The 288358-nt window shown below is 41.0% G+C and overlaps 2 protein-coding genes across 2 annotated transcripts; both read right to left on the bottom strand.

Moving 5' to 3' along the window:
- Positions 1-32713: 32713 nt before the first annotated feature.
- ZNF518B (zinc finger protein 518B) lies at positions 32714-47101 on the bottom strand. Its single transcript, XM_069494305.1, has 3 exons — positions 47055-47101; positions 44327-44713; positions 32714-36525 (listed from the first exon to the last, which is right to left on the bottom strand). The coding sequence occupies exon 3, from the start codon at positions 36329-36331 to the stop codon at positions 33077-33079; it is 3255 nt and encodes a 1084-aa protein (XP_069350406.1). The 5' UTR covers positions 36332-36525; positions 44327-44713; positions 47055-47101; the 3' UTR covers positions 32714-33076.
- Positions 47102-72526: 25425 nt separating this feature from the next.
- Positions 72527-225176, bottom strand: CLNK (cytokine dependent hematopoietic cell linker). Its single transcript, XM_069493852.1, has 21 exons — positions 224927-225176; positions 223203-223296; positions 163030-163197; positions 162796-162942; positions 159862-159933; positions 149557-149585; positions 138230-138267; positions 135562-135703; positions 134225-134331; positions 129027-129072; positions 112894-112919; positions 112676-112695; positions 111481-111567; positions 104895-104922; positions 101101-101119; positions 98883-98964; positions 95175-95215; positions 89113-89246; positions 85093-85170; positions 81066-81221; positions 72527-73220 (listed from the first exon to the last, which is right to left on the bottom strand). The coding sequence occupies exons 1-21, from the start codon at positions 225174-225176 to the stop codon at positions 73074-73076; spliced, it is 1911 nt and encodes a 636-aa protein (XP_069349953.1). The 3' UTR covers positions 72527-73073.
- Between the last annotated feature and the right edge of the window lie 63182 nt (positions 225177-288358).

Genomic DNA, 288358 nt, shown 5'->3' with positions numbered 1-288358 from the left:
AGAGGCTTAGCAATTTGGAAACTACTGCAAGCATGATTGTGATCACCCTGAGAACAACCTGTGGGTGTTGTGAACAGCTGCTGGCATGTACTAATTTGGCTTGGTTTGGTTTTCTTCTGAGATTAGTCACTCAGGTCTTTGGAGATGGCTATTGTCAGCAGAATAATGGCCTGGGCCAATTAGGGGTCAAGGGGTCCTCCTTCCAATGGAAGCCATTTCAAAGCTTCCAGAGAAAAGAAAACTCTAAGCAACAAAAGTTGACAATTTATTATAGATGCTAAGATAGAGTGATAGAATATATACAATGTGAAGAACAAAGAGAAAAATATTGGAAAAGTTGAAGAGCCTTAGGAACTTGTGGAACAATATCAGAAGAGCCAGCGTTTAGGTAATTGGAATCCTAGAAGCAAAGAAAAGAGAATTATGCTGAAAAATATTTGACAGAATTGAAAATAAATTTAAAAATTTTTCAAATTTAGGGAAAGACGAATGTCCAAATCTAAGAAGCTCAGCAAGCCCTACGTAGGATAAACCTGTGACAGCCATGGATAGGCACATCTAAATCAGACTGCTGCACCCCAATGATAAAGAAGAGACTGTTGCAGTCATACAGAAAAAAATGTATGATATTTAGGGAACAGTGATTCAACTTACCATCAACTTCTTATCAGAAGCTATGAAAGCCAAAAGAGAAGGAAACAATATCTTAAAAGTGTTGAAAGAAACAATTGTCAACGCAGAATTCCATATCTAGCAAAATTGTCCTTTAAGATGAAAGTGAAATAAAGACAACTTCAGACGAAAGTAAATTAAGAGAATTTGTTGTCTGCATTTCCATACAATAGGAAATGTTAAAGTAGGTTCTTAAGGTCGAAGGAAAATAATAACAGAGGAAAACTTGAATCTTTAGGAAGGAATAAAAAGCATCATTGGAAATAGTACATATTTGGGTAATTTTAAAAATTAGTTTCTTAAATTTTTTAATTGACAACTAAAAGGATAAATATTAAAGACTGTTTTTACTTTTAATTTCCTTAAAATATATAGGACTATCTAAAGCAAAAATTGTCTTATGAGATTTATAATGTATGCCAATATAATATACATCATGACTATAGAAAAAAAAGATGGTGATGGATAAATGGACATATATACATTTAAAAGATTTTGATATAATACATCAGTAAATATGAAGTATCGAATCTCTACTCAAAAGTGTAGTTTATTATATATCAAACAAGAAGCAGTACAATTAAAGTATGCCCCAAACTATTGACACAATTTTGCCGTCTTAATGGTAGCTTGTTTGTGCCAGCAGCAAAGAAGTCTGGAAAATGAGTGGCGATGAAATCACAAAAGGTGTTTTCCACAGCTTATTAGAAATTGAATATTTTTCCTTGCCAGAAATGGTCTAAAGCCTGGAAAAAGTGGTAGTCAGTTGGTGCAAGGTCTGATGAATATGGTGGATGACAGAGAGTTTCCAAGCCCACCTTCTGTAGTTTGAGCAGCGTTGTTTGTGTGACATGTGGTCTTGCAAGAGGATTGGCCTGTCTCTTGACCAGTCTTGGCTGCTAATTCACAAGCATCCTCATCATTTCATCCGATTGGTTGCAGTAGACATCCACTGTAATTGATTGACCAGGTTTTATGAAGCTGTAGTGGATATACCAACACTGGCTCACCAAACAGACACCATTAGCTTTTTTGAATGAATATTTGGTTTTGGACTATATTTCATCTTTATCCAACCATTGTGCTGAACCCTTGCCATTGTCAAAAAGAATCCATTTTTCAGCACACATAACAATACAGTGGAGAAATCGTTCACCTTTATGGCATAACAGCAAAGAAAGGCAAGCTTCAAGATGATTTCTCTTCTGATGCTTATTTAATTCATGTGGAACCCATCTATTCAGCTTCTTTACTTTGCTGATTTGTTTCAAATGGTCTAATATTGTTGGAATAGTACCGTCAAACCTTGCTGCTAATTCACACATAGGTTGAGGTGAATTCGCTTCTCCTACAGCTTTCAGCTCATCATTATCCACCTTGGTCTCAGGTTGCCCATGTGGCTCATTTTCAAGATTGAAATCACCAGAATGGAACTGCTCAAACCTTCTACATACTGTGAGTTCATTAGGCACGTCCTTTCCAAACATTTTGTTGATATTTCAAGCTGCCTGCTCTGCATTGGTTCCATGATGGAACTCATATTAGAAAATAACACAAAGTTTTGACTTATCCATGGTTTCACAAAAATTGTCCTTAAAAAATGTGAAAGATCATCACAAGCCAAAATGTGCATTTGCAAGACTGAGGATGTACCTTCACAATAAAAATAAAACAAGAGTGTCAAAGTGAAATGTCAGAGATATCAACTGTCAAACCTCGTACTTAAGGAAATCAAACATTTCATACTTAATAACCTAATATATCATAAAGTGCTACAACGTCAATTCTAAATAGGGTGTAAAAGTTAAAAATGGATATTGTAACTCCTAGAGCAACCATTTAAAAGTGCAAAAGGACATAGCTAACTGGATGTATTAAATAGAATCCATTTCATAAAGAAAGGTCTCAGACTCCCCAACAATCCCCGCTGGGTTAAAGCCTAAGAAGGCTGATATCACAGCTCTTAATTTCTGTCTACTTTTGTTTTCTTTGTTCCTTCTACTTGAATCCACCTATTCTCGTCTAACTACCTTCAGAACAGTTATTCTGAGATAATAGTATTGCAACACAGAACATATAGTGGAGGATGGAAAAATGGGTCAGTGGGCAAGAGTTTCTCATCTAACAGGAAGATTGAAAGAAAAATCCTCATATTCTTTAATATTCCTTCAGTTCACAGAGGTATAATGTGATAATACTAAACAGTTCTGGTCCTGGGCCCACCACTTACAGGCGCTGTGATTTTCCAATTTGATGCTTTTCCTGTTACTAATAGAAAATTAACCCATATCTCGCCTGGCTCTTAGGACAACCTTTGTAACGTAGTGGTACCTCTTAAAATATTCAACAGTTTATAAAGTACCTCCAAGAAGTTCTCCAGGGTCAGAGAGCAACTTAGAACTAGTTAACTGTGTTTATTGTGAACAGCAAGTCCACAGCCTAGGATTTTTATTTTGACTAATTGAACACTGCCATCTGGTGTATAGCTGTGGGAAACAGCAGGGATTGGATTCCCAGGAGGAAGGAAATTCCTTTGAAACAAAGCAGTTTGCTTCCTTTATTTCTTGTCCCTTTAACTTCACACTGCAAATGAAAAGACTCAGGATATCAAAGAGATGCAGATAGCCTTGCTTAAGCCATTCTGACTATTTGAAAGGGTAGAACTTAACTTCAGAGGTCAGGTGGGATTTGGATAGGCCTCCTGGTGGAAGTGAGGGATGGTATGAGGAGGACCATGTAGTTAGGAGCCCAACCTCAGGGAGAAACACGGGGCTGAGATCAGCCCTGAGCTTGGCCAGTGCCCACTTGTGTGTCGTGGCTTGGTCACCGCATGCATAACATTGGGATAATATTGGTAGCAACCTCTTAGGCTGTTAGAATTAGTGAAATAATCTATGTTATGTTTTCAGCACAGCATCTATCACAATAAGCATGTAACAAATATTAGCTGCAGGTTTTTTGCAGTTTAGACTTGGGAGAAATAAAGGAAGTTAATTAAAAATTCACTAGCACCTTTGAAATAAACTCCATATTAGCCCCCTTCTCCCACAGAGATTTGAGGCAAGGAGATGAAAGAAGTCAGACGATGAGATTCTTCCAGATTTAGCAGAGTGTAAACACAGAACAATAATAATATTAGCAATAGCTACCATTTATTGAGACTTTACTAGGTACCAGGTATTGATCTATGTGTGTTATGTGAATTAACTCAATCATTATATCAACTCCATGAGGTGAGAACTTTTAGTATTCTCACTTTATAGTTGAAGAAACAGGCACAGAGAGGTAAGTGTATTCAATGTCACATGGCCAACGAATGACAGAACTAGTGTGATAGTTAATTTTGTGTGTTAACTTGACCATCCTAAGAGATGCCCAGGTGGCTGGTTAAACATTATTTCTGGGTCTGTCAGAAGGTATTTCTGGAAGAGATCGGCATTTGAATCAGTAGACTGAGTAAGGCATCAACCAATCTGACAAGGGCCCGAATAGACCAAAAAGGCAGGGGAAGGGCAGATTTGCTCTCTTCTTATGGTGGGACATCCACCCTCTCCTGTTCTCATTGGCTCCCCTGGATCTCAGGCTTTTGAACTCAGACTGAATCACACCACCGGCTTTTCTAGGGCCCCCGATTGCAGATAGCAGACTGTGGGACTTCTTAGCTTCCATAATTGTGTGAGCTGATCCCTTATAATAAATCTCTTTGTATATTATTAATATATCTATCTATGCACCTACCTATTGTCTACCTATATTCTATTGGTTCTGTTTCTCTGGAGAACCCTGACTAAATCCATGGGATCTTGCCCCAGATTTCAAGTTCTCAGCTTATATTGGCCATAGGAAACTAAACCTGTTTGTTTGTGTAGGGGATATAGCTATTGTTATTGCAGATTTTTCCAAGTTAAACTCCATGCCAAATCTGGAGGAAATATAGCCACACACAGCGTCCTATTGTCTTTTGCTTGTTTGCCTCAAAACTGTGTGTGTATGGAAGGCCCCCCTTTCTTAGAGTATCTGGATTTAGCAAATAACAAATACAGATGCCCAGTTAACTTTGAATTTCAGATAAACAATAGAATTTTTCTTTAGTTTAACATGTGCCATATAATATTTAGAGCATCCTATATTTAAAAAAATAGTTGATCTGAAATCCAAAGTTAACTGGGCATCCTGAATTTTATCTTGCAGCCCTACCTTGACTACACCCAGTAGGCATGGTATGCCACTATGCGATGCTTTTCCTACTGAACAAAGCCACATGCCTTGCTTCTCCAGAGACACAGACAATGCAACAGATGTCGAGAGGTGACTGCTGACAGTGAGCTGGGACCAAAAGAGTTAAGCTCAGTTTCGAATGTCTCAGTTGCTTGAGATACAGCAGAATTAAAATCAGTCATGGGGACAATTCCAAGCTTCTCAGAGAGAGATGGGGACAAAGTGAGTACAACCTCCATGGAAAATAGTATGGATATTCCTCAAAGAAATAAATGTAGACCTACCATTCGATCCAGCAAATCCTGCTGCTAGGTATCTACCCAAAGGAAAATAAGTCATTTTATTTAAAAAACAAAACAAAAAAACACCTGGGGATTTCCCTCACCCCTCCCTTTGTTCTACTATGATGTGGTTAACTTCCTTGTTTTGAAAAGCACCTAGTTAAGTACTTTCTAGGGAGTTCAGCCATGTCCCCTGTTGGCCAGGATTGACAGCACAGGAGGTTGCTCCAGTGATGGACAGTTTAGTGTCGAGGAGGATGGTAGGTTTTAGGAATAGCAGAGCCTGGTGGCAGCATACACTGTAAGAAGCAAGGTGGACACAACATGGAAATAGGCAACAAGGCTGGACTCACAACCAGGAGGCCTCACCTGTAGGAGTCTTGGGTGATGGTTGATAGGCCATGGGGTTCCTAGGGGTGAGGTAGATGGACAGCCAACAAAAAGCACTGATAGGTTTATATATAACCAGAAAGATTGCTGAGAATGATATCAGCCATCACAGTGGAAAGCCATGATTCCTTATCTAATTTCCAGAACTGAGCCATTCATTAATCAGAAATCTGGGTCCCATTGAGAAAGGACCATGCAATTTTATAGCAACTATATTCACCAATTATTTTCTCAACGCTTCCTCATAGGAACCTATAGCCTTTTCTCAAGATATCTGTATGCTGGAGAAAGGGAAATACCTATATCTTTCAAGAGTATTTGGATATGAAAGACCCTGGGGTCAAACAGCCTTCGTGCTCCCCCTTTCGATGGAGGGCTATATTGAAACCAGGTGGTAAAATAGAGTCCTGGCCTAAATCCTCTTCACAGGGCTTCATTGTGTTCATGGATCCACCTGTGTTGATTTTCCGGCTAACCTGTTGGATAATCAGGGTGAATATACCTAGTAACTGGCAGAACTCTCACACTAGGTCCTTGAACTGTGGAGTAGAACTTATGTATGAATATTAATAATAATAGCTGAGTGGAAGCCTTTGAGTTACCCAAACTCCAGACCAAGATAGTAAATATTCACCTATATATTGTGTGGTGTAGAATGACAATGAGTGCCATTGGAGTGCCACCCTCAAAGATCTTAAGGATACAGGGTTGGTGGCTCCCATTATATCTCCATTTCATATACCAGTCAGGCTCCTGTGAAAACCAGATGGCTCACAATTGATATAACTACTGCAAACTCCTTCAAGTGGCAACCCAATTGTAATTATTATATCATTATCATATTGTGGTTTCATAATTATGGCAGATAATTATGACATAACCTCTGCCGGTTGGTATGTGGCTATTGATTTGGTGCATGCATTCTTTTCAATCCCATCAGAATGGAGGCTCGAAAGCTCTTTGCATTCACCTGAGACAGATGGTAGCATTAATGCATAATTGGGGTCTCGTCCCAGGGAATTATGCTCTAACAATGATCTCTTTAGCAATATAGTTTAATGGTTCCTGCATCATCTAGATACTACCAGAATATCATGCTGACCCATTATATTGATGATATCATGATAACCTGAACTAAAAAGGAGAAAACAGAACTGTGGAAGCCTTGATAAGGTGTATGTGCACCAGTGGGTGGAAGAAATCCCTGCAAAGTTTCAGCAGCCTGCCATATTGGTGAAGTTTTTAGGGGAACAGTGATTATTGCAGCTTGCATGCACTTTCTACCATGAATCAAAAAGGCCAGTACCAGGTAAGTCTTTTGGATTTGAAAAGAACATGAATCATGCTTGAAAATGCCACTCTAACTGGGTTGACTCTGAAGGCTGACAGTTTTGAGGGACCCAAGAGCAAGAAAGCAATTTGTAGCAGATTAACTGCAGCCACAAATGGCCTGACTACATGACTGAAAGATCTCCTGTTTCTAGAGCAGGGTCTACAAGCCCAACCCCTGGGCCAACTGTCTGTTTTTGTAAATAAAGTGTTATTGGAACATAGCTATGATCATTTGTTTATATATTGTCTGTGGTTGATTTTGTTCTACAATGGCAGAAACCATATCACCAGCAAGCCTAAAATATTTACTATCTTGTCCTATCAGAAGAAGCTTGCCTACCTTTGTTCTAGGGCAATGGCTCTCAAACTTTGAGTATGTACGCAAGTGCACGTGTGTGTATTTGCTCTGTCAGAGGGCCTACTGATGACTCATCAGTAACAATGAGCCCACTAGCGCCCATATCTTGGTTTCTAAATGTCATTCTAAACTAAAGCAAATCATTCATCTTGGAGAAAAGGCTGATTTCAGGATGAAGACAGGAATAAGATGAGCCTGGGGCATCTAATTGTGCCAGAAAGTAATGAAGTGCTCAAATAATGATGGGTACATATGAAAAGCACACCTAGGCCAGGCTAAGGAAGTTCCCATTAGACAAATCTGGGAAAATTTGAATGGCAAAATAAGTGATGATAGTCAGTATTACAGCTGTCCTTTGGTGTCTATAGGGGACTGGTTCTGTGACCTCCTGCAGATACCAAAATACGAGGATGCTCAAGGCCCCAGTAGACCCTCCATATCTGTGGGTTCCACATCTGCAGATTCAATCAAGCATGAATTGAGTCCCCACAGAGGGCCTACTGTACACATTGAAAAAGAATACCTAAATCCATACACATGTAAATATATAAATGGGGAGAGGGAAAAGCTCTTCTTTACAGCAGAATAATGACTAATAAATATAGAAGAACTGATGGAGTTCAAATATCAGCAATGGATGTTGTGGATGACAGTGTCTTGCCACAAATCGTCTATTGATTGCAAAAGGGAAAATAGTAACCTCAAAATGGAGAAACCTAACAGGCACCTCCCAAGCACATGACCAAAGTGAACATCACCAATATTGGAACAAACCAAAATCATATGCCTTCTGATAAAAGGCACTGAGATGGATACACCATCATTTCTGAGGTATCCCTGCCATGCATAACTTGATCAAATCATCAGAAAAACAAAACAAAACAAAAAAACCTCAGATAAACCTAAATGTTTTTTCCCTTTTACAGATTTTCTACCAAAAAAAAGAGAGAAAGACCTTTACTCTTCAAACATATCAAAGGAAGAGTGAAGAGCTGTTCCAGACTGAAGACATGGCAGCAAGATGCAACATATGATTCCATAAGGGGAACTATAACATATTAAGACAATTTGTGAAATTTGATATAAACTATGAATTGGTTACTATCAGTATGAATTTTGCTAAATTTGATAATTGTACTGGGGTTATGCAAAAGAAGATTTCTGTTTTTAGGTAAAGTTTTAATGTTTTCAATTTACTTTCAAATGGTTTAGGAAAAAATGTGCATGTATCCATGTGTGTTTATATGTGTGTATATACCTACACACATGCACACACAGGAAATTTTTAAAAATTGGAAAAATGTAAACAAGTGGTGAATCTGGGTAAAAGCTTTATAAAATCCCTTATACCATTCATACAACATTTCTATAGCATTGATATTGTATCAAAATAAAAAGTTTGAAAAAGATCACAAAAATAAGCAAAAAGAAAGATGAGACCATGGAAGTGCAAGGTCACAACACAGGGTCTGGTGGGTCACACTAAAGAGCCACAACTTTACCCAGTGAAGCCATTAGTGGCTTGTAGGAAGGAGCAGTTTGGAGAGATGACTTTGGCCATGGTGTGTTGGAGGAGGAATCCCGGAGACCAGGGAACCAGGTTAAAACAACAGCAGCAGCAGCAATAAACTTATGAAATAATCTAGGGGCTGAGTGGTAGAATTTAACCCACATAAGGATCAGCACTTCTCCACATGAATCCTAATAATATCCCTCTATTCTCAAAAGACTGAAGTAAGGAAATGTACCGCAGTGTTCCTTGACTAATCCATACATGTCTGTCTATGGATGTCGAGAGAGTAGTGAGGTGGCTTGTTCAGTGCCAAATTGTAGGCAAACTTGAAGGCGTAAGATCTATGGTAGTGAATTCAAATGAATGAGAGTCAGATGAATGCATCGGGGTCCTTTCCACAAAAGCTACTATTTCAGAAACTGTTAAATATTTGTCCAGAGCTTTCCAGTACCTAAGCTAGATTTAACTTCACTGAGGTCTATGTGGAAATAGCATCAAGTCCATTAGGCTAGTAAAGATATGTTGTGCAATCCTGTGAATTTGGCGGAAAGACATGGGAGCATTCTATTTTCAAAGGTGCCTTTCTTTGCTTCTGAAGAATCTGAAGCAACAGATGATGTTAAACCTGAAAAAGGAGAACTATTTTCCCTAAGAGATGTACATAAGGTGGTTTGTATATCATCATCCTCAAAAGTTACTGATAAGATAGGTGATTTGAATATATTCATTATGCATGTTTTTTCAGATGGGGATGGTGAATATGAGGGAAAGAATAATTCACAACCCATTCTAATGATGTTCCAGTAGCCTCTTCTTTGTATAGGAAGGACAGATCTACACCTGGATACTTGAACACACTCATCCTCAAAAAAGAGCAATAATTTAACTTATTTGTATTTTTTATTTGCTCAACAATTGAAAATACTCAGAGTTATACAGTGAGTGGACATCTGGTCTCGGAGCACAAATCAAGGTCTCTAACTCCCAGCCTTTCACACTAAACTACACAATGCAGAGGTTAAAAGCATTCACAGCTCTGGAAACAGGCTGGCTAAATGTGAAGACCCACACTCTCTCTCACTAGCTGTGTGCCCTTGTGCAAGATGTTCATACTCTCTCTGCTTCAGTCTCTTTATCTGTAAGTAGGTATGTTAGTATCTACTCAGAGGTTGGATGGGAAGAATATATAAGTAAATTTGCATTAGAGTGTTCCTAGTCCTAGAGCATGGTAATGTACAATATATGTTTGCTATTAGCAGCAGCAGAATTACTCATATACATTATGACACAGGATATTGATGTTATTCTTGGAAAATAATGATTATTACTCAGCTCTTCTCAACTATGGCTCCAAAGCTCAGGTTTAACTGCATAAATAAACATCACATGGAGTCCCAATAATATCTATGCTGCCGTAGTAAGTTATATCTGTCCTGGATCAAATGTTAATTTTAGGGAAACTGTAGCTATCTTACTTTTGAACTCTGTAAAGAAGGGGGGAAGAAATACCTAGTGCAGAGAATATTTTCAGTAAATTTTCATTTCCCTTCCTTTGGCGGATGTTGTCAATACTCTGTGCAGTCCCTCAGATGCCTTTTTCGGTTTCTCTGTGGTCTCCCCAGTGTGTGTGTCTTCCAATGGCTCACAAGTTGCCTTTTTTATTCCCAGGATTTCCCGGGGGCTCCTGGAGCTGCCTGAGTTGCCCACACCACAAAGAGCAAGAAGAGCTACAGGTGCTGAAAGTTAAAACCTCCTCAGCAGGACAAAGCGCTCAGGTTCCAGGCTTCAAATTGGGATGAATGGAGACTCACACTGAGGGAAACCTCATCCCTGAGGCTGTAGCCACCCTTCCCTGTCGTCCTTTCCTAGCTTCCTGTGGGAGCACTTCTTTAATAAACAACCTACACACAGATCCTCATCGCAGCCTCTGAGATGCTTCCTATGCCTGTTCTCCCCGGAGTGGCTTGGCAGGTGTGGATTGCCACGTGGAAGGTCCTCTCTCCTCCTCCTCTTGGACACGTTAAGAAGCAGGAGCTGGAAAGACAACAGATCCCTGGCTTTCTGTGCAGTTCCCATCCCTGGACTAGTCCAGTCCACATCTCACATCCTTTCTGGTTGTGTGCGACAGTTTAATAAATGTAAATTTCATTTTTCAAGGAATGACTGTTTACAAGAGGAACATTTGCTGGCCATAAAATCTCAGGGCCAGAAACCTTTCTTTCAGACATTTAGGCAATTTTTACAAACAGGTTTCCTGAAAGCGTCATGCTCTGGGAGCCAAAAGACCTAAGGTCTAGATTTGATTCTGTCAAGGCCAAAGCCCTTCTGTCAAGGACTTTGAGGCCCATGGAGTGTAAATGACCAATTTCCATGTCGGCGAAGTTAGAGTACTTGGGCTCATACACTCCTTTGAGAATTCAAAGAGAGTGATGGACCCTTTCCCAGAGGAGAGAAGCCCACTGTGCACAAATGTAATTTTGTATTTACTTCGAAAGTTTCTAGATCCCACTGAAATCCATCACACTGGATCCCTTACTGGATGATTTCTAATGACCTTAATAGCTCTCATGTTCTATATTTCTAATTTTTCTCAGGTCTGTAACTGAGGGCCACTTAATCAAGGACAGACCGTGAATGTTTAAGCACAAACTCTTCTGAAGCAGGAGTGGCCAGAACTGTTTTTAATTTGGTTTCTTTGTGGCACAAAGATGTTATTTACTGCCAAGAAGAGAGTGCGTGTTTAAAAATAAAATCGTTCCACATGTGAGGAGAAAACATCTAGGGGCAGCACACATCCTAAGCCCTTTGGTCCTAGGGAGTCTCAGGAGTCTTCCTGCAGAGTGGACTTTGGAGGCTCACAACCACAGGTTCTAATCCCAGCTCCACAACTTGTCAGGCTTGTTTGATGATGGGCAATAACAATAGCTCAGGTTTAAACTTCTTCCACTGTTAAAATGGAAAAAAAAAAAAACCAAAAAAAAACAACTTTAACTTAATTTTTGCTGCAGTCCTATAAGGTATAAAGAGACAATGTTCATACATTTCTTGGCACGTGGTTCTCCTCCTCCTGTTTTCTCTCTAGTTTGTTTCTCTTCCTTTCCTGTCTTAAAGGGTGAAGTTCCCTGAGTCCTTGCATCCTTACCCCAACAATCTCTTTAATATCTGTACCCTCCCTGCGTTCTAACTACGTGTGTTGCTGATGACTTCCAAGTGTGTACCCTTGACCTTGAGCTCTTCCTCCATGTTCCACAGTCATATAATCAGCATCAGGAGGGATACTTTCCCATGGAGTGGATTTCTGTTGTTTCGACCTATCCACTAGACAAACCTCCTCTTTTGGTAATGGTATTCCTTTTCCTTTCAGGGGTTTCCCTGACCTATGCCCACCAGAGGACATAGGGTCGGGGAATCCATCTTCACTGTTCAAAGTGCCTTCTCCCCACCACTCAGTGCCTTTCCAGGGGCAGCTGTGTGGGCCAAGTGAGGCTGTTAGAGTTCCTTCCCAAGAGTTGACATGGTAGCTAAAAGCCAAACTTCTTCAGCTCTGATGACTGGAAAATAAAACCTAGAGTTGTCTATCGTTATCGCCACCATAACGAAAGAGCCTGAGAGCGAGATAATAGGAAATTTGAGCTGTAAGAATGAAAGAAAAATTATCTGTGACTTTGATTGTGTCCCTAGATCCAGCTGTGGCAGGTATAACCATGAGGCATTTTGAAACCAATTCAAAGTAGCTTTCATAAAAATGAGAATTAGCTTAATAATTAGGAGCCCATTGCTTTAGTCTGGAATCATAGTTTCAAGCCATAGAGACCCAACAGGTTGACTCATTCTCCCAGACATCTCTCTGTGTTCTTGTTCTAGTTGGAGACACTGACATGCACCTAGTTGAATTCCATTCCAACTAAAGACCGGGAGTCATCCTTAACTACTCCTCCATCATTGCTACACCCATTAGACTGACCAGTCCTGCTGTTCTTACCTCTCCACTGTTTCCTCAATTGCCCCACTTTCCTCTATCTCAGCTCCTACCATCCTAGGAGTTCAGACACCCACCACCTTATCCCTGGATCACCATTAGAGTTTACTGATTAGACTTTCTGTCTCTGGTCTTGTTCCTCCTATGTTACTGTTGTAGGACCAAAGAGAATGGATTTATGTAAACCACCCCTGACCATGATATTCCTCTGCTCAAACTTCTGAGATCCTGTTACCCCAGGATAACATCCAACCTCTTCACATGGGACATAAAACCTTCCATGTAATCTTTAGCAACTCTCTGCTTCCCACGGTCCAGAAACAGCATTCTTTGTAGTCATCACCCATGGGTGACATCCTGTAACCCACATCTGTATCTTTGCTCACCACTTTGGGAAGGCAGATAGCTTGTCTCTCGTAAACATGAGGCTGTGGAGTCATACTGGGCTGGGTTCAAACCCTGGTTCTGGTGTGTACCGACTACAGCTTGGGCAAGCTGCTTGACTTCTCCAGCTTCATGGTCACATTTGAAAAATAAGGATGACAGCTGATAGTAGCTGTTTCGTTGAGCATGTTGCTATGAGAGTTAGGAGATATCATGAAAAGCACTAAGGACAACATCAGAAGGCAATTAAGACTTGGTGGGTTTTAGACGCTTTTGTTTGCATCATTGTTTCCTTTGCCTAGAACGCTCTCATCACTATGTCCCTCTGCTCCCTGTGCTCGGCTCACTGCTGTCCAACCTTGACTCAGCCCAGACGTCATTTCCAGACAATGACCCCTCCTGGGGTGGAGGAGTCGCTTGCAAGTCATCCTGGGTCCGTTGCTATCTTAGCATTCTGTATCAGACTCGCCTTCTCATCTCTCCTGAGCTCCTCGAGGGCTGAGAGGGTGTCATCTTTGCATCTTCAGTTCCTAACAATTTTTGGATTGAGTAGAAATGTTAGTTATCTTCCTTCTCAGCCTCTGACAGGGAGCATTAGTGAACTAAGCGGCAACCACATTAATCTCCTTGGATTCTCTTGCAGGCTGGTTCTCATTTATTTTTCCCAATACACATAATTTAGAGCTATTATACCTGTCTGCTTTTATCCTGTTAGGCTCTGACAGGTGAGCTATTGGGAGAGACTGAGACTTGTGAATACAAATGAATAGAAACAACTTGACAGGCATTCTCTTTTCCTTCCAACAAAAGCCGCTCTTTTCCTGTTGTTCACCGGCCTGGGAATGATGGTTTGTGAAAATCAAGCCAACATCTCCTTTTATTACAGCACGTTTATTAAACCCAGTCAAAGATTCTAAAGCTTTCTGTAAGAAAGAGAGTCTGGGGAATGTTATAGGCTTGGTTCCGCCATCCTGCCTGCCTTTTACCCCCACCCCAATCATGAGGGAATGCATGGGTAACACACATTCCCAGGTAAGTACAAATTCTAGGAATTACTGAGTTGGAACTAGAATGCCCAGGGAAAACAACTGGTGAGCTTTGTTTGAATCAGACTTCTGAAAGCCGCTTGGTTTTTATAATGAGAAAAGCAGTGGTTTTGGAAATGAATTTGAACATTTGTCTATCTGTTTTGTAGATGAAACCAGGAGTCAGGCAGATGAAATAATCTTCCCAGGTTCACCCAGCTAGTAAGTGTAAATATTTATTTCCCATAAGGGCTTTGGAGAGGAGAAAGTCGTACAAGGTACATGTAACACCCAGGAGAGTGCCGGCACAAAAGAGCACCTAACACTTTTTCCCACCTAGTAACGGGGAAGGCTGGTCCTAAAATGTCACTGCTAGTTCCCTTTATGGATTGTATTTCCGCTAAGGTGGATGTCCTATTAGCCCTCCTGTCATCTCTCACATTTTCACATGTACAAGGGACTTTCTGCTTCATTCTCCAGAAGCTATGAGGAGCACTTTCGGCTCTCTTCCCTGGGGCCTTCATTCTTGTCCAGAGGAGGAGGAGAGGCGGTCTGTCTTGTTTAGGATAATGAACTGGCCATGCCTGGCTGGCCACCTTGGTCTAGATTGCTCCAGCCCTTAGGACATGTGCTGGCTCCTGCTCCCTCTCGCGGGCCACTTATAGGGGCTGACTGATCGTGTAGGAGAAGACAGTACTTATCCCTTGGGGTCTGTGATAGGGTGGGTGACAGGTCTCTGTAACAATGCAAGATATCAAAAGGCTCGTTATGACCACATGTGTGAACTGCATCCTCCAATCTAGTTGTGTCCACAATGAAGTTGATGAGTTTAACTCCATCTGTCTGATTTCTGTGTTGTCACTCAGTTGGTTCCAAACTTGGGAGTGGATGAAAGAGTTGAGGAAAAGTAATTAATAATATTGTCTTGACCCGTTGGCTGGAGACTTTGAGGCACGAATTCTAGTGGCTGGGAATAAAACTAATGGAATACAACTAATGAGCAAGATTAAGGTCGTGGGCTTAGCCAGGGCCCAAGATCTCAGATTTTTGTTCAACAGCAGTTGGTGGGTCACAGAAGCTTATTTTCCACTGCTAACAAGTGAGTAGCTGTTTTTATCTGGTCAGACTGATTAAGACTTAGGAAGCAGGCCGGGCGCGGTGGCTCACGCCTGTAATCCTAGCACTCTGGGAGGCCAAGGCGGGAGGATCACTCGAGGTCAGGAGTTCGAGACCCCCGTCTCTACTAAAAATAGAAAGAAATTATATGGACAACTAAAAATATATATAAAAAAAATTAGCCGGGCACGGTGGCTCATACCTGTAGTCCTAGGTACTCAGGAGGCTGAAGCAGGGGGATTGCTTGAGCCCAGGAGTTTGAGGTTGCTGTGAGCTAGGCTGACGCCACGGCACTCTAGCCTGGGCAACAGAGTGAGACTCTGTCTCAAAAAGAAAAAAAAAAAAAGAAAAAAAAAGGAAAAAAAAAGAAAAAAAAAGAAAAGAAAAAGACTTAGGAAGCAGAGCTCTCTGATGCTCTGTGACTGACTGAACTGACTTGGGCATGTGCCTTCTCTTGGCAAAGTGCATCTGAGGCAAAGATGATGGGAAGTTTTGAGCTTCAGTTAATAAGGCTCTGTTCCAAATAGGCAAATCTTTCCTGCATGGCCAACTAGATAGACATTGGTGAGTGTTCCTATTTTTGCTGCTTCTTAGCCTAATCTGTGGGCCAGGACTTTAATCTGAAAGGACAGCTATGTTTTGTGTGGGCTCAGAGCATCCCTGTAGGCTTCATGTAAGTCATGTGAAGTTAACTCCAGATCACTTGCCCCCAATTCAGTTCCTACTTGTGCTGTTTACAGTTGTATACAGAGCAAGGGTAGTAACTACTCAGGTGACTAAAGAAATAACAAATGTAATGCAAGGATTTTGTTTAGATCTTAATTTGAACAGTAAATTTGAAGACAATTGGGGATATTTGATTATAGATGGGGTATTAGACCATACCAAGGAATTATTTATAATTTTATTAGGCATAATATTTTGATAAGAAATATGTCTATTTTTTAAAGAGATGCCTACTGAACTATACAGGGATGACTATTTACCATTGATTTTAAGGAAAAAATGTTTTGGGTGGCAGGTCTCTAACTCAGTGTGAAATATTAGGAGGCCCACTATGACCACACATATAAACTATATTTTGTTAGGAATAATAATAGTATCACCAATAGTAACAACAGTAATAACAGTATCAATAATACAATCAGCTAAATGGGATTCAGGGTGGTTCAATGACTCACTTTATTAATAGTCCCAAGGAGGAAAAAAACATATGATGTGGAAAAGGCATTTAGAAAAAAATCCAACAACCATTCCTGAAAATTAATTATTAGATAGTAGATGTTAAAGTTCATTATAAAGTTCAACAATTAGAATGCAATACAGGGGGATAAAATAGCAAATATCGATGGTATAGAATAATATGTTCACATGTAGACCCGTATATATGGGAACACAGTAGACTATAATATCTAGCAAGTGTCTATATGTTCCTAATCAGTGTATTTGTCAGTCTAAAGCAATAATCCTAGTTGAGAGTGAAATACCAAAGGTAAACTAATATTTACTAGTACTAATATTAGTACTGATATCACTAGTACTATTTAATATTGTTCTGAATGTATCAATCAAAGCAGTAAAACAGAAGAAAGAAAATAGACATAAAAATAAGAGAACTTGATAAATTATTATTGGCAATAATTATTTCTAAATATGTGTACTGATTTTCTTGGTATCAATCATATCATTTACCAATACTGATTTCAGAAATGTGGCTAGTTGGAACTTTAATATACAGAAATGAGTAGGATTTTAAAAGATATACAAATGATCAACATAAAATGGAAGAAAAAGTCATATTTATAGTACAAAGATAAAACAATGATACACATAAGAATAAGACTAAGAAATGTGCAGAATCTATATATGATCAAACGTTAATATTGAAACTTCCCATGCAAGCCCAACATATGCCTCTGTCATTTTAAGGTCTTCTCAGCATGTCGAAAGAGGAAATAATTCTTTATATATTAGATCATAAACAAATTATAATCTGAAGTCATAACCAATATTCAAAAAAACAGTTTAGTTGAAATGTTACTTAACTAAACAATTTAATCCATCTGGAGGAACAAACCTTTAAGAGGAGTCTGAGGGAGGGGCGAAGAGGCCTGGGAAGTGGTGATGGGTGGAAGAAGGCTAATGCCGCAGGCCTGATCTTAGAAAGGTCTGCTTGCAAGGTTGCCACGGGCTGGTAACAGCTGCCCCCACTGATAAAAGGTTTCCTCCCAAAGATAAGAGTGGCTCATTGTGCCTTTTCCATGCAAACAATGCGGTTTGTGCCCAGTAGGTGTTTTCCCTCTGAAGTCTTGGTATGCGCCAGGCAAACTGCCTACACAGCCAGGCCCCCAGTAAAAACCCTGGCACTGGGTCTCTAATGAGCTTCCCTGATACCTGACACTTCACAAGTGGTGTTACAACTCATCAGGCTGGAGGAACTGTGACTTCAGGATGAAAGGATTCCTGGGGGCTTGTGCCTGTTTCCTCTGGACTTTGCCCCATGCACCTTTTCCCTCTGCTGACTGTGTTCTGTATCCCTTCACTGTGAGAAATCTTATATGCTGAGTCCTGTGAATTCTTGTTGTGGATCATCAAAACTGAGGGTGGTCCTGGAGACCCCCCACACAGATGGAGACTTGAAGGAGATACTTGGAAAGGTAGAAGGCAAATCGGGAAGAAAAAAACTGATTTGGAAAGGCTAGGGAAAGGAAGGTTTTAAGAAAACTGGAATGAGTAATTTTCAAATGCTTCAGAGCAACGCTAAAATTAAAATGCAATTCTTAAAGCAGTTTACTGAAAGCTAAATAAGACAACCTGGCCAGAAGGCTCGGTGAACATTGCCAAATTGAGGCAAGGGATACATATCCTGATTGTTTTGAAGTCTAAAGTGTAGGCTAAAAGTAGAAACCAGAGAAACCACACGCATGTCCACTATTACAGACTGAATTGTGTCCCCTAAGAAAGACATGTCCAAGTCTTAAGCCCTGAAAGTTATAAATGTCACATTATTGGGACACAGGGTCTCTGCAGATGTAATCAAGCTAAGGTGAGGCCATACTGGATTAGGGTGGACTCTAAATCCAATATGACTGCTGTCCTCTTAACAGGAAAATGTGGACATAGGGACACAGACACACAAGGGGCAAGGCCCTATGAAGACAGCCAGAGATTGAAGTCATCTATCTGCAAGCCAAGCAACTCCAAAGGTTGCCAGCAACCACCAGAAGAGGCATCGGAAAATTCTCCCCTAGAGCCTTCAGAGAGCTTGGCCGTGCTGACACCTGGAGTTTGGACTTTTAGGTTCCAGAACTGTGAGACAGCTTCTGTCGTTCTTAGCCATCCAGTTCATGGTATTAACACTTTTATCATGGCAGCCCTAGAAAACTGATGCCTGTGCATACACACCCTCACACGACATTAACCATTGTGTGAAGTACCCGGAGATGAACTTTAATTTTTAAAAAGCCCAATTATTATTTTGTTTTGTCAACTAAGAAATAGCAGTACCTTCAAGCGTTAGGGGAAGGGGGGGGTGGGGAAGGGAGGGATATATACCTACATGATGGGTGCAACGCGCACTACCTGGGGAGCAGACACGCCTGGAGCTCTGACTTGGGGGGAAAGGCGGTACATGGGCAACGTATGTAACCTGCAATTCTGTATCCCCCATAACAATAAGATGAAATAAAAAAAAAAAAAAAAGAAATAGCAGTAAGTAAAAAAGAAGCACAAACATTCAAAGGGGGGATTATAGTTCAAGCAAACTAATCCCAAGGCAAAGAAATTGACCACTGAACGAGATTTAGGTTGATCCCTCTGCTACAGCCCAGCCCAGGTCAGAGTAGGGTAAAGGCGCCTGCCCCAGTCTTTTGCAAGTCCCTGTGCAAAGGCCAGCTGGAGGCCCAGATACACGTGCTAAGTATTTAAGTTATTTACTTAATTTGTTAGTTCAGTTGATATATCCTGTCCTACTACTTTCACAAGTATACTATCATAGCTAGAAAATTTTTTTAAATGTCAAAAGTTATATATGTTTTTATAAAAATAATACCAGCAAAATATTAAAGATGACCAAATTTAATTATTATACATGTCTAAGTTTCTGTTGATGGGCCTGTAGTGTTTAGATGAGTAATAAAATAAATATATATTACTTATAAATTTTTAAGAAACATGCATATTTATTTTTCTTGCCTTCAATTTAGCTAAATCACTATTTTTATAATCATGATTTTCACATAGCTTATGTTCCATTGACAGAAATGACCTAAACATATTCAAGTGTGAAAAATAAAAAAATACATTTTCAAGTAGTTAAGAAATAGCAACTAGAATTCAATGAAAAGTGCACACTGTATGAAGATAAAATTTTTAATTTTTAATTATTTAAACACCGAAAAATAATTTAAAATATAGTTGAGTCACATTATTTTTTAATATAAAAATAAAACTAACTACAAATCTAGTATTCAATGTTTATCTAGTTGCCAAAGCACAGAATTGGTACCATGCTTCACACACATTACATCTAGATCCACATAAAACGTAGGAGGAAGATGAATTGTCCAATGTTGGGAAATGTCCTTAGCCACCATATGTAACTGTATAAATATTCTGGAAATTTGTAAATACCACACGAATAACAAAAGTAATAAAATGGATGCTCTGCACTACTGGGAACTGGTTGGTTGTTATGCAGGAATTTATTGTATTCATGCTTTTTGAACAGAAGCATTTGTTAAGTTATATTCTTTCTCCTAAGCACTTCCATGGCTTAAAACCTCTGCAATCTCTGAAGTAGTCCCTGAAATAGCACAGCCCACAAATCTTCATGGCACTCAGTCATCCTTTGTTCTTAAAACATCAGACAGGAGGTGTGAAGTGCTTCTCTGGTGCCTGAGTGGTGTCAGTCCTGAGAATGAATGTTTAGAGCTGTGGGTTGCTCTGCCAGCCCTGAGCCTCAAATCTCAAATAACAGAGGTTCCCATGTGCTCTTCAAGTAAACTAATGAACATCATGTGTTTGTGATACTTGAGGCTCTCCAAAGTGTAGGACCTACAGAGACAGCCCTCTTGTCTGGTTCTCAATTCCTGGGTATATAGACCTGTAAGAGAGGAACCAGGTGAGCTGCTGTTGCTTGTAGTCACCCAGATGAGAGATATGAGGTCCTGACCTAGGCTCATAAGGAAGAGGATGGAGAAAAAGGTCGTCATTGCTATTTGCTTAAAGTACCAGTTGTAGGTAAATGGCAGTTTGAAGTCATGCCTCTATGGAATCACAAGCCACCCATTCAATACCTCTTGTATTCGGCTTTGAGATCTCTTTAGTTAGGATCCAGGATCATTCTTTGCCCTGAGTTCTGCTGATAATTTAGATAATTTTTTTACTCTTCAATAATGCTTGAAGAGTAAAAAAATAATTCTTTGTCCTTATAAATATCCTCTTTTGACTATGCTATTTCTGGTTGTGCTAAGGATCTTGGAGGCTAACTCATCCACACCCCTGATACTACAAACGATATATTCAAAAACAAGAACAATAGGAAAGGGTTTTGTAAAAGCCATGCAGTGTTAGTATGAGAACTAGAGTGAACCCTATCACAGTAGGTAAACTAAAAGGACATAATTGCCTCAAAGTTGGTTCCCTGAGGGCACAAAACCAGTCTCACTAACAAGCCCAAGAGATGATAGTGACTCATCCAACTGACACAGCACAGAGGTTTGAAATGAAAATCTTCCAGTGTGCTTAGTTGCATGGTCCTGGATTCATCTTTAGCTCACCTGAACCACATTAGTTAGAACTCAGGAGTATGGAATCTGGAGCAAGATTAACCCTCATGGTGAAAGCTTCTCTTATTATCCAGAGGAAATCCAGAAGGTTTCCATATGTAAGTATTTACCATATATAAAATATTTACCTTCTCCTCCCTGGTCACTTTGCAAACTTTGTCCTGCTCTAATTTTATATGGAGATCTTCTATGAAGAAAGACAAACAAATGTCCTATTGCCTATGGCCACTGATAAATACAAGCTCCAGGAGGGTATGGACTTTTTTTTTTTTTTTTTTTGTCTTCTTCACCAATGTGTCCTTAATGCTCAAGAATGCTTGGGATGTATTAGGCCCTCAAGAAATGTTCTTGAATGAATTCACGAATGAAAATTGAAATCTGTTCCTTAGATTTAGAGACTTAAATCATGCTCTCTTGGATGTATTTCCCACAGCTCTTCATTTTCTCATTCTTGTCTCTTTGTTCATAACATTATTTCTCTCCTAGTTTTCCCTGTGATACTTTGGCCACTGTTCCTCAGCCTCCTTTGCTCGCTCTATGTCCTTACCTACCTCTAAATGTGGGAGCTTAATAACTAAGGTAAGTGCTTTATATACTTTCCCTCTTTTGATGGTATTATCCAAACTGATAGGATTGTATAAGGGATTATCCTTACTTCAAGGAAACTGGTCATGTTGTTTGAACTGTCTAAAGCCTCAAAGTCATAGAACTAAGTGGCAGGCTAGGCTCCAATCATGACAGTATTCATAGCACTTTCTTGGGTTGATAGAAACATACAATAAGTCAAAGCACATCAAGTGCTGAGCACAGTGCTGGGAAACACGAGTGACTTGATAAATGTCAGTTCTGTTATCACTGTGGGGCAGGGGTTGGGGGTGCATCTGTCCGGGTCCTGGCAGGAACCAGATGGCACATTTCAGAGTGTGATCAAGGGCCCTCCAACAAACTTATGTGTAGGAACACCACTTCCCTGAGCCCCTTACAAGGCCCTGGAGAGTGTATTCAGCAGTGCGTTCGCATGGTCATTTGCTTTTGCAAATTTTCAAAGGAGATATTTTAACCACAATTGGATAAGATCTCTGTCCCTTTCCCCTCTGATTTTCCCTTAACCACACATTCCTCCTCCTGTTGGGTCATAATGGAGTACATTGAGTCTGGCTAAGCAGAAGTTGAGTTTAGGATATGTTTAATTTATGAATTACGTGCATATATCTTACCAAACCCAGCCACTTCCAGGGACAGTTACTGCAGGAATTGCCATGCAGCGATGGCCTCTGGAAGTCTTCCTGTCACCTCCTGTGGCAATTCACTTAAGTGTCATGACACAAAGGCTATATTGCCATTGTATGTGTTTTATGGAGCCTAGCTACCAGAAGTATGTGGACAGTAAAGGAGAAAGAAGAAAAATGAAATGTATAAAGCCACAAGTGAGCCTGTAGAAAATTCTTCCAGTCAACAGATGTCCAAAATTGTAAGCACTAGGTTCAGTTTGCATTGACTCCCCTAGTCAAAACTGAAATATTCTATCAGAAATAAGTTCTATTTCACACTCCCCATAAGTTTGTCATGTTAATAATTCATTGATTACAGTGTTTAATCAGCTAAAACCAACCAAATTATTTTTGTTTGTTGAAAAAATTTGAAAGTTGATCAAACTTTTCATATGACAATGAAGAGAAGACAGATAAAAATGTATAGAAAAGATTATTGAGATGTGCGCAGATTTGGTGGACACAAAGTTATTTGTAAGCTTTTTAATTTTGAAAGTTGAGCTTTCTCGTTTAAAATAGATATTTAATTTTATACTTGTAAATTTTTTTTTTTTTGAGGAGGGTCTAAAATTTATCTAAACTTCTACACCACAAAACTAGTTCTGCCTGTGCCTGGGGTCTTAGGTAGAGGAACTTGGAAGGATAAAGAGGTCAGGGTCTATATTCCTCCGGCTTCCTCACTGTCAAATTCTGATCTCCAAACCCGAAAGAGGCCAGAGGGTCAGGGAGCCCAAGTATTTCAGTCCGTGGAGCTCAGGCTCTCTGGGCACTAAGCAGCGTGGCAAGCGAACAAGCTGAACCCATCCAGCACAGCGGGGGCCCTCACGTTGCCACGATGGGTATTCCACTAGAATATCACTGAGGGACACTCCACGGGTGCCCACCCCCACTCACTCCTCCCCACTGAAATGGAATGACTTGTGTAGTTAGTGAGTTTGGGAGAAGGAATGGAACCCGGAAGCATCAGAACCTGCTGGGCTTTCTTGGATTGGTGCCTGCCTGCCTGTGGAGAGGGCGCGTCCTGTGTGCTCTCAGGCCATGCCACCTGAAGTCACCCAGCCGTGCCAGTCAACGGAAGTGTGTGCCAAGCTGGGGCCAACACAGAAGGAAGCTCATTCGAGGACATGGCTTAGATGTGCTGTAATAAGGCCCCTTCCCGCTCTACTTGATGGTGATAATGATAGGAATAATAAATAGCATTGCTATTATGATCTAGTCTAACCCCTACTTTCTACAGATTAAAAATTTATTTTGCTTTTAAAAATAAATGCTCCATTAAAATATTTATTATGGCTAAATTGTTTATTTTTAGCTTTCTTACAAATCTTAGTTCTTACTGTATTTGAACATGCGAATAACTTCCAGTTTTAGAGAACATTTGCGTGAATTACTGGCAAACATGAGTGACAATAATGATCTTCTCTCATTTTGTTTGAGAAAACTCTGAGTTCTAAATCATAATTATTTTTATGGCTTTCCTAGTGGAATTTCTACCACAATAAATATAGACCAGAAAGAGCTCCTTTTTCCCTCTAAACATAATACATAATCTTTTAAAACACAAGGATTTATACAGTAGTGAGTCTGAAAGAAAGGAAGTGACTCACTCAGTTAAATTAATTTTTATAACTTTTTATTGATATATAATATTTGTACATATTTATGGGGTACATGTGACATTTTGTTACATGCATAGACTGTGTAATGATCAAGTCAGGGTATTAAAGATTTTCATCACCTTGAGTATTTATCATTTCCATGTCTTGGGAACATTTCAAGTCCTGTGTTCTACCAATTTTGAAATATACAATACACTGTTGTTAATCATTGTCACCCTACTCTGCTATCAAACATTAGAACTTATTCCTTCTGTTTAACTGTATGTTTGTACCCATTAACCAACCTCTCTTCATCATCCCCCCACCCACACAGACACCTTTCCCAGCCTCTGGTATCCACCATTGTACTCTCTACCTCCAGGAGATTAATTTTTTAGCTTCTGCATATATGAGTAAGAAAATGTGACATTGATCTTTCTATGCCTAGCTTATTTCACTTAACATAATGACTTCCAGTTCAATCTATGTTGCTGCAGATGACAGAATTTCATTCTTATTTATGGCCAAATAGTATTCCATAATTTCTCTATCCATTCATCCACTGATGGACACTTAAGTTGATTCCATATCTTTGCTATTATGAGTAGTGCTGCAATAAACATGGAGGTGCAGGTATCTTTTTGATATAATGATTTCCTTTCTCTAGCAGTGGGATTGCTAGATCACATGGTAGTTCTATTTTTAGTTTTTTGAGAAATCTCCATACTGTTTTCCATAATGGCTCTACTAATTTGCATTCCCACCAACAGTGTACGTAAGAGTTCTTTTTTCTCTGCATCCTCGACAGCATCTGTTATTTTTTGGTTTTTGGATAATAGCCACTGTAACTGGGGTAAGATGAGAGGCTGAATTAGGAGTTTTCCAAAGGGTTGGATTGTCTCTGTTCCTCAAAACATTTGCAGACAAATGAAAAACAGCAATTGCAATAACAATAGGTAAAATCAGAGCTGTTCTGGCTGGAGTGTGGGGTGTGGGATGGGGACTCCAATGCCACCGGTTTAGCTCTGAAGCACCTGTCCAGACTCCCTAGTGGTTTTGAAAACCAAGGGATCAGCTTAGAGCTCTCCAGGGGCCCACCCACACAATGGCTGGTTCTAGGAGTTCATTATAAATTATTATTCGAAACCTCTGGGTGATATACATCCATGGTTCAAATTACCTTATTAAGAGCTTCAAGGACCCAAACTCTCAGGGATGACATTGGAGGGGAGGGCTGTTGAGGGGTGAGCTACGGGATGTCTTGGGATCAGGCTAGCCTGAGCTGCTGAGACATAAAAAGCAGGCTATTCCACAATCTGATGTGCTGTTTGCCCTTTATTAATAGTCTCTGCAGCAAGATTTGAGGAATTCATGGTTGGGTGTATTGTGCTCAAAGAGTAAACTGCAAAGTTAAGGATACAACTGCTTTTTATGTCAATTAGTAGAAATAAGTGAGAATGTCTGAATAGCTAAGCTCTAAGCTACTTTCCCCAACAGCTGCTGCTTATTCTGTTTTTACAAAAGAGAACTTTAGGATTTCCGAGTGTGGCCCCTAGGACAGCAGCATTGGCACCATCAGATATACTGATCAGCATCTGCATTTTAACGAGATCCTTCCTGGTTTGTATGCACAGTAAGTGGGTGCTTCTCAAAGTCCATTTAGCGTGTAAATCACAAGCTTACTATGCACGAGACCCTGAGAAGTCTTAGCCCTCAGTCCCAGCAATACGGTAAACTAGCAATAAAAAGACAGCCACAGCAAACAGGTGTTCAGTTCTGGAGAGAGCGGTGCAGAGCAAGCTTTTAACAGAGCTGGACAGTAACAGCATCTTGTTCACTTGTTTCCCACCCCGGTTTCAGGGCCCATTGTGTCTGGTGCAAGGACACTTCAGTTCTCCATCCCTTGTCTTTTTCCTGCTTTGTTCCTCCCTCCCCTACACCTCGGGTTCACATTACCCTTAATTATTGCCTATGGCCTTACTTTCTCTAATAACATGCAATGCCATCTTACCCACTGGACCATAAGCACTTTATTTCTCCTCTCATTTTCTAAGAGCACTGGCAATGCCATGGCAACAGCTAATCCCTAACCTCCAGGTGGGGTGGTTGAGGTAATCAGAGCAGGTGTTCTTGAGAAAGAAAACAAAAGATTTGCTAGACAAAGGGAGAAATGAAGGAACAGTGTCCTTGGCCAGTATTTGGAAAACTCTCATCTACATACAAGTCATCCCAGGATCTGCAGATTCTGCTAAGGAGGTCAGAATGGGGCCAGAGATTCTGTAGTTCTTACAAGATATCAGGTAATGCTCATGCTGTCAGACCAAGGACTACCCTTTCTTTAAGTAGCAAATACTAGGCAACACAAGAACAAGGATCTTGCTCTTATATTCACTGTATATCAAGATGGCATGTGCCTGCTCCAGAAAAGATGTTAATCGATTAGTAAACATATTTATTGAATTGAGATAACATGATTATTGTGAATTCTCATAATAATCCTGCAAGATATAAAATATATTAGTTTTGGCTGTAAAATTGGGGCTAATACTACAGGCATTGAGGCACAGAGAGGCTAAGTTACTTGCTCACACAATTAATGTGGCAAGTTGTTGTTTACCAAATATTCTACATGCTCCCCTACATTTCCTGATCTTCCTTGTAGTTAGTTGAAACTGTTGAACTAATTCCTAATTCCGGCCAATGAACTGTTGGGAACATGGCATGTGTCACCTCCTGGCTGAGGCATTAAGGAGCTAGTATCTTTCCTTCCCTGTTTTGTATTCTGCCACCTGAAACGTGTGGCCCCTAAGGTGAGGTTAGAAAGAGTTCTAACCTGCAGTGGCCTTCACATGTGGATGCATGCATCTTTGTTGTATCTCAATCACTGAAAATTTCAGTTTTGTTCAGATTATTCTGATTAGCATGGGCTCAGTGTTGACATCAGACAGCTGCTTGTATACTGAACTTTTTATCTGGGACCCAGGATCCCTGAATGTGAGCACACTCCAGGTACAGTCCAGCTCAGGCATGCCTCAGCACTGGCAACAAGCTCAGCCCAGATAATGCCAGGCACTGGGGCTGTGAAAATTGAATGGCCAGTGCCTTGAGAACCATCTGAAGACTTGAAAGCTCTAACAATAGCAGCAGCAGTGACTGTTCTCTACAACTTGGTCAAGGTTCATTCTATGACAAACGCCATTTGCTTTCTAGCTCTGTCCTTTACATAAAGGCATGTTTTCAAGTGTGGTCAAGATGAGGAAACTATGCTTTTAGAGGTTTTATGAGCTTTATTTATGAATTGAATAAAACATTTTTTTAGAATATTACTAAAGCACACCTACTCAAACACTTAACAACTTCTATGGACTATTTAATGGATGGGAGATGTAGTTTATGCACACAATTGCTGCTAGGGTCTTAATGTTTGTGTCCTCTCCCTCTCTCTCTCTCTCTCTCTACCTTATCCCCAATGTGATGATATTACGAGGTGGGGCCTCTGGGAGGTGAGTAAGTCATGAGGGCAGAGCCCTCATGAATGGGATTAGTGTCCTTATAAAGAGGCCAGAGAGAAGCCCCTTATCCCTTCTGCCACGTGAGGACTCAGTGAGAAGGTGCCTTCTATGAACCAGGAAGCTGGTCAATGAATCTGCTGGCACCTCGATCTTAGACTTCCCAGCCTCCAGACTGTGAGAAATAAATTTCTGTTATTTATGAACTACCCAGTCTGTGGTATTGTTATAGCAGCTGGAGCAGGCGAAGGCAATGGCATATGGATTTGTGTGTCCCACCAAATAATAAAAGGTGCATTGTCTAACTTGCATTTATATGTCAAAAACATGCCTGTTGTTTATATTTTTCGAGGGATATTAAACAGAATAGAGTAGCAAAATTGACTTAAGAAGAAATAGAAATCTGAAAAAAATGTATAAGCAGTATAGAAATCAAGTCAGCATTTGAGACTTTCCTACTTCAGCCCCTTCCTGACGCCAGTCCTGTCTCTCCTTCTCTGCTGAAGACATCCCTCCAAGGTGTTCCTATTGGAGGGATGACATACCACTTCAAGGACCAATTGATCTCTAGTCTCTGAAACATCTGCACCAAATAGAGAAAGAGAGAAAGCAACCCAACTCACTCTGTGAGAATAGTATAATCCTGAAAATAAAACAGTATAAGGCAGTTTTAAAAGAGGAAATTACAGACCACTATCACTTAATGTAAAATTTTCTAATGTTAGATGTGCAAACTCAGCAGTACTGTATATGCATATAAAAAGATCATGACAAAGTAGGGTTTATCCCAGGAATATAAACAGAATTAAACATGAGAAGGAATCTATTCAAATAATACACTACATTAGGATTTAAAAAGAAAAAAAATTACTTAAATAAGTTATATAAACTTACTAGATGCAGTTACGAAAAATATTTAAGACTAGCTGCAGTGGCTCATGCCTGTAATTCCAGCACTTTGGGAGGCTGAGGTGGGAGGATCGCTGGAGGCCAGTTCAAGATCATCCTGGATAACATAGTGACACAAAAAATTTAAAAAAATGTGGCTATAATTGGCTCACACTATATTGCTATTGGCAAGTGTTGCCCTAGACTAAGTCTAAAGTCCTTAGCATGGCATCTCATCCCAACTATGTCTGATGGGTGTCAGAACCTTAAGAAGGCAACTCATTCCAAGTATGGCTGTGACAGCAAAGGACTCCACATATTGCTAAACAAAGGGCTTTACAGGTACGAGGGGTAATAGGGTGCTCCTGACAAAACCCTGTCCTGGACATTACTTCATTCATCCTCTTGTAAACCTGGTGAATCAGGTGTTACTAATCTTCCTGAACTTTAATTTTCTTTCTTTCTTTTTTTTTTATTTCTTCGTATTGTTATGGGGGATACAGAATTGCAGGTTACATACGTTGCCCTGAACTTTAATTTTCTTAATATGTTTCCTATAATATAGTGTGGACCAATGACTGCAACTTCCCAGCTGTAAGGCTTTGAAGTCAATTTCTGCCCATGTTCTATTGATTGCACTATAGCCACCCCTGGTAGTCCACGCCTAACACAGATCCCGGTCAGGCTCCTACTGCCTTATTTATCTCTGCTTTCCCACAGAAAGAGAGAAAGTGACCCAACTCACTCTATGAGAATAGTATAATCTTGAAAAGAAATTAGTCTGTCAAAGGTGACATTATCCTACAGGATTCAAGGATAATTACTCACTTTAACTCAGAAAATAAATTGATCAAACTGCTGCACTTAAGCAACTCACATCTCTTTTCCATAGGGTCTGCCAGTATTTATTTCAAGTTCTATTCTCTTCCTTTTCAACTTGGGCCCTGGGAATGAAATGAGGAAATTAAGTGTACTCTTTAAATATTTTCATACTCCTTCCTCCCAAATACACGTGAAATCAGGTGCAAAAGATCAACTGTATTTGGAGAGATGACATCAACAATGCAGCTACACTCACACTTCCACCCCGGGGCTCATCACTGCTTGGGAACTTTCCATCCAAGCCTGCTCCTACCTGAAAGGCTAGACATGGAAGTGCCCACATACATCCTCTGCAGAGGCCACTGCTGTCCAAACCAACACCTTTTGTGAACTTAAGCCAAAGCAAAACAAAAAAGTAACCTGATCTCTTACCAGGGTCTGCATGATTAACTAGCAATTAATCTAATTCAGAATATACCTTGGTAGAATTCAAAATGCGTTACACAGAATGATGCCTTTACTTAAGGTGATTCACAAATGTATCATACAAGATGGGTTGTGTAACGAATAGCCACCTTGCTTAACATTTGAAATGAAAGGGCAGAGAAAATTTTACAGTTGCTTTATTTAACAAAATTTACGCCAACATCTATATTGATATACAAATGTGTTTCAAAATCAGAGCAGCAGACACACAAACTGTTAACACAGGAATTATAATAATACTTAAAACATGGTACACAAAGTTTTGTTTTCTGCTCATATAGACATTTACGGGTTTAAAAGTTATTCCAAAGGCCAAGCAGCATCACACTTTCATTTTCTGAGATGGCTTATGCATGTCCTAAAGGGATAGAGCTTTTGAGACTTAATGTATTCAGTTTAGTTCAACAAACAGCACTTGGCCCATTAATAGGGGCTTATAAAATGTTTTGGACTGGGGATAAAAATTTGACTAAAATATAATCTATCAGAGTATGCTTTGAGTCAGTGGTTTCTTTTGAAATTTTTTAGTCTATTTGTCCATATCATAAATATAACAAGCTCATTCCATTTCTAATTCCCCCCCCCAAAAAAAATCTACTTTAAAAAAGAAGTTTAAAATAATTTTATTAGTAGTACTAACAAAACATAGTGACCAGAGGTCCTTCAAGATCAAGGTAAAAGCACACAAATACTCAACACAGCTCTCTGCCCCTACCCCCTCCAATTTTGTTAGAAATGTCTGTTTATTTCATAACATATACCTACATGTTATTTTCTAAAGCTCTTTATTCAAGGAAGACAGCTACTTTTTGCTTTCCCATTTTTATGACTTCCAGGGACAATTTTAATTCCCTAAAAGGTATGATAGTATTGAAAATCCCAAAAAACTTTGCTACATATTCTACTCACTAAATTAACCTCCGAAGTATGCAAGTTGTGTTTTAGATAATACATGAAAAACAGCTGATGTGCAAAGTGTAAATATGTCACGTTGACACTTAACACTGACCTGATCCGTGGCCAATTCTCAGTCTAGCTTTTCAGGAAAAAGCTACCAAGTGGTGAGGTATAGAAGGAGAAAAAAGTATTAAAAAAATCAAAAAATTAAAAATGAAACATCACAGCTTTTTCTTCTTCTCTCCTCTTTTCCATGTCTTGGGAGCTTTCTTTCATGCTGGAAGAGTACAAATCTATAACATGGATAAAACTTCAGAATGCTCCTTTATGTAGGGAAATGGCATCCAAGATCCATTTCCCCAAAAGCACCAAATAAAAATGCACAAGGACTAAATGCTGTAATAAAATGATACACAGGGGTTTTTATTCCTGTTTGTTCAAATGAAGCAGACCCTATCACTTACTGTGCTTTCATTTTCTAAGAATGAAATCAGACCATTATAAAAATGTGCTTCCAAAATAAATTGTTTCTAGAATATAAAAACGTTTTACATTTTTCTAGCCCACATATTGTTATAAAATAAGAAGCCAGAAAATTAGCTACTGCAATTTTCATATGGTAAAAAATATTTATGTGTACACATAACATATATACACATATATAAAATGCAAGTTTTAAATTTCAATAAAAATTAACCAACTTGATCATGTATTGAATTATACATAAGAAATGTTCATTATCTGTAATGAGAACTGACTACAAAGGGTTACAATTCCATCTATCAGAGGATAATCTAAGACCTTTCTATGTGGAAAAAAAAAAAATCAGGAAGTTTCCAACTGCCTACCCAATAAGAGAAATCACTGGTGTCTTTTTTTCAGACGTGACAGCTCCCCAGTTTCATTCACTGCACCCCGTAAGTCCCCTAAGGCAAGAACAGTTCCTGAAGGGAGGAAAAGGAGAGTTGGGCTGCTTTGTGACTGTGCTGTGCTATCTGTGTTCTGCATGAAGGCTGGTGCCTGGATACTTGGGCAAGTGAAGACTAAAATCCAATCTCGAGCTGCATTTGCCAAGCCATCTATCTGCCCAAAAAGCTGTGCCTGTGCAGGGGGTGGGCTGTTTTCTAAAGTACACAAAGATGCTGTGCAGATCAGGATAGTCCTGACATCTCTTGGCAGACAAGGGGAGTGGAAGGAGTATTCTCAGAGCTGCTTCCTAGGAAGGCAGGCCGAGTGGCAGGGAAAGCATGGCTGTGGTTAAGAGAAATTAGAAGCAGATCCCTACTTTCAGTGAAAATCAGGGATCCTGTTTCTATAACTTTAGCAAAGACAGTGGGAGGTTCCCATTTTGTCGATGCTGCCAGTTTCTAGTAGTTTCAGGAGGGAAAACCTTAAGGAGCTTCAACACCACAGAAGGGAAGGGATAAAAATGAGCAGGGAAGCTGTCCTACTGCACAAGAGGGCCTGTTCAGAAAAAAATGGCAAAAGGAGCCAGGACCTGCCCTGGGGAGCAGCGTCTGTGACTCACAGTGAGTGGAAGAAAGAGCAGGCAGCATCCGTCCAGTCTCTGGATGAGTCTCGAATGAAAACTGCAAGTCACGTGAAAATCCTTTCACAACTTTCATTACAAGCCCACCCTGAATTGCCTTCCTCAGTTTATCTATGTTGTAAGATGCCTGTTTTGTCACATTTTAATTGGTCGCTTGATTTATGTTTGTGGGAGAGCTAAGGACAAACACTTAATTTTAGATTTTTTTTTTTACAATAACCATCTTTTCCCCCCCAAAAGGCACATTCTCTATGCAATTGTCATAAATCAAGGTATTTTAAAACAAAGTAAAAGGTAAATACTTGAAAATGTTATCTTTCTTTTCCTAACACCTGTTGTTGAAGAAGTTCAGGCAAGCCCTTGGAAACATTCTTTAAAATGGCCAAGAAAAGCAAAACTCTCTGTGCTACGTGGAACACTTACAAGTATTATAGGGCAAGAGACAGATGAAAAAGAATGGCCATTTTTCTATAACCAAATTTAAGATAGTTAATAAAGTATAAAATATAATTTCCATTATGTATCAAATACCCAGGAGACAAGTTAAAGCAAAAACAAAGTGGATGTGCATGACAAAACATAGGTTTAATCCTTCAGTAGCATTTATATAAAGAGTATGTGTAAAACATTCTCAATTTGCCCCTCTGGATGGATGACAAGAGATTTCTACCTACTCAGAAAAATAGGTGCTAAACAAAGAGAGGTCTCAGATCCTACTGAAAATCTGTTGAAAGTTTCACTTCCTCTCTCCAGATAAATGCATATACATCAATTTGTGGGTACAATTTCAAGAACATCAAATACATTCGAAGGTCCAGTCACATATCTCAGGTTCAGACCACTGGCTCTCAATATTCTTACAGGTGATTTGAAGAATTAGTGATCCTCTCATTTCTACAGTCTATATTTCTCCTATTGAATCTAGGGGCGGGGTAGGGGGCAGCCCAAACCAAAATAAACTAAAAGAAAAATAACTTGCTTCAAAGAACAATTTTTTACTTATTTGCCTTTGGAAGAAAGCACATCCCAGTCTCTAGTTGCTTCTATTAAATGCCGCTGACCATGACTCATCCATTCTTCCTGGTCTTCATATAGCCTCCCACAAAACCAGCACTTAAATATACACTGTGATGAATCATCAGGCAAGGAATCCACCACCTGGTAGTTGTTTTTATGAACTTTTTTAAGTTTCATTTTCAACATCATTTGCCTTTTAATTTGGTTGGCTTCCTCCAAATTCTGGTAAGTGAGCCGGACATGGTGCCGTCTGATGCCAAGCTGACACCTAGTCCTCTCTGATAAAACAACTTTGAGGACATTGCCTTTATATTTATTTATTACCTTCATCACATTGGTCACTTCTGGTGAGTCAACATCAGGATGGTTTAACACAATGACTGGCTGGTTCCGACGGGGGCATTTAATCAATTGATCTGGTTTAGCTGCTATTAGTCGAAGTTGTCTTGCAACCTGAAAAATTGAAGGACCCTTGAGACAGCGGCTCGAGTCAGTCTGCATCTTGTTTTTCTTCTTGGATAAGTTTACTCGCTTGGTCTTATTTCTACTTACAGAAAGATTTCTGGAAAGTAGTTTCCCTTGCCTACCCAATTCACTGCTTCCTTGCTGTCCATACAGGAGGCCAGTTTTTTTAGGGGTGATGCTATAGATAGCACTTTCTTTTCTTGGTTTAAGCCGAAAAGATGTCTCAAAATTTTGGGACATGTCTATCGGCCCACTTTCACTTGTCAAAGGCTGTATGTCCGAGTCTGTCCATTTCACAGGGCACAATGAAAGCGGTTTTATTAAGTGTGTTTCATTGCAAGGTATGTTGACAGGTGCTTCACATGTAGCCTCTATGATGTGGGCATCCTCAGAGGAATTGAGAACCCTCAACACAGCTCCTTTGGGGATCAACACTGGAGTAGCAACATGAGGCTTCCTGGTCACTCTGCGTTCAGTTTTTCCACCAATGCCATCTACAAACTGTGGATACATTTGCTGATGAGTAAGGTGTCCATTACTGGTAATACCACCATCACTCTGAGGTTTCTGGAGAGTACCCATGGAATGACCAGGGCCAGTGAATGACACATTAATTTCTGGAATACCTTCAGGAGTAGCTTTTGAAGTTACCTTTGATGCCTGTCCTACAGAACGACGATGTGCACTGTTTGCAGCCAAAGATGAAGGCTTGCCACAGGATTCAATTAACTGAGCTATCTTTCTGCGCAAGAGTTCAATTGACTTTATTTTAGATGTTGAACTATTCCATTTAATGCCCTCAGGGACATTTTCAGATCCAGAACTTAGAGAAAATACTGATGAGATGATAGGGCCATCAAAAGTGTCACCAGTCTTTTCAGAATTCTTTAATTCCAAAGGCTTATCCTCATACTGTTGAGATCTAATTCTGTCTTCTCCAGTCATATTTAGGTGTAAATACTCGCTTTTATGTTGAGAGGACATCTGGCCTATATTCGAAACTGCCTTGCGTTCCTCTGTCTGGTTATCTTCCAGCTTCCCATTAGAGGAAACCATTTTTACAGGAAAACTGATCTTACTTCTAGATTCCAAGTCATTTTCACTTATGGGCAATAAGCCCTTTTCTCCATAGTAGGAAATGGTTGCAGGTGATGCAGCAAGAGGGAGTAACTGCTGTGAGTCACTGGGTAAACTTCTTCCATCTTCAGCAAAAGAAACAGCAGCTTTATATGGAAAAGGGTTTGATGCACCTCCAAGACCACATAAAACACTATTTTTTAATACAGATGCTGGTGAACGACCTTTTAAGGCAATGGAAGGAAGAGAAGTTCTATGTGGATAAAAATTATTTTTTTTCCGTAAATCCTCAACTCTTTCAGAATTGAGAAAGGATTCTCCATATTTGTGAACATTAGAGTTTGACATGAAAATATCATAAGACCTTACCCATTTCACATTTTTAAATTGTTTCTGAAATGAAGATTGAAGATGATCAATGCCTACAAGTTTTCCAACATTCCTTTCAATTGTTAGTGACTTTGTTTTTTCTGAAGAAACTATTTTTTCTTGTTCATTTGAACCCTTCTCTTTAGTCATACGCTCAAAATTACCTCCATAACCCCTGCTGGCTTCGTGGCAATTATTTTCTTCCAGCGGGAACAGTTTCAGAACCACCTGCTGTGTACCATTGACAACCTTCACATCTATCAACTGGGCCAAACAGTTTGCAGGGACAACTAGTTCTGCTGGTGCCACAACTGTTAATGGCATACCTGGCTGAACCGGTTCTTTTGCAGGAGATAACACTTCTACCTCAACATTTTTGTTCTCAAACAGATTGACTTCATTTTGCTCAGACAGGGCCATTTTATTTGGGATACACACTACATCTTTTTGGTATTCCTTTGGTTCAGGTAACAACATGATGTTGTGCATTTTGTCTTTATTTGCATGGAGAGAGAACCTTGAAAGTTGATCTGACAACTTATTTTGAAATGTAGTCCTTGGATTAGAAACTTTCAAAAGCTCTGTGTTTTGTTTTGAAGTGCTGGCTCTTTTTGGCTCTAGCTTGGCAGTAGTTTTGAGTGGCCGTTTTGCACCAGCCCTCTCGTGGACTCTCTTCCTGTGTTTGACAATATAATCATTTCTAATAGCACCATAGTCACAATACTCACACTGATAAGGGAATATGCCTGTGTGTTTCACCAAATGCCTCTGAAACTCTCCTTTTGTATATGAAATGTAGCCGCAGTGAGAACAAATAAATTTAATCTCTTCATGTTGAAGCGTGTGCTTTCTATACTGCAGAGGATCCTTTGTAGAAAATCGACATTTATCACAATAATATTTGCCCGGCTTAAAGTTCCTCACCTTAAATTTGTTATTGACAGAACTTGAGACAGTTTCAGTTTTATTTCCAACATGAGTAGCACTGGGATTATTGTTCACAAAATGGAAACTGGGAGGAGCCACACCAAGTTTGCATTTGAAGCAGACATATATGTCTTCCTTCTGGCTTTGCCCCATACCCTTTTTCAAATCTCGAAGAGGGACTTTGTGAACACTTTTGCACTTTACACATATAGCAATGGTCATCATGGCAGCCTCTGCCTCTGAGCCTTGATACAAAAGAGTTTGCACTTCCTGTCTATCTGGTCGAGGTGCTCCATTAGCATCAGGTTGCTTGGGTGACATGGTCAAGGAATTATGTCCACCATTCACTTGTGTAGTATATAACTGCTGTCCAATATCCTTCATTTTCTTTATCTGCATTTCTAAAAGGAGCTGACTGAAATTCAGAAGATTTCAAATGACAAAATCCTGGGGAGACATCCTTCAATACAGTTTGTGATTGGTAGAGGAGCAGCTACTTCCTGGGTACACACTTAATTATCTTTTTTTATATACTGTCACAGTAGGTGCAGGATCATAAAATTGCTTTCAATTTTCTGATATTCCCGGCAACACTAAAGGAAAACAAAATCATAAAGCGTGATTAATACAAGAATTTAAGGCTTAGTTAAGCTATTACCCTATATTTTAATGGCCTTGAAAATTTTATGTGAACTCCAACATATGAACTCAGATACCTATGTTACAGTAACACATAACACAACAGAGTTGGCAAATAAGCCTAAATTAAAAACATTTTCAAACTCAGCACCCTAAAAATCATCACTTTAGACCAATCATGAACAGAGACATATACCAGGAACAAGGACATGATAGCAAACACACAGAATAGCCTTTGATCAGTGAAAGTTAAATTTTAAGTGTCACTGAGCAAGCATATCTTAGCAATTTCAGAAATATAATTTTCTATTAACTTCATAAAAATCTTGTACAAAGCACTGTCAATTTAGTTTTTGAATACATTAGTTACCAAGTTGTAGACCTAGGGCAGGGCTTTAGCCCAGATGTTCACATTTATTTTTACACTATAGCTTATTATTAGCTTGGATACCAATTCTTTCACTCACATAGTAGACTTGCTCTCACAAGCGATAAGAAGCCAAAAATACTGACAATATTAGGAAGACAAATAATTATTCCTTCAAACATCTTACTGAGCATCTATTATGTGCCAGGCATTATTCTAAGTGCTGCAGGGCAGGGATCAAAAGTATAGATTACACATTTATCAAATGGTGGTAAGATAATTGGAAGAAAATACCATAAAACAAGGCAAGGAGGAGTGGGGATACCTCTGTGATGAGGCTGCAGGGTTGGGTATGGAGGAGAGGACAGTCAGGAAATGCCCCACTTCCAGATGCTGTTTGAGTGGAGACCTGGGGACGGCCAGAGAGTGAGAGCTGTGGCTGTCTGGGAAAGGTACGTTTCGAGCAGAGACAAGGCAAAGGTCTGGGAAGTGGGTGCATGCGAGGAAAGCGAGGCGGCTCCAAGTCTGGGGGAAACAAACAAAGGAGTGGTGGGGGGTGGCAGGAGATACAGTCAAGGGAAGATCTACAACACAATATCCTCAGGACGTGATAGAAAGGGCAGTGGCATGACCTCCCCTAACTTATATCCCAACAACAGCCTCTAGCTGCTGTGAGGACTAGATTCTGCAAGGAGCAAAACGACGGCAGCAGGGAGACCACAAATGGCTTGGACCGGGGCAGAAGAGGTGACAAACATTTTCTAGAGCAACTAAGTTCTCTAATACACACACACACACATAACACAGTGACTAATTTTTATACAATCTTTAAAGGTATTATTTTAAACAACAACGAACTAGGAGCCAAACAAAAACAATTCTAGTTTGAGATCTGCTAAAACCTTTCTATCATGACCTTTAAAAGTCCACTTAAATCTTCTGAGCCTTCATTTTTTCATCTGGCAATTAGAACTAGGGCCACTTATCCAACTTATCCCAGAGCTGCCATGACGATTAGAGTAAGGAGACACTTGTGAGAGTCCCAAGTGCTTCTATGACTGTAGGAAGCACACAGAGGCACTGAGTCAGTGTTTGTCAGTGATCGGCAGCAACATGAAAGAGAACTGGCAGCTGTCTTCTGGCACAGTGCTAAGAGACCAAGAGCCACACAAAGTGAGTGTGAAAGGCTGACTTGGGGAGCAGAAAGGCCTCTCCATGGGGTCTGGAGAAACAATAGCCATATACTCTGATCTGGCCTAAAACCTGCCTTTCAAAAGCAGCTTTGCAAAGCACCAAAAGAACACATCACATCTGATGACAAACTGCAGTATTGTCTTTTTCTATTTTGCTTTTGTGAAAATAGTTACCTTCTTTCAAAGGCATGCAACCCAGCCAGGCTGGCATCTAGGGCCACAGTCAGTCTTGCCCTACCATAAGTGTGCATATAATATTTAGACATCAAGTAGATGGAGGCCTGTGGGGTCGCAAGGGGCTGTCTATTCCCTCAATGTTCAAACACATACCTAGGCAAAGGACAGTGATTTTGGACAGGACACATGAATGCCTTAAACTGGCAAACACATAAGCATGGGCAAAGACAAGGGCTTTCACATTCCACCGAACTTCTGGTATAGACAATGAATAGAACTTTCAGAGGAGTCACTAGGAGAAGCTGACACACATTTTACTTTCCAGATTTGTAAAGAGGTTACCGAAGGGAGATAGAAGTGACACTCAGAACTGCTGCTGCTCATCAAGTGACCCAAAGCAGGGTAACCATCTGAATCTGCTTGCTCATCTATTTTTCCAAAAAGGCTGGATTAGATGATTTCTAAGCCCAGCCTGACATTGCTGGTCCTTGAAATCACAGACTTTATCATCTAAGAATGCTACTATCATCAACAGGGTCATGTAGGCATTTTCACCCAGGTAAAACAAAGGCCATAGCTGCAAGCAGAGGCTAAGAAAACGACAGGCTCAAAGAACATACAGGCTTAAGGTATGTAATAAGGGGGATAGTTCCAATGGTCCTGAATCTGGAGGAGCCTCAGAATCACAGCTAAAATGGACACTCCTGGGTCTTATCCCAAAGCTAGTGAATCTAAGTCTCAGAAGAGAGGAAAGGAGAAGACACAATTGTGGTTTGTAAAAGCACCCTATGTTATCCTGATGAAAAGCCAGCATTCAAAATCACTGGTTGAGCTTCTAGCAACATTTAAATCCTTAAAACATCCTTACCAATTGACCATGCTATTGATGTTATAATGTTACCATAAGCAGAAAATTCCTCCCCTGTACAGGCAGCTAATTCTATTTCCACATAGTTCTCATTATAACCAATTTACCCATAAATCAAACTGAAATCAGCTTCCCTATAACTTACTTTCTTCTATCTTGACTCTGGAGCTACAAAAAACAACAAGCCCTCTTGATAGATCAGTTACTAATCTGCACATTATCTTCTCTCATCCAGCCCTTAGTTTTCAATTCTGTTCAAAAGAATTGCATACTAGTCAGTATGTATGCCCTGCTCTGATCTACCAGCCTCATAATCCTACCAATGTGTGCGTGTGTATGTATTTGAGAGAGGGAGAGAGAAACTAACTTACTTGCCTGGCACAACCTGCTTCCAGATTGTTTCAACACCTTGTATATTAACTCTAAGAAATTCTCAAATGAGTCATGTGACAAGATTCCTCTGTTTGAAGAATCATCCAAACTAGGATTATATTGGCATATTTTCATTTTTCAGCCTCTTTCCCAGTCTCTAAGAATGGTTTAAAAATCACAGAATGCAGTTTTGCCATTTTCTAAGTCCTTTTAAAAACTGAAGAGTGTCATTCCTTCTAAAACTGAAGACTTGAAAGTCTAAGACAGACTGGAGAGTTAAGATCATGTCCATGAGCAAGAACTGGAGAGTGCAGAACTGGAGATTGCAGTAACAGAGCAAAGTCCCTGGAGAATTAATCAAGCCAGCCAGAGTGCCTGAGGAAGGCAGAGTCCTCTTGGAGGAGCCTCTGCAAAACTTTCTCAGCAGTTATTTCGAATTAAGGATCCACAGGAACAAGTGTCCATATGAAGCATAAGGCTGTGATTAGCAAATACAGTTTATGGGGAAGGCAGGACATGTAGGCCATGACTGAATTACGTCACTTGGGTTTGAAAATATCTTCTTGGCTTCTTAGCTATTCTCAAAATAATTGAATGTGACTATATTGCCACTTCCCTCAGTCCAGGTGAAAAAAATGTGAGGTTTCCTCAAAATAAGCAGGTGTTGTTTCCTTTGGCCTTTGCAACCTGTGTGGTTACTGACAGGTTAAAGAAATCTCAGATGTAACACTCCACAACAAAGGTAACAGACACAGCAGCATGGAAGAATAAAGATGATGTTGATGTTAGTATTTACACATGGACATTCACTCCTGAGGGTGCAGCAGGCATATCTGAATAATGGGCTCCCAAGCCACTGTTTCTTCCATACAACTTCCTCCATATGGCTCACATCCAAGTACAACCACCTATGAAACCAAGACCTCTTGGCAAGTCACTGCCCAGTGGGTGGATGACCAAGGATTACAAGACACTGTAGATAAAGGTCTGTGCACAGGTGCAACTGATGCTGTGAGGGCACTCAGTAAATCACTATCAACATCAGGGCCAGCGTTCACCTGCCTTCCAAACTCGCAATGCTAGTATTACAAAAGCTTCTGCATTTGACCTTCTAGGACTAGAAACACACATTCTTTCAGATAATTTAGGAGGGCTCTCAAAAACACAGAAAATAATGTTACTAACTTTATGGCACAAGAAATAAGATGTCCATTTAATATTAATTTGTCTATTTTTCAAAAATTACTTGACAGCATAGAGTTTTTTAACGTAGAATTATCTACAGCATCAGCCACAGACGACTGCCATGCACCAAAGGGAAGGGGCACATTATGTCGCAGATGTGTTCTCTAGACTGAGTCTTGTTCTTGTCTTTTTTCAAAAGAAAGGCCAAGACAAAGGATTAACTGCATTTACTGTTGGTGGGTTTTCTTTTTAATTTTAAGCTCATTGCCCTGATTTCTTAAGGACTTATTATGGGGGCATAAGGGAAAAAAATATTGAGTTTGGAAGAAACCAGGCCAGTCAGATTGAAGGCTATAAAAAACATGAAAGATTGTTTAAGTGCCTATTAAAAAGGAAACATTTGACTTCTAAATACTAGAAATATCCAATGCCAATAGAATTAGAAGAGAAATAAGTGGGAAAATAATGTTTAAAGCTAGAGATTCTAGAATCAGATTGTAAGTTGAAAATCCCAGTTATATCATTTTCTAGGTATCTGATCTGGGGGGCAAACTGATTCCTCACCTGTAAAACGAGACAGTAACAGTACGTACCCCAGTTATCATGAGGATTCAATGGGATAATGTAAGTAAGAGTGCTTTTAGATAAGTTACTGACATATATGTTAAAAATATTATTTTCCACTTGTTAATGAAGAAATTATACCAATCACATAGTCAGAGGGGCTAAAATACAGGCTTCGTAGCTGCCTGATTCTGGAAACTGCTCTTTCCACAACATACACTAAATTTCATTTTATAATTTTAATCACATTTGTTTGGCTGTATAGCCTAAAGGATAATTCTCCTCTGGGGCAAAATCACCTATTTAGCTTTCATGGCAAAAAGGCTAACAGCTGCTCATAATCATCACAGGAAAGACACTCCAACTATTAGAGTACTCACTGTGATTTAAGTTTATGTATAAGCTAGTTACAGAACTACCTTTTCCTCACCCACTTCTCTTAAAGATCAAACTGTGAAATGTACCTGTAGCAAATGAATTCATTCCCATGCTAGATGTTAATGTGAAGAGGAAAAAAAAAAAAAAAAAAAGAAAAGAAAAGTGGCTGGCCAATTATATCACACACATGCTACATGGATCATCACATACATTTTTGTTCATGAGAGATGCCTGGCAAACCCAGTATTAGTTGACTGACTGCATCCTTTTTGGATGGAGAAGCAACTTAAGCAGCTCTTTTCAGGAATTCTGAACTAGAAATCCTCCTTTGAATGTGGCTTCTACCACACCCATTGCTGGGGTAGGGATATAGCTGCTGTACCCATGAAGAGCAAAGGGAATGGTGCTGGAAGGTTTGCAGTTCAAACTCTGATCTTGTCTCTTATCTGCAGGGTCCTTAGACAAGTGGTTTCTCTGTGCATTGCCAGGCAAGGAAATAGGCTTGCTATCATGAAACTTAAAGGGTGATTAGGAGAAGCAACCTAAATAATGTAAGCAAAGCACTCAACCTAATAGCAAGGCTGCTGACAAATTATACCTATCTTCCTTCTGTCTCTTTAGCCATAGCCAAGGCTTGTCTAACTTCCAAGTAACCAAAAATTTAAAGCAATTCTACCCTGAAGTGTCCAGTGACACATAGACAACTAATACTTTATCAGGGAAAAATTTTAACATTAGACATGTAAACTGCCAGTATTTCCTTAAAGGATGATATTTAGGAAAAAAAGGTTGCCTCAGCAAGAGCTTTTTCAGACCATTACAATGACTCAGAATTTGAACTGAATGGGTAAACAGATCTAAACAGGGAAAAACATCAATTAAGCATTATCATCTTTATAGCAAACTACCTTGCACTTAGAAATGAATACAATACAAACTGATTGCCTTTTTTGATGACAAAAAGTACTTCTGAATGTTGTTGACAAAGACACCACCCTTGGGATCCTAGATTTCCTTCTGAAAACAAGTGTACTGCTTGGGCAACAGAATGGGACAAGAAGCCTGCAGGAGACAGTCTCTGCCTGATTATTCTGCTTTCTGGGTGAAAGCAGCTCAGTGTAACAGAGTGGAAAGACTAATGACTTTGGGATATCAAGAACAAGGTTCAAAATCTATGTCTATGTCTTACTAGCCTTGTAATTTTGGATGTTAACGTATCTGAGTCTAAATTTCCTCACTTGTAAAATGGGAATAATACTGCTTAATTTACAAAGCTGATGTGATGATAAATAAGGAAAAGGTATATGCAGATGGTAGGTAACTTTACGTTTGGCAAAGAGTAGATGTTCTGTCAAGAAATAAGTCAGCATATTTTTCTGAGATTTCTTCACATGTAGAGTGTTCAGTAATGTCCAGAGAAACAAAAAACTGGTAAGCTTATCAAAGGAACATGATGAGATAAAGGCCTGTAGCAACAGGAGTTCTTGAGTGGGCAGGAGTGGAGGGTGTTTTCCCTTACATCTCGTCTACAGGGAGTTCTTTGGGGACTGACTTGATAACATTGAACACATCAATTGAGTCCATATCAAAAAACAAGGGAAGTTATTTTATAGGCTTTTTAACAGTTTAAGAGAAAACTTTTCAAAAGATAGACTACAAGCTGTGCTAGAGTCTTTAAAGCCTAAAACTTAGTTTCATGTGTGAAAAAATGTGAAAGAGCAAATATGCTTGTTAGTATTAAAATATACATACACACACATATATGGTAAAAGTATGGTAGTATTACAAAATTCTATGTCATAAACCATATCAAGTGGCTTTAGGTCTCTAACGTGCTAAAAATGAGGGACATAGAATTTTTCTATTTTACGCCTTTTTTTTTTTTGCCTTAAAGAAAACTCAAAATATTGTAGAACAAATGGATTAAGATTTAACAAAAAGTATAATAAAAAACAGAATATTCCTTACTAAACCTGGTTCTTAATCTGGGCTGCTTTAGGGCAACTAATTTGTCATCTGCCAGGATATTAAACTTATTTTTTAAAGGAGGTCCCTGGGACAGCTGGTTACCCCACTGCACACTGGAATTTCTAGGAGCTTTAAACATGAAGATGCTTGGCCTCCATTTCCCAAAGACTCCAATTAAATTAGGGAGGTGGTAGTGGTAGGGGCAGTTAAAAGCTTCCCAGGTAATTCTAAGAGGCAGCCAAGTTGAGAATCACCTGACATTACAGGTGCATATGGGAACAGCAGCAAGCATAATATTAACATCCTTGTACAATACTTTATCTACCTAACCTACTTGTGGGTGCTTGGAGGCAGGACAAGGCCACCCTCTCTGTAATGTGTATAATGACACTTATCTATTCTATAGATTCGTAGAAACGTGAATGTTCCTGGCACAGTGCCTGGCAGGGAGTGCAATGAGGACCAACCAGGACTGTCTTACCCCACACTTGCCATGGGTAGCCACCTTTAAGGCATGTAATAGGAGATGGAGAGCAATGAGCGGGTGGTTTTAGTGAAGTGGTAAATGCTCTATCAAGGATCGGATCAGAATGCTCTCTCAGTGCTGGCTGCTTGTCAATCCTGGAATATTTTGGCCTAAGTTAGGTGGAAGGGATGCCTGCACAAGCAGGTTCATATGTTACCTTGATACTTCTCAAAGTCAGCCTTCAATTATCTGCTTCTCCCAAGATTGTAGGTCTGGAGAAGTTACATGGCTTTTCTGAGGTCACACAGATGGTGAACAGCAGTAGCCAGTGTCCAATCTAAATTCTTTGTTTTCTGCTACCCTGCTGTCTGAAGCTGTGAAGACGTGATATTCAGGATCTGTTGTCACTTGATCACTGTTCTTACTTCCTGCCTGGAGCCTTGGAGCTGCAGATATACAACAAAAACGTGGCAAGTCCATGGGCTCTTCCTTCCCTTTTAGTTCTCTTCTCAGGTGCCAAGTGCCATCGGTTTCACAACTTCAGGCCCTGGTAGGCTTCTCCACTCAGAACTCTGGGTGGCAGCAAGGTGCTGCACAGAGAGGCCTGCAACAGAAGCCAGACACTTGGTTTTAAGTCCTGGACCGGCACAGCCTTGGTTTCTCAGGATGTGTTGAAAATTAAGGGGAAGAGCCCCAGAAGTGCTTCTCAAGCAGGGGTATATGGCAAAGTCACCCAGGAAGCTTTTTTTTTTTGGGGGGGGGAGGGGGGAACCCAAAAAGGATTCCCAGGGCTCACATGACCTAATGAATCAGATCATCCTTTTCCTGAGATGGGTTTAAAATTCTTCCCAGGTGATTCTAATGCCTCCCCGCCCCTACCCCATGATGAAAATGTCTAGACTGGATGAACTCTAGTTGCTTTCACTCCAAGGATGAATCCTGGAAATTGCAGTTAGCTGGGTTTACATAACAAAGAAATTGCAGTAGCCAACAGGCAGTGTGAGAAAAATCAAGATTTGGAAAACCCTCTCTCTGGAAGACCTTGTTTAGCATAATCGACAGCAAAGGGCTTGGCCAAGGAAGACACATAACATGTTTATTGGTTGAAAGAGTGAATGAAAGAAATGGCAGCCTTCATAGTGATAATAAGAAAAATATTCTTTGTTTTTCTTGTTGCACAAAAACTGGCCCAGATCCCTTTACTTAAAGGCAAATAGACCTGGAGAGATTGAAGTGTTTTCTTTTTTTAAATTGCCATTTTGTCTTTTTAAAATCTTAAGTTTGGCAACACACATAACGGAGTCCCAATAAAGTAATGCTCTCCTTTGTCTTTTTCTGAGTTGCACTTGCAATAGATATTATCAGCATAACAAAACTGGATACATACAAATGTGTTTATTTTCCAAGGCTATATTTGACCTAAGATATTGTTTTTTTAAAAATGCATCCTAGGTTAAAGATATCCACATCATACAATTTAAAAAACCACACACTTTGTTTGTATTCTACTTAGAGAGTCTACAGACACAACATGGGCTTCTAAATGACATTTTCTGAACTCTTGGTTGGTATCTCCTATTGTGAACACACATTACAGGCTGGGATGAACTTTGCATATGTGACTCAGGGAAAGCTAAAGAGATAAACTCCCAGTCTTTCTCTCTCTGGTCTTCTACAGGAAAAGTAGTCAAGATTCTGGAGACCAAAGTATGTCTTAATTCTTGGTGATTTCAAGTCTAAACTTAGGGACAATGTTTTAAGGATCCTAACACAATATTACGGTTTAGCTGCGTAGATTTCTGTTTTTAAACAAGATATAGTGCTCAGTATTTCACTTTACTATTTTTTTTAAGGCGAGGCTGACAAATCGTTCATCATTCCAGTTTTTAAAATCAGGGTTATTTGAATGGGAATGGGATACATTAAATATCTAACTTATTTATAAGGACTTAAGTGGTTTTTTTCCCCCCATTCTCTCTTTTGGCTTTCCCTTTCCAGTTTAAGAAACTTGCATTCTTTTGAACCCTACATAGTTTCTCTGGCCTTAAACAGCCCTAACCCCCAAAGGAAACAAGATAAAAAGGGCAAGTTGGGATGGGGAGGTCCCACAAAGAATGATATCAGCATCTGCAACAATTCAAAAAATCACCATCTATCCCCTGTCCCTCCTTTCCACTTCCCCCCAACAAAAGATGCCCAGGTCCTCAATGGATAAGCCCATCCCTGGACACACTCGCACGCTCCCAAGGAAAGACAATGCCAGTCTGGTTTTCAAGTTTATTGTTGGCACGCTCCTGCCGATGGCACCCATTATCCAGGGCGAGTCCGCACCTAACATCGCGGGCGCGAGGACGGGAAGGCGCGGGTACACCGAGATTACATCGCTGTCTCCCGGGGGCTTCTTCTAACTGAAGAAAACCAAAGATCGTCAACGCTCAGCTACGAGGCCCGCAGGAGGCTTTAAAAATGGCCTCCTTACGACACTTCCTGCTCGGGCCGACCGGTAGGAACCCTCCGAGCCAAGGCATCATTTGAAACGCGGGGGCGCGGGGAGCAGGCCGGGCTCGGCTGGCAGCACTCGGTGCCCCCCGCACGTCCGGCGAGGCCGCGGCGGCACAAAGGCGGGCGGGGGGGCGCCAGGCCGGCCCAGGCCGGGCCCGTGGCCTTGCTCACCCCGCGGCCTGTCGCCCCCACTCCGGCCAGCAGGCGCCCGCGGCCCGCCGCCCCCCAGCGTCGGACAGAGCCCGCGGCCGGTTCCCGGGAGTGTTGCTTACCACGACGCCGGCCAGCAGCTCGGGCACGCGGGGCCGCGGGCTCACACCCGGCCCGGCCCCGCCAGGCCGCGTCAGACTCCCGCCGCCGCGGCTGCGCGTCCCCCGGCTGCACCAGGCGCTCTGTCCCGGCACGCGGGTCCGGCGCCCTTGCCCTCCCGCTCCGCCACTCACCGGCCGGCCAGTCCCGAGTGCTAGGTTCCAGCGAAGGGGCGTCTACACTGCCCGCCGCAGCCCGCCGCCGCCGCGCCCGCTGTAGGTCCCTACCCGGGGGGGCGGAGCCAGGCCGGCGCCGAGCGTGCGCACTGCGGCGCAGCGGCGCGGCTACCGCAAGGCCGGCGCCTGAGGTCTCTAAGGTTGCCCCGGACCCCGCCGAGCTTCTGCGCCGCCTAGAGGGAGGAGGAGCTGAGACCCCGCCGAGCCCGGCTTCTGGGCGTAGAGCTCTACCCAAGGCGTTCGCATGGCAGTGTGCTAAGTTGCATGCTCGCACCTCAGCGGCCTCCCCTGCAAAAGAAGCCCGGCTTCTGCCTCCACGCTCGGCCCGGCTGACCCCTGTGAGCGCCAGCAGGTAGTGGGTCTGGCGCTCGGCCCGGCTGACCCCTGTGAGCGCCAGCAGGTAGTGGGTCTGGCGAAGGGTGGGCCTCGTGTCTGCCCTCAGGGAGCTTTCAGTCCCGCAGCGGGTGAGTGAGAACCAGAGAAAAGGAGCTCAGCCTCCAAATGTATACCTGAAGCTCTCTTCAGTGAAGGAGATGGCCTGTGAGTCATGAGTTCGAATCCCCACTCTCACGAGTCCTTTACAATTTAGCTGCCGGGTCTTGGGTGAGGAAGTCCCCTGACTTCTCTGTCTCAGTCTTTTCATTTCCAAAGGTGGGGAAGAGCATACCTGAGGCCCACAGCCTCATTCTAGCACGTAGGTTATTGCGAGGTTCAGACGAGACAATTGTGGGAGAGCCCGGAGATGGTATGAGCTCATTTAATGCCGTCTTTTTTTTTTTCTTTTCGGCCTCCTTTAGTACTGTTTTCAGGGAACCAGCACACCTCCACGTACACGAGCACCTACGATCCTCTGGAAGGCAGACGTATTTATTATAGAATAGGCCCTCCCTAAGGAAAGAAGGGGGCCATATTGCCAGGGTTCCCGTAATCAGTGACCTATTTGCTCCCCACAAAGTAAAGCTGCTCCCCAGCAAGGGCACATTATGGCACGTCAGCACCGTCACCGGAAAATGCCGTTCCTTCAAGATTAACAGCCAAAAGTTTATTTCAAAGCTCTGGAAGAGGGAGGGGCCAGGCTGGTTTCCAACAACTTCCTGTTGACTGCTGGAGGTCAGCGTGAACAGTGGCCAGTGAGCTGCACCGAGGAGATGCCGGCCTGGGGCAGTGCTGCAAGGCGGACAAGTGGAGTTCAGGAAGAGGGCGTCGGCCACAAAACCAGCAGCCGCAGCCACTGAAATATCAGGAGCTGGGCAGAGGGGACATCAGCCCAGAGAGCAAGCCCTTCCCCTTGCCCTATGCTGCAGTGTATCTCCATCCTGATTAGGGAACTGCTAGGCTCCTGGTCTTCTATCTCCTGGGGCTCAGAGAAGCTAATGGACCTTTCCTCAGAAAAATACATTTATGTGCAGACTTCATATCAGAAAGAATATGACAGAGTTCAAAATCTCCCACGAGAGCGGGGCAGGGTTAGGATGGGCATTGAGAATCTAAACTGGCTGCTGCCTGAAAATCTCTAGTGGCAAAAAGGAGCCAAATCAGGAAAAACTGTTAATTCTCAATATTGGAAAATCCAAAGTCTAATTAGTAGAGAATTTTTTTCCTATACTTTAGCTCAAATTGTTGCCTCTTCTTGTAACTTCCACTCATGCGTCACACACAGTTCTGCCCACTTCAGTCACATAGAATTGAGGAAAGCATACCTCTGGGTTTTTTGGAAGTTTCTCTGGAGTTAGAGCAGGTTATAAATCCCACTGGCACACAGAAGCTGTAGAAGCTGTGAGCCTACTCACTAACCTGTCTGAACCTCAGTTTCTCACCTAAGATTCACTGAATAATAGGTCCTTGCACAGGCAAGTCGTCGACATTTAACAAGAGAAATCATGTCAAGACCTATCACAGTCTCTGGCAGAAAGGAAGTGACCAATACCTTACTGTCGTATTTTTTAGGAGCCCAAATTCAGTGAGATAAAATACTTTGTGGAGGATCTGGAAATGGGATATGTACAACCTGGAAAAGGGCTGAGAAGGGATAGAAACCACTTCTGCAGAAACCTTTAAGGTTGAGTGTTGTCCCCCAAAAGTCTTTTGACACAGGGAGCGTTCACCCAGAAATGTGAACCACTGCACACCTCCTGCACTTAAGATGGCCCTTCATGTCTTTTTCCTACCCTCCAGCTTAGTTTGCTTAATTTCTCTTTTCAGTGTTCCATTGATCACCTCTGTTAAGAGTTGATTTGTTTCCTAGAAAGACATGTTTAAGTCCTACCTGCCCCCACTTCTTGCACCTGTGAGTGTGACCCTACTCGGACATAGGGTATTTACAGATGTAGTCAATTAAGATGAAGTCATTAGGATAGGTCTTTATCTAGTGTGACTGGTGTCCTTATAAGAAGAGGAGAAGAGGCAACTGAGAGGAGAATGCCATGTGAAGACACAGAAACACACAGGGAGAAGACTGCATTGAAGACAGGCAGAGATGAGAGTTATGCAGCCACAAGCCAAACGCTATCAGAAGCCAGAAAAGGCTAGAAAGGATCCTCCCCTAGAGGTTTCAGAGGGAGCATGGTCCTGTTGACATCTTGATTTTAGAATTCTAGCCTCCACATCTGTGAGACAGTAAGTTTTTGTTTGTTACAGCAGCCCTAAGAACCTAATATAACCTCCTAGTTGTGACTGCCTAAGATGTAGGTGAGAAGAGGACGATGTGAATCAGTCATTGAGTATAGGAGCTGGGAGCCAATGTTCGTTTGTTTGTTTATTCATTCAACAAAACACTGAGTGCCTAGTCAGTGCTGGGAATAGAGTGAAGAACAAGAAAAGGCTCAGCCCTCAGGGAGCATTTATTTCGTTGTGTGTTCTAGACCACAAATCTGTAAAGGCTCATTAAAGAGGGCTTTGAAGATGAGCCCTAAGCTGACTAGGAACCCGCCATAGGAAAATGGAGAAGAGCGCTCAACAGAGGGGAGGGCATGCACAAAGGTCCTGAGGTGGGCACGCGTTGGGCATGTTTGAGAACGAAAAGAAAGGGCAGTGTGGATTTAGATCATCCTAGGCACCTACAAACTGTGAGATCGTAGGGAGTCCTTTACCGAATTCTGGCAGTAAGGAATGTGTGGCTCTGAGGAAGGCCTCTGGGAGCCTTGCAAATCGATTGACCATCCTTTCTCTTGCCTTGCACTCCCTTCCATACTGCATTATCCAGCTTTATTTTCTCCCTGGCCTCTAGCACTCCCAAATATTAATTATATTACTTGATTAAAATCCCATCATTCCTTAAAAAGGGCCAGGTCTCTAACATCCAGTTCAGGAACTTTGTGCTAGTGTTGGGAACCACAGATATACAAATCTCAGGCCCTTCAAGACTTTATGCATACACAAAGACTTTATGTATATCCAAGAAAGTGCCTTTTTTTCCCCCCTTTTAAAACATTTCAGAAATCTCTAGTAACGTCTTTGAGCCTTAGTTTGCGCATCTGTGAAAGAGGGATAAAGGCCTCTTTAGGCCCTACTACTCAAGCTGAGCTCTCCTCCAAGTCCTGGGGCGCAGGGAGTGGAGGCTGCGGAGTCCGAATCCCGATCTCATAATCCATGTGTCCCAGCTGTGTGATCATGGGCAAGTTACTGCCAGTCTCTGATACGTTTTTCTCCAACTGTAACTGGACCTACCTTTTGTGGAGTTTGTCATGCTCTGGAGAGTGGCTGAGGCTAAGACCACGTCCCAGCCGCTCTTTCCCGCCCAGCTGCGCTGCAGGCTTCCCTCGGCCCCCAGCCCCGGGCAAATCACACCCAGTTGGGCATCCCGCGGAGCGGCTGAGCGGGTGGTGGGGCTGGAGGGAGCCAGGAGCCGCACACTGGGCATGCGCGCGGCCGCTGGAGTCCGGGCGGCGGCCGGGAGGAGCCGCGCGCTGCAGTACCGCCCGCGGCCTCTGGCGTCGCTGCGCGAGCGACACGCCCAGCTCGGCGCGAGTAGAGCTCTACCCGGCGCGGGCTGGCGGGCGGTGCAACCCTACGCTCACTTGGCGGCGGCTGCTGCCACCTGGGGCGCACCTAGTTCGCCTCCCTTGCTCCTGCTCACCCCGGGCCTTCGCCGTTGAGAATTGGGGATGTGCCGCTTCGCTTTCGTTTCGCTTATGCCTCGGGAGAAGGAGTGTCGGGGGCAGGACTCGCCGGCGCAGCCTTAGTGAGACCTCTCGGGGCCCTCTCCTGACCTAGGCTGGCGCGGCATCGGAGCGTTCCCGACGAGTTCACAGTGCTCCGCCCCACCCATTATAGTAGCCATACAGGTAAATGGGCGCCACCGCCTCTGGGTTGTAGGTTCCACCAGGACACGCCCTACGCGGTTTTGTTCATCGCTGAAGCCCCGGCACAGTGCCTGGCACAGAACAGGCCCAGTTTCCAGGGCCAATCTGGTCCAAGTCTCCTGCATCCCTTGCCTGTACCAGGGCTGTGCAAAACGTGGAGGGCAGCAGGGGCCCGTCCCCAGCTTGGTTTCAGAGAGGAGCGTTTAGAAACTTTCCTTGCAGTCTGACAAGGCTGCGGAGTCAGAACGTGGGATCAGCGAAACAGGGTAGAGGAACTCTGGCAGGGTGTAGTCGAACTCAGGGAATGGTTGCTTGTGACTAAGACTGCGTGGACGCGTGTAGGTTCAAAAAGAATAGTGTAGGAAGACCTGGTCCTTCACCACCGATCTAGGCTGCTGCGGGAAGTCTCCTGGCTTATCTCCCTGCATCCACTCGCTTCTGATTCGTACCGCGACATTTAGAGTGGTCCCTGCAGAAAGCAAACTTAATGCTTTCATTCCCCTGCTCAAGAGTCCTTGCAGGAGTCTTCGGTCCTGCAAGATGACCTGTCTGCCTGGTTATCTCTTACCCTCTCTTCCTACACTCTTGCAACACCGAATCCCCTCTGTACCACTGATGCGTCTGGCTTCTCCTGTAAAAGAAAGGCCCTTGCACGTGTTCCCTCTGCCTGGGACATCTCTTAATCTTTCTCCTCTCAACTCAAAAATCACCGCTTCAGAGGCCTTTCTAACCATTTCATTACTTCTCCTCATTTTCACATTTCTGTGTTTTAGGTTCTTCAAAATAAACTGAAATTGTTTGTTACTTGTTTACTTGGGTCTTTTCATTCTCTTCCATTATGAAGTAAGCTATTTTGTGTCTTGTTTACCCTTATGTTCCCAGTGCCTAAGGCAGAGAGCCTGGCAGTTAATAGACACTCATGACAGTTGAGTTACTATTTACTAATTCAAGAAAAATCTGTAGTTTGGGTGACCAGAGCATGAAAGCAGACGTGGAATCCCAGGGTTTGAATATTAACACTTAACTATTCATAGATTTTTTTCGTCTCTAAATTTTCTCATTTGAGAAAATTATGGAGATAATGATTATGTCTGACTCAAGGTGGCTATGAGGACGAGAAGACTTAAAATGATGCTCATATTGAGAGCCACATGATTTAGCTACTTCATCAGTTAGGATGGACTGGGTTTCACTGCAGGATTAAACAACCCCCAAATCTTAAAAAGATTGAGGACTCAGCTGCGTGGTATTTTCAGTCCAGAAACCAGGCTGACACGATGTGTTGCCAGTTCCCAAGGCAGAAGGGAGAAGAACTTGGCTTAATTGAGCAGTAGCTTAAAATTTCCAACCAGAAGTAGCAAATAACTTTCACTCACATTTAATTGGCCAAAGCAAGTCACATGACCACACCCAACTACAAGGGACAGAGGAGTGTCATTCCTCCATGTGCCTTGGCAAACTGGAAATATTTTCTAGACAATTCAGCTATTATGATTATTGTTATTAATTCTTGAAGTCTCTCTTCTAGTATACTGTGAGGTTCGTAAACATCATGAATGACAAAACTTGGAGCGGGGGTGGGCTGAGCTTACGAAGATATTAAGCATAGACTTTTCCCCCCAAGTCTTGGATATAGCCCAACACTCTTACTTCATGTCTAAGGAATGCATTGGTGACAGGTTGCTTGGGGTTCACTTGTTCACTATTAGCAAAATCTGAATGTGCTAGATAGTACTAGGTGGTAAGATCCATGAGAACTAATATGTTTATTTTGCTCACCTTTTGTATATACTGAGCTCCTAGTACAAAGGTTGGCACAATATTTATTGAATTGATGATTTTTTGGCAAGTATATCTTATGTTACTAGTATGGGGATGATAGCTTCCAGCATTTATCTTTCCAGTTTATCCAGGAATACTGTAAAGAAAAATTTGGACCATTCATTTCTTTATTTGGCAAAAAGGTTAAGAAGGATGGGAACATTGTTACTTCAACAATGTTATTCTATGTTGAAAATAATATTTCTCCAAACCTTTGGATGCAGAACTCTGTGGTCTTCTTGGCTCAGTGTGAATGAAAATTCTGATGCCAGTTTCCCTTGCCTTTATAGGTAAATTATTACCCCTCCTTCTCTCTGGAACTTTTAGATTTTTCTCTTTATCATTTGTGATGCTGTATCTAGATGTGGATACACACACACACTTATATATGTATAAATATATATGTTTATATTTAAATATATATTCATTGCAGTGAATGTAACCTTTCAATATAGAGACTTTGAATTCTGGAATTTGTTTTTGGTAATTTTTTTTGATTCTTGTTTTTCTTACACTGTCTGTTCCTATCATCATTGTCCTCTTCTTTACAACTACATTATTATTCAGACATTGGAACTCCTGGATTGATCTTCTATGTCATTTAATCTCTTTGCTCATATTTTTTTTTACTTTTTCCCCCTAGTTACTCTCTGGAAGAGTTCCTTGACTTTGTCTTCCAAGATTTATATAATTTCCAAGACTCTGTATTTCATTGTCTTCTGGTTATCCCTGTTCTACAGAATCTTGTACATTATGGATGCAATGTATCTTCTAATTTCTCTGAGGATTCTAATTAGAATTTTTCCTAAGAGTTTCTTTCTTTTGTCTGGGGCTACCTGTTCTCTTGCTTTCAAAGGGGAGGTTTTCCTCAAATGTCTAGTGATCCTTGCTTGTCTTCTGTGTATGATAGTGAGGTCATCAAAAGCTGATGAGAAGAATGGGGTACATAGCAGGGCCTGATGACTGGCAAGATTTGCTTTGGGCTGATTGGGTCAGAGCCTTTACTTATGCTAGGAGATCACTGAAATCAGCATGTGGATTTCTTTCTTCTTGGGGAATTCCATTTCCTTTCATATTGTGAGGTATTTTAAAATATTGTCAGAGTATTTAACAAACATCCACATATGCTTTGCTCAGCTATAGGGGATTCTAATGTCCTAACATATTTGCTTCATATCTCCTCCCCCTTTTCCAAAATAAAACAAACATTAATGATCCTTCTCAAGTCACCTCTGTTCTTCTCCTACACTGCATTTTCCTCCTTCTCTCCCTAGAGAAAAAACGTTATACTGAATTTTTTGATGATCATTTTGATGAGTATTTGTGTATTTTTACTACATATGTATTATCCTTAAATAATAGAGTTCTATTTTATGTGTTTATACTCATATGTATATATATTATCATTTATAACATGTAATATAATGCAATGTGTAATATATGATTGTATATACCAACCTATGTATAATTAAAATACATGCATATTCTGCAACCTGTTTTTGACTCAACATAATATTTTTAACATCTATCTATTTTGAGGCACATAATTCTAGTTCATCCATTTCAATGCTGCATGAGATTCCATTTTATGACTATACCATGTGTATGGCTCTCTATTCCCAGATGTTTAAGGTATTTCCAGTTTCCTCATGTTTGAACCCTGTTGTGAGGAATATTCCTTTATGGATCTTTAGAAGATGTATCAGAATGGAGAGATAATAGAGGCAAGGCTACCATTAGAAGAGATGAGGATATAAACTTGATGATGGCAAGGAGGAAACAGATTCTAGAAATTTTTAGAGCAGCACTTGATGATTAGTCAGAAATGGGGGTGGGAGTGGGGCATGAGGCAGAGGAAAGAGTTTAGCATGACTCTTATGTTTCTGCCTTGCATCAGTGGGTACATCTTTGAACCATTTCCTGAGATGGGGCGTGCAGAGGTGATGACAGAACTAGTCTGATGGACACACAAAATGGACAGTTCTGATTTGTAGACATATTTATAGGCCCACAAGATGTTCAGCTGAAAATTTCCCACAGCTAGAGAAGTTAAAATGCTTTCCAGTACTGTGATTCCATGGTGCTCTCTATCTTGCCTGCTTTAGAAAGCACACTGGACATTTAAAAAGAAGATTATATTGCTGTAGTAGGCTGAATAATGGCCTTCCAAAGAGATCCACCTCCTAATTGCTGGGTTTGCTGGTTATCATTCTCCACTTACTCTCTAATCCAATCTCCATCCTAATTTATCTGTTCTGTCCTGGGATACCGATCCCCGTGGACTGCACCACCTGCTGCCTTCTGGTTGAGTTTAACTCGGGGGAGGCTCTGGCAGATTAGAGGGCCGAAAGTAGAGGTATGAGCTTCCTCCTCAATTTCTCTTTCATCTCTTTGTTTCAGTGCACTGTGTCTGGGAGTAGCTCTGTCCCCCCGTGACTGCAGCTCCATCTCTCAGCTCCCATCTCCTGTCTCAGCTCTGACTGGGCTCTGGCACCTCTGTCTCTTCTTCCTCTCCTTGTCCAATCATCCCTAAGAATGGCAACAGCTTCCCACTAGTCCTGGTTTCTGGGCACCTCACCGTCCATTGTTTGGTTCCTTCATCCTGGCCAAACTTCACTAAGTAGTGTCTTCATAAGGGACTTGTCTCTCAAATATTTGGGGTAAATTCTATTTCCTACAAGAATCAGATTGATATATTGGCTTCATAGGACACACTCATTTTTAAAATGTAATTTTTGCTTTAAAAAGATATACACACCCCACCCATCTGTAGCTTATAGTGAACCTCTTTTCACTGAACATCTATTGAAGGTAGCTGTTAAATAAAAATGAATGTTATATATAAAAAATAAAATAAAAAAATAAAAAGATATACACATGCACGTACATATGCATGCACACACCTAGTTTGAGAAAGGCATATGATACCCCAAAGTATTATTATGGTATGGACGACAGTCAATTTTCTTCCTTTCTTTTTCCTCATCTCTTTTCTGTTTTGGCTCTCCAGAAGCAACATATTCAGCTGTTTCTATTTCCCGGATGACTAATGATGTGGAGCATCTTTTTATATGCTTCTTGACCATTTACATGGCTTACTTTATGAAGTGTTTTTTTTTTATAATTGATTTGTAGAAGTTCTTTACATTTTCTAGATATGAAATACACATCAAATATATGTAGAATGAGTATTTTGTCCCAATCTGGGGCTTGCCACTTATTTTCTTAATAGGCTCTTTTGACGAGCAGAAGATTTTGATTAAATCCAATTTATTAGGTTTTTAAATGAAATCCATTTTCCATAAAGATTCTCCTCCTAGCAAATACCACTGACTTCTTTGCCAGGAGGTTTGTTATTGCATGTTTACAAGTGGTTAGATCAGGTCACCTGTCTTCTATCTTTTCTGGTGCTTCTCTCAGGTAACAGGGAAAAATGGATTATAGACTCTAGTTAATCAGTTCCATTTTAGTTTTCAATATTTCACCAGTAAATATCATATTAGTTGAAGGGTTTTGTAGATCCCCTTACTAAGACTGAGTAAATTTCCTTCTATTCTGAGTTTACTAGTAGTGTTACTATGAATTGGTGATAAATTGTTTTCAAACACTTTTTCTGCATTTGTTGTGATGATCAAACCATTTTTCTCATTGAATTTGTTGATGTGGTGAATTACATTGATTTTCAAATGTTAAACCAACATAGCATTCCTAGGATAAATCCTTCTTTGTCATGAGATACCATTTTTTATATATTGCTTATTTTATGTATAACATATATATTTTGATAATTTCTTTTTTATTTTTATTTTGGTAAAAAGCACATAACATAAAACTTACCATCTCAATAATAGTGTTAACTATATGGACGTCATTGCACAACAAATCTCTAGAATTGTTTCACCTTGCAAAACAGAAACTCTGTGCACATGAAACTACAACTTTCCATTTTGTCCTCCCCTCAAGCCCCTGGTAAAAACATTCTACTTTCTGTTTTTATGCGTTTGACTACTTTAGATGTCTCATATAAGTGAAATCGTACAGCATTTGTCTTTTTGTGACTGACTTATTTCCCTAGCATAATGTCCTCACGGTTTATCCATGTTGTAGAGCTGCGGTCCACAAGCCCCAGGCCACAAACCAGTACTGGTCAGTGGCCTGTTAGGAACCAGGCCACATAGCAGGAGGTGAATGGTGGGGGGAGATAGCCTACAAAGCTTCATCTGGATTTACAGCCACTCCCCATCGCTCGCATCACTGCCTGAGCTCCTCCTCCTGTTAAGTCAGATCAGCAACCACTTTAGATTCCCATAGGAGCACGAACCCTGCTGTAAACTGCACATGCGAGGGACCTAGATTGCACACTCCTTATGAGAATTAATGCCTGATGATCTGAGGTGGCGCTGAGGTGGTGATGCTTACACTGGTGAGTGGCTGCCAATACAGATTATCATTAGCAGAGAGGTTTGACTGCACAGAGATTGTAATAAATCAATTGCTTGCAGACTCATATCAAAACTCTATCAGTGAGTGGCAAGTGACAATTAAGCTGCATCTGGTAGCAGGTTTTATGGTGGCAAGTGAGCATCTTACTTCAATTGTAAAGCTGCATCTGGTAGCAGGGTTTAGGTTAGAATCTGACACTTATTTTAGTCTGTGCATGGCCCACCCATTATTTTATTTACCATTTCCATCTGTGCCTGTTTCCTGCACTGGGCACTTGTCTCAGTCACAGTAGTTTTGGTAAGCCCACAAGCTAACCTGAGCAAAAATGAGACCAAAAAAAAAAAAAAAAATAAATAAATAAATAAATCACTGGAGAACTTCTTTGAAAGGCGGGAAAGACCCAATGATGAGACAGCAGAAGACTCTAAGACAACAAAATGAAAGCTGCATTTGAAAGAAAATACCAAGAGACCTACTTAATTCATGGGTTCATTGCAACAGATGATTCACAGTCTCCAAGCTGCTTTGTATAATATGTGATGACCGGGAAGCCATGAAACCTTCAACACTATTTCACCACTGGAGACCAAGCACCCTGCATTAAAAGACAAGCCTTTGGAGTTTTTCAAAAGCAAAAAACAGGAACACAAAGAACACAAACAATTATTGAAGGCCACCACTTTATCAAATGTGTCTGCATTGAGAGCATCATTCTTAGTGGCTAACTACATTGCTAAAGCTAAGAAGCCCTTTACGATTGGTGAAGAGTTGATCCTGCCTCCTGATAAGGACATTTGCTGTGAACTTTTAGGAGAGGCTGCAGTTCAAAAGATGGCACGTGTTTCTCTTTTGGTTAGCACCATAACTAGATGAATTGATGAAATAGCAGAGGATATAGAGGCATGATTGTTAGAGAGGATTAATGAGTAACCGTGGTACGCAATCCAGGTTGACTAGTCTGCCAATGTTGACAACAAGGCAATGATGCTTGTTTTTGTGTGATATGTTTTTCTGGAAGATGTGTATGAGGATATGTTATGTGCACTTTTGTTGCCAACCAACACCTCAGCTGCAGAACTGCTCAAGTATTTGAATGATTACATATCAGGAAAATTGAATTGGTCATTTTGTGTCAGTGTCTGCAAGGATGGAGCAGCTGCCATGACTGGACAGCTTTCTGGTTTCTCTACTCGGGTCAAGAAGTTTGCTTCTAAATATGAGCCTATGCACTGTGTCATCCATAGGGAAATTCTGAGTAGCTGAAAAATGTCACCTGAACTAAAGAATGTTTTGCAGGATGTGATTGAAATTTTCAACCCCATTAAAGTACATGCCTTTATCTCATGTCTGTTCACACAACTCTGTAGGAGATGGATGCAGAGCCCCCACGTCTTCTCTTATACACAGAAGTGAGATGGTTTTCTGAAGGTAGATCACTGGCCAAGAATGAGTTATGAGTTATGAGTTATGAGAGCTGCTCTAGAGATTTCTTTTAGAAAAACAGTTATCACTGGCAGCACATTTCAGTGATACAGAATGGGTTGCAAAACCTGCTTACTTGTGTGAAGTATTCAACGTGCTCAATGAACACAATCTGTCAGTTCCAGGAAGAATGACAACTGTGTTCAAGGCGGCAGATAAAGTGGCTGCTGTTCAAAGCCAAACTGGAATTATGGGGGTGATGAGTGAACGTTGGGATTTTTGACAGTTTTCAAACATTAGAGATTTTGAAAGAGACTGAACCAGGGCCTTCTTTCTCCCAGGTGGTGCATGATCACTTATCTCAGCTTTCAAAAAAGTTTGAGCATTACCTCCCAACCACAACAGACCCTTGAACTGTTAAGGCATGGATCTGCGACCCATTTGTGACTAAACCAGGTGAATTGACTCTGTCTGTGCTAGAAGAGGATCAACTGCTTGAGATCGCCAATGATAATGGCCTTAAAAGTATGTTAGAGACAACTTCAAATCTCCATACCTTCTGGATTAAAGTCAAGACAGAATATCCTGAGACTGCCACAAAAGCACTGAAAAGCCTGCTTCCATTTCCAATATCCTATCTTTGCGAAGCAGGGTTTTCTGCAGTGGCAGCAACCAAAATGAGATTGCGGAGTAGACTGGACGTGAGCAACACACTTCAGGTGTCACTGTCTCTCATCACTCCTAGATGGGATCATCTAGTTGCAAGAAAAGAAGCTCAGGGCTCCCACTGATTCTGCATTATGGTGAGTTGTATAATTATTATATATTACAATGTAATAATAATAGAAATGACGTTCACAATAAATGTGATGTGCTTGAATCATCCTGAAATCATCCCCCCAATGCTGATCCACGGAAAAATTGTCTCCCATGAAACTTATCCCTGGTGCCACAAAGGTTGCAGATGGCTATTGTAGAGTATGACAGTATTTCCTTCATTTTTGAAAAAACAAAGGCTCAACAACATTCCATTGTATGTATATAGCAGATTTTCTTTACTTATTCATTCATCAAAGGCCATTTAGGGTGCCCCCACCTCTTGGCTGTTGGTAATAATGCTGCAAGGAACATGGAGTACAAACTCTCTTTGGTATTCTGTTTGTAATTCTTTTGAATATATACCAAGAAATGGTACTGCTGGATCATATGGCAATTCTGTTTTTAATTTTTTGAGGGACATCTATACTCTTTTCTATAATGAAAGCACCATTTTACATCCCCACCAACAGTGCACAAGGGTTCCAATTTCTCCACAAGCTTCCCAACATTTGTTATTTTCTGTTTTGTTTTTGTTTTATAGTGGCCTTACTAATGGGTAAGAGGTGGTACATTATTGTGGGTTTGATTTGATTTTCCTAGTAATTAGTGGTGTCAAGCATCTTTTCATCTGCATGTTGACCATTCGTGTATCTTCGCTGGAGAAGTGTTTACACAAGTTCTCTGCCCATTTTTAAATCAGATTATATTTTAGTTTTTGAGTTCTAGGAGTTATTTATATATTCTGGATATTGAGCCCTTATCAGATATATATGGTTTACAAATATTTTCTCTTATTCTGTAGGTTACCTTGTTCACTCTGTTGATTCTTTACTGTGCAGAAAAGTTTGATATAGCACTTTTTGTCAATTTTTGCTTTTGTTGTCTGTGCTTTTAGTGTCATATTCAATAAATCATTGTCAAATCTAATGTTGTGAAGCTTTTCTCTATGTTTTCTTTGATGAGCTTTATAGTTTTAGGTCTTATATTTAGGTCATTTATCCATTGTGAGCTAATTCTTGTATGTGGTGTAAGGTAAGGGTCCAACTTCATTGTTTTAAATGTGGATGTTTTCCCAAAACCATCTATTGTGGGAACTGCTCTTTTCCCATTGTGTAGCCTTAGCACCTTCTCAGAGATCATTTGGTCATATATGCAAGGCTTTGTTTTTGGGCTCTGTATTCTATTTCATTGGCCTATATATCATCTTTATGCCAGTACCATATTATCTCAATTACTGTTACTTTATAGTATATTTTGAAATCAGGAAGTGTGAGGCACAACTTATTCTTTTTCAAGATTATTTTGACTATACAGGGTTGCTTGAGATTTCATAGGAATTAGGATTTTTTCCCTATTACTGTAAAAAATACCCTTAGAATTTTGATAACGATTGCATTGAATCAGTAGATGGCTTTGGATAGTGTGAACATTTTAACAATATTAATCATTTCAATCCACAAACACAGGATATCTTTCCATTTATTTATATCTTCTTTGATTTCTTTTAGCAATTCTTTGTGGTTTTCAGTGTATAAGTCTTTTGCCTCCTTCATTAAGTTTATTCCTAAGTATTTTATTCTTTATGATGCTATTGTAAATGTGACTATTTTCTTAATTTTTTTCAAGTTGTTTACTAGTATATAGAAATATAACTGATTTTGTGTGTTAATTTTGTATCCTGCAAATTTACTGAAGTTGTTTATTAGTTTTAACCGTTCTTTTTGTGGAATCTTTAGAGTTTTCTCATATAAGATCATATCATCTGCAAACATAGATAATTTTACTTCTTCTTTTCCAATTTGGATGCTTTTTTCATATCTAATTACTCTTGTGTAATTACTCTGGCTAGGACTTCCAGTACTAGATTGAACAATAGTAGTGGTGAGAGTGGGCATCCTTGCCTTGTTCCTGATGTTAGAGGAAAATCTTTTAGTCTTTCTCAGTCAAGTATGATGTTAGTTGTGGTCTTTTCATATATGGATTTTAATATTAACATATTGAGGTAGTTTCCTTCTAATCCTAGTCTGTTGAGTGTTTTTATCATGAAACTATGCTGAATTTTGTCAAATGCTTTTTTTGTATCAGTTGAGATAATCATGTGGTTTTTATCCTTCATTCTGTTAATTACATTCATTGATTTTCATATGTTGAACAACCCTTGCATTCTAAATATAAATCCAGTTGGTCATGGTATATAATCCTTTCAATGTGCTATTGAATTCATTTTACTAGTAGTTTCCTGAGGATTTTTGCATTGATATTAATTAGGGATATTGGACTGTAGTTCACTTGTGTCTTTGTCTAGTTTTGCTATCAGAGTAACACTGGCCTCAGAGAAGAGCTTACGAGTATTCCCACCTCTTCAATTCTTTGTTAGAGTCGAAGGAGGATTAGTGTTAATTCTTCTTTAAATGTTCGGTAGAATTCTCCAGTGAAAACATCTGGTCCTGGGCTTTTCTTTATTGAGAGGTTTTTGATTAGTTCTTTAATCTCCTTACTAGTTATACATCTATTCATATTTTCTTATTTCTTCATGATTCAGTATTATATGTTCCTTGTAATGTATCCATTTCTTTTGGGTTATTCAAGTTGTTGGCATAAAATCATTCATAGCAGTTTCTTATAATCCTTTTTTTTCCTAGAGACAGGGTCTCACTATCATTGTCCAGGCTGGACTCTTCCTGGGTTCAAGCAGTTCTCTCACCCCAGCCTCCAGAGTAGCTGGGACTGCAAGCTGCAGACATGAGCCACTGTCCCCTGTGTGATCCTTGTTACTTCCATGGCATCAGTTTAATATTCCCTCTTGCATTTCTAATTTTAGTTATGTGAGACTTTTCTCTTTTCTTGTTAGTTTGTCTAGCTAAGAGTTTGCCAACTTTATTAATCTTTAAACAAAACCCCAATTTTTTATTTTTTTCTGTTGTTTTTCTAGCCTCTATTTCATTTATCTATAATCTAATCTTTATTATTTCCTTTCTTCTGATAACTTTTGGTTTAGTTTGTTCTTCTTTTTCTAGTTCCTTAAGGTGTAAAGTTGTTAATTTGAGATCTTACTTCTTCTTTAACATAAGCATTAATTGCTGCACACTTCCCTGTTAGCATTGTTTCTGCTGCATCCCATCATTTGTATATGGTGTGTCTTTTTTTCGTTTGTCTCCAGATAATTTTCAAATTCCTTTGTGATTTCTTCTTTGACCCACTAGTTGTTTAAGAGTGAGTTGTTTAATTGCTACATATTTGTAGATTTTCTTGCTTTCCCATTTCTACTTTTATTCCATTGTGGTAAGAGAAGATACTTTGTATAATTTCAATCTTCCTCATTTTTTAAGACTTGTTTTGTGGCCTAACATGTGGTCTATCTTGGAGAATGTTCCGTATATGCTTGAGAATAATGTATATTCTAGTGTTGTTGGGTGGAGTGTTCTGTAGATGTTTGTTAGGTCCATTTGGTCCTTAGAGTTATTACAATCTTCTGTTTCCTTATTGATCTTCTGTCTGGTTGTTCTATTCATAACTGAAAATGGAGTGTTGAAGTCTCCTACTACTACGTTGCTGACTATATGTCCCTTCAGTTCTGTCATTGATTCATATATTTGGGAGCTCTAATGTTAGGTTCATGTATATTTATAATTATTATATTTTCCTGGTAAGTTAACCCTTTTATCATTATAGAATACCCATCTTTGTCTCTTTTGACAGTTTTTGTCTTTAAGTCTATTTTATATGACATAAGTATGGCTTCCCCTGTTCTCTTCAGGTTTTTATTTGCATGAAATATTTTTTTCAACCTTTCCTTTTTAGTCTGTGTGTGTCCTTAGATCTAAAGTGTGCATCATGTAGTTAGCATATAGTTGGATCCTGTTTCTTTAATCCATTCAGCCAATCAATGTAGCCAATTGATTTTTTAAAAATAAACTTTTTGTTTTAGATGAGCCTTAAATTTATAAAACAGTTACAAAGGTAAGACCAAGAGACACAACAATATTGAAATTAGGCCAAGTAACAACCCTACAATGGCCTCTAAGTGTTCAACAAATGTTACATGTATGTCATTTTAAATCAAAAGCTAGGGATGATTAAGATATTGAGGAAGGTATACTAAAAGCTGAGATAGGACAAAAGCTAGGCCTTTTGTGCCAAATAGTTAGCCAAGTTATGAATGCAAAGAAAAAATCTTGAAGAAAATTAAGAATGCTATTCTAGTGAACATATGAATAATAAGAAAGTGAAACAGGCTTATTGCTGATATGTTCAAAGTTTGATTGATCTGGATAGAAGATCAAACCAGCCACAATATTCCCTTAAGCCAAAGCCTAATTCAGAGCAAGACCCTAACTCTTCAATCTTATGAAGGCTGATTGACGTGAGGAAGCTGCGGAAGAAAAGTTGGAAGCTAGCAGAGGTTGGGTTCATGGGGTTTAAAGAAAGAAGCCATCTCTATAACATAAACGTACAAGGTGAAGCAGCAAGTGCTGATGGAGAAGCTGCAGCAAGTTACCCAGAAGATCTACCTAAGATAATTGATGAAGGTGGTTACACTAAACAACTGATTTTTGGTGTAGATAAACAGCCTTCTGTTAGAAGAAGAGGCCAACTAGGACTTTCATAGCTGGAGAGAAGTCAATGCCTGGCTTCCAAGATTCAAAGGACAAGATGACCCTCCTGTTAGGGCCTAAGGCAGTAGGTGATTTGACATAGAGGCCAATGCTAATTTACCATTTCCAAAATCCTAGGGCCTTTGAGAATTATGATAAATCTACTCTGCTTATATTTTATAAATGGAACAACAAATCCTGAATGATGGCACATGTATTTATAGCATGGTTTACTGAGTATTTTAAGCCCACTGTTGAGAACAACTGCTCAGAAAAAGATTCCTTTCAAATATTATTGCTCATTGATAATGCACCTGATCACCCAAAAGCTCTGATGTAAAAAGGAGATGAATGTTGTGTTCATGCCTCATAACACAACATTCATTTTGCAGTCCATATGTCATGAAGTAATTCTGACTTTCAAAATTACTATATAAGAAATATATTTCATAAGGCTATAAAACTGCCATAGATAGGGATTCTTCTAAAGGATCTGGGCAAAATAAATTGAAAACCTTCTGAAAAGGATTCACCATTCTAGGTGCCATAAAGAACATTCATGATTCATGGGAGGAGGTCAAAATATCAACATTAATAGGAGTTGGAAGAAGTTGAGTCCAACCCTATTGGATTACTTTGAGGAGTTCAAGAATGAAGAAAGTAACCATTAGTGTGATGGAAAAAGCAAAAAACTCTAGAATTAGAAGTGAAGCCTGAAGATGTGACTGAATTGCTGTCATCTTACAATGGAACTTGAACAAATGAAGAGCTGCTTCTTGTGGATGAGCAAGGAAAGTCGTTTCATGAGCTGGAAACTACTCCTGGTGAAGATGCTGTGAACATTGTTGAAATAACAACAAAGCATGAGAATATTACATACGCTTAGTTGATAAAGCAGTGGCAGGGTTTGAGAGATTTGACTCCAATTTTGAAAGATGTTCTACTTTCTATAAAATACTATCAAATGGCATTGCATGCTACAGAGAAATCTCTTGTGAAAGTAAAAGTCAGTTGATGTGGCAGACTTCACTATTATCTTATTTTAAGAAATTGCCACAGCTACCTCTACAACTACCACCCTGATCAGTCAGCAGCCATCAACATCGAGGCAAGACCCTCCCTACACCAGAAAAAAGGTTATGACTCGTTGAAGTCTCCCATGATCATCAGAATTTTTTTGCAATAAAGTATTTTTTAATTAAGTTGTGTGCATTGTTTTTTAGCTATAATACTATTGCACACTTAACCGATTATAATATAGTATACATATAACTTCTATTAAATATATGCACTGGGAACCAAAAAAGTCAGATTACTCGCTTTATTGGGTTATTCACTTATTGTGGTAGTCTGGAACTGAACCTGCAGTATCTCAGAGGTATGCTTGTGTTTGTTTTGTGAACTAGTCTGTAAATGACAATTAGGTCTAGTTGGTTGCTACTGGTATTGAAATTTTCTATATCCTTACTCATTTTTGTTTGCTTACTTTATCAGTTTCTGAGAGTTCTGTGTTAAGATTTCCAATTATGATTATGGTTTTGTCTATTTTTTGTTTTCAGTTCTCTCAATTTTGCTTCTGAATATTTATATGACATTCTATTTATATTTCATAGCTTCCATGTCCTATCTCTCTGATGATATTAACAATATTTCTCTTTGTTATTTCCTTCAGCATCTCATATTATATCTCCCTTCAGTTGTTCTTTTCTTTTTCTGGTTTCTAGCTTTTTAAAAAATGTCTTCTTATTAGAAGCTTTCCTCCAAGCTCTTGACTGTTCCTATGTAAGAGTGAGGCACAGACCTGCAGACTGACACTTGTATGCCATGGGTGGGCTTCAGTGCAGCGTGAAAGAGTGGGGGTCTGGCTCTTTTTGGGGGAACCAGCACACATCAGTACTTGCAGCAGAATCACTCTGTTATCTTGTTTAGGGTTATAATTCTATCAGCTCCTCCTAGGAACCAGGTGTTTAAGAGGGATTGTGCTTCTAAACACTTGGAATTGAACTCTCACCTAAACCCCATTTTCCAGCACAGTACTCACTTCCCGTTTTCTGCTGTATCTTACATGCCAAATTCAAAATATTTCCTGGAGGTTTATTCTCCACCAGGTACCCTGGATAAACAAATCTCTTGTTCCTGGGGGAGGGATGATTCTTACGACTGTCAACAAACACTCCTCTTTTTACCCTGTCCCTTTATCGGAATTTAAGGGTAAATAGTGACTCCAATTTCCAACCCTTTCCAGATTTGCATAATGAGATTCAGCTTGTTTCTTGTTGAATTTCCTGCTACTAGGCTAACATTTTAATTTTCTCTATTTTGTTAACTCAGTTACCATTTGTTCATTTAATTGACCTTACTCAAAATTTTGTGGACATCTCTCTTCTTCTGCCCTGTCCTCTTCCATTTCCTTTATCTTATATTCTTGCCTTTTCAATCCCCTTTCTGTGATTACAATGAAGTTTCCAGGGGGATCAAAGGTAAGTTCATATTTAGCCATGTTTTAATTGGAAATCTTATTGCAGTGGGTGCATATATTTTATATTTTACTAAGTAGTGCCAAACAGCTTCCCAAAGTGCTATACTAATTCATATTGGGAATTTTTATTTCTTTACATCCTCTCCAGCTTTTGAAATTGTCTGAATCTTTAATGTTGACCAGTGTGATGAGTGAAAGGTGCTATGTGAATGCTATTTTAGTTAATATTTCTCTGGCTGCTGTTGTAGAAGTACCTGTCTGATAAGCAAGAAGCCTGGGAATGCTGGGACAGGCACCTGGGTGATTGTCCTTTGCTTTGTCGAGCTCCCCAGTAAGCACCGAGGAGTGTTCTAGTGTTCATTTGTGTATTTTGCTTTCATCTAGTGGGTAGCCAGGAAGCCCATTTGCCATTCTTATGGGGGTGCTCACTCTCTGGGCCTCTCTTTAGGCATTTTGGCTAAAATCTCCCTGTGTGGGTCCATTGTCATGGTGTGGGGCTAGGGATCTGCACAGCCACACTCCATCTCCTGCTCTGCTCCGCTGGGCTCCATGTCATTTGTCTTTAAAGATAGCTCCAGTCCTTGACAATGTCCACTGGTAGCAGCTGTTAATTCCATCCTTGCCCAGTTGTGACAGCCACAGAAATAGCAAGGTTGGATGTCCTCATTTACAGGACGGGGACTTCTTTTTTTGTGTGTGAATTACTTATTTATATCCTTTGTGTTTATATATTAGGTTGTTTAATTGCCTTCTGCTTTGTTTAAATTGTGCAAATGTTTTAAATTTTTGTGTAATGAATCTCTCAGTCTTTTCCTTTATGACTTATGTTTTTGTCTTGTTTAAGAAGGCTTTCCCTAATTCCAAAGTCATAAAAATTGTTAGATGAAAATGCAAGACTCAATTTGAAATTTGCCTTTTGCTTTTAGCTATTTGATTCATGTAGAATGTATTTTTGCATATGATTTGAGGTAGAGACATAACTGTGTTTTTTTCTGGATGGTGAGCGGTATACCCAGAGTCACTTAATAAATCATCTGTCCTTTCTCCACAGATGCTGCCTCTGTTGTATTCACCCCTTCAACAGGTAGTCACTACTCGATTCCCCACGGCCTAGAAGGTGCCCCTAAGACAAGACTACTCAAAAATAGACTGACAAAGTACTTGTACTTCTAAAACTTGCCTTTTAGGAGCACCTTTCGAGTCTCTGCCTGAACATTTCCTGTGGGAAAATTTCCCACACCCTCCCCACACATCCCATTTCAGCCTACCAATGCTATGGTGGTACAAGGGAATTACTGGATCCATTATTCTGTATTGTATGATCTTGATAACAGGTGTCTCTTCTTGTTCGTTTTTCTTTTTTTTTTTAAAAAAAAGCTTTATTGAGATATAATTAATATAAGAAAAACTGGACATATTTAATGTGTACAATTTAATGAGTTTGGAGGTATGTATATACTCATGAAACCATCACCACAATCAAGGCAATAAATATATCCATCACCTTTAATAATATCTTCCTGCCCCACTTCATTTTTTTGTGGCAAGAATATTTAATATGAAATCTACCTCCTAAACAAAATTTTAGGTCTAATACATTATTGTTGACTGTAGGCACACTCTTATTCAGCATATCTCTAGAACTTACTCACCTAGTGTAACTGAAACTTTATACCCACTGAGCAACAACTGCCCATTTCCCCCTCCTCCTTGCCCCTGGCAACTACTATTCTATTCTCTGTGTCTATGAATTTAACTATTTGAGATGCTCTTGTAAGTGGAGTCACATAGTATTTGTCCTTCTGTGCTTGCCTTATTTCAGTTAACATAATGTCCTCCAGGTTCACCCATGTTGTCCCAAATGGCAGGATTTTCTTCTTTATTAAGGCCAAATAATTTTCCATTGTATGTATATAACACATTTTCTTTATCTATTCATCTGTTGATGGACATTTAGGTTGTTTTCGTATCTTGGCTACGGTAAATAATGCTGCAATGAATATGGAAGTGCAGACATCTCTTCAAGATCCTGATTTTAATTCTTTTGGATGTACACCCAGAAGTGGGATTGTTGGATATGGCAGTTCTATTCTTAATTTTATGAGGAAACTCTATACTCTTTTCCAGAGTGGCTGCACCATTTGACATTTCTACCAACAGTGTACGTGGTTCCAATTGATCCACATCCTTGCCAACACTTTTGGTTTTTGATGATGGCCAACAGGTATATGAGGTGCTCAATGTCACTAATCATCAGGGAAATGCACATCAAAACCACAATGAGATAGCACTTCACCCCTATTGAGATGATTATTATATTTGTATCTTCCCTGCCAGCTTTGAACTCTCATTCACAGGGATTCTGTCTTATTCATCTTTATCCCAGAAATCTAGCATAGTTCTCATACGTCAATGATTTTTCTAGAAATTTTTCCTACATTTGCAATAAATATAATTTCAAAAAGGCTTTAGAGGTAATAGGATATGAAACAAAATTAAAATATGTCTTGATCCCTTTTTTTAATACTTAACTACAGAAAGTGTTATAATGTTTAATTACATATTTGCTTTCATGTAAGTTAGCAGAGCTTTAAATCACCAATGTTCAAAAAAAGTAAATGTACTTAGCTAGAACAAATATTACTCAGGATAAAAAATAGATACACAAATATAATGCTATTCTTATACAATATAGGCTATCTTATAAAAATTTGTGTGTGTGTACATATACACATCATAATGGCCCACATTTGACAATGGGTAAATTTTATTCCTCCATGGTAATTGGAACAGAAGATTTAATTGATTACAGCTATGATGCAGTTACTCAAACACATACACATACGTATCCATCCCAAGAAGGGATGTGTGTTTTATATTAGGTAAGTTTGGAAAAATTTTAAATTTTCTGGTTCAGGACTTTTCAAAGCCATCTCAAAGGAACTTCATTAAAATATGTAATGTTGGCCCCACCCTACAAACACTCAGTCATAAGTGTTAAAATGGAAGTACAACACAGTAATGGGAAACTGACTTAGATTATCTTATTTATTTGTACATTTATCTGTCTGTCTCTCTTATTCACTGCTATATTTCCAACATCTACAGTAGTGCCTAGCAATGAATACACATGCAGTACACAAACAAGTGCTATAAAAGTATATTATTAAAGATGAGGGAGATAGAAATGTACCCAGAATGGTAATTATTTAGTCCAAAAGAAATATCTGGAATGCATAGATGTTATAATTGGATAAAGCTAAAATTCCCTTACTCTATTGAGGCAAGGTATCAAGTGACACTTTTAAACTAAAAATGAGATAATAGTTGAAAAGGGATTAAAACACTTTTGAATTTGGGTATGCTAAACCCAAATCACTGAATATTCAGTTACAGATCCAATACAGCAGATACATAGTGAATAGGAAAATTGTGTATGAAGACCTCTGTTCTAGGCACAGCTACATACATCACTGTGAGACTTTGGCCAATGAGGCACCATTTCCTCAATTATAAAATGCATTAAGAATATCTGCCCGGTCTTCTTTATAGAACTGTTGTAAGAATCAAATACAATTAAAATTTATATATTTATTCTTCAATCATCTGTTACAAGCAAATCGTCCTTACTACAATTGGCACTGAAAACAGTGCACACCTGAATGTCGCTGTGGCAGGTGTGGAGGTAAGAACTCGATGACCAGCAAGTCAGCAGACAGCCTCCAGCTGCAGTGCCCTCTGGATCTGCCATAGCATTTGGAGGTCATATGCTGTGCCAGGGCGGCTGTTCCAGGCAATGATTTGGCATGCTGAGGCACAGAGACCTGGCCATTTCTGCCCAGGGTGAGACTCTTTTCTCTGTGCAATCTTTGCTTTGGACCTCAGCATGGGCTGGCCAAGACTCTCCCAGAGCTGTGTCTCAGTTTTGTGCTTTTCCTACTCATTGCCCCCTCCTTCCCTCTCTCCTCCCACGTCCGAGCCTGAAGGCCCCACCACCTCCTTCTGTTTCTTTTCTCCTTTATCTTCTCAAGCATTAACCCTCAATCAATGTTTGTACTTCTAACTTCATCTTGGTGTCTGAGTTCCACTGACATGGTCCCTCAAATCCCAATCATCTGAAGCAACCTCTGTCAATATTTTGAATTTTATATTTCATATGTATAAGTATTGTGGGTTTTTAATCTCAAGATGGTTGATTTCTACTTCTTTTTCCTCTTAGAATTATATCATGTATTTATGAAGAGATGATAAAGCATTTTTTAAAACATACGCCTCATACAATGCCAACCACAACAAGATATTCATCTACTTTAACAGCGATGCTTCAGGAGACTCAGAGACGTTTTTTGGGACCATGACATTGAATGGCATAGCCCCAGGGAATCAGTGAATTGGAGTTTCCAGTAATCTTCCTGTAGCTTTTTAATATTAGGGTCAGATTCTTTCTGGACCCCTGAGAGGCCTAGAGCCTCTCTGTAGAGTCTTTGTTTCCACACTGGCCTGGGCTTATTGAAGTCCAGTTGAGAGTGACCAGCAACCATACTGCTTCAGCTCTGACCAGTCACAGCTCCTTAGTAGCCAAGCTCTAATTTGAATACTCTTGTCTCTTGGTGCATATATAATCTTGTGCAGGCATACTCTAAGATAGGCTCAGTTGGGTATCAAGAGTTCCAACATTACAGAGAGCTTCTTTATCAATGCTCTTGATCTAACTTAGAGGCATCACTTCACGTTGACTTTGTGAGAGGAGAGCACCTGAGCAGGTACTGGGGTGGGGGGTAGAAGCTGAGAGCTCTTCCCAGAGAGCTCATTGTCTGCTATTTTAGGAGAAGAGATAATCCTGGGCATTGTTTGCATTGTTTTCATTTGATTCTCTTTCCTTTTAGTTCTATTTGGTTTTATTCCTACATTAAAGCTACAATTGCATAAATACCCTATTAATTTCCCATGTAGGCTTTGGTACCATTTGAAGACATTGTGTACCATTATTTTATTTTATTATTTTTATTTTAAGGTGAGTAAATCTGTGTTTTCAAATTGTTTCTATATCTCTTTTTTAAAAATTTTAGCATTTCGACTTGATTGTAAAATCCCACAGGGCAGGAAATGAACCTGGGAAGATGTACTTGCCTGTAGCCAGGCAAAATGGATTACAATCTGGGCTCTTTTCTTCTATTAAGATCAATAACTTCTTTGAACCTCTGCTTCCTCATCTGTATTATAAAACAGGAGTAAAATTAAATCCTCTTAACCTTGCAAGGGGGCAATATCATGACATGTGCAATGTTACTGCAAGAATCAGCACTAATTTGAGGATAAGTCTTCTCTATCTTTGAAAGGAAGTCCATAATTGGAATTGTTAATTTTTTTTTGAACTTGAACTCAGATGTGTGCTTGCCTTAAGGTTGAACTAGGATATAACCTATGAGTTCTTTACTATAAATTTGATAATTCCATTTGGCTTAGAGCTGCTCTAAGCAGAGTATGCTGAAGGCTCGTCCTGTGGCCATTTCATACCATAGTAAGAGTATTTTCAATTTCTGTTTTTAAGGTGATATTCACAAATGCTCTTATTTTCCATACCACATTTCTTTCCTATAATTGAATTTCTAGGATTACAAATAAAATAGAGCTAACACTCACCAACATCTTCAGCATAAGGACTCATCCACACTTGTAAATGCACAAGCCCAAACAGTTCGGAAATAAAGGCAGGCAGCACAATGTCCTGTAAAGAGCGTAGATTTGGGGATTTCACGCAGATGTGTCCTGCACTAGCTGCAAACATTTCAGCAACAGCTTCTTGTGACCTTTGTTGCTTATCTGTAATGTGAACATAATGACCATGTTCATAGATTTTTTGTTCAGAAGATACTTTTAAAAACCCAGTTTTTATTTTTGCATTCTATCAATATCTCCTCTGCAATTTGAACTTTCAAAACCGTGATTGATTTTTCCAATTTCTGTTTTAGGATGTTTTTCTTTTCTACAAAGTCAAAAAAGTCATCCCTTGAAAAACAGAAAATAATCCTTTGAAATAAATGAAAAATGATGGAAGCGTTGAACTCGCTGAACTGAAGATACAACAATGACCAGGCTACGGAGGTGAGAAGTGTCTGGTGAGAGGGAGTGGCCGAGTTAGGTAACATTGTTCCTTGTGGTTTCCAGTTTTATCTTTCCCGTCAATTAGTATAATAGGAAAATACTTGTAGTGTTCAATGATGTCTTCCACCGAATCAAACTTCTGAAACATAGAAAAAAAAAGTTAATGAATTTTAAAATATCTTTTGTGTCTGTAGGTTAAAGTACAGCTCAGGTGCTTCATTGTGCTTAGAAACGAGGTGAACCCATTTAACATTTTTGTATTGTAAAGGCAATTCAGAAAGTGATTTTTTTTTTTAAAGGCTGTGGCAAATAAGCTCTTGAAGGATGAATGATAACATGACACAGGAGAATAAAAGTGCTGGTGGGGGGGACCAAAAGTGAACCCCATGTCAGGTCCCTAAGTTTCCTGCTTCTGAGTTTTCCCCAGAATGGAATCAGATCGTGTTGGTCAAGCTCCACTCTATTGTTACCACAACTTTTCTATCCTAAGCCACCCAGATGGGTGAATTGCACAGCAATCAGCCTGTGGCATCTCTATTGCCTCCCTAACCTTGCTCCTAACTCCAACCAGCAAAAATGTAGAAGATCCAGGCTAGAACTGCAGTGAGCTTTCTTTTCAGTGAACCCTCTCATTCTACTGAAGTCTGGTATGCACAGAAAGAATGGTGACAACCTCAGGGCTGCCTAGCCAATTTAGCTGCCTGGGCTTCTTGTGAAATAATGAGGTGGCTGCAGAGACATACAGATAAAGTGCTATTGCAATTTAACGGAAAATAAGGTTATTTTAGGTTTAGGGGAATCAGGAAGTGCTTTGTCGAGGAGGAAGACTTTCCATAGGCTCTATGTTATGGGTCATCTAGACAAGTAGGCACGGGGGGTGGGGGGAGTGGGGGGGAGTTAATGACATTGAGAGCAGATGTACAGAGCATGAACAATGGCAGGTATGGAGAAGACTTGAGCAGATACAGTCATTCTGATTAGGTGATTGTGGATGAGTTCCTGAAGGAGAATATTGAGAGATAACTAGGAAGAGCTTGCTCAACCTGTATCCCTTGTTTGAAGACAACTTTGATCCCCCTTAGCAGGCCTGTGAGGTGAGCAGGGCAGGCCAATTTACCTTTCCCAAGAGCTAAGGGCATTTCAGGGCAGAGAAGTGGATTGTCCTGCTCAGAGTTATACAGCCAGAGGGCCAATACCAGGAACGGAGCCTCCCGTTTCTGGACATGTGTCTCTTCTTTCCATTACACAACTTTGCCTGTGGCTTGTGGCCTCTGGTGTTCCAACAGAGCAGTGTAGAGATGGCACAGGCTGAAGGAAAGTACCCGGGGCGGGGTACTTTGATTCCGATTTAGTTTTGTCCATCCCTTCCTCTGCCCAGGGCATCCTAGGTGCAGAAATGTTGGAAGGCCTCGGGGATATCCAACAGAGATGAGGTCCCTGTCCTCTTGGAGATGACATTCTGGTGGGGGCAGACAGAAAATAACTTCCCATATAAACAAATAATTTCATTTAGGGGTATGTGTTGTGAAAATTATCAGCTCAGGGCTTCAGAACCTCACCAGGCTCCTGAGGGTTTCCCTTAGGGGCTGCATGTGTCTGCTGGGAGGAAACATTCCTTTTTGTCAGGGGAGCACTAAATGGAAATGCTAGGAACCTGTGACTTCCATGGTCATCTCCTTCCTGCCATCTGTCAGGGTGTGAAGAGCAAAGAGACACCACTCTGGGAGCAAAAATTTGGGGAAAGAAATGTGGAGTCATGTTTCTTGGTGTTAACTAGTCCCTGGACCTACCCATTGCTATCCTTTCTGGTTACCTGAGTCAACAAATCTCCCCCCTCCCACCTAAGTTCATTTTTTTTTTTTTTTTTTTTTTTAACACCGAAAGAGTCCTGATTAAGTCTGTAAGCCGCTTGCCCCCTCTGAGCCTTTTACTGGATCCGTGGCAGAGTTTTCAATGAGATGACCTATGTGAAAGCCTATTTTAGTGTATTCGGGCTCCTATAACAAGATACTATAAACTGGGAGGCTTATAAACAGCAGAAATTTATTTCTCACAGTTTTGGAGGCTGGGACATCCAAGATCAAGGATCAGGCAGACTCAGTGTCTGGTGAGGGCTGGTTTCCTCATAGACAGTGCCTTCTTGTTGTGTCCTCACATGGTGGAAGGGGCAAGGCACCTCCCTGGGTCCTCTTTTATGAGGACACTAATCTATTCATGAGGGCTCTGCCTTCATGACCTAATTGCCTCCCAGAGGCCCCACCTCCTAATGCCAACACCTTGGAGGCTAGGATTTCAGCATATGCATTTTGGAGGGACACAAACATGCAGACAGTGGCACCACTCGCAATAGGTATACGATAAATACGAGTTCCTACCTGATGCAAAGGGAAGGTAGTTTCCTAGTTGTTTAGTGGGGATAGTAATTGTTCTACCACAGTAGGGTCGTCATAGTGAAGGCCTTTGAAGCCTGAATGCCTCAGTTGAAAGCCTGTCTCTCCTAACCACTGCTATGTGACCTGGAGTGTAAGTTTCTTACACTCTCTGTTCCTCAATTTCTCTATCTATGGACAGTGTTGGTAACATTAGGACCTACCTTTGAGGTTCACTGTAAGAATGAATTGAGCTGACACACCTACAGTGCAGAGCTCAGAAGAAAGCACGACTCACAGTGAGTGCCCAGGAAATGCCAGGTGTTGCCATTACCTCCTGTCCTCCAGGTTTGCCAAGAACATCATGAGAAAGCAATGAATCATTAAAGTTTATAGACTATTATTGTAAGCCTTTAGGAAGAAAAGAATTTTTTATATTTCATTTCCAACTTTAAGGGCAAAGTCTTCTTCCTCTTGACAAAATAAAATGTGATTAATGAAAAGAAACTTTTCATATAGAACGCTTCCACAAAATTGATTATCCACATTGCTAAGAGGAAATCTTTTCTGGTATCAATCTTCAGGGGGGAAATGCTTGATTTGTATTTTCATTAGGATTGTCCAAAAATAATAAAGTCAATATTAATTGTTTTAATAATCTACTGCGTGAATGACATTTTACATGAAATTATAATTTTAACAGGTGGTAGGAAGCAAGGCAGGCACAATTAATCATATTGTCATTTCTTATTATTGGATTCTAGTGATGAACCCACACTGAAATATTGCCCTGAAGAGACTTTTTAAAAATATTATAATTAAGCTTTTATATTTATATTAAATTACTTTTTCAGGGGGACAGAAAATACCATCCTAATATTAAATCTTAAAATCTGTTTAAATCTTTTGTGTTTATCCTGCATATGAACTGTAGGCAATGTTTCCTTGCCAGAAAAGTAAATAAATCTGGTTGGGCACACACGTGGGAGTGGAAGAAGGAAAGAGGAATAAAAGAGAAAGAGATATAGATGCCAAGAGAGAAGGAGGAGAAGGAAGCAAACAAGGGAGGTGAGAAATAAATAAACCCATGGGTTCATTGTTTCTCTTGGTCTCCTAGTCTTTAAATCTTAATTTATTAAGTAAACATGTACCATAATTTTCAGAAACTTATAAACATTTGTGGAACAAGGAGAGGTCTGATAATTGAAATTGCTCCCTTCTGTGAGATTTCACAGACATGTTGACAAACATGGCTTATAAAACTTAGATGCCAGGCTGACGTTTGGCGGCAGGTAGAGCTCTGCAAGGTCCCTCCCTGGCTGGCCAAGGCCAAGGTTCTACCAACCTCACTCTTGCTCATGTGTGTGCCTAACTCGGCACAGATTACAAGGACATCCCCTGGATGGCAGGGACTCTACTGTACTCTGTTCTGTGTTCTCAGAATGGAGCGTTGAGTCTAGCATACTGTAGGCATAAAGTTAATGCTTGGCCAATAAATGAGTAAATGGAGAGGGGAGCTGAATGGTGCCCCCCATCAGTATGTCCATGTCCTAATCCCAGAATCTGTGACTAATACCTTATATGTTAAAAGAGTTAATATTATTTTATATGGTAAGATATGGGATTAAGTTAAGGATGTTGAGAGGGGGAGCTTATCTGTTATCCGCAAGGGCTCTAGAAGAAAGCATGTGTTTACTGATAGGACAGAAGCTGTGGGAGATTTTTTAATTTCAAATTTTTACGGGGGTACAAACGTTAGGGTTACATCTATTGCATTTGCACTGCCCAAGTCAGAGCTACAAACGTGTCCCTCCCAGACCATGCGTACCACACCCTTTAGGTGTGAATTTACCCATCCCTTGTTCTCCCTCCCAGCTGCCCGATCCCCAGTGAATGTTACTTCAACTTCACATAAGTGTTGATCAATTAATACCAATTTGATGGTGAGTACATGTGGTTCTTGTTTTTCCATTCTTCACTTAGTAGAATGGGCTCCAGCTCCATCCAGGATAATACACGAGGTGCTAGATCATCATTGTTTTCTGTGGCTGAGTAGTACTCCATGGTATGCTAACCCAACCATGAGTGGCTTAATAAAATGTGAGAGATTTTAATCAGAGGAGGCAATGAGACCACATAGGCAGAGATTGGAGTGATGTAGCCATAGCCAAGGACTGATGACAGCCACCAGAAGCTGCACAAAGCCAATGGGAAGTCTCCCCTGGAGCCTCCAGTGGTGTGCCCCTGCGGATACCTTAATTTTGGACTTCTAGCCTCCATCACAGTGAAAGACTAAATTTCTGTTGTTTTAAGCCATGCAGTTTGTGGGGGAACTGATGGTTACTAAGCACCTGCCTCTCTATGTCTGCCACCGTATTTGCATCATCTCAACCTACCCCCAAAATAACTCCCATGAGTTAAGTGTTACAGCATCATCTGTGTGGTTAAATTCTAAAGTTTGTGAGACAACTTAAAAAAAAAAAAAACACAAGAAATTAACATTATCCTTGAAAATGCTGTTTCCCATTAAGTTTTTCGTGCTGAGTTGGGTGAAGATGCTATTTCTTTATCTGAGTCCTGGAAGTAGCTTATAGTAGGCTTGCATTTAGCAGAGCTTTGCTGTATCAAATTCTTTTTTTTTTTTTTTTTTTTTTTAATAAATATATGAGATTCTTCCTCAACAAGACAAAGGGCTCAGGCTGTGATAGGCATGATCCAGACCATCTTACTCTTACACCAGGGCCTGGCTCCCTCAGAGGAAGGCCAGGAAGAGCCACCTGTAGAACCTGGCACCCAGTAAGATTCCATGTGAGTTAACTATGCTTCAGTTGTGATCACCCTGCAATGTTTTCAAGCAGGTGGGGGATTGCTTGCATTTAGCCGTGATGTTATCTGAGATGGTATGAGGAAGTCCGTATTTTTGCAAAGTATGTTGAATCCCAGTGTTGCCATTTACCAGCTGCGACCTTGGGCCAGTTACTTAGCATTTCTGTGCCTCAGTTTCACCATTCGTTAAATGAAGATACCAGCAGCACCTACCTCAATGGGTGGCTAAGAGGATTCAACAGATGACATTAGTTAGTGATTGTTAACTGCACAGAATCATGCCTGTGCATGTAAAACACCACCAAAACACAGGGTTCTGCCTTGGATCTCTTCCTTGCTGATTGATTTGTTTATATATACTTATATTATTAATGAAAGTTTTAATTGAGTCATTCTTTCATCTATGTAAATGTACATAAGTGTTGGGAGATGCAAGGGAGGAGAGAATTCCAGATTAACCCAAAAAGGCATTTTTTAAATGCCTTTTGATTCCCTAAGGTGCCCTTGGTGACAATAATTAGAACAGCTCATCTGGACACAGAGGGTCTAATGTATGGGTTGCCATTTGTCAGGACAGCCGGTGAGTTGCTGCCAGTCTGATTAAACGCTATTAGGATGTTACTACAGAGCCTCTCTGCTTCCTCTCTTTTGTTAGCAGACTAAAATATGGCATGTTGGGAAAAAAAAATGCTGTAACCAAGTTACAGGTCTCAGTATCCTTACCAGTCAATGGGGTTCAGTGATGTGTCCTTTCCAGAGCTTTATCAAGGACCCAATGAGAGAGCAAATGAAACAGTGTCTGGCAGAGAGCCCAGCACATGTGAGGGCACGCAAGTGTCCGTTTCCTGTGTTCTCTAAGGAAAAAGAATCCTTAAACCCAAGCATTCAGAAATCATATAATGCTTTCTTAAAAATGAGAAATTCTATGCGCTGGAAGATGTAGAAGGATAAAGAAAAATGGAGCTGGAAAGTCCATGAACATACGCATCTCAGGGAACTATCTCCTAGTTATTCAAATGACTCAGTAATAATAATGAAAATAGAATAACTAACATTTATCATTGGATTGATAGGCCCCAGGCACTGTTCTGAGTGTTTTACATTCATTAACTTGCCAATCCTCACCACGTAACGAAGAATTGGCCACTTCTGTTTTTAGTTGTGACATAACGCTTTCTTAACATGGTTGTATTTGGCAGATTTATGTATTAATCCATTTATTCACTCATGCACTTGTTCAATGCCAAAATGTTCCCAGGGTGTGTAGCAAAGGCTGATGAACTGGTGCTGTCGCTCATGGGTGCTGACGACTCCTCTCGGCCATGTGTGAGTCTCAAAAAAGGGCTCTGAGTCAGACGCTGGATTTAAGCTGGAATCAAGCAGGATTTTCACATGTGTGCCTCCCTAAAGCCTTTGGCAGCCCCAACAATATTCCCTATTTTGTTATCTATAGAAGATAATTGACATCTGTGTGAAAGTTCTGGTTTTGTACTATCTTAGTTTGCTAAGGCTAAGTACCTCAGACCAAGCGGCTTGAACAATAGAAACTTATTTCTCACAGTTCTGGAGGCTGGAAGTCCAGGATCGTGGTGTTGGCAGGATTGGTCTCTCCTGAGGCCTCTCTCCTTGGCTTGCAGAAGGCTGCTATTTCCCTGTGTCCTCACATGGTTTTCCCGCTGTGCATGTCTGTGTCTTAATCTCCTCTTCTTTTATTGGATTAGGGCTCAGTGACCTCATTTAACCTTAATTACCTCCATAAAGACCCTGTTTTCAAATACGGTCGCATTCTGAGGTACTGGTGGTTAGGACTTCAACTTGTGAATTTTGGGGAAGACGGGACCCAATTCAGCCACTTAATACACACTCACAGATAAAATTGAGGTCTGGAGATGCTAAATATGGATCACTGAATTATAGAAGTCTAGACTTTAGAAGAACATTTACATCTGAAGAAATTAAAGCCCAGAGAAGTTCAGAGACTGGCCTGAGCTCACCTCCCAAGTAAACGGTGACTCAGAACTAACTTCCTTCCTTCGTTCCTTCGTTCCTTCCTTCCTTCCTTCCTTCGTTCCTTCCATCCATCAAGAGAAGAGTTGAAAGAGCAACTCGTCCTCTCCCATACTCCCTGTGTGTCTTTGGCCATTTACTTAATTTTCTGAGCCTCAGTTTCCCTCTATTTAAGATAGGAATGATCATTATGGCAAAGAATTGTTGAGGATTAAAATAAGATTATGCAGATAGACTATGCCTGGCACATAAAAGGTTATTAATGAATATTTTAGTGATTTATTCTTTCACCTAGCCTCCCATCAGCAGGCCTGTGCTGAGGACAAGGACGCTCAACATGGCCTGAATGCTGTGACTGAGTTCACATTCATTCTGGGGGCACACACCTGCAGGTCCAGAATGCTAGCAGACGTCAGAAATGTCTGCAGTGGGCATTTCAGCACTGGGGAGGGGAAGGAATGTGGCATTAGCATGGGCTTCCATGGAGGCTTCTCCGGAGGCAGATTTTAGCTGTGTTTTGTAGAATGAGTTTTCTTTAAAAGGCAAAGTAGGATGGGGGTGTGTGGAAGGGTCAGGATTGGCTGCTGGCCTGGTGGCGTAGACACGTGGGATGTTTTCAGAAGGGGCCAGAGGGGTCAGATTGCACCCTTCTCCTCCAGGGCAGTGCTCTCTTCTCCTGTCCTGTGGTCGTGGGGATATGAAGACTCTGACAGCATCCTCTAAACTCTTCCTTTATTTGTTCCTTTTAGCCTGGAAAAGGGAAGCAGTTAAGTTTTACCTACCTCATCTCCTCTGAGTCCTGTCCCCAGGGCAAACTGCTGATTCCTCTCCAGGAAGCGGATTTTCACGTTGTAGACTTTGTTCCCATAAAACACCACTAAAACGTAGGGCTCTGCCTTGGATTTCGTGGAAGAATCCCGGACCAAGAAAGTACCATCCTGAAGCAAAAGGAATAACATAACAGTCACCTTCTCAGGCACACCAGCATCCCGCCTTTGTGATGATGACAATGATGTTTGCATGTGTAAGATTCCCAAATGGGTTTAGTTTTTAGCAAACTACAACAATAATTTAGTAAGTTTTTAAGGAGTGACTGTATGTATAGGGTTCTTGTTTTCTGGGAAGTTTGCCAGTTGGATGGTGACCCTCCTTTCTTCAAAATCTTCCATCATCCCCTACTGACCTCCGCATAATGCCTACAACCTTAGCATGATGTTCATGGATAAATGCACCAACCTGTCCTGTGGTTTGCTCTCTCATCACTCCTGCAGCCCCCTGCCCCTGGTTCCTGGCTCCAGCTCAGCCTCTATTTCCTGAAGGCACCATTGGCTTTGGGGATCCCAGCTTTTGCATGTGCTACTCTTTGCATGGAGAAACCCTCCTCCTGCCCCCTCCCTGGTGTGCTCCTCTTCATCTGTCATTGTTCACCTATTTCCTGTTCTGCCTGATGCTTGGGTATTATTCTAGAGATAGTGGGAGCCATCACAGGCTTTGCGCAGGAGAAGCTTTTAACCTAATAAACTGTCAATGCAGGGCTAGGTTTTCTGAAAGAGACGGGGGCTTTGAAGTCACTGATATCAAAATAAGTGTAAAGGCCCTCTGGGGAAGGAGGAAATATAGCTTAAGGTGAGGTGAAGGCAAGTGCAGGGCAAGGAGGAAGAGACAGGAAAGGAATCAGGGATGTCTGATAGATGAAGGAAAACCAGAAACTTCAGCGTTACAGAAGCCAAGGGGAGGAGAGTGAGGGTTTCCAAAAGAAACTCAACAGTGTCCAGTGGCCCAAGGGCTGAGAATAGGTCATGGATCAGAAATAACCACATACACTCCAGGAAATAGCTCAGGGTGGAGGCCTGGTCGTCAAAGGCTGAGATATGGAGCAATCCTCCTGAACCTACACGCACCAACCAGGCCGAGTTTTGTGGTTATATTGGGTCATTTACATGATGAAAATGACAGAAAAATCTGTACCTGTAGTTGTATGCATTGTTGTATAAATGGTTATAGATGATCTCTAAGGAATAGATATAGATATAAATGGTATATATGATTTATGTCTATGATAGTTATGATATATAATCATCTCTCTTATGTAGATTATGTATAATATTTATATATAATTATATATATTATCCATAATTAATATGTATGGATTTTATAGATATAGATATATAAAAATGGTATTACTACTATATAACAATACTTTAAGTATACTACAATTGTAAATAACACGGTATCACCATAGTAATGTTAATGATGATGCTGGCAGCTAAATTGCGTGGAGAATTGCCCTCAAGGTGCCAAGCTCTTTACACACATCATCTCATTTTTTCTTTAAATAAATGTTGAGGGACGTATTTTATTCTCATTTTAAAGGTAAGCCAGTAAGAGTGTAAGAGCTTAAGTGAATCCCTTAAAGCATCCCAGTGAGTAAACAGAATACCTAAAAGTCAAACCCAAATTATTACTCCCAATATATAAAAATGGGATTGAGGAATTTTCTGGAACTTGTTCTGCCTAAAACATTCAGCCATAATGAACCCTTAATACTCAAGCACAAAACATTGCCAAAGATCAGAAAAAGAGAGGAGGCCAAAACTCCTTGCCAATTTTTGGGTTTATCATCTTAAACTTGCAATAAATTTGTCAAAATGAATCTGGGCAATCCTGCAGTTTAAATTAAATTATCTTTCATAAATAGGAAACACATTTTGACAAAGCTGAGACAAACAAAAGGAAAATATGAAAAGGAAAATATGAAGTCATTCCACTGAGATTTTATTTTCTTAATGTTTCTTAGCGAGAGGCAGAAGCAGGCACACAGAAGGTGAGGAAGGGGGTGTTTGCTGAGTGCCCAAATTCTGCCGGAAGGACATCAGGTGACATATATGCTGCTCTTCTAGCACAATCCACACAGGAGATCCTGGAAGCAGGTCTACTAGGAGTAGTTTTTCTGATGGAAAACAGACTCCGAGACTGCAACGGCGAACTGAGCACTGATTAGCCAAGGAGGGAAGCCAAGGTCGGAGTCTCCCACCACCATGCTTGCCGTTCTGCCACTGCATGGCCAGATTCCGTGGAGAGAGGAAGGGGAGGGCCTTGAGATAGGATGACAGCCAACCCCTCCATGTCCCTCCATCAGGGCTATAAAGAACTATAATGTCTACTGGAGGCAGCTGTGATTTTGTGAAACGAGCACTGATCTGGCATACATGTTCTGCCACTTTTTCCACTTAGTGACCAAGACTTTGGCTTAGCTTCAGTTTCCTCATCTGGGAAATAGGGTAATTTTATTTATTTCTTATATGTTCAAGATGCTTTCTTAGCAATGACAATGGTTTTCTACTGTTCTAACAAATTACCATGAAATTAGCTACTTAAAACACAAATGTATTATCTTACAGTTCTGGAGGTCAGATGCCTGGCATGGATCCTACTGGGCTAAAGTCAAGAGGGAAGAACCTGTTTCCATGACTTTTCCAGTTTTTAGAGGGCACATAAATTCCTGGCCTGTGACCCCTTCCCCTATCAGCCTGATGTCTACTTTCATTGTAACATCTCTTCTCTGACACTCCTGCTTCCCCCTTCTAAGGATACTTGCGACTAAACTGAACCCATCCAGATAATCCATGATAACCTCCCCATCTCAGGATCCTTAACTTAATCACACCTGCAAAGTCCCTTTTTCTGTGTAAGATGACATATTCACAGGTTCTGCGGATTAAGATGTGGACATTTGAGGGGGTACGATTCTGTTTACCATAGCAATTTAGATATAATTTATTTTATTTAATTTTACAGGATTGATTCTGAGGGCTAGGTTTTACTAAAATTTATCAGAAACCCATTATTTATTCACTAATTAGTTCATTCATTTTAATGTTTCCTCATTCAACAATGACTATTGTACTGGCTAGTTGAAGTTAGGCTTTGGTGTTACATTGCCTTTAAGAGACTTTCTATCACATCTAAGCAATCTAGTATAAGTCTCTACATCTAGAGATGTTTGGGATGACAGTTGTGGGAGTCATTTGACTTGATTACACATATTCCAGTTCTTTTCTCTTTTTGGTTACATGGCAGGTTTGTACTCTTACCTACTTTGAAGTTAGATTTGGTTGTGTGACTTTTTTTGGTTAATGATAAATGAGTAGAGGTGAAGTGTGTTATTTCTGAGCGGATGTGTCAAGCGCCAGACTGTGTAGGTGGAAGCACACCCTTGAGATGGAGCCTCCAGCAACCTGGGTTTACCCACCCAAACCTGTCTTGGACACAGAATGTAAGCAAGAAATAAAATTCCATTGTGCTAAGCAACTGAAATCTTGGGATTGTCTGTTCCTGCAGCATAACCTATCATGGCCTGACTATTACAGCATTTATAATGCCTTCTCCTTTCTTGAAGCAGTGAGACATCAAGACCCAACTGCACCTTGGGAAGACTTTAGTAAGGAGATGAAACTTGAAGAAAGCAGAAGGAAGCATTTTCCCTGTGACCTCTGTACCCTAGCTTCCACATTTGAGCTTCAAAATAGTTCCCCAGGGTTGATTTTGCTATTTTTTATTTTACAAATAAAGAAACCTACACATAAAGTTATTTAGAATCTTGAGAAAGTCACACAGCTGGTAAGTGGCACAACCAAGCTCAGATCTTCAAATCCCCTTTTCAGTTACAACCTCCCCAGCATTGACAAATACAGGGTGATGTGGGACCACTACATCAGAGCACGTTGCTTGTCACATCCTGTGACCCACTAGCAGAAAACCATAAGATGACTACAAAACAATGACGACAGGCCCCGCAGAAGGGATTACCTTGTTCTCCTTCATTAACGCTGCCTCTACCGCCTGGCGACTGTGTTCTCCAATGTACCATTCGCTGTTCTGGGTGTCCTGCAGTGATCAATATTTCAGGGTCAAAGGGAAGTACTAATTATTTATTAATTCAAAATTTACTATTGTTCCACCAATGTCCAATCACAGTTTAATTTCTAGTAGACATTCAGTATATTCCGTACATAAAATTTAGTCCCTAAACCTGGAGAAGCCCAGAGACTCTTGGGGAAGATAGACACAGAAAAAGTAACTGCAGTTGGGGAATTTAGAAGTCGGTGGGAATGAGAGAGTCTGTCACTGGACGTAACCAGAAACTGCACTTCACCAGTTGACAAAGGCCCTTCAGCACTACCCTCAGCATGGATAATAAACCCTCCAGCTCTCAATATTTTCTGAATCTGCACCTGCTGACGCTTGCTGAGGTGGGATGCATATTGTTTGTGGAGCTTGCACTGCCCTGGTCATCCTAAAAACAGCAGGGAGAGAGAGACAGGTGCAGATATAGAGCATCTCAATGCAGCTTGCCCAGAGTCAGATGAGGCAAAATTGGGTTTGAACCCTAGTGTGTCAGGCTTTCTCCCTGTGCCACAATGCCTTATGTATATCAATGTCAAATGATTTTAAATTATTTTGTTTGTAAAATCCACTGTAACAGTGAGAAGGAAGGGGAGTCAGGGAGATGTACTGCGGACCTGCAATTTCTTCACAGGTTTCCAGGCATCATAATTAAAAAATGCACCTTGTGAATCCAGCACCTGTAAGGCATTGTTGAATATCCCAATCTATCCCTACAATTCCTGTGTGAGGTAAGCATGTCAGGTAGTGTCAACCCTAGTGAAGATGGACACTGGAGCTCAGAAATCTGTCATGTGGTTGGCAAGAGTTACGAATGTGACACCAGGTCTTTGGTCTCTCAATCCAAGTCTGTTCCTCCCCGCATAAACTTGATCCATCTGATAATGGGCAGACCAAGAGCATATGAACACCAGCTGGAAAGGCATGAACTAGCTCCAAACTCTGCAGCCTCACGTCCTGCTGCCAGTCTCAGGACATGGGTCTGGCCAGCCAGATTGCTTACTGTTCTCTGGATACACACAGCTTCAGGGGTTGGCAAGAACTAGCCCTGCTGCCTGGAATTCCTCCTGGTCCTCACCCTCTCTGCCTATCCAGGTTGGCCTTCTTTTCCACCAAGATTGGAATCAAAAGTCACTTCTTAACTGAGGTCTCCTTTGTAATAAACTCTGTCACCTAGTCCCCACACTCAGGAGAGAGTTGGTGCTGGGAGGGTCCAGTGGCAGGACAGCTCTGCTTTGCTCCAGCAAAGTCATGTGCCAGGCTCTGGGGACAAAGGGAGCCTTGGAGCCTCATCGCCCCTCTGAAGCATGAGCTCTCTCAGCTTTGAGTGGTCTGCTGCTTTTGGGGGCCCTCTTGGTCAGTCCACAGGCTTGACAGAGCTCAGTCATGGTGCATTTCATCTGCTCTAATTTTATTTATTTGTCCAAGTTGGAAGATGCTTAGCGATTTTACAGTCTTGTGTTTCTCCAGATGTGGTCATGAAGGATGGCTGGTGAGTTTAGGCGGTGCTCAAGAACAGCATTACTGGCCGGGTGCGGTGGCTCATGCCTGTAATCCTAGCACTCTGGGAGGCCGAGGCGGGTGGATCGCTCAAGGTCAGGAGTTCGAGACCAGCCTGAGCAAGAGCGAGACCCTGTCTCTACTAAAAATAGAAAGAAATTATCTGGCCAACTAAAATATACATAGAAAAAATTAGCTGGGCATGGTGGCGCATGCCTGTAGTCCCAGCTACTCAGGAGGCTGAAGCAGGGGGATTGCTTGAGCCCAGGAGTTTGAGGTTGCTGTGAGCTAGACTGATGCCACAGCACTCACTCTAGCCTGGGCAACAAAGCGAGACTCTGTCTCAAAAAAAACCCCCCAAAAAACAAAACCAGCATTGCCTAACTCTAAATCACTCAGGAGGAGGGAGAAATATTCCCCTTTCTGTTCTTTTTCTGACCCTCTGAATAATTGAAGAGAAAGATTTCATTTTGGTGCTAATATGTCCTTAGTATTTCTCTGACATTTCTAATCTCTCCTTTAACAGAAGAACAGTTCTTACTATGCTGAGAACCATTAGCAGATGATGGGTCCTGCTACAATTTAATAGCATAGTTTTGTTTGTGTTGTGATGACTTTTTAAAAAATTCTTGTAAAATATGCATAATATAAGATTCATCACTTTAACCATTTTTAAGGCTACAATTCAGTGGCATTAAGTACATACATAGAGCTTTGCCACTGTCTATCTCCAAAACTTTTTTATCATCCCAAACTGAAATGCCGTACCCATTAAATGATAACTTTCTGTTACTTCCACCTCTTCTCCCAGCCCCTGGTTACCATCATTCCACATTCTGTCTCTATGAATTTGCTTATCCTAAGTACCATGTACAAGTGGAACCATCATTATATTTGTCTTTCTGTGTCTGACATTTTACTTAGCATAATGTTTTCAAGGTTCATCTATATTGTAGCATGGGTCAGAATTTTATTCCTTTTTAGAGCTGAGTAATATTCCATCATGTGTGTGTGTAAAACATTTTGTTTTTCCATTCATATAACATTTTGTTTAATCATTCATCTTTTAATGGACATTTGGCTTCTTTCCACTTTTGGCTATCAGAAATAATGCTATTATGAACATAAGTGTACAAATAGCTATTTGAGTCCCTGCTTTCAGTTCTTTTGGGCATATACTCAGGAGTGGAATGCTGCAATTGCTTTTAAGGTTACTTTCTAACTAGGGTATATAATAATACTGTTTTTCTTAAATTTAGAGTAATGGTGCAAAGTGGAAACACAGAATATTAAGTAAATATTATTACTGATAGTACATGGTTATGTTATAAATTAAACAGTTGAAATCAGGGAAATCCTGACCTTGCCCAAGCGTCTCTCATACCTATGAAGAATCCCAGGCTCTGGGGAGGGGCCTGGCCTCGGTAGACATCCAGTTAGAACCAAGGAATCCCAGTGCTTGTGGAGAAGGTGACGGAGCAGAAGGAAGCTAAGTACATGGCAAGGGGCAATAAAAGAAGTATGTGCAGATTTCCTAGGATCTAATTTAAGAGTTTGAGACCCCTTTTAGAATGAGGTAGTTATAGGGACAACAAAAGACTTTTAGGATACTGTAGGAATTATGAAGAATTGACCAGAGATATCCTATACAGTCTGCTTCTGCTTGAAAATCTTTGCAAGGTCTGTGGCAGGACACTGAGTAATGGTATGATATGGGACGGGGACCCAGGAGCAGCACATCCTCCAGTGCTTCCTAGTGAAAGACTTTGAAAAGTATTATCATGTCCCAAGGTGATGGAGGGAGGAGCACACAAGCTACAGTGAAAGCTTAATCCCCTCACCATAGGGTAAGGTAAGTGCAAAATGGTCCAGGATCAAATGGTTCTAGGGATCGAGCATATTTTAGAAAAATATCGAAAAATAGATGAAGGACAAACAAGAACATTTACATCTCTCCCCTCTCTGTGTCTCCCTGGGGCAGGGAACATGACCTCTAGCACATTGTCTGGCACATAATGACTGCTCAATTAATGGTCGTTGGACTGTTAACTGAAATGAGTATGCAATAGGTGGATCTTTTGTTAGGAAAAGGATTGCAACATGTAAATCCTAGTTAATCCCCCATGGGATTATTGAACAGCCAGTAAATATAAAACACAAGTCTAAATATCCCTATTCTTTGGATTAATGAAAAAAAAACCACGGAAAATCTGGAGATATGTAAGTTAAAGAACCTGATGAAAGAGCAATATAATACATTGTATGACAAAATACTTTTAAAAATATTAAAACTCAATAATATATAGCCAGAGGGAAAAAATTAAAGACAAACATAAATAATCTCCTTTTGGGCATTGTTCAGTAAAGCTCTATTTAGATGCAAAGTGCATGTAAAATGACTTGGCAGAGAAGTGTCTGTTTTACCTTTTCATCAGACCTTGCAGGGAGAGGTTTTCTCCAGCTTGTGTTTTTATAGAACAGTGTATTTTCAGGAGAGCCATAGCTGGCTGGAGACTGGCATCTCTGAGGAGAATAGGACTGCATGCTTCCTTTATGATCTGCGAAGAGTAAATTTACATTTAAATATGGTTTCTTTACTAACTCAGATTGTCTGCAGACAATATGGAGCTAGGGCCCATCCCTCCTGCCTCTCCTTGTGGGTCTACATCGCATCAACTCACTCAATGACTACAGTCCCGTCTGATAGTTCTCTGGCTTCAGCTTTTGCCCTTTCTCCTCTCTTTCTACAGGGTACCTGGAGGAATCTTTTAAAACTATAATTTTTACTATGCTACCCTGGCTGGTAAAATTCCTTCTGTGATTTCCTTTCCACCTGGAAGAAAATCTAAACATTTTCCTTCTGTTCATAAGCCTTTGAACGGCCTATCTCTTATTTCTCCTTCCTCATCCTCATCACTCCCCTGTTGTCCACTTGAGTCTGGCTGCAGTGAACTCTGTTGGGTTTCTTAAACATGCTGAGCTCGTTCCTTACTCGGAAACATTTTTTGTTTGTTTTTTAACTTGAAGGAAAAATTTTTTTATAAAAATGAAACATCATTTTTTTAACCTGAAAGAATGACAGACAAACTATCATTATTCAGACTTGGATATTTGGCAGATATTAAAAATGAATAAAGTGAGCCTGTTACTTTATGGGAAACAAGGGGCAGTATTTGTTGCCAAATCATAAAATTAGACTTTGCATGTGCAAAGTGGAATTTGGGAAAGCTTGTAACTCCCACTGTGACACAGCAGAATTCCAAAAGTTAGAGTTTTCTGATGAAATAAGTGGTATTACTTGAAAAGGTGATTTAAAAAATATATGTAATAATGTATGTTAACATTGGAAGATGTATCGTGTCTGTGAACCATTATTTTCCAAGTGAATCAGTGCATGATGCTAGAAAATCATGCCTGGGCAGAAGATAAATTCAAGTGCAAGGTAGACCAATGGATTTTAAAGTAACAGACTACAAAAGTTCATTGATAAAGTTTTGATTTCACATGGCACCTAAGCTTTAAGATATACTACTTATCAAATTTTGATGTGGTATTTTCTCTATATACTTCAATCAAAATAACATAATTCCATTGCGTGTCCTTCCAGTAAGTGGAGCGAGAACTGTAAGGAGGAATGCCAAGCAAAGGATTTGTAAATACATTGGTAATTTTAAGCAAGGATTAACCATTTAAAAAACTCATAAAACCTTGAGGATATAAAAACAATATGTAAATAAAATGCTGAAGAAAAATGCCATGTAAAGTGGAAGAGAGGTGATCAGTGTGGAGACTGAATTATAAGCTTCATAACCATAATTCAGTTGAAAAAATATAACCAAATATAACCAAAGTTATAGTCCCAGTTAGTAGCTTAACAAGAACTTTGACAGGATGGGCTTTTGACCCAGTAAATTTTTGAGAATAAATACTAAATAAAACAGTAGCAAATATTTACATGCAGTTACCATAACATTTAGATTATAACTGTATTTATTCTGCTTCTTGTCACCAAGGAAACAAATTTCTCTCTAAGTTTACTAAGAAAAACAAACTGTTCTCCTGAGATGTTGAAAGGTTTATTTTAATGGTACCAAGGACTGTAGCTTTTAATGTTGAGCCTAATAATGTTTGTTATAAGAGCTTATGTGTATCAAAATATTTGTTGCAGAAAGCTGTTTGATCACTTAAAGTTTAAATTACATTTATCATGGTAAGTTAATTTCACCCACCAATTTATGACCTTAAAAATAGGAATAAAGCTAGAGATATCCCTTCTTTTAAAATTTTATTTTATATGTAAAGAAGCTTAATTTTCAAACACAGTGAAGAATCCATACCATCACAAGTAAAGCACTCTAAGTTTTTTATATTGTTTGGAAAGAAGATAGTAACTTTGGGTTTTTAAAATTCAAGCAAGCTTTTGTTTAAAATGTTTAGGGTAATCAAAGGAAGAATAATATTGGAATGTATAACTTCCAAGAAAGAGAAAGAAAGGAGAATAAAGAAGAGATAAATCCAATATATGGCAGAAAAAGAAACAAAAAAGTCAATACAAAACAGGGCAAGCAGGAGGCACAAAAAATGTCAGAACAGATCTAAAAATATTAGTAACACACAATAAATATCAAAAGTGCAAACTTAGCATTTAAAGATCAAATGTAGGTTGTTTTAATTCCAGTTGTATACTAATTGCACATCTAAAGTCTAATAACACAGCGAGCTCATAAGTGAAAGAATGGAGAATTGTACCCTAGGCAAATCCTAACCGAGAGAAAGCTAACAGACCTATACTAATATAAAATAGAATATAATTAAAAACTTTGTTTTAAATTATAGTGAAGCAGTAGGTAGAGACTTGTTATTCAAATGGCCATACATAACTTTTCAACATGGATTGAAGCAATAAGAACATACTTGAGAGGAGAAAATAACCATTATTAGCATTTCTTATGACTTAGACTGTGTTGCATACATAATCGTGTTCAGTGATTATGAATTTTTCATGATATTGTGGCAACTGATTTATTATTTTTTAACTCTGAGTGCCTTGTTTGAATATTTAAAAAGTCTTACTTGAAAAATAGAGCAATTGGAAACAGTTATGCATTTTAGTCTATTCAGAGAGTAAGTTAAATAAAAAAAAAAAAAAAAAGAAACAAAAAGAACAACTTTGCCAAGTAATTTTTCCCTGCAGGCCTGGGTTGATCTTTGTTGAATGAATCAATGAATGAATGAAATTCTGAGCATGTAACCCACTATAAGTATTTAATTGATTTTGTTGTAAAATAATGGAAGCAGCTAATCTTTGGAAAGTTTTTCTTACATAAAATATTGCATTTGAGTTTTGTAACCCTTAGAACTCTCCTACTTGGAGAATGGAGGGGTCACAGAAATGAAGATACAAGGTAAGTGAAAGAACATTGGGAATAGCATGTCATAGGCGGTCAATAAAATTTGAGGCAGCATAGCCTAATAAAAAAGACATGGGTTGAAAAATCACACTGATATCAATAATTACTAATATTTTAAAATTCTTATGTAGATAAAGCTCTTAGTACAATGCCTTACCCGTACCTGTTACTCCATAAATGCTAGCTGTGAGTGTTGCTTATTTATTAGAGAAATGCAGCTCTAGACCTTTATGTTGTAACTTATAATAAAGAATTTATTTTAAGCAACTACACCATAAATTTTTATTAGAAAATTTTAATTTGCCCTTACACACAATTTAAAAAAACAATTTTATAAGAAATTAAGCCATATATTTTAAATAAAATGAAACCATTAGTAGAAAAAAAAACCTAAAAACAAACAAAAAAGAAAATAAATCATCCATAATCCCAATTTAGAGAATGATAATGTTACTATTTTGGAGCATAATCAAGCCTTTCTGGACACTCTTCCAACACATCAAAATATTTTTTTGCCCTGAGATCTACTTGCTTGGGATCCTAATAGTTTAGCTTGAATTCATTTACGAAAGAATTGAGCCATATCTGTTTATCCATCAGTAACTGAACTAATGTATATCCATTCAATGAAATAACAGAATAAAAAAGATAGACTATTGATGCATGCTACAACATGGATGCATCTCAGAGTAATTATCCTAAGGGAAAGAAGCCAAGAAAAAAGAATGCATACTGTGTGATACCATTTACATACAAGTCTAAGAAATGCCAACTGATGTGCAGTAGCAGAAAGCAGTGGCCTGGGGCTGGGGGTGGGTGGGAAGGGTGCTGGGGTGCGTTACAGAGAAGCAGAGGAGACTGGGGCGAGACGGATGTGCCCATCCTCTTGACTGTGGAGATGGCTTCATGGGGTCTACATAAGTCAAATGCATCAGAGTGTACACTTGAAATATGTGCAGATTATTGTATGGCAACTGTACCTCTACAAAGCTGCTTTTAAAAAATAAAAATTGCCAGGACATAAAAAAAAAAAAGGAATAATTGAACTTTTCCAAAATTCTTTTCTTATTTGTAGAATAAGTATAATAATATCTACATCTGCAGAGGTGTAGATTTCACTATTCTGGATGAATGCCCACAACTGAAGCATTCAAGTTATTTAATAAAACCTGTAAGCTTTGGAGAGCCTACTACACTAAAAATTCTGGGAGAGTAGCGATTGTGTATTGTACTTAATATTGCCAAGTACTGGTGATCCAGAGATGAATTTTTACATAGTAGAGTGAATATATTAGTTGATGGGGAAGCATCTCAGGAGCTTAAACACTGGTTAGTAGAAGGGTGTATCTATTCTGGGTTCTTCCAGCCCAGCCTGATTTTGGGTACAAACCATGTGCTTTGGTGGATATTTGTTTACTGAAAGAGGGAATTAATGGAGGCCAAAACATTTCTTTATCCATCCCAGACCTCTTTATTCAACCTTGCTTCTTCTCAGATGAGTGGAAAACAACCTAAATGACCCCAGTGCAAATGATATACTCGCAGCCTTAAGATGTTTGACTGGACTCGTATCTGGAAGGCTGTCCCCATCACTAGCACTTCTATTCCATTCTTCAGTTGCTCTTTATTTTTTACTTGTGCATGATTTTGTTTTTCAGGTTAAGACTCTGGATTCCTCTCTAAGCTCCGATTCTGCCTCCCCATCCCTGCAACATATTTTCAGAACCTCGTAAGTAGTGCCCTTTCTGGGTCTGTTCAGCTCCGTTTCATCTTTGTCCACCCAGATCTGACCTTTAGGACTCCAATTCCTGACATTTGGTGCCTAGGGTTTGAGTCCATTGGATTAATCACAGCCCTCTTTGGGCACCTTTTAAGTAAAGGAACCCTCTCTTGGGAAACACCTATTAGCAATGTGTACGTTAGGGGAAATGAGTTTATCAGATCAGTTTTCCAAACTAAGGCCTAGATGGCACATGGCAGAAATGAAATGAAATCATAATGGAAGCCAGGGAGAAAACCCTGGCAACTGAGGTCAATTAGACAGAGAGAAGACAAGGGAATGCAGAAAAGAGGGAAGGATATTAAAATGTAACAGTTGCCTAGTATGTGCCAAGCAGAGGTCTGTGTGTGTGTGTGTGTGCATGTGTTATATTAACATATGAGTGAATATTGTTTTAATTTTATGCATAGGAGAGGGTGAAACTCAAAGAATTAGCTTGCTCAAGGTTATCCTATTGTAGGGAGAGAGGCAGAATTGGGGTGAAGATAAGCAGAGCCCTCACCCTTTCTTGTGCACCCCGTGGGCTTTGCTTCCTTCAGCCCCAAACCCTCTTTTCTGGCTCAGCAGAGAGAGATTACATCACTTTACCTGAACACAGAATCTCTATGGTGTATAGAGCAAAGAAAGAAAGACAAACAGACATTACAGACCTAGTTTGGGCAAAATAATAGTAATAGAATCCAAATGCACTGCTAATAGTTATATGACACTCTATTTATATAGTGCTTTACATATCACTACAGACGTGGTATCCTTCTGATTTTTATCTTTACAAAGGGGTCAGTTTTATTTTCTCCATTTCTCAAATGTTTCTTAAGATAAATTTATTATGTACCTAGTGGATTGGGGAAAACTAAAAGTTTGTCAAGAACAACTGTTGGAAAGGATGGGAGGAAGGGGAGCTCATAAAGTGTTAGTGAGACTAATTGAAATGTCTACTTAGGAAAACACATCTCGGGCAACCGAAGAGATGCAGATCCTAAGACACAGCAATTTCACTCTTACAAAGAGAAATTATCATACTGTGTCCATGCGAAGACATCTGCACTAGTGTTCAGGGCATAATGATGTTCTGTGAGGAAAAAACTGGAAACCACCTAAGCGATCGCGTTTAATTACGGATTAAAATTACATCATATTAACAAAATGGAACACTATCAATGAACATGAGCTAATTACATCCACACACATCAGCTCAGTGACTCGGGTTCATGAAAGTTAAGTCACAGCACAGGAATATCATAGTATGGCATCTTACCTGTTTATTTTGTAATTCTTACGTAACGTGCTCTTACCTCTGTTTTGCACACCGGGGTTTCTCATCATGAATGAAGAACTGAAAAGAAATGTTAGAATTGAAAGAATGTTAGTATTTCCCTTGGTGGTAAAATTCCACTCAGAGGCAAAGTCAATGACAGTGGCCTGAAGTCACATTTATAAAGCACTTTATATGTTATTGGATATTCTAGAGGAATCATTTGCTTTGTAACGCAGTAGGAGGCTGATGCTTCTCCTTTCTCAAGACTGACAAATATTAGATATGGAACAAGTTGACTGATCCATGCAAGTTCTGCTCATGTCATTTTAGTGAGCACATATCCATGACTCTTTACTTTATGGGGACATGAGTTTAGACTTGCCTTGTTGGTGCAGTCACTATAGAAAACAATATTTCACTGGTTGGGGGCTCATAGTCTGTAGAAACTGTTTACCAACTGAGAGCCAACCATAGTGTGGAAGAAGAGTATAGAAATCATTTTATTTCTTCTTGAAATATCAGCGGGGTAAGAAGACCATGTGGATTATTGTGAAAAATCCATAAAGAAAAAGGGATTATGAAAATGTAAGACAAACAAAATAACAATATGCATGTTTAAACACACCAAAAATCATATTACTGAGACTATTCATCAATGGCTTTACTTTACTTAATATTTAGCTCTAAAATTTTCTGGTTCATTTTTGTGTTGTGGTCAGCATCCATATAAATTCCAGGTGCTACCACAGTTAAATCTAATTACATGGGGAATGCTTTGTACCAAGGATTGTTCTATTGACTATAGCCTGTGGGTTAATTAAATGAAACCTGACTCTTTTCTAGCACTGATGAAATCAACTGAGTGTATATCTGGTTTTTGTTATCTCCACAAAGGCCTGGGGTCTTACAGCATGCTCTGTAGGTAAAAATGCTAGCAGTTCATCCAGCCACCACACTGGGCTGTCATCACCAGTCATCACTAGTCAGACTTCTACTGACATTCAAGCTTTGACTTTGTTAAAACCAGAATTGCTTTATTAGAAGCCAGTGTACAATGTGTTAAATGTCTGGGAAAAAATGAATACTAAAATTTCTCTGTTCTAATTTTTTCAGGAATTTTTAGAAAATATTGAAGGAATAGAAATATCCTCTGAGAATATTCTCAAGTATACAGTTTCTAAGAACAGATGCCGAAAAAAAAAAAAAAGCAAAAACAAAAAACTAGAAATAAAGATGATGATTCATTTAACAAACATGTGCTGAGCACTTACTAGGCACATGGTGTGTTTTGGGAAATATAAAATGAATAAGACACGGCCTTTGCCTTAATGGAGCTTGGTTTGTGGAGGTGAGACATCCTGGTACCATAATCATAATATAGGGTAAATGCCATAGTACAGATGAGCACAAAACAGAAGGTTCTGTGGTAATAAAAGGACATTTAAACTAGACAAAATTGCTTTGGGTCTCAGGAAAGGCTTCCTTGGAAAAATGCTCACTAAGCTGACCCCTGAAGGATGAACACAAGTGAGAGTGTGTTCCAGGAACTCTTAGAAGGAGCAGCATGTGCAAAGGCTCAGAGGCAAGAAAATATGGCCTATTCTGCAAGAGACCAGAACGTCATTCCTTATGGATGAAAGGTAGGGTGTAGAGACAGTCAGTGTTGTTAGAAGGCTACTGTAATAGTTCATGCAAAAGTTAGTGGTGGCCGGTCTATGCTGGGAGCTGGAGAAATGGGGAAGAAATGGATACATTCAAGATGTGTTTTGGAGGTAGAATTTTGGGAGTTGGAAATGGATTGGATAGGAAGAGTGAGGATGGGAAAGAGAGCTTACCATTTCCTGAGGTGAGGAAGTTTACAGGAAGATATTGTTGGTTTGGGAATGAGAATAGAAATGAAGTGTTTGGTTTTGAACATTTTGAGTTTGTGGTGCCCGGGATCTATCTAAAGAAAACTGCCCCATGGGTAATTAGATGCATAGGTCTGGAGCCAAGGGAGCTGGTTCGGGCAGAAGACAGAGATTTGGGAGTTATCAACATAGGGTTGACATTTGACACCAGGGATGGATGTGACTCTGTGGGCTTTACTGACAGAAAAGAGGACCTCAGGTGAACTCTGAGAAACACCACCATTTAGAGGTCAGTTTGGGAAAACTTCAAGATGAGGACTTAGTGGCAGCAGCCAGTTAAGAGGGGAAGAAAAATTGGGAAACTTTGTTTGTTTAATTTATTGAACAGACAGAAGCAGCCAAAACCACATTAAACAATGACTACAGATATGAATCCAACTGGAGAGCTCCTTATTTTTTCACTACAGTATGATAGTCTTTTTTTTTCTCCTTTTAAGAAAGGGTATTATATTGTGGTAGGAGGAAGAGGTTTTTTTAATCAGTTTGGGACTTAAACAGCGGAAAGCCTAATAAGAGTTATGAAGCCATAGTCCTAATACCCACAGGCCAAAGAGCGGGAGCGAAGTAACTGAAGGTGCACTCTAGGACAAGGGAAGCCAATGAGGGAGGGGAAACCTGGGGTGTGGCCGCACCCTCGATGCACAGGGCCTGGCAACAGCAATGAGAGCTGACTTTTATTGGGCTCTTGCAACATGCCTGACTCTGCCCCAAGTTTCTCATGTAAGATAGTGACGTCGCCCAAATCACACAGTTCACTAGCAATGAAGACAGGCTGTCTGACTTCAGTGGATCTCGCCTAACCACTCTTCCATTCTGCCACAAACATGGTATGCTCCCAGATTAAATGTTTATTGAATAAATAAATGGCAACATTTTAGCCGTGGACAGGCACCCAGGGATAGTCAGGATTCATGGGCTGAGTTTTTAGAATCAAGTCATTATAGGCAGCATGGGCAGCTGAAAAGTGCCTGGGATTTGAGTTTGGGCTTGACTTCAAGTATAAAGGACTCGATCTTTCTGGACCTCAGATTTTCTACTCAGGAATGGATAAGAACTACTTCTGGCTTCATTGTAGTTTTAAGGTGGGGTCTGACAGACGGCTAGGAGTTTTCCAGGTGGGGATAGGAGTAAGTATGGGGCAGTGTTAGAGGCAGGGGAGTGGTGTGGGCAGATGCCATCAGTAAGTGATGCTGCGGCAGCTGGAAGGCGTCTGATGAAGCTGCAGTGCAGAAAGGGAGGAGAGAGCAGCTTGAACTGTGGTGGGAGCCCCTGGTCAGAGTGAGACCATGAGGGCCTTCCAGCACTCATACTGAAGGCCCTGGATTTTTTTTAAGGAAGCCACTACTAATTTGCAATGACCTTGGTCAATGAACCACCTGCCTGAGTCTTACTCAACTCTTCAGTTGGGTTGACAGTTGTCACAATAACCTCATCAGGCAAGTATTTAATCAGTTAATGGCACTTTCAATACCTGGTCCTCTATCCATAAAGTGCTATTCAAAAGTAATAATAAACTTTGTTGTGGTCATCAAATGAGAATAGCTAGAAACAACCAACTTTTCCTCCAGATTGACTGGCATCTATTTTAATTAATCCTATCTAGTGAATATTCAATCCTTAAAATCCCCCAAACTTCTATAACACTCAATCACTTATAATTTCAGAATGAACAACATCATTAAATTAAATAACAGCTGTGAATCACAAGTTTCTCATGGGCCTCATCATTGGGCGTCAGAAACAAAGGCCAAAGATTTTCTCAGTGGTCATTATTCGAGGCAGCGCATGACCTGACCCTAAACCTAGGTCACGACAAGGGGTTCCTGGCTCCTTACCTGGTAATGGCAAGTGGAATTTCTTGAGTATTTTGGTTTTGTGACAGATGAGATGATTCAGGCTTTATCTGGTGATGAAGAACTGTGTGAAACAGTGATATAATTTGGTCATATTGCAAAATAAAAATGAACGAGAACCATTTAAAACCCACTGGAATGACTATACTTTCATCCAAGTTACCTCTGATTATTAGGAAGGGGCTGTTGGTGGTCAGTGGAAACTATAACCCGTATATTCTACAACTCTACTGGCTTCTGAGAATAAGTTTTCCCTGAGGCTATGGAATTTGCTTTGGATATTTACAACCTAGAAAATATCATTGAACTTCTCAGAAGTACAGAATATTATTAATACATTGGAAGGTATTTTAGGGATAATTCTAGACCGGTTAACTTAAAAGACTTTTAGCTTCATTCTCATTCTATTCATTCATTAATTTATATCATTCAACAAATATTTACTGAACACCTGCTATGAGACAGGTACTCTGCCAGAATCTGGGATACAGTGGAGAAGAAGACAGACATGGTTCTTACATTCTAATGAAAGGAGACAGAAAATAAGCATGCAAGTAGATCAATAAGAGCATTTCAGACAGTATAAAGTGATATAAAGAAAACAAAGTGCTACTTTGGGTTACAGAGTGACTGTGTGTGTGGTTCAGGAAGACCTGTCTGAGAGAGGGCACCTGAGGAATAAGTCACACCATAGACCTGTTCTGGATGATACAGGGAAAGAGGATGCTCAATGCTGTATTCTCATGCTCCTCCGTGACAGAGCAGGTGAGTTCCCAGCATTCTGATGTATGCCAGGAGTCCCCACCTGGTTACAACTAGGGATACATTTTCTCAATTTTTTCCCCTTGATCATCAAGTTTTGAAAAGTTCTGCCAACCATACAAACTGGAGTTATTTAGTAATTCCATACACCATTGATGTTATTGCTTTTTTTCCTTTTCACCATAGATAGATTTTAACCAGCCACCCAGAATTACCAAGGGCACATGATAATATTATGATATGACATCCCATAAAACACTCTCCCATTTGTGGCTGTAAGTAATAAAGCTAAGAATAAATACAGACACTGACATGTCTTAATTTTGGTTGTTATTCTGTGCTCCGTCCAAGGTTGATCACGAACTGGCTACCTTTGATTGAAGGACTGTGATTACTTGAAATGTGAGTCAGTAACTGGTCCATTAATCACACAGCCCATAAAATTATTTCATGTCATCAACAGCTACCCAGGGCACCTACCCCCCTTGAGCTGAATGTTGTTATGTTGATAATCCTGGAAGCCCTGATGCAACAACACCTGGACGTTTTAGTTAGGCTGTGGAGCCTCACTGTGGGAAAGGACATGGTTTTCATTAGAGTTAACAATTATTTAAACTCGGCAACAAACACCCACAACCTCCATCAGTGACCCTTGGGGAATCCACAAACATAGGTCAAGCCCTTTTTCAAGTTTAACTCCCTCAATATACAGAGAAGAGTCGACTTGAGATCCACAGAGGAAATGCAACTTGACCCAACCACACGGTAAGTTGGTGGCAAACCTCTGAAATCCTAACACAGCATTGCTCTGTTGAGCTATGCTGTCTCTTGTGAACTCTTTGGGCCATGACGCAGGACCTCTGGCCCTGGACATAATTCTTCATTCTAAGCAAAGGGAGAGCAGTGTTTCAAAGGTGAGCATGAAGGGACTACCTGCTTAACATCCTGCCATTTAGGATGTGAGTGAGTGTTAGATTGCATGCTCCACAACGACACCAACACTGTACAAGCGTGTGTGTGCATGTGTGTGTATGAAAGAGGCATGTATGTGTGAGCCTGGGTGACACCAGAGGCAGAGGGACACCAAACGCTTCCCTGGAGGAGGGGGCCAGCAATGTCTTTCCAAAGTGGCAGAGAGTGACAGTATGACTACTTTTGGTCAGTAGCCTGTGGATAAAGAAAGACCTCTTGCCCACTCCTGATTTAAATTATCCTGTTTAGACTAGAGAACTCTTGAACAGACTGTGAGGTCCTGGATCTGTCTGGATCACATCATCTCTCTCTCTCTCTCTCTCTCACACACACACACACACATACACCCTCATACATCCCAGGCTTCAAAACAATCAACCTTTTAAATAATGACTAGCACTTTAGATCTAGAAACAGAACTTATTCTAATACTATTAGGGTAAGAAAACAAATGTAAATAATTCACCTTTTTCTGCTCCAAGGACCTGTATTAAATTAAAAAAAATAATGTTGAATGACTCCTGGTGATAGAGGATTAAATGTAATATCATGTGTTTTTTAGATCATTTGGTTAGTGGTGTTTGGGCAAAGTTTTTGTTAGTATAGATTCTTTTTTAAAAAAATCTACAAAAATTTTCTAAAAGACTAAGCAAAAACTAAAATTTTAGACTCTGTGTAATGTAACAGACAAGTTACAAAGTCTGCTGATGAGCCTATAAATTGCATTGGCTCTTTTGGAAAGCAATTTGACCACAGTTATCAAAAGTTGTAGACATATTCTATTCTTATCCCAGTAATTCCATTGATAAGACCAATTAAGAAACAGCCTGAATTTTGGACCAAGTTCTGTGTATGAATATGTTCAGTACACCCTTACTTTTATAGTGTCAAATTATTGGAAACAGTCTACATGCCCAGGTAAGTGAAAATCATTAAGTTAATTTTGGTGCTATCCTCCCTTATTGGAATATTATAAAGGCATTGTAAGTATTTATGTAGAGAATGAAATACGATGATCACTATAAGTATGCATCAATGTTACATAAAAAGTTCAGGATAAAAACTGGACCCATGATATATTTTCATGCTACTACATTTTATATGTATGCATATGTGTCTGTGTATGTTAATGATTTAAAGTAATATGATAAAATATTAACCAATAAGACTATGGTTAGTTTTTTCTTTATACTTATTCTGAAATTATTTTAAAAAATAAGCATAAAAATATTCACATTATTCATTTTAAATGTAGCCATTTATCTTTTTGAACATTTCCTCTCTCTTTCCTTCTTTAATGGTGGCAGAATTCCTAATCAACCTTTATTATGAAAAACTACATGTTTTTTGGGCTTCCATCTTTGGGGGCCCCACTCGAATCCTGAAGAATCAAAAAGCCTTACAGTAGGTTCAGTATTTGCTGGAGTGTTTATATAACTGCAAATAATTTTATGAAGTCTATATGGCATCATCTGGGGATTCACCTTAGGTATTATTTATTATATATTTATTAAATAAAACACTTCCTTAACCTATGGGATGAAAGAGGTCACTGGCCTAGTGGGATCCATGAACCTTGTGAAATGAAAGCTAAATTTTTTTCTCTGTAAATATATGTATATCTGTTTTTTCCCCTATGGTGAGGAAGGTTTATTATACTTTTGATCAAATTTTCAAAGGGGTGGAGGGTCCATGATATGTTAAAAAACCATGGGCTTACAGATAAGGTCCAAAGAGGTGATGCAGTTTACCCAGGTTCCCACAGTTATTTTGAGGGTAAACTGACCCTGAACCCAGCTCTCCTGACTCACATTTGTTTCACAGCCAAGAAACCTTTAGCAACAAATTGCTTAGAGAGGCGTTGTATGTCTTGTCTGAAGCTAGCCAACAGAGAAGGCTTTTTGTTTCAAAGACCTTGGCATCCCTTAGCGTTCTAGAAAGAGGATGTACATTTCATTATGGATAGCAAATAACAGCCAATCTATAGGCTAAGTAAAAAGGGTAATGAATCCATTCTAATGAGTGGTTTGAGAGTCTCCCCACTGAGTCTTCTCCAGGACTTTGAACCTGGCAGTTCAAAGTGCTCAATCAGATGGAGCAGTAGTTCTCAGGCTTGTCAAAGGCCGGGGAAGCAGAGCTGTAAATACTGCTGAGAAGCCCTCTGCCTGGAGAGCAGTTGTTTTATTTAATTGAGACCCAGCCAACTTTTTGCTTGAGGGCTCTGAATTTAAAATCAAATGCAATTAGAAAAGCAGAGTGAAATCTCTCTAGTTTTTCTATTTTAATATTTTATTGTTAGAAAATAAACACATTAAAGTTAAATAGCGATATCTCCTTTATTACTTCCCTCTTTCTCCCGTTTTTCCTCCCTCTCTTCCTTCCCCCGCCTTCTTCCCTCCCACCTCCCTGCCTTCCTTTCTTCCCTTCTTTTCTCCTCCCTCCTGGCTCCTGTCATCTCTTCCTTCCTTTTTCTTTTTTATTACTTTAGCTCAGAGGTGTTTCTGTATTTTTTAAGGCAGAGAGTCATGGCTGTGGGGAGGAGACCTGGACTTTGAGATTTCCTGGACTAGCTCTGTCTCTTGCCAGCTGTGGGGACTCTGGCCAACTTTGCCACCTCTGCTCATTTTTTTCCTTAGGGCTTTGTGAGGATAAAATGAGACAGTGAGTGTCCACTTTCTTTGACGACTCTAAAGTGTCTTGTGAATTTGAGTTGGAGTAGGCAGCACATCATTTCTGCTGGAACAGATTCTAGCCAGCAGACAGAATTCAAGCAAGCACGTAACACACACACAAGGGCAGCACTGCCCTTGGAGATGAGATGGGCTTTTGAAATGGAAAAACGATCTTGAATCTCCCCCCAGACAAACAATGGGGAAGTATCTCAGCAAAAGATAAGGAGTGAGAATGTATTTTTCTACTAGATCTTGATCTTTAGATGATACCAACTTGTAGCAGAAAGCCAACCAAAGTGGCAAAGGAAACAGTCTTGCATGCTCCCTGAAGTCCAAGGCTGACTTCCCCACTTTCCTCTTGCTTGTTTAGGATTGGAGGACCTACTGTCCTGTCAGATTGACCAATAACTTAAGATCATCTTGAGTGGTGGCAAATTATTGCTTGAGATACATGAGCTTGGCCCACAGGAAGAAAGGAGTGACATTCTGGGTTCAGGCACCTTAGATGTGTAGGTTCCCCCAGCAGCTGGGAATCACCCCCAGCTTGCTCCTTCTGGATGGCACTTGGGAAGTCCAGTAGCTCCCAGAAAAGCATAAGCCTGGTGAAGTCCTCTGTGGAACCAGAGCTCTTCCTCTCATCCAGCAGTTATGTATGTTATCCTTCTGGACATGATTGTTTTATGGACTAGAGGGATTAGAGGTAATAGATGTCTTGTTTGAGTGACAGACTGGATATGTGACTTTTGATTTTAACATTCTGATAAAGCCAACAAATAAAAAAGAAAGAAAATAAAGAAAGAAATCAACCTCTATGGTCAAGATGCAAGAGCATAGGTCAAATATGAAGACAACAACCGAAACCCTTAGAAGTCCAGAGAGAGTGAGGTGAGGCCACTCGTGTTGTTGGACAGAGACTTTCCAGCAGTCATGGGTGACCCACCTTCCACCCTTATAGAAGGCTCTACATCTTACATGACTTGTAGTATTTATTTAGCCTCTACTAGTGACCTGGCCATTTGTGCACTTACTTCTATTTACTTTGCCTTTATCAAAACAACTGTGCAAAGAAATATACCCATCCCTATTTTATGGCTGAAGAAAGAGAAATGGGTGGGTGTAGAAGCACTTGCCAAAGTTCACAAAACTAGTAGGTGGCAGAGCAGGATTCAAACCCAGGTCTGTGTGACTCTGAAGCTCATATTCCTTCTACTTTGCAGTTCTGTCTTTCTTATGAAGAACAAATATCAAAGTACAATACACTTTCCAACATTTTATTTCTGTAATGCTGGAGATTGGAAGCCATCAGTGGAGACTTTGTCTTCCATGTGGAATTGGGTGTGTTCTTTATTGTATCAGTAAACACTGAATGAACATGGCAGCACAACAGGATCCTGGTTTAAAACCTGGATTTTAACTTGCTTTACTTTGGCTTTCTCACCTTTAAAATAGGGATAAAAGTACATTTTGAGCATAGCTATTGTGAGAATTAAGGGTGATAAAGTAACCGAAGAATAGCATCTTGCCCATCACAGACACTTAATGCACAAAAGTCTCCTTCTTTGTTTCCCAGGACAAAATTGCTACTTACCTCACTTAAGTCCTTTAAGCTTATCTGTCTGCAAGAAAAAGAAATACAGTGTTACATAAAATACAGTTCATAATGACCAAAGTAAAATCATTCTGAGCCCTTACAAACCTTTCATTACATTTTCATTACCAAATTAACAGCCCATAGTCCAGTGTGATATTTATCACTGTCCCATAAAACTAAAGCCAGGTTATTTTTCTCATAATTTTCTAAGGAAAAGAAGAAGTTAAGAGCCAATATGAAAGGTGGTGATAGAAAGGACATGAATAAACTTGCTTCTCATTTTAGGAGAATTTAAATAACATCATCATTCCTCCTGACATTTGATTTTTCACGTCAAAGTTTCATTGGCACCGTCGGGCCTATTTTAACTTGATTTTAAAGCTCTTAGTCTTTTGCTTTGAAGAAATGTTAAGAGTTTTAAATATGAAGCTGTCAGGTAGTGGGATCCGGGGAAGGCATGTGTAACAGAAAGGATGCTGATACCAAAAGGAGATCTGAGGCAAGGAAAAGCATGAAATGAAATGGCAGGGAGAGAACTGGGCATGGAATTTGACAGTATGGACATTGGAAAGGTCTCAGAATACATTCCAAGCCTTTCATCATATTGGTAAGTCAGTTAACTTCTCCACACCTCATTTCTTTTTCATCTGCAAAATGGCAACAGGAGTATTCATCTTGGAGGGTTATTGTGAGAATTGCTAGAGATAACAATAAAAATGTCGGGCATTCAGTGGACACTATTGTTAGAATGTGGTTGAAATCAGGTGAGGAAGCTATGAAGGGAATGGCTGAGGGTGTACATTCCATCCACCCAGAGCTGCCGATGAAAGACTGGAACTGAAGAATGCAACGCTGATCTCAGTTGAAAGCTGCTAATCTAGAGTTGTAAGGGTCTGTTTGTATCAGGTAAGAGGATCCCAGAAGCATATCATGCACTGACATTGTAGCCCAGACTCAGATCTCCAAGCAATAGGCGACTGTACTGAGGTTCCAGTTTTTAACTTCGTACATCAGCCCATCTGAGATAGTACATCTTTACCTTTCTCCCCTTTTTAGTTGGACATGGGAGAAGATAAAGAGATTTGACTGGAGCTAATGAAGTAGAACAAACACCTAAAGTATTAATCATTTTGCATTAAATTGAGGCTAATTCTAGTGTTTTTAATGTTTAAGAGATCTGGAGTATTGGGAACATTGACAGATCAGCTGTGTGGCTTCGATTTAAAATGTATAACTGATTTTAGAATGGTGATTTTAAGTTATGAGAGTCAAGATATATTTGACTCTATTTGTGAAGAATTTGAACAATTTAAGAGATCATGAATTTTTCTATATCTATACATTTACTGCATTACATTTACAAAAATTGTTAAAGTTCTGCTTGCTAGGATTGAAGTCTGCCCTGTCAGCATTAGACATACTTAAAAATCAAGTAAGTTAAATTTATAAAGGTCTTTCAAATATTTACAGGGATTTAACTGATTTTGTATGTAAGTCTTACTGTCTAAGATTCCTTAACCTATCTAACTTGAATTAGTTGAAAATTTGTTGAAGAACAAGCAGAGTGATTGTCTCTTTGTTCAGATGAAATCACAATTGACAAATGAATGATGAAATCAATTGACAAATAGAGAAGGATACTTTATAGATAGAAATTTGAGGCATCAGAAAAGCGAGGTTTTGGAATTTGTAACTTTAATAAATTGCATTTAAAGCAAGAACCCAAGTGATTATAATGAGGGCTTTCTGTGCAGAGCAGGATGAGAAACTCTGGTCTCCTGATGTTCAAGTCCTCTCCACACTGCACACTGACTCTTTGAGAGCTTGAAACACATACATTTGTCCAAGTCTGTCTGCTGGAGATGGCCAATAAATCATGGTCATTAATTACATAGAAATTTTTTTTCCCACATTTTCTCCTATGCATAATAGGTTTTCAGTATAAATGTAAGGATATGACCTTTTACTATAAATATAGGCCTCCTTAAGCACTCCTTAGTTTTTGGCTTAGTTTTAACTGAACTGAACTTGAATCCTTGCTTTGTCCTCTGTGGGCTCTGTGACGCTGGATAAGTTAAATTTCCTCTCCGAGGCTTAGTTTTCCCGGCTGTAAGATGGATAAATCCAGAGAGTAATGAAGATGATTGCTGAAAGTTCTAATGAAAAATATACATATAATGCTATTTGGGATGAAATAACACTTTGCATCTGCAGAACATTTTAATATTCACACATTCTATAAAATTAAACTTTTTAGTCTGAGATAATTATAGATTCCCAAGTAGTTGTAAGAAATGATACAGAGAGATCCTGTGTACACGCTCCCCAGTCTCCTCCAACGGCAACATCTTAGAAAACTGTAATAATAAAATTTTCATTTTAAGATCAATAGTTTCCATTCATAAATGAGCATTTGTGAATATCCATAATCCATACTTTCTCTCTTTCAAGAGACCATGGTTTCTTGATATCTATAAAGATTTTTTTTCCACTTCTCAAATCATCAGAGCATATATTTTTGCCACTGAGATTGTTTGAATTGATGTGATGCCAGCATCGCTGGTTGAGAAGGGAAAGGCATAGTTAAGCAAGTGAGTGTTTTGTTTCTTAAATATCAGGTGCTGTATTTAACTGATATTTTGGATGAACCCTGCACTGTGGGCCGTTGAGTGTCCTGAAGCTTAAAGGACATATCGTGGCACAGTGATGTTGCTGTATTATCTGCGTCTTCATCAGTGAATTGGGGTAGTAATATTGCTTTTGTCACAGTGCTGTTGTGAGACTAAATAAGCAAATACACACAAAAGACTCCACACTGGGTCTGCTGTGTAGTTAGAACTCAGAGAATGTTGATGATTACCCTTATTGTTACTTAGGATGATTTTATTTGGTGCATGGAACATGGTATTAAAATTGCAATGGATACATACTGAAAATTATTCCCTTTTTAATTCTCTTTTAGATTATGTCAAGGAGAGAGTCTCAATTTGGCGGTGAGTATATATTAAACACCCCTCTAATAGTTGCCTATTTTCTCTTTTGTCAGAGAGAAAATTCCCTAGGCTCAAAGTTTTGGTCTGAAAGTATCTGTATTGAAGTTATTTATGGTAATGATATGTCTTTCTTTTAAGCAAATTTATTTTAGTAAAAAAATGAGCTGAGCAAAAAAAATATTAAGTGCACAGCTATTGTAAAAATCATAATAATGGTGCATAAATGGTTGAGGTTGTCTAACCAACATTCCCTAAACTTCCAAGTTCTCTTCTAGTTTTGAGCTGTCAATGAATGCTCTACATGATATTTTCCTTCACTGAAGTGCTTTGATGCAGCAATTGTTTTGTGAAGCCAAGACTTAGCTTTAAAAAAGAGAATGGCAGATGTGACAGAGACAAATGGGGGCTGAAACACAATAGCTGGACCCACGGTCACCATCCAGGGTGAGCACAGCCAGTTGCACAGGGCTGTGGCTGTCGGGCTGTCTGCTATTGATGCAGTTGATGGCCAGATGTAAACCTCGGCCTTTGCTTCTGGGGTAGCCACTTATCTCACTCGCGGTGCCCTACGGAACAGCTGGCGGAAAGAAAGCAGGTGCTGTTCTGCATAGGTCAGCTTGAAGCTCAGATTTCCAATATTCCTTCTGTTTCCAGAACAATAGCCTCATGTGGTTATTTGCATGTGATCCGGGTGTCAGTAACGATGATCTGACTATCCATGCATGCCCTGCCAACAACGAATCTGAAAGCACAGTTTTCTTCCTAAAGCAAAACTCTTCTATTTTCTTATTTCTGCTGGCATTCCCAGTGTCACCTACAGGGCTATGCATGTTTTTGTCCCCTCAACAGTCATATGCTGACCTTGTGACTTTGACTGAGTGACCTAACTTCTCTGAACCTTCGTGGCCTTATATGCCCAGCAGGTGGGGAACTAATATTTACTCAGCACCTGCATGCTAGCCGCTGGCCTGGGCACTTTATCTTTCCAAGGGCTCAGAAAACCATACTTTGCAGGGTTCCTGCACATTAGGATTCAATGAGATAAAATGTAATTATTCTCTGGAGGTATTCGAGGTGAAGAGATCCAACACAATTATTATGACATTTAAACGTGATAAATAAATGTTAATGGTAACTACAGGAACCCCAGCGATAACAAATGCCAACTTCTAAAGATGTCAATAGCACCAGGATGGTGGCAGAACAGACTGGTGTGACTTGGGCTGCAGAGGGATTCCTTGGGCAATTGAGGGAGCATAACATTGGCAACTTGGGTGTAGATAAGGTTTAACAACTTTCAAAGCTTTTGTGGCAGAACCTGGTTCCCTCTGGGTACACAGCCCTGTCTGCACGTTAGATCTACCTGAAGGGGCCTGAAAAATTCTAATGCTTAAGTCCCACTTCAGAACAATTAAAGTAGATATGGTGGATACTACTTGTTAAAAAGCTTTCTAATTATTTTAGTGTAAAGCCAGGATGAGAAACACCAGGACAATATAGCCCATTTCAAGAACAAAACAGGTTTATGGATGGCTCATTCTGCTGGGTACAGATAGGAGAAACTAGCTAATTGTCTTTCTCTCTCCTTCCTTCCTTCCTTCCTTCCTTCCTTCCTTCCTTCCTTTCTTTTTCTTTCTTTCTCTCTATGACAGGTATTATCTTAGGCACTTTATAGAAACTGCATACCTTCTCATCACAATTCTATCACACGGGATGGTTATTTTCTTTTTATAAATAAAGAAATCAGGACTCAGGGCAATTAAAGAGTTTTCTGAAATCAAACAGCCAGAAGTGGCTCAACTGAAATCCCAGCTCTGTTCTGCTGGGTCCCAAGATACTATTCTTTCCAGCATGAAGAAACAGAAGGAAGATAAAATCCTCTTTTCTCTACACTTAACAACCTCATCACCTTCAACGTTTTATTGGTCCTATTTTGTTTCCAACATTATCTCCCAACCACAAAAGACCGCTGCACTGTTAAAGAATGGATCTGCGACCCATTTGTGACTAAACCAGGTGAATTGACTCTGTCCGTGCTAGAAGAGGATCAACTGCTTGAGATCACCAATGATAATGGCCTTAAAAGTATGTTAGAGACAACTTCAAATTTCCATACCTTCTGGATTAAAGTCAAGACTTATCCTGAGGCTGCCACAAAAGCACTGAAAAGCCGGCTTCCATTTCCAATATCCTATCTTTGCGAAGCAGGGTTTTCTGCAGTGGCAGCAACCAAAATGAGATTGCGGAGTAGACTGGACATAAGCAACACACTTCAGGTGTCACTGTCTCTCATCACTCCTAGATGGGATCATCTAGTTGCAAGAAAAGCAGCTCAGGGCTCCCACTGATTCTGCATTATGGTGAGTTGTATAATTATTATATATTACAATGTAATAAGGATATTTAATAGAAATGAAGTGCACAATAAATGTAATGTGCTTGAATTATCCTGAAACCCTCTCCCCACCCCACCCCACCCCTCCACCATCCGTGGAAAAATTGTCTTCCATGAAACCGGTCCCTGGTGCCAAAAAGCTTGGGGACCACTGTACTAGCTCATGAGAAGTAGAATCTAAATTTCAACCTGGGGAATCTGAATACATACTTGAGAGCCTGTGATCCTTCCCAGGGTGTTAGGTTGGTTGACAGAGGGACAGACAAGGGAGGAAATTCTGTGGCAGAGAGGAGGAGGAGGAGGAGGAGGAGGAGGAGGAGGAGGGGGTTTCCAGAAGATTTATGTTCTTGTGGGGCAGTAAAGGATGAAAAGATGAAGTTACACTCGCCAGTCAGTTGAGTGAGGGATGACATTTTAGGCTATTTAATGTCTCTCATTAGAGCCAGTCATGAATGGGTTTCCCATAGAAGCTCAAAATGAGCCTTATATCTTGAATTTCTATATCCACAATAAAGGCTTCCTAACTAAATAATGCTTGTGCCCCAAACTGCTGATTCAAGCTTGCGGTAAGAAAGCATCATTCATTCTTCACAGGAACAGAACGAAATGCTAATCTCTGTTCTGACTTCTAAAATAAGGTAATTTGGGTAATTTAGACTCTTTGGGGGAAAAAAAATTCATTCGAGTTAGTCACAATTTGTGATTAGAGCCAGCTGCAGAATGTCCCACACATTTGGGAATGGGGATCCGTCATCAGTACCTAATACCAGAGGGTTGGTTTTATAATATTTATTTGTCAAAAAGGCAATCATGTTTTTGACAAAAGAGTTTTCAAGCGTGGTTATATTTCTCCAACCTGGGTGATGGGAAGCTGGGGGCCAATATTGGTTCTGGAATAGCCTGAACCCCTTTCAGTTTTTACCATAAAATACGCTGACTCTGTGCTGGCGTTTGACATTTTCTTTAATAACTAATGCAGGCTGCAAGTGAGCAATTCTTTCAGTAACTCATTTTATTACACAGAAGCTGTCTTTTCTGCAAAGACTCAAACCGCAGGCTTCTAAGGCTTTTTCCTCCGCCCCCACCCCATGAGGGAGTGGCTCAAGGAGGTGATTTGTTTGATTTCCCTCGTCCCCCTCCCCCACACCGCCTGGCTTCCCGGCCACTTCACCAGCAAAGATAACAAATTTCTCACCTGGGCCCTCTCTGAGGGAAGGTTGCCCTGCTTCTCTCCGGCTCCAGGGGCAAGGGCTGGTACTTCCTCAGCAGCGCGACAGGAGGACTGTGGGGAGAGTCGCCGTGGGAGCCTGCGGAAGTTTGCTGCGCCCGGGCTGCTCTGAGCCTGAATCCGCGCCGCCCTCCCTCGGGGTCCCCAGCTTGGGGGTGGAAACTTCAGTTCTGGGATGCCAACTTTACCGCATGGAGCAGCTCGATCTATTTTGGGTCCCTTTGAATGTCAGACTATTTATTCCTCTAATGAGTCTGAATCTAGCTCCGGGAGACTTTCTCTTCGGTCTGGTGCTCGTGTCTAAAGGGGGTGATATCATTTTCTACAGGGTCTCATGTGCTTGTTAATATAGTGCCTATTTTGGTTTTAGGAGGCCTGGGAGAATATGATAACAGCCTTCCATTTGTCCCAGACTGGAAGACCTGAGCTTTTAAAACTCCCCAAAGAAAGGTGAAAATGTTTGAAAGCCAATGTATGCCTCACTCAGCTATTTTATCCACCCGTTCACTCATTTATTCATAAAGGGCATCAGGCACTTTGGTCGATGCTGGAGATTGAGAGAGGAAACAGACACAGTGCTTGGCTTAAGATGCTTCCCTCTAGGAGGGAATAGAGAGAAGTGATCGCCAGGGAGTGTCACACATGCTATGGCAGAGGTGCTCACAGGGCCCACGCACAGTGACAGGAGGGGCGGCTCACTCAGAGTCTCAGCGGTCAAGTCCGTTGCTCTTGCCTTCATATATATGTACAAGTGTGAGAATATTTGTAGTTATATATGTGTTATAATCATAAATATATGCACTTAAATATATATTTATATATTTTAAGCCCCTCCAGGGCATATCACAGGCTCATATGAATCTGCGCATGCCAGATATATACCCATCATATGATGTGGCAGATTTCTGTACTAAAAGAAGGGAGAGAAACAGGGAGCAGTAGAGAAGAAATACATTCATCAAGAAATGATGAGTGCAGCTGTATTGGGTAGATAACTGTGAATGAGCAAATGATAAAATGGATGAATGAAGGCTTGTTTAATCTTATTCATTGACCAACTTGTATTAAGTTTTCAATGCCAAATGTTTGTGTTTCTCTTTTCAAGTGCTGGTGCAAATCGTTTAAGTGTATAGCAAACAATATACTTCTGTAAATGTCTTACCGAGGAGGTGGTAAAGGAGTCTGGAAAAGGAAAGAGAATCAGAAATTAAATTTATTGTTCTTTGAGCAGGGCCAATGGTTAACAATTTTTTGGTTTACAAACAGAGATTATGAACTTCTAGAACATATTTTTCAGGTGATATTTGAGCCTTCACATTATCTACATCCTTATGCTTTTAAAGTAAAGAGTAACAAATGCATTGTAATGCTTTCTCTTACCTTGTTCCTATTTATGGATTTGTCTCCTAAAATGTAAGAGGGAACACCAGTGAATTTATGGAAAATGTCATCAAGCACTATTTTTACATATGCTTAAATAGAAATCATTTCTACTTTTAGTAATATTGATGATAGTGTCAATTAACATTTGTTGAGATCTTATTAGGTACCCAGCATCATGCTAAACATTTTAGTTATGTGGTCTTATTAGATCCTCACTTTTGTTCTGTTAATGATGATACTGAGGCATGGTAAGTTAAATATCTCATCTACCAGTCACCCAGTTAGTGAATAGTAGAGTGAAGGTTTCATTGTGTGTGGTGTGACTCTTAAGGTCCCCTTGCAACCACTGGTTCCTGTTTCCTGTCTGGAATTTTATATACATACACACACACACACACACACACACGCACATATATATTTACATGCACAGAAACACACACACACACACACGCACACACACACATATATACATATATATAATTAATTCAAGTTTCTACCTAGCACCTTCATGCGATATTTATAAACAGATAAAATAGCATCACAGAATTTTCAATGTAGAAGGGTTTTTGAAGACCCAAAAATCCAGCTCCTTTATTTTATGGATGACAAAACTAAGGACAAACTGGGTGAGACAATTTCTTAAGACCAACTGACCCTAGAAAAAGCCCAACTGAGGCCTGGAACAGATTTTTCTGATCTCTAGGTAGTTTTACTTCCACAGTTCAATTGAATTAAAAGACAATTATTGAGCTGCTACTCTGAGCTAAACACAGTACCAGTCACTGGGGCTAAAAAGACAAATACAACAGGGTCCTTCCTCCCAAGGTGCCCACAGCTGGTTTATTGACTGGCCAAGCTCAGGCTGTGGGGACATGGTGGTGAAGATGACTGACGCTGTCCCTGTTCCCGTAGGGATTACTCATAAGTGGGTAGACACACATGGAAGACATCATGAACATTTAATTTGATGAGGAGTTCAAGGAGAGAAGGACATGGTATTAAAGGAATATTTGGGAAACTTAAGTTAGTCTGGGATGTCAGAAAAAGCCTCCACGAGGAAGCAATATTTGCATACCTCTAAAACTAAGTGTAGTATAATAAATGTTATTTTATAGGGCTGTGGGGAGAGTCAGTGAGAATATGTATGCCTCTTACTACAGGAGACTTAAATCTCACCTAAAACCTCTCTGGGTGGTGACAAATTCAGCCTCTTTTCCTTTCCTCTTTTGTGAAACAAGAAGGTTGGACTAAGCCAGTGGTTTCTAACTATGCTCTGAAGCGCCACTGGACTGCCCCCTGGAAACCCCAAGGAGCCTGGGACAGGGGGCCTGGTTTCTGGCTCCCAACCACATCCACAGGGGGTTTTACTTCAGACTGTTGTCTGATGTGTCTCCTCTTGAGATTTGTTTTGGTAAAAGGTCCAGCTGGCCCCAAATAGCACAATGTAACACGAAATGGTCTGGGTGATTTTAATGGCTCTTCCAACTCTAAAATAATTACTTGATTGAATAAAATTACCATTTTTCCTGTTTGTTTTCATTTTTGGAAAACACTTTTTAAATGGGTAGGATTGTCTTCTTTATATGAATTCCAAACACTGAATGCGCACAGAAATAATAGACGTTCTTGGCATTGTAAAAACACAAAATATGACCCAGAATGTACTTCAACAACAACAGCCGTCTAGTGAACATTAGATCTTTGGCTATTTCAATGGTAACCACAAAAAGGCTTAGGCCACTTGATGCTTGCTGAAGGCACCAAATCAAAAAACATAAAATTAATTTCCTCCCAATTTATTGTTTGTTGGCTTCACCTTCAGAGGTCCCCGGTGGACTACTTGCTGCTTATGTTGATGACTTGCCCTGTGAAACCAGATGTCGGCTTCCCAGGAGGTCTTTTTTCATAGGTACCCCATACCTACTGGGGATCAATTCAATTCACTGGAAAAAATTCAATAAAGAGACTGAGTTCCCGTAACCCAATAGGAACATTCCATTTACTGTTTCAGAGATACCTATTCAGTTTGCTTCAGCGGCTCTGAGTGTAGAATAAGACATCTATCTTCCTATTCGTCATTAATTTATTATTGAACACATAGTATGTGTCAGACATGGATTAATTTTTAATATATTTACTGATGTAGATATCAGAGAATATACCGCTAACAAATAAAGTTGCTATTCGCATGTAACTTACATCCCAGCGGCAGAAGACAGAAACTAAATAAACAAAAGTATAAATAAATAAACAATCACAGGTGGTGACAAGTGCTACAAAAAATGGCATAGGTCAGGGGGATGGCAGGGCATGGAGAGTGAGAGGTGGGGCTGGGGCTGCTGTTTTTAGGCAGATCTGAGGAGGTATCTCTGGTTAAGGGATGCAATCAGGGGTCTAAGGACAGTGAGGGAGCATGTCACATGCATACCTGGGGACAGCACGTGCAGAGGTCCTGAGGTGGTATCTTAGTCTGTTTTCTGTTGCTTAAAACAGAATTCCTGGGTGACTTACACAGAAAAGGAATGTATTTCTTATAGTTACAGAGGCCGAGAAGTCCCAGGTTGAGAGGGCACATCTGGTGAGAGCCTTCTTGCTGGTGGGGATTTTCTGTGATGTCCTGAGGTGGTATAGGGCATTGTGTGACAAGGGGGCTGAGCTTGCCACTATGCTAGTTCAGGTATTTCTTCCTCTTCTTATAAAGCCACCAATTACCCTTCCATGATAACCCATTAATCCATGAGCTAATTAACCTCTATGTGAGGGAAGAGCCCTCATGATCCAATCACCCCTTAAAGGCATCACCTTTCAATACTGTCACATTGTGGATTAAGTTTCAATTTGAGTATAGAAGGGGACATTCAAACCATAGTACTCTGCCCCTGACCGCCTCCCCCCAAATTCATGTCTTTTTCACATACAAATACATTCATTCCATCCCCATTGCCCCAACGTTTTAACTGATTCTACACTAACTCAAAAGTCCAAAGTCTCATCCAAAAGCCTGTGAAATCAAAACAAGTTATCTACTTCAAAGATACAGTGGTGGGACAGGCATAGGATACACATTCCCATTCCAAAAGGGAGAAATAGGCAAGAAAGGGGTAAAAGGCCTTAAGCAAGTCCAAAACCCAAGACAGCAGACATTGGGCCTTAAGACCCTGCACATTGGTGTGGGGGTTGGGTGCCCAAGGCCTCTGGAAGCCCTGCCCCTGTGGCTTGGCTGTGCTTTGTCCACCCAGCTCTCCCAGGCTGGCATCGCACACTGGTGACTCTAGAGTTCTGGGGTCGCAGTGGTGGTCCTGCTCCCACAGCTCCACTAGGCGTTGCCCTGGTGGGGACTCTCTGTGGCAGCTCCAATACCACATTTCCACTCAAGATTGCTCTAGAGGGGAGCTCTCTGATTGCTCTGTCCCTGTGACAAGTCTCTTCCTGGGCCCCTTTTAAGGACATCCTTTGACATTGGGTGGAGGTTGCCAAGCCTCTGCATCTCTTGCTTTCTTCAAGCCTGCAGAATTAGCACCATTTAGACCACCAAGATTTATGACTTGTACCCTCCAGAGCTTCAGCACGAGTCTTACATGGGGCAGCCATGGAACGCTGTGCTTGGCTGTGGGGGGTGGAGTCCTGAGGTGGCCCTGGGAAAAGAGCCATGGAGAGCATCCCGGGCCTGTCCCCTGAAACCGTTCTGCCCTCCTAGGCCTGTGACTGGGCGTGTGATGGGAGGGACAGCCTTGAGATGTCTGAAATGCCTTTGGAATCTTTCTTCCATTGTCTTGAGGAATAGCACCTGACTCCCTTCTATAATGTGCTAATTTCTTTAGCAAATGATCATTTCTTTAGCAAAAGGTGGCTGGGCTACACCCTTGATTTCCTCTCCTGAAAATTTTTTATCTATTTATGTAGCAAATTTTTTCCATTCTGCTTTCCTTTTCATCATAAATTCTGTCTTTAAATTATTCCTTTGCTCCTGAATCTCAGCATTAAGATGCCCAAAGTAACCATGCAATTCCTTGTATATCTTGCTTAGAAATTTCTTCTGCTAGATACCCTAGTTCATCGCTCTCAAGTTTGACCTTCTTCAAAGCCCTTGGGCACGGGCACAAGTTCTTTGCTGATTTGCAACAAGAATGGTCTTTACCCCAGTTTCCAATACCCTGTTCCTCAGTCCTAGCTGAAACCTCATCAGAATGGCCTTTGCTGTCCATCTCTCTATCATCATTCTGGTCAAGACCACTTTACCAATCTTTAAGGAGTTTGAAACTTTCCTTAGTCTTATTGTCTTCTAAGCCCTCATCAACTGGGCTTTCTCTAGTCTGCTCCTCCAAATTCTTCCAGCCTCTCCCCATTTCCTATTCATTATCAGCAACACCCCACTGCTTGGTACTAATTTTCTGTCTTAGTCTGTTTTTTTTTTTTTTGTTGCTTATAACAGAATACTTGAAACTGGGGAATTTAAAAAAAAATTATTTCTTTTAGTTATGGAGGCTGAGAAGTCCAAGGTCACGGGGGCACATCTTGTGAGAACCTTCTTGTTGGTGGGGACTCTGTGGTGTCCTGAGGCAGCACAGGGCATCGAATGACAACAGAGCTAAACTTACTAATATGCTAACTCGGGTATCTCTTCCTCTTCTTATAAAACCATCAGTTCCCCTTCCATGATAACCCATTAACCCATTAACAGTGAGCCCTCATGATCCAATCACCTCTTAATGGCCCTATCTTTCAATACTGCCATATTGGAGATTAAGTTTCAACTTGAGTTTTGGAGGAGACATTAGCAGTCTAGCAGATGGGATGAACACATGGGGAGGTATGGCCTTAGAGGTGATGTTGGAGGGAGAGGAGTGTCCAGATCACATGGGCTCTTACACACTAGGGTAAGAACATTGCCTTAACCACAGTGAATCTTTTTTTAACCACTCTATGGAGGTGTGGTTGATATGTAAAGAAATTTGCATTTTCTTGCCAATAGCATGCAAAGGATCTCTTTTTTCCACATCTTCCCCAACACTTGCCATCTTCTATTTTTTAAATAGTAGCCATCCTAACAGGTGTGAGGTGACATTTGACTGTGGCTCTGATTTATATTTCCTTGATGACCAGTGAGGCTGAGCCAAAAGGCTAAGTGCCTCCTCGTATATAACTGTTGGACACCTGTATGTCCTCCCTGGATAAATGTCCACCCAGATCCTTTGCCTATCTTCCAATAAGGTCACTCATTTTTTAGCTATTCAGTTTTGTGAGTTCCCTGTATATCTTGGACATTAACCCTTTGTCAGGGATGTGGTTTACAAATGTTTTCTCCCATTCCATAGAGTGCCTTCTTACTCTGTTGATTGTTTCCTTTGCTGTGCGGAAGCTTTTTAGTTTAATGCAGCCCCACTTGTTTGTTTTTGCTGCCTGTCCTTTGGTCTTATTTCCAAAGAGTCAGGGCCAAGACCAGTGTTGGTGAACTTTTCCCTATGTTTTCTTCTAGGAGTTCTATAGTTTTGGGTACTACGTTTAAGTCTTTAATCATGCTGAGTTGATTTCCTTTCATGGTGTGAGACAAACACCAACCTATTCTTCTGTATATTGACATCCAGTTCCCCCAACACTGTTCATTGAAGAGACTGTCTCATTCCCATCATATATTCTTTATACTATTGACAAAAATTAGTTTATTGTATGCATGAACTTATTTCTCAGCTCTCCACACTGCACCATTGGTCTATGTATTTGCTTTTATGCCAGGACCACACTGCCCTGACCACTAGAGCCCTGTGAGTTAATTTGAAATCAGGAAGTATGATGCCTCTAGCCTTGTTTTTCTTATTCAAGATTGCCTTGGCCACTCAGAGTCTTTTGTGTTAACCATAGCGAATCTTTTTGACACACTTTCCACGTGCCCCGTGTCTTCATTGCAATGTAATGTTTTCTCTAGCATCACTTAATTTCCTCCCTCACTTTAAATATTTTGGATGTGATGCTATCAGCAGTAGCAGAACCAATCTTTGAGGGTTTTGGCCACATCAGATATGCCCACTGGCAACCACTGATGCCATGGCGCTTCACTTAATCTGCCTAGATTAGCAAAATCCTTCAAAATAAGGGGAGATCGAAGTCAATTTAAGCGACTTTGCAAGTGAGAAAACTAGATGAAACTTATCAACAATCATACAGCTTTGATGGTAATTCAGATAAAATTCAGCATTTTTTTTTTATTCCAGAACCTTTTTAAATGAAGTGATAACAATTCAGGTATTTGTAATTTTGAAAAGAGGATGAGATTTGGAGCTGAATTTCTTCAAATTGAATCTTGATTCTGCTACTTACTTTGGGCAGGGCCCATAGCAGGTACTCAATAAATGTTTGTGAAATAAACAAATGGATTGAGGAACGGATGATTTACATTTCATGGGAATTCATGTGTGGAGCAGATGAGTTAATGCACTTCAAGGCATGGTTCTTAATGCACATCCTCAGTTACTGCTATTACATAATGGAAAATTAGAGGGAAAATGGAAATTTACACTCCAGAGGAAGTACACAAATATTCTCAAATGCTATGAGAAGCTCCCTACGCATCAAACAAGAGGACCCAAACAGTTGTTCTTTAAGGTCACTTCCATTTTAAAATCTGAGCAAGCAGTTTTCACCTGGAGAAGGCTGGCGTGCTCGCCATCTGGTGGCCAGAGGTGTAATTAGCACCATCTGTCCTGAGACTATTTGCTTCTCAGTCTTAAAAGAGGAGATAGATGATTGGCTGCCAGAGCTATTGCTTTTTGGGAGGTAATGCAGTGAGGTGAGCATAGCATGGCTGTAGAATCGGATGAACCTTGGCTTGACTACTTCCTCCACAACTTATTATGGTGAAACCATGAAGAAGTTGTCAACTTCACAGTGTTCTGGGATGGTAAAGCAAGACTCTTGGAGAAGGAGAAAGGATTAAGACATCTGCTCCTTTGAGTGGCTTGAACCAGCTTATAAAAGCTGTTTGTTAAATTTTCAGGAATTTTATAACCTGGTTGTTAAATACAGGCATTATCAAAAAACTATATAAATGTACATTTAAGTTACAGCAGTTTCCCCTAACCCTTGGGGTATACACTCCAAGAGCCTCAAGACTAACACTGGATAGTAGTGAACCTTATATATACTGTGTTTATTCCTTCACATGCATACCTATGACAAAGTGTGATGTGCAATAGCAAAACTAGCATACATTTCTTTTTCCTTCTTCATAATTTTACAGGTAGAAGATTGGTTCTATCTAAAATCAAGTAGATTTTAGTAACCTCAGCATACAATATTTTTCTTTCCTTACTTTGAGAATGTTCTTCTTTTCACTTAAAGGAAGCACTTCATGACTTCACTTTGGCATATCTGAACTGCCAGGATCACTACCCTTGCACTCTGGGGCCATTATTAAGTAAAAAAAGGGTTACTTGAACACAAGCACTATGATATTGTGACAGTCAATCTGATCACTGAGATGGCTAATAAGTAACAGATGGGTAGTGTATACGGAGTGGAAATGCTGGACAAAGAAATGGTTCATGTCCCCGGCGGGATGAAGAGAAACAGCTACTCAGAATGGGTAGCTGTTTCATCAAGCTACTCAGAATGGGGCGTGCAAATTAAAACTTATAAATTGTTTATTTCTGGAATTTTCTATCTAATATTTTTGGACCATAGTTGTCCACAGGTAACTGAAACTGTGGAAAGTGAAATCAAGGATAAGGGAAGCCTACTGTATTTATTTTCACTTAGCTACCATTCAATTTGTGCTAAATATATGCAATATCCTTTATCTATAAAATAGGATCATGCAAATCAATACTTTCAGAAATAGACCATCAGTGTAATCTTCTACAATTAAAGACATAGACTTTGGACAAAATAGGTTAAAATTTGGTCTCAATCACAAATTTATTGTATCTAAGGGTTTTATGATATCTGAAAGCAAACCATTATGATTTCATGTCCTGATGATTAATTATGAAAGAGTCCAAACAAGCAACTTACGATCCAAGTAGCTAATAATGTATTTTTGGCAAGACCTGTTTGAGAAAACTCTCCAAGTCCTTTGAAACTTTCAGAAATTAATCTCAGCAATCAATTGCTGAAACCATTCTTTGGGTTGCAGTGGGGAGGGTAAAGTTAGGCAAAGCCAAGGATGTGGGAGAAACCCACCTGCTCTAGCAGCTGCTCATAAAAGATCAGAAAGTGCAATTTCTCAGGAATATGCACTTCAACAGCCTTCATGTTGGGGTTAGTGAGGGATGGGAGATAGAAACATTTTTCCAAAACAAGCCCAGGGATGTCTTTTTCACTGACCTGAGTGTCTCAGGGAATGGAGGAAGGGAGAGGAGGAGGTGATATGGGCAGTGGGGTGGGTGGATTTGTACGTATAAATCATATTCACTCATTCACAAAATGCTGGATACCATTGAATTCTGGTATGTTTTTACAGATGGGATTTAAAGGCCCAGTGAAAGGATATGATGTGCCTAGATCTAGAAGCAGAAACAGAGATAGGGTCAGAAGCCACCCCTGCTGCTTGACTTGCCTCTCTGTAGCCCTTTACCTAACAGGGATGTGTGACAGAGGCCACAGGCTTGTCTGCAGGCTTGTATGCACCTGGCTGAGAGGTAATGCTTACCTAATAAACTATTAAAAGGGACTAACTTACAGATTTAATTTGATAAATATTTGCTATGCATCCACCATGTGCCCAATGTGGTGCTATGTGTTTGGTGTAGGAAAAAAATGTTACATAAACCATGGTCTCTGTGATTGAGGCATCTAGCTTATTTTTATATATTCATCTATAAGAGATTTATTTTGTATACTGCAAAACAATCCAGATAGAGCATGAGATGGTGTCAACGCTCAGAGAGAGTCAGGAAAACTTTCCAGTGCCTGAAGGTCGGGGGTAACAGGGAGGAAAGGATTTGGAAGTCATCAGTGCAGTTCAGTGTGCCCTCGTGCAGTGTCTGCCCTGTGTCAGTGACTATGCCACAGGTTTTGTGTTGGTTACCACCTTCAAAGCAAATACCTGAGGATGTAGGTGCTATTTTTTGTCCATTTTATACATGTAGAAATTTAAATTTAGAGAATTAGGTTGCTTGTAGGAGGTCTCATATTTTGGGAAGTGGTAAAGCTGAGATTTGAACCCAAAGCTACTGGTCCCCAAGTGTGGCATTCATGCATCCACATTTTGGCTGTTTGTGAGAATCAACAATAGTGTTTCACTTCCCTTGAGAGCATCGTCTCCCACCTCAGTCAAATGTCCCTTGCTCTGTGAAGCCTCCCTGAAAGACACAATTCTTCCCACAAAGCAGAATTAAGTATACACTTTTTTGAGTTCCCACAACATTTAGTACAGAACTCACCAGACCACAGGCTTCTCCAGGACTAAGGTCTCATGTGACTCAGTACCAGCTCAGTGCCCTGGCAAAGCAGTTTAAACAAAGCAACCGGCTATTGTGCAATGTCGTAACTGTCCGTAGATGAGATGTGCTCCCTCCATGCTCATCATCTGGTTGGGGAAGTGATGTATAACCAGAGCGCCTCCTATGGGACTGAGGGTTTACTGAGCAACTAAATAGCTGTCCCTAATGTTAAGCACATAATAGGGGCTGAATATTATTGGTTGAATTATGATGAAATCAGATATATTTTACCTCTATGTGTGTCCATTTCTCCCTTCCCATACAAGCAGCTTTTAATTTACCAATTTAATGTTTATTATTAATGGTTTTTTCTTCACATTGTGGTGTAGCATATGGAATTTGAAAAAATAAATAGAGAGGAGTAAGGGCAAGCTTATTATGCTCCACCATTCGCCAGGGGCCGGCAGGGATGGAAGGGATTCATGTCCACGAGATTTCTGTGTATGTGACTGTCATAGGTTGAGGAATATCTGCCCCAAACAACGAATGGATTATTTACAAGATCTGAGAAACTACTCCAAATGGGAAATGTACTGTGAACCTAGAAGTGAAACCAATGTTTGAGTCAGTCTAGACTTTTCTGAAGGGCATTCTAGGAGTGTGGGCCCAAGAACCTGATCTAAGAAAAAGCAGGTTTCACGGATCCCATAGCTGCAAATGCTCAATGCCCAATCCCCCTCTTGGAGATTCATAATGCTCTGAAATATCGGGCAATAAAGAGCTCTGTTTATTTTTGTTTAACTCAGTGTTTCTCAAGGTTAGTGCATCCAGAGTCCCCCTTTTATTTAATATGACTCAACATCTCACACAATTATTTTAAGATAACTGTACTTTGAGCTACTCAGAGCAAGAACCAATGGGAGGAAGTTGTAGGAAGACAGAGCTGTTCCTGGAGCTGTTTAAAGGTGGCGTGGGCTGCCTGGGAAGGCAGTGGGGGCCTCAGGCATGCTCAAGTATTTAGGTCATTAAATATGAAATGTCAGATTTTGAATCAAAAGTGTAATTTATTATATCTCAAACAAGAAACAGTAGAATTAATCAAAATATGCGCCTAAACTATGGACACAGTATTGCCATCTTAATGGTAGCTTGTTTATATCAGCAGTTAAAAAGCCTGGAGAGCGAGTGGTGATGAAATTGTGAAAGGTGTTTTCTACAGCTTGATGAGAATTGAATATTTTTCCTTGCAAGAAGTGGTCCAAAGCCTGGAAGAAGTGGTAGTCAGTTGGTACAAGGTCTGGTGAACACAGTAGGTGACAGAGAGTTTCCAAGTCCAGCCTCTGTAGTTTGAGCAGCATCGTTTGTGTGACCTGGTCCAGCATTGTCTTGCAAGAGGACTGGCTTGTCTCTATTGACCAGTCTTGGCTGCCTAATCACAAACATCCTTATCATTTCCTCCAGTTAGTTGCAGTAGACATATGCTGTAATCGACTGACCAGGTTTCATGAAGCTGTAGTGGATAATACCAGCGCTGGGCCACCAAACAGACACAATTAGCTTTTTTTGATGAATATTCAATTTTGGACTGTGTTTTGGCACTTCATCTTTATCCAGCCATTGTGCTGAACCACTTGGGATTGTCAAAAACAATCCATTTTTCATCACATGTAACAATACGGTATAGAACTTGTTTGTCTTTATGTGGTGACAGCAAAGAAAGGCAAGCTTCAAGATGATTTCTCTGTTGATGCTCATTTAATTCATGTGGAACCCAACCATCCAGCTTCCTTACCTTGCCCATTTGTTTAAAATGTTCCAATATTATTGGAATGCTAACATCAAAGCTTGCTGCTAATTCACACATGGGTTGAGATGGATGCGCTTCCACTACAGCTTTCATCTCATCACTATTCACCTTGGTCTCAGGTCACCCACGTGGCTCATTTTCAAGATTAAAATCACCAGAACAAAATGTCTTAAACCATTGATTTACTGTGAGTTCATTGGCCACATCCTTCCCAAACGCTTTGTTGATATTTTGAGCTGTCTATGCAGCATTGGTTCCACAATGGAACTCATTACAAAATAACACAAATTTTTGACTTGTACATGGTTTCACAAAAATTGCTCTAAAAAAATGTAAATGATAATCACAAGCCAAAGCATGTGTTTGCAAGACTGAGGATGTACCTTCACAATAAAAATAAAACAAGAGTGTCAAAGTGAAATGTCAAAGATATCAACTGTCCAACTCAGTACTTAAGGAAATCGGACATTTCATATTTAATAACCTTAATATCTGTGAGGAATACCATGCCTCAGTTACAAGGAGGGGTTGGATGGATATTGTGCTATTTTAAAACTTTTGATTCAATAAAAAAAATAATACTTTCTTTCTACGGGCATGCATGCAGGACATGTGGGCATAGAAGCCACATCTAGGGTTATCAACTTGTCTGATTTTTCCTGGGGTGTCTCTGGTGTTAGTTCTTTAGTTCTTGGGAACTCCTCAGTCCACTGCAAACTGGGGTGACTGATTTTAGTTAACATCCCAAATTTACAAAGAAAAAAAGAGAATGCTTTTCATTATGCATATATATTAAGTGATTTTGAAATAGTTTCATGGGGAGGAACATGTTTTGCTTATGTAATGACAGTTCTTGTATGTTGGAATTCTGTTAGGAATTGGATCTTCATTGAGGAATTATTATCTGGGGGGTGTGGATTTTCTTGAGCTTCTTTTATTAAATACCTTGTTTTAAATTCTCTTATTTGTGGCTACTTTAAATTTCTCTGTCAGAAAATATATTTGCTATGTCAAACAGCTATCAGATTCTCTTCCCTTTTCTCTGAGCTGTATTAGTTTTTCTGTGTGATGGTGAGACAAAATATTGCTCTGTAATCTTGTTAATGAGTGATTTTGTTAAGTTTATAACATTAACTTTGAGTCAAATATTTTATCAATGCTTCTATTGCTTTTGAGGCATGGGCTGTGGCTGAAATAAATTTAAATCTAAAATGGTAGAATAATAATAATAAATTTATTTCTGATCAACCCTGTGACCTCAGGATTGTTGTTTTTGTGAAGGATATAATCCATAGGATACCAAATCCCATCATTTATTGTGATGTTTTGTGTTGCCATGTCTGGCCACTAGGGGACAGTGTCATCTATCAATTCACATCTTCAGCTCTAAACTTTTTATACTTTGGATGAATGGGACATCAATTAGGGAACAAAGAGGGAGTCTGCAGAATGAATTTTATACACCGGCAAATACAGTAAAACCCTGGAAGCATTCCCATCGTTGAGTAAACACTAGCTTTGGTCTGGCCTCTGACTTCTCGCTGATGATTTTGAGCAAGCCACTTCCCTTGCTCAGCTTCCTCATATAAACTGGGGAAGTTGAACAAGATTAACTCTAATCTCATCACTGATTCTAATTTCTTTGGCATCTAAACTTGTCCAAAACCAAACTAGTGTAAAGGTCTTTTGATGGAATTTTGTGGAATTCTATTTTGTGGAATTTCAACCAAGCTTGTGTTTCTGGATATACGTGTTCAGTTAGCCTATGTATAATCTCTTTTTCTTTTCTTGGATGGTTTATTGTACCTCTTTATACATTCACTCTTGTATACGGTACGCTTGCCACTTTGCAGAGGATTGGGTTAGAGTTTGTGCTTGGTTCATATCTAGGGCAAAGAGAAATGCAATTTAGCCTGCCTTATCCTCAGCTTTGGTTTTTCTAGGAAGATAAGCTACATCAGATTTGAAAATTACAGCTATCCCAATCTGAAAACAAGATGATTTTTTCTGAATCTGTGCCTGATGCTAGTGGTTCATCACAAACAATTTATATTGTAAATACTTTGCCTCCAAATAAACTTTTACTCATTTTTAGGAAAGAAGAAAAAAAAAAAAAAGAAAGAAAAAGTCAAGCTTTAGGGAAGATAAGTTCTTGAAATCTGACAGTTTCCGGATAATGTCAGAATATGACTGCAAGAAAAATGACATGAAATGTACATTAACATAAATCTATAACTGCTCAACTTGATGAAAAATATCACCATAACATTCTGCCATTACTGAACCAACAGACATGTTTTTTCCTGTGACATTTTGTGAGAGTGAATAAATTATCTGAGAATGTGTTTGCATCAAAAATAGAGTTTTGTAATAAACACATAAATCATCCAAACATTTTTCAGCAAGATGCCTGATCCTAAAAACGGGGGGCATCCATATTAATTTTCCTCCTTCCAGCTTCCTTCTCTGTTTGGGTAGTACCACAGAGCTCTGGGAGTTAATGGAGAACTATCAATTATGGAAGTGTAGAAAAGGAAGATGTAAAGAAAATAACCGTTATGAAGAAGTCTTCCACACAACTTCCCCTGACCCCCAACAAGCACCAGCTTCTATAAGCCTTGCTTTCACCGAGGTCCTCTTTGCAGTTACGGTCTCAGTTTATACTGGGGTCTGCTTTACAGAACACCCATATTTTTGCAGCTATGGTACCGATATATAAGCCAATACCCTCTATAAAATAGATAGTACTAACTTAATCATGAAAGATATGTCCTTGTTGCTCTCCCTGAGAAATCATTTTGCTTTTTTGTTATGAGAAATTCATATCCCATAAAGGAGCCGGAGCTTAATTCCCTTTTTACTTAGACTACCAGGAAGCTCAGAAGCAAATTAACAGTTTAATTTTAATAGAATTTAGAGATGTGTGCCTGAGAATATTAAATTTTATCTTTATCTGAGTCATATCCTATATGTAGATTTTTTTTCTATTTTATTGTTCAAATTTTTATTAACTACTCCAATATCTTTGTGAACTTTGGCAAGGTGTACATAAACATACTAATGAATAAACAGACATATTGATATGTGGAATAATGGCCAAAGAAACTTCTGCAGCCAAAGAAGTGAGGGTGGATGTCCACAGTGAACTATAAATAAGATGGCAATTGTGAAGTTCATATTTCATCTTGTTTCTCCCCAGGACTCATTTCTCAATGAATACCTATGAAGCACACTATTATGACCTAGGACATTTTACATCAAATGATTGTGGTCTGGTCTGTGATCTTTCTGTGCTTTTCATCCCTTTATCTGTTAAAAGGAGTGAAAATAATTTCTCTACCTAATCACTTAGTGTTTCTAAGAATGAAGATACATCAGTTAATGGAGAAGAGCTCTGAATTGAATGCTATGTGCACTGAAGGCATTGACATTTTTAAGGACTAAAGAGGAACTGCTATGGCAGCTTCCCTAAGTTGTGCAGGTTTGGGAGTGGGATGGAAGACAGACAACAATCTGAAGGCTGCGCAGGACGCAGGCGAGCAGCAGACTATGGAACGACTATGGCTTCCACCATTGCGAGATCCATTCCCCTTCCAGTGCAACTGATGTGAATAGTCATAGAAGCCCTGTTCATTTCACATTTTGGAGAAGAGGAAAGTATGACTCAGAAAGGTTGGGTGCTTCACTTAAGGTCACGCAGCCAGGGAGTGACAGAGCCTAGGTTTTGGTGACTCTCCTTGCTCTACCCACAGAGCTGTGCTTCCTCCTGTGTGTATCTTCCATTTCCCCCTGCAGGACCACCCTCCACCCTGCTGCACCCGGCTTTCTGCTGGGGAGTTTGCGTAGTGTGGACATATATGGGCTGCACTTACCTCTCTTTTTTGGTTGGGTTTAGCCTTTGGGAAACCCTGGCAAAGGGTGAGAGGGTGGTTGGAGAGAGAGGTCAGGTGTTCATCTCCTTGGCACCCTCTCTGTGAAGTCCCCCAGGGCTGGCAATGTCCCTCGACCAAGGTGGTATGCTCCTTGTGGTTTCCAGTAATTTTCTCCTCATCTCTTTGGCCTAGGGTTGGTGATGTCCCCACCACTGTCAGCCGTGGTTCCTGCACCATCCTCCCCTCATTCTTCCTTTACCCCCTACACACTGACAACTGGGTAAATAATTCCTTTGTCATAAGCTTTGTTAAATTATCCTAATTTGAGTCTGCCATCTGCCTCCTGTTGGGACCCTAACTGTTACACTTTCCCATTAGAGAAAAGGTGGTATTAGTAATGCATTAGGATTATAGGATTATTGGTAGGATATAACATTAGACACATAAAAGATGAATTTGATATGTTTCAATTATTGGGAAAAGTAAATCATGGCATTGTCATCTTTTCTAGTGGGCATTGTGAGAAGAGATGGGGCACAGGGAAAATGCTAAGAGAAGCCATAACGGGTATTATCCAATTAAATTTCTTTGGCTGTGGTCCATTTGTGTTTCTAGCACGACTGAAATTGATTATTTGCTTTCAGGCTCATACCTGTATTTTCATCTTCAAATTGAGTTGTTTTGCCTAAAGCTTTAAAATCTGTTTTCATATTAATTAATTAACGTTTTAAAATTAGATTTCTATCTCGTGATTTTTCTGGGATATGCTCAGAGAAATAACAGAGTCATATATTCAATGCAATCCATATGTTTCAAAACAATTCCACTCCAAAATTGCACAGCACAGAATGTGAGTCTTCACAGTCAACTTTTCCATCAATAAGGTAAAATAATAAAAAGGCATGAGGTGTGTGAGACTCTTTCTAAAATTAGATAGTTATATCCTGATGGGTAATTCAATGGATCACCTTGTTTAAGATAATCCATGACCACAAACAAAAATGCTGGAGGATCCTGGAAACAAAGTAGATGTTATTGTACTTCTATTTCAAACTTTTTGTGATGTGATTTTACCTTTGGTGTGTTGGCTTCTGATGTCCTTGGAAATGGGTTTGTCCACCTGTAAAAGACAATGTGACACCATTACCTCTTAAGTTGTGACTATGACACCATCTAATGTCTTGACACTCTCCATGGTTAGATTCCCAAGGATAAAGTTATAAGTCCATGGACTCACCTTTCTTCAAGAATGCCATACATTCATGGTTGGCAGTCAGTAAATATGTATAAATATGTGTACCACTGCCAACAAAGGGTGCAGTGTTCTAGGTGGTATTTGGCATAAAAACACTTGGAGTTGGGATCCCGTCCTGCCTCTTACTGCTGTAAAACTTTGGAAAAGGCAGTTAGCATATTATGAGCTTCAGATTTTTCATCTTTGTAATTGGGAAAATACTCAGGTTGTATTCAGGTTGCTGGGTTAATATTGAAGGTTGATGTCCATGATCAGGTACATGGAAGCAATTGCACAGGCAGATCAGAATGTGGCCTCGTGTGAGAGCCTGGGCTGGGATTCTACCTCCACCATGTGCTGTGAGGACGTGGCGAACCACTCAGCCTTCTGGGGCTCAGTTTCCTCATCTGTGAAATGGAGGTAACAAAAATGCTGATATCTCTTGAGGATGGGAGGATGACATGTGACACACCATGCGATGTGCCTAGAACATGGTGTGTCACTAACCACACTGAATAATTGTGTCCTTATTAAGATCATGAAAGACATTAGTGAACTATTAAGGGCTGCACAATTGGAAGACATGAGGGTGAAGAAGATGATGATGGTATCGTAAATGTGCCCCATGTCTTTGAAAGCCTTTAAGCCTAGATTAACATTAGGGTCTTAGTATTACTCTTTATTGGCCTAAGCTGAGGTGGGCAAGGTGGATGTGGGGTGTCATTGAACCCCCTGATCCCTCTTATCCTCCTGTGGAACATTTAACTGCAGTATTTATGCCTGGAAAGGGCATAGTCCTTCTTCTGCTGGTCAGTCTGGTCAGGTGTTGAGCACTGGTTGGATTTTGGGTTGTGGCCATGGTCTTCTTTGTACCATCAGTTTCCAACTCCCCCAGGGTGACCTTGTGGGGACTGTGGTACTGGAGGGTTTTTTCAGTGTTCTGGCTGCATTCCCACCTGTTAGTCTTCCTTGCGGCCTGCTTCTTAGCGGGGGCCTCCCAATGCTCTTGTGCCTCCCCCATTGCTAGCCTCATCATGGAGGCAGGTGAGGTTCCCTGTTGTCTGCATTGCAGGTGGGCTTTGCATGCTTAGGGTCTCAGGGTTGGGGCTTCCCCTGCTCTTTTTCCCTTTGGCAGCTTCGTGTCTTTGGTAGATCTTTTGCACAAGAGAGTTTTTTGGTGTCTCCCCCAGCAGTAGGTATTAGTATAGGATCCCAGGCCCAGGAATATTTTCTGACCCTCCCATGGGGCCATTCCCAGTTTATACCAAACAAATACTTATTCGTGTCTACCATGTACTTGCAGCAGTGCTACATTATGAGGGAACAAAGAAGAATAAGAGTTTGGGTTGTAAAGGAGGACTCAGACATACATGTGGGTAGATTATAACACAGGTTTCTCAATCGTGGCGTTATTGCCATCAGAAGTTGGATAACGCTTTGATGTGAGGGGCTGTTCTGTGCCTCGTAGGAAGTTTAGCAACATCCTGTCTTCCACCCGCTAGATGCCAGCAGCACTTACCCAGTCATGACAACCAAAAATATCTCCAGACATTGCCAGAGGTGCCGTGCGGGGCAAAATCTCCCCCACATTAAGAGCCACCATTTACAATGCAATGTGTTATTGGTGTGAAAGACTGTTCTGCATAGCTTCCTCCAGAAACTTCCCAAAGTCACTAGCTAGGCTCAGCCTGGTGTCCTTTTGTACCCTGTGCTCACCTCCATCTCACACATGGGATTGCATCAAAGCTGCCAGTCTGGGTCACTGCCTCCTCCATTAGACTGTGGACACTGTTTACCCCCATTGTTGAGCACAGTGCCCAGTACACAGTACACGCTCAATAAATGGCAGGATGAGCAGTGGTTTAGGGCAAGACACTTGTAGCCAGTCTAAGAGGTCTTGGTACGAACTGGCCTCTGTAAGGACTATTGAAGATCCGTTTCACAGATAGTTTAATCTCAACATAAACACACAGAACTAGTAAGAAGCAATTCCTGAGAATGAGGTTGTAACCAAAGAGATAATCTGCTTGCCATAAAAACTTGATTATTCAAATACTGATTATACAAGTACAACCTCCCTCTATCTAAATTGAGGCCAAGGCTTTGTTTAATTATTTATAAGACAACTTTCCCAGCAGGCCAAAATTTTCCTCGTGCCCGCCACATCCTTTTTCTCACATGATTTTAGTGGACTTAGTGTACTGATATTGTAGTTCCATTTGCAAAGTGATCTAGCTAAAGGAAGAAATTTGTTTTTGACAGGAAGCTACAAAAACAATATGAAGGAATATAAAGTATTAAGAATGGAAGCTTGAATTCTGGCATAGTTGTTTTTAAAAACTCACATGAGAATTATCTTTCCTAAAAAAAATTTCTATTTATGAAGGCTTAGGTATATGTAAAAGTGATTTTTAGGGAAAAGAAAGCCCAACTTTTTAGCTAAGCATTCTCAACTCCTGCATACCAGATCAGAACGTGTGGTATCTTCAGCCACTGGTTCAATCACTCTGCAATTCTTGTTCCCTGAGCATGCTTCCTACGCTAACGTCCTGAAATGTGCTCTTCCTTTCCAGACAGTCCCTGGTGAGGCTCTCCCAGTTGCAGATCTTGTTGACAGCAGCAAGTAGGTATAGAAAAGTAGGAGAATTTCGAAGGACGGACTGAAGAAGTGTTCCTTGTGAACAGAAGTTGAACTGGGGAAAGACTTGGTCTCATTTCCTATTAAACAACTATTTTTTTTTTACATTGAGTTAAAATGATTGAAAGTTTATTCATTTTCTTTTTTTTTTAATCCCCTAAATGTCCTGCAGGATGTTCATTTCCATCCATTTAACCAATAACTATTGAGAACCTCTTACATAAAGGAACTAGGTGCTGGGGCTAAAGTAGTCCCTGTCCTCAACAGAGATGTCATCTACAGACTGACTGCTTTGTGCCAGGCATGGTGCTCTCTCTGTAGTATCAAAACAGTGACAAGATTTTATAGGTAAGACAATGAAGGTTCAGAGAGGGTGAGTAACTGAACCAAAGGCACAGAATTAGTAAAGTTGGAGCTGTTAAAATGAAAATGATAACATTCTGCTTGCAAGACTATTTTAAGGATTAAATGTCACTCATTCATTCAGCCCAATCTTTACTGAGAAAATTTTTTCTTGACTTTTCTTATCCTGCATTAATTATTTTTTCAAACCACTTATCACTTGCCATATTGTCTATCTGTTATTTACTTATTTATTACTTGTCTGTATGTTTCATCAGAGAAGGGAATTGGTTGTTCACTAGTATATCCCCAGAGTCTATAATTGTGTCTGATTCTAGCAGGCACCAAAGACATATTTCTTGAATAAATTTGTTGAGTGGATGATTGGCGTGTTTAGCTTGGTGCCTATGTAAAGGGGAAGTGTTCAATATTTCATCATTCATCCTACTTCCTCAATCTCTATTGGAAATATTGTGTGAAAATGGACTTGCTTGGTAAAATTTGTAGCTTCCTTTTCTTATCCAAATTAACAGAAGTGCTCAGATTAAGTAGATGTACAATGTGAACATATAATGCACAAGAAAGAAATGTGAATATCCAAAAACATGTTCACACTTGCTAATAAGTGTGGTTCAGACTAATAAATAAAGGAACAGTAAAATATTTTTTTAAAAATTATTATTAAAAAAAGTAATAGCCATTTTTGGTGAGAGTTCTATGAGGTGGACATTCCCATATAGGACTTCCGGGAATATAAATGGAAACAATTTTTGAGAAAGAAAATTTCACAATATATACTAAAAACCTTTAAAATGTTTCCACTCAATAGTTTAGTAAAATAAATAAAAATCCCATAATGGAGTATGCTTTGTCTATAAAAAGTTATGCTTATGCATGCTTGTTTATCACATTGGAAACTATTTTATAAGCAGAAATTAATGTGGAAAGAAAAGAAAACCAGGTATATATTAAACAAGGATACCTTGCATAAGATATATTTGCTTAGAAAATACTACACACAGTACTTCCGATAGAGATTGAGAGAGTAAGATGAGGGATGAAATATTGAACACGTCTCCTTTACATAGGCACCAAGCTAAACACGCCAATCATCCACTCAACAAATTTATTCAAGAAATATGTCTTTGGTGCCTGCTAGAATCAGACACAATTATGGATTCTGGGGACATGTCAGTGAACAACCAATTCCCTTCTCTCGTGAAACATACAGACCACTAAAAAATGCACCATGAAATGCACCAAAGTGTTATGACTAATAACTTTGCAATCCCAGGGGTGATTAAATTTGTATTTTATGCATTTTTGCATTGAGAAAATTAAATGTTTTTTTTTTGTTGTTGTTGTTTGTTTTTCTTTCTTTATTTATTTTTTTAAATTTAAAATTTTTTAATTTTAAAAAATATTTTTTTTTTACAGTTACACTCTTTATTTTTATTTTATTTTTTTTTTCAATTTAATTTTACAGAATCAAAGAGTCTAACAGTATATCTTGTTAGATACGATGTTAGCAAATGTTTTCCTATAAATAAAATTCTATATATGTGCTAAGAACATTTGAATTTATAAGATATTTTCATAAAATTACCTTTTGTAGCCTCCAAACAGCCTTTGGAAATAAGCATGGTAGGGATTTGTACAATGAGGCTCAGAAAGGTTGTGTGACTTATTTATTATCACCCCGTTCACAGTTGGCAATGTTGGGCTGAGAAGCTTGCCAATGTATCACAATAAAATGATGTATTATTATTAGAAAGACTTGAGTTCAAACCCTGGTTCTGAAGAATGAGATGAGCATCAGATGAAAGCCCTTAGCCTGCTGCCTGGCTCACACTAAATCTTCCACAAATGTTAATTCGCCTTCCTGCTTATTTCTTAGGACCATGATCCCACCAGTCGTAGGAGTCGGCTCCCCTCCCAGGTAGCTTGACCTGCTCCTAACCTAAAGAGATGCCGTGGGGAACAAGAGATGAGGCAGCTCCCAGTTGGTTGGGAAGTGCCCTACGCTTGTTTGTTTCACAGGGTCCAACCTTTACTCACTTCTTCCAGCCTCATCTGCATGCTCCAGCTTTGCTCCCCAGTGGGGCCAGAGGTCTTGGCTTCCGATGGAAAGGGAGGGTCTATCACACCCTTGAAATAGCGTGTATCTGTGCAAACAGAAAAATATTAAAGTCATACCTTATGTGGACTCAGCACGTTACAATTCACAAAATGTCTGGACATTTACGGACTCATTAAATCATCACAATGGTAGCATGAGGCAACAATTCCACTTCCGCTTAACAGATGAGGAGACTGAGGCGTGAAGAGGAGAAACTACTCCTCTTGGTTTACACAAATGAATGCCAAAGTCTGGACTTGAACACCTTTCATTTTCTTATCCACCTACGAAATTCTACTAATCCTTCAAGATCTGTGCTATTTCACACCCTTTAAAAATTTCTTAGGTCTCCCTGCCTACACCCCTCCCTGGCTCTCCTTTCTACATCATACACTTACCATATTCTATCACATTTGATCTGTCTGTTTCTGCCACTAGATTGTGACTTTCCTGAGGGCATGGGTTATGCTTTGTTTGCCTTTGTGTCCCCTGATCAATCCTAACATGGTAGCTGACACAGAGTAAATACTTGGTAAATGCTTGTTGAATGAATGAACAAAGGAATGCCATCATTATTTACAAGAGGATCCTCTCCGAAGAAACTTTTATAGATTCATTTCAGTGGTCAAGCCCTCATAAATCATGAAGGCTTCCTCTTTTCCCTTACAATGGTATGTTATATATAAAGTTCAGAGAACTTACTAAAGCTTCCCTATGTGCCCCATTTAGAAAGAGACAAAGGTGGGTATGAAATTAGGTCTTCTTTACTCCTAACAAGCGTGGCTTTGCTGCCATGCCCTGGTACTGCTTACGGGATGGCTACCTACAAAATGAATCAACCAAGGTACAAAGTCTTTTCTTCCATTCTACTCCCCCATACACAAACTCTATCTTAACATTTCACTTGTTGCCCAAATCCATCTTTTCCACCTTGTGCCATGCTCATCAGTTGTTCCTCAAGAAAAGCATCGTCATGATAATATTAGCTACGAGTTATAGACCTCTGACTCTGTGCCAGGTCCTCTGGCTAGAACTCAACATGCATCATTCACGTAAACTTCAAAACAGCTCCCTGGGGTAAGTTCTATTATTAGGAACCCCATTTTCAGATAGAGAAAGTGAGTTTTAGAAACTTGCTTAAGATCTCACAATTAGTAAGCCATGGAAGAAGAATTTTAAACTAGAGTTGTTTAATTCAGAAACTGCACCTTTAATTACTATGCAATAGCAGCATGGACATGCATCTTCAGATTTTAGGCAGACCGCTGTGTGTTACCTGCATACTCAGATTCCTTTATAGGCCGGGCTGGTAAAATTTTTATCGTTTGCCGCGCCTCGACCATTTGAAGCTCAGGGTCTTCGTAGTCATCATCACTGTGGCCTTTTGTTCCATCCAGGATTGCAGCAAAGTTTCTTTCCTAAGTAGGCAGGAACATTCAAGGATTTTCATAAATATTTGAACCCGGTGGAAATAATCTCATCAACATTCTATTTCTAGGTCTATAAAGCAATTACAAGCTTGAAAGTGCTATTTTATTGTAATAAAAAGGAGACTATTGATGATAAAAAAAAAAAGGAAGATACAATGTTGACAAAGATTACAGGCTACAGTACTAGCTAAGGGAGTGATGTAGGTTTTCTTAGCTGCAAGGTAAAGATTTCAGAGTCTAGAGTCTGTGGTTTAACGCTTGTGCTCGGTAGAATTCTAAAGATGTCCACCAATATTTCCATCTCTGATTATTGAATCAAATAATAATCTAGATACTGCTGTAAAGGGACAGTGCAAATGTAATTGAAGTTACTAACTAGCCAGCTTTAAAACAGGCAAGAGGGTGCCAGCTTAGGGCTGTCTTCCTCTCCTTATAAAGTCACCAGTCCCGTCATGAGGACCCCACCCTGATGACCTTATCTAATCCTAATTGCCAATCATGCTCCTGTCTCCAAATGCCATCAACATGTGAATTTGGGGATTAAGTTTCCAGTACATGAAAGTTGGGGTTCACATTCAATCCGCAGTAAGTGCAATGGTGAACCGAGGGAGCCTGAGCTCGGACTATGTGGTTGTGGGCAGCACTTGAACTCTTTCTTTGGACTCACAGGATTTTTTACAGTCAATAGCTGAAAATTTGAAGTCAAAGTCATTGATTTATTGCCTTCACTATACCTGTGTTGTTGTTGTTTGCACATGATAGATTCTTAGGGTATGCTTAGAAAATAAATGAATAAGTGCATAAAGTAATGGATTTTAACTACCTTTAGGGAGTAAGTATTTCCATGTGTGTGATTTAAATTTTTTAATTTATGCTGTACTTTGTTTTGTTATAGAGGTATAGTTATTGGGGGTACTTCAAACTTATTTATGAATTAAATGGCTACATATAATGCTAAATGAATACAATTACATATGGCTATAGAGTGACCTTGGCAATCAGAAGTGTCTTAAATGAGACAGTGCATGTAAAATTTTGAGTAAAATGCCTGGTGATAAACACTCAGTAAATGTTAGTTGTAAATATTGCCATGACTGCTACTGCTATAATTTCTACCATTAAAGAACATCAGGGGAGGTGGTAAAACTGTCTACTAACCCTACTTTCCTCTCCTCCTCTCAAAGTCCCTCTAACATTTGTTAAGTGCAGTTCTCCCTCAGTATCTGCAGGGGATTGGCTCCAGGACCCCAGAGGATACCAAGATCTGCAGATGCTCAAGTCCCTGGTATAAAATGGCGTAGTATCTACACATAACCTATGCACATCCTCCCGTAAATTTTAAATCATCTCTAGATTACTTATAATTCCTAATACAATGTAAATACTTTTTATACTGTATTTTTTATTTGTATTATTCTTATTACTGTATTGTTATATTTTATTATTATTTTTTTGAACATTTTCAAACTGAGGTTGGTTGCATCCACAGATGCAAAACCTGTGGATACAGAGGTCCAACTGTACTTAATATATGCTAAGTGCTTTATGTACTTCATTTCACTGCATAAGCAGAAAATTGAAGAGGTGATTTTATTATAGCAGAGGGACCTGGAATTAAACAGATCTGAGTTTAAGTTCCAGCTCTGCATCATTCTCGTTCTCTAATTTATTTGGGCAAGTTGTGTGTTCCTGAGTAAGGGTCCTTAGCTTTAGTTATATTTTTAAAGAGGTACTTCAAACAGTAAGAAACAATGAGTTTATAGGCAGACTCTATCTATCTATCTATCTATCTATTATTTATCTACTCTTCTAATCTGTAGATTTTTAAATTAAAACTTTATATATAAGTTAATAATACAATTACATAAAATATAAGATATTTAAGTTAATGTTATAAATTTTAATATTTCTCCCCTATTGTTAAAATTCTTTGTAAATGTTGCAAATGGCTTCATGAAATGGCTACATCATAATGTTCAATTATTTCTGTATTATTAAATATTTAGCATGATTCCAATGTGCTGCCATTTAAAATATAGTATCAGTGAACATGTTTAAATATTAGTACAAATTTTAGGTTAGTTTCTTAGTTTAAATTTCCAACCATGAATTATTGGGCCAAAAATATGGATTTTTTTATACTGCTTAGTTAATATTAAGTTGACTAATTGTTCTCCAGAAACTTTGCTTCAATTTAAAATTTTACTACAAGTGTTAAGCAGTGCATTTCTCAGAATGCACTTGCCAGCACAACATGTTGGTATTTTTACCTTATTTAACCTTCCCAATGACCATTTGAATTAATTTTTATCTCCATTTTATAGCTGAGGAATTGGAATGCAGTTTATACCCAAGAATTGAAATGCAGGCTTCCTTGCCAGGAAAGTATGCCATTTGGAAATGTATTTTTAAAACTTTATTAATTTTTTAAATTTACCAAGTGCATTGAAAAAAGCCACTCACTCTGTAAACAGTAAAGACTGACAGCACAGATAAGGGAAGCAGCTGACTTACGCAATCGGGAAGAGGCTCATTTATCCTGTGGTACAGGCCTGCCAACAAAAGCACACCAAATGTTATTTCAATCGCTGTGCTAGTTCAACACATTGAAAAGAGTGAGCCCTTGTTTTTTTCCCCCAGAAATCTTTGCCCATTTTAAATAACTTCTCTTGATTATGATTTTTCAAAAACTGAAGTGCATTTTTCTATATTTCCCATCCTATCTGTTGCTCTTGCAAAACAGGGGCAATGGAAAGGGAGGAAAGACAACCAGACTCAAACCAAACAGTGACTGTGGAGGCAAAAAGGCTCTCTCTTTCTATAGCAGGTTCAAATTCTCATTGAAAGAGAGATGTCATTGGGAGGCCGAGGTGGGCGGATCGTTTGAGCTCAGGAGTTCGAGACCAGCCTGAGCAAGAGGGAGACCCCATCTCTACTAAAAATAGAAAGAAATTATATGGACAGCTAAAAATATATATAGAAAAAATTAGCCGGGCATGGTGGTGCATGCCTGTAGTCCCAGCTACTCGGGAGGCTGAGACAGGAGGATTGCTTGAGCTCAGTTTGAGCTTGAGGTTGCTGTGAGCTAGGCTGACGCCACGGCACTCACTCTAGTCTGGGCAACAGAGTGAGACTCTGTCTCAAAAAAAAAAAAAACAAAAAACAAAAAAACAATGTTTAAAAAAAAAAAAAAAGAGAGATGTCATGTTAGGAGACCCCTCACATAGATTGCTCCCAAAGTCATGAGTCAGCAGCACATCAGGTAATGATGTTTATTTTTCTCTTCTCCTCTGCTCCTAAGACACAGCATGTTGTGTTTGCAATAATCTGTCCCTACATCTGTCTCCATGAACAAACTGTAAGTATTTTGAGGGCAGGAATTATTTCTATTCATTCATCTATCCCCAGCTCCAGGCACAAGGCCTGATATTGAGCAATTGAGTCCTTGTTAGGTGTGTGTTGAACACATATTGTTTGATTGAGGTTTCTCAACTCTCAGCTCCCTTATGTGGACTTGTTTTATGAAAGATTGCCTGAGGCTGTTCAGCCACTCAGTTTTCTGTTTTAAATTTTACTTTCTGATTATATGCAAAAATCACCAAAAATCTGATGTGCCCTACAGATTTTTTGATTCCTCATAAACTTAATTTTCCTAGATCGCATAGTAGTTTTGTGCTATTAGTCTGCATTGAGGAGCATTAAAAGCAGATTTTTTTTTAAATCACATTCTCTTTATTAGCACACATGTGAGAAATTTCTTGCAGGTGTTAGGACTAGAAGCTGCATGCTTATTAGCAACTAATTTGCTTTGAGTTAAGGAAAACATCGTTTCCGTAAGAAATTATATTTCCCTGCTTCCTTTGGCTGCTGAGAACTTTGGGACAAATGTCTGAGCTGCGTCCAGGTATTGTAGAGGATCCTGTGTGATAAGTGTTTCTACGTCTTGTTCTGGCTTTATTATTTTTCTTAAACTTTCGTCCTTTCACCCTGAATTCCCTTATCATATCAAAATATAAAATAAATAATTGCTAATTATGTCAGCATGTTTAAGTCTTTTGTAAGGTGTATGTGCAAATTAATGAAAGTTTGGCTCAGTGGAAACACGGTTGTCTGGACTTTGCCTAGGACCAGTACCCAGGGGAAGTGTCAACTAGCAGAGCATCTCCTTGGCGTAATGGACCGTGAGGAGCACCTGCCCCCAGCCCCTGCCCGTCCCGGTGGTGGGATAACAGCTCGCAGGCACTAACGACGCTTTCCCGACCCAGCACAATTACCTCCCCACTGAGATCCCTGGCTGAGAAACCCACACGTTCTCCAGCCCTTTAGAGCAGTAATTTGTACTCTCTCGTGCACTGAGTTAAATTAATAAGGTCACCCATTAAAGACCAGCTGGCCCGGAAGGAGCAAATGAGCTCAGAATTATTGGGGATCTGCTCTGGCTCTCGTCATCCAGGGAAACAGCTCCGCTGTCTAATTCAGGGTTCGATATAATTTCATGTTAGGAAATTGGCCTCATCGAATGCGGTCATTATGCCAGCATCCCCACGGAGAGCTGTGGAGTCTCTTTTCTCACCACAGGCCAGTGTTGCAGCCTGAGACTCCCCTCCTGCATCCCTCAAACACGCTTCCTGCCCCTCCAGCGTAGGTCCTGCCTGGAGTCCTTACCCCTCCGGCCTCCCCTTTGCCTCCCTCGTCCTCTTGTATGCTCAGTGTCCTTTGAGATCCCATTTCCCTATCTCTCTGCCTGCTCCAGGCCACATGAATCTCGTGGAATTGTTAAAGCACCTATTTTCTGTCTTACTCACCAGGACACTCAAACACAAACAGGCGGCATATGATTACTTCTTTGTTGTGTGTCTACATACCCGTCCTAGGGAAGGGATTGTCTTTTCTCTGTCTCCGACAGTGCCTATCTCTGCTGTCATCAGTGCAGAGTTTTGCAAATGTCATTTCAAAGCATAGCTCTAAGACTACATCAGTCCCTGCGATCGTTGCCCAGGACATCATGACACACAGTCCAGATTCCCTGGGTGGCCCTGAGGGCCCAGCACAGCCTGCTCCTGTCTTGCCCTTGGATCTCACCCCTTTCCAGCTTAGCCAGAGTCCTCCCCCACCCATCTGACCACCACCCACACCTAATCTCATCAGGGCCTCACTCTCCACCTTCCCCTGGTGATGTCGGTCACCCCGGCTTCCCTTCAGTGAGAGTCCTGTGAGGTCAGTTTGGCCAGAATTCCTCTTAGTAATTTTCCATCCACTGACCCCATCCTGCTCCTTGGCTGCAAATCCCCGCTTTTCCTTGTCGTATTCTGAGTTGAGCCCGATCTCTCTCCCCTACTGCACACACTCATTGCAGTAATTCCTACACCATCACGATGGTCCTGAGTAAAGTCTGCCTTACTGTTTTAGTAAGTATCATGGAATTTTTTCTTTACCTCTTTCTGACCTCCGATTTCCAGCCACATTGGCCTCATCTCAAGCACACCAAGCTCCCTCTGCTGCAGGGACTTAGCATATGCTCTCCCTCTGTCTGGAAGTTTCTTTACTTGGCTGTACCCTTGCCTGGATCCTTTTTCACCATCACATTGTATCTGAAGTGTCATCTCCCCTGGGCGGGTAGGGGGAGAATGTCCATGACTACTAATCTCAGGCAAAAATGAAAGAGCTCTTCCCGGCCCCATTCCTCACTCCCCCAGCACCTGGTGTGGCCGTGAGGAAGCTGTACCAGGTGTGCTCACCAAGCCTGTTTCCCTTCCCCTGGTGCCAGGCTGGTGTACCCTTCCTGGCTTCCCCTGCCCCAGCAAGTGTGGCATGGCACTCTGGTCCCAGGGCATGGCGGGTGTGATGGACTCCACTCCAGGCTGGCCTGTGTGACCCTCTGTCCCCTCGTCCTTACTTTGATGGCTGGACAGAGACAGAGGACCCCTTGGGGATCATGGAAGCCATTGGGTAAAAGAAAAATGAATACAAATGAGTCTTTGGAAAAAGACCTACTTCCATCCACATTGGATTGTGATGTGAGCAAGATATTCCACCACTAACATTTGTATTTTATTCAATATAGACATTAGTCCTCCCTCTTCCCTGATTAATACATTTTTTTTTTTCACTTTCTCCATAGTATCCAGGACCAAAGCCAACTGGTGCATCATCTAGTTACAGACTGTGGTACCTGCCTCCCCCAAGGCAGTGGCGGGACTGCAGGCTCTTGATCGCTGCTGTAACCCACGACAGCAGAGGCTGGCAAGCGGCAAGTGCACAGTGAGTAAACAGTTGGCTGTCAGATCAGCATGCGGTACACTGGAAACACCACACATGGGAAGCAGCGACAGAACCTCTGAAGCCCAGGTAGAACCCGGGCTCCTTCCTTGCCGAGTGAGCTCGAGCCCAACAAAGTGGCCCCCCCAGGCCCTCCCAGGTCTTTGCGTCTTCCTGGACCTGCAAAATAGATTGGCTTCTCAGAGCCATTTTCTATAAAGAGAAAGGGAGTCGCTCGATAGCTTTTCACATCACCGTCCTGGGAGAGTTATGGTTATACGGTATCGCTCTGTGGAGGGACATTCATCACCCACAGACACCAAACAGCTCCAGAGAACAACTGACTTCTGTGTGCCCCTCGAGGAAACATCTTTTTACAAAAAACAACATTCCATTGAAAGTCATTTTTAAGATGGATGTGAAGATGAATGTGTGTGGTGTAAAGCCCAGGGGGTCTGCTGACAGGCAGAAGGCAATTACACCAGCCCTGTGGCCATCAGCCTGGACAGCTCTTCTGCAGAGGCAGAGCCAAGGATGACCAGGCACACGCCGATACCAGCAAACTGAGGTCCCGGACCACTTGCATCAGACTCACCTTGGGAGCTTAAGAAAAAGGAGTCAAAGCAAACTGTGGGCCCTGGTGCAAACCAGTCGAATCAGTGTCTGCTTTTTACACAAGCTCCTAAAGGATATTTATTCACTGTGAAGTTTTAGAATCACTGGCCTAGAAGCCCTGAGTCCCTTCCAACGGCAGACAGGCCATGCAAGTTAGATACAGAGATTCTTGGTGTATTTCCACATGGAAGCACTTCTGTGAGCTCATGTCTCTGGAGGTGCAAGGCTGGTGCCTTCACCTATCCCTTATGTATTAATAGTACCTTCCAGGGACAGAGTGACTGCCTGACCCCCCAGGTGCTGTTGGCATAGGATATTCACATTCAAAGGCTGTCACGGGTTGGAAGAATTCCCAGTGGCCCCCCTGGCAAGAATATGTTTGTCTAGTGTGAGAAGAGAAGTAGAAATAGGAAGCTTGTAGGGTTTTAGAACTTCCAATTTCTCTAGGAAGTGAAGTTATGTTTCTCAGATATTCCCAACCTAACAGGTTCCCCAAGCAAAACCAGCTTCTGTTTTCATTTGAGTCAAAAGAGCAGACTTTTAGCAGGGGTGGGGGAGGAGAGGAGTGGTGAAGGTCAGAGTTGGCTCCAACTCTAGAAGCCACTGGCTGGACTTATTCATAAATAAATACATGGTGGAAATCGAGGGGTCACTAAGAGTCCTTGGCAGAGGCAGCTCCCCACACCGGCTTTCCCCCTCTTCTCAGGTAATAGAATCCCTTCATGCTGGTCTGTGGCCACCTAGAGGAAGTGCTGAATGTCTTCTGTGCACCTACACACGGCCATGAGTCCAAGCTTCGGTCAATGGAATCCGGATGGAATATCCACTCACAATTTCCAGGATACTTTCTTAAGTTACACACTTTTTGTTTCTTCTTTGTCTCCCCCTTCTCTATCCTGCTTCTTGCAGTGCAGACATCACTATTTTAGGCTGTCGGATTGAGGCCAACATAAGGAAGGGAGCAACAAGACAGGAGGAGCAGGGTCTCTGAGGGCTTCCAGGAACAGAGTGGCCAAAGAGCCTTGGACTGCTTGCCTCCCACGGGACGTGACTTACATGGGGAGGAAAAATAAACATCTATAATTTTTAAACTCTGTGGATTGTTTTAGTGACTTGCAGCCTTTGATGTTTTATCTCCTTGCGGAGGCCGGCGTTGGAGTTTGCCAGTAACGTAGCAGAGCTGCTGATCAAAGGCACGAGGAAGGCAACGTGTCTTTCATGGAAGTGGAATGAGAAGTCCTAGGTTTAAACCCTGGCCCTGTCGTGTTTGGGCCCTGTGACCTCTGCTGTACCCATCACTTACAAACCTCGATGAACTAATGCTAACTTGCAGAATGGGAATAATAGTATCTCCTCCCTAATAGCTGCTCAGAAGTTTTGGTCAATGGAATCAGGTGGAAAATCCACCCACAATTTCCAGTGGATACTCCCAGGCTCAGTGCCCATGAACAAGATGCTGTGTTCTGTGTTTGTCTTTCCAAGTTCACCTTCATGACCAAATCTTTTTCACGTGACCTAGGTCTTAGCACAGCTTTCAAATCTATGTTAGGAACTCACTTGTTGTTTAGTGCTCATTTTAAAGCAAAACGTGCAGCTTTTTCAGCATTCGACTCTGTTCACATCCACCTGCTGATTCTTCACGAGGTTCTTCAAGCTGGGTCCCCTCCAGCTGTGAGGCACAGGGACCCAGTGACCCCCATCATCTGGGTGACCCCTCATTAAAAGACAAAAAGCCTGAGGCCAAAACTGTTGGGCACACAACAGCAAGTGCATGGTGAGGGATCCGAGTTCTCTAATGATTTCTTTCCAAACTATCGAACTTCCCTTGGGCTCAGTTTGCCTTGTCTATACAGTGAGTATAATAAAATCAGTAATGTGCAGCTGAATTAGACATGTTTATAAAATGCTTGGTGCAAATGAGGGACTCTATGTATGTTGGTTTCTGTACTTTTCCCTTCTTCTCAGGTCCCAGGACTCAGTGATGTCACAAGAGAGCCAGTGTTCAAATTCTGGGCTCCAGACTTAAAACCCCAGGTTCTTTCCTCTGCACTGTGCTGTCTCTCTTGTCTTTATCTTTTAGGAACTAGAAGTTATTTGGGGATAGAGGGCATCGAGCTGATTTTCATCCCAGTATGATGACAGGCCACACCCTTTCCCCCAGCAGGTTCCAAACTTTAGAACATCTTCAGTTTGGCATCAATCCATGTCTGTAGGAAAAGGCAGCAATAAAATTCCTTATATTCCTCTTCACTATCTCTGCGTGAAGGATTATGATGTTCAAAGATCTTTGACTATATGGCTTATACATGGGGAGAAGGAAGGAAAGAGAAAGGAAGAGAGGGAGGGAGAGAGAAATAGAGATAGAAAAATATATATATATATACACACAGTCATGAGCCACATAGTGATGTTTTAGTCAACGATGGACTAGATAATGATGGTGGTCCCATAAGATTATAATAGAGCTGAAAAATCCCTATTGCCTAGTGACATCATAGCTGTTGTAATGCTGTAGTGCGACCTGTTACTCACTTGTTTGTGGTGAGTGGGTAAATAAACCTACTGTGCCACCAATCACGCCAGTCATATAAAAGTGTAGCACAAACAATTATGTACAGTACATAGCGCTTGATGGTAATCCATGACTATGTTACTCATTTATGTATTTACTATACTATACTTTTTATCTTGTTTTCTAGTGTACTGTACTTCTACTTACATATAAAAAAAAGTTAACTGTAAAACAGCCTCAAGCTGCCCTTCAGGAGGTGTCCAGAAGAAGGTGTTGTTATCACAGGAGATGGCAGCTCCATGTGTGTTATTGTCCCCGAAGACCTTCCAGTGGGACAGATGTGGAGGTGGAGGATAGTGATACTGATGATCCTGACTCCGTGTAGGGCTAGGCTAATGTGTGTGATCGTGCCTCAGTTTTCAACAACAACAACAAAAAAAATAAAAAATAATTAAAAATAAAAAAAAACACATGGAATGAGGATATAAAGAAAATATTTTGTACAACTGTACAATGTGTTTGTGTTTTAAGCTGTGTTATTATAAAAGAGTCAAAAAGTTAAGAAAATTAAAACAGTTTATGAAGTAAAAATTTACAGTAAGCTAAGGTTAATTTATTATGGAAGAAAGAAATTTTTTAAAACATAAATGTAGTGTAGCCCAAGTGCACAGTGTTCATAAAGTCTACACTAGTGCACAGTGATGTCTTAGGCCTTCACATTCACTCACCACTCACTCACTGACTCACCCAGAGCAACTTCCAGTCCTGCAAGCTGCACTCATGGTAAGTGCCCTGTACAAGTGTACTATTGTTAATCTTTTATATGGTGTTTTGACTATATCTTTTCTATGTTTAGATACACAAATACTTACCATTGTGTCACAATTGCCTACAGTATTCAGTACAGTCACATGCTGTACAGGCTTATAGCCCAGGAGCAATAGGCCACACCACACAGCGCAGGTGTGTAATAAACTAGGTTTGTGTCCGTGCACTCTATGATGCTCACGCAATGGAGAAATCACCTAATGACGCACTTCTCAGAATGTGTCTTTGTCATTAAGTGGAACATGACTGCACATATATGTGTGTACACAGAGGACAGAGACTCAGTCTCTCTGCGTTTCAGTTTATTCCCTGAACAATGCCTTGCTTGTTATGAGCTAATAATTTCAAGCCACACATGTCTAAAAAAAAGACACGAGGTTGATATGAGAATTGACCTTGTTCAACACCCTCATTTTATAAGGAAGGAAGTAATTCCTAAGGAATGCCACAAAGTTCTCCTGAAATAAATGGTACTAATAAGCTCTATGAAGATTAAAAAAAAATATCAAGCCACAAATAGTCCAAACTCACAGAAATAGCTACACAGGAAACATTTAATGGGAGTGTGAAGAACAGACTAAATGTTCTCACTAGGTGGCCCTCGGAAATTTACTTCCCTTCTCTAGTTCTTAAATTCCTCATCAGCAAAGTACAGTGTTACAACCTCAGACAAGCTGAGTCTCCGGGATCTTTCATTTTTATTTTCTTCTTGAAAAAGTCTGTGCCCAAAGGTGGTTATATCGACCTACCACAGATTGGAGGAATGAATGGACGGATGAGTGAACGAATGGTGACAGGGAGGGTGGCCGTCTCCCTTCCCATCCCTGGGAGCTCTGCAGAAACTCAAGTGAAATATACGGAAGCAGTTGTTACCTGGGGAATTTAGAGCAGCTTCTTGGTGGGGACAGTCTTGATTCTTTCTTTCTTAGCCAGTGGTGCTCAAAAGAACAGCCTAGAACTACCTGAATGGGAATCATCTTAAAAGTAAGGCTTCTATGGCCTCACTACAGGCCTGCTAAAGCATAAACCCTATCTGCTGTGATTCTAAAACACACTGAATTTTGAAGACAATGGTTAACTACTTGGTTTTACTAATCTTGGGATGATTTGAAATACTGGCTTGTGTTTACAAGAACTGGGCAAACACCTTGTTTCAGCAATTCAACTGTCAATTTTTATTCGTTTCTGTGTACCAATATGCCTAACATCCTGGGGAGAAGAACCAGGCTGACGCCCTCGTGCGCTGCGCACACACAGGCATTGCAATATCTAGAAATGGCCAGCAGGTGGCGTTGCAGACTCACATATTCTATACTTGCCTCCTCCCTCTAGTTGTAAAATTCTTATTAATTTTTCTTTTAAAAGTGGGAAAAGAATCAACCTTAAAGACTGCTTTCCTTAGAAAACTTATATATATATATATTTTTTTTTTCTTGACAAAATGAAATTTGTCTGTTTAATTGATTCAGCCAATATCTATTTTTATCAGGGTTTTTACTCTGTGTGGTCACATAAGACAGAAGGACCCACTTTCTTAATAGGGCATCTCCTGAAGTTTCATCCTTTATTCAGTGGAAGGAGGAAAACTCGAGTTTATTTTGTGGGAAAACATAGCACTGTTCTCTCTCTACATAAGCCTCTGAGAAGGTATTGTCATTGACACATGGTCCCAATTTGAATATGTGTTTGCCTTCTTCTCTAGGCCTGGAGTATTTTTTTTTTTTTTTAAGAATTTGTTTTTCAATAGATTGTTTTTAGTATACTAAAATATATGCTACTGAAGAAAATTATAAGACATGAATATGCAGAAAAGAAGAGAATAAAAATCACTATAATGTTACCATGCTAAGCACTATGTTTGATTATAGCCAAATCAATCGGATGCACACACTATACACACACACACTATACACACACACACGGAGAGACTATATATACACATACACACATATATACAGTCTATATATGTATATAGAGATATGTACATATAGAGAGGCTATGCATATGTGCTCACACTGTGCACACTGCTTTTTCCCTGGCTTTTTCACAAAACTATATATCAACCTATCCATGACAATGAATATGCTTCAACATCATCACTTTTTAATGGCTGCAGAGTATTTTCTCACATGGATGCCCTACCCTATTTTTAACTAATCCCACGGTAAAACATTGGAAACAACTTGAAGTATCTAGGAATGTTACAAATGCCACTGTGATGAGCACTCTTTCATGTAAATCTTTATGCATATCCTTGATTCTATCAGATTCTGCTTTATTTCAGTAGGCATTTGTAGTGGTTCATAAGTATGCATAGGCTGGGATGGTGTGATTTGCTGCTAAGCATTTTTGGCAGGGTATAGATGCTAGTGTGCACAGGCAAGACTGGGCAGCTTTATCTCAACTGACTTTTTGGGGGTTTTGATTTGCTTTCTTTTCCTTGCGTGTGTCTCTAGAATGGTGTCAATGAAATGGAATGCCCACCTGCCAGTTTTTCTCTGCCTTACCCAAGGTGGGGAGCAGGGTGGAAGAGGAGGGTACTGGTAGGTAGAATCGGCTGCTGTATTTTACCCGTGTGGTTTAGAATTCACCAGCCACTGCATCTGTATTTTCTGCAACTTAAGTCCCACTTACCATCCCCCTTAGAATTTTCTAGAATTTCCTCCAGGACTTCTGAGGATGGCAGGAGGGAATGAGAGGGACAGGCAGAGTCTATTTGAGATTAATGACTCCAATACAATTAGGAAGCATCTACCTTAAGAGACTACAACCTTTGTTAGGCTGGACTGGAGAGTTTACTAAGGACATTTTCTGTCAGAAGGGTTAGAGGTGGGCGCTCATTCCCTATTTAAACTCATACTTCATGATTTTGCTTTGCTTCTGCCCAATTCTCACTGCTGTTTGGGACATGCTGAGTGCCCTTTATATACCCCAACCTGTTCTGTGATGAAGCTTTCAAATTCATTTGCTGATTACACAACTTCCTATGATTTCATCACTTTGCACACTTTCTCTGGACCATTTCTTAATTTTTCTGTCTCATTCTTATCATCATATTTAGCCACCAGCTTTCTAGGGAAGCTCTGTGGGACTTTCCCTGAAATAATAACCTTCCAAGACCAATAGTACATACTTTTACTCAAACTTGAATGGGCTCCAATGAAGTGCCTGATACCAGGAAACAGGCTCTCACAAGAGACACTGGAGAAGCATAAAATGTGGCTTCTGAACCACTCTTTCATTCAACTCATGGTTTGGGGAAAACCTATTATAGAGTTTAGTTGATTGAACATGAATGAGCAGCCACAATACTAGCACTGAGGCACACTTATACCCATTTCACAGATAGACAAACTCAGACTCAGAGGGACCTACGCTTCATTCAAGGCTGCACAGCTAATGAGTGCAGAGCCAGGATCCACACCTAATCTGTCAGTGTCCAACGCTTGTGAGAGTCACAGACCAGGCTGTACCCTGGGAACAACTGGAGAGAAGGCTTGTAAGTAGCAAATGTCATTATAAACAGGCCAATAGTTTTATGGAAAGAAAAACAAAAAGAATGGAAAGAGCAGCCCAACAGACCCATGCTGACGTCCCCACCACTTAGATGACAGGCGCCCTGACTCACCTGTGGCACTATTGAGGCGTGGCCATGACCTAGGGCAGAAAAGAGAAACAATGTGAATGTCAGCTGCCTGCAGTTCACCGACCTCCCCCACAGGAGCAGGCAGTCATCAAACGCTGCTTTACAAATCAACCTGTGAAATTTCCTCACGTTTGTGTTATTATAGACCAGAGTGGCATATTTTTTATAGAGAATATAGAAAATAGGAAAAAACATGTCGAAGAAAATAAAAATCAACACCACAGGTTACATTTTGGTGACTGTCATGTGCATATGTGTATCTGTGTGTGAAGATGTATGAGTACATTTAAACATATGGAAGCATAAAAATAATACAAAAAGACTGTATAGGATTCTGATGTTACAATACATCCTATATCTTTAAATATTATTCAAAAAGATTATATTTATTGGTTAAATGGTATTTCACAGGGGGGCATTTAGGTTTTGCTAGTGTTGACTATTGTAAATAATGTTGTAATGTGCATTTATTCTTGCATTTTAAATCTCATCTCTGAAAATTTCTATGGAGAGACTTTATCACGCGCCATGAAGGGGTCAGATAATGTGAATATTCTAGTCCCTCTGTTGCATATTACTCAGTTGCTTTCTGGATGAGCTGAGTCAATTCATATGAATTTATATTCTTATCCACAGAGGGTGAAGTGACCGTCTCTCTGTATTTGACCATCATTAAATCCGTACTTTGAAACCACACTGCCTACTTGCCCCTTGATTCCTTATTTTATCCATTTCACTTCCTTGATGTCTAGTAAGATTGAATTTTTTTTTCCCAGAAGGTTTTGGGCCATTTGCGTTTCTTCTTTGGTGAGTTATCTGCACATGTCTTTGCCCATTTCCCGACCAGGTCTTTGCAGAGCCACAGTGCTCGCCCTCGGACACCATGCTTTCGGAAGCAGGTTTTCCCCAGATTTTGGGCAGTGATATGAAAAGCCCCAAGGCGATGGAAAGCTCCAAAGGATGCTGCCTCCATGAGCCGACTTGTTTGTGTGTTTAATAATCCCGGCCCTTGCATTATACCTTTCCTCCGAGGCTCTCAAAGTGCGTCACAGGAGCAATTAACTGAGCATCGCAACACACATCGGGTGTAAATATTTATGAGGCCTATTTGGTGGCTGGGACACTAGGCACAGAATAGCTAAGCAGTGAGACGTTAGTAACCAGGAGACCCCAGTTAACAAGTTCGGCTTCCAGCCTACTCTGTTGCCTCCTGTTCACCATGTTCATCCCCAGAGTGACCCTGTGGGGCAGCTGTCAGTGCCTCAACTTCACAGAAGAGGAAACAGGGCATTCAGAAAGCTCAAAACTTGCCCAGTCCACAGAGGCACAAACAGTGAGGGGTTGGCAGCAGCCTCTCTGCCTCCCCAATCCTGCCCCGCGCCTGCGGGAAGTGGCCATTCGGGCTTCCGGGGGCACCGTGCAGCTGCGGCCTGGAAACCCTCGTGGTTAGCAGTTGGCGTCCTTTCAAGTTGCCTGTGATGCTGCAGAAATTAACAGTAAATCAGCCGGTGAAGAGCAAATCATTTATCTTGGGCCCGAGAGCTCTCTCGACACTTTAAACATATGGTCTCTTCCCTGACATCTTGGTCTTTGATTAAGGCCCCCAAAGGCTCCTCAGACGTGTAACTCATGACATGCGAAGTGCAAATGGTTTGTTTTTGTGACTGCGTACAGCGAGCTTAGTGTAAGTGTGGCAAGTCCTCCCACTTGTGGTCCGAGGCAGGCGCTCCAAGGCAGGCGGCGTGCAAATCCGTGCCCAGGGATTTTGAATGAAAAGGCAAACGCTTCCTGGGATCCTAGAAAGAACTTTGGCTTTTAAATTAGGGTTCTGGCCTTCTTCTGATCTTGACCACATCTGGATTTTAGAATCAAAGATAGTACCAGAAAGCATGTTGGAAATGACATTGTCCAACTCATTAGTTCTCTAAACTGGGGCCTAGAGTCCTTAGAGCGTCATTCCGAGTCTCAGACTCTTCAAGGCAGGACTAAGCTCATTTGACACCTAAAAAGAGTCCAAAGACCAAAGAGAAGAACCAGTACTTCCGAGCACCTATTCAGGCACTGAGGCAGGTTCAAGTCTGGTTGGTAGGCATTTTATTTTCATGGGCCAGTTCAACCCACTGATTTACATTTATCTTCACAATTTATTTGTTTCCAATTCGACTTTTTTAATTTAATTTTTTAACATACAAAAAGCTGTACATAGTTAATGTCTACAACTTAATGAGTTTGGAGATATATATTAACCTGTGAATGGATAAATATTACGTGATAGCACTTTTATGGTAAATCTGAAACAGTGAAACTCACAGAAGCAAAGTGGAAGGGTGGTTGCCAAGGGCCGGGGGGAGGAAGAAATGAGGAAGCATCAAAGGATACGAAGTTTTGGTTACACAAGATAAGTAGGTCCTAGAGATCCACTGGGCAGCTTAGTGCCTACAGTTAACAGTACCTTATTGTATACTTAAAATTGCGTAAGAGAGTAAGTCTTACGTTGTGTTCTCCTCATACGTACATACGTATAGTAAATACAGAGGGTGGGAGGCAATTTTCGGAGGTGCTGGGTAGGTTTATGGCATAGCTTTTGGCTGGCGGGCATTTCCAGCTCCACTCTGCAGAGGCAACTAAAACTTAGAAGGGTTCAGCAACTTGCTTGAAGTAGCACAGCAAGGAATTGGCAGAGCTGGGATTTGTCCAACTCTAAATCCTTTCTTATTTACAAGGCTGTAGAATGCAGAGTTCTCCGCATCTGGGAGCTTCCTCCCGATGGTCAGGGCTGTCTGAAAGTGGCTTATCTGATCCTCTCTGCCTCTCAGTGGGGCCCCGGACTGATGGCGCTCATTCATATGTCACATCCTCTGGGATTATGCACCCTAGGGCTCTCCTTGCGTCAATGCAAGCCAACTGAATTAGCAGAGGAAGCATCAGCAAAACCGGGATGGTGTTGTTATTCCAGCTGAGCCCGCTGCAGTGAGCTAGGGCTGGAGAAACAAAGCGGGGAGGGCGGAGAGGAAGGTGGGAACCAGCCGCCCAGGGCCCAGGAGGCATCCCCAACATCGCAGTTTTGTCTGGCTGGTGTACAGAAGGATGTTGTCTCAACACTAGCAGTGAACAAGCTCTCTGAAAAGGCTCCTGTGTTAACACTCTGCAGCTTGACAGCCCAGGGTGATTAATGAAAGATGCTGCTAGCAAACTTCATGGAGATTTGATGTGCTCTATCTATGCTGGGGCGAGGCCCATGTGTTAGCGAGCTGCCGCTTGCCAGGGGGTTGCAAGGATGCACCCAGCTTCCTTTCATCAGCATCCGTAACACGGCCACGTGTGAACAGGCCACAGCTGCGTGGTATTATGGTTTGGCAGCCACACTTCTGCCCTCCTTACCCCTGCTCCCTTCCACATCTGGGCCCCAGGGAAGCAGGTCTTCCTTCCTCTGTATTTCCGGTGTGTAGAGGCAGGTGTCAACAGGGTGGCAAGGGAGTTTACGGAACAGGAAACGAACAAGGCTGACCCTCGGAGGTCTATGGTTTTCAATATTTAAAGCTCATTACAAATACGGATTTTTAATTCTGGATTATTTTTAATTTTTAATACTTTTAAATAATTTAAGACCTTTAATAATTTTTAAAGGATACTAAAGTAAACTCATTTTCTCTCCTGCTGCCTGGTAGAACTGGATTTGATGAAGTAGGCAGGATGTACTTGCGTTCTAGTTATCCATGGGAACAAAGTTTGGATGGTGTGTTATTCTGGTCCCACAGAGATGGGATTTGGCCCTGTCTCCAGGGTCAGGCTCCTGGCATGGAGACGAATAACTCATCGCCCCCAAGTGTGGTGTGCGGTCCTCTCTGCGTCTCCCCAGGCACTGACTACTGGTCTGGACTTTGGCAGCAAAGCTCTTGGGAACTGATCAGGGTGATTTCACACTGCCAGCTTTTTCTCTTTCCCAAACCTCCAAGATTAACTGGCTCAACTCCACATTTCATTTTATAATTCTGTCCTGGAAATTAAAAGGCTACTCTAGAATAAAATTCCCTGATTTTTGAAAGACAATTGATATTTCTAAGAGTCACTAACCTCATTTTTAATATAATCTAGAGAGAAATGAAGAAGGATTTAAAGTTTCTAACTTCATCCCCTTCTTCCCTCTATTTGAATGTATTGCGTCGGGAACTGAGCACTTAACAAAAGTGATTTTACCCAAACCTCACAGCAATTCTTGGCAGAAAGCACCTTTATCTCAATTTTAGGGCTACGATAGAATACTATGAGCACCAAATGGACATTACAGACTATGAATTAACTCTTTGATTTTACAGATGGATTGACTGAGGTTAGCCCCTGGGAGCCACAGCCAGCCTGTCTGATGATACATCTCAGCTTCCTTCCTCTCCACCACTCGGAGCTGGTGGGTTCTCATCAGGGAGCTGTGGGGCTACAGGTTGGAGATGCACAGTGTGCTCAGAGAGTAGGGAACCTGGGGGATGAACTAGCAAGGCCTGTGCCATCCTGTGGGCAGTGTGGAGCTTTGCCAGGCATTTGGATAAAGGATGCTCAGAACTGCATCTCAGGAAAGTAAAGAAAGAACACACAGGATGAATTGGGGGTGGAGGGAGGGAAGGACTGGGCTTTATAAAGTCCAGAGGAAAAGTAGTGATGACCTGGACAGTGTTTTCCTTGCTTCTCATGTGGCCACCAAAGCTCTTCTCTCATCACCTGGGTACATCCCTGGCGCTTATGTCGTTGAGCTGACACTCACATAACTAGAACAGAGCCAACTTGAATTCTCAGACTTCCTAAAAGGGAGACCCGGTGCCTAATGCAGTGCCTAGAGCACGTGCTCTCCAATGTGCTGTTGAATGAGCATGAACGCGTGAATGCCACGCACACAAGCGCAGAGGAGCGCAGAACAGAGGAACGTGCCAAGGCGAGATGCCTAGAGACGCACTGCAGACCCATCTGGGTCTATACACGGGCGGGTCCTATCCCAGCAAGGCCAATGGTATGCCTAGCATGTAGTAGGAGCCTACTCAGTGTGTGTACACAAATGCCATTTATGTTTGCCATGGAGTAAGTTGCATGTTTTTGTTACAGATTACCGACTGGAGAGGATTGCCCAACTGCACATTGCTTTGAAGCAGATGCAACTCACCCCAAGGTGGAATCAGGCCAAGCAAGGTTCATACTTAGTAAGTGAATAAATGGTTCCATTCTTTCTTGAAGACATTCCCCATTAGTTTCAAGAATCCTCTTTTTATCTATTTTATTTTTATAAATAAATAAATAGATCCCCTGAAGGGATCCTGGGGAGAACACTGGAAGTGTTTGGTACCACCTGGGACTGTCACAGAGCTCACACCCCACAAAGGCCCGGCCCCACTCCCACCCCCTCGGGAAGCTGCCCTGCCGGGGCCCACCTGGACTCTTCCCTCCTCTGAGCTCTTGTGGCATTTCTTGTTCTATTCATATACTTAATAAACCTAGAAGGTGGTATGTATGTACATAATTATTAATTTATTATTTAAATCTCATATTGCTAAACCTTACTTGTGCTTTTTTTCTTTTCTCAACTAGATTTTAAGTTCTTTGAGGACAGAAAACATGTCTTTATAAGGTATAATCCCTCTCATATAAGTTGTCAATGCTCCTGACACATATTAAAACATGAAAACAACAATATTTGGCATTTTAATGGGCTCTACAGAAGACAGGTAAGGGAAGCAGGATGATCTGCCATGCCTCGTTTAGCCCAGGTGGGCAGAACAACTCCTGAGTCCCAAATCTCCACCCTCTCTCTGACCCTCTCTTACTTGGTCTCTGCCTTCTATCTCTTCTCTCCATCTTCCCCATTAGGTTTTTTTCTCATCTATTTAAGTAGTAGTAAGTTTCAGGCACTGTACGAGGCTCTGGGTATACTACAAGCTATCAACTTCCTGGAGTACCAACACCATAAAACCCTAGTGGGCCCTGACTTTATTTTCCCTTCTTCCTCCCCTCTCTTCAGCCAATGTTTATTGAGCATCTATTATGTAGGAGCCCCTGTGGACAATTATAGGAAAGTGTGTGGGGGACCACGCTGCATTTGAAGCATCCTCTGTGAAAGAACCCTGGGCCTGCTATAAAGCTCTCTGCTTGTGAGATCTTTCCAGAAGACACTGCCTTCTGCACAGCAGGGTGGGCCAGAGCAACAGATGTGCCTCTTATGGATTCTCAGTGCTACGAAGTCCCGGGGCAGCTGCAGAGCAGGTGGGGCAAGACCAGAGCAGTCAGAAGGGCAGACGGGCAGCAGTGGCCGTTGGACTCCCAGGCTTGCCTGGCTGGAGGGGCCCAGGAGAGGGCTCCTTGTGCATAAAATGGAAGAGGGCTCCCGTCTCCAAAGGATGAGGACTGCCTCTCTGGGCCCCGAGAAATTATAGCCACCTGCACCTTGTCCCGCTGGAATTAACTATTGCTGCAGGTGCTAGTGGCAGAAGGAAAAAAAAAGTCAGTAGTCAGTGAGGTGATGAACTGGGAAGGGTCTGAACGTGGAAAGTGAGAACGGCACTGTTAGTACCGATGCTGTCAAGAGTGGAGTAGGAGAGGGGGGTTCGCACTTGGAAAATGAAGCCATAGATTGGAACCTTGGCTTTGCTGCTCTCTAACGTGTGACGTGGCCAGCCCTTCACCTCCCTGATCCAATGTCTCATGTCCCTATAGGGCCTGTGTCTGTTTCAGCCACAGCACATGGCATGGCCTTATGATGTGGTATAGGTAGCATTGTATGGTTCCAAGCTCCCTCTCCTGCCCCCGCCGTAGACTGGGCATCCTGATGGCAGGGGCCGTCTTGTTCATCTTTGATTTTCCCAGTGCTCAACACAGTGACCTTAAGGAGACTCATGTAAGGGGTCAGACATTCCCCAGTGGGGACAATAGCTCTCAAACCCACCCTCTCCCTGGCCTCATCTTCTCTTTTCTTCCCTCCATCCCACTTACTGTCCCTCAGCCAGTGGGGGCAGAGCGAGATGTGAGCCCAGGGGCCTCTCCCCCAGCTCCAAAGCTTGCACTCGTGGTAACAACGCTTCCAGCTGAAGCTTTCAAACTCGAGTGGTATCAGACTGTACTGGGAGGGCTTGTTCAAACACAGGTGCCGGCTCCAGCACTTGCCCTTCTGATGCTGTAGGTTGGAGTTTGCGAATCTGCATTTCTAAGCTCCTGGGAGACGCTGATGCTGCTGGACCCAGGCCTAACGCTACGAAGCAGTGCTGTGTCAGAGATGCGGCCGTGCCTTTCAGGAGTGCAATGCGCACGCCCCTTCTTCACGGGGGGACTCTCAACACGAGCTATTACTGACTCACAGAAACAGAGATCTAAATTCATACATATACATTTTGATCACTTAGAACCCAGAGAGAGCACTTGATTTGAAGTCAGACTCTGAATTCAAGTACAGCTGTTACCACTTGCTAGCTCTGTGATGGTGACCATAACATGTCACTGCCCTCAGATTGAGTTTCCCTTATCTAAAAATGGGAACAAGAATACCTACTTCAGAGCGTTGCTGTGAAGGTTGGATGCCAAATTTCCTTTCATGGTGTCTGGTACACATTAGGTGCTCAATTATTGATTTGAATTTGGACTTCATTGGAAAAGATCAATCGCTACATTTCTGTCTCTCTATATATGGGAAACAGCACAAAATGGAAGTGGGTATAGGGGATTTAGTCAGGTGAATTCCATGGGCCATTATAGGACACATTCACGGACAATGAGTGTGGATGTGATCTGTGTTCTTGGAGAACCTCTGGGGCCGTATATTTTGGGTGAGGCCCCAGCACTCAGCGTTTTACTCTGTACAGTAGCAGGAGGTCAGTGCCCGTTAGAGCGGGGGGTTGGTTGGCCTGGGGGTGGGAGAGTCCTTCTGCACCGTCAGGAGAGTTAACTCCCACTCTTTACTTGGCATGAGGGCAGCAGCATGGACACCCAGGGGTTTAGTCCATGCTATTTAATAGGATGAATAATCATGTCTACCATTTACCATTCCACAACTGGCCATTTAGCCTCGGGGGAAGTTATTTACCCTCTCTGGGCTGCATTCTTCTCTCTTGTAAAAGGGAGACTAATAAGAATGTGCTTGTTGGGATCTAGTGAGAGCTGCGTATGAAACTCTTAGAACAGAGCCTAGTACATAGTGAGCACTCAGTGACTACAAGCCTGTGCTATTTATTGAGAATGTACTATGTTCCAGGCACACTGCAGAGGTCATCATTTGTTTTCCAAACACTGGCCCTGCTATAGGTTCGGGGGATTCAGTGGTGGACAGGAGAGTCTACTGTTTCAAATGCCATTTCTAGAGCACCAGGAGCTGGAAGGGAAGGACGTTACAGGTCAGCCGAGATTGCAGTCTGGGCCCCATGCACTCATTCTGCACCGCAACGCTGCCCACCAATATCTTCCCCCTTACCTCCATCGCTAAATGCCAATCATTATAATTTCTATGGGAATGGATATATTGGCTTAGTAGTTATTAAAGGAAGAAGATCGAACCAACTATGTAATTTTCAGACATTTTAATTTGATTTATATATCCCAAATACTAATTTATATTCATATAATACTTTCATTATAAAATATGCAGTGGTACAGAGATTTGTATGTATATGGGATTTTTTTTTAAAATTTGGGTTTATAAACGGTTTGGAACAGGTTGCAGAAACATCGTCTGTTGCTCTTTTTAATATATCTCGAGCATGCTATGACACATTCTGAAATAATTTGCTTTGGAAGAAAGCACTGCTCTTCTCCCTCTGTCTTTTTTTCCCCCAAATGTAACAGTAAATATTACTTTGATGTATGTAATTGCTTCAACCCACTCCATTTGAAGGAAAGCTTCTAACCCTTCCATCTCGCATCTCCTGCTATTGTCAAGAAATAAGAAAAATGGACTTGCAATGCATTATTCAAATGTATTTAATGTAAACATTAAAGAAGTCTGAGAACAGCCACAAATTTTCCTTTAGTTAAAGTGGTTTTGAAAAATACCTCAAGTACTCTGTCTTATGGGCATTCATTCACTCTGCTTAGGGAAACTATTCTAGCACATCTTAGGATCCCAAGACTGCTTGTAGTGTCTGGCACACAGTAGGGACTGAAGGATGTTTGGTGGGTGGACTCGAGTGGAGCTCAATTGGGCTGCGAGCATTGGTAACTCGTGGGGCCCCTTGGCTGTCTGTAGGCGGGCTTGGCCAGGGAGTGCTGGCTGGGTGCAGGACAGACCTCGCAAGCGTTCTGAGCATCAGGAGGTCCTCAGGGTCAGTCCACTGGTCAGTACAGGTCAATGCAGAACCGAATCTGACTTCAGGCTTGCTCTCTTGTCAGTGATTTAATCAAGTGAGTTCTGATTCCCTATCACTTCTGATTTTGACTAGTCTGTGAGCCCTTTGAAGGTAGGACTTTGTCTTTTGTCTGTGTGTTTTCAGCAGCCTGTGCAAGTCTTGATGCCATGACGGCTTCTTTTTTTTTTTTTTTTTTTTGTTTTGAGACAGAGTCTCACTCTGTTGTCCAGGCTAGAGCCCTGGCGTCAGCCTAGCTCACAGCAACCTCAAACTCCTGGGCTCCAGTGATCCTCCTGCCTCAGCCTCCCGAGTAGCTGGGACTACAGGCATACATAATTTTTTCTGCATATATTTTTTTAGTTTTCCATATAATTTCTTTCTAATTTAGTAGAGATGAGGTCTCACTCTTGCTCAGGCTGGTCTCGAACTCCTGAGCTCAAACCATTCACCCGCCTCAGCCTCCCAAAGTGCTAGGATTACAGGCGTGAGCCACCGTGCCCGGCCCCATGACCGTTTCTTAAATGATTTTCTCAACTGAAGGACAAAGAAAAAGAATGACATAGGCACGTGGCTCTTATATGCTTGCTGTGAGACTCCATGGGGGACTCTTGGTCTGACCCATGACCACCACTTCAGTCATTCGCTGCCAGAGGAACGGACGCCTCCCCCGCAGTGGCCCCCTCCTGGGCTGTCTAGAGAGCTGGGTGGCTGGAGGGAATAGGCCTGGCCTGCAAAGCTGTGGAGGCTGGGGGCTCCCCGGCCTAGGTCTGTGTCACACACCTGCTGGCGTTCAACCCCCATCAAGTCCCTTCTCCCGCACCTTGGTCTCTGTGCATCCTCTAAGGTCGCTTCCAGCAACGCCATTCTATCCCATCAACATTGTCTGTGTGTGTGAACATATTTTGTGTGTGATGGTCAGCTTATCTGGCTCAGAATTAAAATTTTTACTCTCTATTAATAAGCAAGTAAATATTCTGACCTATTTTTCGGCAGAACGAAGTTCTGGAATTTCAAATCACTGGATCCTTCTTTTGTTGTCCTTCCATTGCCCCTGGGATGAAAGAAAATAGATTATAGCTGGGAAGGAGCAAGAAGCCAGGAGGAAAAATTAATTAAGTGCATTCATTCATAGAAACAACCATCCAGATTTAAGTAATTACGTCTCACGCATAATTCTGAATCTCTCTTTGCATTTCCATTGGGGTTTTAAAAAATATGTGTTTAAAGTAATTCATTTACTTATTTTTTTTTTTAATGTAAGAGCTTTATTTTACAGGGGGCAGCAGTGTAGGGCGGAATAAGCATCCTACTCAACAAGAGTACGTGGGCTGCCTCTACCGCAGCAGCATGGTGACCCTGTCACCTTCCTTAAGCTCCACCAGTGTCTGTCCCATCTGTAAGATGAAGAGCATCACACTTTTGTCACATGGTTGATGAGATGCTGTTACGATATTGAAGGGACAGCAACCACAAGTCAGGTCATGTTCAGGATGCTCACCTATATTAGCTGAGTTTGAAAAGTGTCTGGCAAACGTTACCCAATGTAGGAAGGCAGACTGTTTAGCAACAGAAACCCTGATTCAAGTAATATTTATTGAACTCCCATATAATTTAGGTACTTTGCTAAGGCACTTTCTATGAAGAGATTGAATTATTTCACATTGAGTTAATTTGTTAACATTCATTAAATACATTAATTATCATAAACCATCATTGTTATGCATCCCTACTTCATTTAATTAGCCAAGTTTAACATACTTTCTTTTCTTTTGCAGGCATTTTGTGAGCTCCATCAAACACTGGCAGGTGATTTTTTTCCTCCACAAATGCTCCTTGACAACTACCTCGTTAGCTCATCTAACCTCATTGTCCTTCCTGTTCACTCTGTATGAGCCAGACTTGCCTCTCCTTGGTCCTTGGGAACTTCTCTACTCCTTCCCACAGGGGTCCTTAAGGTTCTGATCCCTCTGTCTTTCTCGGTCGGCCTTGTCTTCCTTCTCGTTAACTGCAACTCATACGTCTGAGTTCAGCTCGAGTGCTACTTTCTCAGAGAATCCTTCCTGACCTCTCAGACTGGCTCCTTCACAGCACTTGTGTGAGTTTGAAGTTTATTTTTGTTTTATTTCTGTGGGAGCAGAGATTTGCAGGACTTAGCATCCCTAGAGCCTGGCTCCGTGCCTGGCCCACAGTGGAGCTCGGTGGACATGCATGAATGTGCACACAACTAAAGGACTCCGGGAGATCCTCCGGATGACTTGAAGCTCTCTCTCCATCTGGGATTTTGTGTATAGCCCATAGAATACAATGTGATAAATAGAAAAAAATACCAGTGAGTTGTTTGGATATATTTTGCCACTGTGTGAACTGACCATCTAGAAAGATGATGACATTATTTTGTTATTACTCATTCCATTTTTCCATTAATTATTTCAAAATGATTTGATTATTGTGTTATTTCATGTATTTCATTATTCATTGTTTTTCGTTTTTCTATCTGGGTAGAGCTTGATTCATAAATCTATGTCTGTACTCTGACTTTTAAGTTTGAGACTATTTTCTAGTCTCTTCTAATTGGTATTCTCCCAGCAGACTCAGGCCTTTTTCCCAGTAAGAAGTTTCATTGCTCGCAGTTTCCAAACCAGCCTCCTGGGAGCCAACCTTGAGTTTTCCCTTTCCTCCCTTCCATCCTTACCATCTCCTTGGTCTGCTATCGGATCCTAACCATCAAATTCCCCCAATGCCTCTCGACTCTGTCTCTTCCTCCTCACCCCCATAAGCTATACTCAGTCTTAGGTTTGCTTTCAGTATCTCTGGTCTGGCTGCACACATCACCCCCTAATTGCTCTCCTGGCCTCCTGGGCTCCAACCCATCCACCAAACTGCACCAAGATCAACCTCTCTAATTAGCAGAATATTAGCAAGGCACCTCCCTGCTTGAAAATCCTCACAGTTCTCCATTCTGCAGGATAAAACTCAAACTCTTAACCAGGACAACCAAGATCCCTGCCCCAGTGGTCTTGAATCCAGTTCTGTTGTGTGTCCTCATTTCCTGCCACTTTCTCCCTGCCAGGCCCCCCATACTGTGTGGCCTCTGGGCCTTACTTTGTTTTTTTCTTTCATGCTTTCATATCATTGATCAGATTATTCTTTTTGCCTCCTTTGGATCTGGGAAGATACTTTCCGCTTTTCACGGTCAAGTTCAAATATTGCTTCCCTGTGAGTTCTTCCCCAGTGCTTCCTCTTTGAGTGCCCTTAGTGCTTTTGCACACCTTGGTTTTGCCATTCATTCCATTTGTTTGTGAGTCCACTCATTCACTTCCTCAGCAGGTAGTTATTGGGCCTATTCTGCACGAGACAACGTGCTAGGCACTGGGAAACAGAAATTAAAGACGACAGATGGAGCCTGCCTCATAGAGCTTTTATTGTATTTGAGGAGATGGGCCATACACACGTAAACAACATTGCTTTATCATACGGCCCTGTATGTGCCCATGCATGTGTTCAGGTTCCCTTCCAGTAGAGCCTCATATGGTTGGGCCACATGCTGGGCATCTATTTTTCTTCCAGAACACTGGCTAACTGACGCCTTCATGCTCGCAGGAATGTTTGTAAGACAGTGAATATAGATACATAAATAACACATAGATCAATGGCTGCCAGTCTGGGTTCATACATAGTAGTGAACCATGGAGTTAATTGTGCAGAATCCTTTGAATCTCTCTGATGTCAAGGGAATTCTGACCTGTTCTTGGACTGAGAAGGAGCCCTCAGTTTCATCATATCTCTGGGTTATGGACATGATTTCTGGGCTCTGACAGCCCACGGAACATTCGCCTAAATGGCTTTAACCAGTCCAATGTCAGGAGGCTGGGAAAGAGTCTGGGAATTCCTTCATCTCTTCCTGGTGACTCACAACCCCAACAGCCCCGGGGCTACCTCTGACGGTTCTAGATGATCAGCTTTAGCCTTTTCAACTTTAAGAAGATAGTTGAACTCTCTTTTTATTTCATTTTTATAGCAGCCCTCAGGAATAGTAAACAGGCAGGCATCCTTCACAGTTCTGTGCAACAGAGAAGGAACCAGTAGCCTGAGAGTGGAGATTCTGTTCCAGGTGACCAGCCTGGGTTGGTGGCAAAGCCAGGGATACAGGTCACTAATCTCCTGCCCAGTGTGTGTCAGCTGTGCTGCCGAGGATGCCAGAGCATGTGCTTGCTTGCTGCTCAGGGCCAGGCTTGGCTGAGAGCAGCTGAGGAACCCATGAGAGAATGGGTGGGGTGTAGGGAGAATGGAGCATGGGGAGGAGGAGCTCTTCTTCCTACAGGGGAAAATATTAACAGAGCTGTCAAATACATCACCATCTACCTGGACAGTGAGTAATTAAAGTCTGTTTGTTTTAAAAATACTTACAAAGAGCAACGTGCATTAGCAGGTTTCCTCCTACCAGGTCTTTCTGCCTTAAATCCTTCCTTAGAGTTTAGATTTTAGAGACATTTTTCAAAAATGTTTATATTTTTTAGAAATGTTGAAAGAATGATAGTCTCAGCCCATCACAGAAAGTGTTATTAAAGAGTGTTAATCATAAGAGTTCAGCAGTGCTTGTTTTGCATTTCATTGAGATCTGACCTTGGAAGGGGAGGCTCAACAGTCCCAAGTTGGCCACTGCACTTGGGGATAACACCCTGTTTACCACAGTAAGTGGATGCACGTCATCTTACAAGACTTCATGGGACCAACAGTCCTTCCTTCGGGCCACTCAACCAGTCCCACCCATATAGTAAAATAAATCAGTATTTTTTTTTTTTGAGACAGAGTCTCACTCTGTTGCCCAGGCTAGAGTGAGTGCCGTGGCGTCAGCCTAGCTCACAGCAACCTCAAACTCCTGAGCTCAAGCGATCCTCCTGTCTCAGCCTCCCGAGTAGTTGGGACTACAGGCATGCACCACCATGCCCGGCTAATTTTTTCTATATATATTTTTAGCTGTCCATATAATTTCTTTCTATTTTTAGTAGAGATGGGGTCTCGCTCTTGCTCAGGCTGGTCTCGAACTCCTGAGCTCAAACGATCCGCCCACCTCGGCCTCCCAGAGTGCTAGGATTACAGGCGTGAGCCACAACGCCTGGCCTATAAATCAGTATTTTTTAACTGCTGTGCTGTTAGCTTGTCACTGACTCTGGTTGAGTGCCCTCCAAGGAAGCAACACAGGTTAATTTATTGCACAGAGAACTCAGCACATCCTAGAAAAGCTGGAAGGACCATAAACTTCTGGGGAAACTGAGGCACAGAGAGTCTTCAGTTTGGTCAGCCAATGAATAGTTCTTGCAATAATCTCACATTCTGCACAAACAGAGCACATCACCCCTGCCGCCCAGCCTCTCTTCTTCAGTATCCTCCCAGCTCTGCAGGGTCAACACTTTGCAGCCACCCTAGGTTTCCTTTCCGCATTAGCGTTGCCCGCATACACGACCAGACAATAAAACCCATTGTGTCCTCCTCCACGCGTTTTCTAGCTCCACCCCTTTCTTATTGCCTGTGAAACTGCTCCCTGCAGACCATCGTTATTTGTCATATAGATCTAACGAAAGCTGGTGCAGTGCAGTTGAATCAGTATGTACTGAGTGCAGTGGGTTGAATGGTGCGTACTAAAGTATATGGAACCTGTGCATGTGACCTTATTTGGAAAAAAGGTCTTTGACAATTTAATTAAGCTAAAGATCTTGAGATGAGATCACCCTGGATTAAAGTGGGCCCTAAATCCAATGGCAGGTGTTCTTCTAAGAGAAGAGGAGAAAACACAGGAGAGAAGGCTGTGTGAAGATCCGTGTGAAGACGGAGGCAGAGATTGCACTGATACTGTCACAAGTCAAGGGACACCTGGAGCCACTCAGAGCTGGAAGAGGCAAGAGAGGATTCTCTCCTAGAGGCTTTGGAGGGAGCACTGCCCAGCCTTCATTTTGATTTTAGACTTTTGGGCTCCAGAACTGTGAGAGAATAAACCTCTGTTGTTTTAAGCCAGTAAGTTTGTGGCAATTTGTTACAGCAGCCACAGGAAACTAATACCCTGAACATGTCACCTGTCCCACGGGACAGAGAATGAATCAGACCCACATCCAAACCTGGGCAATACACTAGATGCAATGATTAAAACAAACAAACCAACCAACCAATCCTCAAAATAAAAATTCGGTTTGTGCCTGGTGAGTAGATATCCCATAAGAAACCCAAGTGAAAAGGACACAGTGGACCTTCCTCTGTCTGCGGGAATGCCGGGGAGGGGCCTCACACTGAGAATGTAGGAGGGGCTCCCAGAGAAGGAGGCTGCCCAAGAATATAACCTTTCCTCCATGTGTGGGTCCAACACTTTCTGACTCCACAAGGTCCAAAGAAAAGAAGGGAAAAAGAGACAGGGAATGGAAATGAGAGAGAGAGAGGGGAAGGGCCCATAATGTGCGGGGACTCCTGCTCTCTGTCCCCTGTGCTCTCTCCACCTTCTTTCAGTCAACTTCACACTTTCTCCAATCCATTCACCACGTTGCTGCAAGGATCCTCATCCTAAAATCCAGTGTTCGCACTGCCAGGGTTTCCCTTCTGTCTCTGGAGCATGGAGCATAGGCCTTCCACGGTCTGGTCCCTGACACTGTCTCTACTCTCTCCCTATGTCCCCCAGTGTGCCCCAGAGGGCAGCCAGCACGGACAATTAGCCTGTCCCTGAAAGGGCCTGATCCCTCTAATCCGTCTGTAAGCAGCAAAAGCAGCCTAAGTCACATCCCCCATTTCCCGCAGTGTCTACCATGGAAGGTCCACAACTGAACATGGAATGCAGCTTTCTGTTTCAGACCCAGCTCATCTGATCCTCTCAGTAAGGAAGTGTTGAGAGAGCTGAAGTAACCTGCCCACATCTCTCAGGGAAAAGATGACTTTTACTGTATTTCCATATTCTCAGTTCTTAGAACAGGGCCCCGCCCACAGGAAGAGTTCAACACAGATTGGCGTGAAATGTCAGAGCTTAACTTTAATGTGGGATCTGGCCAACATCGTGTCCTGAGGAAAAAGACTGAGTTTGGAATCAGTCCCTGAAACAAATGGTAGTGGACTAATTCACCTGTGAAAGATACTACTTACACAGTATCTTGCTTGGGATGCATCAACCACTGTTCTCTATTCCTATTGATGGCATTATGGGTTAAGCCTCATTCCTACTTTACAGATGGGGAAGAAGCAGCCCAGAGAGGCGCAGTGTATTGCCTACAGCTGCACAGCTGTACATGTAGAGAGAGTGGCGTTCAATATCAGACCTGTCTGACCCAAAGCCCATTGCTTTCTGTGGTATCATGCTGGGTTTCACGGAAATGAGGAGTGGCCAGGATCTCAGATTCACCCTGGGGATTATATGCTGTCTTTTATACACAGTTGCTTTCCCATGCTGGTGAGCTCTGAGCCACAACAGACCTGTCTTATCACATTGTCTGGCAATAGGGATTTTCAAAGCACTGATCAATAGATAATCAAAGCCAGAAAGCCAGGGTTGGAGCCAATCATTACAGCACATCTTATCTGTGTTTCCCAGGGATTCTCTAATAGCATCATTTGGCACTGGGGGTGTTTAGGTTTTGCTGTATTTTGAGAACGTTGTGAGAATTAAATGAGATAATGCATGCAAAATGCTTAGCACGTGCTTGGAATAGAACGAGTCCTCAACAAGTATATTGGCTGGGAGTCTTTATCAAAATTAATTCAGCAACACTTCCCCCCCCCCCCCCCCAGTGCTAAGTATGGGCTAGGAAATGTTCTCAGTGCTCAGGATATATCAGGGAATGGAGAAAAGATTTCCACTTCCTACGTAATAGAGCAGATGAGGACCTCTGCCCAGGGAACAGAGAAGGCCCACACCAACAGTACGCAGGATGAATCAGGGTTGTGTATGTTGATAAGATGCTCTGGAAGAACAGTAGAGCAGGTGGGGGGATCAGAGCACATTGGAGTGGGTGGGCAGGTGTGAATATTCCATGGTGTGGTCAAGGCAGGCCTCACTGAAGGGGTGAGGGCAGGGGCAAGGCACTGGGCACATCAGCTACAGGGTGTCTGCAGGAAAGCTCAAAGGCATAACTTGACTAAGTAGTTGAGTCAAGGTAAGGAGGCCCACATGGCTGAACTGGGGTGAGTGCAGGGATGGATTGGGAAGACATTCCAAGAGCTTTCTGAGGGAATCAAGGCAGATGTGGTGAGGCCCTATAGTCATTGTCATGGCAGGGCCTCAGACAGAGGAACACAGTGATATCAATTATGATGCAATAGTCTATCTTCTGACTGCTGTGTGGAGAACAGGTATAATGTAGAGGGATAAAGTGGAAGCAGAGAGACCTTTGGGATGCTGTTGTGGTAACCCAAGCAGGAGATGATGCTAGCTAGGACCAGGGTGGGAGCAGGGGCGGTGTTATTACCATAGTTACAACAGTGGAGACTGTGGCAGTCTCCTACATCACCTCTCCCAACTCCACGCACAAAATTAACCTCTCCTTAATGTCTGCTGCCCTAGAAAGCATTAAAAAAGCAAGTTTTCCAACATTTCATGTTTTCCTTTGTTCTGTCCTGCATAGTGTATCTAACTACTTGGCTTTGTCTTTGATAGGCTGCTGGAGAGGTTCTGGCCCACCTGGAGCCTGGACCATACTGTGCCTAGGGTTCCAGAGGGAGCAGAGAGCCAGGGGATGACCATGGGCTCTGAAGCTCAGGCCACCCTTGGTGGTGACCACCACACCAGCTGGAGGATGGGAGAGCAGCCTCTGCCTCATGGTGTGTCTGCCCTCTCCAGACCAACATTTCTCCAGCTGAGCAATAAGAATCCAGACTTTTTGTGCACTGAGAGTCTTCTGACTCAAAGTTCACTGGATTCAGTGATTAGATTTCCCCCTCCCTGGCAGATATCTGGGTGAGATGTCTCCACGGGGCCCACTGGCACTGCTGGTAGAGAGTTTTTGTGGGATGTTAGACATCCTGGGTGTGTGGTAAGTAGCATGTTGATGAGTGGCTCAAATAATGGTAAATTATCATCATAGAGACACAAGGGGACCTAGGTATGTTAGATTTATCCACATAGACCTCTGGTCCCCTTAAGGTACAGCGGAGTGTCTTCCTTGGTTTTGCAGATATTTATGATGCCCTTGAGTTTCCAGGGACCCTGCTCAGTAGACTCCTGCCTTTCTTTTTCAGACGGTTAAATATAACAGGCATTGAGAGCATGCGAGTTGAAATTGGCTAAGTGGCAGTGTCTGTTTTTCAGTCTACGCAAGTCTCATTTCTTGCTAATCAAAACATGGTCCTCATTACAGCAGCATCACCCAAAAGCTAGTTAGCTAGACCTGCAGAATCCCAGGCACCCCAGGCTTACTGAGCTAGAGCTCGCATCGTAATGAAAGGCCACAAGATCTGTGCGCACATTCAAGTTGGAGGAAGTTTATGTGATTGCTCTGGGATTCATTTTTCCCATCTGCAAAATAAAGCTGATGGGAACACTTCCTTTACAGATCTGTTGTGAAGACGGATAGAATCAATACATGGAAAGCCTTGTTGCTATTGCTTCCAATGAGTACCCTCTCTCCTAATCAGAGAGGTCATCTGGTCACTGTCAGTTCTAATGACAGAAATGAGAAGAGCGATTAGTGCCAGTGGAGTTCTCCATGCACCTGTACCAGGTGTAGACCTCCAGGACTTACGATGGGCAGTCAAGAGTGTGAGCTCATAGCTCCTGAGCAGGTGTGCTGTCTTGTCACAGTGCTGCTCCCTTTATTGACCCTCACAGTGATGCTATGGTGCAGGTACAAGCATCCCTGCTTTACAGATAAGGAAATGCATCTCTGAGGTCAAACCACTTTCCCAAGGTCAACTAACTAGTAAATGGAAGTGTTCAAGTAAAGCCAGACGTCTTCAACAGAAAGTAAATAATGAAGGAGGCATTCAACATCAGACCTGCATTGAGAGGTAGAGGGTGAGCAGTGGCTACCTTGGGTATTAGTGGTGTGCTGGAGCTGGCTTACACTGGCACAGCAGAGCTGATATCTGCATCAAAATTTCAGGAATTTTGTACCCCAGTGTTGTTAAATACAGTCATTATTAAAAATGAAATTATATAAAATTACAATTGAATAAATTATATTAAAGGCAAAGATAATACATACATAAAATGCATCACTTTCTTTTCTTTTCTTTTCTTTTTTTTTTCTGAGAGAGTCTCACTCTGTTGCCTGGGCTAGAGTGCCACGGTGTCAGCCCAGCTCACAGCAACCTCAAACTCCTGGGCTAAAGCAATCCTCATGTCTCAGCCTCTGGGTAGCTGGGACTGCAGGCACGTGCCACTGTGCCCAGCTAATTTTTTCTATTTTTAGTTGTTTGGCTAATTTCTTTCTGTTTACAGTAGAGACAGGGTCTCGCTCTTATTCAGGCTGGTCTCGAACTCTTGAGTTCAAGCAATCCTCCTGCCTGGGCCTCCCAGAGTGCTAGGATTACAGATGTGAGCCACTTCGCCCCGCCCACTTTCTAATTATTTTACTGCATTTCACTGTTATCTATGGACTTGATGTCATTTGCATCTATTGCATCTCTATGGTGGAAATATACTACTGTCCATCTATCTCCTCGCCACTCTCCATTTGGCAATGTTACATTGTTAGCCTGACATTGGCCGTAGTGGGAATATTTACACCACAGAAATTGGCACATGCTACAAATCAGTTTGGTTTATGGCTCCATTGATAGATTAGATTTAAGAAAACAATGGAGGGAATGTTAATAAAGCAGATTTAACTTAAAAGTGTGGCCAGAACTATAACAGTGAATAGCACAAAAACTGGGGAGATATTCTTCCAGTAAGCAAAACTGTTCTGATTTAGCAAAGAAGTTGCTCTCATCCATGACCAACAAGTGAAGTTCTCATATTTCTTTGTTGTTTCACTTGTTTTACTCATTAGCATAAGGGAAAATATCAACCAATATCGATGTCAGACCTATACTCATTTGTCAATTGCAACCATAGATTTGCTAAAGCTATATGAATTCAGCAAAAGTCAATGAAATCACTCTATGAGAATCAATTGGCTATATGGAATTTTCAATAAAGAGTGCTGCCTATTTCACTATTATTTGTAAATTATATACTGTACATATTTTATATAAGTAAAATTTACAATAAACTTGTGTACATATATCTACATACATTTTTTCCCCAGAGAGTTGTTGGTTAAGCAAAATTTATTTATTAACTAAAATTTTGTTACAAATTTACCAGAGCACCATTGGCTAACCCACCTTGAATCATTGCCATTTGCAGTGTCCTGTAGTAGAATGAGTTCCGACTGGGGGCCAGAAATAGCTAGAACATGGCATACCTAGGATTAAACCCTGGGTTTCTAGCCTAGGGCGATGATTTCATCGCCTCAACCACATGCTTCTCATCTCTAAAGTGGGAACAGTAATAATGGCTTAGTAGGTGTGCTGTGAGGCTGGGTGCACAGTAAATGTTAATTCTATTATCCTGTCAAGTGTAGGAACACAAAAGGAACAGAATCCCATAGAACTTCCTCCAGTTTCTTATGCCTTCCTCCCCTCCCTATCCCAAAGTACATGTAAATTAAGAGGCCTCCTTTTCCCTTCCCTAATATGTTAATATCTTCAGTATTTGTTTTGCTGTTCTCCAAGTTCAACTCTCCAGCATCTATTGCTTCTAACTGGAGGAGATGTAAATCCAGGGAAAATCCAAGTCCAAGTATCCCTATCTCTTTCCATGTAAAAGAATCTTTGTTAACAGGACTGATGTGAACAAAAGGGGAGACAAGATCCAAAATCTTCCTATGAACTAAAAGGTGACGGGCACTGGTAAGGCAGAAGTTTCTCATTGATGGGACTATAAGCTGATTGCTTGAAATTTCTTTTCTACTTTTATCTATTTCTGTGCTAGGCACTTGGTAGATACCCTAAATTCCTGATAACTAAATTGTAATTACATAATAGTTAATCTTTGCTTGGAGCATTAACAATAAAGGCTTTAGAGACTCATGAGCCACGCCAACCTTTCGAAGCTTATGGTTTGACTTCCCAGTATCTCTGCTGTTATTTTGCTTTCCCTGCACCATAGAGTCAGAAAAGAAACAAAAGGAGGGAAAAAAGACTTTATTACTTCTTTGGCAGCCTCACTTTGGGGTTCAAATTCTTAATTTTTCTTCCCTATGAGTGCAATCAGGAGAGAAAGAGCAGCTTTTGCTTTTGTTTTTTTTTTTGTCTTAGACTATAGGGAGAAGTGTGAGCAGAGCATGTTCCAATGTCAGAATCGCTAGTGTTTTAGTCGGGGAGCAAAGAGAAAATGAGCTTGTGCAAAAGAATCAAGATTCTGGAGACAGTTTCTTAAAAACTTAAATGTGGATATAGCATGTGACCTAGAAATTCTGCTCTTAGGAATTCACCCACGTGAAAATATAGGTCCACACAAAGCCTTGTCCACGAATGTTCTTACAGTATTATTCATAAAAGCCCCAAATAGAAAACAATCTAAGTGCCCATCAATTGGTGAAATGGATAGAAAAAATAAAGTATAAGCATGCAATAGAATACTGTGTAGAAATAAAAAGGAATGAATTATTACACATGCTACAACGTCAGCAAGACTCAAAAACAGTATGCTAACTAAAAGACACAAGAGACTACCTATTGTATGATTCCATTTATATGAAATGTCTAGAAAAGGCCAATCTATAGAGAAAACAAGTAGATAAGTAGTTGCCTGGGGAAGTGGGTGGGGATTGGGGGATTGGGCTTAACAGCAAATAGGCATGGGAAATCTTACTGGGTTGATGGAAATGTTCCAAAACTGATTTATGGTGATAGTTATACAACTAGGTAAATTTACTAAAAAATCATTAAATTGTACACTTTGAAATAGATGTGACTTGTAAGATATGCTGAAATAAATATATATTTAAAAGAAAGTTCAGGAGAAAAGCACATGTTGCCCACACCCTTTAGCCTTGGTTAATCATCAGTGAGTGTCTCAGGCTCTGCCTTTGCCCAGAGAAAAGCGATGAGTCGCTCTGTGTTCTACAGCCCCGGTTGCTCCTCTCAGCTGAAACTCGACAACACACTGGTCCTTCTGCAGCTGTACCTGCAGGTAGGTGAACACCCATGGACCAAGTGCTGCAATTCATGTTAACGACGCCCAGCTATCTCAAAAGGCAATCACTGAGCCTTTTCACGCTAAATTAGAGTTAAGCATAGTAATCACCTGCTAGAAAAATAAACTCACTCTGGTTTCAGGAGCCTTGTATTTTTAAGCCGGTCAGACTCCTTGAACTGCTGCCAGCAAACCAGGGATAGACATCAACGGGAGACAGATGGCGTCTTTGGGACTGTGTTTTGGTAATAATGATGTGGTTAACCTTGTTGGAAATAAAATTAAATGTTATGAGCTACTATCCCTCTCGAGCACCTTGGCCGCTCTCTGTGTGACAATGACTTCACTAATTGGCTATTAGAATTAGCTTCATTTCTGTAGGAAACACAGCGTGTGTTGGGGGGAGGTGGGTGAAGAGGGATTGGGAGTGGAAAATGAAAAGAAAGGAAAAGAGGGCCGGGCACAGCGGTTCACACCTGTAATCCCAGTATTTTGGGCAGCCAAGATAGGAAGATCCCTTGAGGCCAGGAGTCTGAGATCAGAATGAGCAACATAGCCAGACCCCATCTGTATAAAAAATTTAAAAAAATTAGGTGGGTATGGTGACGGGTGCCTGTAGGCAAGAGATTGAGGCAGGAGGATCACTGGAGCCCAGGAGTTTGTGGTTGCAGTGAGCTATGATGACACCACTGCATTCTAGCCTGGGCAACAGAGGGAGACTCTGTCTCAGGGCAAAAAAAAAAAGAAAAAGAAAAAGAAATAAAAAGGAAAGGAAAAGGGACACTCAGCATTGTATGGGTTGAATAGATCTATATATGAACTTCAAACAACAACAAAAAATAAAAAGGCGTTCAGCACTGCATAGCATCTGTGGAGCTGGTGTTCTTAGTTCCATTTTGCAGATGAAGAAACTGAGGGTAAGGGGGGTGAATACCCTGCCCGAATCACACTGAGATATGTGACTGCTATAGCCCGGATGTATTTCTGTTTGGCTAAAGGTGCAGGATTCTTTCCATAATGCTCTGTCTTAATATCGACAAGCAGGTTTTCAATGGTACAGAAAGAGGGCACCTCAATAACTAGCCTTTGTTTTCCTTCTCACAAGAATGTGAGGAATCTGTAGCCCAGTCTTCACAGCCAACTGAGAAATTCTGTGTATTAAGAAAAGGGAAGGGAGCTGAGCATGCATCTCATCTTCTTACACTCGTTCCCCCACTTTTTTTTAGAAGCTGAGCACTCACAGTTTCTCACTGTGGAAATGAAAGACTCGAAGTCCAGAAATGGGAAGCTATACACCCAAGCCGCACAATTTGGCAGTAGCCATAGCTACCTCCATTCCTGAGACGCGCCATTTTACTAGGAGGCTGTCCCTTTATTTGGGACCAATTGCTTTATCCTTTTCACCGGGATTTTGGTACCTAGAGTGTCCATGTCAACATCAATGCCAGAAACACACCTATCATAAAGTCACCTCACTCAGGCATTGACTTAACTGTCAAGCAATTGTCACCGATTTTATCTGGAGCTGCTCCTGGAGCCCTGCTCCAGGGCTCTTTCTAATCTCTCTTCCCGCCCCCTTACATTTGTCTATAAAGGTGCCATTCTCTCCACCTGTGGCATGTAGCATCTCATCTCCATAACGTTTCTCTTGCCAAGACTGTAGGGCTCTGTCACGCCTCCTGAGCCACCTAATTCTTACTCTTCTCTCAAAACTGGGATCCAGTTCTGCCTTCATTGGCGCCTCGTGCCTGCCTGCGCCTGTTCGACGGCCCCTCACTCTCACGGTGCTTTGCACGTACTTCTCTCTTAATGTTTACTGTGCAGCGCTGTAACCACCGGCTTGCTTGAAACAGTAGAAACATCTTCCTGGAGAGGGCAGAACAGTAGCAAGACAGCTCTCTCCCTCTTGCAAGGGAGAGATCCTTGACAGCAGGAACTGTATCCGATTTGGCTTCTGATTCCTTGCCCCTGGCACAGTTACTGGCAGGTAGTTGATATTTATTAAACATTCACGGAATAAGGAATAAACAAAGAAGTCTATAACTCAATCTGAGAAAGCTAAGTGTCACTGGGGTCTTTCCATTTTGGGGTCCAGTGGGTATGTTTTGAGTCAAAAGCATAATCTTTGGTAGACAGAGTTGTTGCTAGAAATGTGACACATGTCTGAATCCAACCAGTTCCAGGTAAAACCCACAAATGTTAGCCACTGGGATCTGTAGCCCTTGAATTCATTCTATCCTCAGATTTGCTAAACCAATGTCAGATTAATTGTCATCATTCTGTCCTCTCCAGGAAGACGTTAAGAACAAAATGTCATGAAAAGGATGACGAGTGTATTGAAAAACGAAGGACGATCCACTTTCTGCGTGGGGTCTGGGGCCCACGGCTTCCCGGTGAACTTTCTTTGTGTGCAGCAAGAAATTTCCCAACTGTAGCCTATTGTCCTGTGATTAGACTCTGGGGCTCCACAGGTAAGAGATGAACAATTCTAAGGGTAATTGAACACTCCACAAATTTTCACAGTGGATCAGCACTGAGCCATTTAGCCCAGGTATTTCTGTGATTGCGATGCTGAGAAAATGCACACCATTAAATGGTTCTCAAATCACTCTTTCATCTGAGCAAAACAGGACTTGGTATTTGCAGTCTAGGTCATAAAAGCAAGTGGTTTGGGAACAATGGCTGCTTAGAGACTAGGAAAAAAGTTTTTGTTTGGAAATTTGAGCCCTTAAAATCTAAGCATCAAAGATTTAAAGCAGTAGAAAATACTACATGTATTTGAGCTCTCTATGCCTTTATTTGGTAAATATCATATAGATTTTCAGGGGCCTAGGCAAGATGGAAGACAGGGTTATAACAGGTATTATTCCCATTATACAGAGGGGGAAATTGAGGCTCCAGGTCATGTAGCCTAAAAGGAGTGATGCTGGTCAGCAAACCTTGGTCACCTGATTTCAAGCCCTGTGTATTTTCTAGACAAGTATGTTACTTTGGTCATTCTTGGCTTCATCTAAAGATGTAAAAGAAATGTCCTTCTTTGAGAGCTTACAATTCATGAGGAGACACGACTGGCTACAACAGCTCATGGCTAACTATAATATATGTACAAGTGCCCTGCCAAGGAAAAAGGGTTTTTGCACAACCCTGGTTGAAATAGTGTAGGGCAGAGAGGGGGCCTCCACACTGGCTGGAAGTTTTCCCCATTTCTTTATCTAGAAAGAGCATAACTTTGGTATTAAATCTTGCTGTCATGGTTTGGTGGAGGGAATGGCAGTACAAATGCATACAAAATTTATACTATGAAATTCACCTATTTTAAGTGTATACTTCAATGATTTTTATTATGTAAATGTCTTAGTCTGCTTGGGCTGCTGTAACAGAATACCATAGACTGGGTGGTTTAAACAATAAACATTCATTTCTCACAGTTCTGGAGGCCAGAAGTGTGGGATCAGGGTGCCAGCATGGTCGGGTCCCAGTGAGGGCTCCCTTCTTGCTCTGCCCTCAACATGGCGGAAGGAAAGATCTCTGGTCTCTTCATCCCTTTTAAGGGCACCAATCTCATCATGGGGCTTCACGGCCATCACCTCATCCACACCCAATTACCTCCCAAAGGGCCTGCATCTAAACACCGTCTCATCGGGGATGAGGGCTTCAATATTTGGGGGAACACAAACACTCCACAGCAGCAAATCATACCTCAGTAAAGCTGTTAGAATGTTCATAAAAAGTCTATATTACGTACAGTTCTCATTCCAGAGAATGGGTCCTCCTTTACTCAGTTAACTCACTGATTGGCTTAATGTGCTCCTGACTTAACAGATCCCTCTATAAGTTTTTAGACATAGATACCTGGGTTGGAGAGAGTGTACAGACCAATAGCTCCAAGATTCAGAGTATGCAATGTCTGAGATGCAGCCCTCTCACAGAATACTCCTTTATTTTATTTTTTTTTTTGAGACAGAGTCTCACTCTGTTGCCCAGGCTAGAGTGAGTGCCATGGCGTCAGCCTAGCTCACAGCAACCTCAAACTCCTGAGCTCAAGCAATCCTCCTGTCTCAGCCTCCCGAGTAGCTGGGACTACAGGCATGCACCACCATGCCCGGCTAATTTTTTCTATATATATTTTTAGCTGTCCATATAATTTCTTTCTATTTTTAGTAGAGATGGGGTCTCGCTCTTGCTCAGGCTGGTCTCGAACTCCTGAGCTCAAACGATCCGCCCACCTCGGCCTCCCAGAGTGCTAGGATTACAGGCGTGAGCCACCGTGCCCGGCCCAGAATACTCCTTTAATAAAGCTTCTCTCATTTCAACAAATATTTGTTAAGCATCTCCTCAGTCCTTCTGTGTAATATAATATGGTAGTCAGAGTAAGAGTTCTGGGATCTAACTGCCTGGGTTCAAATCTCAGCCCCTAATCCTTACGCAATGCCCAGAGACATTTCTAAGCCTTAGGTTCCTCATCTATAAACCAAGCATAAGGCCAGCATCTATTTCACTGGCTAATTGAAGGGATTAAATAAATGGTGCCTGACACATTATAATATTTAAATGAATTAGATATATACAAATAAAAACATCTCAAGTAAATTTTAGGTATTATTATTTTTGTGTCAGGCACAAAGGTGATTTAATATATACTTTTTTAAAAGTTCCCTGACCTCTAGGGACATCTAGTTTAGCAAAGAAATAGGCAAATAAAGAAGAAATCCAATTCAGTGTGAAAAGTGCTCAGATGGTGGAAAATACAGTCTCCACAGAAGGAGAACGTAACCCTAGAAAACCTTCTGTGGAACTCCAGGAACTCCAAGTCAGGATGGCAAAGTCTAGTCTTAAAGGGTAAGATGTGCACCTAAGTGAAGAAAGATAAGAAGTGCAGACAAGTTAAGAAGTGCAGACAAGTGAAGAAGGGAAGATGTGCTGTATACTGTGTGCAGCAAGGTATGCATTTAACTTGAAAGGTTGAGATGTGCCTAAGCCATAAATTCCTGTGAAATTAGAATACACCAGTGATAGCAGCAGCCAGCATTCTGGAGCACTTTCTCCCTTCCCCAACCCTAGGTGGAATAGTAAATAGCCTGAGTGTCTTAGGTTTATATCACTGAAACAACCCGGAGCATATGAGCTGGAGGGGTGCTGATGGACACTGGAAAAGGTAAGCAGTAATGTGCTATGCTGGACCCTAATCTCCAGCCCTGTTAAACAACAGAAGTTCCAGGAAGAAAGGCAACCTAGCAAGCAGTTGTGTTTAACCCACTGGATATCAAACATAACAGGCATAATTCCTGCAAGGCTTCTCAGGATCTTTAATATGCTAATAAGCATCATGAAACTCAAGAGAGTTTGTTCTGTTTCCCATATTATCTGGTTATGAAACAACCTATTTTATTCTTTTGCAGAATCTTGATGATTAGTGTTTGTAAGAACACACATTAGGAAATGATTCTCCCCAAAGTCCTTGTGTTTCAGTTATGACTACACAGACCTGGAGAAGGGAAGTGATCAGCCCAACATATCCACACTGGCTGGTGAAAACCCAGGTTGAACTTAGGTTTCCTTGGTTCTACTTCACTGATTACACAGATTCCAGGAGTTTGGGATGTCTTTCTTGGTAGTTTCCAAGAAGGACAAATTGCAGCAGTTTTACTGGGCAGTAGGATAGTAACCGTGATGATATTGTGAGTGTGACTGTGCCTTTCATCCCCAAAGCCCCAGGCTTACTCAGATCACAGTAGCCTCATGCTCACAGACGCCTTTGATATGACGATCTCCTGCCTGTGGAGCTGTAAAACCACTCAAGATTTTAACAGACCAATCAACCAGGCCCTGGGGGTGTCTGACAGGATTTGAGCATCACCATTACAGGGAAACATTAACAGACATAATTGAAAGCAGAGCCGTCCTCCTCTCTGCGGAGGGAGGCGTTTGGCTATAGAGGGAGAGAGTGGAGCAAACACATCGCTGACACCACCGGGAGGTTATTCCAACAATTTGAGTTTGCTTTTCTCACTGCCTCTAAGTCTCTCTCCTTCCAACGGACTGTTCTTTACACCCAGTGAGATCATTTACATTAATAAATGTTGGAAATGAAGAGTGCCAGACAGTTATTGTACTAAGGCTGTGTGTGTGTGCACATGCTTGTGTGTAAGAGAGAAGGAGAGAGACAGAGAGAGAGAGAGGAAGAGAGAGAGGGAATGAGAGAGATGGGGGCATGTGTGAGAGAGACAGAGAGAGAGAGACAGAAAAAGATAGAAAGGGACAAAGACAGAGATAGACAGAGTCAGAGACAGAGAGATAGAAAGAGACAAAGATGGAAAGAGGTAGATACAGAAAGAGAGAGAGAATCAGAGAGAAGCAAAGAGACAGAAAAAGACAGACAGAAAGGGACAAAGACAGAGAGAGAGACAGTCAGAAACAGAGAGACAGAGAGAGAGATAGAGAGAGTCACAGAGACAGAGACATGGAGAGACAGAAATAGACACAGAGGGAAAGAGAGTGACAAAGAGAGACAGAGAGAGATAAAGAGACAGACAGAGACAGAGACACAGAGACAGAGAGACAGAGGTAGACAGAGAAAGAGAGAGAGAGAGAGAGACAGAGAGAGAGAGACAGAGATACAGAGACAGAGAGACACAGAGAGACAGAGATACAGAGACAGAGGTAGAAAGAGAAAGAGAGACAGAGAGAGGCCCACGCCAAGCCTCCTGCTTGCTGACGCTGTGTCAGGCCCACTGCCATCCTCACGCCCGCTGACCCCTGCTGAGGCTGGCGTGGTGCCGGCAGGGCTGAGGGCGCCATCTGGGGAGCAGTACTCTGGACTAGGAAAGGACGCTGGGCTTTGCGACCTGCTCCTCACCAGACACATTCACGTCAGCTGCTCTTCTCACATAAGCTTCACAGAAGTATTTGCTTGTGGAAATGGTTACTCCCATCTTCCAGTGGCAGAGACTGAATCTCGGGACCTCCTCCATGCACCCACCCATGCCGACTGGTCCGTACGGTGCTGGCTTCAGACTCAGGTCCTCGTGCCCCCATAGCTCACACCCTTTCCGCTGTGCAGTGACCGGTTGTCGGGGCCAGCGCTACCTTGTGCCTGCAGTCTTGGGGAAGTGGCCTCCGAGCCCTTGGCCTCAATTCCAATGTCTGTGAAATGAGGATTTCTCCTGACCACTTTTTATCTCCAAGAGGCCTGGATTTTGGACAGTGGTCCCTGTTTCCCGTCCCTTCTCTGCCTCTCCCTCTTCTTATTTCATTACCTCCCTCAGCCTGTCTGATTTCCTCTGATTTTCTTGCACGCCCTTTAGTTTACCCACACCGAGTTTTTTCCTTCCTGCTAAGACAACAGGAGAAAGTCAGCTCCTCCCTCCTCCCTCTCCCCTTTCCTTTCTTTATGAAATTTGTTTTTTTTAAGTTTATATTTACAGAACGTTTTTAATTAAAACATGGAGGAAGTGGAGAAAATAAGTGCGAGGAAAAACAGGAAAATAAAAATCATGCAATACAAATGTCATGTTCTGGTTTCCAGCACACACAGGCAGAAGTGATAATATTTTGGTAAAAAATGTGTGCATTATGAGATGTGCCTCCATGAAATCATATTTTATGGCTGCATAACAGTTTGTAGCAGGGCTGTTATGATGTGTCTTTTACCATTTCCCAAGTTCACAGTTGCCGTGCACGCTTTAACGCCCGGCGTGCAGAGTCGCTCTGTGCCTATGCCTCGCCCCTGGCTCTTCCCCTCACTACTCCTCTGCTCTTTGAGCAGGCTGCTTAGCCTCTCCTGCCTCAGTTTCCTCACCTACAAAACACGGGGAGCTTTTGTGCCACATTTCTTCCGTAGACTAGCGCTGAAACCAGCTGTCACGATATTCTGCTCTGTCAACCTCACCCAACCAAATAGTACATAGGCAGAGAGGCCAAAGGGATGTCCAGGGAAGCTTTTCCTTCCTTTTCAAAAGACTTAAATGTTTTTTCTTTCTTTGAAGCTGTTGACAGGAAGATTGATATCTATAGAGAATAGGTTTGTTTCACTGGATGAAAACTGTGACTTTTACGACGCCTCCCCCAGGGCCAGGACTAGCCACAGGATTGAGAAACTGGAAGCTGTCCAAGGTGTGGGAACACAGTTACCTCCTTTATGCAGAAGAGGAAGCGAATCACAGTCATCTCAGCCCTGGCCCCGCACCGCTAGGCCTCCGAGAGCGCCTGACAGCCCAGGACTTCTGAGCGTGGAAAGAGTGAGAATCTTTCCTCCATAACCTTGCCCTTTCTCCCTCTGTTCTGGGTTTTGGAGGAAATAATATTTTTAAAAAGGCATTAGCTTTGTAAAACTTGTGTATAGTTACCTATTTAATAGCATCGGCACAGCTTCCTATTTAGCAACATAGAGTTGTTAAGTTGAGCCTATCCTTTGATTCTAACGAGAACACGTGGTGGGTAGATAGATCGATCAATCTAGATAGGTATAGGCAGTGGTCAGTAGCTTGGGGGAAAGCAAATAATTGTTTAGCATTACATAACAATTTCAATGGTCTTTTAATTTCATGTCTAATATTTATCCACCCTAGACCCATCACCAAGTATCGGGGTGGTAGAGGAGAGAAAGGGAAATGGACAAGTGAGCGTGGAAAGAGTTCAACTACAGTGTCCAGTAGTTAGAACATTTTCTCTCTCTTTTCATTCTCAAAGCAACTCTGTGACATAGGAATCATTTCCACTTTTTAGTGAGGCTCAAAAATCAACAACAGGATTTTCCCCATTGTCCTTCAGATGTCACACAGCTATTGGACACTAGAGTAAGGCTTCGAATGTGTCTGCTTCTGAGGTCTGCCTTTCATTTGAACCCTCAGCCCTTTGCTGAACAGAAGGCTCGCTATGCCTGTTACCTGATTCACAGACTGACTTGTGATACTTCATGGAGGCTGAAGACATGAATAGCTCTTGTCTCGGGTGTCCACCTGCTGTCTTCAATCAGATGCCTGACAAGCATCTAAAAATTGTGCTAACTCTTACCTTTCAAAGTTCCATCTTTCTAGACTTCCTTGGTTCTACAAAAGGAACCTTCTTTCCCCAGTTGTACAATATAGGCGTCCAGGTATCATCCTTGGTCATCCCATTTCTCTAGACCAATTCATAAACAAACCTGGAGACTTTCCCTCCAAACTATGTCTTGGATCTATGCACTTCTCTCCATCTGGCCGCTGCCACACTCACCATCACCTTTGCCAGTACTCGGCCCCTGAAGAGTGAAGACACTGTCCTTAGCCCTTGGCAGGGCTCCACGTGAAGGAGTACAACAGAAGAGGGTGAGGGACCCCTGACTCTGCCCAGATAGATGCACAATCTGCCTAGCATTTCATACATGCCATAACATACAACTTTCCTTCGGCATCTACAGCTTTTGTGAGGCTATTTGTGGAATATGTGCTTCCTCTGCCACAGTGTAATGCCACAAGGGCAGGAGCGTCTCTCTTTGTGCATCACGATGTCCCTGGGTCTAGCCAGTGTCTGACAATCACGTTTCCTCATTTCTTGCTAAATGCCATTGGTGCACAGTGACCACATGTCTCAAACACAAAGATTTGCTGTTTGTCTTCCAGAATGCCCCTACTATTGAAAGGGTCGTGTCACACACTCATGTTATCTTTGTCATTTTTATTCACTTTTCATAAAAAACATCTCAGTTTTCATCTCTACCATTTTCAATGCTCTCACTACTTTTTCATTCATTCACATCTTTAGGAACTAAATACTATTTTTAAAATACCTGAAACTTAGGTCCAAATAAGCAAATGTGACTAACTCATTCATCACAGAAGCACTTTTAATCTGGAACTTCCTTTCATTTATAGAACTAAAGTTAAATAGATGTTCTTAAGTTTAGAGACTGTACATTCTCTCAAGTTAAGAGTGTTGTAATTTGTGTGTTATTATGACTACGTCTTTATCAGGTTGGTTAGTGGTTTGTGGCTTTCTTAAGAATCCGCTGCAAGCTGGCTAACATGGACTGAGTACTTACTATGTGCCAGCCAGATGATATGTTACCACTTCATCTACATTCTCCCAGGTTATTTTTTAGAGACAGGGTCTTTCTCTGTTGCCCAGGCTGTAGTACAGTGGCATGATCATAGATCATAGCTCACAGCGGCCCCAAACTCCTTGGCTCAAGCAATCTTCCTGCCCAGTCTCCCGAGCAGCTGGGACTACAGGCACTCGCCATCATGCCCAGCTATTTTTTTTTTATTTTTTTGTAAAGACAGGGTCACACTATGCTGCCCAGGCTGATCTCAAACTCCTGCTCAATTGATCCTCCGGCATTGGCCTCCCAAAGCACTGGGATTAGAGGCTTGAGCCACTGTACCCAGCCCTACCTTCTCCCATTTGAGTCTCATTCCCTATTTGGCAAGTTCAATTGTGATCACAGTTTGCAGGTGAGGGAAAGGAGATGAACAATTTTCCAGAGATCCATGCCTAATCCAGGAATGTTTGGTCCTGGAACCAATGCTCTTTCCTCTTGATCACAATGTCTTCTTGGGTGTGTGTCTGCAAGTTCTCCGAAACCAAGGATTTGTAACTGCTCCACGCCATACCAAATAGCAGGGTATAATTGGGCTGAAGGATGTATATACAGAAGCAGACAGAATCCAGCCCTCATAATGGTAATAAGATTGGTGACCACAATATAAAATGCTAGATATTGCTGTGCACTTTCACATACAATATTTCATTGGCTCCCTGCGTCAGCCCTTTGTGGTTGGTTGTAGTAGAAAAGGTTAAACAATGTTGGGCGTTCAGTCACATAATGATGATAGCTATATTCTGAGTTTACATAGTCCCATTAATACTTAGGACAATCAGTAAAGTCAGAATTTTGAAGACAAGGACAATGAGACCCAATGCAGTGAAGCTATTGTCCAGGGTCACCCGGGGAGAGAGATGGGCTCCCCCTGACCCCTGCCCTGCACCATCACGTGGCATTCCCTCTCCTTGGCCAGTGCTTGCCTGAAGGTGCTGGAGCTCAGAGAAGAGGGAGAGAGGCCACCAGAACCGTCAGATAAGGCCTCAGAGAGGGGACACTGAGCAGAGACTAGGGGAGAAAGACTGAATATTTTCTCTGAAAAAGTGGCCCATAGGAAGCTTTGGTTATAAAAGGAACCGCCTAAGCGCTCACTTTGGGAGTGTCCCGCACGTTCTCCCCGGGTCAGCAGGCAGGCCCAGAGACCCCGCTGCTTCCCGGCCAGCTTGCTGCGCACACTCGGCCCTGTGTAATCTGGGGAATGAAGCTGAAGTTAATTAGTTCTATTTAGTGTAATTGCCTGTCATTCCCCTGCAACTCAAACTTCACGCTTTCTACCTCTCTACATTTGATCTAAGGAAAGAGCAAACAACCCTGCCTCCGGATGCTGCCTACTGGGCTTACGCTGCTCTCGGAAAGGCTGTGCAGTTTTAGCCCTAATTACTCCGAGCACTTTCGGTTGCCCTTCTGCTTCTCAGAGGCACCTCTGCGTTTCCAGCTTTCCCAATCAAACTTTGCATTTTTGAAATACCTGTCACTGCTCGGCCTTCTGAAGCTTTTTTTGCTCCCTTCTCATGCAGCCTTCCTGAAAAACAACTTGACTTTCTTCTTCAGGTCCATTCAGATTTGTGAAAGTCATTACAGATGAGGAAGGATCCGAGAATATCATCATTGGGAAAAATCTTTGGTAAAATGCACAATTTGGGCCGGGAACTTCAGGGAAGAAGCTGAGCCTTGGAGAGAAGGGCTCTTCCCGGTGGCACAGCTTAGTGGAGCGGCAGGTGGCTCTGGCTGCAGTCTAGAGCTTTGCCCACAATAACAGCCCTTTGGCTACTTCCGTTTACAAAAGCGACGACAATCCTCTGAGACTTCCAATCTGCTCACTAGATTGATGACATTTATACTAACTAGTGAAATGCCAATTTACGTATTTATTCATGATTTTGCAAAAAATTTAGTGAGAAAACTTGGGTGCTAAAACTGTTTTATGAGGCTTCATAATTTTCCTGAGTTTTTGAGGTTCTGTAATGGACACACGTTACTCATTTTGACTGCCCCGTTGTGACCAGCCACTTACTTCCCCAACTGGTAGGGCTCTCAGTCATGTGATCTGCCTCTCCCGACAAAGAACAGTCAGGTGGTCTGGCCTGGCCAATCAGACCTCTCCATTTCGTAGGGCAATGACAGAGTGGTCCTGTCCGGCACTGACACTGATTTCTTGGCAGGAATCTAGCTGTACTCAGGCAAAGAGAGATCTTTTCTCTCCCCGGGATGGCCTGTTCTCCAGATGATGTATGCTTAGATACTGTTGGCCATTTTTGCCTCCTGTGCAAAGAGACCGTCTGGAAATAAAAATAATACTGAGGAAAACAGAGCAGTGGAAGTGAGCAAGAGAGGGCGGCCCAATGATATTCTTTAAGTCCTTGCATATAGCTCTGTTTGAATCTAGATCAAATCTAGAGTCTCCCAGTTTTATAAGCCAATAAATTCTTCTTGTGGCTTATGTGGGATTGCTTGGGTTATTATTCTGTCTTAAAGAAATTGGAAATATTATAGGCTAAATGCTTTGCCCAAAGTCACATGGTTAGGAGACAGCAGGTTTGTAGTTGAAAGCAATGCCTGCCTCTGAAGCCCACGTTCTTTCTTCTATGCCAGGCTGCTCTGCACAACACCAGGCATTGTGAGAGACATTGCTAGAGAGATGCAAAGAGTACAGAAGACATTATCCTTGCAGGTTTTTTTTTTCATAAAGTGGTAAAGAAAGGTGTGCAAGCCACTAACTCCTGCCAGGAAACAAATGCTATGCTCATGATACATGACCCATGAGAGCACAGAGGTGAAAGGGAGTAATTCTGCTCAAGGGTGGCTGGGCAGACATCTCAAGCACTGTCGTGGTTGAATTATAGCCTCCAAAATGATTTGTTGAAGTCCTAACTTCTGGTACCTCTGAATGTGACCTTGTTTGGAAACAGGGTCTTTGCAGAGGCAATTGAAATGTAAGCTGAGTTCATCCTGGAATAGGGTGGGCCCTTAGTCTGATGTGACTGGTGTCTTCATAAGAAGAGAAGAACAGACTCAGAGACACACACACAGAGAGGAGAATACCATGTGGAGACAGGGACACAGAGAGAAAATATGGCCACAGAATGATGGAGGCAGAGATTGGAGTGATGCAGCTGCAAGTCCAGGACTGCCCAGGATTGGCCACGAACACCAGAGATAAGCAAGGGAACATGGCCCTGCTGACAATCTTGATTTCAGACTTCTGATCTCCAGAACTGTGAGAGAATAAATTTCTGTTGTTTCTAGCCAGTTTGTGGCAATTTGTTATGGCAGACCTAGCAAAATGACACAAGCATATGACACCTAAATGGACCATGGGGCCTGAATGGTGTTGGGTAGAGGGGTCAGGGGGAGAGCATGTGAGAGGCAATAATAGCATGCCAAGGCGGTGGAGAAAGCTCCCCTACCATGCACTTGGCAGTGTCTGGAACTTGGGCTTACAGGCAGGACATTGTAGCTGTGAGGCTGAAATGCTTGATTGCAATTGAATTTTGAAGGATGGAGGTTACCAGGTAAAGGTGCTACCTGGCCACTGCTGATCCACTTTGCCCTTCCCAACAAAGCTTTTGCAGGGCAGGTATTTTAAGTCTTCCTAGTTCTTCAGAGTAGAACACTTATTATACAAATGTATCCCTCTACTGTTAATACTTGCTGCCCTCTCATTATTTAGACTCCAAGCATGCTTCCGATTCCGAGGAGAGAAACAGTCCTCCAGGAGTGGCACCTGGGGTGACAGAACTGCGTGTCTCTGCCCACACAGGTGCTGCAGTGTGGAGCTGGGCCTCCCACGTGTGCATCAGAGGCACACTGCACAGGCTGCCAAAGAGGCAACGGGAACAGCAAATAAGTCTTTTGGTATCATTCTCTGGGTTCTGTGAGTGTTGCTCATCTGCAAGCGAGTTTTCTTTCTAAGAGTGAACTACAGTGACACGCGCTTTTAGAAGAGATGTTCATCGCTTATTGAAAATCCATGTGCTTCTCCACATCTGCCAGCCTCCTTGAAGACAGGCAGGCCCATGCAGCTAGTTCAGGGCAATGAGTGTGAGCAAAAGGGAGTGTAGAGCACTCCCGAGCTCCTCTTCCCCAGCCTTAGACACTTGGTAAAGCTACAAGACACGAGACTGAACCCTTATACTGCCGCTCAGAAGGGATCTGCCCAGGAGAACCAACACTTTCACAAAAAACTTTGGGTGACCACAATAATAAACCTTTATGTGGTAAGCAACTGATTTTTCTGGGGTTTGTTACTATAACAAATGAACTAATATATACTTCAGATGTTTCAGAACAAAATATCAGAATGACGCTTATGTCCTTCCTTTCCAAAAGACTCCCAGCTCTGTGAACATGTCAATCACGCCTCTATCATGATGCACTCCCTTACACTGCCCCTTACACACATTAAGGGTTTATGGAATTAAACAGAGGATTAAAGCTGGGGTGAACTCAGGATCACCTAGCTTGATTCTCTCATTTTACCTGAGCTCTCACTGTAAGCAGGTGGCAGGTCCAAACCAAGGCACCGGGTTCCTGAATCGAGGCCTTCACTGTGCCTTGTTCTCTACCACAGCCTGACATGCAGCCTGCGCTTGTCTCAGGGGTGTGTCTGCGAGAATACTGACCGCAGGCTGACACCTACTTACCACACTGACAACCTCTGTGCTCTAGTGAGAATTCATAACGGCCCCAGGAAAACTTTACTATTAAATGTGGCTTATATGTAGAGTGTCCATGTAACAAATGATATACACCAAGATGCTTTTGGGAGTGAATGGGGCACTATTGATAATTACTCTGGGAAATCAAGTGCGAACTTGAACTGTGTTGAGTACATTGGGATACATGGCCACCCCAATCAGAAGTGGCCTTAGTCTCTCCTATTCAAGTACTAACCGGGCTCAACCCTCAAATAACCGCATTAAAAAGTGGGCAAAGGACACGAACAGAAGCTTTTCAAAAGAAGATAGACTAATGGCTAACAAACATGAAAAAATGCTCAACATCTCTAATCATCAGGGACATGCAAATTAAAACCACAACGAGATATCACTTAACTCCATTGAGAATGACCTTTGTCAAAGAGTCCCAAAACAATAAATGTTGATGTGGATGAGGAGAGATACGAACACTCATACACTGCTGGTGGGACTGCAAACTAGTGTAACCTCTGTGGAAAGTAATATAGAGATACCTCAAAGAGCTACAAGTAGAACTACCATTTGATCCAGCAATCCCATTACTGGGCATCTATCCAGAGGAAAAAAAGACATTCTATAAAAATGACATCTGCACTTGAATGTTTACAGCAGCACAATTCATAATTGCAAAGATATGGAAACAACCCAAGTGCCCATGAATACATGAGTGGATTAATAAAATGTGGTATATGTATACCATGGAGTTCTACTCAGCCACAAAAAACAATGGTGACCTAGCACCTTTTGTATTATCCTGGATGGAGCTGGAGCCCATTCTACTAAGTGAAGTCTCACAAGGATGGAAAAACAAGCACTACATGTACTCACCATCAAATTGGTATTAATTGATCAACACTTATGTGCACATATAGTGGTAACATTCATCAGGTATTGGGCAGGTGGGAGGGGGTGGAGGGGATGGGTATATTCACACCTAATGAGTGTGGTGTGCACTGTCTGGGGGATGGACACGCTTATGGCTCTGACTTGGGTGGGGCAAAGGCAATATATGTAACCTAAACATTTGTATATCCGAAATACTCTGAAATTAAAAAGACTATTTTAAAAAGTGGCTTTAGTGAAAAGAAGATAATCTGATGAAATTTGAATTTGCCCAGAATTGAAGGGTCTAGAAAGGAGTGTTTGTGACCTGTCTTTATTAATTATAGACTCTGTGAACTTGAACAAACCACTTTGCTTTGCAAGGTTTCAGTTGCTCATCTTTAAAAAGAGAATAGTGATTAATCCTTACAAAAATGTTGTGAAAATGTATGTGAAAGCGTATTGTGAACATCTATAATGCTTTCATTTATTCTTATCCTTGTTGTGTTAACATTGGTGTTGCTATGATTGTCATTTTTTGGTGAATTAAATCTGCGTTTCTCCACCTGTGCTTCTTGCTAGAATTATCTGGGAAGATTTATCAAATAAATGCTGTATTATTTTGGTTGGGCTGCTACAGCAAAGAACCGTTTAAACTGGGTGGGTTAAACAACAGATATTTATCATCTCACAATTCTGGAGGCCAGAAGTCTGGGATCAAGGTTCCTTCTGAGGCCTCTCTCCTTGACTTGCAGCTGGCTCTCTTATCCCTGTGTACTCACGTGGTCTTCCTTTGTGCATCTGGGCTCAAATTTCTTCTCCTCATAAAGACACCAGTCATGTTGGATTAGGGACCATACTAATGTCCTCATTTTAAATTAATTACCTTTTTAAAGACCCTATCTCCAAATACAGTCACATTCAGAGGGCTAGGGGTTTGGGCTTCAGGATATCAATTCTGGGGGCGGGGGTCATGCACACAGTTCAGCACATAACAGGTGCCTTCCCCACCCCCAGAATTGCTGGTATCTTTCAAGGCCAAATACCATTGTACTGAAGGGATTTCAAGACTATGATTGATCAGGTAAGTTAGACATTTCCAGCCAATATAATGCAGAGTCTAGCATCAAATTTCTGGCCCTTTCTTGCTGAGGGAAGCTGCATGCACCTGACTGAATGTCTCCGAGTCTTTTACCCAGTCAGTCCCCTCCTGTTGGTGATGGGAAATGGTTTAGACAGGATGCTTTAGCACTGACACAACGAATAATATTTTGTCAGTGGCTTTGGCTCATTGTGCAAAGCACTTTCTCTACTCAGGCGGTGATCAACTGGCTTTAGGGCTTGCATGTGCCCTGCTGAGCTGGGTGGGAGGGGGCTGTCTAGAGCCCCCCAGTTTAGGAGCCAACTAATGACATGAGACGTCCCTGTGAGATTTCAGTTGGATCTCTTCTGAGCCTCAGTTTCCTCATCAATAAAATGAGAAAAGACTTTCTGCATCATATAACTTATAACATTGTCATGGAGAACAGATAAGACCATGAATTTTTAGTTTCTGTATCTTCACTGTCCAATATAGTAGCCACATGCCCATGTAGCTATTAAAATTAAAATTAAAATTAATTGAAAATAAAAAAATTTCAGTTTCTCAGTAGTACTAGTCACATTTTAACTTCTCAATATCCACGTGTGGCAAATGGCTACTGTATTGGCCAGGGCAGATTGAGAATGTTTCCGTCACCACAGAAGGCTCTATTGGGTGGCTCGGCTTTCAGTGGTTCACAAATATTCCCTCCTGAAGGAAATGATTACTACACAGGTGAAACATTGCAGGCATCACAACATTAAGTTACTTCTTCCATGTTACACATAAATTGGAATAACAGAGTCAACTCCAGCACTGCGCAATTTCTAAAGCTGAGCTGTGTTTCACCACACCACATTACTTTCTATTCTCAGCTTAATGATGGACTATTTCTCTTTAGTCATTAGAGTCAACAACACTAGTCGAACTTACAAGGTGATGAATGAGCTTTTGGTTTCTGGAAACTTTGTCAACAAGGTTATTCAGGGCATTGCTGCCTTGAGCAAGACACTGGACTAAAATTTTTGAAGAGGTCTTAAAGGTCTCTCTCTCTGTCTCATCTCTCTGTCTCTCTCAAACACACACACACCCCCCTTGTGTATTATAACTTTCCTCTATTGCTAACTGCTGTGCAATCTTAAGGAAGCTGCCATAAACATGTGTCACTTCTACTTCCTAAAGGGGATGGGTTGGGGAGGGTTGGTCATTCCAGGCAGACGGGGCCACAAAAGAGAGTGGGGGTGAATGGTGAGAAAAGATACTTCTTCTCAAAGCCTTCCCTGATCCTACTCCTCTCTGGGCTTCCAGTCCAGCTTGGGGTAGGCATCCTTCTCCACGATGCCAAGCATCCTGTGCCATCCTCCGTCATAGCACTTGTTGCCTGTTGCGGCTAACGATAAGGAGTGAAGACACAGTGAATGAATGATGGACAGAGTGAGATGCTTCATATCACTGCCTCAGTGTCTAGTCATTGCTCAGCCTTTAGTAAAAAGGTCACTAAATGCCTGCAAAGTGAATAAATGCGCTTCAAGGGAACTTTTAACCCTATTGTTTTAAGACTCCATATGTATCCTGAAATACTAATAATTCTTCTCTCTGAGGGTAAGAACCTTATAAATCTGCATGGTTAAGTAGAAATGATACAAGTGCTGAAGTCAGATAGACTTGAATTTACATATTTAATTATCTGATCTTTCACGTCGAAGATAATAATATTAATACATTTAATCCACATTCAGTCTTTAGGATAATCCTATGCCATAATATATGGACCAAGTACTTAGTGGGCACTTTAAAAAATGGAACGAACACACATGCACATAGACAAATACATTATAATTGTAGGTGTACATATCTGCTTTAAAGAGAAGGTGGGTAATGGGCACAAAATTATAGTTAGACAGAAGAGATGAGTTCCAGTATTCAATAGCACAGTAGGGAAATTATAGCTAGCAATAATTTATTGTATATCTTAAAATAGCTGGAAGAGAAGAATTATAATGTTCCTACTACACAGAAAAGATAAATTTTTGAGGAGATGGATATCCCAGTTACCCTAATTTGCTCATTAAACATTGTATATATGTATTAAAATATCACATGTACTTTCAAATAGGCACAATTATTATATGTCAATAAAAATTTAAAAAAGAAAAGAAAAAATTTCAAATTCTAATTGCATTTCTGTTACCTTGAATGCTTCTTTTAAACAAAACACAACCGAAAGAATAGGAGGCTGAAGTTTGCAAGGTTAAGGCTCATTTTTAAATTCAGACAGCTTTGGTGTTTGAAGGGACAGTCTATGTCACTTATGTGTCAGCTGAGGAAATAGACCCAAGACTTGAAGTGCAAAGCAAAGTGGCCTGATGATGGATTTCCAGGACATGTCATCAGCTTTGGAGCAGATGTGCCCAAGCAAATCCATTTTTCCGAGAAGAAATTCCTCACTGCCAGTGAAACTGGCCTGTAAAATACAGAAGTGGAGAAGACAGAAATGGGCCACCAAGCTGTCAGCTTCTCAGTACGGAGTGTGACTTTCCAGCCCCATTGTGATCTGGGTAGAAAAGGGCTGTCTCCTCTCACCTGCTCTTTCCTATTTCTTGTATGTAAACTCGAACATGTTTATGGGTAAAGGCAACAGCCTATGACCTATAGGAGCTCAAGCATCAGAATTTTAGCCATTATTCCTACTTATTACCCCACAAGCTTGATTTTATGTATGAGTTCTTATAGCAACTTATTCAAACCTAGCATGATTTTCAGGGACTAAGGCTGAACTTAGGCTCTTGTTGTGCAAACTTCACTGAAGAAATACCTTCTCAAGACAGTCTATCCTTGGGTAGATTTTTTCCCACACTCCTTTTGTTGCCATCACTGAGCACTGTATATATCTCCATCCCAGTGTTCCCCAGTTGATACAGTCATTTTTGCTCCTCCTTGACCTCCATAGACTGTCAGAGCCTCAGGGCAAGAGCTGAGTCTTGGTTCATCAGCACCTACCATAGTGTCCAGGCTCTGTGTGATACACAGGAGACACAGCTCATCCTAGGCTGGCCCTGAAGTTACCACCAAAAATCTGTTGCACATCAAGAGAGCCTTTCTTTTCTCATCTATTTCTCTCTGTGACTCTTTGGTGAAAAATGGGGACTTAGTACCTGCAGTCATAGAATCTCAGGCTTATTGGAGGACCTGAAATATTTTCCATTCCTTTCTCCGATCTAATTACTTTTTATGAGGCATCTGAGATGGTGGATTTTGAAGTCTTTGAGGGCTGGGAAATAGCTAGACATCTGTCCCTTTTGGGTCTTGAGTTCTTTGCAGATCTGTTATTTTCTTTTGTTTGCTGTTATTAATTCCAGTGAAGAAAAAGAAGGCAATTTAAGACATAGCCTTTTGGAGTTGGAAGGACATTCATTTGATGGACATATGGTTGAGCTCTCTGGTGGGACTTGTAGGAAAAACCATATTAAATCCATGTAGGATATGAGCTTCATATCAGCAGTGTAGGGAGATGGGCACTCTATATCAAGTATCTACTATATCCTAGGGAGACCTTTCCTATATACTTCAATAATTCCAAGAGGTAGGCATTATCATCATCATTTTACAGAGGGGAAGCTAACTGTAAAAAATGGCATCATTTATTCATTTAGCTGACCCGTGTGAGACACTATTCTAGGTAATGAATATGTAAGCATGATGTTTTAGCTGTCCTAAAATGTATAGATGCTTCTTCTCTGATTTTCAAAAGGCTGGCATAAGTTAGATCTGTACTGAAACCAAGGTTTCCAGATTCTAAGTCAGTGCTCATTTCACTACACCTAGTTGTGTTGATCCACTGATCCCAATGTGATCTTTCTCTGGACACCAGCTGATCCTAGAAGATTCACCTCCTGCATAGGTTGGAAATTGGAAAGAAATGGCATTATGTTTTGTGTTTCATTTGCACCTTGGTGTTATAGGACAGGCTCCCTATCTTGTTACTGATATTCTCAGCTAAATATCTCATTGTATAAATTGCCAGATAATGACATAGCATATCTTCGTGGTTCCTTTGAACTGATTAAGATCTTTTCCACATATCAACTCAAGTGATATTGGGGGACCACAGTCTGTGAGACATATATTGTTATCTCTGCTTTATAGATGAGGAAACTGGCCAATTTATCTAAGTCTCAAATGCCACTAAATGCTTGAATTGTCATTGTCTTATGACTCCACGTTCCAAGAACTAAAAATTAAGAAGCACTTGATGCCAGATATTTGCCATGTGCTTTATGCACATACGTCATGTAATCCTTATCTAGCAGATGATGGAGGAGAGATTGGAACTGTGGTCCAGTTCATTTCAAGGCTCAATCTCTTTTCACATAATCTCTTTTCACAGTCAGTGGCCATCATCATTTATCCTCATGATCAAAACATTCTGCCATCTCAAGCATCAGGCACATGAAAGATGATGGTGAAAACTGGTATGGGTTATTAGCTCCTGTTTTTCAGATAAAGGGGTCCAAGGCTCATAGAGTAAAGGTTTTGCTTGTGATTGGCCAGAGAGAGAAGGAGGGCTCAGGCTTGCTGGTTCTGACAATGGTTTCCATTTTGTTCTATTCTAGACCTTTATGCCCAAATCTTGAGAGAATGAAGCAGCTCGGTACAAAATTCTTCTCAAAGATATATCAACATCTCATGCTTCTTATCTACCTTGGGAAGTTCAAGATGGCACCATCGGAGAGGTGCATTTCCCTAAGTATGAGAGGTTTAATGGGTTGTATTTATTAACTTCAGCTAATGCCCTCACTTTCATCCCTCAAACCAGGGAGATTTGGTTTTCCCATCTTGATGTCTAGGCTAGCTCTTGAATCCTTTATGTCTGAGGATTAAATCTAATGAGTTAATGCATTCAAATAGGACTAGCACAAAGTTTGGCACATAGAAAGAGCTTAATTCATGCTCATTCAATGAGCATTTGCAAAACTTTGGTGAATCACATTAAGCAAAGAACACACTAATCCCGGGGACGAGTTACTTTTCTTTAGATAAAAATAAGAGCGCCATTAATGGAACTGAAGACCTGAAATCCTCTTTCCTTCTATTTTTACCTAAAATTTTATTGAAATATAAATTTTTAAAATATTGAATTTCACAGGGAGAATTATTTTTATTTCTTACAGCATAATAAACTAGATACCTTAAATAAACCTTTCATAGAAAATAGGTTTTTTTTTTTTTTTTAAAGAAGCAACTTATTTTTCAATTACTAGCTGGTGAAAAGTAAAGCCTACTCAGAGCCTGAAATTTAAATGAAGATGCATAGAGGTGAGAACCCGGAAAGGCAAGCAGAGCACAGAAACCCACTTTCTCCTTGGTAGCTCTGCTAACACAGGGGAAAATGGTCTTTGATTTTCATGGCTTTGCAGGACATGGGGGACTTGAAACACAGGTCAGATACTCTCCACTGTGAAATAGTTTAGTAGGAGCATGGATAGTGTGGAGTCTTCTGGGAGGCACCTAGTAGGAGGCCCCACCCCTGAGTAGGGGTGAGCTAGAGATAAGACTCCCATCTGCATGCTCAAACATTGCTGCCTAGGGGGAAATGTTTTTCCTCTGAGAATTCATAAACACAAAAGGGTTTTCAGTTTAGATTGTTGAGAAATCTTCAACCTGAATAATGTAAGGAAGTCCAATTTTAATAGTTCCTTTAAGCACCTGGCAAAAACAAACACACGTGCTCTCTAGATGAGCACACCTTCAAGCCAGGCCTCAGAGAATTCCCATGGATTAATTCCTAAGAAATATGAGTATCCTGACAAAATCAGAAAACCCTTCAGATACCAAAACACCAAAGTGAGAGTTAGAAGAAACAATAGACAAGACTCAGCTGCTCAGTCTAAACGTTAAAATTATTGGACAAAACATACTATATAAACTAAATGTATATACTATGTCTAACTAAAAGATAAGGGTTTTAAACATAAGAACTAAAAGAAGACACTATAAAATCAAATAAATTTGGTAAGAGAATTACATTATGGGGTTTAAGACTATTTAGACATAAGTAAAATTAATTAATTATTGAAATAGAGATCTTAAAATATATTATTCAGAATTCAGAAAAGAGTGAAGAAATGGAAACTACAAAGGAGAGGCTGAGATGTGAAGGCTAGAGGGTGAAAGTCTAATATACTTGTAATCAAAGTTTCAAAAGGGGATGAGAAAGGGAATAAGATGAAAAAATATTTGAAAAGATAATGACTTAGAGTATTTGGAAATGATGAAAAATATTAAACTAGAGAATCATGATGTTCAGTGTACCCAAAGTAAGATAAATAAGAAGACATTCACATCTAGATACAACATAGTGTAAGTACAGAAGACCAAAGACATGGAGAAGATTTTAAAAGCACCCAGAGGGAAAAGAAGTAACTTCAAAAGAACTGACTTTTCATTAATACCTGTTGCTTGCAAAAGAGCATACAAAAATAACTTTATGCTTCTGAGAGACAGTAACTGTCAATCTGTAATTATATGTCACTTTAAGAATGAAGGCAAAAATACTTTTTTGGAACTAAAAAGTGTCTTTTTACAATAGGTTTCGCTAAAGAAAATATTAAATTGTTCTCTTCATGCTGAAAAGAAGTGATCCTCAATGGAAAGTTTGACATATAAATGAAATGTGACTGAATATTATGCTAAATATCATGCTAAACATTTGGGTAAATATTTAAAAGCATTGACTAAAACAATAACATTAAAGTCTTAAGAAATTAACAAATAACATAGAATTAAAGGACATGACAGCACATAAATTGTGTGAGTGATCAAAATTAAAGTGTTGAAAGCCCTATTATAAAAGATGGTAAATATATTGTTTAACTATAGATGTTGATAATTTAATTATGTATTAAAATGTCTAAGAAAACCACAAAAATAGAAATAGAAGGTATAACTAATAAACCAGTAGAGGTAAAATGTATAAAGAAAAAATACACACATACATGTGCATGTCTACAAACATACATGCACACACATCAGACTAAAAGAGGGAAAATAGCAGATGGAAAAACCGGGGGGAAATAGAAAGCACAAAGTATAGGGTGGAGATCACTTCCAGTAAATACAGTAATTGTAAATGGAGTACATTCTCTATTTAAAACACAATTTTCTTTTACTAGATTAAAAATTCAAATTCAGGTATGTGATTTTTATTATATAAGAGAAATGCCTAAAACATAATAGGAAAGTTTGAATATAAAGTGATATAAAAGATATGTCATGAAAATTCTAACTGAAGGAAAGCTGGCTTTGCTATATAAATACCAGAAAAAACAAGCTTTATAGGAAAAAGTTTTTTTCCTAACTTGGGCACTATATAACAATAAAATAATTAATTCACCAGGAAGATATAATAATTTAAAAATTTTATGCTCCCAGTAATATATGTATTTGCAATGAGTATTAGGTAAAAGACAAATTTATCATCATATAAAATATTTTTAACATCCAGTCTTTGTAACTGATAGAATAAAAAAGACAAAAGATTAGTTAAAATATAGAAGAATTAAAAATTCTTGTGGATATTTCTAAATCATTGCATGCCATTATGGTGGTATGTATTTTCATCTCAACCACACATGGAGCATTGCAAAAAGTGATGCATTGCAACCACTATATGATTAGATTAGAAACCAGTGACAACACAGTAGAAAAAAAATGAATATTTTTGCAAATCATCAAGTGATAAGTCAGAGAATAAATCATGATGGGAATAAAATACTTAAAATTGAACAATAATGCATAAATATATAACTGAAATATTTGTAATAGAAAGGAAAGACAGCTACAGTTTAATTACCAAAGCACCTAATTTGGTAGATCAGTGAAATAACAAAAACATTATGACAAAAACACAGACAGCAGGAAATATTAATAAGAAAGATAGGGGAAGAAGTTACTCATATGGAAAATGAAATTGCAATACAGAGGACTAATGAAATTTATAAACTTTTGGCAAACTTGATTGAGAATAAAAGGGAAGACATCAACAGACAGAATTAGAAATGGAAAAGGAAATATAACTATAGGTATAATAGAGTTTAAAATGATAAAAGAATATTTGTGAATAAATAGGTATCTAGAAAAATATGTAACAATAAAAATTACTCAAGAAAGAATAATAAAACTGTGAATTTTATAACCAACAATAGTATTGAATCAAGAGTTGAAAATCTTCCCCCAAGGACATTCTAGTCCAAGATAGTTTTATTGGTAAAAGAACAAATTATCCCCTCTTATATAATCTCTTGTCCAGAATAGAAAATTGGGAAATATTCTCTAATTCACCTGGTGAGGCCAGCACAAATCTGATGCCAATATCCAGCAAGGACATAATTAAATTATCAACATCTATAGTTAAGTAATTTATTTACCATCTTTCTCCAGTAGGAGAAGGGAAAATTACTGGCCATTCTCACTAATATTCATTAATGACTCATCACACCAACATATTAAATAATAATAATGTCATAACCAAGTTGAATTTATCTCATAAATTCAAAGTTTGTTTAGCATAAACCATTAATATAAATTAATATAAGTAATTTATATTAATATAAATAATATAAATCCATTAACATAAATCATTACATTAACAAAAAGAGAAGAAAACTATATAATCATCTCAGTAAAAATAGTAAAATACTGATTAAATTAATACTTATTTACCATACATATGTTAAAAAGACTCTTGGCAAGCTAGAGTCTTGAAGCTGATATTCAAAGCCTACCTAAATCTGAAAACAAGCCTTGTGCTTTGTGGTGAAACATGAAAAGCTTTCCTTTTAAGGTTTAGAACAAGGTTGCCTGCCATCACCACTTTAATTGAGCTTTGTTTTGGGAGTCCTAACCAGTACAGCTAGGCAAGAAAAAAAGTAAAGGAAATGAAGAGGAAGAAATAAAATTTAGTTGCTTACAGAGGATATTATTATCTACATACCACACCTAAAAGAATATATAGACAGATGATTAGGATTGATAAATTCTGCCTGCTGTAAAAACAACAAACATGAAAAAATAAAATTTTGATATCAGCATTCATAATATCAGTAAAACATGTAAAATGTCTAAAAACAAATCTCTCCAAGGATTTTAAAGTGTAGACCTTTGGAAAGAAAAGTATGAAACATTATGAAATTATGTTGGAGACGTTCTCTCTGTCCCGTAATCTCCCTGGACGTGTACAACATGTTCATGAACTAGAGGACTCAATATCATAAAAATGTCATTTCTCTTTAAAGCTACTTGTGGAGTCAAAGTAATTCCAGTTGAACTCTCAATAGGGTTAATGTGTGTGTGTGTGTGTGTGTATTTTAATATTTACATTAAAGAGTAAGCTTTTAAGAGCCAATTTGCTGCTGAAGTATAAGTGGCAGGTTATAAATTCCAAGATGTCATGGGTTACAATAAAGTTACACTGATTAGCACCTGTGAAGGGACATGGGGTAGACACATTAAACATGGCACAGAAGAGACAGCCCAGAAAAAGATTCATTTGTATAAAAACAAAAAGCGAAAACCTTGGTTTATGACAGAGCTGGCACTGCAGATCAGTGGAGAAGGGAGAGCATCTTTACTGTATTGTAATGAGTAGATTATTTATCCAGACTAAACAAATTGATCCCCACCCCTGTTCATACCATACACAAATTAATCAACTCCAGACTGATGAAAGACGTAACAGTGAAAGGCAGACTTCATGGTGTTTGGAATTCAATACAGGAAGCTATGATCTCTGGCCAAGACAAGTTTCTGTAAACAACACACAAAATGAATGAATCATAAAGAAAAATTTGTTATGACCCATTGCCTTGACATTATGGTCACACAAAGTAAGCATCAAAAGAGAATGACAATTCAAGTCACAAACTGGGAAAAGCGTACAAAATAAATAAATAATGCACACAAATCAACATGAAGAGACAAAAAGCCTGGCAGACAAGTGGGCAAAACATTTGAACAAGCATTGCATGCAGAACAGAAAACCTTAGTGGCTATTAAATATCTGAAAAGATGCTTAACCACACCGTAGTCAACAAGATACAAATTAAAACCACCCACCAGTTTGGTAAAAATTAAAACTACCAGTATGGAAGGTTGACAAGGTCATGAAACGATTGGGTCACTTAAACACACTTGTGGATAAAAGGTGTAAAATGTCATGACGACTTTGCAAATTGTGACATTGCCTGGTAAAGTTGGAGTGATGCATGCTCTGAGCCCCGGAAATTTCAATCCTAGGCATATACCCTATATATGGATACTCTGGAATGTGTGCATCAGGACACTCACTCTGAAATGTTCTTAGCAACACCGGTGTAAGCAATATCCAGGAAACAGCTCAAATGCCCATTGACTGGACAGGGGATAAATAACTAGTGTTCTGTTCACATAAGGAAATACTATATGCCCACGAAAATGAAGGGATTATGGCTATCCACAATAGCATGTATTATCTTTGGAATGGAAATGGGGGCAGTCATAAAACAGATTGTAAAACAATAATGACTAATATTTACATAGCTCGTACTATGTTCCAGGCACTGTTTTAAACGTCTTAAATAAATTAGCTCATTTAGTTCTCACAAGAACACTACAAAGCAGAAGCTATTATTATTTCCATCTTGCAGGTGAGAAAACAGGCACCATGAGGTTTAATAACTTGCTCAAGATCTCACAGCTCATAACTGGTAGAATAAATTGTCAAAGCCAGGCAGTCTGGGTGAAAAATACATCTTGCAATATGGTTCTCTTGGCTGAAAGCCTCAAAAACAAGCAAAACCAAAGATTTTTGATGATATAAACTAAAAATCAAAGCAAGCGAATAGTTAACCCAAAATTCAGGATAGTTTTTCTGCACATGAGGGGCTGTGATTGTGGAAGAGTGAATGAAACCATCAAAAATAAGATCATTTTTAAGAACAGAGAATGTGTACACATATCTTAACTGTTTTATTGTTCTTTATACCTTATGCATATTTTATAATTATTCTTTTGTATCTAATCAATATTTAAGGCAATTAAAAAATAAAAGAAAATGAAACCTTGCCAAAGATGGTAAAGAAATGCTTCATGTTTCTTCGTAAAACTTCTTGGATATTCAGAGATAGACTCTTAGAAAAGCCTACAGAAGCTGAACTGGATGCAGAGTTTTTGTTATTCAAAGAATTTTTGTTCAAAAAAACAACAATGGTAACAAATGGCACCATAAATGCCTCTAATTGCAGCCTATCCAAAATGAAACATTGCAGGGCAGCAGAATCTATCCCGCCAACATGGGATTTTAAAAATTACCACAGGGTTTCACAATTATAATATATTGAATTTTTGTCAAAATTCAGCAGTTTCATATAGGGTAAAAAATAGGCATCTATTGCATATTGAGTTTTTCACTTTTTATAGTTTCATAAGACTTGTGCTCAGTTACGTACTTGGTGAGGATAGACCAAGAGATAAAAAAAATTTTGATTGCCAAGAGTATTTTATATGTAATAAATAATTTTGCCACAGTGAAAAAAAATTACCACCCAAATTCAGGCTTTTATTCTGCGTCTGGTTTTGCATTACAGCTCCTTCTTTTCCCCGCCAATAGAGAGATATGAAAAATTAAATTCCATCATCTATCATAAGTAGTCAAGAAATTATCTCTCCAATTACTTAGAATGAGCTTTTAAGCAACAAAAGTCAATTTAATGTTACTCTTTACATTAAATCCAGATAGAACTTTTCCAGCTGCTGTAATTACTTATGAAAATCTATCCCCACCGTCTTCTCCATTTGCTGCTTGGTGACATCTCACCATTCCCCAAGGTCAGCTCACATGTCAACCTCCTCTGTGAGGTTGTCTCCTCTAACACCACACACCTGTCCCCAGCGTTTGCTCCCTAACAGAATAACCACTCACTCCTCTGGGTTCCCTTAGCACTTTGCACACACTTGAAACAAAGGACCTCTTGTTAGCCTCCTGCTCACCCAATATTAGTTGTCAATTCATTGTCATTCTCATCTAGAATGAATGTTTTCAAGGTGGGATATGAAGTCATATGACTCTCTAAATTATATCCTGAATATCTAGCAGCCAAGGGTGTTCCATGAAGCAATGATTGTGATGATCATAAAAACAGCAGATAATACCTGCTCCAGTCATTTATTGCCTAACGCACCACTCCAAAACTATAGTTTAAAACGACGATTTATTTTTATCTCTCCCGCTTCTCTGTTGGGTGGTTTCCTCTTGGGTTCTCTGGTGGTTTCATTCAGATGGTTATCTCAAGGCTGAACTGGGCTGAATGCCCAGATCAGCTCCTTGGCTCTCAGGTCAGGTGCCCAGGGCCCCCCAACTTCCCTGTCTCTGCACGGGGTGTCTCCCCAGGGCTTCTCCACGTGGCTTGGGCTTCTCACAGCAGGGTGGTTATAGCATGTGGTTTTGGAGGAAGCTGGCTGCAAAGGCAGGAAGCAGGGCGGCCGACCAGCTAAAGACTACGCCCGGGCCTGACACAGTGCCCTAGCTGTCAGTCTGTTGGTCAAATTGTTGCAGCCCACACAAGTTAAAGGAGGTGGATGCATATATAATAGACTCACCTCTGAATAGGGAGTGTCCAGGTCACATTGCAGAAAAGCATGTGGGATGGGAGATATCGCTGTAGCCATCTCTGGAAAGTATAATCAGCTATCACACATGTGGAAAGCTCCCTTTGTGCCAGACACAGTGCTGAACATACTGTATGCATTAAGTCACTCAATATTCTCAACAGTCCTTTGCGATGGTTACTGTTACTATTTCCACTTAATGGATAAAGACAATGGGGCTCAAAGAGACTAAATAAGTGCCTAAAATGTCACAGCTGGTGTGTAGTAGAGCTGATATTTCCATCAGACCACTCCAGAGCCCACATTCTTTTTTTTATAAAAATTTTTTTTTAAATTTTTGAGCCAGAGTCTCACTCTCTTGCCTGGGCTGGAGTGCCGTGGCGTCAGCCTAGCTCACAGCAACCTCAAACTCCTGGGCTCAAGCAATCCTACTACCTTAGCCTCCCAAGTAGCTGGGACTACAGGTATGTACCACCATGCCCGGCTAATTTTTTCTATATATTTTTAGTTGTCCAGCTAATTTCTTTCTATTTTTAGTAGAGACGGGGGTCTGACTCTTGCTCAGGCTAGTCTCGAACTCCTGAGCTCAAACCATCCACCTACCTCGGCCTCCCAGAATGGTAGGATTACAGGTGTGAGCCATTGCGCCCAGCCCAGAGCCCACATTCTTAATCACTTAAGTATTTATCTTTCCCACCATGGGAGACAAATAAATATTTATTATCTCCTTTCATGGATTAACTTAACAGAATTCTTAAAATATTAAAATAAAAGCTCTCCTCCATCCAAATTATAGAGAAGAACTGAAGGCAAAAGTGAAGAACAAGCAGGCTGCACTGACATTTAGTTTGTGGTCAGGACTCCTTTGCTCTTGTTTGTGACCTTGTCTTTCTTCACCCAAAATTCTGAAATTGCAGGCAGCCAGGCCTCTAGGAAATCCCTTTTTCTCTTTCCAATGGATACATTTTCTAGAACGTCCTGATACTGGCCCCAAATCATATCTAGCCAAAACTTTTGGCGCTCATTTGGGTATCAGATTCACTTGGATTTAACCAAAACTTTTCATGACATCAACTTTCCTCTCTCCCTGTGTCTTATCTGTAGGGGGATGTTGGCTAAATGTAAGGTATAGGCATGCAAGTGACTGGTGGTTTGGCCTTTGTGGAGTATCCAACCATTGGACCTTATGCCTAGTTTCTCTGTATGTTTGCATAATCAAATACTATATTTTTGTTATAAGTTGTCATTGTGGATCAAGTTCTCCAAATCAGGCTTTGCTTATAATATTTCCTTGGGTGATTACTTTTGTTGATTGCCAGGCAATAAAACACAGTATTTTAACATTTGGAAATGATTACATTAATAGAGTTTGTCAAATTAGTTCATGAGTTGTATTGTTTTCGAGCAGTGGAAGAATATAAATATGGGATGCCTAAATGATGAAAGATTGGATAGCTATAAAAATGACTTAGTAAAATTGGAAAATACTTATGATACATTAAGTTAAAAAACAAAATAGAATATACAGTTATATAAGAATGCCTAAAAGAAAATGCCCAATAATGGTAACTGGTTTTCAATGGTTTGACTGGCTATCATTTTTTTATGTATATATTAATATTTTTATATTTTTAAATATCCTACAATAAATATACAATACTTATGTGATAACAATAAATTCAAATATAAAATACATCACAGCCTTTATTATTCTTTGTGACATAAAAGACCATAACCATGAAAAGTCCAAGCTTGGGGATGGTTAGCAGGACACTAAGTTTGTTTAGCTGAAATTTTCCCAAGTGGTGATAAGCTAGTTAAGTCTGCTAGTTCCGTCACCAGCTGGCAATTTTGCCATTAAGAGAGAAGGAAGGATCTCTTAAAACTTTCCACTTCCCCGTCCCTGAGCATCTTCCCTGAGTCTCAGAGCCAGTCCCACCTGCTGCTCCTGCGAGCGCATCCCTGGCCATGCCTGCAACCTCTGGCAAACTCTCTCCCTGGATCTCAGCCATGTTCGCTCACAGCTTGCAGCTTTTTAATTACCAGCCAACCACGAAGCTGAATCCTAGCTATGTGACTTTGATAGCATCAGAGGACAGGCCTGGTTGGCTCGAGAGGCGGTTCATAATTACTTCTGGGTAACTAGGAGAGTAGCCATCCTGACTACTCAGCTGGGTGTAGGACTCTGATCTCAGGGTGCCAGAGTTGTTGCTTCTCGTTTTCTCTAGATTCAGTGGGATTTACACTTATTAATTCCTGCAAATCAAAATGAAGATGTTCCCTGAGGTTGAAGGCAGGGGTTATTCACACATGTCATGAAAGAAAATAATGACCTGGAGTTTACATGGAGTTTTATCATTCGTACGTATAGAGAGAAATATCATCTATTGGGCATCTTCTGTGTACCAGACATTGAGCTAAGTCCTTTCAAGAGGAGCTCATATGAATCCCCACCCAGGGACGGAATAAGTTTTACTGTGTGTGGTTTTGAAGAGAAAATATGCTTCTAATGAGCTAAACAGTCATTTGGTTTGATGACGTGTCCCTGATGAGAGATACACGAGGGTGATGTTCTTAGTCATCGTGAAGCAGTTCAATATGGCACAAGATCATGGATTTTGGAGTCAGAGATATGTGGGTTTTACTCCTGACTCTGCATTTGGGAAGGTTGTTATCATAAGGTTAGTCTTATATGGCAACATGGGAAGGATGTTTTAGCACCAAGAAGCCAGAAAATATGACATAGATCCTCATACAGAGTGACTAGCTAAATGACTGGAAGAGGCGGCCAACCATTTCTGTCATCTCTTTTCACTTTCCTTCTGATAACTGGACACTGAATTCAAGTGAAAAAATTATTGCATGGAAGTATCAATATTTTTGCTTAGTAAAATGTATGGGGTCAATAATTAATATTGACTTGTAACAAGTTTTGTTGCTATCAACACAAAGGTACATTTTCTTGCTGTTTCCTAACCCACTGCCTCAAGGTTGTCAGCACTTTATCCTAAAGAGTGTTTGAGCAGAGTCTCAATTCTGACTCATAGAACTATTGCTAAGGGAATTACAGCCTTGTGTGGAAGGTAGACTCCCATACCTTGAAAACTCTCTACCTCTAAATCTCTATTTTATTGTTTTCTTTTTTACCATCAAAACTTTCTAAAACAAGAAAATATGAAAGATATATTCCCCGATGCAAGAAAAGAAACACTAGGTTATTGCCAGATAATTTGAACTTGTGTTCTTATGTAATGCTAGACTATTATGGCAGAATTGCATGGCGTATAACAGCTCACATAGCATTGCCTGCTGGGGAACATCACAACACAGCCTGCTCTAATATTCCTAGAGTATATAGTGTTAAGTTTAATCTTGGTCATAAAACTGCCTCATAAAACTCTATAGGTAACAACTTAAACGTCCAATGCCAAGGGCACGATAAAGTAAACCGCCAGATAAAATACAGGTTCACCATCCTTGATCCAAATTTCTTAGGGCCAGGAATTCAGAATCTGTGGATTTTAGAAAAGTACTATGGTGCATATGCTGTATACTACGCAGTATCCCCAGTGAGGACTGGAGAAACCCCTGACTGCTAAACACACTAATATTTCTGTAGTGAAACACGCAGATGGTCACACTAATTGGGATGAATGAAGAACACACATTACTTCACCCCCTTGCAGGTCAGGTTTTGCTTGTCAAATTAGGTACAAAACTCTTTCAGTATTTCCAAGTTTTTGACTTTGAAATTATGGAGAAGGGGTTGAAAACCTTATTTATGTAGTAGCTTTAGCACACCATGATTTTGAAGAAATTAATAATGTGGGACAATGCTCATAATATAAAACCATATTATTGAATGAATGACTTAATATGAGTTTTAAAAGTAGATTTCCTAAAATTTTAAAATCTCACACATAGGTATAGAAAAATGACCTAAGAAATCTTAAGCAGCAGGGTCGTACTGGGCACTGGGATAACTGGTAATTTTCTTTTTCTTCTTTGTACTTTTCTTTATTTCCTAAAACTTCCTTCAGAACTAGGGATAATTTTGGCCGGGCGCGGTGGCTCACGCCTGTAATCCTAGCACTCTGGGAGGCCGAGGTGGGCGGATCGTTTGAGCTCAGAAGTTCGAGACCAGCCTGAGCAAGAGCGAGACCCCATCTCTACTAAAAATAGAAAGAAATTATATGGACAGCTAAAAATATATATAGAAAAAAAAAATTAGCCGAGCATGGTGGTGCATGCCTGTAGTCCCAGCTACTCGGGAGGCTGAGACAGGAGGATCGCTTGAGCTCAGGAGTTTGAGGTTGCTGTGAGCTAGGCTAACGCCATGGCACTCACTCTAGCCTGGGCAACAGAGTGAGACTCTGTCTCAAAAAAAAAAAAAAAAGAACTAGGGATAATTTTGCCAATGAACAAAACTAGTTTGCTTTTATACTTTTTTTTTTTTTTAGCATTATTTCAAAGTGGACACTCGGGGGACCCCTTCTCCCATTGGTCCCCAATGTGGGGTGTATGGGAGTGACTTCCACTCAAGTTCTCCCAGGAGCCTGGCCAGCGCAGGGCCCTGGCTGCCTGGAAAGGGGCTCCATGAAATCACTCTCACGACCTTGTCTCTTCCAAAACACTCAGAACCGCAGCCTCAAGGTTCTTATCCGTTCTGTCCAGAATGATGAAGAGATCCTGGAAACCAAACCCCAAGACTCCTTTGTCCAGCCCTCATGGGGTAATGTCTGCTCTTCTCCGGCAGCGCCGATGTACTCCAAGGACTGAGGCTTTGTGTAGCTTAATTGATTGTTAGGGAAGCTGCGAGTTGTGTTGCACGGAAAGTCGATGCAAAGCGGCCTGCTAATTTCAGAAGCAATTTAGAATCATGACATCGAGGCCCCTTCTTAGTTCTTGTTGAGTTTCTCCATCACTTTCTACATAATACTAAAATGGCTAACATTCTTTGAGGGCAGGGACTAGATCTCATTCTTCTCTATAAGGTAGACACCTCCTATAAGTGAATTCAGTGTCTCACTTAGTTCAGTGCCCAACATAATATATACTCAGTAAATAAATGCTTTTCACTGGACTGATGATGTTATATCAAAATACATGTACATATATGTGTATACATCCATGTGTGCACACATATACATGCATAAGTACACATATATACACACAAGGAGATGGTGGTAAAAGGTAGGGTGCTTGGGGGGTGATTAGGTCACGAGGGCAGAACACTCAGGAATGAGATTAGTGCCCTTTTACTAGAGATCCCAGAGAGATCCCTTGCCTTTTCTACCCTGTGAAGATACTGCAAAAGGGCAGCCATGTATGAACGAGGAGGGAGACTCTCCCAAGACACCAAACCTGCTAGCACCTTGCTCTAGTACTTCCCAGCCTCCAGAACTGTGAGAAATACATTTCTGTTGCTTATGAGTTACCTAGTCTAAGACATTTTGTTAAAGCAGCCCAAGCAGACTGAGACAGATAGTGAGGAATTAGTCATAAGTACAAAGATCATTCAGGATTCCAGGTTATAGAATTATAAGACATCATTTTTCAACCCTGGCTGTAGAATAAACTCAGATGAGTTTTTTTTTTTTTTTAAAAGACCAATGTCCAGGTATTCTTATTTTTTTGATCTGGGGAAGGACACTGACTTGTTTTCTGTTTGGAGTTTCCCTGACAATTCTAATGTTCTATCAGGTTTAAAATCCACTGACTTGAATTAACTGGATTAATAATTTTCACAGAGGAAGCGGGTGTTTGCCCACAAGGCACAGCAAAACAAAACCTCTGCCCATGTATGGGGTAGGGTGGACCAGACATCTCCAAACTACATGTGCATAAAGTCTGAGATGCGGCTGCCTTCTCTGAGTCATATCTGGGCCTCTACCGTAGATGACTTCTCGATTGTGTCAGCAAGGAAACGGTGCTGGGAACCACTGCTTTAGTTCAGAGCATCTCAAACTTTAATGTGCCCAGGAATCAACTGAGGATCTTGTAACAGTACAGATTCTGCTTTAGTATATGTCTGGGTTGGGCTGCACACCTGGAATTCTGCATTTTTAGCAAGTCTCCCCTGGTGATGCCTAAGCTGCTGATGCACAGTCTGCACTTAGACTAACAAAACCTGGCAGATCAGTGCACACTGGACAGGAAACCATGAAGGGTGGCAAGGTGCAGGATACTAGGGTAGCTTGCTTTTTATTCATGTGGTACCAGTTTATGCATTTCCCCTTAATGCATAAGTGTACTGGAGGGAGGTTCTAATTTTAATATTTACTTTTCATTTGGGGACAGGGCAGCAGCAGTCCTATATGGACCGGCTGATTTGAGACTGTACAAAATGAAAGAATATAGAAGAAATTTGGATTGAAGGGGACTAGGGAAGGAAAAAGATGCTCGGAGCTTTGGAAAAGAAGGAGAAGAGTTATTTAGCAAGCCACATTCCTAAAATCGTGGTATGAGATAGTCAAATGTATAGGTTCCATGTTGGCTCGATCTAAGAGAAAAAAGCTAATGTTTGTTAAGTGATGATGGTTTGGCCTCTCCTCTGGTACACATATTGCCTGCTTCATATTGAGATGATAGTAAAGCTGAAATAATAACTCTACCCTTTGAAAAGCATGATTGGAAGACATTTCCAAAAAGAGGCCAACTTCCTGGCTAAAAAACAAAGTCACCTAAAATCCTCATGAAAGGAAGAGACTTATTTGCTTTATAGACTAGGCCATTGGCACAGGTTAGAATCACCAAAAGATATAGAAGCAGAGACGGAAGGCTGGGGGGAGGTGTCAACTACACAGCCAGAAGGAAGCTCATAGCAAACATTGCCAGAATTGTCAAAGTGATCCCACATCACCCCCGAAGCAGGGAGTGAATGTGAAAATAAACCCTGCTGCAGTGGATTGAATGGTGGCTCTAAAATAAATATGTTCATGTCCAAGTCCCTGGCTCCTGTGAATGTGATCGTATTTGGAGATAGGGTCTTTGCAGATGCAGTTAAGGATCTGGATAAGAAATCATTTTGGATTATCCAAGAGGGCCTTAAATCCAATGACAACTATCTTTATAACAGAGAGGCAGAAGGGGATTTGAGATGGGCAGAAGAGGAAAAGCTGTCGACACACATGTGAAACAGAGGCAGAGATTGGAGTGACGCAGCCGTAAGCCAAGGAACACCTGGCACCACCGGCAGCTAGAAGGGGCAAAGAAGGATTCTTTCCTTGAGCCTTTGAAGGGAGAAAAGCCCTGCTGAGCCCTTGATTTTGGAATTCCGACTTCCAGAACTGAGAGAGAATAAATTCCTGTTGTTTGAAGCCACGCAGTTTGTGGTCATTTGCTATGGCTGCCCTAGGACAATAATATACCTGCCTTACTATTTATTCCATCAGCACGAACCTCTAGTGCATCTAGCTTCTACTGAAATTGCTGCTTGCCACATTTCTCCCCAATTATAACTTTGTGCCTAAGAATTCATCCTCTTTGTCGTGCAATGGCAGATTAACTATCATCTCATCTGCATGGACACTAGCCTGACTCCTTGATTGTGTCTCTGTTTCCCACGGAGTGCAGTGATGGAAGGAGCACTGGATTTGGAGTCAGACAGACTTGAATTCCAGCCCCATCTCTATCAGTACATTCTGTGCCATCTCAGACAAGTCACGTAGACAAGGAAGCTAATGCCCGGAGAAGCTAGCAACACCTGCCATGCAGTCCCGCTGTCAGGACTGAATAGGAAGAGGAAGCCACAGCGCCTGGCACAGAGGAGGTGCTCCGTGAGTTTAGTTCTGGGTCACACGAGGAACCCATCTGTGGACTGTGTGCCAGGAGCTCCCGTTACACTTTTCACAGCAAGAGGAAAAGAATTAGACCCAGTTTGCCCACCCTGTGGGCCTGGCTGGGGTCAGGTTGCTCAGCTGGACACCCATGGGCATTTGTGGGCAGCTGACACGCTGGGCTGTTACAATCCCTGCTGCTCCCTCCATGTCTCTCTGGACCCCAGCTCTCCACCGAGTGCCCTCCTGAGGGACACAGCCAATGCCTGGTCACCATGCACTGTCTCCAGGTCCTTTCTAGGATCAAGAGATCCACTCAGGACACAGGCTCCTCCTCGGGGCCAGATCTTGCTTTCCAGAGGGTTAAGTAACTCCTTGAATATCCAGAGGGAACGTCCCCAATATCATACAGCTCGAAAGTGACAAGGCAATGGATTTAAACTGGGTCTGTCTGACTCTGAAACTCATGTTCTTTCTAGTGCCTTCTCTGTCCTGCTAATTTCTCACCAAAGGAGAATAGCGACGTATCTTTCCAACTAGCAAAATAAAACAGTTAGATAAGTAGCGTAATTTAAAAATTAGTACACCAAATCTTCTCAATTGAAAAGTTTTCTTTTTTCATTATGAATATTTCTTAAGCCTTTGAGGCCTGCTATCTTTTTACTATATTCATAGGCTTCAGGTACAGGGTGGTGTTTTTGTTTTTGTTTTGGTTACATACTTTTTTAATTCTAAACTGACACTCAAGGTGTCCACAAAGAGAAAGTTGGATTCCGGGTTATCTCCTGTGAGAAAAAGTGTATAAATCACTGTCCTCTTACTTGTTCCTTCACACTCATGGACGTGAAGTGACTGAGGGTGTTTCTGGGTGCCCGTCTGGCATCGGGGTGCTGGGATATCTCATCTCAGCGTGCTGGGTGAGAACAAGTGGTCTGCTCACAGCAAAGTGCTGTTACTGGAAGAGGACCTCTCCGAACACCAAAGCACATCAACCCTGTCCCCTCAGGAAATCCCCTCCCTGCCGTGTGGGGGTGGACACCATGTTGCACCCTTTCTCAGTTTGGCTTCCAGGATCCGACTCCTGTCCCCAGTAAGAGAAGGGAGCTGGGGTCACAGGGATATCACGGTACTTACTGTCTGTTCATAGTTCTTGGCACCCGGAAAATAAGAGGGGTCTTCAACTCAGCCTGTGGAAACAAAAGCAAACTCGTTACCGGACCTTATGCATCATGTTTTTTTTTTTTTTTTTTTTTTTTTTGAGACAGAGTCTCACTTTGTTGCCCAGGCTAGAGTGAGTGCCATGGCGTCAGCCTAGCTCACAGCAACCTCAAACTCCTGAGCTCAAGGGATCCTCCTGTCTCAGCCTCCCGAGTAGTTGGGACTACAGGCATGCACCACCATGCCCGGCTAATTTTTTCTATATATATTTTTAGCTGTCCATATAATTTCTTTCTATTTTTAGTAGAGATGGGGTCTCGCTCTTGCTCAGGCTGGACTCGAACTTCTGAGCTCAAACGATCCGCCCACTCGGCCTCCCAGAGTGCTAGGATTACAGGCTGCATCATGTTTTAATTCTGGTGAACCTAACACTGTCGCATCTTGTTAAAATCGGATACAGGTGTTGTTTTAGAGAAACTAACAGAGAATAAATCCAGGTCAATAATTGGTTTGTTTCTGGAACAGATGGGGGAGGGGACTTTTTCCCTGATATGCTGTCCTCTTTCTGTCAGCATCCATCGCATCTGCCCCCGGGAGCTGAGCAAACCTATACGGAGCCCGGTTTTCCCTGGCGTGCAATTGTGCACTTCCCCTGGGCACTGCGGGCACGTCAGCCCAGGCTCGGCTGGCTCTGCTCCAAGCCAGGACGTGCAGAAGGGATGCTCTCCATTTCCAAGTGTGACTTTACCACGGAATATTTGCTGGGAGTTAGATTTATACACCACTTTACAGAGGAAGCAACATCTTGTTTGAGCTTTGCATTCACCCACACAGGAGAGATCATTAGCTTTATTCGCCATGTAAATTAGCAGCAGAGACCCCGAGAGTATTCCACAGAGCTTTATATCAATGATCACATTTAATCTACTCAAAGACCCTGAGAGGTATAAAGGATATTTCCCACTATATCAGCTGGGGTTCCAGCAAGAAACAGATGGCACCCTCAAATTCGTTAATTTGAGAACACTTTAATAATGATACCACTTAAAAGGTATGGGCAGGGTAGAGGGAATTCACAAAAGACAGTGAAGTATCTGGGGGTGGTAACAAAGGGATGTTACCATGCTTGGGCCTGGAGGGGTTAAGGGTGTGTGGGGTCACTGGGACCCAGAGACAGGGCCGGGTGGAAGAGGGGCTGGAGCTCTCAGTTGTAGGACCTGCAGGGAAGAAGCTGTGGCAAGTGGAATGAAAATCCCCATCTCACACTTTTGGGGGCTCACAGCTAAGTGTAGCAGGATAGAGAGTGATTTCATAGTTAGAGAATGAGGCCCAGGGAGATTAAATTATGTGCCCAAGAACACCCATCTGCAGTAAGAGCCCAGTTCCAGATAACCTAGACATTTTATCTCCTAACCTGTCAGCACATTGCACCCCACTGAGTCTTAGCACTTCTAGCTTAAGCTGCCATCTCTCTATCCATCTATTCATCCATCTGACTATATAACCACTAGTCACTGAAAGCTTACTTTATGTAAATATTGTGCCCAAGGAGACATAATCCGTGCCTTTAAGCCACTCTTAAAATTAAGCATAGTACAGTCTCTGTATCTCTCTGTGATGACTGTGATTAAACTGCTTTGTATAACAGAAGCAGATGCATATAAAACAAAACATGACAAATCCTAACTCTGCCTTGGAGAGCCAGGGCAATCTGCATTGAGGAGATAATACTTGAGCTGAGTCTTGCCAGATAAGTCTGTGTCTTCCAGGTTCAGAATTAAGGAAGGTGTTCCAGGCAAATGGAGCAGCATTGCAAAGGCGTGAAGATGTTGGAGTGCATTGTGTGTCAGAGTGGCTTTGCACAGTTTGGTGGGAACACTGAGGTCAGCGGCTTGATATTGGTGGTACATGAAAAAGAACTTGGGAAACCCCATTGGATTATGACTGTCAAGGATCATGCACACCCAGGGATGGGATTTGGACGTGGACTGTGTGATCCATACAGACAGGAAAGTTACCAAAGAACTTGAATTGAACTTTAGGTCCTCTGAGGCCCTGCACAATACTTCATATCACATCCCCTCATCTTATACTTGTAGATCAGTAATGACAGCAGGGAAGGGGGAGGCAGCTCTTAGGCTTCCACTCACTGAGAGTCCTCCCTGGACAGTGTGGAGAGTGTCTGGCTCATGGCCTCATTGGGAAGTTATCTCCATCATGGTGGTGGGGAAGAGAACCTGAACCTTCAATACAACACAGTGTATATCCAATACTGAAAGAGTCCTAGGCTGGAAGTTGAGAGACCTTTGTTCAGTTTCAGTGCTATCATTAACTAGCCGTGTGGCTTTGGAGGAGCACTTGTCCCCTCCTCACTTATAAATGGTAGTATCTTTATTTTACATGTTGTCATATGTGTCAAATAAGCTGAAGCATATGAAGATGTCCTATAGGAAGATGTCTTAGAAACTATAAAATGTTATGAAATATGGATTTACAATTATTTGTATAACAAAGCAAAGTTTGCAAGTTGCTTTAACATAAGTCATATTATATTTGGGTATGTAGGGCTATTGACACCAATTTTTGGATACTATAATTTAGAGGGATTAAATTACTTGGTTATTGTCATACAGGACAAATCTTCCCCTCACCCCTTTAAGAGTATCTACCACTTAAAGATAGTTGCTTATACAGCTACTTCGTTCCTCTGAATGCATTAAGTAGTGTTGAAATGGAATAAAATAAGCCAATCTTTACGGAGGGCTCCCTCTGTGCCTGGCTTCTTGGTCAGCTCTTATGTACAGAGCGAGGGAACCACAGAGGCAGGACAGATCCTTGTAAGGATTATTGCCTCAGATCAGAGGCCTGGGAAGGTGGCCAGGGAAGCTGTTCTGAGCCCTGGCCCTGCCATGCCCCGTGCAGCATTGAAGAAGGCATCAGAGCCCTCTGAAAAATGAGCAGGTTGGGCCACATTGATCTTCTCCGTCTCAAAGCTTCCATAAAATAGTTTCATTTAAAAAATTACAATCCATCAATATTTGGTGAAAAAATGGTTCTAAAAGTTAGAATATGCTATTACATTTCATATATTTTATTGTCTTTTCAAAGAGAGCTCTTTGTAGACCCAAATTGCTTATGACTCTGCCAAACTGCAAACACATAATATAGCAGGGAGGGATTGGGGAGGAATCCTTAACTTTTGCCTTGTACATAAGCCTTTGCAAATTATTTGATCTGTAACATCACTGTTTATTAGATTTGTATTTTACAATTTAAAGAAAAAATTTTAAAAATATACATTCTATTAGCAGAAGTTGAAAGATAAGACCAATCTGGCCAAACATTCACTAAAATTTTTAAAGTGAGAGTTTCTCGGTGGTGGGATTGTGAACGGTTATTTTATATGTGCCTGGATTTTTCTTCAGTAAATAGAACATAACTTTTATAACAAAAAAAAAAGTTTTAAAATATTATAAAGAGAGCCCAAACTTTCCTGGCATTTTGTGAAAAGCTAAATTTGGGGCTTCAGTGACCCACACCAGAGTGTGAGTCAACCAAGCAGTATCACGGGCAGGACAGAAGAAAGGTACACTTCCAGGCAAACAGCTCTCTGCTCTCCTCAGCATGCCGGAGACCTTCTGAAAGCACTACAACCTTATCTGATCTTGGTCATTTTGTAAAGGATGTGGTGAGAAGAGCGAGGTAATCGGAAAGAGTTTTACGTCCACGGGTTTTATGTAGGTAATGTATTATAGAAAAGGCAAGGCCCCCTTCCCTTCCTGACATGTGCATTTTCAAAGAGAAGGGAATGAACATTGATAGCCTGTTATGTGTCTCCTGTCCCCACTGCAGTAACCTCATAGGATCCGTATTATGATCCTTATTTTATTTTATGTTTTTTTTATTTCAGCATATCATGGGGGTACAAAAGTCTAGGTTACATATATTGCCCTTGCTTCCCCTCTCCCCCCCCCCCCAATCAGAGCTTCAAGCGTGTTCATCCCCTAGACGGTGTGCATCGCACTCATTATGTATGTATACACCCATCCCCTCCCACCCCCCACATCTGCCCGACATCCAATTAATGTCATTCCTAAACGTGCTCTTAGGTGATGATATGATCCTTATTTTATACAACACCAAACTGACATTCACAGATGTTAAGTGCCTGGCTTTACAGGCCCTAACATAATGGGCTGGTATTTCAAATCCACTGGCCCTGACACTTTTAATTATGCTTTGGGACAACTGTTTACCTATTCCGAGCCTCAGTTTGTTTATCTGTAAAATGGGGGTAATGCAACAGCAATCTTGTAGGGCTCTTGTGGGGATTACATGAGAAAATAAAGTCTCTAAGACATGGGCAAATAGTGAATAATATGAACTTGAACTTGAAGGTTAATTAAATGCCGTATATCACTTCTAAGTTTTAATCTCTAGAGAGGAGAGGCGCTTACCTGCAGCTCACAACCACTGGTGGCATAATCACAGGTTCTCATACCTTTCTGACCCTTGGAATTACCTGGAGTTCCCCAGGAAATTCAATTCAGTTGTTTTGGGGAAGAACGCAGGTGAAGATATTGTTTAAATGCCCCAAACCAAGTACTTTAACAGGCAGAGAGGCAGAAAGGAGTGGACATAAGAGACATAGAGCAAGGTCTCTGCCCTCATAGTACTTATCTGTTTTCTTTATAGTTCTATAAATGATTATAATGGAATAAAATTAAATGTGTATCTGTAAAACAGAGAGGCACATCAGGTGTTACTGGAGCACAGAGGAAGATACACCCAGAGGGATCCGCACGGCTTTCTATGGAGTTAGTGGAACCATTTCCCCGGCAGCTCTCCTGAGACGTAGTCCTGATCCGAGCATGGGGCTTGATAATGGAGGAAGAAGCAGGACTTCCGGGCTCAGGAGCCCCCAGCCCTGCAAGTCTTTCTCCAAGGGACTTTCGTCCAGGATAAAAGAATAAATGCCATTTTCTTGCCTTGGCCCAGAGAAGTCAAGGGGAAGGTGAGCGCCCCAGCAACAGGGAAAATCTCCGTGTGTTTTGTACATTCACTTTCTATAAGATGTGGGGCATTTATTCCAGTTTCTCTTCCTGGTTATCCACAGAAATAAAGCCCATGCTTGGCTTTCACTGGTAAGAGAGTGACACTGAGGTGCTGTCTGTCAGTCCTGCTTATGGAACCCAGAGTCACAGGAGGGCACTTGGCAGAAGTGATGATGTTCATAATATGTCCAGAGTTCCCCTGGGGAAGCTGAAAGAAGCTCTTGAGGGTCTCAAGAGGAGGCCCCACCCTGCTGCCGGGGGAGGCCAGGGCAGGAGGAGACTGTGTCTGGTGGAGCTGTGCAGAGGTACAAAAGGAGCCCAGGTCTTTTGGGCAGCTATGAGGAGAGGCTGCCTCTTTTCATAGTGCCTATTTATTTCTTCAACAAGGGAAACTATCACTGCACTAAGCATTGGATGCCAATGCGAATCTAACCCTAAATGCCAACCTGGGCACTAAAATTGCCTGAATGTATACCAGGCTCTAAATCCTAGGAAGAAAAGCCAGAATATGCTCATAATTAATTTATCTGGGGTTGGAAACGTGTGCTTTCATATATGCTGTGATGGAGTTCTGATGGAATTTACAGACCCTGATCTGGAGCTCCTTGGGGATCCAAAATGAACCCCTGTTTGAGACATACTGTTCTACATTACATTGCCTCCAGCCAGGGCTTACTTTGCTGTCCTCCAGGGATAAAGAGGACCATGTAAAAGACAGGTGCACAGCCTCAGCCATCCATTTTGACCAAACAGTCCCCCAGCTTTGGAGGTGATAGTCCCGATGATTACATTTGATTAGCTCAGTAAGCACTTTGTGGGTTAAAAAAAAAACATTTTGTAAAGATAATGGATGTGATGGTTAGAAAACACATAAATATTTCAGAAAACTAAAATAAGGAGAACAGGGTTCTGTAGATGAAAGTATGTTTAAGATTTTTAAATAACATATATTTGATCTGAGCTTTAAAGCCAGGATGTCTGCTTCTGCACTTGGAAGCCACCTGGGGTCTAAGCGAATATGTTGGGAAGCAAAGACTTGTTTTATAAATAGACTAGATTTTGATGCAGATCTTAATCCAAAAATAATTAATACCCTTATGGTATCATAAGCAGTTTAAACAATTGGAAATATGTAGTACAACAAATCATGTTTCCTTGTTATCCTTGAGCACTCCTGTTATCCCCTGGGAATTCACCAACGCTACCAAACTGAGTTTGCAAAGAAACATTTTACCATAAATATTGCTACTGCATTTCACGGGATCCAAAATTAATCTTTCATGAAGGAAAAAAAATGGCTTTAGAGTAAAGAAATTTTTTTGCTCCCAAACATTTCTCACTTATTCCTAGAAGATAACATTTATAAAAGTACAAGTCTCTGTTTATTTCAAAGTTTAAGAAATTTCATTCTAATAATGACAATGTACCTGACCAGATATAGGAAATGACCAAAAGCAAACTACAAATTGCTGAAGAGAATCTCTGAACCAGGCAAGATGTAGCTGTGCAGCTAAAACTGGGTCAAGGCTGAAGGATAAGGTCTAAATTAAGGCTCGATGCCTTTTTCTTGTTAAAACAGAAAAGCAGGAAAAGAACCGAATATAAAATCCACACAATACACATCTGATCCTCTCTACACAATCACATCCAACATATCCAAAATGATGGATGTTTTGTGGAGTTGAGAGAGGGAGTAATGTGTGCATATTTGGAAAAGGGAGCCCAGAGCCTGTGTATGTGTGTGTGCATGTGTTCATGAACATGCATGTGGGAGCTTTGAGTAAACATGTTAAAACCAAGATTTCTGAGATGCAGATATTTGGTTACAATTTGGTTACAAGTCAGAGTTGTATGTAATTTTCTTCAATTTTCATATCAAGAACGACAAAGTTACATTTTAGAGATGTTCATATTTAGAGGAAAATATATGCTGATTGGATTTCTAATTCTGTACGCTGGTTAGGTCAATCAGCTAAATTTAATTAAATATAACATTTAATTTTATAGTTTTTCCATTGAGTGGATGCATTTGAAGTCAAATGGATTATTATAGATTTTTTTTGAGGAATGAGGGAGACTGCTTTCCTAGTTTTTCTGCTATTATGTAGGGCATATTTTAAAAAAAGATTTCACAACTGTCTTGGTTACAAGTAACTTCCCTTAAGTATCTCAAGGCAATGTGACTGTCGATCCATTTTTTATTTTAAATGATTTTGGAAACACCCTTAATGAACTGATGCAATCTATAGTTTCTGAATTTATTACTCCTGGTGCATTTTGTTTTCAGAAGCCCTTTTCTTTTTTCTCATGGGCTGTCTGATTTGCAGAAAGGGTTCCTTTCCTTCACTGGAGAGATCCTTTCTCTCCTCTTTTATTCCACTTTGTATGAAGTGAATGGACTTTCTTTACCCTCTCCTTTTCCCAGTTACTTAGTTTTCTCACATTCCTTCCTTTCCTCCTCCTCTTTCCCTCGGATCTTCCTTCTCTCTGCTCTTATTAAAGTTATTTTACTATTCAGATAAAATGAAACTATAACAAAATAGCCTCCCCATTTAAAGATCCTGATTAGAATTTTTTTAAAGTTTATCTCTGTCTGGCCTCTGTTTCCATTGGGTTCTCAGGAGTGAAGGCAGAATCACACTGATAGGGGCAGATTCTTCTAGACAGAGATTAATCAGAACACACCCAACTCACATTGATTCTCCATTGACTGATTAATGCATCGGGGTGGTACTGAACGCAAATTTTAGTGAAAAAAAAAGGTATTCGGAAATAAATTAAGATGCTGGGATTGCTATATGTTTACCACAATTTACAGGCTGGCCCCGGGGTGAAGATAGGTCCAGCTGGCCCCACCTTCCCCGTGGACAACTGAAGGCTAGTGGTGAAAACACTGTAATTCTTTCAACAGTCGTTTATTAAGCATCTGCTGTATGCTCGTGATTTTCATGATAAGAAGAGCTGTAAAGAGGTTTTAGAGAAATTTAAAATCCAAAGGAGGAACATAAAAGCTCAGGTAGTCTAATCAACATGAGACAAAGAGTAATATAATTTAGAATAATAATGATACCATTTACTGCATACCAGAATCCTATGTAGGGCATTTTGTTTAATTTAGATTCCATTGTACGGCAATAGTCCAAATGACCCAGATTTTTCAGTATTGAACAATTCTGTCACTTTGTGCAGGGAGAGTCCTCCTGTGCCAAATCTGTCTAGTGAACGGATGCACAGCGTGGATCCAGATGAGGTCATCAGTTCGTTTATAACTTCAAGTACATTTAGAACTTCACTCCTGAATTAAACTCCCCCTGTATAATTAACTATTTCTCTGTCTCTCCTTCCATTCAGGATCACTCATCTAGCGTGACGTGAGGTGAGTCTTTCAGCCCATGTGTGCTGAATTGTACAACTTGAGTCTCCATTTCTCCAATCTGAAAAATGGGGATACAAGTGCTCACCCTTCTCTGCACAGAGGATTATTTTGGAGACCAGATGAGGTCATGAAAGTGCAAGTACTTTGTAAAGTATAAACTGTTATGAAGTATAGTTCACCAGATCATTATCAAGTAATTTCTATGTAACAGTACCACGAAGGACCCTGAGGATTTGAAATAAGGAAAGTGTTCTAAAGAAATTTCTATCATTTTTCATTAAATCTTAATATTTTCAGAGAATTGGCACATTTGAGGAGTTGTAAAATACAAAGGCTTTGATAGGTGAATGATAAAAATAAATAAGAATACGATGAGGTTAGCTTACTATAGAAATCATCTTAAAATAGAACTGCTTTAGGTCAAAATTCTTAAGAAGGAGAAAAAGGCCACGAATCTAATGGTTTGTCTGAATATATAAAATAAACTGATGATAATGTTTACAATGATAATAATAGCCACTATCATTTACTTTGCACTTAATAATTGCTAGACACTATAATATGCAATTTCTATATTCTGAATCTCATTTCTCACCACACATCCAAACAGTAAGTATTTCAATTTTATTTTTTTAAGGATAAACAGAGGTTCTGAGAAGTTAAATACCTTGCCTAAAACCATGCCGCTACAAAGTATCAGTCTGGTTTTAAATCCAGGCTATCCATTTCTCAAAGACTGGATGATGTAGTGTAGTTGAAAAGCTGGAAACAGAAGTAGGGGTTTGGGGTGGGAAGGGAGCGTGGAGGTGTTCTGCATGGAATGCCCAGAGAGATAGAGTTGATCAAGAGATCCCAGACTTGCCCACAAGTGAGGGTGACCTGGTTTATAAATATCTGTAAGCAGACACAAGGCCCACTGGCTCCCAGGTGCCTATCGAGGCATCAGATCATCCCGAGCTCAGCAAATTCAGCGACTGTAATCACACAGCTCTGACTTTGTGCTCACCAAGCTGCCTCCCAACGGTAATTTACTTTCCTGTGTACATTTGCCTCCTCAGAGGGAACATGCTGATTGCCTGAACTTACAACTTGAGCACACTTGAGGGAAATCATGAAAGGGGGATTTATGGGCCAGGATGCTAGGGTGGGACGACTCCCTGAGCTCCACCAACTCTGGGTGCCTTGGACAACACTGACCTTCTGAAGCTGCAAAGCTGATGACAGAATGTGGTTCCTTAGGCACACTACAAAGATTCAGGCCTCTCAGAGGGTTGAGAGCCAGCCCTCATATTTATCTCACACTAAATCCAACAGATAACCAACCACAATTAAAAGATCATGAACCAAATACATGGCTATTATATTTTTGGGTTGTGGCCACTCCTTTTGGCTCATGTCAGTTCATCTGGCAAAGCACAGCACCATTTAAACACAGAGGAATTTGGTTTCTCATGCATAGGTGTTTGGGAAGCAATGTTTCAATTAGCATCATCAATGAAATTAAAAAACAAACAAACTCACATACATATTTTGCTAATGCTCATGGTATATCTGGGAGTCCAAAAATACTGTTGGCTAGTTTGAAAGAAAGTGATGATTGTCACTATGTTCACGAATCTGGACACACGCAGCAGGGCACTGATGGAGCACCCTGCAAAGAGCGGGAAAGTGGGACTGAGGCAGACCTGGGTCTCGTTTCTGGCTTATACTCCCATTCACTGTGTGGAATGGACAGTGTATGGAGTCTCTCTGAACCTCAGCATCCTCTTCTATAAAGTAAGAATAAGCACATTTACTAACAGATGAGAAACAATCAGCATTTATTGCCCACCACCAGGCACTCAAATGGCAATCTACAAGTCCTTAGTATTTGGAGGACATGATTAAAATTAAGCAGGATAATCCTAATCATAATTCCCAAAGTATTCTGCCCACAAAAATAACAGAAATAGAAAACACCCCCAAAATAGTCCTATAGTAGTTCTTTTCCACAATTCTATATTTTGTGGTTATTTTTTCTTTATTAAGTTGCTGATATCCAACCTGATGCTTCTCAGTTTTATTGGTAACTTACTTTGCAAAATCACTGAACAGTTTGGTTCAATCTGTTAAAAATATTAAATATAATTTAGATTCAAGTACTTATCTCTGTGTTAATAATTGGAGCATTCTATGTCCCTCTCGTGCTAGGAGAGGTAGATATAACCTGGAAGAACTCTACAGAACTCAGATCTTGGTAGACATTGGTAGATACTTGCGACAGTAGACGCTTTATGTGTTGGGATTCAGAAAAGGATACTTCCAGATCTAGCTGCTATTCACCACGTGACCTTGGGCACAGGGCTGCACAGCTGCCATTTGTTCATTTACTGAGTGTGGCACTGTTTGTGCATTCACCCTCATTCTCACAGCAACCCACAAATATATATTCCACCCAGCTTCAAATTACACACCAACAACAGCCAGCTGAAGATTGGAAAGTTTAACCCACTTACCTAAGGACACACAATGAAGTCACACCCTAGATTCATTTTAAGTGTTGGCTAATCTCAAAGCCCCGATGTTCACCTTCATCAACTTCTCTGAGCCTCAGTTTCAACATTTTTAAAATGCTGTCATCTATTCCCTGGCTACTTGGTTAAGTTGTTAAGATCATTAAAGAAGAACATTGTTTCTAAAGGCCTTTTAGACTGGTGGTATATTATCATCTAATGAGATTATTAAAACTCAATATTCATAAATTTATGTGTATTTATAAATTCTAGGGTGATTGTGGGCAAGTTTTATGAATAAAGTCAGAGATGATTTGGGGTGAGGAAAGGAAAGCAGTGGAAAAAGAGCCAACATTTATTGAATACTTACTAAGTGTTAAGGGCATACCACATTTCATTTAATATAATATCATATTATTGAGGCTGAAGACTTGTCACTACAAGCCTCATGTGATCTTGCTCCATTACACAGATGTGGGAAGTGAAGACCAGAGATAAAGGACCATGCCTAGTCCAAGTGGCAGAGTTAGGATCCTGACCAACTTGGGCAGCATCGAGTCCTCCAGTCTTTCTAAGAAAGCTCCTGCCTCAGGGCAAAGTGAGCAAGAAGCCAATCCCCTGGTATTAAGGTCAGAGCTGGCCCGATGGTACAGAAAATTACGAGCTTTGGTTTTAGAATGGTCTTGCTCACGGAGACATCTGAGAGGACTCCGTGGAGAGAAGAAAGAAATGCCCCCATTAAGATGGCTGGTGTCAAAAACCAGCCAGGAATGGATTCAAGCATGAGCTCTATGAAGCTGCAAACAAATACTGCTCACCGGACACATCAGTCTCAGGTGAAAATCAGTTTAGTTTTGACCTTACTGACATTAGTGATGGGCAACCTTGAACATGTTACTTTGACCACTCAAGTTCCTCATTTGTAAACCAGGGGAAGTAATACCTAACCATCAAGACTGTAAGGATTAAATGAGTTAATGCATATTGACTAACTAGCAAGAAACAAAGTTAAATAAATGCCAATCACCCTTTCTGCCTCTCTAGGAATATTTTATCTTAAGATTCTCAGAGAATTTCTGAAGCTTGGTCATTTCTCTGATAGGCATGCACCTAGCCAGACCTATCATTGTTGTCCTGATCTCTGAAATGACTTCTCCTTGTGGTTTAGGTGGCTTCTGGGAAGCCCAAGAACAACCCCACTAAGGGGTTGGGTGGCAGTGTAGACAAAGATATAGCCAGATAGGTTAACATTGGTGCACAGCAATAAAGTGGTCATTGGTAAAGTCCAGACACATGAATATCTTTTAAAATCAAAATATCTGTATTTTTATGACACTTAACTCTCTTTTCTGTCTCACTCTAGTTTATTGTTTGTTCTAGCCTTGAAAAACCTGGAAGACATGCCTCCTGGCACCATTCAAGAATAAGCATTGTCCCAACTTTAACCTCATTCTTGGGCTTCTCACCCCTGTGAGTGCAAGAATGTCTGCGTGATTCCAAAGTCTACATCTCCTTTACACCACAGCAGAAAGAAAGCCGTATTAATTTAGAAAGTTTAAAAAATATATTTAGAAGAGGCTCTAGGAGTTAACTTGTACTTTGAATGACCTACTTTGAGTTGAAGCTGCCTTTCTAGGGGGCTGTGCTGAGGAAGGTCAGCCAAGAAGCCAGCAACTGGTCTACTCTTGAGATCTTTGTAGCAAAGAGTCAGGGAGCTCAAGCACCAGCAAGAGAAGACTGAAAACATTTAGTCTTTTCATTTTTTATGGGTAGGTATCTTGATTCTTTCTCCCAGCAGAATGAAGGGATCTTTAAAATTTAAGTCAAGGGAGTTGGCTTTTTGCTCTTTGATGCTATATAGAAGTCCAGCACTCCATGTTAGGAAAATGCTTTTTGCTTGCTGTGTAGCTCTTTCCTAAAGATCATTTATAACAACAGTGAGATGACCACAAGATGCCCACTGAGATGGAGCTAGACTACATAGTTTACCTGAACAGCGTGGAGGGCATCAAAGGCTCCTGGCTGAGATGTCTGTCTCTTGTGAGGTGGGGCGGCATCACAGAGAAATCGGGGATCTGGTAATCTGTAAGGCGGTCAGTTGAATTGTCCTCAGTGCTAAACTGTGTTCTTCAGCAGAAAACCTCCTTATAGGTCTGTTTTAGGTTTGGTTTCCTGTAAAATGCAGCCACAGACCTGGGGAGGTCTGACCCGAGGGCAGGCAGGACTTCCTCTTCTTGAGTCGTAGTGCAATAAATGAAACTGTGGGAGGATGAGCTCTCCCAACCCAGAGTGTCCTTAAAGACACATAGTGACCCTATGTGGCACTTCACGATGACCAGAACACAGAATAGGGGACTGGGCAACATTTGAGCTGGGCAACATTATAGCATGGAAGGTAGGTTTTGCTAGTCTTACTTCACATGCACACTGGGAATTAATTATCTTGTGACAATGCTGCAATGGCTTCTAAGACCACCCAAGGCACATGGACCAAATCCCTCTGGTATTAGGGAAAGAAAGTGGGGACTGAGAGGAGAAATGCATGGCTCTTATTCTTGCTGTACTAATCACTAGCTGTGGGATCTTGGACACATTGCAGTTTATTTTTCAAGTAGTTTGAGTGATAATAATATTTATATTTTAGAAACATTCCAAAAAATTGAGGATAATTATATTTCTTAATTGAGGAAACAATATTTCCTCAATTGTGATTAAGGAATAATAATATTTATATTTTACAAACATTCCAATAAATGAATAAAATACTATAAATAAAGGCATATGGCAATGTTTTGGGCACATATTAGGTGCTTAATATATTTTAATTTCTTTCTGCCTTAATCTTTGCCCATTTAAACTGGCTTTGCCAAGTGCCTGTTGGCCCCTTCTGGGTATTTGATATTCTAGTTTTATATAAATTTACATTGAATTCCATAATAAACTACAAGATTATTTAAAATAAATTCAAATGTAGAAGTTTACATTTTCTTGGGTAATTAATTCTGGCTTTGACTTAACATACACCCCAGAGGTGCCACTAAAATAAGCACTCATTGAATATTAATCGTGTCAGGTACTGTGCTGAGCAACTTACAAGCATTATCCTATCTAATCTTACTAATAACCATGAGAGGAAAATATGTTTAATCCCATTTTGTAATTGTGAAAACTAAAGCCTAGAGAGATTCGAGTAGTTTACCCTCTTTATTAATCAGCTTTCCCTGCATTAGGGGCTTAAAGCAAGAACCATTTTATTTAGTTCACTGCTGTGTGTGTCACTTGGTCAGTTATTTTGGTCTGGCCCCTGATTAATTTTCTAGGGTTTTCATAACAAAGTACCACACTCTGGGTGGCCAGAAGAACGGAAACATATTGACCCACAGTTCTGGACATTAGAAGTCTGAGGTCAGGGTGTTGGCAGGGTTGGTTCCTTCGGGAGGCTGTTGGGGGAGGTTCTGTTTCAGGCCTTTCTCCTGGGCGTATGGATGGCTGACTTCTTTTTCACATGGCATCCTCCCTGTGTCTGTGTCCACATTTCCCCTTCTCATCAGAACACCAGGCGCATTGGATTTTAGCCCACTCTAATGAGCAAATTTTAACTTGGCTACTTCTGTAAAGACCCTATCTCCAAATAAGGCAGCATTCTGGAGCACTGGGGGTGAGGACTTTAACATATGAATTTTGGGAGGACACAATTCAGCCCATAACAGGACCTGATCGTCTGGTCTGTGGAGGTGGGTGGGCAGCTGGATGATCCAGGATTGTCATGCTCAAGTGTCTGCTGGTTGGCAAAATGTCAACCAGATGTCTCCGTCCGCCTCCATGTGGCTTCTCATCATCCTGCAGGCCAGTGTGGCCCATTGACAGGGTGGGTTTGGGCTCCACATGCAGCGAGAGAAGGGAAATCCCAACACTCAGGCCTTTTCCAGGTCTCTGCTTATATTCTGTTTGTTCTGATCTCATTGGCCAAGGAAAGTCACGTGGCCAAGTCCAGAGTGACTATGGGAGAAGATTACTCAGGGGGTAGATGCAGAAAAGTGAATTATTGTGCCCCTTATTGGCAAAAAAAGTCTAAAATCCATGTTCACATCTAGTTGGTGGCTTGACTGCAATGAGAACCCAAGTCTGATGCTACGAAAATCTCTGTGTTTTTATCAAGGAAGAATTGAAGACCGTTTGGTATAACGAGAAAGTAGTTAATAGTGTAAGTGAAGATTATAGCTTTTTTATTCCTGAAATATAATTCATTCATTATCTATTGAATATTTATCATGTATCAAGGACCCTATTGAGTGCTGAAAATACTACTAGGTGAAAGACATATCTAATCTTTGTCTTCATGAAGCTTACATTTCTAGAAGATGAAAATAAATGAATGACCTTCTCACATATATGTGAAACTACAATTTGTGATAATGCAGTGAATAGTAAGTGCCCGGTCAGACATTCATTCATTTGCCAGTCACTGTTATCCTCTTGCTACTACCTGCCAGGGCCTACAGAGGTGAAAAAGAAAAATCTTGCCATTTCCCTCATGCAGCTTGGAATCTAATGGGGCAGAGAGGTATTGGGCAAGAAATAATGACGGGGCTGATGTGTACTCTGATGCAGGATCAAAGAGGGCCCTGAAGCATATAAGAGGAAAATATGCTCTACTCTGTGGATTCAGGAAACACTCCCTTTGGGGAGGTAGTATGAAAGCATGAGTAGGAATTTTCTAGACCAGAAGAGGAGAAAAGAGGAGAAGAGAGAGGAAGGGAAGGAAGGAAGGAGAAAAAGAAATAAAGAAGGAAGAGTTGGAAAGGGAAGAGGAGGAGGGGAGAGGAGAAGTGAAGGTACTGACAGGGAAACATTCAGGGTTGAAGAGATCATATGTGCGGATGCCTGGGTGGGAAAGCAGCACAGCTCACTGGAGGAACGTGTAATGCAAAAGGTGGCAGAATGCGGAGAGCAAGGGAGAGCCCGGTGCAGAAGCAGTGGGGGAGTCAGGCTCCATCCTGGGCCAGCCACCCACCACCTCCAACCTGTGTTTCTCTGCTGAAAGTCCCAGATTCCACAGTTGGAGGGATCTCTCTTGTTCGTCTTCTATTTTGGATCATAATTCATGTTGTGTTCATTGCTTGGTGAGTCCTTGCTTCTTGCACCCCCATCCCCCACTTGCATACTCTATTGGGTTTGTGGGTCCAGAGTCATAGTCGGGACTATTGGGAAAATCCAGGTTAGTCTGGGCTTTGCCAACCAGGTTGCAGTTATTCAGATGTATCACAGAGAGGCTGGCCAGCTTTGGGCAAGGGACTTGACCACTCTGGGTGCCATATGTAACACGAGGATGACAATATCTACTTGAGGATTGCCCATAAGGATGAAATTACTTATATCCTGCAAACTGTCTGGTACATTCCTGATATATAAATAGCATCAGCTCCCTTGGCTTTTCCTGGGCCCCACTCACAATGCCACTAAAACATAGTATGAGGCCACCAGAAATACTAAGTGATGGCTAAATGATCAACCACATCTGTGAGTAAAGGCTGTTTGATGTGTGCAGAGCTGCATGTGTGTCTAAATAGGACATTTCTGTGCCAGTGCCCAACATAGTTAATTTGTCAAGTTTTCACTTCTTGGATAATCCACTCAAGGTATGAAGCTCTTGGGTAGATCATATGGAAGAATCACAAGAAGAAAAAAAAAAAAACCAAGGGGAAAAACCCCAAAACAAACAGGAATTTTAAGGCTAATCATATTCAGGCAGGACCATGGTTCCTGGGATGGCCAGGAAAGAAAGCTTTTACTTGCTCTTGCACAGCCTGCTGGAGGCTGATTTGAAAGATGATCAGGTTCTAAAATCACACTGGCCTAGTTTAGTTCAAATCCCACCCAGCTATACTAATTGAATGAAGTTAGGCAAGTCATCTAACTTAACCGATTCTCTTGTTTCTCATCTTCAGAAAGAGGTATGATACTACTAACCTCCTAGCATCATTAAGTGCATGAAATGATAAAATTATTTTACGAATTTGGTAGGTAAGAAGACATGGGCACAGCACCTATTTTAACAACCTAGAATCTATTCAAACAGGAGAGCTTTAACATTTTTTCAACTTCTACTGTGAATTTAGTGCACATGAGGAAACACTGACATTTTTATCTGTACTTTAAATATCATTTTATTAGTTTTAACCTTTTAATTTTGAAATAATTATAGACTCACAAGAAAGAAAAAAAAAAAACCATACAGAGAGGTCTCATATCACCCAGTTTCCCCCAGAGAGACTGATTTCTTATGAATAAACATTTTGTGCAGAAACAGATTTGATTCTTAATTCATTCACTTCCTCTCTCTAAAGCTGAGGCAATGTGCCCGGGGAGAAAAATAGAAGACAGCAAAACCTTACCTAACCTCATCACTTTCCTGCTGTTTTGGCTCTCTCAGTTTTCTTTTGTGATCTTTTGAACAAGACAAATTTAGGTGATAAAAGATAAAAATCCCTGGTTCTGGGTAAACATCCTGACACCGTTTAACCTTTGGTTTCATCTTTTTGACTTGTAGTGACTACCAAGTTCAGGCTCCTGTTAGACAGCTGTTCTTGGGCTAGTGTCAAGGCTTGGGGTTGCAGCAGGCAACTCACACACACATAGCTATACCCCCCCAAACACAAAAAAAGACTGTTGAACATGATCAAGAAAGGGTGTGTTTGTTTTTATAAATTCTTTAGTTGAGAGTTCTGTCTCCTGCAGTGGATCAAAATCAATGTTTTTTTTTTTTCCCCCACAAATTATATGAGTGGAGACCTAGGTTAATTATCACCAACATTTCTGATTTATTATAGTTTGCCACCTGTTTATACTGATGCCTTGGGCAGTTTTATTCTGGGCTCCCGAGAGGGACTCAACTCACGCTAATTGTGGTTCCCGTCTCACCTTGTAGCCTGTCTCCTTCAGGACACACCCGAGAAGCCTCCCCCCAGTTAGCTGTCATCTCTCTTTCACAACACACTAGCGTTTTGAAATGGGTCTCTCTGCATGAGTTTAAGTCATGTCCTCTGCTAGATTCCAGATGTGCTGAATTTCAACTGCCACTGTTGTGGCACCAATTTGATAATTTTTGTGACTGCTAAGAAGTAACTTCCTGGCTCAACAAATAAGCACAGTTGGCATTTGGACACATCTGCTCAGGTCCGGGGAGCTATGTTGGGATAGGGGTTCTCCAGCAAAGGTCTCCAGTTGTCCCCAGCTTCCTGGCGTGACCACCCTGACCGAGGCATCCTGCAGGAAGGAAGAACTCAACGTGGGTAAATCCAAGCCTCAGTTTAAGAGCTCATTGGTCAGAGGGGAAGGGTTATTCTGACCATAACATGGTTCCTGACTTTTGCATTTATTTCTTAGCCTAGTTTTGTTGCATTCATATTTAAATTCTTTGGAAATCACAGAGGCAGAGGTGATAAGTAAATGTAGGAAAAGCTCTTTCCTAAAAATCTCTGCAGCAGGTTCCATTAACTCTGCCAGTTCTTCATTCACAGAAATGATAGGTAGTTTATCAATTAATAAATATCCACTAATTACAAGTTCATTGCTATGCTCCACTACTTTTCCCCAGAAGAGCCTCATGGGGCTAACATTAACTAGACCTCAGTGTGTGCTATAATTGTTCTAGACACTTTGCATAAATGCATAATTTAGTCATTGCAATAATACCTTCATATTGGTATCATTATTGCTGTTACACATGTGCAAAAAGCAGCACCTCAGAGTCAGCAAGTTCTCACAACACTGGTGATAGATTAGTTCATCCCCACTGTCTCCATGAGTCCCTTCGCAGCTTTGGCACAGGAGGGATCCAGAGCATTGGTAGCTCTGTTCTACTGAGGCCACGGGAGAAGGCAATGGCAGAGGCTGCTGTACCTGGTGAAATACCGGTGATAAATAAATACATAAGAGAAAGTTCAGTGCAATGAAGGACTAAAGCAGGATAACTGATACAGAATGGCTTGGGATGTATGGGGTGGGGACTTTTCTTTACATATGGTGGTCTGAATCTGAATCTCTGCAGAGGTGACATTGGAGGCAAGGTCTGAGTGATGGAAAGGACGCAGACAGGTATAACTCTGGAGGAAAGAGATTTCCAAGTAGAGGGAATCCTTTCAAGGCAAGGATGAACTTTGGAGGCATATTTGTCTTAATAAATTATAAACTTGAGACGGCCATAGTTATTCCTCAGCTTGGAATCCGTTGCAGTACTAAGAATCCACCTTGTATCATCCAGCAACAGTTGAACTAAATTGACTATAGTCTAAACCTCACCTTGTCAAATGAGGAGGTAGAGTCCTAACAGGGGGGAGTGATTGACCTCCAAGGTGAGTGGGGGAAAGAACTAAGACAGGCCCAAGTTCCAGCGTCTTAAGCAAATTATCTTTCCAGCTCAGCACAGCTACGTCTCTTAATTCTGCATTTAAGTGGCAGTCAGAGCCAGCAATTTATCTAGGCAAAACCTTGTTTAGACAAATCTGACTGGGAGTGTGACATCATCCATAAGAAAAAAAAAATCTGCTAGGTGTTATTTACCAAACACTTTTCCCTGAAGTTAAAAACACTGTAGTATTTTTAAACCATGTGAGCAAAAATTATTCCCTTTCCATGCAGGGGCTGAATCATCGTCAGGGTCGCTAAATTGACAGGGCAAAGGGCCCCACACCATCTGTCCTCACATTGGTTGAATTTAGGTCTTGAAGCAAGAATCCGATTATGAATAAAGAAAACAGCAAAAACACCACTGAGGAATCCCTTGATAGGCTTCAAGTTGGCAAGTATGATTAACAGTCTGTGGGTGGGACAAGGAAGGACTCCTAAAATAGAAGAGAGGAAGGAAGCCAAGTTTAACACTCAAGATAAAATTGGACCTTTGGCCTTTATGTGAGGACAGGACTTTTAAACTATCTCTCTTACTCTTTCCCTGCCTTTCTCTTTCTAAGTTTTTTTTTTTTCTTTTCTAGAAAGAAGGCAAAGGGGACCAAAATGACTTTCGTCTCTTTAAGGTGAATAGGAATAATAGCAGCGGGTATACATAGAGTAGCATACTTTTCAAACACTCTTCTGTTCTTTGTTTGCCTTCATTTGCAGTTTAGTCTGCAATGCACCAACCCCTCAGCATAATTTTTGAAACTCAAAGAAGTGAAGTTCCAGTCTTGCCTGGATGCTGCAGCTGGTAAACTGCTGGGCAAGGGCAAGCTCAGATCTTTAACCCTCAGAACACCTGCCCCTGGGGTATTTTTTCTGTTTTTAAAGGCGAAAAGGAGACACAGCAAAGTTGAAAGCCAGGATTATGTTCACAGTCAGCAGTTGGTGATCCTGTGACTCAGATTCTAAGCCTGAAGTTCCTTGCACGGCCCCTGGCTGCCTCCCCTCCAACGGAACGGTCTGAGGCTCCAGGGTTTTGTGAGAGGCAGTGGGATCATGGCTCTCTGATGATCAGATCCGTACATCGAAAATCCTGAAGATATTTTATAGCAGACTAAGATACTAAGAAGGAGGTTATAAAAATGCATGATTGTGGAGGGAAGGATTCTAAGGAGCTTTAAGGAGAGAACAAGGATAAGTTCCTGAAGTGCATGTTCCACAAGGGTAGGGTTTTGTCTCCTTGAAATCTGCCATGTGGAACATTCCCAGGCCCATAGGAGGTGCTCAGTGAATATTGACAAAGGAATGATAGAACCTCCAAGAGGCCCGGGATTTATCCATATTCATGCTGTGTTCAGAGCACCTGCAATAGCACTTGCTCAGCCTTGTGGATTAGGAGACGAAGATGAGAAAAAGAGAGGGTTAAGAGCACTCCCCAATTTATGCCAAATAATTTGACTATTAAGCCAAATTGGTTAACATTAGGTCTTAGATAAAAATATAGCTCTTGTACTGAGAGATTGCCTAATGTGGATTCAGCATATATTTTAATCAATTAACCCAGGAACAGGATTTTCTTTTTTTTTCTTTTTTATTATTATTTCAGCATATTGTGGGGGTACAAAAGTTTAGGTTACGTATATTGCCCTTGCCCCCCCCACCCCCCAGCAGGATTTTCGTTGTAGGCCTGTTTGTGTATATGTAATGAATTTCAGCTGGGAAGGAGCACCGATTCTGGGCCATCAGGGAGGTGGTGGGGATTGCGAGACTGCTACTTTATTTGGTATCCTCCAGCCTGGTACGTCATAACAATGGGTGCAAAAGGAATGAGAAGGTGTAAACGCAAGGTGATAGTGATGCTGATGGTGTTGTTTGGAGAAAAGACTCAGGAGCGAAAGTTGGGTATAATTAAAGGTTGAGTTTGCTCAGTGAATTTTTGGTTTTGGAACCTATTATGGGCTGAATTCTGTCTTCCAAAGAGATATATTGGAGTCTCAACCCTCAGTACATCAGAATGTGACCTTATTTGGAAAAAGGATCGTTGCCAATGTAATCAAGTTAAGATAAGATCATTAGGGTGGGCCTTAGTGAAGACTGGCATCCTTATAAGAACAGGAAACACACACAGAAAGGGGAACACCATGTGAAGATGCAGGGACACGCAGGGAGAAGACAGCCATGTGAGGACAGAGGCAGAGATAGGAGTGAGTGGCCACAAGCCAAGGAATGCCCCGGGCTGCCAAAAGCTGGAAGAGGCAAAGAAGTATCCTTCCCTAGAGGGTTTGGAGGGAGGATGGCCCTTCCAACACCTCAATTTAGGACTTCCAGACTCCAGAATGCTGAGAGAATAATTTATGTTGTTGTAGGACAACCAGTTTGTGGAACCTGTTACAACAGCCTTATGAGACTAATACAGAGCCATGTGCCACGCATCCAACACACCACTATTTTGGAAATTCTTATAGAAAAACAACTTTCATACTGAAAGACTATGCATGTCTAGTTCTGTACCTCTTTTAATCCTCATTGAAACAATGTTTTATTAAGTGTGATCTTAGGTAATTGAGATTTCTTGGGGATGCAAATGTAGTAGCCCATAACCATATGTCATAGAGCAGGGAGACCATGGTTTGAGATGTAGTCAACTATTCTAGGCTTTTCAACAAAAAGATTGTGATATCTTCTGGACATGGTGAGCACCAGCTTCTCCAGCCTTTGCTATCAGTTGTGGTAGAGGTGGGGGAACCATTCCTAAGCCCTATTCCTGAATCACACCCTGGGACCCTATAATTTCCATGCCAGTCTTCTCAGCAGCATAAGCACCTATGTCATAAATACAGCCAAATATACCCCTTTTTGCTGATTCATATAGATTCCCCAATTCTATTTAATTTCTATCCTACTAGGTGGGACCAAGTATGGGTCTTCAGCTTATCTTTTACACCTTTAGACACCTTGAACTAGAAGGTAAGGAATGAAGACACTGATTGCTTGAGCGTCTGTTTAGTCCCAGGTACTGTGCACACAGAGTCATGTACCACATAACCACCTTTTGGTCAATGATGAGCCACATACACGATGGTGGTCCTATGAGATTATAATCGTGTATTTTCACTGTATCTTTTCTATGTTTAGGTATGTTTAGATACACAAATACTATTGTGTTACAATTGCCTGTAGTAGTCAGCACAGTAACATGCTACACAGCTTTGTACCCTAAGAGCAACAGGCTACACCATATAGCCTAGGTATGTAGTAGGCTACGGCATCTAGGTTTGTGTAGTAGATTCTATAATGTTTGCAGAACTACAAAATTGCCTAATGATGCATTTCTTAGAACTTATCCCCATTGTTAAGTGATACATGACTGTATTATCTCATGGTGAGATAATACCACCATTTCTCAGGGAGGGACTTATCCCCATTTAAAAAGGAGATCATGCAGTATTTGCTCATCTGTACCTGGCTTATTTCATGTAGTGTGACATCTAGATTCATCCACGTGGTCACAAAAGACAGAATTTCCTTCTTTTCTAAGGCTGGCTGGTATCCCATAGTGTGGATACATTTCTTTTATCCATTTGGGCAGCTAGGTTGTTTCCATAGCTTGGTTACTGTGAATAATGGTGCAATGAACTCATGGAAGTAGAGAGTAGAATGGTGATTACCAGAAGCCTGGTGGGGTTGGAGGGTGGACTGAGAAAAGGGAGATGTTGGTCAAAGGGCACAAAGTTTCAGTTAAACAGCAGGAGTAAGTTTTAGTGATCTACTGCACAACATGGTGACTATAGTTAGTAATGATGGATTGTATATTTCAAAATTGCTACTAGAAAAGATTTTAAATGTGCTCATCACAAAGAAAGGATAAGTATGTGAGGTGGTAGACATGTTAATTAGCCTGGTTTAATCATTCTACCATGTATGCATGTATCATAACCTCGCACTGTACTCCATAAATATATACAAGTATTATTTGTCAATCAAAAATAGAAATAAATAAAACGGAGATTGAAGCTCTGAGATCTTCAATGTCACAAAACAAGAATATAACTGAGGCTGAATTTGAACTAACTCACACCTGGTCCTCTCCAAGTCCTTCCCTGCTCCACGTTTCCTCCTGGACTAAGCTTTTCCTCCTGATCCGTGTCTGCTCTCTGAGCCCGTCCAGCCTGCTGGTCCTCCTGGATCTTATGCTGATATAAGTGAGAGATAATAAGGGGGGACACAGTCACATTCCCAGGGCTTGCTTCCTTGTCCTGCCAGCCTGGTCCAGATTGGCTTCCCAAGTACGTGGCCCCCCAGTCTGTTTTGTACCAAACAGGTGAGCATGGCTCAGAAGGAAGAAGAGAGGAATTTCAGATCAGCATGCCATTTATCAGCCCACAGAGAGTTCAATTCCCTGGGTTTGTCTTTGAGGACCCCACTTTGTCCTTGTCCACAATTAGCGTTTCTTATCTAAGTTGGTGGAGTGAGGAGGACGCTGACCCTGGAGTCCTTATCCAATGTCTTATGTGCCACCATGGGGCCTTGTGGCCTTGCTGCTCTTTGGCCCTTGGCCATGTGTTTAGACACAGCTTTGGCTACAGTCACACTTTACATGAGCTTCAAAGCCACCTAGGCTGCATCTCTTCCATGTCTACTTTACAACCTGCCAGCACCTGGCCTGACGTCCACACCTTGAGCCTCTCGTGTCCAGCACTGAGCATCTCAGGTGCTGCTGAGGCATGAGATGCTGTAGGACTCTCTTGGAGGCCATGCATGAGCCACCTGAAGTGTGGGGGAGTTAAAACCCCCTGGATTTTAACTTTGACATTGGGAGATATGAGCTGACAGACACACTCTTTGCCCTTTCAACCTCCAGAGAGACTCTCTAGAGCACAGTGGCTTGTTAGGCCCCTAGGAACATAGCTCCACGAGACAGTGCACTTACACAGAGCACTCGGCCAGCTCAGTATCACTGCCTCATGTTGGCTGTCTTTCCCAGCCTGCCACATTCCCATTTGCCCCCAACCTGGCAGCTAGAAGATTACATTCTCTAATGAAGTAGTCAACCATAAATGCTTTAGATTCTGTTTTCTGGGAAACCCAGGCTAAGACAAGCTCTTTCTATGGTTGTGTTTACAGTATTCTCTATCGATCAACCAAGGCGCTTGTTAAAATGCAGATTCCAGGGTCCCACCACTGACAATGATTAGAATGTCTGGGTTTCAAGTGTAGGGCTGTGCATTCTAAATAAGTTTTCCTGGTGACTCTTCTGCATGTTACAGCCTGAGGACTAGAGGTCTAGTCTAGGGTAGACTGAGGAGGAAGGGCAGGATATGTGATCAACCTTTGATATCCTATTTGCTGGAACAATGGAGAAATCTCTAAGTACAACTAGCAAGCCCACCTGTCATCCCTCAACCTATGCTGCATTTTATGCCACAGGTGAATGATTCCAGACATGCATGATTACAAAAGAAATCCTAAAGTGCACCTGGAGCCACCAGAGGATGCCACAGTAATTCAAGGCAGCGATCTCAATCGGCTCAATTCTGCTCCCACCCCCAAGTTGCCCATGAGGAATTGGTGAGCCTTAGTGTGGTTCACTTAATGTCTGGAGTTCAGAGACACACATGCCTGAGCAGGCAGGGGCTCCTTTAGAACTAAGACAATGTTGTAAGAGTCTGCGTGACTGGCTTAATTAGGAAGACCCCTCTGGAGTCGGTGTTGAGGTGTCCAAGAAATTCCAATCCATCATCTCTCTTGGTGAGCAAAAGAAGCTGCTGGTGGTACTTGCAAGTATAAGTGCAGTGAAAACAATATTATGGCAGTGGATGACAGTGTGAGAGAGAAAATAATCATCACCTCCTTTCCCCAAAATAATTCACTCCCGAAGTTCAAGGGTCCAACCAGAATGGCTTCTCATACCTGAGCACATTCTTCATGTAGTTAGGAGGTCCCCGGGGGTGCGAAGAATAGATTTGCTTTCAATTTTCTCTCTGCTGGCTCCTCTTTGGTGAAGCTGCCACATGGGGTAGGTGGAGAATGGACTAGAGGGTCACATAGAATGGGTATCAAAACCTAGCTTGGCTCCTCACTCTCTTGGGGACACTGAACAAACTGCACTCACTCACATTTGGACAATGGCCACCTTGGTTCAGCTTTTGCGAATTGTGAGAATAAAATGAGGCTGATTATAAAAGAGTCATGGCATGTAATATGAATTCAAAGAATTGTAGATAAGCATCCTCATTATCTTCTTCATCATGATCATCAACTGGACCAAAGACAGGGACAAGGTGTGTGTCTATGGAAGCGTTGATGATTTTGTGTTGATTTCTGTGACATAAATAGGACTGTGGGAGGAGAAGCTGCAAGAGGCAGATTTTAGTCCGAATTAAGACCTTTATCAGCACTGAACGACAATAGAATATTAACTCAGGAAGTGATTCGTGATTCCTTGTCTATGTATTCTCATGACTGTGAGTTGGAAGCCCGTGGTGGTGACAGGGATGTCCTTGATGGTGGTGGGTTTAGACTAGATAGCACTTAAGGCAACTTCCACACCAGCAATTCTAGGGATTCAAAAACATCATTCTGAATAAATTTATAAACATGGGTGAGTTCTAAGGACACTCTGAGGGCAAGGTCCATACTGCTGTTGATTTTTTGGCCGTTGTACCTGGTGTGGCACCTAGACCACCATAATACTCTCAGCAAATGTGAGCTGCTAAGTGAATACATGCATAAATAAAAGGATGACTAATGGAAAAATAAAATGTGACAATATGTCTACAACAGGTTTGGTCATATTTCTGAAAATCTGTGAAGCTAATTTTGTTCTTGGTGCTCTGTGCCTTTTTCTTCCATACTCAGATCCACTTGTCCCTTCTGTCTCTTGATAGAACTCCTCCCCAAACCTTCGTATTTCTCAGATATTTTCACCCCCCAGCCAAAATCTACAAAGAAAGGTCAGGGAGTATCCTGGTATGTGCCAACTTGACTAGGCCACCAGAGCCCAGGCACTTGGCCAAAACTCGTTCTGGGTATGCCTGTGAGGGTGTTTCTGAATGCGATTAACATTTGGACATGCTAGAAGCTCTGACTCGGGTGGGGCAAAGGCAATATATGTAACCTAAACATTTATACTCCTGTCATATGCTGAAATTAAAAAAAAAAAGGTATCATCCAATAAAAAAAAAAAAAAAAAAAAGGAAAAAATTATTTGAATGGGTGCACTGGGTAAAGCAGATTGCCGGCCCAGTGTGGGAGGGTGAGCCTCAGCCAATACATTGAGCAGCTGAATAGAAGGAAAGGGCTGAGTAGGAGGGAACTGTTTGTCTGCCACTTTGTCTTGAGTTGAGACATTGGTATTTTCCAGCCTTCAGACTCAGGCTGAAACTTTGACTCTTTTTGGGTCTCTAGGCTATCAGCTTTTGAACTAGAATTTATACCATTGGCTCTCCTGGGTTTCAGGCCTTTGGACTCAGACTGGAACTATACATCAGCTTCCCTGGGTCCCCAGCTTGCTGACAGCACACCGTGGTACTTTCCTTGGTCTCCATCATCATATGAGCCAACTCCTTATAATAAAACTCTCTCTCTCTCCCTCTCTCATGTATATACACAAACATATACACCACATACATCCCTCGGTAGCCACGGGGCATTGGATACCAAAATTCACTAATGCTCAAGTTTCTTCTATAAAATGGCACAGTCTTTGTATATAACCTACACACATTCTTTCATGTACTTTAGATCATCTCTAGAATATTTATAATGCCTAATATGATGCAAATGCTATGTAAATAGGGGTTATACTGTATTGTTTTTTATTTGTATCCTTTATTATTGTTTTTTTTCTTGAATATTTTTCATCTGTGGTTTGTGGAACCTGCAGATACAGAGGCACAACTCTGTGTGTTTGTGTGTGTGTGGGAGGGATGGTTGTGTATCTTTTATTAGTTCTGTTTGTGTGGAAAACCCTGATATATATACTCATGTTGCAAAGTTTTTGCATTTCAATAGAAATCAGAGGAAAAAACAGGTGTGGCAAAGGGAAGAACTGCCAGCTATGGAACAAGGAAGGCATAAGGAGATGGAGGTGAAGGTGCTGACTTTAGGGGGAAAGAAGGTGAGAACTGCAATGGTGATGAAATCAGATAGTATACGTAATATTTCCAACATCATAAATATTCAGCAAACGCGATGAGATTGATAGGATTAGTCTACAGGAAACCAAAGGTGGTTCAGGTATGTGGAAAATGAACTGGCATCAAAACCCATCTAACTCCAAAACTAAAGAAATAAATGTCTAAGCTGACTTTATAGAGACCCTGGAAGTACCTGTTATTTTGCATGAGAGACTTAGGTGGGTTCCTATCACACATTCGCAGTTTCCAGGTATTTAACACTCATTACCTCATTCACTTCTCAGAACCCGACTGGTGATGTAGGTTTCATTTTTAATTTTACAAATAAGATAGAAAGGAAGCTTGAGACTTGGAAGAGGGAAGTGATTTGTTAGTCCTGCAGCTTTGATGCAGGGGTCATGCCTGAGCTCAGGCCTCCCGACTCCAAGCCTTGCACTTCCCCTTTTGTTCAGTGGAGGAGGCCCTTGGAGAAGTTTAGATTCTTATGTAAACTAGTAAGGCCACAAGCATGGGTGGGGAAAATTACCTGCAAAACTCCCTATGTCTTCCATAAAGTAAAGAAACACGGTTTTGTGTAAACAATGGCAAACTGATAAGCCAGTGCCATTGTGGAATGTGTGTGTGCGCCCCGGAGTGCGAGTAATGACTCACATATAACTACTCAGAAGCTTTCCATTCACAAATAAAACTATTCCTGTTTTACTGCTTGAAATATTTCAGCTATTTGTGACATTTTCAACTTGCTGGAAAATGGTGGTCACCTTCTCCACCCCCAAAAGCTTTACCAGCTCTCTAACCTTTGCTTAGTCGAAATTTCTCTAAGCCCTCAACCACTTCCCAACCTACTTCTTCTACAAAGATGTTCACGTATCACCCTCCAACTTTCCAGGCCACAAATGAGATATATGTTTTATTTCTTTGCCAATATTTTGACAAGGAAATGCTTAAAATCATGCTAGAGATTTTGCAAACAGACATTGTCTATTTCAGGGTTGGTTGCATCTAATGCCTGTGAGCATAAACCAAAATCCCTTCCTTAAAAGCACTCCGTCCCTTGCCTCTCTCCTGGCTAGTGTGGTTGGAGGTCCCACTAAACACGTATGTCCTGGCCTCTCTGTACCAGGTGTATGAGAACACAGTTGAAAACCAGCATCAGTTGCTGTTACCACAAACCTTCAATGAACTCCTAGCCCTTGCCATGTCCTATGCTAGATGCTGGAGGGACAAATAAAACACAGTCCCTGTTCTCAAAGACATTGCTGTGTGGCAAGAGACTGAAAAGAAACAGACAAGTTGCTCGGTGAGTGGAAAAATAGAGATATGCATAGCAGGTCTGGGGATGAACCTGGTGATATGCAGGGGTTGATCACAGTAAACACTCACACAGGTCTTGCACGGGCCACCATAATAAGGGCTTCACACATGTTAGCTCATTTGGTCCTCGCTGCTACTCTGTGAGGTAGGTTGTAGCATCCCCATTTTATAGATGGGGAAACTGAGGCACAGAAGGGTGAGATGACATGAGGTCAGCAAACAAGTACAAGTACTTCTGCTGAGAGTGAAATCCGGGTAGACTGGCACCAGAGCCCCTGCTCTTAGCTGCACTCCTGTGTCATTGCAGCAGTGGTCAGTGGGAGAAATGGCTCAGCGGTCGGGGGAAGTGGGAAGCACATTCCATACAGATAGAGCTGCCTGTTCAGAGCAAAGGGACTGAGAAGAGCAGGGAGGGGTGGAGACCTCTGGCTTGGAATGACCACGGCACACAGGTGTGCACACGCAAGAGCCAAGAAGTGAGGCTAGACAGGTCAGCGTACTTACCTTGCCCCTCGCAGGTATAGACTTTCCTACTTTATTCTGAAGACCATAAGAAAGCCATTGAAGGATTTTACACAGAGGAATGGCAAGGTGCAATTTTCGTTACACATGAGGTCATCTGGAGGAGGCACAGAAAAGCAAATTTGTGGGTGAATACCTGAAGCAAGGAAGGAATCGTGCTGTGAGGCTGTCCAGATACCAAGGGACAGGAAGACATCACAAAGAGCCTGAGATGGATTGGGAATGCAAGAAGTAGACAAAATTAACAGGCTGTGCAAGAGGAGAAGAGGGAGGTGCTGAGAATTGTGGCCAGGTTAGATGGGTCCACAGGCACACCTAAGCTCAAGCGGGGGAGGAAGGTGTCAGTGCTATGTGAGCTATTTAGGGCTGGGAGGGCTGCCTGGAATGATGCACACACATCATGGGATGGATACAGTGGGGGCTGCAGACCCAGAAGCATTGCTGGAAGCAACATCTGTATGGAAACACTAACAGAGGGTTTCTTACAGCTGTGCGTATAGAATAGCGAGTTGGAGAATTGCCTATTTATCCAGGAAGAAGGGGCTGGAGGAGGTTGTGAGGCAACCAGAGTCCCCTGGACTGCAGTCCCTCACTAATCCGCTGCGATTTTGTGGACAGGAGTCTGGAATTCAGTCTCCAGCCAGGCCTCCCCCCTAAGTTGTGGAAGTGATTAGCCTTAAATGAATTATTAATATTTATTTATAAACCACCTAGAATAGTGCTTAGAACTTACAAGTGTTTGTTAAACATGTAAAACAGGCAAATGAGCTCCCATTGTGATGGAAGCTGAGAGTTTTCTTCTCACTTGGTGTGTGCTGGTCTTGGGCAGAAGGACAGAGAGAGACGCCTGAGGAGCTCGGGCATCTTAGAAACAGCTGAGGACCATGGTGACAAGGACTATGCAGAGATGAAGAGGAACTCCAGCGGAAGCTCATGCCACATAGGTGTGTTTCTTTAGGCAGAAGGTGTTAACACAGCAGCATTCAGGCCAGAGGACAATTCAGGTGAAAGGTGAAAAAGGATTAATCAGCTTTAGTACCCACCTGAAGGATGAGAGTAGGCATGTGCTTTGGAGATCATTGGTGATCACAGTGTAAATGTCTATCTTTTAGACCTGTTGAGTTCAAATCTGAACCTGGAGCCAGAGGTATTGCCTACACTATTTGTCCACCTGCCAGAAATGGGGTGCATTCCATTTCAGTAAGTGACTCAATAATCATTTATTGAGCACCTAGTATGTGCCCAATACCAAATCAACTGGTGGGGGCGAAGAGCGAACAGAACAGACAATGTCTCCTAGGAGAGATATACTTCTGTCTAAGTGATTGTTTAACATCTAAGCAAGATTTTCCTATGTCCCCTGCTGGCTCGCTCATGTTTCTTGCCTCAAGGCCATTTGTTGGCTGGGATTCTGCATTCCTTAGTGTATAACTGAGACAGACACAGAAACTACCTCGCTCCCTAGTTAGACCGTAAACTCCAGAGAGCAGGATCTTGCCTGGGTCTATACAGTCACATGTCAGCTAACAGCAGGTGTATGTGCTGAGAAATATGCCTCCTTAGACGATTTTGTCATTGTGCAATTTGTGCTTACACAAACCTATGTGGTCTAGTCCACTACGTACCTAGGCTATCTGGTATAGCTTATTGCTCCTGGGATGCAAACCTGTACAACACATTACTGTACTGAATACTGCAGGCAATTGTAACACAGTGCTAAATATATGTGTATCTAACCATAGAAAAGGCACAGTAAAGATACGATATTATAATTTTACGGGTCCACCATCTCGTATGTGGTCCGTTGTTGACCGAAACCTTGTTATGGGATGCATGACTATACTTCATCATCCTAAGCACTTGTCACATAAACACACACAGAATAATTACCACAATTTCAGTAAGTACTATGTAGAAATAGAACAATGTTCTTTGCGAGTGTATAGCAGGAGGGCCTTATTTAAAATGAGACGGTGACCAGGGAAGACCTCACTAATGAAGTACTAGTTTAAATGAGATTTGCAGAAAGAATGAGAGGTAGCTAGAGAAGAGAGGGAGGAAAAGATTCTAGGGAGGGAGAGAGTGAGAGAGCAAGAGAGAGAGACAGAGAAAGAGACACAGAGAGAAAGAGAGACCAAGTGAACAGAGTTAGTTGCATTCCATCTTTTTCATGTAAAATAGTGGTTTCTTTTAAGCTTCTGTAAAATGCCATTTCAGGAAATAATGTTTTCTATTTTGTAAAATGACTCATGTAAAAGAGCTTTTTTGTTGTCATTGGCATTAAAAATAAATTCAGAATAAAATAACTTAGAACCATTTTTATTTTCATTCTTGATTTTTTATAGGAAACAATGGAACTGCAAGTTTAATTTTTCTTTTGCCATTTTAAAAATGTATTTTTTCATGCTGGCTGATCCCAGCTGCCTACGCTGAGCCCCAGGAGGCAGGGGCGGTGGCGGTGCTGCCTTCAGCCCCTTCCCTCGCTCCACCCCCATCAGCCCATATACCAGGGGAGGCCCATGTCCACCCCCCTAGGTTAGGCAGGGTGGAGCTGCTGGGACAGCACACAGTCCCTGGACCCAGGACATGATACCTCTGCCCGGGGCAGCTGGTGCTGACGGAGACTTTGCACACACAGGGTCAAGTCTCCCTGTGCCTCACGTGCCAGGCATGCTGTGAGGCTCAGAGCCCTGAACTGGTTAAAATAAATGACACCATTATATGAAGTGTCTAGTAAAATGCCCTGCACCCAATAGGTTTGCAGCTTACACATCAAATCAGATCTGGTCACTGAACGCTTGACCTCTTTCTCTTCCTCGTTCAAATTCAGTCCAATGGAAACTGTGTGGCCAGTGTGACATCTGAGTGCAGAAAGGCCAGGACAGTGTGGCCCAAGTGAGGGGAGTGGGTGCAAGAGGGGCACCTTCCAAAGAAGGATAGGTGGTCTGTGGAGCAGGCGCCAGTTCCGGGCCAGAATAGCGTGGGGGGATTTGCCTGAGGCCTCATGAGCATTTACACATAAGCTCATGCAAAACACTCCGTGGGAACTGCCAGAAATAATGGGGTCTGCAGGCTGCGTTGCTTCTGCAGTAAGTGGCGAGAGAGAGGGAACAAAACACACATTTACGCTGTTGGAGCCAATTTGTCTTCCCCAATTGGTGTGACCTCAGGAGACACTAGTTACACTCAGGCACTACATTATTTTTCTATTTGCTGCAATAACAAATTGCCAAAAACTTAGTGGCTTAAACAACCTTTTAAATCTTTTAGTTCTAGAGGTCAGAACTCCAAGATAGGTCTCCTTGGGCTGAAATCCAGGTGTCGGCAGACCTGGGTTCCCCTTTGGGGCGTCTGGGGGCCCGTCCACTTCCTGGCTGTCTCCAGCTTGTGGAGGCCGCCTGTGTTCCTTGGCTCCTGGCTCCTCCCTTCACCCTCAACTCCACGGTGAGGATCCTTCTCCTGCTGCACCGCTCTGACCTCTGCTGCTTCCCTGGTCCACATTTAAGGACTCTCACGACTGTATCGCACTCACCCAGATAAGCCAGGGTAATTTCTCTATTTTAAGGGCACCTCATTAGCCAACTTTAAATCCATCTGCAACCTTAATTCCCCTTTGTCGTGTAACAACACATTCATAGGCTCCAGCATTTAGGGCATAAACAAACATCTTTGGGGGGTGTTATTCTGCCTTCCGCAGGCACTGCTGCTCAAATCAAACGTAGTGTTTACACTGGGTAAGGGGCACAGGCAAAGTGTAAGGCGCTAGACTAGCGTGAGAAGCCACAGCCCCTGGTTGCAGCACCAGCACTTAAATGTGTGTGGTCCTGGCCAGCTATTTTATTTGACGGTCCTCTGTTTCTTCACCTGTGGGTCAGCAGCCCCGTCTGATGACAGAACCAACTGGGGAGGGGGGAAGAGGAAGCAGAAAGAAATAGGGTGGGTCTGTGTTGATGCCTTGCTCTGTTCTTTAGCTGGGGTGACATACTTGCATGTTTGCAAAGAGATTCCAGACATCACTCTCCAACAGGGAAGAAAGTAGGAAATAGGTATAGTATAAAGCCCACCTGTCTTGGGCACAGTGGAAAGCCCACATGTCTCGGGTGCAGTGGAAAGACCAACTGTCCCAGGATCTCAGAGATCTCAGAGTATCTTTGGGCAAGACACCCCTTAGTGATTCTCAATTTGACCCTCTACAGAAGGCGTCACGTGCAGTGTGAACTGCTCATCCTCCAGTGTCCTCCCAAGGGCTGTGCTGCTATCACTGTAAATTCAGGGTTAAGGGGACCCGTTCGGGGAAATGTTGAGACAGCACTAGGATTTGTTTCTGTGTTAAGCTGACTCCACACTGAAGTTCCCAGCGGAGGGCCACATGCCTGGGTTCCCTTGTGTACTAGCACAGATGCCAAAATAAACACCAGGGGTTCACTGGGCAAGGGACAGACTCATTTCAGTCCTTCCCGAGGCAATCTCAGAAGACATCCAGAGTCTGATACTAGCTGAGGGAACTTCAGAGAGGGAAGAGAAAATATGTGTATGTCATCTGTGTACATTGCCTGTGGGTGGAGTGTCCTGACTGTCCCATCTATTTTCCTCATTCAATCCCTCCTCCACATCTTGGATGTAAACAGGAAGAGTTCTGTGATGTCCTCTGTACAGATGAAGTGAAGTCTGGGCCACCCAGCTGGACATTTGAGCAGGCTGAGCCACCATGTGTCACCTTCCCTGAGTGAGGTCTCTGAGCTATCCCTTCTCCTACCGGGGGCCACAGGCTTCCTTAGGACACAAGTGAGGTTCATTCATTTCTCCATTCCTTCATTCAGAGGACAGGGGAATAAACAAGCCCTGGCAGCCACCCTTACACATCTCACAGCACAGTGTCAGAGAGGTGATAAGGGTCACAGGGGAGGCAAGTGCAGGGGATGTCTCAGACTCGAAGATGTCACCTGAGCCAGTGTGGAGAGGCTAGAAGTGTCCCAGGGAGGAAATTGTATTGTACTTGCACTGAATGCTGAAGGCCAAGTAGGCCTTTACTGGACCGAGATGGGACGCATAGAGGTGAGGTGCCTTGGTACTTCCAGAGAACTGTAAGTGGTTCCCAGTGATGGGAGGGAGTGGCAGGAGGAAGCCTGGAATAGTGGACAGCACTCGATGCTCAGGCCAGAGGGACCCATCTGTGTCACTTCCTGCTGCTACTTAACCTTTCAGAGACCAGCTTTTCACATCCAGAAACAGGAATATGAGTTTGGCATCAAAAGACTTTCATGATGATTGCAAAGAGTAACAATAAGAAGAGCTAGTATAATCTTTATTATTTCTAGATACTATTGTAAGTGCTTCATACATATTAGCTTGTTTAATCTTCTCAACTCTTGGTGGTAAACACTATTATTTTCCCTATTTTACAGATGAGGAACCTGAAGGGAGAAATGTAAGTAACTTGTCCAATGTTACATGCTAGAGTGCGGCAGAGCTGGAGTTGTATGCTGTTTGCACATACAGAGCACACAGGAGGGCAGAGGGGGCGCCGTTGAGCAGATGGCGAGGGCTCTGCTTGTCTTTCATCCCCAGACCATTGAGAGTTCAACAAAGGTTGGGCAGGACATGGTCAGATTTTCATTTTAGGACGATCACTTGGGTGGCAGGGTAGCAGAACATTGTCTTTGCGGGAATTGGAGAACAGTTCAGGTATGTTGAAAGGAATTCAGGACCCTTTATTCATGGCATTTACAGGGTCACAGAAGAAGCACAGACTGTAAAGTAAGAGAGACCAGGAGTCAACCTGGAACTGCCAAGGAGTTCTGCCATGGAAATGCCGTGGAGACTACTTCTATTAAAAAAGACCATTTTCCCCCCAGGAATTTTCTGTAAAATGGACAAGGTCTATTGAAAAGTTTGGTTTAACAAATCAGTTTGGATGAACATACAAAACAGCACTGAAATACTCTAGTTAAGCGAGGAGACCCACTTAATTGTTTTAGTAAATAAAGCTTCATATTAATCAGATTCCATTAATCACAGACAGTGGTACGGTGTCAGATAGGAATCAAGAATCTTGTATTTCCGACCTATTCTTCTACTGACTCTGTATTCCCACCTGTAAAATAAAGCACTTGAAAGTCTCAAATAAGTTTTTCACTAGAAGGTACTTTACATAGAATATGTATAAATCACACATGTGTTGATCACCTCCCAATAGATATCCCTGTCAAGTGGTCAAGTGGTGAATATGTCCAGACACTACTCTCATAGTAATGTCCTTGTTTAATCATCAGAAATGTCATGTCGGGTTGATGTGATTATTAGCCCCATTTTATGGGGGAGGAAACAAAGTCTCAGGGAGGTTAAGTCATTTTCCCAAGATTTTACAACTAATTTTAAACATGTGTCTTCTGATTCTAAAACTCTATTTCTGGTTCTTCAGGTCTGAGGACATCAGTACATTGATAGCCAAAATGTAGTCAGTTCCTTGCAATGTGATTTCCTAGATCTTCCCATCAAGAGGTGACATCTACTTCCCCACTCTTTGAGTCTAAGCTGCCTGTGACTTGCTCTGACCAGTAGAATGCGGCAGAAGGGAGGCTGTGCCAGTTTCAAGCCCAGCCCTCAAGAGACCTTGCACACTTTTCTTAGCTCTCTTGGAACCCTGTCATGTAACTCGCCAAGTGAAAACACCAGGCTAGGCTGCTGGAAGAAGGGAGACTCATGGCCCTGCACGTAGCCCCATCACCCCAGCTGACAGCTGCAGACATGTGAGGCCATCATAGGTCACTCCATCATCAGATGACATCCCTGCCACATCGCAGATGCAGGTGTGATCCCAGCTGAAATCAGTGCAGCCTGGACCAGACCATGAGAACTGCCCAGCCAGCCCTCAAAGTCATAAGCTCAACACCTGCTTAGTGTTTTAAATCGCTGGTTTGGGCAGCATTATTGCTAACAGATATGATAATTGTTTGATTGATTATGCAGACTGGAACACTCAGAAAAGGGAAAACAGGGCTCTATCGATATATACGCCAAGGTACCAGGCAAAGGGAACGACCCCAGGTTGCCCTCTCTTGGGAATCCCAACTTAGAAAAGTGCACAGATCTGGGCTCTGGGCAGCGGCAAGCCCTGTGGATTTCTGAGCAGAGGAGTGAGGCAGTGAGAGTGGTTGCTCCTCTGTGCTTGTCGGTCTGGGAGTGATGAGTGACCAGGAGCAACAGGAGCCAGAAAGACCAGCCAGAGCTGGGCAGTGGGGGTGGAAGGGAATCCAGCCTCTTGGGAGGAGGGCAGCAGTGAGGCTGGGCATCTGGGTCATAATTAAAATGTAAAGGGGGAAAAAAGCGGGCTAAGGAAACACTAGTTTAAAAAAATGAAAGGACGCCAGCCTTCCTGTGTGCTGTTTTGGCATGTGTTCCTCATCATAGCCTTCTCCACTAGTAAGAGCTGAAGTTCTTCAAGCCCTGATTGTGCGCCAGACGCTGCTGTGGCTAATGTGAAAGCACAAGCTCATTTCATCCTCGCGACAACTCCTTGAGGCCAGCACTGTTCTTGTCCTCATTTTACAGCCGAGGAGACTGTTGCTTTGAAAGCAAAGGATCTTGATCGAGGAAGCACGTCATTGGAAACAGAGCTGTGAGTGTTTATAAATAAATAACTCCAAAGTCAGAGAGTTTGTCTGTCCCTGAACCGCCTTGGTGTCTCCCAGACATTTAGGCAATTCCTGCTAGATTAGGGTAATTACCACTACAGGCGTTGCCTGATCATGTTTTGGTTGTATCTGTGTTTCTATTGACATTGTCCCTTCCTCACTCTCAGATTCTGTCCTCCTCACATGTTACCTGCTCTACAAAAGCCAAATGGATGATCTGATGAGAGAGCATCATGGACTCGATAGGTAGGAGAATTGAATTTAAAGCCCAATGCTGAACTGTTTCCTTCTGGGCTTGAGGTCTTTGATTCTGAGCATAAGATGAGTGCTATTTATAGCTCCAGGGTCTGACTTGGCTTCATGCTCAAGGTGTGATGGTCTCAGCATCTTAGCAAAGAGAAAAATCTGTAGGTCAATAGGACAGATTCAGAACTTGTTGGCAACATACTTTTCTCTCTCCAAATGTGTGAGCAGGTGGCCAAATCTATGTCTGGAACACTAAAGCATACCTGCTCTTAGCTGCTTTGTTGCACTGCCGTCATGGGCATTAGGAACAGAGAGGTCTCTGAGGTTCTTTCTTCGTGCATTGTAGGGTCTGGTATCCAATATGAGCATAGGAAACATCAATTTCTACTTGCAAGAACAAGTGCTTTCTAACTTGAGTCTTCAACCTCACAGAAGAACTTCTGGCCTAGTGGTGCTGAGTCACAGAACATTCTCTCCCAAGGAATGACTGCCAAATAATTTTGAAATATAAAAAGTATATATTAATCCATAAAACAAAATGTCTCAGAGAACACTGGAACAGAGAGTGTTAGAAACACATACTGTTTATATTTTCTTCACTGAGTCTTTTTGTTTTGAAAGAGTGGTTTAGTGCCACTTAGAAAAGATATTTTTATTCTCTCTCAATTTTTTAAAAACTTCAAATATTGAAACCTCTGTCTCTTTCCTAGACCCTACTGGTGGAGGAATCTGCAAGTCAGGGTGGCTGGCCTTGTTCCAGCTCTCCCACCGAGAGCTTGGGTGACTTGACTTTATCAAGAAATTTTCTGAGACCACTGTCTGCCTCTCTGCTAAAGAAAGGAATCGAAGTAGATTATTATCTTGTCTTGTCCAATGCCAACATCCTACTGAAGTATTTACAAGAAGTGTTCCAAACTAGTCCTGTGATCTGCACCATGAAAAGAAGGTTTGAAGTTGGGAGAAATTTCAGAAATACTGGTGAGAATTCTGGCGGTCCATTAGCATATTTAACAGAATGTGAACATCGAAATATCGGCCGAGGCACCAGAAGACAATGGATATTGCATTTCAAAGAAGGTGCTAGATCATATACAAAAGGTTCAAAGTAGGTGATCAAAAGCTAGTTAGATATCACACCCTTGCCCAGGGTATCAAAAGGGCCAGCAGAGTGGATGGTAAGGAGAATTTTTCTGAATATGCATTTTTGGAGAAGATATTGCTGTGCACTGGAACTCTTGCACCTCACAATGAGGGAGAAGAGGAGGTGCCTGGTGATGGTGGGGGTGGGAGTCATCCCTCAAGGAATTTTGCGTAAGTCTCCTGCAGAGGGGTGGGGTGGGGGTCACAGTGTTCTGGAATCTGAGTCTTCCCTGACAAATCCAGAGTAAGCAACGAGCTGAGCAGCTGTGTGTGGATAAGCTGGAGTGGGTAGGGGATAGGGGTGTTGAGTGTCTTACACTCCAAGAATGTCTCTGGGAAAAAGATGTGTGAGTGAGCGCTTTTCAGGGACAAACTTAGTGCCATGAGCCAAAGAGAGCAGGTGTGGAGTCGTCTTTGCTCCTGCCCAAGATGGCGCTGGCAGGGAGGGGAGAAAGACCTCAGCCAAGAGGACACAGAGAAGGTAGAGGAAGGACCAGGGGAAGGTGAGGGCATCACCCACATCAGAGAGCTGCAGGGAAAGACCTGGGGGTCGGAGGAGGTCTCTGAAGTTGACTGTCTTTTAGGCACTTCCATGGGCTGTCTACAGCTGCCAAACCCAGGCACAGCTCACATTATTGGCCAAACACGAACCTTCCTGTTATTCTTTCCCTTCCTTATTTCCCCACAGGATGCTGCAAGGCTGGAGAGACAGACGCTGTTGGGGACAAGTGGTGGAAGAAAGTGCTGGGGAGGAGACAGAGCAAACGCCATCCAGAGCCCCCTTCCTCTACTGTTGGCTCCACAAACCATAGGCCCCCCAGGAGGAGAGGGGCTGAGACTCCAAACTAAGGCTGGGATTTTGCCTTTTTAATGGTAACAAACTAAACAGTAAAGCAAGATTGTGCTTGTGACTTAAACTGAGTAAAATGTTTTATGTTCCGTAAGAGAGACGGGGGCAGGGAAAGAACTAGCCCCCAGGATAAATTTAAACAGTGGGGAAAACATGAACTTGTTTTGTGGTTACATCCAGAAACTTACGCTCTAAAAAGTCCTCCAGCAAAGAAGCTTGTTAATTTTGACCTGGGTTTCCCAAACTTATTTCTCTACAAACTTCTTTTTATCACGGAAGACCAACTCATATGCCATGGAAAATAGAATCATTTCAAACATACTTAGGTATATGTTGTTCAATTAACTACGTTTTCTTTTAGAAAAATATGCAGAGAGTTACGGTTTGATTTAAACAAATAACGGATCCAAAGATCAGGACAGCAGCTGGCATATATATATATATATATATATATATTTATTGTCTGGTCCTGAGATCTCTTTTAGTCTAAAGTATTTTAGATAATAAATATAATTTTGTGTGTGTGTGATTTATTTTCATGTTTATTCCATGACTATGAGAGTATTTCAGATCTTAATGGAAAAATCACCCTAATAAACAAAATCCTGATTTCATTGTTTAGTCTTTTGTCAAACTATCGAATTGTATATTCTGACTTTTGATTCAAGAGTTATGATTAATGTAGCTAGAGCTGCGGGTGAGAGGTAGGGGTTTAGTTTTTCTTTTTATAATCAGATATTTTGCTTTTAATTTATTTATGTACCTTAAGGTGTTTTTTTCTGCTTTAAATCAACATCCTTTTTTGGTGTCAGCATCAGTAATCAAACAGCCAGGTAATTTCATGACTATATTTTTCTTTGGAAAGGAAAAAAATAATGAATTTTCCCAAATACCTTCAATTAAAGATCAAATTCAGATTACTATCCTTCACATATTAATAAAGTGGATCTTTTAGATCCTTGCTATTTACACTATAGTCTGTAGAACAGCAGCATCACAAAAATTGGGGTCCTTGTTAGAAATACAGAGCCCAAGCCCTTCCCCAGACCTACTGACGTGGAGGTCGTCTGTTGATCGGAGTTTGAGAAGCACACTACTAGGCAGCTCTGTGACATTTAGCATGGGGTTTATTGTCTGTGTGTTTAATTAGAACTTGTGTTTCCTACCCCTGTCCCATCATGGTGGAATGGATAAGAGTAGAATTGGGTTTAATCCAGCTACTTTGCTTGCAATATATGTGACCTTGGGCAATTCACTTCAATAACCAGCCCTAGTTCTCTCATTTTCAAAATATAGATAATATTCTCTACCACAACTCTGCAAAGTAGGACTTACTCAAAATAATATTATCTATAGTGGATCCATTGTACTCTCTTAACTCATACAAATACTCTACGAATTTTATTTCCAACAGGAGAATTTTTTTTCCTTCTTTCATCCTCTTACTTTTTTTTTCTTCTTCAACATCTACTTGTTTGGCAACTTCAGCTACCTGGATTATAACTAAGAATATTGAATTAGTTTTCTATTACCTTAGTATTACCAAAATTATTATCAAAACCACCTATGTCTAATTCCCTACTTGGTTGGTAGGAGAAGCCCTGTGTCCTTAGCCCAAGCATTTGACTCTTAATTTACCCACAATTTTGTTAGGCATGGTTATCTCATTTCTAGTGCCCAGGAACATTATGAACAGGAATTAGGGATGCAGGCTGGGCAGCTGCAGGGAAAACGCATTAAGGGTTTGCAGCTGCAGGGCAAAGAGAAAGCAAAACTGCCCAGCTGCTTAGACTGTGGATCTGAGTCATCAAGATGAGCTGAATTCTTTTCCTAAGCCTCTGCTGTTTAACAAGGTAGGGAAGTTTTTAATATCTAACCAAAAGTTGAACATACGAGATTATTTTTAAAATTGGGATTTCTGAGTGAATGCCACAGAATCGAGGTTTCAGCAATATTAAATCAACAATAAGCAGTTTCTAGCTGAATTAATTCTCAAGAGGTTTCTTCTTTAGAAGTGGCAACATTAACTCTCTCCTAGTCCAGGAAACTTTTTACACTTTTTTTTTCTTTTTATTTGTTGTTTTACTTTTTGTTGGCTTTGAGGTTTAAGATTCCAGTAAGATCAAGTAAATGGGTTAATAAGAAATACATAAATGTCTCCATCGAGGCAGGTGTGTTAGTAATTTAATATTTCTAAAGGAGAACCATAAGGAACACATTGAGACTTCTGCTTCTGGGAAGATGGAATATATGTAATTTTACCTATTCTTTCCACTAATTATATTTAAAACCCTGGACATTATATTAAAAAAAAAAATAAGAAAGCTCTAAAATATGGGGAGATGGTGGAAGACTGGCTAGAGACCTCTAGACCCAAAGAGCAATCAGGTGTTAAGTTCTCTAAATTTTCTTTCTGTTTTATATGGCTTAAACTTGAAGCAAGAAGCCAGTAACCTGGAAATGCCAATAGGTGTGGATAGAAAAAAAGCCTTAACAAAAGCTGACCCTCTTTATTCAAAGGAACAGGAAAGAGGTAGGCTAATAAGACAAGTAACTTTTAGAAAATAACTGCTCTACTATAGCCAAACACTGCAGAAAAAACTGGCCCAGCCACACTGGCCAAGGCTGTGTGGAGGTTGTAAGAAGGGCCCCCAAACACCCTGCTAGGATAGTGTCAGAGGAAGCTGAGTAGGAAGCTAGAATTTCCCTTATTGCCAGGCAGTAATGAGCCCCCTCCCTGTGGCAGTGTCTGTAGAGACCACTCAGGGTACCCAGACTTCCAACCTCATTGATCAGTAATGAGGCGTCTCTCTCTCCTGCCTCATTGGGGTGGCATCAGAGGAGGCCTAGCGGGAGAGGTATGAGGCACTCTCACCCTTCCCCAAAATGGAGGTATCAATGGAGCCAAGTTGGGAATTTAGACCCCTACGCTTCCTCTACCCCTGGGAGTAATGCGGCAGCATCTACCCTTCTATCCTTCTAAAACATTAGATATAAGTAAGTTCAGGGTCTCATAACATAATATGTAGAATGTATAGTTTTCAACCAAAAATCAGTTATCATAGCAAGAACAAGTTTTGGTTGATGAGAAAAAGGCAGTCAATAGATGCCAATGGAGAAATGAAAGAGATGGTAGAATTATCTGGTGAAGATTTTAAAGAGCCATCACAAAAATGCTTCAATGAGCAATTAAGAACATGCTTGAAGCAAATGAAAAAAATAAGAGTCCTAGCAAAGAAATGCAATGTTTCAGCAAAGAAATAGAATATATAAAGAAGAACCAAATGGAAATTTTAGAAGTAAAAATAAAGTAACCAAAATTTAGAAAAAGAAAACCTCAGTAGATGGCTCAACAGCAGAATGAAAGGATCAGAGTAAAGAATCAATTAACTGGAAGTAAAACAATTAAAAAAAAAAAAGAGCTTCAGAGGGAGACCTGTGGATCTATAATAAAAGATCTAACACTCATGTCATTGGAGTCCAAGAAAGAGAGGAAAAAGAGAGCAAGGTTGAAAAAAATACTCGAAGAAACTAATATTGACAACTTCTCAATTTTGTAAAAGAAATAAATCTATACATTTGAGAAGATGAGTGAGCCCTAAGCAAAATAAACCCAAAGAAATACACACCAAGGCACATTGTAGTCAAACTTCTGAAAAACAAAGAAAAAAAATCTTGAAAACAGCAAGACAGAAATACCATATAAAGAAAAAATAATTTGAATTGCAGTGAATCTCTCATCATACATCATGAAGACCAGAAAAAAAGCAGCACAACATTTTTTAATGGCTGACAAAAAAATAAGAAAAGAAAACTGTAAAGCCAGAATCCTGTATCTGGTAAAAATATCCTTTAGGAATGAAGAGTAAAGTAAAACATTCTCAAATTAAAAAAAAAAATGGAGAATTTGTCACTAGCAGACTTGTCTTAACAAATAACTAAAGGACGTTCTGTAAACAGAAAGAAAATGATAAAAGAAGAAAGGAAAAAAGAACAAAGTAAGCTAACATGTGGATAAACAAAATAGATTTTCATTTTCTTCTTAAGTCTTCTAAATTGTTTGATGGTTGAATCAAAATTATAACATTGTCTGATGAACTATTTAAGATAATTATATCATAAATGGGGGAGGATTGATGGATGGAACGGGAGGTAATTTTTCTATATTTTATTTGAACTGTTAGAATGACAATACCAGACTGTGTTGGTGGTGGTAAGTTTTGTATATATAATGTGTGTGTGTGTATTAATATATATAAAATGCTAATACCTAGAGCAATCACTAAAAAAGCCTTAAAAACTTTACAGATAAATCAAAATGTAATTCTAAAACAATGTTTAAATAACTCATAGGAAGGCAGGTAAAATAAAACAGAAGCAAAAACAGAAAAAACAAACAGTGAACAAAAAATAAAATGGTAATTTTAAGCTCTAACTTATGAATAATTATATTGAATATAAATGTCTTAAATACATGAATTAAAAGGTAGATATGAAAGAGTGGATTAGAAAACATGATCAACTATATGCCGACTCACTTCAAATGTAATGGTACAGAAAAGTTGGAAGTAAAAGGATGGAAAAATATATTAATCTTTTAATTTTAATTTGCAAATATTAATAAAAAGAAAAAGTGACTACGTTAATATCAGATAAAGTAGAGTTCAGAGAAAATAAAATTACCAGAGATAGTGACAGACATTATATGATAAAAGGGCCAATCTACTAAAAAGACATGAAAATCCTAAATGTCTATGTGTGGAAAAACCCAGAGCTATAAAATATATGAACTGAAAATTGATAGAACTAAAAGAAGAAATAGACAAATTCACAATTTATGTTCAATACTCTTCTTTCAGAAATTGATAGAACAATCAGGCAGAAAATCATCCAGGAAATGGAAGGATTCAACACCATCAACAACAGGATCTAAACAACATTTGTAGAACATACCATCCAACAACGGCAGAATACACATTTTTCTCAAGTGTCCATAGACTATATATAGTCAAGACAGACCACATCTTGGGCCATAAAACAAACCTCAACGAATTTAAAATACTTAAAATCATGCCGAACCAATGTGGAATCAAACTGGAAATCAGTAATAAAGACAACAGAAAAATATCGAAACACTTGAAAACTAAACTACACACTTCTGAATAACTCATGAATCAAAGAGGAAGTCTCAAGGGAAATTTAAAAAAATACACTGAACTGAATGAAAAGGACAATATAATATATATAAAAATTTTACAGGACATAAATAATGCTGAGGGGCAAATTTATAGCACTAACTGCATATATTAAAAAAGTAAGATCTCAAACCAATAGTCTATTATAATATCCCACCTCAAGAACCTAGAAAAAGAAGAGCAAAATCAACCCAAAGAAAGTAGAAAGAAGGAAATAATAAAAAGCAGATGCCAAAGAAATGAAAAATACATTAGAGAAAATCAATGAAAAAGAGCTGTTTATGTCAAAAGATCAATATAATTTACAAATTTCTTTAGACAGACTGACAAAGAAAAAAAGAACAAATTAGTATTGTTAGGAATGAAAGAGGGAATATCACTACAAACTCCCCTGTTATCAAAAGGATAATGGGAGACTACTATAAGCAACTTCACACACATAGATCTGATAATCTAGAAAAAATGAACCAATTCCTCAAAAAGTGCAAAATGCCACTGTTCACTCAATATGAAACAGATCATTTGAATAGCCATGTAAGTATTCAGAAAATTATAATTGTAGTTATGTAATTTTAAAACTCCCATGAGAGAAATCTCTAGACCTAGATGGTTGCACTGGTGAACTCTATCAAACATTAAAGAAGAATTTATACCAATTCTATACAATCTGATTCAGAAAATGGAAGAGGAGGAAAAACTTTCCAATTCATTTCATGAAGCTAGTCCTGTCCTGTATTATCCTGATACTAAAACCAAACAAAAATAGTACAAAATAAGAAAACAACAGATGAATATTCCTTATATATGTAGGTGCAAAAATCTTCAATGAAATATTAGCAAATAAAATTCAGCAATATATAAAAAGAATTATATACCATGACCTTGTAAGGTTTATTCCAGGGATGTAAGGCTGATTTAATATTTAAAAATCATTTTTAATCAACCATATTAACAATTTAAAGAAACAAAATCACATAATTACATCAGAAAAAATTGTATTAGAAAAAAACATTTGACAAAATTCAACATCCATTTATGATAAAAACTCTCTGCAAAATAGAATTAGAGGAGAACTTTCTCAACTTAATGAAGCATATCTACAAAAAAAAAAGAAAAGAAAAAAACAACAAACAAACAAAAAAACAAACAAAAAACTACACCCTAGTATCAGGAACAAAGCAAATATGTCTGCTCTTACCACTCTTATTCAACATAATGCTGGAAATTCTAGCCAGCTCAATAGGGCAAGTAAAAGAAATAAAAGTCATACAGATCAGAGAGGAAGAAATAAAACTGTTCTTATGTGCAGTTGACATGATTGTACAGAAAACCCTAAAAATCTACCAAAAACCTCCTAGAACTAATAAACGAGTTTAGCAAGGTCCTAGCATACAAGATAAGCATAAAAAATCATATTCTATGTATAGCAATGAACACATGGACATGAATTAAAATATCTTTGAAATCATTACAAAAATAAAAGAATGCTTAGGTATACCTCTTAGAAAACATGCACAGGACTTTCATCAGCTACAAAATGCTGATGAAAAAATTCAAAGATCTAAATAAATGTAGAGACAGACTTTGTTCATGGATTAGAAGATTCAATGTAGTAAAGACCTCAATTCTCTCCAATTCGATATGCAGGTTTAACACAATCATTTTCAAAATCCTTCCAAAATTATTTATAGATATAGACCAGATTATCCTAAAATATAAATATAAAGGCAAAGGAAATAGAATAGTAAAAACAATTTTAGAGCAGAAAAGAGAAAAAAATGTAGGAATCAGTTTGTCCAATTACAAGACTTATATAGCTACAGTAATCAAGACTGTGTTGTGTTATTGGCAGAAGGATAGAAACATAGAATAATGGAACAGAAGAGAGAACCCAGAAATAGACCCACTCAATATGCCCAACTGACTTTTGAAAAAGGTGCAGAAGGGAAACAATGGAGGAACGATAGCAGTGTCAACAGATGGTGCTAGAGGGACCGGACACACTGGGGCTAAAACAAAACAAACAGACAAAAATCTCAACTAAGCCTCACACTGTATATGAAATTTTATTATGGACTTAAACGTAAAACTTAAAACTATAATACTTGTAGCAAAAAATGGAGTGAAAAGTTCAGGATCAAGGACTAGGTGAAGAGTTTTTAAACTTGACACCAAAATCATGATTCACGAGTGAAAAAAAAATTGACTTCATCAAAATTCGAAAGTTTTTCTCTGCAAAAGACCCAGTTGAAAGGATGAAAGGCAAGCTACAGACAGGGAGGAAATATTTGCAAACCACATATCTGACAAAGAACTAGCACAAAACTGAATGGAAAAAAAAGGAAAAAAATTCAATTAAAAAATAGGCTAAAGATATGAACAACATTTCCCAGAAGAGGCTACACAGAGAGTATATAAGCACATGGAAAGATATTCAACACCATTAGCCACTAGGACAATGCAAATATAAACCACAGTGAGATACCACTACATATCTATTAGAATAGCTAAAATATTAAAAAGCCGTGTCAAATTTACCTTCTCCTATACTATGAAAATGTAACTAAGTACAGGAGAACCATGGGAGAGCTGAAAATGAAGAACTGTGAAAAAATGAACATTAAAAAAAGTAGTGATAATGCCAAACGCTGACAAGGATGTGGAGAGACTTGATCAGGCACACATTGCTGGTGGAATGTTCTGCAGGTCCTCTGGAAAACAGTTTGGCAGTTTCTTAAAACACTAATAACTAACAATTACACTCCTGGGCATTTATCCCAGAGAAATGAAAACTTATCTTTACACAGAAACCAGTACACAAATTATTCATAATAGCCAAAACCCGGAAACAGCACAAATGTCCTTCCGTTGGCAGATGATTAAACAAATCATGGTACAGTTGTATCGCTGCATACTTCTCAGCGATAAAAAGGAATGAATTATTGATATGCACACACAAATCGGATGAATCTCCAGAGTGTTATGTTGAGTGGAAAAAGCCAATAGAAAAAGCTTAGTTACTATATGATTCCATTAATACAACATTCTGGAAATGAGAAAATTACAGAAACAGCAAACAGACAAGTGGTTGCCAGGGATTGAGGAGGGAGGGGGGCTGGAGGGAGCCAGGTGTGGCTCTAAAAAAGGCCATAAGAGGTATCTGGAGGTGATGGGAGTGTTCTGCATTTTCACTGTGTCAACATACACGTCCTGATTGTGACACTGTGTAATAGCTTTGCAAGTATTGCCACAAAGGGCACACCAGGTTTGTCTTTTATTTATTACAACTGCGCAGCACTCTACAATCATCTCAAATTTTAAAAGTTTAATTAAAAAGAACACATTGGCATATTCCTCTCTCCAGGAATATGGGCTGTTTCTGAGTTGTGTTATGGTGGAAAGAAGTGTAGAGAGTATATGGAAGTGCAGGTAAAATCTCTACTCCTTGTAGGAAAGACATAGAGAGGGTGGACTGTGGACACATTCCTTTTCATTCATTTGTTGATGCAATCAATTCTTCCACTCATTTGTATGCTCATACATTCATTCATTGATAAACTTATTCACTGACTTGTTTACTCTTATTCAAACATAATTACCAAACTGCGTATTAGGTATTGTATTAATCACTGGGAGAATGGAAGAAGGAGCATGACAGGACCTCTGAGTTTAGAGAGCTCACAGTTATTTATTTATATATTTTGTCAACCAAGTGCACTGCCAACCAACAAACCAACCTACCAATGTTGACAGGTGCCAACTGTATCCCCAAAGCCTGCCATACTGCTTGGCATAAAAACTATGAATAAGCATGTCTTTACTCTTGTAACAGCTTATAGACTCCATAAGGGAAGCATGTTTTCAGAGTTGGGTGTCAAACCATCAACCTTTTAACAAACCAGGATATAAGATAAGGTAGACGTGGAATAGGGAAGGGGGCGGTTATTCATGAATTCTGTGCAGAGGGACATGTCAAATCACAGCTTCAGAGGGATTGAATTGTGATTACCCTCAGTGCAGAATCCAAGCTCTTACGCTACTACGTATGACGCACGAGGCTCTCACCAACACAGCTCCAGCCTCCCCTCTCCACCCATCTCCTGGTAGTTCAGGTGGGTTCCTTGCACTTGCCATTTTCTCTGTGTGTTTTCCTGCTGCTTCATCCACAGGAATGTCCTTGCCCCACTTGTAAACCTAATGACTCTCTATTATGTAGCTTTTATGACTTTCTGTTACTCCACAGAGCAGCATACCTGTTCCTCTCTGATCCCACTGTGCTTATGCTTATGCATTGTTAAGGTTCTAATCACATGCCACGAGATTATACCAAGAAGCTCAGGAATCAAATGGTTAGAGACCAAATTCTGATTTTCCTGCTTACTAATTGTATTAACTCAGGGAAGCTTGTAAGCCTACTTGAGAGTAGGCTCCTGTCTCAGAACTGATATGTGGATTAAGAGAAATCACACATAGGAAACGTTTAGAAAACTGCCTGGAATGTAGGTAGCACTGAGGAAATGCTAGCTCTTATGGTATTATGGGAAATACTTTTTGTATTTCCATCCATTTCCTTTATCACTTGAGGCAGGGACTATTTCTTGTTCATTGAGACCCTTGTGCAGTAATAACGATGTTGCTAATGATAATCACCCCTGACATGCAACATATTACTTACTGGTACATAGCAGATAATAAATGTTTGGTGAAACATCTTGTTTGGAAATCACTAGATTGCAGGACTTCTTGCGTCTCTTCCAGTTAGATCACATTAATCTATGTTCATTGAAATTCTAGTGCTCTCTGGGGAGGTCTGAGGATATCAGAGGGGTCAGAGAGAGGAAGAGAGAGAGAGAGAAAGGAGCTAAGACAGTGTGGCTTTGGTTATTTGTATATGTTGGTGGGATATATGAGTTTGCTCAAGAATTAATAAACATCCATTTGAGCATGGAGCTCTTTTTGTCAAGACAGCTTAGGATGCTGTGTGAGATATTTCAGAACAGGGGGCCATGGGGTTGGGGGATGCTCTCAGCATAATTTCTTATTATTAGGAAGAAAACTGCACAAAGGCTTATGCATTATGTATGTTTAAAATTATATATAACTATACAGCTCTAGAACTATATAATTATACATATGTATATATACAATATATACAATGTATGTGTCACCATCCCATCTTTGACCTTCATACCCACTATTTCATCTGCCCAGAATGCTCTCTGTCCTGACACCTGCAGGTATAACTCCCTCACCTCATCCTTCAAGTCTTTGGTCAAATGTCATCATCTTGAAGAGGCTTATCTTGCCACCCTGTTTAATTCTACAACCTACCCTCTCTGTTGCAAGAACTCTAATCCTCCTCTTTTTTTTCTCTACCTTTTCCTGTTCTTGGAGCTTAAGTATGGAATACTGGAGGCTGCACTTGATAATTATGTTTGTAGTTTGTTTTCTGTTTTCCCCATTAGAGCAGGAAAGCTTTTCTGTCTTGTGCACTGCTGTATGCTAAGTGCTTAGAACAGTGCCTGGAACCCAGTATGTGCCCCAAACTGGGTGAATAAGAGAGTAAATTAGATGTGGCTTTGGGGAAGGAATAGCTCTTAGGGTAAAGAGGATTTGCTTGGAGAGCCTCCTAAGAGCAGGGTCAGACACAGCTCTGGGCTCAAGTTGTCCTATTCTTTCTGCCCTAACCCCCCAGCCCCTGTGCAGGATGGGGACCTCCCTTTCTCCTGGTGACCCAGCAGACCTCAGCAGAAGCTTAGTGGTAGGGAGAAGAGAAAGCCCATTCAAACATAATTGTCTAAGATTGAAAAATTCCAAGACCCGGAAGGGCAGTCATGGGAGAAGTGATGGATCTTATTTCTGAGGGTTGGTGGGTCCTGGGGAAGAGGGTGGAGTCAAGGACACCTGAGGAGAAAGGTTAAGGGGAGACGCCTGTGGGTGAGGTCTGAGGGGGACACATATGGGTGTGTCTCTCACCCTCTATCCACTGAGCTCACAGCCTGTTTCCTTTGTGGGGGCTACACAAGGGGCATAATCTTCTCCAGGCCCCGTAACACCGTGAGGACAGCATCCTTTTGGTAAAGGCCTGCTTGTCCAGAGCTGAATCATTGTAGCTTGTGGGGTGAAGCGAGTCTTTGAAAAGAACATTCAGTTCTATTAGTAATGCCTTTACGGGGTGCACCTTCTCCACTTCGCAGGGATCCCCACTCCCCTGGCTTTGTATCGTGCCAGGGGCTCACGCCTCTGTGTTGCCATTTGGTAAGTGTACCAGACTGCATGGGCCCTCGCCTTCATCTGGGTGCAGGATGAGTTCAAGGTAAAGGGGGGTGAACAAGACGTGTCTGGAACAGGAGAAGAGAGCACCTGTCCCTCCTTCATCTCTGACTTGATGGCACCTTCAGAGACACCTGCGCTGGCTCCTTGGCGATGAGAAGCGACTACCCCCAGATGAATCCCAGTTGTAGAAAGAGAAAGCTCCACCCTCACCCTCTTTTCCCCTCCCCAGCTAAAAAAACAGTCTGTAGAACATTTAGGAACTAAAATTTAATATGAGGGGCCTACCACATGTGGTATTGTGGACACATTAGGGTGTGTATTGGTTTGCTAGGGCTGTCATGCCAAAATACCACAAACTGAGCGGCTTAACCAATAGAAACATATTGTCTCAGGGCCGGAAGGCTGAGATCAAGGTGTGGGCAGGGTTGGTTCCTTCTCACTGGCCTCCGCAGGTTCTCTGGCTATCTTTGGTGTTCCTCGGCTTCTGCTACGTGTCACCCCAGATCTCTGCCTTCACGGACACATGGCTTTTCCCCCCTGTGTGTGTATCCGTGTCTAAATTTCCTTTTTTATGTCCCTTTCCTTATAAGGACACCAGTCATATTGGAAAAGAGGCCCAACCTACTCCACCGTGACCTCATCTTAACTAACTACACCTGCGATGGTCCTATTCCCAGGTAGGGTCACATTCTGAGGTCCTGGAGGTTAGAACATCAACATACAAATTTTGAGGGACACAATCCCACCCATACAGGGCACAACTAAGATTTCAATTGTAAAATCATTATTGTTAAAGATTAAAAACAACCTCTTCAACTTTCTGATTTTATAAAGGCAAAAGCTGAAGCCCAGAGATGCTTCAGGGTAGGGTGGTGTGGGAAAGACATGCTCACTGAGGAATTTTAGCTCCGCCCCTTATATACCATGTGGCTGAGAATGTCTCATTGCAAGGCTCGTCCTCACACAGGCATGACACCTGCTTGGCATTACCTAGCGGGGGTGGGGGGCAGTAAGAGGTCGACATAGCAAGTGACAGGCCAACATAGGCTATCTGTGGAGCACCACGTCAAGCCTGGAGCTTATTCCTCAGAAAACACTGTCCCTGTCCCTCTCCCCCTTCTCTGTGGAGGCCCAGGCAGAAGGCTGAGACTCTATGAGCAGGCCTGGGGGCCATGACAACAATTGATCCTCAGGCCATGAAAAAAATTGGAATTTGACCCAGGAAATCCAACCAACTCTGTGCAGAGCTCAGATAGAGCAAGTGCCTTTACTCTTTCACCGGCAAAATTCTCAGCAAAATGATTGGTCTTTTTTGCCAGCTTAAAAACATGAGGCCCAAGGAGCATAAACAAGCACACTTTACAAGTGGAGTGAACACCAAAGGTCAGCTAGCAAAATTCTGGGCTGAAACTCAAATCCACTGAAAGGCCGTTTCATAAGAAACCAGCAGGGTGGAGTCGGACTGAGGTTTACAACAAGACACTTCACTCCCTCAGTGTGTTAATGTTGGGGTCAGAGAGGGTCAGTTTAATTAACTTCCTGATTCATAGTTTCCCGCTTTGTTACATGGGGATAAAGCTATTCCTGCGCAGCTGGGGGGAGCATAACTGGGCTCAGCTACTCCGGAGTGTGCGCAGGCAGCGCTCACTGATAGAAAGCACATGAGCATCCTACGGGCCAGCAATGCCCTTCCTGGGTGTGGAGCCATAGAAAGTCACATGCCAGTGGGGGAGGGGACAGGCACAAGAACACTGACGCAGCATCATTTGTGGCAAGAGGGCAGTGGAGACAGACACTGTCCATCACTAGAGAACGAATGAGCAAAATACTGAGGATGCAAATGGGGGACAGCAGGCAGCCGCTAGAAGAAATGAGTTACAGCCGTGGTTCTCACACTGTGGTACCAGGACCAGCAGCAGCAGGTGTCAGCATCACCTGATGACTGATTAGAAATGCAAATCCATAGGCCCCACCCTAGTTCCAGTGAGTCACAAAATCTGGGGTGGGGGCCAGCGATCTGTTCTAACAAGCCCTCTAGGGGATTCTGATCTATGCTCAAGGTTGAGAGCCACCAAATTAGAGGTACACAAGAATAGACATTAAAACATAGTCTTAAGTTAAAAAGATTATGCCCCGCCCAGTGTATATTTCGCAAAGTCTGGAGACGTGTTTGGTCGTCACAACTGGTGAAGGGCTGCTGATAGAAGCCCGAACACAGCTGAACGTCCTACAGTGAGCAGGACAGCACTGCACGACAGAATCATCCAGCTCCAAGTGTCAATAGCAATGACACTGAGAACTCTGATGCCTCTCCTTCACAAAAGCATTCTCATGTACCCTAAATCAGTATTAGTCAAGCTGTGTTTAGAAGAATTGGTGAATACCATAATTAGTTGTTCTGTTGCTCCATTTGGAGAACAAACATCAATGAAAAAACATTTTATCCTTAAGAGTGTGTGTGTGTGTATGTGTGTGTGTTTATAACTAAAAGCATTTATATAGTTGACCTTAGTATTGAGAAATAACCTGACCTGATGCCTAGAGCAAAATGTCCAGGCTTCACCTTGGCCAACAGGCACCTGCACCAACTAATTGCCGCAGGTTTGCCATCTACTCAGTGGTCATTGATCTGTGATATATTCTTTCTTATAATTACAGCATATATATGTGATTTATTCTTGACTTATTGTAAACTAAATATATCCAAGTTTCACCACTTAATACATCAATTAGTTATTTTGTGGAACCATGTTTTTTTTTGTCATAAACCTCAACCCATATGCACATTACATATCATGATTTCTGTTTGTCTCCTGGCAGTTCATAATCATTGTTAGTATCTCACACTCTGATCTTTGAGTCATTGACAAATGAGAATAATTGCACTATCTTCTGAGTTTGTCTCTTTGTGTCCCGTTTGCCACTCTGTACCTTTTAATTCAGGTGTCTGTATAGCTTCTTTTGGGTCACATCTGGATTGTATTTTCCTGGTGCCATGGTTTGCTTTTGATGTCCATCAAACTTCTAGACTCTCAGAACTATAGAAACAATGTTAAACTTTTAAAAAGGATAATCTAAATAAAATTACCTGCCCACTCTGCCCCTTTTTCCTCATGATATTTACTTGATGTGATGATGTTTCATTCTGTGCTTAAGGTATAGTCTTTTCAAGTAAGAAAGGTTACATAAATAATGCATGAAAGATACATGTTGGAAATTTCCCAGAAGAATAGTTATTACATCCAGTCTCAAGCCAATATTGTTTACTGCCATTTGTTTTTGAAAAACAAGTAGATTTGTAATGTAGACACTTATTAATGTGACTCAAACCTCTAAGTTTATCCAAATAAACTAACAGGATGCTGAGCAGCACGATGTGAGTTGAAGAGCAGAAACCAGCAGACATGGCCAGCGGGTGTATTGGCAGTGGCTGTGGGACCCTAGTCACGCCACATCACCAGGAGTATTTCTAGGTACCCACCTGCTAAGTGAGGCGTCTGCACAGCCACCGTCCATGGCCATCCTTGCTCTAATATTAATGGAAGCTCATTGCTGCACCGTGGAACTTAACATTAGACTCTCTTTCTGTGCTGTGATACTCCTGCAGTTTTGCCCCATTTCACTAAGTGGTACCGCCAGCCCCTCAAATCTGAGAGCCATTGCATGACTTCTGTATCCCTCACCTATAATACTGGTCTATTGACGTCTTACTCATGATGCTACCTCCAAAATATATCTGGAAATGTGCCCATGCCTCTCTCCCTGCTACGTATTCCATTCAGCCTCCATTATCTCTCACTGGATGAATATAATTGACCTTGAACTGGGATAATGCATTTTTAATTTTGCTTATATATTTTTTTAATATATAGAGATAGAGTCTAGCTCTGTTGCCCAGGCTGGAACTCCTGGACTCGAGGGATCCTTCTGCCTCATTCTCCAAAAGCACTGGGATTACAGGTGTGAGCCAGCATTCTGGCCTTAATCTTGCATTTGAATGCAGTTCTGGCTGGCTCCAAAATTTCCCTTTCCCCTACCTCAAAGGGTACTTTCAGCCACAAATGAAGTATGTCCTGTTCTGTAGGTTTAGAAATAGGACCGCCACTGAAATAGATGTTCCCATTCTCCCAGCACCTTAAGATCTGAGGAAAAAATAACAACTGACCAAACAAAATCCTACGTTTCTCACAAACCGGAAATTCAGAACCACTAACATTTCTTTTTTTTTTTTTTTTTTTTTTTTGTTGAGACAGAGTCTCACTTTGTTGCCCAGGCTAGAGTGAGTGCCGTGGCGTCAGCTTAGCTCACAGCAACCTCAGACTCCTCGGCTTAAGCGATCCTACTGCCTCAGCCTCCCGAGTAGCTGGGACTACAGGCATGCGCCACTATGCCCGGCTAATTTTTTCTATACAGATTTTTAGTTGTCCATATAATGTCTTTCCATTTTTAGTAGAGACGGGGTCTCGCTCAGGCTGGTCTCGAACTCCTGACCTTGAGCAATCCACCCGCCTCGGCCTCCCAGAGTGCTAGGATTACAGGCGTGAGCCACCGCGCCTGGCCAGAACCACTAACATTTCTGTACATGCCTATCCTTACTTGATTATGGTCACCTCTAGCTCACAGCTCCTATATATGTTTAACCATTTTAGTTTATGAATTTTTTTTGTCATCACATGCATTCTGTATCTATTCTACATGGTATTAATCCAAGCATGAAATGTAGTCCCTTGATTAATTTACACTCGTGCCTACACACTCACACACACACACCATCTTGTTGTATCTGGACTTTACTAAGGGTTAGGTAGGAAGGAAAGCATCAAATTTCTAGGGTACATGTGATATTTTGATACATGCATACAAAGTGTAATGATTAAATCAGGTTAATTGGGATATCTGTCACCTCAAACGTTGTATTATTTCTTTGTGCTTGGAACATCCCAAACCTTCCCTTCTAGCTACTTTCGCATATACAATAAACTATTGTCAACTATAGTCACCTACTGTACTATCAAACTCTAGAACTTACTCCTTCTATCTAACTGTATTTCTGTACCCATTAACCAACTTCTCCAGAAATTCGTACAATCATTACATATTCATTTTTAAAAAGAATCATTTACTTCTCAACAAAAACTTCAAATGATATAACAGACATTCTTTTTCTTAAACACTCTCTGTTAATGACACCATTGGGGAAGGGGTGGTTGCGCTGGATAATTTAGGGCTCCTGGTCCCCCAGCGTCATGCTATTGGGCCACCCATTCTTCTCCTCTCATGCAGGGATTTTTAGCCACATCCGCTGTGTCTTCACTTCTGCTAGACCCAGTCCTCAGACTTCCTTTTAACCTCAGGTTATAAATGCTACTTCCAAAGCAGACAGATTCTTCCTAAGAGGACCTCTCCTTTATCTGTAGGGATAATATATTATTATTATCCCTTAAAAGGGGCTGGAGATTTTAACTCAGGTTAAATGCTTCCAATAATTTGAGTTTGATGTTCACCCTACAGTTATTTATTGAGAAATTATAAGCTTGACATCATTGTGTTGTTAGGGACATAATGATATTGTTTACAAAACCCAGCAAGAATTCTGTTCTCATAGAATATAGTTCTACATATTTAGTAGTATCATCTACTGTTAGTGTGTAATTACAAAAGAGAAATCTTTTCAAGAAAGGATTAGTAAGTAATGAGTTTTGAGTATTTATTACTTTAGTTTTTAATATAATTTTAATTATATTTAAATGTATTCATTATATTAAAATTTATATAAAAATATAAATACATTTTAAATATATTCCTTATATTTAAATATAATTAATATATAATTCATGAGATTATGTAATTTCATTTTTAGTAATGGCTGTTTAACAATCAGCTCATAAAATTCCTGAAAATTTTTCAGTCCTTGTGAACCCATTCAAGCTGTATCTAGCACACCACTGAAGGTTGAGTGGATTTAACAAAGTTTGGGGGGCACACAGAGGTAGCAGCATGTGAAAAGGCCCTGTGGTGAGAGGGAGATTGGTCAAGATGTTACAGCTTTTTGCTCTTCATCTTAATAACAAGTGAATAATCTATAGGTTTATAAATGCAATGGAACAGAGCTGAGAACCCAGATACAAAATCATCCTCATATAGCCATCTAATCTTTGACAAAGCAGACAAAAACATACACTGGGAAATAGAATCTTTATTCAATAAATGGTGCTGGGAAAACTGGATAGCCACATGTAGAGAACTGAAACAGGACCCACAGCTTTCACCTCTCACAAAAATCAACTCACGGTGGATAACAGACTTAAACCTAAGGTGTGAAACTATAAGAATTCTATAAGAAAATGTTGGAAAAACTCTTATAGACATTGGCCTAGGCAAAGAATTTATGAAGAAGACCCCAAATGCAATCACAGCAACAATAAAAATAAATAAATGGGACCTGATCAAATTAAAAAGCTCTATACAGCCAAGGAAATTATCACAAGAGCAAACACACAACCTACAGAATGGGAGAAAATATTTGCATGCTACATATCCAATAAAAGGCTGATAACTAGAATCTATTTAGAACTCAGGAAAATCAGCAAGAAAAAATCAAACAACCCTATCAAAAAGTGGGCAAAGGACATGAACAGAAACTTTTCAAAAGAAGATAGACTAATGGCCAACAAACATGAAAAAATGCTCAACATCTCTAATCATCAGGGAAATAAAAATCAAAACCACAATGAGATATCACTTATCTCCAGTGAGAATGGCCTTTATCAAAAGTCCCAAAATAATAAATGTTGGTGTAGATGTGGAGAGATAGGGATGCTCATACACTGCTGGTGGGACTGCAAAACCTCTGTGGAAAGTAATGTGGAGACACCTCAAAGAGCTAAAAGTAGAACTACCATTTGATCCAGCAATCCCATTACTGGGCATCTACCCAAAGGAAAAAAAAGACATTCTATAAAAAAGACATCTACACTCGAATGTTTATAGCAGCACAATTCACAATTGCAAAGATGTGGAAACAACCCAAGTGCTCATCAATACATGAGTGGATTAATAAAATGTGGTATATGTATACCATGGAGTACTACTCAGCCTCAAAAATCAATGGTGATCTAGCACCTCTTATATAAACCTGAATGGAGCTGGGGCCCATTCTACTAAGTGAAGTATCTCAAGAATGGAAAAATAAGCACCACATGTACTCACCATCAAATTGGTATTAACTGATCAATACTTAAATGCACATATAGCAGTAACATTCATCGGCTGTCGGGCAGATGGGAAGGCGGAGGAGGGGATGGGTATGTGTACACCTAATGGGTGTGGTGCACACCATCTGGGGGATGGACACACTTGAAGCTCTGACTCGGGTGGAGAAAAGGCAATATAAGTACCCTAAACATTTGTACCCCTGTAATATGCTGAAATAAAAAAATTAAAAAAAGGAAAAAGGAAATGCAAGATGAAATGTTCAGACCATATTTGGGAAAGTCCTGTTGTAGGAGGAGGGGGGTTTCCCACTGTCACTGCTTGGCTCTGCTTGCGTGCGAGTAAACAGGTAGTGAGAAGGATTCACGCTCAGAATGGGGAATAGAGGCCTTTTACAATCCTTCCAATGCTGAACTTTCATCATAGTCAAAGAAAGACTGAAGTTTTAGAGGACAGGCAAAAGAGTTGAGGACTGATGAATTAAGAACCTAGAAATGGTGTCATGCACATTGTAAGCAGGCATATAAATATGCCAGCAACTTAAGGACAAAAAAAGCCTTATCTTTAAAATGAATAGCCACAGGAAGCAAAGTGAGTCAGGTGATTCTTCTCTCTCTCTCTCCCTCCTCAGGGCTCCTATTTTTGAAGCATTACTTCCTCGAAGTGTCAGACAATTATATCTGCTAATTTATTTTTGCCAACATGATCCTAAAGAGGATAATGTGAATTATTTATACCATTCCCTTTTGGCAGGAGTGAATAGGACAGTAAATGCTGCAACATTTTACTTTAGGCAACTTGTGCAAGAGATTTCAGAGAGCACAACCCCAGATTAGGAAGGCTAATGAGAAGCTCCAAATAGGAGGGAAAATAATCTACCAGCTGTCTCAAACCCCACTTTTGTTTATGGCTGCCATTGTGGTAACGGCATCTATGCCTCCCTCCATATCCCAGGTTTTATCCACAGCTTCCTGACTCCCCAGCTGCCTGTCTCTGGGGTGCGTCTGCCAGTATGTGCTCTGACCTCCTTTGTAGCAGAAGCCCTGATGCTACTATAGCCCTCGTGTCTGCCCATGAACCCTGTGCCACAACCCAAGCCTCGGTCACCAAGCCCTTCAGGCCACCACTCCTCTGGTCATTCCTGACAACAGCCCACCTTCTCCCTTTTACTGCACGTTCAGACTCTATCCCCATCAGTCCTGGGAAGAGTTAGCCTTAAGAAAAACAGCTTCGAAGACAGTCAAATTTCTGTTCATTATGTATTAACCATGTTACACTTGGTAAGTTAAGGAACCTCCAGGGGCCTCAGTTTCTTGATGTATAAAATGGGGATTAGAATGCTAATTTTTTTCTAGGCTAGGGTGGAAGAAACAAATGTTTTAAAACACCTAGCACAATCGAGGAATGATAACATACTACTTTCTATGATTGTTATTTTTATGCACTACCTGGTCTGCCATGCATCTATGTATTTTTCAAAAACCTGCTAATTTATTCATTCTGAGCATCTGCCGTATGTCAGGCACCAGGCAGTCACCTTCTCTTGCTGGCTGTAGTTGACAGGAACTAGTCGCTCAGTGCCTGCTACAATTTGTCCAGAGATGCTTTTATCACTTCTCAGAGATATTAGTTCTGTGTTGCTGCTGAGCTAAGTGCTAGAGGTCTACAGAGAATACACTGAGATGTCTCTGCCCCCAGAGAGCTGATACTCCTCCATGTGCACCGCACGTAGCTGCTGTCTCCTGAATAGTCCGTTTTGAATGTATGTTGCCAAAACTTACTTCCATAGGGTGCATTTGTAAGGCTAGTCTCTGGCTTACTAGCCCATTAGATAAACATATCTCTTTCTTTTTCCTTCTTTTTTTTAGTAGTGGTAATAGGGGGAGAGACAAACTACTACTCAATAAGCATCTACTATGTGCTTCAGTGGGGTTTTATAGTCATTATCTCATTTTTTTCCTTAAAACAACCATATGAAGAGGCATCCTTCACCTGGGTTTTATAATCACATTAGCTAAAGGTCAGAAGAATTAAAGAGCTGGCTCCCAGTTCGAGGATTTGCAAAGCCTGAACCTGGGCTGCCTGATATTAAAACCTGGACATTTTGTTGCATGCGATTCTATAAATCTACTGATGATCTTACATTTCCCCATTCTGTGCTGTGTCCAACATTTATCACCTCTTTCAACATTACAGCAAAGCCAGTAACATTGTCCTGTCAAGTGAGAGAATCTAGACATTATCCAATCTTTCCCTCCTCTTTGTTAAATAATTCAGGTCCCTTTTATTGGAGGCCAGTCTGTTTACAATTTAGTCCTTTTTGTAGTTGAGGGAAACATAACAAAAGAAAAGTTTAGCAGACTTACCATTGAAGGCATAGCAGTTTAGTAAGACATATGGCTAAATGGCTTGCAACTGCATTCACCGTGCGTCTTCTAGATTATGGCCAAACCCCAGCTGCCGTAATGAACATTTTCTTTGCCGTCAAAAGGCCTGGTGTTTACATCTATGCTTGTTCAGAAGCTCATTCTCTCTTGGCTCCCTTGTAAGGAACTTGGGCTCTAAGGGTCTTGGTCTGTTTGATGAACACAGTGGGGAAGGAGAGCCAGATGGGTGCAAGCCCCTGCCTGCTCCTCATGGGGACATGAAATTGCCAGCAGGAGCCGGAACTCTGCTGGCTCTGAAACAAAGCAGGTGGGCAGAGAGCAGAGGAGGGCCACAGGCCTGACTCGCACCTGCTGTTGACATCAAACAGTTCCCATGGTGCCTGTTCTTTATTTCATGAACGTAAACCCTGAGCTCTGAAAACTCAAGGTGTTTTTTTTTCCCCCCAAGAATCTTCCTAGAGAAAATGTGGTGAATGTGCTATTTCTTTTCTTTTTTATATGTCCATATTCTGTATAAGATTAGGATGCTGATCCTTTGTTATGTACATTGCAGATATCTTCTCCCAGGATGGGGCTTGTCTTCTCACTGCTCTCAAGGTATCTTTTGATGAACAGAAGTTTGTATTTCGTTTCATATTGATTGGTGGTGGTTGCCTGGAGCGTTACTTTACACAGGGTTCTGAGATCATGGGCTGGCTCAGTAGGGAAGAGCACCATGATCGATTAGAGATGTCTGACAACCACGGAGGCCCCCAGAACTGTCATTTTATAGCCCAGGAACAAGCTAGCTAACCAGTCAAATGGGTTTCAGCTCACATGCTGGCCAGTGCACCCATTGGACAGAACTCTCCAGACAGACAAATAACATGACAGACATTCATGAAAGGAGCAGGGGTGGTACTGACCATCAGTAGATAGTAGAGACACACACATTATCCCTCAAGGAGACAGGCAAGTTTCACCTTCCTAGGAAAGGTGAAGTAAGCTCTAGATTTGAAGGATGAATAAGTGCTTAGCAAGTAGAAAAAAAATTGAATGAGGTTTTAATTATTCAAGATGAATAAGTTCTAGATATTTGTTGGACAGCATAGTGCCTGTAGTCAACAATACTGTACTATGAACTTAAAAGATTGGTACGAGGATAGGTCTCATGTTAAGTGTTCTTACCAAACAAATTAACAAATAAAACAAAACCAAGGACACAAGGAAACTTTTGGAGGTGACGGAAATATCTATTGCCTTGATATTGTGGTGATGGCTTCACAGGTATATGCATATGTTTAAAATCATCAGATTGTATACATTAAAGACATGCAATTTGTTGTATATCAATTAGACCCTAATAAAGCTGTTTTCTTAAATGAAAAAAGAACATCTCAAAAATGTAGATGGCAGAGGTAGGAATAGCATGGTGTGCTCATGGAAGTCCAAGCAGGTTGGTGGGCCTGGGTCATCCCAGATACGGCAGGTGGTGAGAGGCAGTGGGGCTGGAGAGGGTGTGCAGTCCACGTCATGTGAGCACACCCTCTCAGTGTTAAAAAGTTGAAACTTTATTCTGCAGGTTATAAGGCGCCAGGCTTTGGTGCTGTTTATTAATCAGGGTTGAAATGTGTAAGATAATACAATAAGGCTTGACATATGGGAAAGACAGTAACAGGAACATGAGACAGGAAAGGCTTGGAAATTAGCAGACGGGAAGGTAACAGTGTCAGCTCTCTTATCAAGGAGCTGGGCTCAGGTGACATGTTTGGCTTTAATGGAAGCTTCTATTTGAGGATAAAAGGGTACTGGGAAAGAAATGTGGGGACTCAGTCTTTGAAAGATTGGGAATGATGTCACTAATGGGTTTTAAAAGAGCCTCAGGCCCAAGGGTTGGGGCAGCAATCCGATTGCCGATCACAGGGAGAGGGAAAGAGACTGGGTTTTGGGGCCGTCCTGGCCCGAGATGAGGGCATCTGCCCCGCAGATGAGGAGGAAGCTGTGTCCACACCTGGTGGAAGGTCGGCTGACCTGGCACTCAGAACTTGCAGCTAGTGTGTTGCCTGCAACCTCAGCAGAGTGAAGGGGCACAGACTGCACCACTTCAGACACCTGGGTCTAAATCCTCACCAGGCCTTTTGCATCTCCAAGATTTTGAACAAAGCTGGCTCTGTCACGAGAGGCTAAGCAGCCCCAGCACATCACACAGGATCAGTGAGCAACGAGGGCTGGATAGGCCTCCTGGCAGCATGGCAGGAACTTGGGGCTGTCTTGGCAGCTTTGCCTGCTCCCTGCTCTGGCTTCCCCTCCTCCCCGTAGCCAGGGCTTTTAGAATTGAGCTAGGAAAGGGGGGGTTAAGCAGTTCCAGAACCACACTCCTGGACTCACGATCAGACCTGACTGGTGAGCTGGCCTCTGTGCTCCAGTTTTGACTAACACAGCATCCGTCCCATGTCCCCAGCCTATGCCTCAGTTTTCATTCGGAACAGTTCAGGTCTTGCCCGGCTGAATGACCTTGGCCAAGTGTCAGGGACTCTCTGAGCGCCTAATTCCTTATCTACAAAACAAAGAGAATAATCCCAACTTCATAGAGTTGATGTAAAGCTTTTTTCAGAGTATTAGTAAGACACATATACTACACAGTAAGCATCTTCACTAAGGGCTCAACAGATGTGACGGTTGCTGTGGTGGCAATGATGGTGATTATGATGTGTGATGACCCCCCGTTCTCTCTGAGGCCTGCCTTTGTAGCCCCCTACCAGCCCCACTTGCTCCAGATAGAAAAGAGCATGTATGTGAACTAATGAAGGAGGAAGGCACATGTACGCAGAAGAGCTCAAGGTAGAGCAGGAAGAGAAGTCAAGCTAGAGAAAGAGGCAGAAGCCAAATTAAGTAGATCCCAATTTTAAATTTTCAATGGCTTCTTGGTAGCTTTGGGAGAAAGGTAAGTATAGGATTATAATGCAGAGATAGAATGCAATGAAGGGTTATAGAGAATGGGAGAGACCTTGGGAAGTTGAGTTAACCCACAGCATTATTTTCTTTTCGTGACATAAAATTGTTCATATTTTGAGTGGGGTGAGTTGAGAACTCCCCCTCACCCTTCCCCCGGGGCTGTGTTACTTTGTCTTTCTCTTTGTGTCTGCGTCTTCAACATGTCACATACCAGATTTTATTGTAATTTTCTGTTTATCATGTATATTTTACCTTTGTTTCCCAGCCACAGATAGGCAACGAGGATCTTTGTGTTTGTGAAAAGAATAAAAGTCAACTATAGTGAAACCTCTCAGACATAGGATTTATTAACAGTTCTCAAAGGACACACATGAAAATGTAGTTTCTTAGAAAATGAGGTAAACAGAAAAGAATCAAACAAACCGAGATTAAGAAATATGCAATGCATCAGAGCATTGGATGGGTAAATAAGAAAGCCTTCTAACCACAATATATGAACAGAAGAATAGAGCAGGAGCAAATGAGACCCTTCAAGGGATAAGAGAGTCCACCAGAGAGACAAGGCTGCCAAAGGCTAAGTTATTGACCGCCTATTTTTTAAACTGCCTTTGAAGAGAAGACTAAATGAAAGAAAAGAATTTGTGCAATTAGAATGTATTTTTCCTTTGTGTTCTTATCTGCTTCCTTCACAAGGAATACCAAGCTATTTTTGGTAAGTTTTCATTAACCTTCTAACAAAATGCCAATTAAAGCCACTTTCAATAGACTGTGTTTAGAAGACCGAATCCAAAGAGGAAAGTGTGTTAGATCAGCACATCAGGGTAGAAAACAGATTCGTAATCCTACTTGGATAATAACCGAAATTCTCAGTTGTTTTCACCGGGGAGAGCAGCATATTAAATGGAAAAACAAACTCCCCGGGTGGTGATAAGGAATACATACATCTAGTGCTGGGCTGACTTTCTTGCTTTGTTTCCTCGTATCTTTTATTTTTTTTCCTTCGTTTTATTTCACCAGTTTCTCTTGTAACAGAAACTTGTTTTGCAGATATTGTCAAATGACATCCCAGCATTTGTCATATGAACTGACAATACACTCAAATCTGTGTTGATATTCTGAATGTTTTGCATGATATCAGCACTCACCTATTTCTGGGAATATGAATTAAGCCACACCACAGTATTTACACTTGGCTTGCAGGTGCTCTGGGTGAGTTCCAGTTCCATTCATGACTCTTGTTGTAAAACAAACTCAAAGTGGGACCAGACAAAGATTTAACTTGGTCCTGCACGTACCTTTCCAGATTAACTCCATGTGGACTTCCTGTTCACATCTCCTCATCCATGGTGATGTACTCTGTTCTCTCCGCCTTCTGTTCCTCCTTCCTTCCTTGACCATTTAATTTCCTTTCATCCCCTGAGACTCCTGTAGGCAACACTCCTCCATGTCCCCACAGCGCCCTGTGCTGACCTCATTCGTGGTGCTCATGCCACTGAATTTCCGTCACAGGCGGTTGCTGGTCCATCTCCTTGTGCACAGTGAGGCCAGGTCTGTACATATGGACCATGATCTCCTATACCTGTAATAGACATATCATTTTAAAATAATGATAGAGAAATAGGTGGGCAGATATTCACATAGTGTATAGATAAATGATGGGTAGGCATAGGTAGGGAGATGAATAGAGTCACAAACAGGTAAATGGATATATAAGCAGATAGCAGAGACGGCACTAAGAGGAGTAGCAAGGCAAGTATGCAAGGCCAGTGCTCTTAGCTTCTCACTTTTTCATTCTTCAGGACCTTTCCATTCAATTCTTTGGAAAATTATAAGGCGTGTCCATCTTATCTATATTGAACTAGCTGTTTTCCTTCTCTACTCCCTGCCTGAACAGGTGGGAACACTAACTCTTTTTGTTGTTGAATTTAACAAGCACTCAGTTTTGCAAAGTTGCCTACAAGTGATCTAGTTTCTTTTTGAACTCGTATAAGAAAACCAAATGTGTTTGCCAGTTATGCCCGATAAGACACACATTCAGGATTCTGTCTACTGTACAGAAAAGGAAACTATTAACTGCATCAGCGAGAATCACCATTAGTCATAGTAGGGCTGGAATGAGTCTTTTCTGCTAAATGAAATCAAACTGATGGCTGAAAGTTGTCAAGAGAAAGTTCTCTGACGCTCTGTTTGTGGCTTACATGCTGTAGGATTAATGTGGAGAATGCATTACTTTTATGTCTGGCTTCTAAGATGAAACCTTAGGGAGCCTCAATTTGATGGTAAAAAAAATCTCTGGCCTGCAAAGTTGAACGTAGCAACCTTAGCCAGAGGGAAGTCCTGCTGTCTGTAGGTGTGAAATGTGGTTTTTGATGGAGGGCTAAGATGGCCAATTGTGCCCTTCCTGTCATGGCAGCTGTGCTGGTGATCAGATATGGAATTCAGAGCTGGGCAATGAAATAAATCCCAGGAGAGGAGAGGGGCACCCGGGGTTAGTACAGCTTCAGATTCACCAGGGGTGGGACGTTGGGCAAGTCTTTTCTAGCTCCTGGAAATTGAAGAATGACGACCAAGTCCTCACCAAATTTCCTTCTTAGTAATTACTTTGATGTTTATAAGGATCCTGTAAAGGAAACCATAAATATTAAATTTATCTCTTAAGAACTCTGAATTTGACTTTGTGACTAATATTTTTTGGTCCAATATCACCAAGACTGGGTTGAGGACTGTGGGGCCCACATTCTTCTAGGTCTCCTCTGCCCCCTTTCTCTTAATTCACCCACTGTTTTTCTTCATTTTCTCCCAACTCCCTAACACAGCTTCCCAGTTTAGGTGTTATAGAGATATTAGTATATCCATTATAGACAATTTCTTAGGAGTTGCTAGATATTTTTCGTAAAGCTGGAGTAAGTAACTTGGCTGTAACTATTTATACTGGTGCATAGTAATATTAAAAAGGACTACAGAATTTTAGTGAAAACACCCCCAGGCTTCACGCCTTCTTAACTGAAACCACGGCTAAGTTGTCCAACTTCTCCTTGTCTCAGGTTTCACATATGGGAATCAAGATGCACCTGATTGTTTGAGTTCTTACAAGGATTCTATGAGCTCATCCAAAGAAAGGATGTAACTGAGTGCCTAACATATAGTAAATGCTAAGAAGATGTCCTATCCTTAAAATAAAGTTGTCTGGCATGTACCTTACCTGCCAAGGACTGATGAGGGCGGTACCCTTGTTAGTTTGGAATTTCATTGGTTTTCTGTATCTCACCTAGTTGAATGTACTTTTAAAAAAATTCTGAAAATCATCAGTGTCTTTGTTATGTATAGAACAGGAAGACATATGACACAAGATATATGAACATTGTAGTGTGTATTGATGTAGTGCCTTCCTCCAATGCTTTGATTGGCATAGGGCCAAAGTCCAAGTCTGCCGGCGTGGCAACCAAGGCAACGCCCAGTGTGCTTTCTTCAGCTTCAATTCCCATTGCTTCTCCACAGGAGCATGGATGCCGATAATACTGCTCCTCCAGCATTCCTGCATACCTGCCCATGTACTCCTACATTCAAGGGGCATGTAGCTAGGGTGATCTTTATAAAATGGGAGACCTGAGTATTGCTCCTATGAGTCGGATGGGAAACCATCAGAAAGTCTTAACCAGAGGAAAATCCAAAGCCTTTGCTATGGTTTTCAAGACTCTATGGGACATGACCTCTGCTCCCTCCTGGGTCTCACCCCCACCTCTCTTCTCTCCACTTGCCTTACTCCAGCCACACTGGCCTCCTTACTTCCCTCACATCAATAAGGATGTGCTACCTTAGGGCTGTTGGATTTTCTCTTCCCTTTTCCTGCAAATGCCTCATCCCCAGGTTTCCACGTGGCTTCTGCTTTTCTTCCTTTGGGTGGCTGATGAAATGTCACCTTCTCAGAGGGGCTGTGATTAATATTACATACCAACACCTCTTTTGTCTCTTTAGCTGGTCCTTTCTATAGCTTTATTATTTTTTGTAGCACATATCACCACTGGACAAGTCTATCTTTATTTTTTAATTTGTTTATTATATAAAGTCCATGAGAACATGCAATCTGTTTTCTCTCTGATCTTCATTGCCCAAAAGAGTGCACTGGGTGACATTAACCAATGCCTCAGAATGTCTGGAGCCCCCTCCTTCCTCTGTGGTGTTGGTCATACTTTCCCTGTGCCTACAGTTCCCTGTCATTGTTTTTAAATTTGACTCAGGTTTGTATAGCTAACTCAAATCTACCATCACTTTGAACATCCCAGCCTATAGGGGCCACTTGTGCCCCTACATTTCTGCAGAAATACAAATTTTTATCTGTCACCTGTCATCTGTGGTCTTGTATCTATAGAGTACTGGTTGAGTGAAAATGTTCTGGGGTCAGATTGCCTGGGATCAAATTCTGGCTCATCCGTTTAGAAGCTGGATGACCTTGTGCAAGTTACTTAACCCACCTGTGTCATTCTCCTACCTGTCGAAGACGATAATCTCAGTGCTTATTGCGTGAATTTGCTGCGTGAATTTCCTGCATGAATTAAATGAGTTGCATTCATCAAAACACCATGCCTGGCACATGTAAGTGCTCAGTCAACGTTTGTGCTTATTTTCATCCCCTAAATAAATAGTGTCCCCAGCTAGATCAAAAGCTCTGTTCTTTGTATGCTCCACAGCATCTGGCAGAGTCTTCCCTACAGCAGGTGCTCAATAACTCTATTGACTTTGGGTAAAATTATTTTCCAAAAGAAATGTCAGAAGAAATGCTTAGAAAAATTATGCCAAAGCAGTTATGTTTGTAAAGCTGTTTGGGGACTGAGAAAGGGTAAAGGAGAGTCTCTAAGGAAATTCCCTTGCACACTCATTTGGAAAACATTTTCTAAGCACGTGCTACAGGCTGGCCAGTGTGCTCTGTGCTCTAGGGATGTAGCAATGCAAACAACATGGTTCTTTTTCACAAGGGGCTTTTGGGAGAGAATGTGAACTGTTGGCTGTAACAGTGTAAGAAGGGCTGAGAGGGAGGTGTGTGGAAAGTGTTATAGTGTCGCAGCAGTCATTTATGGATGGCGGACCTACCGGATAGTTGCTTTTTCAGGTTGACTTAGGTAGCCTACATTTCTATTTCTGTGTGCTGCTCGAGTGATTTTGAAAATGAGAATGGTGTTAAAATTGAAAATGAAATAAGGTCCCTAGGGAACAAGAGCAGAAGTGGTTTGGGGAGAATATACCAAAACTGTGTAAAACAGGAAGCACAGATTGAACAAAAATCATTGATTTCTTTAGGTTTCACTATAACCTTAAAAAAAAATTCCTGAGGACAACACATTGAATAAGGCGTAGAATTTGTTCCCTTATTGTTCTAGTGTGTTGTTAATTAATAAAAGTGCTTCAATCCCCAATGGTCTCAAATTACAAGAATGAAGATGGCATGAAACTGTAGGGTGGCTGGCAGGGCCTGTGCGGAGCAAAGCACATTCTTACATCCAGGTCCTTGGTCACAGTACTTGCTCTAACCTGTCCATTCCTACGCACCATTCAGATGTCTATATTTGCTGGCAATGTCTTTCAAAGAAAAAAACAAAATTAAGATAGGTTTAAAATTTAACACTTTTAGGAGATATCTTTTAGTAGACATCTTTTACTTGTGAATTTACCCATAAATTCCAGTTTTCAATTAATCTTTGTACATGTGTGGCTGGTGTTCCCACTGTAAGCTTAAATTGATACAAAAATCATTGCATTTTTATAAACTAGCAATGAACAATCTGAAAACTAAACTAGCATTAAAAATATTAAAATGCTAAGAAATAAATTTAACAAAAGAAGTCTAAGACTTGTACACTGAAACTATAAAACATTGTTGAAAGAAATTAAAGAAGAATCTTTAATTTAGGAAAATTAAAGAAAAATCTTTAATAAAGGGAAAGTTATTCTATGTTCATTCATCAGAAGATTTAATATTGCTAAAATGTCAGCATTCCCAAAATTGATAAATATTCAATACAATCCCTATCAAAATCCCAGCTGTTTTTTTTTTTAAGAAATTGACAAGCCAACCATAAAATCTATATGAAAAAGCAAAGAACTCAGATAGACAAAACAATTCTGAAAAAAAAAAATGTTGGACAACTCACATGTTTTGATTGTAAAACTTACAACTAATTTACAGTAATCAAAACAGTGCGGTACTGGAATAAGAATGGAAATACGGGACAATAGAACAGAATTAAGGGTATAACAATAAATCTTTACATTTGTCATCAAAATTAAAAATTTGTTCTTCAAAAGACATAAGCAAAATGCAAAGAGACACACCACAAAATGGGAGAAAATATTTGCAAACCATTTATTTATATCAAGAATACATAAAAAACCCAGTAACTCAACAATAAAAAGAAAAGTAACTCAATAAAAAAATAGGCAGAGAAGCTGAATAGATATTTCTCCAAAGAAATAGAGACTATTTCTCTAAAAAAATATATAGCTGGCACTAAACAAACAAAAATAATGCTCAGTATCATTAGTCATTAAGGAAGTATATATCAAAATCAAAATGAGCTACCATTTCATACCCACTAGGATGGCTCACATTACAAAGACAGACAAGTGTGATCAAGGATGTGAAAAAAATTTAAACACAGTTGTCCTACAATCTAGAAATTCCACTTATAGCTATATACTCAAGAGAAATGAAAACATGTTTCTGCACATAGACTTGTATATGAATGAACATATATGGGAACACATCAGCATAATTCATAATAGCCAAGAATTGGAAACAACTCAGGTGTTTATCAACTAATGATTGTATAAGCAAAATGTGAAATATGCATACAATGGAATATTATTCAGTCATAAACAGAAATGAAATAGTGACACATTCTATAACATGAATGAGCCTTAAAAACATTCTAAGTGAAAGAAGCCAGTCACAAAAGACCACATACTGTATGATTCCGTTTCTTTTTTTTTTTTTTTTTTTTTGAGACAGAGTCTCACTCTGTTGCCCAGGCTAGAGTGAGTGCCGTGGCATCAGCCTAGCTCACAGCAACCTCAAACTCCTGAGCTCAAGGGATCCTCCTGTCTCAGCCTCCCGAGTAGCTGGGACTACAGGCATGCACCACCATGCCCGGCTAATTTTTTCTATATATATTTTTAGCTGTCCATATAATTTCTTTCTATTTTTAGTAGAGATGGGGTCTCGCTCTTGCTCAGGCTGGTCTCGAACTCCTGAGCTCAAACGATCCGCCCACCTCGGCCTCCCAGAGTGCTAGGATTACAGGCGTGAGCCACCACGCCCAGCCTGATTCCGTTTCTATGAAATGTCCAGAATAGGCAAATCTATGGAGTCAGAAAGTAGATTAGTGGTTGTTAGGAAGAGAGGATTAGTGGAAATGGGGAGTGACTACTAATTGGCATGGGAGTTTTTATGGGTTAACGAACTATTCTAAAATAATGGTGATTGTTGTACAACTCTAAGTATGCTAAAACCCACTGAATTGTACAGTTTGACAAGATGAGTTTTATAACATGTGGATCATATCTCAATAAAGCTGTTATTTTAAAAATCTGCAATAATGAAGTTGAAAACAATAATGAAAACATGTTTTGAACAAAGACAACAATTAGAATCCTAGACTCCAGAGGTCTGAATATATCTTGAAAGTCTTCTAGGACAAGGATTTTTGGTTTGCTTGAATCTTCTCTTGAAAAATGTTTACATCTTTGTTAGCTTCACACCAAAGACCTGGAATCAATACTATTCCTCCTCTGGATGACTCTCTTTGCATGTTAGGAAACTACACAAGCTTCTATTATTATTGAACTGTTACATTATATTTTTAATGTTGTATTCTATTTTGTTGTGTTTGTTATGAGGCAGGCACAGAGTGCTATATATCACTAAGTATTTAATATCTGTGTCATAAATTGCTTTTGACGATTATAATTGGCTCTATTTTTCAGAAACAAAATCGAGACCTAGGAAGTAAAGAATATTTCCCAAAGTCACATAGCTCATGAAAGAACTGAGATATGGCCAACTTTACAATCCATCTTTAATTAGTATTCCATATTGACCCAATTCTAAACTAAAATGGTGCTGCGAAAATTGGATTGCCATATGCAGTAGAATGAAACCAGACCCTTATCTCTCATCATATACAAAAATCAACTCAAGATGGATTAAGACTTCAATGTAAGACCTGAAACTGTAAATATACTAGAAGAAAACCTAGAGAAAACTCCTCTAGACATTGGTCTAAGCAAAGAATTCATGACGAAGACCTTAAAAGCACAAACAACAAAGCAAAAATGAACAGATGGGACTTAATTAAACTAAAAAGCTCTGCATAGTAAAAGAAATAATCAACAGAGTGAACAGACAATCTGCAGAATGGGAGAAAATATTTGTAAACTATGCATTGAACAGGGGACTAATATCCAGAATTTATAAGTAACTCAAACAACTCAACAATAAAAAAAACCTCAAATAATCCCATTTAAAAAGTGGGCAAAGAATATAGACATTTTTCAAATGAAGACATACAAATAGTCAACAAGCACATGAAAAAAGGCTCAATATCACTAATCATCAGAGAAATGCAAATTAAAACCATGGTGAGATATTACCTTACCCTAGGCAGAAAGGCTATTATTAAAAAGACAATAAAGAACAGATATTAGCAGGGATGTGGAAAAAAGGAACACTTACACACTGTTGGTGGGAATGTAAACTGGTACAACCTCTATAGAAAATGGTATGGAGATTTCTCAAAGAACTAAAAATAGAACTACCATTCTATTCAACAGTCCCATTACTGAAGATCTACCCAAAGGAAAATAAACCATTGTATCCAAAGGATATCTGCACTAGAACTGCTGTCCCCAACCCCAGTGGGGTTGCCTGTTAGGAATGGGGCCCCACAGTTGTAGGTGAGTGGTGGGGCAATGGGCAAGCCAGCAAGCTTCACCTGTATTTATAGCCACTCTCCCATGGCTCACATCACCTCATAGGCTCCACCTCCTGTCAGATCAGCTGTGGCATTAGATTCTCATAGGAGCGAACCCTACTGTAAACTGCACATACAAGGGATCTAGGTTGCCAGATCCTTATGGGAATCTAATGCCTGATGATCTGAGGTAGAGCTGAGGCAGTCATGCTAGCGCTGGGGAGCGGCTGCAAATACAGATTATCATTAGCAGAGAGGTTTGACTGCACAATGAATGTAATGTGCTTGAATCATCCCGAAAGCATCTCCCCCACCCCTCCGTCTATGGAAAAATTGTCTTCCATGAAACTGGTGCCCAGTGCCAAAAAAGTTGGGGACCACTGGACTAGAAAACCCCCATTTCCTCAACATTGTAGACAAGAACTGACTACATAGATGGAAGGATCTGACTGAAGAACTAAGTTTCTCCAAGCAGCTGGAGGTTGTAAATCTTAAGGCTGGAAGTTAGTCTTAGGCCAGCCTTATTGGTGGTAATCTGAAGTCCTTAGCATTTCAGAAGGGCTCTTTGTTTGCTTGGCTGGCCACTTTCTCTTGAAAGGGCAAAGCAAACCTTTCATTTTATTTTATTTTACTTTATTTTGTTTTTCTTACCGCAGTGAGGTAGTGTCTGAGTGAGAACATTCTTTTGCTTCTCATTCCTTCTCCCAGAGTACGCTTTTCATAGAATGCTTTTTAACTGTGTCATTAAAAAAAAAAAATCTTGGCAGTTATTTTGATTAATGCATAAAATTCACCTTTTATGCTGAAAGATATTTTCTTTTTCCAAAAACTTGTAAGAGCATTTCAGCTATTTGGCAGTAGGTTGGGTTTGGGCAATGTGTATCCACCCCTCATTTGGAGGCCTGAACCTTTGGCTGCACACACTGGTCACAGTCAGGGCGTAGCCAGCAGCCCTTGTCACATCCTAGGCCTCTGGCCATTGAAGACATAAAGTGGGCTTTATTTTAATGATGCAGCTGGTCCTAGGGCTGCCTGAAGTCAGGCTATGGCAACCACCAGGACTGTTGGACACAGTAAGCACATTGCAGCCCTTCCCAAAACTTCCCGGAATTCCCTTGCAGGTGAGTCAGCCTCCCCATCCCAACAAAGGAGACTGTGACCCAGAAAGCTTCCATCTGAGAGATGACTTTTCTTCTCATTTTTACTTTCCAAATGAAAAGAGAGGAACTGAGAGCTCCATAAAGGACCACGGAGGCAAGTGTGAGCAGCAATATCTCACTTCTCCAATAGGCAGTCATCTGCTGGAAGCGGGAGCAAAACTACTCATGGTGCACCTTAGGGCCAGGCTCTCATTTGGTAACTTTGCACACATTGTCTTTGTCAATGCTCATGGTAACCTTTGGTGGTAATTAATATATACATGTAGTGGTTAATATATATACAGTTGTTAATATATATAGTGGTTTACATATATATCATCTAGCTCTCATATATAGATCTCATATATATGAATGTTTTATGTATAAAAATGTGAAATATTATGACACTTTAAGGATATGTGAAGTCTGGATGGCTGTCTGCCCTCATGGGAAAGATGGCCAATCGTTAGCCTTTTGGGTTATTTCTGTCTTCTTCTCTTTGTTCTTCTATCTCCACCATCACTCCGGCTTCCAGTGTCAGCTTCTCTGAGACCTCCGAATTTGGTGCTTCGCCTGTTCTGTGAGCTGGTCAATCCATTATCAAGTATGATAGAGTATTTTGATGTTAATAAATAGGTTCTGAGGGGAAACTGAGGGAAAGGGCTTTTGCTTAGGCTTCAGAACATGGGCTTTCTAAAGGGTGTTCTGGAGGCTCTGGGGCCTTTGTTTGCCTTTTCCTGTGTTGTCAGCTGAGTTCTAGAGAGCTCAGGATTCTAGGTGAGGAAAATGGGGTGACACTATAGAATTAAGTGGATTCTATTGACGAATGCCTTAAAATAACTGTGATGCTTTGCTTTTCCTCCATAGATTAATTTTTATGAGAACAAAATATCCACAAGTGAGTTACTGCTGTGAACTTATTGTTAGCGTATGGAGTCCTTTCTTCAACTCCTCACTACCATAAATCAATACAATTGCATATTGGTGGTTTGAAGATGACCCTTAGGATAGCAGGACCCTGGCTGCACTTCACAATGGCCTTTGGGGTCACACAGGGGTTCAGTGGTTCTATCATACTGCACAACCCCAGAGGGTACCACTCACAGCCCATTTGACCAAACACAGCAGCCCTGGAAGGAATGATGAGTGAAAGCCAAGGCTGACTTTTGGCAAAGAACACCAGCTCTGAGTCACAGCCTCCTTGTCTACAGTGTGATGATAGCAACATCCACCTCACAGTGATTTTATGAAAATTAAATGAAATGAAGTATGAGAAAATGTCTAGCACCGTGCTTGGTACACAGTAGGTACTCAATAAATGATATTTTTCTTCCACGCATGAACAGATAAATGAAGGCATGCAAAACAATCAATCATAATAAAAGAAATTATTCTCAGAAAATTTTCTTTAAATCACAGGAAATTGGGAAAAATAGATTTGATCCTTTTTCTATTACAAAGCTAGAAATAATAGGGTTTTCTAATTTCAGGTACCCACATATTTCCATTTCCTGCCTCCCTGTGACACCTCCTGCCCTCATTTCCAGCAAAGGTCCTCTTCTCCAAGTGCTGTTGCTTATTGAAGATGGATTGTTTTAGCTTCAAAGAATGAAAGCTTTTCATCACATTCACGATCTCATGATATTTTTAGATGATGAGAACTTACTATATAATAAACTATAGCAAATTGTGATACAGCTATACACTGAGGATCTTATAAAAACAAGAAGGGCAGTTTTATGAATGCCACTTTTGCAAAACACAAGTCTGATTATGCAATCAAGTTCCTCTGTAGCTTAGAACCTGTTGACCACTCCCTGTAGCATCCAGGTCATGATCATTCTGCCTCACAAAACCTGTCCCCAGTTGCTTTACAGCAAAGCCACCTCTGAGAACTGTGACCCACTTTCCCTTAAATGACCAGAGAGACACAGAACCCCTGCATTTTGTGTGTCTCCGTGCCACACCTGGAAGTCTGCTTCATCACAACACTGGGAATGCAGATGATTCCAAAACTAGGTGCTCTTCCTGGCCCTCCCTTCCCTTGCCCCAACACACTGAATTGTTAGCTCTTGGAGTATAGAGAGGACATCTCTATCCGAACTTACCTTTGAATCTGCAGAATGTAGCACACTGATCAGGAGTCAGTTGGCAAAGCAATAATGTTTGTTGAATGAATGCTTGATCTATATAGAATGATGGCTGTTAAATGTGGCCTCACCACTACTGTACTGACCCCTGGTCTTGTCGTGAGCATAGGTTTTTAAATATACTTCTGGAATTTTCTTCCTTCGTTTTCATTAATTACATTAGTTCTTTTCCCTTATGTAATTCAAATATACTTGTTTATCCAGTTTCTCAATTCACAGGAGATTAGAGGATAAATCAGAACACGGAATTCTTTAGAATGAGAAGATTGAGTATGAAAGCTTACTTTTATTCCCTTTCCAGGGAGGGACGGTGAGGGGAAGCTACCACCTCTCTTAATCACAGGAGGTAGCTATGGCATGATGAGATTATTCCTGTGGGAGAAAAGCGAAGCTGAGGGGCGAGCTACTGGCCAACGACCACCAACCTCTCAGAGCTGGGATTCAAACCCATGGACCGGGTGCCAAACTCTGTGTGTATTTGGCTCATGATGCTGTAAACAAAATAGTAATAATGATAATGTGAAGAGTAGTGAAAGTGGCATGTTTCCGGGTCTAGAGAATCATTTTTGACAGTATGTTTTATAAAATCCCAGGTTTCCAAAAAATTATTATGAGGATTCTCTGGGGAATTTTGCTGTTAGACTAAGCTTTAGGCATGTTTGTTAAAGCTCTGGGCTTAAAATAATAAAATTTCATTTAGACTACAATTTCTTTTTGCATCACATGTCTCTAAACTACACTTCCTCCTTGCCGTGCGGCACAGGTTGGTCCTGGGTACAGTCAGAGGCTGAAGCAGAAACCAGACAGCAGGACTCTTCTCATCCGAGTTCTCATATCTGATTCCTTTACAGAAGAAAGCAGGAAAAAATTCTCTTAATGCAGTAAAAAATTCTACTGTATTACTCATATAGTTTAATCAGACCATGTCATTGTCATTTCATTTCAATTCTTGATATCAGTGGTGTTCCTCAAAATAGAAAATTGTAAATCTAAGCTATAAAATCGATAGTGTTCTGCCTTCTCTTTCAGTTGGCATTTAGTAACTGCACTAAACAAATATCCAGCATGTGATTGAACCCAACACATACTGTTGACAAATTGAAAGTATAATCTACTTGGCAGGTTAAAAAAAAAAAAAAAGGTCGACTTTTGTTGTTTAGTTACATCACTTCCCCTTGAAAGAGTCAGATAGGGAGTTGAGTTCAGGTTTTTGAATCACTATTGTTATTATTGTTGAAACCCTACGCTGAGTTTTGTGGTGGGATAAAAAGGGAGACAGACAGCCATTTAAACTCAAGTGGAAAACCTTATTATGAATATAAATGTAGTTGTGTGAAGGGTAGAAATGATAAAAAGAAGTATATATCAATTCTGTCTAGAAGATTCACTGAAGATTTTGCCTAAAAAAAAAAAAAAAAGGATGTCTCAGCAGTATTTTGCATTGTGTGTAGGAATTTACCAGTTTTGTACAGGCCTGGAGAGGAGGTTCAGACAGAGACGTTGGGAGGTACAAAAATGAATGGGTGTGGATTTGCTAATTAGCCTGATTGGATCAGTCCACAATATATATAGGTATGGAAACATACACTGTGTCCTGCAAATATATACAGTTATTGTCAATTAAAAATAAAACTGAAATTAGAAAAAAAACAGGCATGAAGCAGCATGATGTCTTAGGAAAGAGCAAAGAAAGTGAGCAGAGTTGCAGCTGAAAATGCAGTGAGAGGGCAGGTACGTTGTAGGGCTGCAAAACGAGATGAAAGGGGAAGATGAGTTAATGGATATCAAGGTAGGATAAAACCAGATGCCATAAAACACTCAAATGCCTAAGACTTATATTAAAGCATGGCTTACACAAGTTCATTACTTCAGGGTGATTTAACTAAATAACTCAATTAAAAAATCTTAAAACATTTATAATTAATTTCCAAAGGCATAGTGGATGCACTTACATATTCCCCATCCAAATAGTAATCCCCCCTCATTGTTGTTAAGTCCCAGAATAAATACAGATACTTTAAATCCTGGATTGCTAAAGTTAACATTCTTTCTCAGAAGGAAAAAAAAAAAAAGCAAAAAGACTCAACACTGTTAAGTCCTACCTCTAATTAAAATTAGAAGGGGATTTAAATTAATATCCAGAAATAAGCCAACAGCTCAAAGAAATGAATACAAATGGTAAGAAATGATTATGTTTTCCAGCAAATATGACTAATACTTTCCAAACACATCTGCTTCAGCCTGTAGCTGGCGAAGCAAGAAGTCACTGTTGTAGTGACTTAGAAGGGGACTGAGCAAAGATATTTAAATTCTGGGGACTTTATTTCAAAATCCCTCTTTGAGGCTCTCAAATTCCTCTTCATATGTGCAAAAGATCTCTTTTTAAAAGCATTTAAGATACTCATCAACCTGGCAGAAATTCTGGGGAAAACATAATTTTTGCTATTAACGTGTGCCTCATTTGCAAACCTTGAGTCCACAGAGTACCCTGGATGGATGAACTGGAATTGTGACCATGAAGTCTTGAGCTTGCTTCCCGGATAAACCATGCCTCTTCTTCCCATCTCTAAAGTAGAAATAGAATTGTCAGGAACATTACTCGATGCATGTCCGTGTGTGCAGGGACTCTCACCTGACTCTATCTCTGCTGC

The sequence above is a fragment of the Eulemur rufifrons genome, chromosome 19 (genome assembly GCF_041146395.1).
Source record: "Eulemur rufifrons isolate Redbay chromosome 19, OSU_ERuf_1, whole genome shotgun sequence".
Taxonomy (NCBI): Eukaryota; Metazoa; Chordata; class Mammalia; order Primates; family Lemuridae; genus Eulemur; species Eulemur rufifrons.
Note: the sequence above shows the minus strand (reverse complement) of the source record. Positions and strands in the feature narration are given on the sequence as shown.

Excerpts from the sequence above, each read along its gene's own strand:
- ZNF518B (XM_069494305.1), bottom strand. The coding sequence starts at position 36,331 with ATGCAGATAAAGAAAATGAAGGATATTGGACAGCAGTTATATACTACA.
- CLNK (XM_069493852.1), bottom strand. The coding sequence starts at position 225,176 with ATGAGATCAGAACAAACAGAATATAAGCAGAGACCTGGAAAAGGCCTG. Across the intron at positions 162,943-163,029 it reads GGGCAGGAGATTAGTGACCT|AACTGTGAAGGATGCCTGCC; the intron begins GTATCCCTGGCT and ends TCTGTTGCACAG. Across the intron at positions 89,247-95,174 it reads CCCCGGTGTGCAAAACAGAG|ATCATAAAGGAAGCATGCAG; the intron begins GTAAGAGCACGT and ends TACTCTTCGCAG.